Genomic DNA, 240,801 nt, shown 5'->3' on the forward strand with positions numbered 1-240,801 from the left:
CCGATTTTCACCCGGATGCTGTTTACAAGGGCCAAATACTGGCTATGTGTAGGAAATTCCGGATGTATGGCAACACTACCTTACCCTGCCATGCATCTGTCCACACAGGCACCATCTCTCCAGGATCTTAAGCAAACATGTTTCTCAGTCCTTTTACCAGCTAGACTTTAATCAGAAATGCCACAGATCGCACACAGTGTGTTTTGTATGTAAACCCGTGTATATGTGAGCCCCTTTATTTGATCCAAGTGAACAACAGGGGATGGCTACGCTTTTATGACCCAGTTGCAAACTTCCCAAGGTATCCAGATGGAAACAGAACAGTGGCTTAAACTAGGAAGGTTTGTGTTCTTATAACAGACTACTCACCAAAATCTAGTTACAGCTTCACTTCCTGTTAGTTTGGGCAGGTGGGCTGCAAGCATCAAGCTTCTGTTTCCTCCCTAAATTGGCTTGTGATATTGTGAAGTTGTCAGCTCTGATGGGCTATATAGTGAAGTCAGCTTTACGTGTTCCTTAAATGGCTGGGATCAGTCAAGGGGAAAGAAGGCATCTGGAGCAGAGAGGGGACACTACCATTGTGACAAATGGGAGGAGGGGAGAAACTTGAGAAAGGAAAATCAAATATATGGGAAACATTTTGGGCTCTACAAACCTCCCCTCACTTTTTATCTTGAAAAATTCCATTGGTGAATATATGGCCCAACTCTCATAGGTGAACTGGCATCTTCATTTTACCAAACTCATCTGCTGATACATGCTACTTCTTCTTAGCATCCCACGTGAAGATGAGTTTGGCTCAGTGGTAACACATAGCTGGATAGCTCAGTCGGTTAGAACATGGTCTGACAGCATCGAGGTTGCAGGTTTGATCCCCATAAGGGACAGCTGCATATCCCTGTGTTATGAGAATTATAAGGTCTAAGATATAAAATAAATGTACCAGGCAAACAGTCCTGAAACCATTTTGACTCTCCCAAATTGATCTCAAATGTTTCTCCGCAAGGAGGAAGAAAATGGGAAACACCCCACCCCCTTGTGTCTGAATAGGGTGAGCCTGTGACCTGGACTCAGGAATTAAGTATTTATCATCACAAAAGAATGGCCAGGCTCTTCAGGTAAACCCATCAACAGGTTTCCTGCCAGACAGGAAACCTGCTGTAGGCCACCCCTTCTGTGATGTATGTATGATGTATTGGGGATGGTCTTGGACTCCAGGGTGGGCAATTCCAACAGTCCATATAAGGGCTTGCACACCATTGTTCTGGATTTCTCCCCCCTCCGGCATGTGGTGAGTGAGGACCCTGTTGCAACAGTTCAATAAAGATCAGACTTACTAGCTGCTTTGCTTCTCAATATTCTCTGGCAGACATCTGTTATTTTCTCCTACCGATAGATAACCTACATATGGGCTCTTGGGTACCCTATAAGGAAAAAGGAGCAATTTTTTTCTTATAACACCTGCATTGCAGGTGGTTGGACTAGATGATCCTTGGGGGGGGGGGCGTCCCTTCCAACTCTCTGATTCTATGAGATGTTCATTCTATGCTTATTAACTCTCAGCATTGCTTCCTTACATAAGAAGTTGGTCCAAGTCACAATTGAGAATTAAGTGTCTTCATTTCAAGTCAATGTACTATGCCCACAATAAACATTAAGGTACTACACTTCAGCTACATTTATCAAATTTGCCAGAATAATGCGACGACAGTGACATTCATCTTGTGGATAGACATATCTGTGAACTTTCCTTTCTTTAAAGTTTCAAGGTATGGTCCAGAACAAGGTTGCAACCATTTCCAAATATTATTTATTTATTTCAAGCATTTACATATTATTATTTTCAATACTAGTTCAAAGCAGTATTAGTACCAGGAGAGAGAAAAACAAGGCAAAATAATAAAAACAAAAAGTATGAGTCAGTCAGTCAACATAATAAACCATCTAAAGAGAGACCCCCAAGCCATATGGGGGGAAAAAGGAGTGATTTACAATCCTTCTGCAATAAAGATGTTCAGCATCAAAGGGAAAGAATTTCAGTCTTGGTGCAGGCATACATATAGCACAGGGGCAGCTTTAACTAACAAAAACGGCAGGTGGTGTGGTGGGGTGATAAAATTAAAGACTCTTTTTAAAATTTATATTTCCAGTCTCAAAAAATATGCATAACAAATAACCCTCATATACTCTGCACCCCCAAGAAATATTCCATGCATATACAATGTAAATGCTGCAGACATTAGTACAATAGTTTAGTTTATTATAGCAGTTAAGAATCTTCTACTCTCTGTCTTAACAGATTGTCCCAAGAGAACCATGGGTAGTTGGTGGTGAGGGGACAACACTGTCCTTTCGGGTGTACTGAATAAACCTCCTTCCCTGGAGGTTTTTAAGCAGGGGTTGGATGGCCATCTCTCATGGATAAGCATGGATAAGGCTGAGATTCCTGCATTGCAGGGGTTGGACTAGATGACCCTTGGGGTCCCTTCAAACTGTACAATTCTATTATCCTATGTACCATACAGTTTCAAAATTGTCTTGGATCTTTGTGTTCCTAAGCACTCTAAGATGCTTTGTTAGTTTATCTTAAGTTAACTTGCTGTTTTCCAATATTGTGTAATTGTATTTTTAGCTTATATTTATTTTAAATGATTCATGTTAACTGATTAAAAAAAATCTGTGGCCAAAATAAACATTCTTTTATCAAAAGGTGGAGTGCAAGTTTTCACACACTCTGAAATGAATATACAATAATTGGCATGGTTCCAGTTAGCTTAATCAAAATAAATCAACAAAAACAAAACCCACGATAAAGCTAACTGAATGGGCAAATAAATGCCCCAGCAGGCAAGCCCCATTGAAAGCAGTGAGGTCTGTGCAAGAGCACAGCAGCAGAACTTTTCACTGGATAGTGACCCTGATCAGTAGGCAAGCAAGAGGAAGAACACCTGTTCTGTATGCTGCTTGTTTAGTGCAGCAGCCTTTCCCAGGCTGGTGCCCGCCAGATGTTTGGGACTGCACTTCCCATCATCCTGGGAGTTTTGTATAGTCACTATACAAAAACACATCAGTCACTAGACAGATGTCTTTGGTTCACAGCTTGCAGTTTCCCATTGGGTGGGGAGGATGTTCTAGAAGAAAAAAAGCAGTGCTTTAATTCCAATATGCCCAAGCCAGTCAACGAAGTTAGGAGCAAGAGACTGCAAAAGCATTGCAAAGACAACTTCCTTGAAGAGTAAAACTTGAAAGTTTGTTCCAGTTTAATTAACTGTGAAGGCTGAGCCATACAGTTCAGAGGTACAGCTAATGTAATTACTTCCTTTATCTTTCCTTTTTCCCTGGGGGAGGGGGGGAATGGATTTAAGAGGGAGAAAGTCAAATTGAAGGGGATTAAGATATAATCTTGACTTTTAAGAACAACAAAAACCCAAGACACCCAGTCATACCTGTAGTATAATAGAAATGCAGGGTGGTTTTAAAAAAAGTTTTAAAAGGCAATTAGTTATATAGACTTGGATCCTGGGAAGTACTATTGGAGTTGACTTACCCACCTTCTCCTTTCCCTGAGAGCCTCTGAAAAACCCTCAGGGGACCCTCCTGAATGGGGGCAGACTGTGACATTGGGGCGCTGAGATGGATACCTGTGCCCACATCATTTAGGAGAGTCTCCTAACCATTTGGAGCAGCTTTTCCTGTAGGGGGTGGGAGAAAATCACCTTTTGGCGAACCCTCTCCCACAGATGCTTCTCAGAATTCAAACAATTCTATTCAGGTACTTTCACAGATTCCTTATATTCAGACATAGATACCATGAATCTATGCCAGGTTCTCCTGAATACAGTATAGAAATTACCCTTCCAATAAGTGAAAATATACAAAATTATTCTACAAGCTTTTTTATCTGTTGTTCAAGCAGCAGTTGTTTCCATTTTGGGCTGTGTGCTGCCCATGAAGATCTTGGTTCCGATAAATGTGATGTTTACTAGACTTCTTTATAGACCAGCACGGTCAATTTATGAACTCCTTCCTTTCCTTCAGTGCACATGACCTTTGTTTAGGGAGATATGGGACAGGTTTTAGTAAAGGCTGGTCGATGTCAACTAGGGCTGTCCATGTTTTTTATAAGTGGACCTGCTGCTGAAATGATAGAAAGGCATTTCTTCTTTTCCTTCTTCGATTCATTGCAAGATGTGAAGTTGTCTGCAGTAGTTACAAGTCCTGGTATGACAGTTGACAAAGCAGTATGTCTCGCAAAGGACCCTAAGATCCATGAATAATAGCTTAAAGATCCCAGGCCCTAAGGAAACCAGACTATCCTCCACCAGGGCCAGAGCTTTTTCAGTGATGGCTCCAACCTGGTGGAATGCTCTGTCCCATGAGACTAGGGCCCTGCAGGACTTGATCTCCTTCCCCAGGGCCTGTAAGACAGAGCTATTCCGCTTGGCTTCAATTTGAATTAGCCTGATCCTTTATTCCCTTTTCCCTTTCCTCTTCTATGAAGGAACCCTTTCTGGGACCCCGGATTTACATTCTTCTCTGGTCTCCTTGCTGGCCCTAGTAGGACCAACTTGGCCAGTTAGCCCTGGTGATCATTTGATGTCTACTGACTGCCCCCCCCCCAAAAAAAAATGACCCCTGAATTTTTGAATTTTATTGATATTGATACTGCATTTTATGTTGTATTTTATGCTGTTTTTAAGCCACATTTTAACAAATGTTTTATATTTGCTGTTAGCCGCCCTGAGCCCGGTTTTTAAACTGGGAAGGTCAGAGTATAAATAAAATGTTATCATCATCATCATCATCATCTTATGAGGTTTTTGGCCCAGTGGAGCCATTAAAAGCTTCCAACAGTCTTAGCTTAAACCCACACACTTTTAGGAGGGGGGGAGGCAACTGTTTCCCTGGTAAAATAGGAGCCAAGTGCTAGGGGTTGAGGTCCCTTTGGCCCCCTCAATGAAGTATTTGAGGGGGTCAAGCCCTCCCAAAGTCGATGGGCATTGCCATTCAAATGGTGCGTGTGCTGCATCTTGTGAGCAATGACCCCCATATTTTATCAAGTCAGCATACCTGCCTGGTAGTAAGTAGAATGCAACTGCCCTGCATACGTACCTGGAATACCTGGAATACCTGCAAGACCCCACCCTATTCCTGTATTTTATTTCATTTTAAAAAACCTGTTTATTATAGTGAATTTTATATTTGCTGGTGAATGACAATGTAATGATGATGACAGTGTCAGGGAAGGGCTGTAACTTGGTGGTTGCACATCTGCTTTGGTGCAGAAGCTCCCAGTTTCAATCCCTGATGCCTCTGGGTAGGGCTGGGAAAAACCCCTCTCTGAAACCCTGGAGAGACGCATCCAGTTAGTGCAGACAGGCAGTATTGACCTAGATGGACCAATAATCTTGATGGTGTATAGTAGCATCCTATGTCATCGGTCTGCCACACCATTCACTGTTACTTGTAAGAAATTGTTTCTGGCCATAGCTCATAAATACAGCAATGGATATTGAGGTCTTCAGGATAATTGGTGAAATTTTATTTTCTATCTACAAGGAGGAAAGTACACAAGAAGGGTGCCTGTGGAGGGCAAGTTGGTTTTTTAACTGTTAGTTCTAAACACTAAATTAGAACATTAGTTTTAACTAATTGCGAAATAATAATAATTGAAAAATGCATCTTCTGTTAACTCCTTTGTTCCCCCACACATGAAATGGGGACAGTGACAACCTCTTACAAGGACTCTCTTCACACCTCCATTTCTCTTTCTTGTTATCTTAGAGAGATTACATAGCACATTTAAACAATATTCGGCACTAAACTGAACCACACCACTTGGAACCCTATTAACATGATGAGACAGTTTTATGTACATCACACGTCAGACCCTATCAAGAAACGTAGTTATCGTGGCTTGATAAAAGATACTATACCTTGTTGAACTCATTCTAAAAACAACACCAGTGAAGTTGCACTTCAGCTTTTAAAATGACCTTGGTTGATGCATCTTAAAAAAGACCTTTGGACTTCATGCATGTGTGATTTGTGTTGGGCCCAACCCACCAAATTGCTTTCCTGTAAAAGCCCCATTAAAAATGAAGAGGGGAAAGAAAGTGCAAGGGCTCTTGTAACATACTTGTTATGGTCGTGTTGCACATCACTGTATATCCACTGTGTGCTTACTGGAGTATTATGCATAGAAATATTTTGCTTAGTGCAAGGTACTGTTGGTTTCTAGGCATGTAAACATATCTGAAACGGGAGTAGGGGGCAATGCCTGATGATGTTGGGAACGTTTATCCCTGGGCAGGAGAAAGTGATAATATCCCTCTGTGCTGTTTGAAGGAGAGGGCCTTGTGGGGTGGCTCTCTGCTAGATGAATGGTTAATGCTGGCTGAGTGATGGGAGTTGTAGATCAAAACATCTGCAGGGCAGCAGGTTGGTTAAAGGTTTGCCAAGTACAGTCCTGCCAGAACTGACAAATTATTTCAGAAGAACATTCAGGCAAACGTATAGGGCACTCTTGTCAGTGTGATTAAGAACACAGGATGGCTGACCTGAAAAGTGTTGAAGAACAAACATAAATCAAGATTGTAACAAGCATTCTTGAAAGCAGAATGTGGAAAACTAATGGTAAAACAACACAAACAAAAACTTTTGAGAAAAAATTGATCATATTATTATGAGCTTGGCTATGATGAGAAAAACTAGGATAAAGAGGGGAGACAAAACATTCTGCAAGAAGGAGGAAAATGAATTTGGCCACATATTCCACAATGGACTATGTGCACAAATCTGAAAGGAAGGTTTTATAATTTAATATTTTGCTGTTATTTAACACCTGCATCCATTTGTTACATATTGTGGTGCAGCTAATATATGTTCGGAAATGTGGAACATGGAATGCTTCATAATTTTTTGTCCTGCTCCAAAATAATGACATTTTGGTGGACTATAATAAATGAGATCAAACTTATAACATGGTATGGTTTTCTGATAAGCTCATTAATTATACTATTTAGATATGTCAAGGATCTAGTTTTCCTAGTGGACATGAAATTGGTAACGGATTTGCTAACAACCAATGCTGCTAATTCTGTTATGTATTTTTTATGTGGTGAAAATATTTTTCTCAAAGATTTGAAGCATTATGAATATTAAAAGTGTTTGATAAAATGTTGCCTTCTATTCCAAACAGGAATGCTTCCGTTCCGGGTTCCAGCCAGCCAATAGAAGCTCAAGTCAGTCAAGTCAGTAAGTCACTCCCTCTCTTTGTCTTTTACAACTGAGTCTCAACCATCTGCAGCTGCAGAGCATGGCCAATTCTCATTGGGCCTTTTCTGGGGCTAAGGGTAGATTATGGTTTTCACATTTTTATTTAAATATTTGTTGTATTTATTCAAACTTCAGAGTTTCCCTCAGCGTGCCATTGCCCCCTCCCCTTTCTCAGTGGCCCTGTTTTGGCTCTGATTCTGTTGGCACTCACCACCTGAGTTTGCTATTAGAGGGAGCGATAACAGCATTATCCCCATTTAGTACTGGCAAAACCTTTCGTTCCATATTCTGAAAAGATACTTTTCGGTATTCTAGAGAGATTGCAAATACAGAACCCTCTACTTTAAGAATGCAACTACATAAACAGAAACTGAGAATGGAAAAGGAATTATTTATTCACAATAATTGCTTAGAATGATTTCAGGAAGCTTTTTTTTTATACATCAGAATTCACAAAACAAAGCAGATAGCACTGTTTCCAAATTAGACACCAGATTCCTTTTCACACCTTGTAAGTGATATATTTTGGGACACCAGCTACTACAGAGCCAGAACATTTGTGCAGTCATTTTCCAAGCTGGCTCTGGAAAACTTTACATTCATTTCATCTCCTTGCCTTTTTCTCTCTCAGAATCTTTTTGCTTTCTTCCCTTCGTCTCTTATTAACTGGGTTCCGAGGATCATAAATTTCAAAAGTATCTTCATCTTGCACACTTGCATCTTTCACTTTTCTGGTTTTATCTTCAAAATGGAGCACGTGTGACATCCTGTTAAGAAAAAAGATAAGCACTCATTTTGTTGGCCAGGCTAAACTTAAATGTTTTGTAACCTGCTTTTTGATGGAAAAATCTTATAATAAGAAGCAGTAAACAATTTGCACATTTATACCTTAGATATAATGAAACTGTTAATTTCCACATGTAAAAAGAGCACGATTTTACAAATAAGTGGGTTTGGGGGGAAAACATATTCCTAGCAATGAAAAAGATAATCGGCTAATGTTAATAAGCATTAGCAGAGATGTTGCCTTAGAGATAGTCAAATTATTTTTTTCGGGAAGTTTCCGTCAAAATAATAATGTTGCGTAGTTTACCATTTTATACTTATTATTTTGATACTTTCCCTGTTTTTTGCCCAATAAGCAGCCATAGTACAAAACAAAACCCATTTTTTTATTGTTGTATATTAACATAGTAGATGATAAAAGACATTCACATTGATTTGCAATGTGTCTACTTTAAGCATGACTAAGTCTGGATGCAGCCCAAACTACAAATTAATATATACACCATTTTTATTTTTTTAAAAAGAAAAGCAAAAATATCAGGAATAGTGACATCCTTTTTATCAGCTTGGAATGTTTATCAACTTTCCTATTAATCACAGTTCCTAAGAATTATGTGTGCGGTATGGGTGGTGCAATAAAAAGGATGAACTCTATAGGAGCCTTTTATAATCAGTCTGACTGCATCATAAGCCAAGATGCATTTCATTCTATGATTAAGCACAGACATTGTTTCTTCAGACAATTCTTTCTTTCTTGCATTATTTACCTGTCTTTACCAAGTTTGTATTAACTCCAGTTAGTCTCCATTATCATTGGAAATTTAATTATCAACATGGGTGGGAGTCTTAACTATCATGTTTGGCTCCAAATGGCAAGAAAGTCTGGAATGGCTCAACCTATCAACTCTGACCTTGTTAGTAGGTGAAACTCAGAGCAGAATGTTCCATTCTGTTACCCCACTGAAGAGGATACTCCTCCCCTTCCACTTTCTTGCTAATGACAGATCTAAGAATGGTAGGGTTCCCCTCACACCTACTGAGAAATCAAGGATTTTCCCACATCACAACATGTTGAACTGTATGTAGCTTTACTTAATGCCTTAAGGAATACCGTATTTTTCGCTCCATAGGACACACTTTTTCCCTCTTAAAAACTAAGGGGGAAAGTCTGTGTGTCCTTTGGAGCGAATGCAGGGGGGAGGCAGGCAGGAAAAGCCCCCAAAAGCCACACACAAGCTTTGCGCAGCTCTTGCGGGCTTTTCCCCAGGAGGGAGAAGGGACCGGCACTTCCCGACCTGTTCTGGGGGCTGGGGTCGGGGGAAGCTCCGGGAGTGGAGGCAAGGCTGTGTGCAACTCCTGTGCTGCCACTCCTGGACCTGTTCTGGAGGCTGGGGAAGCTTGGGCTTCCCCTACCCCCAGCCCCGCAAGCTCCGGGAGCGGAGGCAAGGCTGCCTGAAACCCCCTGAGCGCAGCGGCACTTCGCGCTGCACTCTGGGGGTTTCAGGCAGCTATCCTCAAGCCTTGGGAGCGCAGCGGGACTTCTCGCTGCGCTCGGAAGGCTTGCGGATAGCCACCTGAAGCCTGGAGAGTGAGAGAGGTTGGTGCACACCGATCCCTTTTGCTCTCCAGGCTTTGCTTTGCTGGAGAGGCGCTGCACAGTTTTCCCTCTCTGCGCAGCACCCCTTCAGCGAAGCGGGAGGAGAAATGGAAGGGGCTCCGTTTCTCCTGCCACTTTGCTGAAGGGGCGCTGAGCAGAGCGGGGGAGAATTTTTTCCCCCTGTTCTGCCCCTCCTATGGTCCAGTGCGTCCTATAGAGCGAAGAATACAGTAATACTTTTCACTGAAGATGTAAGCTTCATATGAAAAACTCACTTTATTTCTACCTTCTTTGAGAGTCACCGCCCCCCCCCCCCAGTTCCTTTTCAACAGCTGGGTTGGTAAATAAAAAAACAGTTTTGCTTAGCGCTTTAGTGTTCCCCCACTGTGCTTTTTGTTTGTTTGGAAGACTGTGGAAAAGCAGGGTACAAATGCTTGAATTAAATAAAATTAAAATCCTGTGGATCCTTAGGACTAGAATTTTACAAGCAGACTGATGTCAACTAGACCAGCCTTTACCCCAAACTACAACTCCTTTCACCCCAGTCAGTACATTAGCCCTTCCAGGGTTTGGACTCTTTTAGTGGACAAGAAGTTGAGTGACAGCAGACCAGGCTCTGGGGGGCTAATGGGAATCGTAGTCCAGAACACCTAACCTAGTGGGCACCAGCTTGAAGAAGGCTCTACTAGAATATGCTTTTGACTAAAAAATATGATGCCACAAAACAGATATAATTTGTGATGCTGGACAGGTTTTCAGTATTGCAATGTATCGCTGGGCAAACATCATTGATCTGGCGATTAAATCATGATGTTCAAAACCCTGCTTCCTACCACAGCACTGCAAGACGTTGGGGTGAAATCGCTGGGGCTTGCACACGAGTAGGAGAAGCATCAGGGCTGTTCAGCCAAAGGGGGTGCGTGAAGCCTCTTGCCCCCCAGCTGAGGGAGCGCTGATGCTTCTCTGGCTGATGCGAACCAGTGGCAGGTTGGAGGCTCCATAAATCTGCTTGGCTGAGGCAAGGGCAGCTGCGTGCTCCTCAGCCAAGCAGTTTAAAAAAGAGGAGGGAGGAACAAGCTGTATTGGTGCCTCACCAATGCAGCTTGTTTCTCCCTCTGTGCCAGTCTGAGGGCAGAATGGGATGGCGGCTTCACTCAGCGGTATATTGCCGGTAGAACTGCTGCCACGCCTGAATCCCTTGGCTACCAGAGCCCACTGCAGGGAGTCAAGCAGTGGCAGTTTCACCCGCAATATAGTGCCTAGCCGCCATCGCGGTCTGCCCCTCATACTGGTCCTGGGCGATGTATTGATACATTGCCCAGGCTTATTGGATAGCACTACTTTCTCCTGCATTCTTAACCAAGAATAATGAAACCATCAACTACAATAACAGGTGAAACATCCAAATACCGTATTTTCCACTTGCTCCTTGGCTTCAGTGATAGCAACGCGAAGCCTCCGAAGCGAAGAGGGAGCGCTCCCTCCGCGCTCCGGAGGCTACACATTGCTTTCACTGAAGCCTGGAGAGTGAGAGGGGTCGGTGAGCACCTGAAGTGAAGGCACAAGACAGGAGTTGATCATCATGTGAGCTGCGCACAGGTGAGCTGAAGCGAGCTGCTGCCAGTCCTGTGAAGCCTCCTTTTATTGAGACAAATATGTCAAGCTAGGCAAATACATTTTGGGCTGTGACCTTTACACATCATGGGGTGGTACAAAGTTATTTTGGCACCTGTTTCCACCGCGTCATTTCCCCCTTGCACAGTGTATGACAAAAGAGACAAAAGGTCTCAGGGACAAAGGTTACAGACAGGACACCACCGACTACTGAGACCGCAAAAGGTTAGAGGGAATGAAGTTCCAACAGCTGTGGCTTGTCTGAGGGGGTGTACCCTGCACCCCAGGGTCACGCATGCAGGCAGACTGTGGCTGCCTGCTGGTGGGGAAGTGTCTCCCTCCGGACCCCACTCCCCACCCCACGATATTCCTACACGCATCGACCCCTCTCGCTCTCCAGGCTTCAGGGATAGCTGCCTGAAGCCTTTGGAGTGCAGCAGGAACTCGCGCTGCGCTCCGAAGGCTTCGGGTTCCTTTTGCTGAAGCTGGGAGAGCAAGACTCCCCTGGCTTCAGCCAAAGGAACCTGAAGCCTTTGGAGTGCAGCGTGAGGTCCCGCTGTGCTCCAAAGGCTTCAGCCACGTGCCTGCCTGGAAGCCGGAGGAGGAACAGAAGGGTCTCCTTCTGTTCCTTCTCCAGCTTGGCTTGAAGGGGCGTTGCACAGTTCTCCCTCTCTGCGCAGCGCCTCTCCTTCGCAGGAGAGGCGCTGCGCAGGGAGGGAGAACTGTGCAGCGCCCCTTCAGCGACGCGCGTGCCTTAATCGGGTGCAGCCTCTTCGGGCAGGGGGAGCCTTCATCCCGCTGCCCTGAAGAGGCTTGGCATGGATTTATCCCAGAAGCATTCAAAATAATTTTTTTTCTTGTTTTCCTCCCCCCCCCCCCAAACTAGGTGCGTCCTATAGAGCGAAAAATACAGTACTCTACAAGTGGTACCTCGGGTTAAGTACTTAATTCGTTCCGGAGGTCCGTTCTTAACCTGAAACTGTTCTTAACCTGAAGCACCACTTTAGCTAATGGGGCCTCCCGCTGCCGCCGCGCCACCAGAGCACAATTTCTGTTCTCATCCTGAAGCAAAGTTCTTAACCCGAGGTACTATTTCTGGGTTAGCGGAGTCTGTAACCTGAAGCGTATGTAACCCAAGGTACCACTGTATACACAAAATTTGATTCCCTTCCTTGATTTTTGTTGCTTTAACTTTTGTATTCTACTCACCTGCTGCCCCTCTATGATTTTCTAATGATTGTTTTTTATGCTTTTAGTATTCTGTTGTAAGGCACTCTGAGCACCTTTTCTGAGGCAGGAAAAGAGCCTATGCATTTAAAAGTACTGTAATTTTCAAAGACATCTTCAGAGCTTCGCAGTCAGTGGAAAGTCCTATTTTGAGCAATGAGACTTTCTCCCAAGCAGCTGTGTGTTAGTAAATAAGGCAGTAAAGAAGAACATGCAATAGGTAATGGAACAATTAACATATATGACAGCTCTGTGATCACATACATCCCTTGTTTTATCTGAAAGCAAAAGTACACTACAAATGATTACAAAAATAGTTCCATCTGTTTTTCTTTCATCCTTCTTGAAAGGAGGGAGAGGGAAGGGATTTGAGCAACAGACCAGTTGTGATTCCCAGCACAAATTCCTGTGCCGTGTGCCTCCATAAATCACTAATTGTAGTGAATTGAAAGCATGCTGAAATATCCAGACTTGTTATAGAGTTGTTTCCAGTATATAATGCCCTGATATTTTAAAATATTGATTGTTGGAGGATGAACAATTTTAGTACTGTGTGTTGATTTACTGCTTCTAGCTATTTTATGGCAACTTTGCATTTTTAGCTTGTAACTTGAAGATACTTTGATGTAAAAACTGTTAAGTTAAACAAATAAATTAATGAACAAACACACCAGTATTCTAAGCATTTGTTTCATCAATCACATCCAGCATTCAGCACTATTTCTTTTCTTATACTATGTTTGGGCTAGTGTAGCTATCACATAACAAAAACACCGGTTGTCAAATACGCCTCTGGTCCCAGGGGGTGCAGTGTCGCATGGAACAAAATTAACTTGGCTACCTCTCTCCCCTTTGGTTATAATATGGGGGAAAGTTCCACATTCTGCCTCCTAAACTAATCCAGGGGCCTCCTCATCAAATCCAGGGGCTAGAGAGATGGAAATGTAGATACCTTCTGCAGCAGATGCCTGGGCTTCATGTTTTGGGATTCTTGCCTTAAATTAAACTGATCTAATACATCAAAGATTAGTTCAGAATGAAAGCAGGCGTCTAATACTGATTTAATTCTCTGTGACCACATGGGGGAAGATAAAGTAGTCTAATGATGGCATCTTAAGTTTTTTAAATGGACTATTTAAAATAAAAACAGTCATAAAAGCCTTTCTGAATAATAAAAAAAAATGTTTTCACCACCCACTGAAAAGTAGGTTTGCAGCTCTTCCTAGGTGCCACCAGTGAAAAGGCTATGCTCTTTGCAACTGCCAATTGGATAGTTGCTAATGACAGGTCAGGGAGCAGTGCCACTTATATCAGTCTCAAGACCTGAGAGGCTCTGTGTAGCCACATATGGTCTTAAGATAGTGCTGGACCATTTTGGGTAGATGCACCACTGAAATAAGCTCCAAATGCTTAAATGAAGGAGAACTGAAACAGGTAGTTTACCTGACAGTTAGAAAGAAAGATCAGAATCACAGAGGCAGAAGGAGCAGACGATGGGAGGGAGCAGACATAACAGGGAGCAAAGCAACAATTTCTTCCAGTGGGTCAGAGTAATCAGCACAAGTGGTGAAACTCCATGCTGTCTACATTGACTATAGGTGGAGGTTGATGGTTCTCAACTTACTATCCAAAACACAGACAATGAGAGCAGACAGGATGAGTTATATTGTCAGTTAATTTGGTAACCAATTCTGCCTTATACTTTGAGAATGACTGTTGTAGACTATCCCTTCCTTTATACTCTCAAGTATATAGAGACTGGTTGCTGAAGGCTTCAGAGGAATCAGTGATGGATATAACTACCAAATGCTTTGGCTCTGGTCACCCTCAGCATATTCATGACCTCAGCTTGCACTCTCTTGCTAATGCTCTTCTGGGCTCTGGCTGAACATTAAACACACATGGATGACAGCACAGAATCCAGTGCAGTCTTGCATTTCCGAGGCCTTGCAGCAGACCTGACCTTTTTAAGGGGCGTTAATTAGATGCCCTCCATCCTCCAACTTTGAAATATTTTAGAAAAGACATCAACAAAGCCCTGAAATTTCAGAAGAACCCTGTTTCCAGTCACCAAGACAAGCTAGTCTGAGCATTTGAGAGAAATGGGTGCTAACACCATCATATGGCTAGGAGGAGGCAGACCCTTAGCCAACAGATTGCTCCAATGAAACTACAAAGGTTGTTTACAACTGAAGGACAAAAGTTTTGACCATTCTATTTTGTATGTCCCCAAAGTATATTGAAGTAGAAGGCACAACCGCAAGTGCTGCCTTAACAAACGGATGCATGCACAAAGCAAAGGCTGGTTACAAATATGTACAATGCCAGGATAAACATCATAGGCTGAAGAGATAGTGAAGAAAACCTACAAATCACTTCCATATTTAAAATCAAATTAGTTTAGAATGATTAATCATATTGCAAAGCACACCAAAGACATGACTATTGTAAATAATCACCACTGTATTTTATATGGTATGTCGGGTTCACCCTTTCAGTATAGCTGAAAGAGGAAACAGCTGGCTTTTTAAACTTTCTGACAGCTGTTGCAGTGACTTCCAAAAATACATTAAAAGAATTTCCAAGCTTTGACTTTCAAAGCTTTATTTGTAAGGTAGAGCTTAACTATGTCACAGAGACCTTTATTTGTTTCGCTGCTAATGTTCCATCTCTACAATGTGCATTGTTAAGTAATGAATTACTTTCATTAAAAACTCCAAACATTACACCCAGATTCTACACATCTTGGAACCAAGTCCCCATGATTTCCGAGAAATCTGTTTCCCAGCTTGCAAAGGGTGGCTATCTAGAACCCTAAGTGTCTAGGAAGGGAACTTATTACAAATGATGCATAAATTGAAGTGTGTCTGTTTCCTATGCCCAAGACAGTTTTAAAAACCTGGATGAATTTAAAGCTGGTTGGCATATCTGCTGCATGTGTGTCGCAGTGTACCAGGTGCCATGGGGATCTACCGGTAATCAGAAGCCTTATGAACTAGGCAATGTTCCTTCCTGCCGCACTAGCAGGGCTAACTGGTCAGAGGAGGGAACTTGAGACCAGCCTTTCCCAGCCTGGCGGTCTTCAGATGTTTTGAACTACAAATCCCAGCAGTCCCAGTCAGTATGGCCAATGGGAAGGAATGATGGGAAATGTCAGTCCAAAACTTCTGCAGGACACCAGGTTGGGGGAGGTTGCTCCAGGCGCTTGCCATCCCTTGACCAAGTCATTGTGTTTGGCATTGTGACATGTGTGAGGGAGCAACAGAAATGTGCTCTTTGCTTTATAGTGCTCTCAATCTGCCATCTCAAAAAGGGCAATAAAAGCAGGAAAAGTATGCCTTTAAACCTTGGAACATTCCAGAAAAGGCTGTGAATCACTGTATTTGAAAAGTCAGGACTGCAAAAAACGACAGAGAGAAAATGTTGCAACACTTCTCCCCCATTTGCCCCAGAACTGCAGTGCACAAAGCAGGTAGGCAGACAAAACAGATGAGTGAATCCACCGATCAAAGCAATGAAGGTCTCCTTCCCCAGGAAAAGAAGTGTTAGCTGTTCTGGAAGAATGAACTCACTGGCACTCTTTTCATTTCCAGCAGAGTAGCGGGTGGCACAGGAAGAGGAGAGACAGATGAGAAGCAGAGGAGACCAAGACGACAAATAAATTGCAGAAGAAGTTTACAGAATGGAAAGGGGAAGAGAGACAGAAAGGAAATGACCAAACAGAAAATAAAAATGGGAATATTTCTGATCCTAAGCTATGTTAGACATGTCTAAACCCACTGAAATTGGTTCAGATGTGCCCAACTCTGCACCATGCAGAAAGTTAGCAACATCAGGAGAGAAAGAGAACCACTATGAATTACCAGTGAAAGGTTAGTCAAAATTGCACCCTTTGCTTCAATCGGATTAGCCTATTCTGTGCACATGATTTGTTTCTGCTGAATAAATTAGTAGGTTAGGAGTAAACTAAAAACTACACTGAATGAGACTGCTGCTACTTGGGTGCTTCAAAGCACAGCTGCTTCATATAGAAGAGGAATTCAAGTTGTTGGCTTTCCTGCTGGATGGTTTGACTGAAATTTTGAAATCGCGATCCTTGCTTGCCACTTAGTGGAGAGCTCATAGGATCAGGCCCAGAAAGCACTAGGCTTTCTAACATCGCACATCTACTGCCAGTGCACACCACACCCTCCTTTCCATTTCATTTGACCTCCTAAAGCGCACCTCCTGTAAAAGCCTCAGCAAAATTAAAGAAAGCTCTGCAATGACAGTACTTGGTGGATTGCAATTGTAATCTCCAAGTGCAAGCCCTGCAAATCTTAAAGTGTACTTTAAAAGCCTAGTGGGAGTATTTAATCAATCACAAGAGAGGGAGACTTTGGTACAAAACCAAAACTGTGATAAAACGGCTAATTAGTAGATGCAATGGAAGAAAGATGGATGTACTGTCTCTAAATTCCAAACAATAAAACTAATTACTGGAGAGAATGCATAAACAATCTCTCAGGGCCTAAATGAGGTCCCCCACAAGGTAACAAATCTCCTTAACTCTGAAGCAATGGAAGTGGATAAATACATTCCTGATTTACAAATGTACTCAAATACTGCATTGTATACTAAAAGGGGGGTAGCAGCTATCACAGCCTCTAGACAGAACAACCTCTTCATTGTCACCTGGCAGACGACATCAAAGGAGATGCAAGATTTCATTGCTGGAAGGAAGAACTAACAACTCACCACTGGTTCTTGTTTGGTGGTTTGTTTAGCTAGGTTCTAGAGCACTTGTGTCACTGTTGTTATTTTAAGAGATTTCTTACATGTCACAATTTTAAAAAGGCAGTATTACAGTAAGTTTTAAATTTAAGAATTCACCACTGGAAAAACAGGGTGGGTCCTAATGTCTGTCTGTCTGTCTATTTCAGGTGTCAAAGGCCCAGGTAAAGAGACACGTCTTCAGCATATACTAAAAACTATGCAATGAAGATGCCAGATGCCCCTCTGTGGGAAGGGAATTCCACAGCTTAGGGCTGCCACTGGGAAGCAGGAAGTATTTCACAAATCTGTGCCTAAAACGCTTAAAACTTTAAACACTAATGTGAACACCTTGAACTCGGTGGGCCAGGAAATGAACCGGCAACTAGTGCAGCTGTTATAAAGTAGGAGTTACGTTAAAAATGGTTAAAAATGGAAGACCAGCCAGGAGTCAGCATGTAAGCTGAGTGTGGGGAAATTCAAGCTTGCCTGGAAGGTTTCCGCTTCCTTAAAAAACTGTCTCACACAAGCCAGCATCAGAAAGCAAGGATTGCCAGCTGACCTTCCCTGAAGAGCACCAGAGGATCATCTTTAGAGTGTTAATGTGAGAGGGAAAGCAAATCAACAAAGGTTGCCAACCAAGAAGAGTGATCATGACTGGGTGCTTAACATGAGGTTCAGCACAAACAACCAGGTATTTTGCACCCTTACATTGCCCAGTTAACTAGTGACCACTTGGTCACTTATCCCCTTTGAGCCAAAAGTGTTTGGACTTTGAGCAAACATTTCAAGCCTCTGGAACACTGAACACAAGTTCAGTGGTTACACTTTCCTGCCTTCTTCCTGTTTGGCCAGGGCTCCTAAGTTAATAATAATAATAATAATAATAATAATATTTATATGCCACCTATCTGGCTGGGTTTCCAGTAACACACACACACATGCACACACAATTCTACAGATAAGGGCCAAAGTGTAGTGTCCCTGCTTTCAAATCTGCTCTCATTATTATGGGATCTTTACGTTTAATTCTAGGTTAGTTTCTATAGGAAACTAAAAGTAACACATGCATAGCCTGTCCGTAAAGCACAAATGAACATCTTAACCAGGAAGGTGTGGCCAGTGGAATTCACAGGTGGCCTTCTTCAGCCTCTACTGCAGGGGAACAGAACCACCAATTAAGTTGATCAAAGCCTTTCTTGACAGGAAGGGCCACTTTGAGAGGTGAATAAAGCTTTGAAGATTACATTTCTATAAGAGGGATGGGGAGTTAGATTATTTTGGAGAGCCCGACTTGTAATTTGCATGATACAATGACCATTTTGAAATTTAATGAACTAGCTTGGTTAATTAGAATAGAATGGAATGTACTTACAGTGAAACCCCATAGATACAGGTATACGATTACAAGGCTCATTTCTGGTACAGTAACTGACTTTTGTGTCTGACCAGAGCAAAGGAACGAGCCAGACCTGGCAGCAGAATATGTGCTCTTACTACAGTGGTTCTTTTCCCTCTTGGCCACAATTTCAGGGGGAAAAATGCTTGCGCCACACCAAATTTTAATTGATAAGAAATACACTGGAAAACAAAAAGAAATAACTCCTAGCAATACTTGATTTATAGCACAGAACACAACTACTTTATAATATGATCATGGAACATCCAGACAGTATAACACAATGCAACTACGTAAGAACATGAGTCATTCCCATAATTTAATTATAAATGAGCATCTTGCATACGCACCTTAATTATGTATTCAAACTCAATGACAGGCGTGAGCTTGTTTTTGCTGGGTAATCTCATTTATATTAGGTCTAATTTGAGACAAAAAACCTCTCATCTCCTCATTAACACAAAGAAGCCTTTCTGTTTTCTGATCTTTCTTATTTGTCAGAGTTGGAAAATCCCTGTTCACAACAATATGTCATGGAGAACTATAGAAGAATAGCCAATGCTCTTTAAGAGAGTCGTGGATATTGTTTCTGGTTGTATTTACTATACATATATTACTATACTATACTATACTCCTGAAATATTTAATTATTATTTTTTGTCCTTGAATCTCCCTGCCATGCTTGCCATCCTCCCCTTTGAGAACCATTCTCTTACTACACGGCAACAGCACCATCCCTTTCTGAAAGGGATGTGAAGGAGCAACAGAATTACAGGCATGAGTAAAGCTGGTTTATGCTGAGCCAGACCTTTGGTCCATCCAACCTAGTATCGTCTACAATGACTGACAGTGGCATTCCAGTGTTACAGGCTTTCCCAGCCTACCTGGAGAGGTCGGGGACTGAACCTGGGACCTTCTGCATGCAAAGCAGATGCTCTACCACTAAGCTATGGCCCTTCCCTTTTAAATAACGTTGTGATGCTCCTGCCGTGTTCAGCTGAGTTGGGCTGAGGAGCAAGCATCAGAGTGCAGCCTGCCTCATGCTGCTTGTGCATGCCTGTTCTGATGTAAACACTTGCATCTATGCACACGGCTTCATTATTACATCCGGTCACAGGCCAAAGGGCATTTAAGCAACTGAACCCCCATCATCTCCAAGGAGAAATCAGGTTGATAACTGATTTGCTTTGTAAAGGAGCTTCCACATATTTATCTCTCCCCCACCCCCAGTCTTTTAAGAGGCCCAATGTGGTCATTTTGCTCTTAAAACATTCTGAACGACTTGTCTAGTGGGATATTAATGTGTCTATGAAAAGCCAAGCTACCAGAACTCACAGCACTGACATACTGCTACTTGGAAGGGGGGGAAGCAAAACGCCGACTGGGTTTTGCAATAGCATCAGAAACACAGACATATAAAACCGTTATGATTTATGCTTCCAGTATTTCCACTGTGCAAGGCACAGACATGATGCCTTTGTTCTATTGTTTACAGGAACAATTCACACATACACTGTATTTAAAACATTTCCCAAAACTGCTGAAGAAACATACTTCAAATGTTTTGATAAAAGAAGATTGACCAAGTGTTTCAAAAAGAGAACATACCAGTACTGCAAACGGATAGGAGACATGATAATGTGAAGGCCAGATGTCATCCCAGACAGCACAATGATGTACACAATGTTACAAAGCGGGTCTTATAAGATACAGGAACCTCCTTACTAGATCAGATCAATAATTCAATTAGTCTACAATCCTAGTTGTGGCTCGCATTCTTAAGGTATTCCGCTGACCCCAGACCTCTGAGCACATTTTACACAGTAAGTAAAGATCAGAGTAGCTGGGGGGAAAAACCCTAAATGGTACCAGAAGTATAACAGAGGAATGACTGAAAGCCTCTTCTCAAACAGACAATTATGAAGAGAGACCAAGTTCTTCAATCAAAATTTTATCTAGTGTAGTCAGCTCTGGCTTTTATGTCTGGGCTGGAAAAATCCTAGATGTCTGGGCATGGAGGTGCCTACATATGTGATGCTGGGGCCTAACGTTTGAAATGATTTCCCAAAGGATTTCTTAGAGAACACGTACATAACCACATAGTGATCGAGTCACATTTCTTGGGCATCGCAGAAGTGACCTGGCACAAAGGCATGTTGTACCTTGAGGGTGCAATCTGACAAGCGCTGCGTTTTTTTCCAGCCCCATCTACTCCCCATGGAAGAAACAGGAAAAACACTTGGTAATTTTTTCTCTCCTAGAGGTATTTTCTAGCCACTCAGTGGGGACTGGAAGCACCATAGCAGTGCCTAGTAAGTGGAAGTCCTCTATGGGGTAATATGGCTGATAGGAACTGGTGCAGCTATGGCATGGGCTGTGCAGTCGACACCTGGGGGGGGGACCTCTGGCCCTCCACATGCTGTTGGTCTTCAACTCTCATCCTCTCATCAGCCCCAACCAGCATGACTTAATGGTTAGTAATGATGGAAGCTGTAGTTCGGCACACCATGGATTCCTCATCCTAGGTCTGCACAATTAACACTCTGAAATATGCAGGTGAAGGTGCCTATGTAAAACAACAACAATAACTGCTTATTTCCCCACAATCCCACTTTGACCATTTCTGCACACAGCTAGGAAATTCATCTTGAGGTATAAAGCCAATGATTACTTCAAAAGCATTAAGATTTCTAGTTTGTTCACAAACTGCTACATGTCTCTAAGGTATCTCAATGGGGTTTCATCTTTGCATGTGCTAAGCAGACACGCTGCAGAACCCAAATGGTCAGATGCCTGGCTCAAACAAACACACACTAAAAAATATGTAAGAGAAATGTCATTTCTTCTGAAACATGAAACTTTTCAACAGTAAAAATTACAACTCTGGCAGAAGAAGCTATTGGACATTATGCAACATGCCTCGCCCCCCCCCCAACAGGAATTAATTAATCAAGGCTTTGACCACTGTGCACAAATGTGATTAGGAAAGTTGCTTAATGCATACTTTTAATCAACTTGAGTTGAGAACATGCAAGGGGAGAGTTAATTAGAAAAAATGACTACACTAGTGAAGCTTATCAGCTACTTATTATTTATCAGAATAACTTTCAGTAAATGGTATGACATATTGTACAAAAATCGTGTTCAAATCCAGTTTGAGCTCTTTGATAAAATATATTTGGACATGAAGACCTAGGTTCAAATCTCACTTCAGATATGAATGCATTAGGTGGACTTGGGAAATCATCATCTATTTGGCCTTTTAAAAAATATGAATAACACTGGTTAATCTGCAGATAAAACACTGCATGTTTCCCTGTCTATAGATTATTGTTATTGCCATTTTATCAATCTTTTATATAAGGTGACGTAGAGGGAACCCCTAGGTTGAACCTCTATTGGAAGGAGCACCTACTATTTTACTCTGTCTGCTCTTCAAGGTTTTCTTCTGAGGCCCTTCTCCATGTACCTCTTCCATCAGAGATAGAAAATCATCTAAACATTGGTCTGCAGCAAATGGGTTGAGATGCACTACCGGGCTGCCGCCTGATCTAACATGGGACACAACCGGAGCCCAAACACCATAAAAACACATGACATATTATATATATATATATATGGTGTGTCCCCAAATGCATGTTTGGGTTAAAGGTGGGTCCCAAGTCTGAAAAGGCTGAAGACTACTGATCTAAAAGGATTTCCTTGCCAGTGGTGTCTGAGTTATGAAATGACCTCTCCAAACAGAATGCCTGCTATCATTTAGGTGTCAGAAAAAACACTTTTATTTAACCGAGGCATTTTAATATATGTTATTAATTTAACTGAGGAAGAGTTAGTCTTACTTGCTGTTTTCTTGTTTTTATTTGTTTTATGCTGTACGTGACCTGGACATCTGATATGATGAAGGGTGGTATAAAAAATATTTTAAATCAACCAAATAATAATGAAAATCATGCCTGGACAGAGCAACATAATAATAAATATGAATGAAGTAGTTAGACTGTTCTGACTTACCAGCAAGTCCAGGCTTTAGGATTAGTGCTTTTAGTGGATGATTGACAAACTGGAAAAATGTTCAGAAAGCAACTAAGAAGGCAAAAAAAATTTGAATGCCAGACTTATGAGGCAAGGACGAAGGAACTGGCTATGTTTAGTCTATAGGAAAGAAGGGAAGGGGGGGGGGGAGAAAAGCTTAATTATACTAGTAAATAATGGTTAGATTTTTATCCATGATGAAATTCAAATAAAGTGTATTAATCAGTTTCATCAATCACTAATGTGTGCACATGGAAATGTAACTTTGTAGAAAAATTACTGGCAGAGCAGTTTGATTTATACCTAGCTTTGCCTCTTACTCTATACACTCTAAGAAACACCAATTGTCTAGACTGGAAAAAATGGCCTTTAGAGCTGGGCTAAAATACAGAAATCAGAGTCAACCCTGTTCTACAGATAAGCATGTTGCAAAAACCTTGTTCCAAGGAACCTTGAAGTGTCTCAAGAGACAGTTAATTTTTCCTTAATGATAAAATGTGAGGTCAAGGTGCCCAAGGGACAGTTTGTTCACCATTACAGATCTCTTGCTATGGTGAAGTGTAGCTTTAAGGTAACTACAAGGGAAAAAGGGAGCCCTGCATTCTGATTGTTCCATCTGCTTGCCCCCTGTATGCTGTTCTGGCGGTTCTTCAGACCCGCTCCTCCCGCCCCCCCCCCCCCCCCGCAACCAATTTGTGAAGGGCAAAGGAGAAGATGTGGGAAAGACACATTGCACTAGTGGGACTCAATGTGCTGACTCCCTCTAGTGCACATACTCGCTTGAATCTGGCCCAAGTTATTAGCAATTACATAGGGCCTTTTGAGAGTGCATTGGGATTTCCATATATCATTCCAGCAATCCTTAAAACCACTCTATGAGGAAGGTCAGCACCATTATCCTCATATTTAGATAATGCTACGGCACAATCCAGTTGAACAGAACCATTAGGCCCCAGCTCCAACATTTCAAACCTTCCAAGGACCCCAGAAAAAGTTAAGTAAGTAAATTTTTATTTATACCCAGCCCTCCCAGCCAAGAATGGGCTCAGGGTGACTAACATCAAATACATCAAAATACAATCGAACAATTGATTAAAATATAGCTTAAAAATTAGTTACAGATAGGTAGCCATGTTGGTCTGCCATAGTCAAAACAAAATAAAAAAAATTCCTTCCAGTAGCACCTTAAAGACCAACTAAGTTAGTTCTTGGTATGAGCTTTCGTGTGCATTTTTTATTTTGTTCTTAAAAATTAGAATCAGGATAAAATTAAATGACTGCAGGGAACCTCAAGTATTCGTCAGGGCAGCTATCCATGTTGGTCCCACATGAGCTGATAAAAGGGCCAAAGAGGTAACTTACAGGGTCCCATAGAAGGGGTCAAACTGGGCCTGGGACATCCCATTTTCTTGTGCAAGATCTTGGCAGCCATTTTGTGTGCCGTGACCTTGCATCCTCTCACACTGTGCTCTTGTCCTGATAAAGCACTTTTTCAGGGCCGCATGAGATCTTGCCTCCTAAAAGCACTTTTTCGGGGCAAGAGTGAGGTACAGGTTGAGTAACTCACCCAAGAGCGTCCGGGAAGATGTGCATCCCAGTTTTGTGTTGGAAAAAGTTGGAAGGTATGTCCTTCTGGTATCAGCCAACTAGCCACAAGAGGATTAAAATTGGAATGGAGAACTTGAAGCCCTCCATATGTTGTTGGACTATGACTCCCGCCAGCCCCTGAGCAGGGGCTGAGGAGATTTGGAATCTAACAGCATCTGGAGGGCTGCTGGTTCTCCATGTGTGGACTAAGGAAAAGACAAAATACGCAAAAACTGTGGGACCTCAGTTGGTCACAACAGTGACCCAAGCCAATTGCATTTGTGAGCCGTATAATAAAGGGTCTTCTTCTTAATGTTGGGTGACAGGGTAAAGACATCTCTTTGGGCTACCAAACTCTCAAGGACCCAAATGCTTGCATGCTTGCGATAAACTCTTGGTATCCTATGACTCATTGTAACTTGTTATGCTTATGTCCTGTTCTTCCAAGGAATTCAGCTCAGTATGCATGGGGTCTGTTTTATTATTTGCTCATGTAATGGAGCCATCTATTTTGTTGCACTGTTTATGACTCATGTTTTGATGCCTTAGTGGGGAATTAAGATCTTAGGTTGTCACCCCATCTCCAAGATTTTGTCAGAGCTGGAAATAAATTCTTAATCTGACTTTTCATACAAAGTTTAACCTGTAATTATTATAACATTTATGAGCCCTTGGAAATTTTTATTCAAGCCAGCAGAAAGGTCCTTAGCATGTAAATGCTTTAGGAAGCATTCAAAACTCAAGCACATCTAAGTTTGGAATGCAGACATTGAACAGCCTGATGCTACATACTCAAAGACCAGCCAGGGAATGCATTTAACTATCTTGCTTCAAATATTAACTCAGGTTGTGCATGCTTTTGAAATGGCTGGAGTAATCACTTCCAGAGTGGAATATGTTTATATAACAGTCACCCAAACCAACTTAATCTGGATTTAAACAGAAAATTAAGCCCCATCATCAAAAATATTTAACCACCTAGCAGACAAGAACTAAGTCCATTGCATTAAATTGTCAAATTGGGGCAAGACTGTGCTGGATGAAAGCTGTACTCTCTCCTCAAAATGGAGAAAGAAGGAAAGTCGATATTCACAAATGGGGTGCATTATATATATATATTTCTTTGCAAGAAGGTAAAAAGGATGTATTGAAACACCTTAGGAAACTCTCAGCCCTCCTTACACAATGGATCCTAGGTGGAAAGAGTAGCGTGTTTTTGTTCAATGCACATTATGAGACATTATTTTCCATGTGTCGTTTGCAGAACTAGATTTTTCACCCTATGCCTACATAGATAATCACTGTTAAGTTTTTTGTCTTTCGTCTGGAGTTTGCTGTGTCTGAATTTTTAAACTCTAGGTGTCATTAGAATTTCCAGTTTCTTTCTATTTATTCATCTAGGCTAAACATATGCAACACTGTTAGTAACACGCTACCAGTGAGATCATAGAACTGTAGCGTTCGAAGGGACCCAACCCCAATCTAGTCCGACCTCTTGCAATGCAGGAACCACGGCGGTCATTATGACTGGTGGTGTGTTTGCATGGAGAATTAGAGAGATCGTTGGGAGTAGAGGAGAGACACAATGGTTTGAGTGGTGGTGACATATGACAGAGTTTTCTCTGTAGCGGCCTCCATGTTATGGGACTACCTCCCCTCTGAGTTGCAGCTGGCATCATCAGGATGCACTTCTTTACCTAGGCTTTTGTTTGAATTGATATCTTTCCCCCTTCTGCACTGCTGTGCATTACTGCTCTCCTCTTCTATTACTCTGATACTGGTTGTTTTTGTGATTTTTAATTTTATTTTAGTAACCCTATCGTACATTGTACTTAATGTAACTGTGATCTTTCTATAACCCAGACTGGGACCATTTGGTGAAGGGCGGGCTGTAAGTCCAAACAATAGGGAAATAAACATTTTTCTTTAAGTCTTTGTGATAGATATGACATCCCTATTGATGGAGGCAGAGTCACTTGATAGCAAGGATGATGGATTGTAACACCGTCCCTAAGTGCAGTACAGTGGTACCTTGGGTTAAGTACTTAATTCGTTCTGGAGGTCCGTTCTTAACCTGAAACTGTTCTTAACCTGAAGCACCACTTTAGCTAATGGGGTCTCCTGCTGCCGCAGCACAATTTCTGTTCTCATCCTGAAGCAAAGTTCTTAACCCAAGGTACTATTTCTGGGTTAGCAGAGTCTGTAACCTGAAGCGTATGTAAACTGAAGTGTATGTTAACCCAAGGTACCACTGTATAGTACTTTACCCAATATGAATGGGTAGAATCCAGTAATGTGTGCTTGTGGACACTATTGGGATGGAGGCTAAATCTGTGCATCTGTGCATGGTGACTCCAGTATCTGGGATGAAGAATAGCACAAATGCATCTTGGATTCCATCCTGCTTGCTTTGTTCTACAGAACTCAGTGAGGGGCTCTGAACACTGAGCCAGACTCTAGCTGCATAAATTCAACCACCCTGGGTTGGACAGAATTCAGAGGGTTGGCGTATAGATTCATGCATGACTATGTCAAGTTTCAGAAATCATAGAAAGCTTTTCCTAGTGAAGAAATAAATGAGTCTCATCCTTCCAAATGGTTGGAGGAAAAACAATGGCGAATTGAAAGGCAGGCGTTTGCTCTTGCACTCGCTCTGTCTTGGCATTTATGCACATCTGCCATCACCACCACTACCTATGAAACATATGTGAGGAGCCTGCAATGCTTTTCGATCTGCATTTATTCATCAAACTCATGAAACACGCTGTTCAGGAGCCAATGAAACTGAATCTTGTGGGCACCCCCATTGGAAGCTCTTTGGGAAACTGAGCGACTGTCCTTACTTTATTCCCCTGGGACACGTTAAGAAAAGAAAAGAGATGGAAGCTTTGAAAGAAAAATCCAAAGGCAAGTCAAAAGCACCTAGTTAATAATGATCATGAAAATAGTTGAGTGTCAAATTTATCAGCACTGAACACCTCAACTTAAGCAGCTGCCAAGAAAAGATGAGTAAAAGCGGCAACTGCGATTTCCATGCCAAAACTAGGTTTGTCCTGCAGAAGTGGTCTGCGAAGCTTTGCACGAGGCTCCATCAACAACCCTGCAAATGCCCCGTCAACGTTTACGACCTGCGCTTTATATGCACTTTACGTTCTACATCCCGGGTTTGTGGAGGGAAGAGAATGATCGCTGCAAAGCTGCTGCTGAGCTTCAGACGACAGAGATATGTCCCAACAAGACATATTTCTGAACTTTAGAACAAAACTCTATACTATCAAGCACGCCTTAGATCTTTTAACAACACTTCCCCAAATGCCTTGTAAAACAGTAAAGTCTGGTTGTAATTATCAAGCACCATACACACACTGTTTACAGTAGAGTTGTAATTTTTTAAAAATGTTTTTGCACAGAGAAGTAAAATACTTCTGAAAAGTACCCAAACGTCTACTGTGTTCCATGCCAACAGGGCAATTCAGCCAAAAATGCAGAGAGGGGAGAGATTGCCAAATAAAAGAAAATATAACAAATTGGTAATGGCTTCTATCTTGACAGAAAATGAAAATTATACCTCAATGTGTGGCCACTCATGTGGACACATAAGAATGTCTTACAGGCAATCATTTTACTTCAGATAACACACCCTGACAGTGGTGCACGGCATACTGGCTGGCTTTCACTTTCCATAAAAGCAGCAACCGTAACCTATAAAATGGTCTAGGAATCATATAATTTATGCATATCCCACATGCATGCACACTCACACAATATTTATAATAAATCATCTCAAGCACACTGCTGTATTATGAGGGGTGGGTTGGAAGTCAGCACTAAAAATTCCTTCAAAGTTGCCACAATTGGATCCAGCCACCCAATCTACTTAAAGGCACTGAAAAGGGTGGGGTGGGGGAGAAGAGTCCAAGTCCAAAAATATTTTTGTCCTCCAAACTAATCCCCCAACCATGAGATTCTTTGCACTTTTTATAGTCTTAAGGTTATTGAGATTCTGAATGTCAAAATCTACAAGCCGCCCACTCCAAAGTAGTCAAGCATGAAGCTGAAGAATGGTTTCTGCTGTTGCAATTTATATATATTATTGTTGTGGTTTATGTCTGGCTGTGGGTTGATACAGGCTATCCCTGATTTGGTGCTACATGAATGAGCCTTCAGTTTAACAACAATCCTCAAGTCTTTCGTCCATCCTACCCCTCTCAATCCCTTCCTTTCCTGGCCTGCCAAAACAATGGATGTGCTTGACCTGCAAACCAGGATAGGATATCATAGTTGATCTTGGTTTCCAAGATATGCCTAAACAATTGGTTTCCTGGTTTGGACAAAGAGAAGGAATTGCTGTACGTGAGTGGAGATGTGTGTGTTAGGAACCCTCAAAATCTAACTTCAAAACTTTCATCTTATGGGAGAAGACAGCAAGCAGAGGGAACATGTAGGTCTTTTAGTCTAGAGTAAGATGTATGGCAACTGATCCAGAGAAGTTATGGATCATTAAATCCACACTACACCATGGAAACCAACAGAGCTTTTTTCCAGCCAGAACTCGCTCAGGTAGGTGCCATTGCTATTATATGAGAACAAGGGAGGCATTCATGGTGAGGTATGGCCCCTCTTTTTCTAGAAAAATAGCACTGGAAATCAACACTGAATTCCTGGTGTCCAAGTATCATATGAAGAGGTCCTAAACTATTACAAATGTTCTAGGGTTATATTCCTGAAAAATAACCATGGTCTTTACATATTAACTGCCCTGGCCCAACCTGAAGATACAACTTTATAACTAAGGCAGGATGTCCAAGAAAGAAAATGCTATTTCTGTTTCCAGAATAGTTTATAACTCAGGATTGTAATTCTAACTGTTAATCAAAAGTTTAGCTAACTAGCCATGCTGCTGTTCTAGGTATCTCCAGAAGAAACAGCAGCAGCCATGTGTTTTACTGAGGAAACGAAGTCTGCCTTCAGCGCCTGTAGTTTAACAAGTGATGTGTATAGTGAATGGAAGAACTTTAAAAGGGAAGAACAAAAGGTCTGTGGTTCAAATGCACCATAGGTGTGCAAACATTATCTGTTCATATAATGACTGCTGACGAAATTTTCCCTTCCTGCAAATTTCCTGCTTGTTACTTTCATTTTAAGCATTTGAAAACCTTGTTTGTAAAAAAAAGGATATTAAAAACTGGAGATCACTGCAGATCAAACTTGATTGTACAATTTCATGCAAAAAATAAAATAAAAATTTGGTTCTGCAACAAGCAACTAGGTGATTTCCCCTTCCTTCATCATCACCACAAAATAAATACAGAACACGAGATTAAGTCTGCTATATGATCCAGGATCCTTAAGAGCAGAAAACGCAAACACAGTGAAGATTTCCACAGTAGCTGCAAGCAGTTTATTCAAAGGCCTCTCCTCCTTACTGCCATCTCAAAAATATGCTATAACTCAAGCATTTAGCAGAAATAGATACAAGTTGCTCGGAACATCTAGTTCCATACCTATTTACATTAAGTTTTCTCATTTCCCCTGCTTGCCAGCAACAAATGTAGGCATCCTTTGGCAAGCAACACTTTTAGAACTTGGAGGAAGTCTGTGTCCTTTACACAAGAAGTGTATGGAGAAGCAAGACTTGTTATTCTTAATGTGTCAGCTCAAGGCCTTATGTCTCCAGCATCACCTACATGTTTCATCTTCCAATAAATATTTAGCACTATTTTCTTTTGACTTTTAAATAGGATTGGGGGGAATCTTGTTAGCACAAATTGCAGCCTATTAAACTAGCCAACAGACATTTTGAATGTTACAGTACATTATGATGAGGAATAAGTTATTAGTTATATACTCAGTCTTGTAATTTTAGCTTTTATGAAACAAGGAGTCGTGACTTTCCAATGGTAGGAACAGTTCTCTTGCTTGGTTCACATGTAACACCAACTCAGTTTGATCATCACAGTTGTGACTGTATTATTATTATTATTATTATTATTATTATTATATACCACCATTTATCAAAAGATCTCAGGACAGTGTACAACATTAGAAGCACATTACAAAACATCAGTGATAAAACATAATAAAAACATAGTAAAAAGCATACTGACAGAAAGCCTAATGGTAACATAAGCATAATAACAGTCATCTCCCCCACACTTTCACAAGCATAGTTTATTTAATAGCCAATAGGCCTTGGTAAACAGGAATGTTTTTGCCTGGTCGTTGCATTTTGCTGAAGTTTCTGAACCGTCTTCAACCTAGAAGTTACCAGAATATAGGCCACAGAAGTTAGGCTATCCCTGTCCAGATAGGGGCATATCTGGACCACCCACCAAAGCTGGCAGAAGGCACTCTGTGGAACACCCCCAAGCTATGTACGTGCTCCTCAAAGAGGGAGTATAACCCCCTCAAGAGCAGGAAATCTTCCACCCATCTAGCCTAGGGAACCACCCACTAACAGTGCCTCTGTCTTATCTGGATTGAGCTTCAGTTTATTGGCTCTCATCCAGTCCATTACCGAGGCAATGTACTCTTTACCTTGTTTGTACATGTAAATTCCCTTCCTCAATTCCTGGTTCAAGCTAACCAGAATTTGCTGTGACACTGGAATTGGAAGAACAGCTTGTCTCCATGGCAGAACTGAAAACCCACTTCAAGCAGTAAGCGGAGAGGGATCACAGTTCAGCAATCAAGCACATGTAGATTCCAGTTCAGTCCCTGGCATCTACAGTTAGCAGGTGATTTGAAATTCTTGTTGTAAACCGCCCCGAGACCTCTGGGTATACGGTGGCGTAGAAGTTGAATAATAGTAGTAGTAATAATAATAATAATAATAATAATAATAATCCTCTGTTAGAGTAGCCAATTTTATTACATTTTCCCCTAAGCCAGCGGTTCTCAACCTGTGGGTCCCCAGATGTTGTTGGACTACAACTCCCATCATCCCTGAGCTCTGGCCTTGCTAGCTAGGGGTGATGGGAGTTGTAGTTCAACAATGTCTGGGGACCCACAGGTTGAGAAAGGCTGCGCCTAAGCAAACATTTCAAGTCAAAAACGTTTCTTACCATCCTTCATCATCCTCCACTTCAGGTTCAGACACTTCATTTTCAGGAGTCTCCGCTATTGCTTGGTTCAGTTTTGATTTGAATCTGTCCAGCAATGCCAGCGTCTGGAATTAAAACAAGACTGCTGCAAAAATTGCTCATTTCACCACACCTTTAAGTCCTAATAACACTAACACTTGAAGTGAGCAAGCATCCAATTGGTGTGATGACTTGGACTGTGAAATCAGCTGAGCAAATGCACTGTGTGTGCAGTATTTACGTATGTATGTAATGAACTACTAACAAGCTATATCTAGTTTTTGTAAGACACTAAGTATGCCCACTCATCTGCCTCACTTCAATTCCATGTGCCCCAGTTCATGAGGCTTCAGTGAACCTGCCAGTACTCCAATGGGAATACAGATCTCTGTGCAAGCAGACCTGCCTTATCTTCTGTGCTGGAAAATGTTTCTCATTCCCATTGAACAGAGTGGAGCAGCTCATCGTCTTGCAAATGTCTGTGCAAATCAGATTTCTGCAGTACTTTATAACTGCATCCATTATGCATCCGTTGGTAAGTTACAAATAAATTTAATAAAATATATGCTACCATCAGCAGCAGCATCACAGACTTAATTGTTTAGCTCTGCCTTTCCATCATTTTAAGTGTTTTAGCTAGGTTGCTTTTATTGCAGTGCTGCTTTTATTTTGTGATCTCTGATCTTAATGGACTGATGCTGCTTTAATATTATTGCTGGCTGAGGCTATTTAATTTTATTGTGATCTGGTGTGTTTTAATTTGAACCATTAGATTCTCATAATGTAATAAATTTGCTTAAATTAGGTTATATATGTCATATTAATTTATTAAACAAAAACAGATAAGCACCATTATCAGTGGTTTAGATGCACACTGGTAGTGAAACAACATCTAGGAACCCAAGGCTGAGAAAGGGTGGTCGAGGGGAAAGCTTACTTGGCCTTAAGACAGATTGCTCACCTGTAAGCTCTGGATTCCTAAAGTTGAGAAAGCTCTCAGTGTTGCTCTGCACAGCTATAGAACTTCTATACGGGACTGCACAGAATCCCAGCTTCCCACCCCCAAACCATTTGAAGACTTCTGATTTATTGGAAGATTGTATAATTAAGCTAAGTTTTCAGACCACAATTCAACATTAACAAAATTAAAGAGAAACTTTGAGAACAGAAGGGAAGTCCTGCTGGATGAAGCCAAAGGTCCACTGGCCCAGCATCCTGTTCTCACAGTGGCTAACCAGATTCCGAGCGGATAGTACTGAGAGACACACTGCCTCAGATAATGAAAGGGTAACTGAATTAGTTTTAAAAACATCATGCTGGTTTCATCATCTTCAATTATTTACCTGAACTTCACGGGAAGGTCCCTTCTTCGGCTGCTGCTGTTTCAGATGTTCATATTTCTTTTTTTCTTCCAGATATTCTGCAACAATGCTGTTTGGGGCAGCTTTGTCATCTGCATTTAGAAACCAATGAAAACATGCACTGAGCCAAGGATGACTATGATGCCATCACTGGGAAAGAGAGAGAAATAAGACTACATAAATCACCTCTAGTGCTGAATACTGTCTGGTTAGCTATTTGACATATGAACTCATTAGAAAACACAATTTGCTGAGAAAACTAACTGACTGCATGTCTAGTCAGAAATAAAACCAATTTAGTTCAAGGAGTTTTGTACACTATGTGAGTACAGGATTGCTGTTTTAGTTTGGCAGATTAAAAACGATTTAAAGTCAAAGGGATGGTGAATTATGGTCTACTCTGAGTATGCTAACACTATATATCACTCTATATCAGCTTTTCATGTCGCAGAAGAAATGGGAATAGATTTGAGAATAGTACTTTGTACTTGGATTTGGAATAATATTGCTTGTTTGTTTATTTATTTTATTTATATACTGCTCTGCATCACAAGATCTCAGGGTGGTTCACAATAATATATTCCCCCCACCCCTGAAAGAATTCAGCATTGTTCTAAGGTGATTGTTCCATCTACCTAGATAGACCAATCCCCCACTATCTTCCCCTGAACACTGTTCTGGGGATTCTCCTACCCTTCCCATGAGCCAATTTTGGGGTGGGGGTGGGGAAAAAGCCCCATTGCACAAGCAGGCTCATTAGTTAAATCCCACACAGAATTGATAATCCAAAAAGAAAAAATCCAATTTGTGAAAAATACAATTTCAGTGTCGCCTGACCAGAACAAGACACATATATGTTAAGATTTGAATAGGTCCTGGCAGTACACTGGAGTTCACGCAAACTACTTACAATCTGACGTGTTAATATGTGGAAAGGCAAAGCAAATCGTCTTTCACTTCAGGCAACAAAATGTCTCAGATGTGAACAACAGGCATACATCATGTAGCAAAGGGTTTAATCAAGACTTACTTATGCTTAGAGTGGTAGGTCCATTGATTCCAAATAACTAATTCTGGATTTAACTCAGTGCATTTTCTATGTGTTTTGTATTGAAGTTGCCTTTGCCTCCCCACCAGCCCTTTATGACTGTCCCTGGTGGTAAAGTCTCGGACTATGGGTGGTGGGGGAGTAGGGGAAGGACGTCCTGAAAGCATGGTCTGAACTCGCTGCCACTGCACAGGACATGCATCTGTTTTGGAAAGGTTTGCTTGCTTGTTTTTGCTATGCATTTGGACATCTGTTAACCAAATGCTGCATGATAGTTCCTGAGTTCAAGAAGCAGTTTTTCATCTAAGTTGAGTACAACTGAACACCATTTTGAATCAAGATGGCAGACAGAACATTTCAAAAATGCATTGATTTTAACTACTGTTTCAAAACTGAATTTATTATTATTATTGGTTTCTCAGAATTCCTATCCAATGCCTGCTACATAACAGATAATATTAGCTTTCCAGAGCTTCAAGTGAACCACAATGGTCTATTTCCCTTTTATCCTATGCCGCTGTAGTACTGTCATACATAAAGGATGAGCATTAGAAAAAATGGACTTTTGGGCCAACTTTGTTAATCTATCCTTGTTATGTTGTATCTCTGCAACTTTACAGAATATTTTTTGCTTCTGACATTTATTCGAGTTGGAATAGTGATTACATGGAAAGTAGTATGCTATCCATGTTCTTTTTGGGTTTTGGCTGAGTTTACAAACTGGTGCTTAAGTATTCCACTTTATAATATTGAAGTTTTATGCCCCATTGTATAGAACCAAAAATATGATAGGTTGCAAAAATATAGGGTTTGGATCCAGTTTTTACTGTGTTCTGTATTAGTTTTGTTTTTAAATATTTTGCAGCAAGGCACTGCCAAAAACAACACCATTATCTACAATAATTTTCTCAGATTATAATTGTAAACATGGTCCTGTTCTATAAAGAACTGAACACCAATAATCTAATAAAAATGTATTTAAGGTCTACCATTATTTATTTGAAGATTGATTTTGTTCAAATTTGGGTTTCTGATTCATCTTTAACAAACTTGAATATTCAGATTTAACAATTTAGTGTATTCATGTAGATAAATACAGAACCCCATTCATGAAATTGTTGGTGAAACTCCTTAAAAATGCAGTTATGGTCCCAAATCAGGAACCAAAATGATTCCTGAAACCCCTACCCTGCTATGTGAAATTTGATGAAAACCCCTGACACATATTAAAAGCAATTTATCAATTTTTAAGATGGCTATACCTTCAGTTTTTGGAACATCCCAGAAACAGTACTCACTAAAGCTGAAAACCTACCAGCAACTTCATACACACACAAAAATTCTTGACATAACTATTTGTAGATTTGTGCGAGTAGAATATTTGTGAACAAAATTGTATGCAACAAAGTGAGGTTTTTCTTCTTCCAGGAATTGGAATTACTGACTAGGAAATAGGAGTTGCTAACTAACAAACAAAATGTTTGGTTTTCTGGTGAAGTTTTTATAGTGATACAACTAACACTACTTAGTATATTAACATTTGGTGCAGACCCCAACCTGAAAGTTGAAAGAGTCTGGAGGTGATTAATATATTCTTTTCATCTGCTTGTTTGTGCATTTAAGAGCTCATAGAAGTGGACTACACTACAACGCTCTGTGAGCAAGGCACTGATGGACTCCCCTATGTATGGAAGGTGAATTAGGGAACTGTGCAAATCCTTTCATCCATTATTAACACTACTCATTCTAGGAAGAGATGGTTTAAATGCCAAGTAAGTGCCTGAAAAGAACATGGGGAATTGGCCTTTAGCTGCCTTGATTTTATCTCAGAAACGCAAGTTACAAATGCCAAAAATCAATTAAGCAAACTTTCTTTCTTGCAAACATGCAGACATCTGTGGCAGAGCATCTGGCTTTTACATACAGAAGGCACCTGGCATCTCTAGGTAGGGCTAGGCCTGAAATCTTTGAGAGCCACTGCCAGTCAGGATAGATAAATCCGAGCTTGATAGACCAAATGTCTGACTTGGTATAAGGTTGTTGTTGTTTAGTCGTTTAGTCATGTCCGACTCTTCGTGACCCCATGGACCAGAGCCCGCCAGGCACTCCTATCTTCCACTGCCTCCCGCAGTTTAGTCAGACTCATGTTTGTAACTTCGAGAACACTGTCTAACCATCATGTCCTCTGTCGTCCCCTTCTTCTTGTGCCCTCAATCTTTCCCAACATCAGGGTCTTTTCCAGAGAGTCTTCTCATGAGGTGGCCAAAGTATTGGAGCCTCAGCTTCACGATCTGTCCTTCCAGTGAGCACTCAGGGCTGATTTCCTTAAGAATAGATACGTTTGATCTTCTTGCAGTCCATGGGACTCTCAAGAGTCTCCTCCAGCACCACAGTTCAAAAGCATCAATTCTTCAGCGATCAGCCTTCTTTATGGTCCAGCTCTCACTTCCATACATCACTACTGGGAAAACCATGGCTTTTACTATACGGACCTTTGTTGGCAAGGTGATGTCTCTGCTTTTTAAGATGTTGTCTAGGTTTGCCATCGCCTTTCTCCCAAGGAGCAGGCGTCTTTTAATTTCATGACTGCTGTCACCATCTGCAGTGATCATGGAGCCCAAGAAAGTAAAATCTCTCACTGCCTCCATTTCTTCCCCTTCTATTTGCCAGGAGGTGATGGGACCAGTGGCCATGATATTCGTTTTTTTGATGTTGAGCTTCAGACCATATTTTCGCTCTCCTCTTTCACCCTCGTTAAAAGGTTCTTTAATTCCTCCTCACTTTCTGCCATCAAGGTTGTGTCATCTGCATATCTGAGGTTGTTGATATTTCTTCCGGCGATCTTAATTCCGGCTTGGGATTCATCCAGCCCAGCCTTTCGCATGATGAATTCTGCATATAAGTTAAATAAGCAGGGAGACAGTATACAGCCTTGCCGTACTCCTTTCCCAATTTTGAACCAATCAGTTGTTCCATATCCAGTTCTAACTGTAGCTTCTTGTCCCACATAGAGATTTCTCAGGAGACAGATGAGGTGATCTGGCACTCCCATTTCTTTAAGAACTTGCCATAGTTTGCTGTGGTCAACACAGTCAAAGGCTTTTGCATAGTCAATGAAGCAGAAGTAGATGTCTTTCTGGAACTCTCTAGCTTTCTCCATAATCCAGCACATGTTTGCAATTTGGTCTCTGGTTCCTCTGCCCCTTTGAAATCCAGCTTGCACTTCTGGGAGTTCTCGGTCCACATACTGCTTAAGCCTGCCTTGTAGAATTTTAAGCATAACCTTGCTAGCGTGTGAAATGAGTGCAATTTTCCGGTAGTTGGAGCATTCTTTGGCACTTCCCTTCTTTGGGATTGGGATGTAGACTGATCTTCTCCAATCCTCTGGCCACTGCTGAGTTTTCCAAATTGGTATAAGGTAGCTTCCTATATTTATAACTTTAGCCTAGTTCTGTACTCCTCTTGGCTTCAGTTTGGCTAGCAAACTCGGGTCATCCTTGCTGTAACTCTCTTCTTCTCTGTCCTCTCTCTCCCAAACCCAGCCTAATGTTAGTACAACGAATTTAAATTTCAAATGATTTATTTAGCCAATACCACTACTACTCCCAAGATATATGCTTATCAAGGGTATACAGTCGTATCTTGGTTCTCGAACGCCTTGGTACTCGTACGTTTTGGCTCCCGAACGCCAAAAATCCGGAAGTAAGTGTTCTAGTTTTCAAATGTTCTTTGGAAGCCGAACGTCCGACGTGGCTTCTGCGGCTTCCGATTGAGTGCAGGAAGCTCCTGCAGCCAATCAGAAGCCGTGCCTTGGTTTTTGAACAGTTCTGGCAGTCAAACGGACTCCCAGAACGGAGTAAGTTCGACAACCAAGCTACCACTGTATAGGAAATGTGTGAAGAAAGCAGCTTGAGGGCCTGTATGCTCAATTATTTGAATGAATGATCATAGGAAAGAAATGCAAATTTAATAAACTAGTGCAATGCATTCACCAAAGCTGAAAAGTAATCTAAATGAATTAGGCTTGAGATCATTTGGTTCAGACTAGCACAAACGACTGGTGAGAAGATAAGAGACAAACGTCTCCTTCACTGGCAAGACTGGATTCAGGTTTCCAGCAGCTTTCAGCAATCCTTTGTCTTAATCTATTTTACTCTTTTATTTAGTGCCCAAGACTAGCTCTACAGGATGTTGAATGATGCTGCCCCAGGCACAGCCTCTCCAGCTGTTAGAACTAGCTGCTGCTCTTATGTTTAATGGGAACTATTGACAGCTTTCTTGTTTTGTCCTGTCTTTTTGGCTGAGGAAACCACAAATCACTGCAATGAGGAACAGCACATTTCTTTTCTTAAAAGAACTGTAAACTGATTTCATCATGCTAATAAGAAAAAACAAACATGAATAACAGAATATGGAAAAGGCAAGTTATTTAAGTATTTGTTGTAGCAGTGCATCAGATATGGTGGAGTTGTTCACTCAGTCGTTTTGGATGAAAATCACTGCAGTCATATTAGGAATAGCAGGCCAAATGAAAATATTTTAAACATTATTTAAATGTCATCAGCAAGGCTCTGGGAAAGCTGGATGTATAAGGGGAGAAAGGAAGGGGCAGAGGAAGCAGAGAGTGTGCTTACATATGGCTCAATACCAATCCAATAAGCCATGGTTTGTTATGTCTATACCAGGATTTTTTGTACAAAGGCAACCCTAGGAAGACATGTGTTTTTGTGATGGGGGCATCACTAAATACACACCACAACCTTGAATTATTGTTTAATCAGAGTGCTATTATACTGAGCAATAAATGCTCTCTAAATGTAATAATCAGGTTTTTTTCAGTTTTGCCGTCCCCTAAACTACCTTTACAATGAAACTAATTATTCTGAGAAAGAAGACAGACATACAATGTTGCAACCAGAATGATACTTCAGGCATGGTTTTTAAACAATTATGGGGCACAGAAACTTGAGGAACAAAATGACACTAGCAGAAGATCAAACGACAGATAATTATAGGGGGGAAAGCAATGCACTAGGTTGCAGATTAGTAAATCTATACTGAACCCAGATGTCAATTTTTTAAAATGGATGGCACAAGACCTAAGGCTGACAGGTCTTTGGAGAGACGGCTGCTTGCACCAAACAGAAAAGGGAAATAAAAACACACACAGAGAGAGAGCTCTGTTTCATATTTACAGTCTCAACTGACAGACCTTTTGCCCTTAGGGCAGCAAGAGGTGGGGGGATCTCAACTGAGAATCTACAAAAAGAGTGATAAAAATTAAGACACTTTACACTGCACTGAAAAACCCGCAAGGGTTTCTCATATAATATAACCCAACAGATATTTAAAGGTAATGAGCATGAACTAATTTTCAGACAAAGGGGAGAAGCCTTTTCTGTTTGTATATGGAAAATCTCCCTCACTCCTTTTTTTGAAAAATTCATACTGAAATTATTTGCCAAAATCCACATGTAATATCCCCTCAAAACCCTTTTAAAAAAGAGCAGGTGATATTCAATCCATGCTTGCCTAAATACTATGTAGTATCAGGGCCAGAAAGAATTGGACAGTGAAAAAAGGAACCAGAAGCAACTGATGCTAACTGTATATTATAGGGGGTTTTGAATGTTTTATGTAGATTTTCAATTTCATTGTTCTGTATGGGACAATGGCAATAAATATATCGTATATCATATAATAGGACAGTCCGTCAACAATCAAAACAAACACCAGGAACAGATCTCACAATTAACCAAAAGACTGTCTAACAGAAAAGATCTAAGTAACTTACAAGAAGTGGTAGTGAGTGGCCGGTTCTCCTTAGGCAGAGGGAACTACCACTAAGATGGCCCTATCTAAACTCAGAAGTTCTCCAAGGTCCTAGTCCAACACTCTTACCACTATGTCACACTGGTGTAGTGGTTTATGTTCCTAGGGACCAAGAGGGGACCCAGGTTCTGTGCAACACACATGAGCTTGATGGGAAGATCTTTGTTGCTGGGATTAAGGTGGGTCAAGTATGACAACAAAGTAGTGGCATCAACATGAATGCTGGCACCAAATAAGGAATAATGATTCTGATCAGCCCCTCAGCATTTGGTTCTGTAGTAATCTGATGGGACAGTGTTGACAAATCTTGAAACATTGCCAGTCCCTTTATACAAGGAGTACGTGAAATTCTTATTGCCCCCCAGGCTATTTTCTTTCTTTCAAAAGAGGAAGAGATGTAACATAATGCGCAAAACGGTTGCTGGAAAAACCACCACCATAGGTACTTTCAAGGTAAACGTCAGAGGTGTTGATTTCAGGAGACTGACATAAAACTCAAAATAAACCTTTAGAAGATGTAGAATAATCTACAGTCATAAAGCACCAAAGGGATGGAAAGAATGAGGCAGCTAATGGGGATGAGCTTGAAGATTTGAATTTTTGTAAATTCTGGAGTGAAGGTGACCTGGTCCACACTTCCCAGACTAATGTGTGAATCAGTATACTTCTCCTTCAGATTTCACACTTCAATTCTGTAATACACTTCCCAGCTCAACCCCTCCCCTTAATTAACAATGTGTATTCAATATAGAAATACATATATTGAAATAAAATATGTAGTTAAATATGAATTTTAATGTGATATATCTGTGTGTGTATTAAGATTGATATGGAAATAGAGCAGACTTCTGAATGAAGACATGTGTAATACTATCATGAGGAATTGGTCTGTTTCCAAACTTGTGTCAATTTCCAACTGGCTGTGCTCGCAGGTACTGCTGGGAGTCAAAGGTGCTGCTGCGAGTTCGAGTCTAACAACATTTGGAGGGCACCCTATTGGTTACCTCTGCTCTAACTACTACACCACACTTTCTTAATCTTTGCCTCCACCACTTGCAAATAAGCAGGAGCTGGAATTACACCCAGTCCCACAATATATATATATCAATGTTACCTGACTGGCAGGAATGGATTTACTAATCTCAGGTCTTTTACACACACACACACTTCTGAGGTAGTGGTAAAATAGGACAGAGAAGTAAGTTACTGCTCAAATGTATAAAGGTATATCATTTTGCTCAAGAATATTCTTAGCTTGTTCCCCTTGAAAGTACCTGAGTGCATATTACCCATAACAGATGTGATAGGACATCTTTTAAGCCTTAAGATTAACATTTTTTTCCATTTTCTAATAAAAATCATGTGTTTTAAAAACACCATGCTCCATTAGATACACAAATATGGATGCAGGCATCTCAATTTCTACATACACAGCTCTGTTATTGATTTCATCCAATCTTAAGATGGCTTTTAGAAACTTCTAAATGATTGAATGTGACCTCCAAGTTGCCTGGGGTGTATCTCAAATAACCACTGGTTTTAATCCTCTCTTTATTTTCAAAGCTCAGGTTGCCTTTTCTAGTCTAAATGTTGTCAGTTCACAACTGAGGCATTGTTTTGATAATGCACCAGAAAGGAACTGACACCTTACCTTTCTGAAAGAAGATTAGAAAATTTGCCTAAACCTACATCTGTATGGGGCTCAGCTTTATTGGCTGCCGAGCTGAATAAAGCACAAAAAAGCTCAAAGACACAAGAGGGGGGATTTAGAAATATAATTTAGCCAAGAGGAAACAAGAAAAATAAGAGAACCAGCCCACTGAACGCTGGATAAGTGAGACGCGAAAGGAGTCTCAGGATAACTTATGGCAAGTCTTTACAGAAAAAAAGGTATGCCATTGCTACTGTTCTTTAATGGTAAGAAAGGGTGAGATCCGGAATGTCAGATTGCATCATTTTATATCTTCTTAGATATGCATGCATGAGGCTGAAAATATTTCATTTCGGGAGCCAAAAATATCTAAGGCAGTGCCATCCACAAACTCTGGGGCTTTCCTCTTCTATCTTGCCCGGTCTTGTAGTTAGATAGGCCTTAACATGGCCCTGTGGTAGATGATCCCTTTCTATTGCTTCACCTGACAGCTATCTCACACTGGGATCCCCAAGCCTTCTACTTTAGTTTCTGAGTTCAGTCATCAATGTGTGTCTGCCCATGTCCATTCAATTTCACCTTCACTGGACTTGGTGATCACCAGAGGCTCCGCCTACATCTGAAGGAATCCTTTGGAAGTTGTCTCTTCTTTGACTCCCTATAGTACAGTGGGGGGAGGGGGTAACAGTGGCCCACCAGCTCCCATACTTTCATCTTATTTTGTTATAAAAATATTAATATACTGCTAGGTCATAGAAATATATCAAAGTGGTTTACAGCAATAAAACATAAAACTATACAATAAAACCGTAAAAAAGTTAAAAACAGACACCAATTAACCCTTATGGAAGGATGTGTTCTTAACTACCTGCATAGGCCTGGCGGAATAGAAATTTTCCAGAAGGCACTTGAAAGTTGGCATAGAAGGCACCTTTTGAATATTAGCTGGTAGGATATTCCACAGGACTAGGCTGATGACACTAAGGACTCATATTCTTGCTGTTGTCAAATGAGCCTCACCAACTCAGGGAACGACTATGCAGAGGATCTCAGAGGGTGAACTGGGTTTAAGGGGACCCTGTGTCACGGTTCAGTTCACGGGCGATTGAAGTCTCGGCTGGGGACGTCAGGACCGGGGGCAAGATGGTGGAGTGGGAGCAGGAACGGGAGTCTAGAAGCCGGAAGTCAGAAAGCCAAGAGTCCCAGGGTCAGAGAGCTGGGAGTCAAGAAGCCAAGGGTCCGAGGATCAAGAAGCAAGGAGTCACGAAGTCAGGGATCCAAGGATCAAGAAGCAAGGAGTCAAACGCAGCAAGACAGGGAACGTGTTGCAGTGGCAAAGAGCAGAAAGGAAAATGCTGACCTTATATCCCTTCCTGGCTCTTGCCACCAGGTGCTGTGAGTTACAAATCGGCCTCACCTGTGTGGCCATGCCTTGCCTCTTCAGAACCAACTTAGGAAGGCCCCAGTCCTGCAGAGTCCTAATGGTCACAGGGCCTGGCTCCTGCACGCACACCTGACAGCCTGAACCTAAATCGCTGAAGGCTTTGTAAATTAATACAAGAAGCTTGAACCTGGTTCGGTAGTAGATGGGTAGTCAGTGTGGCTGTTTTATCAATGGTATAACATGTTCTTGACCAGAAACCTCCTTCAGCAGTCTGGCTGCCTTATTCTGTACCCGCTACAGCTTCCAAACTAAACCCAAGGGCAGCCCCACATTGAGCGCATTACAGTAATCCAGCCTCAAGGTTACCAGCGCACCATCCTTGACCACTGGTCATACTGCCTAAGGCTGATGGAAGCTGGAGTCCAACCACATGTGGAGGGCCATCCCTGTTATAGTTTAAGTACTCCAATCTTTCTTCACCGCTTTCCTATCAACAACACATTAGGCAGAGTGTTAGCTCTGCTATGGCAAGAATATCCTCTTTCTCCTTAAACTAAGTATTACCAAAACAGCTGACAAAGGACGTTCTGGCCCAGAAAAGCTTATGACACAATATGTTTGTTCATCTTTAATGCGCCACAAGGCTCTTTGTTGTTTTTATTTCAGATGGCGTAACGTCAGCAATAACCCCACTGTTTAAATTAGGTTTATGAAGTCTGACTCTTGCACGCATTCTGTACCATACAGTCAGAGGTATTTTAATGCATTTTTAAACCCTGGGCTGTTTTGGCAGCGAGATTACAAAAGAAAGACTGAAAGAGGGATAACTTTTGTATTTTGGTGGCTTTTGCTGCTTCAGCAGCAGAAGATGCTGGCATGGAGCATAGGAATTAACACAGCGGGGTCAGATGACGTAAATTATAAGGAATAAATAAGGAATAAATAAGTTGTCATGGAAGTGCTACAGTTCAAGGAAAGGCAGAATAGAGATGCAATAAAAATAAATAAAATATAAAGGTATAGAAGAGATCAGGACACAAGAGTTTATTTAAGACCTTGTACCCTGACAACTTTTTAATAAATACTTCTGTAAAAAGTATTGTTGGGAGAGACACTCTAAATTTAAATCAACAGACTAGCAAGGGAAGGTTAAATATGGGAGAATACCTGGCTGGGGATTCAGCACTGAGAAAAGTTGTATTTTTTGAACACAGGATGAATAAGGTATTTAGATATCTTGAGGATACTTGGCACCAAGTCCTCCTGAGAAAGATATTCCATGGCATTGGTATACAAGTGTAAACATGTGTTGCCTTTATTACCTTCAATTTTATTTTCCTCTAGTTTGGAGGCATTTTCTTCTTTCTTTTGCTTTGCTGCTAACAGTTCACGTTTCAACTGGCGCACTTCCTTCCGTAGGTCCTCACTGCAGAGAACAATGTTGAGATAAACTCAATTTTCTTAGAAAGTAAAGCCACCCAGAAGAGACAAAGATAAGACCCAGTAAAACTGTGATAAAACATATGGAGTACAGCAATTCATTTATGCCAGATTTGGCCTATCAAGTTCATTTTAACATTTTATATCCTGTTTAATTTCAAAACTCTTGATGCAGTTAACAAAAAACAAAGCAAACCTCAGAAAAGGTTTGGGGTGAGTGCAGAGGGAAGAGAACTTTCCATAGTGTAGGGAAAATTCATGGTATTGATAAAATGTTAACCTTAATACTACACTGAATACAACTCTATGTTTTGGGCTGTACACCCATTAGTTCCCTCTTCTTCAGCAGAATTTTCCTTTTCCTCCCCTTGTTGACTCCTAACCATGGTCCAGTGTTACATCTGCACCAAATGCTAAGTAATGTTGATACTAATAAAGTTCCTTCTTTGATACCAGACCTGCTGCAGCACCACTGCACACATTCAAATGAGCATGTATCTTACAGGTGGAGAATTGGCTATATTACTCCTGGGATCTTTACTAGAGACAATTGCGAACACACAAACAGAATTGCTTGTGATTGCATGTGCTGGGATCAGTGCTAATTCATGCAACAGAGGCTTTCTCTGGGGACCACCATGATGCTCTTACAGCTCAGAGTAAAGCTGAATTATACATACAGACACTCTAAGGGAATGTACAGATCCAGATGAACCAAGCTTTTTAGCAATACAGGTCACTCGCAACTTATGTGCTTTTAACTTGTTTATTTTCAACTGTACTTACTTGACGCGTGGAAGGCAGAGAGCTTAAAAGCTCTTTTTGCACAGGGTTTTCCTGGTGCGGAAAGAGCTTTTAAGCTCTGTGCCTTGCTTAATGGGCTACTGGAGGCTCTTTTGACATCTTACGAGATCATGGGCGGTCCCATGAGATCTTGCAAGAGTTTCAGTGCACCAGATCCGGAAGGTAAATTGCTCACATGGGGGCGATTCCAAAGGGGTTGTTTTGACTATACACTATTTTGGCTTTTCGTGCTAACCACCAAGGGGTAACCCTCTTTTATGAGTTACCTGTATCTAATGTTCCAATTGCGTAACGGAGCGCGTTACTTCCAGGTTTCGCTGTTCATGCACACGCAGACACTCAAAATGACATCACGCGCATGCGCAGAAGCAACAAAACGCGACCTGCACAGAGACGTCCTACGTTTTACTCGGGATGCGAACAGGGCTCCGGAACGGATCCTATTCGCATCCAGAGGTACCACTGTAAACTGATTTGGTTAGCTGTAAAATCAAGTGAAATGATACTATCAGTCTGTCCGGAGTAACCCTATTTGGTTCACTCTGTGCTTTGCCTACTGAGGACAGGATGTCCTGATTCTGTGGAGGATGGAGGCAAGGAGAGATCTACTTTAGGTATGTCTCCTCTGCTGAAACATGCTCCCGGTGGTAAAGGAGCAGATTCCATGGAGAAAGGGGGAGGGAGAAACAGGGAGGAACAAGGGTCAGAGTGTTGGATTAGGGAGACAAGTCCCAATGTTCACTCAGCTTGTTGAGTGGACTTGGGTCCCCTATCTCTCAGCCTAACCAAAGGATAAAAGGGGAAGGGGGTCTGAATGAACTACTTGGAGCGAACCAGGATATGTGAATTAATGAAGATAATGATACCAATAAAACTGAAACAGTGACTAATACATACAACACATGACAATGGATCTTCTCTGTTATTATGTAAACAGCACTTTGTCACAGAAAAGCAACCTGTTTCTCTTTGCAAAGCTTTGGCAACCTCTGGTTACTCTTTCCAGTAGACATGAAGGATTATGCAGGCAGAGTGGGAAAGCTTTCCTGTCAACCCCAAGTTATTTTGTGGGCTAGCATGGTGAGGTTTCAGTATTGCTGTCTACTCAGTACCTGTGCATTATATGGATACAGCAATGACTTCATATTCCAGGATTATCAGTCTGGCACTTTTCATAAGTACCCCATTCACAGTTCACCACCACAGAGTTAAAGATCATCACTCAAGAGCAAGCAGCCAAGTCCAGAATAATGGATGAATTAAAGGGCATTGACAGAGCTGTGGGGTGAAGCTTACACTGCACATTCCTACATTACGTCCAACTGTAGCTGTTTTCTCCAACCTTTCATAACAGTAATTCAGCATCGTGTTAACCCACAGAAACTGGGATGACAAAATGAGATTTAAGCAAAGGATCCTTATTTCTTTTCTTCCATTTGCAAAGGAATGACTTCTTATTTCTTGTAGTGGGCCAACTGGTCTATATTATTCCTATGTGACATTTGCAACATATTTTATTAATGGCAAAAAAGACAAAGGAATAATTTCATGACACATAAAAATGAACAGTGGATTTAGAAATACAGGAATTAGAAGAATTACAGGAGAGCAATCTAAGGCTGAAACCCTATACAGTGGTGCCCCGCAAGACGAACGCCTCGCAAGACGGAAAACCCGCTAGACGAAAGGGTTTTCCATTTTGGAGGCGCTTCGCAAAACGAATTTCCCTATGGGGTTGCTTCGCAAGACGAAAATGTCTTGCGAGTTCCCGCGTTTCCCCCCCCGCTTTTTTTGCCCTTTTCCTAAGCCGCTAAGCCGCTTATCAGCTGATCTGCTGATAAGCCGCTTAACAGCTGATCGCTAAAAGCCGCTAGACCGCTAATAGCGCTAATCCGCTAAGCTGTCAATGGGCTTGCTTCGCAAGACGAAAAAACCGCTAGACGAAGAGAATCGCGGAACGGATTCTTTTCGTCTTGCGAGGCACCACTGTATATAAACACGTGGGAATTACCATTCAATGGGTAGTTCCATTGAATTTAGTGGGATTCACTCAGAACAAGCACACAATTGTGTGTACAGCCTTACCTTGGATTTCGAAGAGAATCCATTCTGGAAGTCTGTCGGACTTCCAAAACGTTAGAAAACTAACAGCCAATCAGAAGCTGCAGAAGCACTGTCAGACATTTGGCTTCCAAAAGAACATTTAAAAACCGGAACACTCAGTTCTGGGTTTCCATCGTTCAGGAGCCAATTTGTTCGGGAGCCAAGGCGTTTGAGATTCAAGGTATGACTGTAATGCTTATTTCTTTGCCTGGGCATGAGAAAGCATTCAGGATCCATCTAAACAGACCTTAACCATTCCATCTCCCAACAAAATCACAAAACTTTGTGTGACAAGGTACTGCCACATTTTCACCCAACTAAAAACCCCCAAGATATGGATATAAAATCCATATAAGATAAAAAACATTGATATAAAATCCATAGGTTAGATATACTATTAGCAAAGACATTTGCTTTAATTGTATATAACAGATATAAGCCAATACGTATCAAAAGCCAATGACCCACCCCAACCTGAGCTTATCCAATATACGGCTAAGCAGAGCTGGGCAGAAAGTAGACACTGTCTAATTTTCAGTAGCCATGTTAACACCTGTTGGGATTTATTAGGTAGACCTTAATCTGATCAAGTAAGAATCAAGAGTGTGTACTTAGGGTAAGTTAGAACAGTTTCATTATACCTGGGGAAGCTGCTACTCTCTGATGTAGGACTACAACCCCATCATCCCTGACTATTGGCCACACTGCCCAGGGCTGCTGGGAGTTGGCAGTCACAAGAGCATCTGGAAGGCCACAAGTTCCCCATCCCGTAAGAGATTGATCCTTGGAACACACTTTAAACTGCATGTGCTCTTCACTGTTAAAATCCATTGGTTGCCTCTGGCAATTCTACAAAAAGAAAACAAACTCGGCCAAACAAAACTCATTATTAACCCATCCCATGTTAAAGTTAGTTGCAGCTCTTTCAGATCTTTGACTCCAAAGAAGTTGCTCTGCTCCCCTCCAGATACCAGTTCTTTTCTTTCAGCTCCTCTGCACTTTAGCTATATTTACCAAGACTGATCAATCCTTTATATGCTTGGAAGACGGCTGTGGTCTGCAAGAGAGCTTCTCTTCCAAGCCCCAACAACCTCACAAGCCTGCTCCATAGTATCTTGTAGCAGGCCTTTAGTGTGGCTGCCCCCATTCTATGGAATAGCAGTCCTGATGAGCTATGACAGACGCTTACTATCTTGCACTTTCTGGAAACAATTGTCAGGGAACTGCCATCGGAAAGGCAGGAGGTGGAGGGTCTCTCAGAAGTCAGGAGAGACTCAGCAGCGGAGGAAGGCACCAGCAGGGGGAGAGTGGGAGATCAGAGAGAGAGAGAAACGAAGGAATGGCTCAGGGAGTCTTCTAGCGATAACAGCGGAGAAGTCTCAGGTCCTCCCATAGGTACACCCACTCCTCGCCGGAAACTGTCGCGCCGAGAATCCAGACGACGCGTTTCCGTCAAGGAGCTTTTATGCTGGAGTAGATTCCGTAAACGCCCACTGTCGGATTCTGCCAGCGATTGAGGGAGCCACGCTTAAGGGCTCCGCTAAAGACAGAGTCTTGCTAAGCTGAGCAAACTCTGAGGGACTAAGCTTTTACGCACAAGCAGCTCATCATCCCATCACAACAATGATGGGCCTTTCATTTTGCAGCTGGATAAGCGGAGCCCATTTTGTTTTAAACATATTTACTTTTTGTGTTTTTAACTGTTTTTGTTTATATTGTGTAACATCTTAAGACAGCTGTAGAGAAGGTGATTAATAAACTGATGATAACAACAATTCAGCAATCACTTTCTCCTTCACTGGATGCATTAGGAGACAAACACATTAAGTCCTCCTTTTTCCAGCATAGCTGTTGTGTAGAAGTACCCCAATATATATTTGAATGTACATATTTCTCAGAGAATTCTTGCTTCTCTAAGGGGGCGCTGCAGCTCAGTGGCAGAACACATGGTTTGCATACAAAGGGTCCCAGGTTCAATCCTAGCATCTCCAGGTAGGGAGACTCTAGGCTTGAACCTTGGAAAGCTTCTGACTGTCAGTGTTGGCAATATGCAGCTAGGTGGCTCAGCAGTACGGCTTGTTTATAAGGCTGTTTCCTACGTCCCAGTTTATCAGGACCCCTCCCTCCTTCCCTTTTCTACTATGAAACACATGGCAAGGCCAAACCTGTTCGGTTTTCCTGATCCTACCTCCCATGCAGAAACTGTTGCACCATGGCACTATGTAATCTGATTGTGTCAGGGATAAAATAGCTACTTATCTCTTAATACAGGAAACTGTTTAAACAAGTTGTGATTAGAAGAAACACTTTGCTTTGTCAAAACAAATGATGACATCAAGCCATTCTTTAAACCTTGTGTGGAAAAGAAACAATCTGGTGTAAATGAAAGTCTCATGGGCAACTGGATGCCACCGACACAATTGGAAGTATGGCGGAAGCCATCTTGAAGGAAGCACAGAATTAAATGGCTTGGTGTCTCCACGTACCATTCATGATCTGTTGATCTATGTGCATGGACACAGAAAAGTATTAGGATTTGGAGACCGATATGGTTTCTCTCTTTATGGTCCTGGGAAAAGCCAGAATACGAAAATTATCTCAACCTTGGAAAGAGATACTCAGACTGGCAGGGCACTTCATTGTCCTTTGCTACTCTGCAATGAGTAAGTTAATGATTTTGAATGACACACAAAAAGAGCTTTAACATGTCAGTGAACATAGGACTTCTATAAAGCCCAAGCATTGGGTCATCTAGCTTAGCATTGTCTACAGTGACTGGGAGTGGCTCTCCAGGGTTTCAGGCAGAGGTCTATGCCAACCCTACCTGGAGATGCCAGGAACTGAAAATGGGACCTTCTGCATGCAAACCGATGCTCTATCATGGAGCTATGGCCCTTCCCTATGTGCACTCAGACACACTGAATTCTCTCTCTCTCTTTTTTTAATAATATTTATTAAAAATTTTCCAGAATAAAAAGGAAAGATAGCAAGAAAGAAAGAAAAAACAGATATGATTTACACTTGGTTTCAGTGGCATCTTTCCCGGACTCCCCCCCCCCCTCTTGTATTCCATTTCCCTTAAATTGATTCCACAGATTCTTACCCCAAATTTTAAAACCTTATTTGTAATTTTAAATAACCCATTTATTCCAAATTAATTTATCTTATTTATCTTAATGAACCATTTCTCCTTATATTTTATATAATTCCCTAAGATCGACCCCATTTCCCTTCCACGAATTCCCCTATTTTCAAACAACAGACATGAAAAAAGAAAAGAAAGAAATAATATATAATTTTACAGCCTTTGGATTCCAAATCTCCCCCCCCCCATTCCCCGGTTCCAATCCCCAAAGTTCATCCATTGTCTACTGCCAGCCTGGTGTATCCACGTCTATATCTCAACACCACTTTGCTTTTAATTTCAGAAAGTCCAATCTCGAAAAAACTCTCAGAAAAAGTCATTGTTCTTCCATCCAGACCTCTATGTTTAAGAGTCTAACTTAAATTCTATTTCTTGGTCCTTTTAAAGTCTGGATGTTCCAAATACTCCAGCTTCAAATTTGGTCCAGCTCTTATTCCTCAGGTTGCTTTTTCCTGTTCTGCTGCAAAAACCTTCTAATTCAGAAACTTCTTGTTCTCCACAGAAGTCCCTTCCTTTCTTCAATAGATAAATCCATTGTCTCCTTTAGTATAGAAACCTCTGTAGACAAAATAATGCTTCGTTTTTGCAGCTTTCCCAAGAGATAACAGATCCTGCTCAAATTCATAGTATTTTTCCACTTGCTGCTACTGTTGCAATGTCCCAGCCTCCCTCTAGAGGGAATATGGTAACTTAATTTCTTTCAAAATCAGACCCAAAAGTCAAATAACTTGTTGCCTTTATTTTATTTCCAATAATTTATGTCCAAATTGTAACAAATCTAACCAGCAAAGCCATCGTAACAAAGTTCTCTTTTATTTTCCTGCTTTGACAGCTACTTTGACAGCTGTCAAAGTTTCTGTGTCTCTTCACCAGTCTCTCATAGCGGATCGTTCCCGGTTCCCGGGGGGGGGGTTGCACTTTAGTTCCCACAAATCAGTCTTCTCCTCCAGCACAATTATTGTAATTTCCCTTCGTGAAGTTAAAATTTTTTTTCAGGTAAACAAGTTCATCTCTCGATCTTAGTTGTCAAATCCTTGCGTTGAGCTATCTACAACGGGGGGGGGGTGGACTTCCTTTTTGCACTCCCCCCGCTCGCTCCAAATTCAAAGATCAAATTTCCCTTTTAAGTCCAATCAATTTACTCACGGGTTGTTCCTTTTAGTCCAAATCCGAAATTTTCAAAGAAGAAGTCGTTGCTCTCCGCCGAATGGCATGCGGCTTCGCTGGGCAGGGGAAGCATTGGACTCACAGCACCACACCCCCCCCGTCACCCGCTCCGCAGCCTTTAGAAAGGCTCCTTCGCGGGTCGGGGGGGGCGCAAATGGTGCCCGCCGAGTCACCAAGTCCATGGGCATCTCCGCCCATGGTTTTTGAGGGTCCCCGCGTCGCCGGCACGGCAGGACCCGACCCCTATCCAGCCGACTCCCTCCGGAGCTCGGAGGGAGTCCGCCATTCGGCGATGGCGCCGACCCAGAAGTCCCCCAGACACACTGAATTCTCACCCCTAGACAAATGGGATGGGCTTTTGCCATGTCTTCCAGTGGGGTCACATGCTATTCTGGGGCTGGTGTGGGGAGGAGAGCAAAGCCTGGGGCAACCAAAGTGTATGGATTAGAGCCTACAGAGTCATAAATTTAAGACAACTCTGCACCACAGGAGCACACGAGTCTTTCGGCACAACCAAAACATGACAGAGATATAGATGTGCTATACCTGCATGTGTAATATGTTAAATGTTCACTGTATTGTAGTTAAAATAAAGTTGGCAATAGGGCCGTGCATTGGGGTTGGCCTCAGCAAGCAGAGGCAGGAAACCTCTCCATGACCCAACCCTCCCCACATTCATAATTTCCGTCTATATCACCTCTACCAGCTGCACACTGACAGAACGTCTTACTCAACAGGTCTCATCGCTGACTAGTTTAGATTCATTTGGCAGGCTAAGGAAGATGAGTTACTTACAACCTGGAGCAAGGCCAAGCTTTTGCTCTTTGTCAAGTACTTAATATTTATTTTTTACTTATCGTCAAGTGCTTTACAAATATTAACTAAGACTCATAGCAACCCTTGGAGGCAGACATTCTTCCTACTGAAATTGGGAAACTGCTGCAAAGAAAAAATTAAATTACTTCTACAAATACTGACTATGAGACCGTAGATTTAAAGGTGTCATCTGTGTCCTGGAAATTTTATGGATCTTTGCCACAATATTAAGCTCAGGGAACAGCTATTTTGAAAATGCATCTGTCCAGTTTATGAAGCAGGAACTTCTGCCTCTAGATGTGGATTGCTTGCTGGCAGGGAGGATATATTGTTCTAGAGACTTGCATCTGCTTATTGAGAAAAGACAGAGCCCTCAATATGAGAAACATAAATTATCAGGATGAAAAATAAACTATTAACTGACCAACTTTTCCCACACTCCTTTTGAGAGAAATTTTATCTGATTTTGCACCAAACATTTCTTCCTTAAAATATAAACGAGAAACATATAATTTAAGCCCAAACTGAAAGGATCCCAAACGTTATTCTCTGCATTCAGGGCTGAGTTGCCATGGAAAGTCATTTCACCTTTCTGCATCTAAGTTTTCCCATTCATAAATAAGATGTTTTCTGTCTGGATTGGTTAATAGTAGGGCTCTCAATATGTAAAAACACTTTTAGTATTAATAGCTTAGGGTGGATCAGTCACTAGACACTGTAGCTTACATGCTGTATTTTGCACTGAAGTCACTTCCACTTAGGATAAAAAGATTCCTTGTTAGGATCCTGAGCTCACACACACACATTCAAAAGGAAGCTTCACCAGCTTAGTAGGAAATAACATATTAATAGCTCATGACAAATTGGACGTGCATTTGTGAGAGTCTTAACCAGTCTCATGAACATCAAGTTCTGGAGTGAAGTTGTTGAAAAGCATGGTTTTCAGCACTTACAACATGTAGAAAGTAATGAAATGCTACACTACAGGCATAGAAGCTCATCCGCTGTCACCTTAGTGAATGCTGGAGATCGTAGCTTATTATTGTGTTTTTTTTCTGCAGCTCTTTCATGTCCTAGAAATGCAACACCATTACTGTGGTGCTTTTATTAATGTAGCATCTGCAAAATAAAATATTGTGTTTTCAGAAAACATAAAATAGTAAAGTAAGGGTATGCCAGTATCTTCCAATTAACAGAGGTGAAGTGCTGTAAATAGTCTATATATGTGCCTAGCAATCTCTTATGCCATATACCTCGCAGTCCAAACCTGAGATCATCATACATTTAATTCAGTTTAGGCAATAAACTTTCTCATTTACATTTTTTAGTCACAATGAACATAGGAAGTTGCCTTAGGCCAGCTCCAACGAATTCTCCGTCTAGTTCAGTTTTGTGGAGATGCCTGGGACTTCCTGCATGCAAAGTGTGCACTCTGCCACGAAACTATGGCTCCTTCTGCCCAACTGCTCTACATATTTACTTCACTATTTATCACAAAGTTTGGTTAGTCATTTTCAGATGTACTCTGGGCATATGGAAGCTTAATACACGTGGAAAGTTATAGGAATATGGGATCTCCAGATTCCTGCCAACAATACACTGAGAAAACTATTGAATGAGGTTTTCTGATAACACTGTGTTTTTCCTCTAATGATACCTTTCCCCCCATTTTTAGGGCTACTTTACACTTGCAGTGCAGCTAGTTTCTTCCTATACAAGATTTCTCCAGTGAACTGGGCTGTACACAGACAGGCATTTCCGTAAGTGGCTCAACAGACGTTTCCCCCATGCAATCCCACACACGGAAGGGATTAAATGAAGACACTGGTGCAGTTAGGTAATTTTAGACTCTTGACTTAATGGTCTTAAAAGGCCCACCCCTACCCATTTAGATTGTAATGTGCATTACTTCACATTCTTCTGCATTTGGTAAGCTAGCCTTGCTGTGATCAGAGACCTTTCCTGCTAATTCTGCTGAATTAGTCCTACCCTGGCAGCAACACTGCATAGAGGAAAAAGTAGCCAGTTCTTAGAACTAGAACTGATATCTATGGCTGCCAGCAGAGAGGCCTACTTTAGAGACAAGAGAAAACATGAAGGCTGTTTCACACCTGCTTGAAGCATCTCTGATGCTCCAAATGTCCAGCTACAAAAATGTGCTAAATCTAACCACGCACAGACTAAAGGAGCTGCAGAGATGCAGCGAAGACAAGAAGAGCAGAATCACCACTTATAATACCAGGCTTGGCAAGCGCAGGCAATCAGCCAGTTGTCTGAGCTTGCAAAGCGCTGTGCCTTTGCCGACACAGTTCAAGTTCAAGCCATGCAGGCAAAAATGGATCATCCAACATAATTATGACCTCAGGTGATTGACGGGAGAGCTACCCCACCCACCTGTCATACTTGGCCTGCGGGGGATGGGGGAAAATAAAAATATGGGCCACTGGCCAGATCCACTTCCCTACTTGTGATGCAGTGGGTGCTGTTTTATAATTAATTGTAGTTTTATGGTGCTTCTTGATTATTTGTTTGTGTGTACTGTCGTGTATAACAGGTGGGATGCACATATTTAAATAAATAAATCTCAGCCTTAATTTGACAGGATGTTTTTGAACCTAGGTTAAGAAATTAGTGTACTAATGCTTTCTAGACCATGGTTAAGGGTAGGGAGGGGCAACCTGCACCAAGGAGGAACCAAGGAAGGGGAGGGAACAGGTCATGGTTTCCAATGGTAGATGGTTTCCAATTTATAAATATTTTGTTCCCCTTTTTTGCTGTTATCTACCCTTTGTGAAAGGCAGGATAGAAATGTTTCAAACAAATGAACACACAAGCATGCTGCACTAATAATAGCAGTTCTATAGTGACCATGTAGGTAAGAATTTAGACTCACAAACGTTAGAAAACCAAATTGTCTGGGTGAAATAGAAAAATGTTACTATACTACTATTAGCTTCTAAAAAGCTGGACCATACAGAAAAGGCTGGCTCAACATCTTGAAAACAAGATCTCTGAAAATGAGGCCATAAATGGCTTATTCATAAAAGTCTTAAGAGTGAAGTATAAATGGAAGTAGGTGGCACAAGCAAAATGGAAACCTAGCCTTTTGAGTGATGGCAACAGACATCATAACCACAAGAGTATCCTTCCTGTCTGTTTCCACCCTCTGCAACAGTTTTGCAATGCAGTATGCTGTGCTTCTGAAACCAAAATTATTTCTACCCTGACAACTCAAACCTTTCTCCCTCAGAGCTCTAAACAAATATAACTCAACAAGGGAGCTTAAGCATCTTTGTAAACTCATGAATGAAAGACCTCTATTCATTGTGCAGCAGCAGCAGCAGCAGCAGCAAATAAAAACTACTGATTAGGATGTAAATAACAAAATGAGAAGTAGTAATAATGGCTGCATGAATTCCTTGGTACTCAAGGTGCCCAATTACTAGGTTCCGAGGATGTGGAAGCAAAATTTATCTGTAGTATAGAAACTTCTTGATCTCAGGATAGAATTCTTAGAATAGGGATCACCAAACATTGGCCAAATCAGACACCCAAAGGAGCACCATCTGGTCCCACAGTTGCCAGTGAAAATAGATACATTCAACAAATTGTTTCAAAAATTATATCCTTGGGCACAGGCAGAGAATGACAGTTCAAATCTCCAATACGTATGGTGAATAACAGTTATGATTGCCAAATGTATTTCAAACTCATGGTCTTCTTCAGTGATACAGATGTTAAAAATAGTAAATTAGTTACTCCAGAGTTTGATTAGGCAATTCAGACTTGTAGTGATTAAGTCATGGTGTTCATATACAAATATATTACATTTCCGTTGCTTATTCAGAGTGCCCCAGCTTTTCTCAGGATGTATCCCATGAAGGGTGGAGGAGAGAACTGATGTGAGCACATCTTGAGATGCACATGTACCAACAACTCATCAGCAACACTACAAAAGACTTGCCGCTTGCTTACACAAGTGGTTGGCATGAGAGCTTGTAGTCTGGATGTCACAGGAAACTACGGTTAGCTTAAAATTGAATGTGGATACTTCAAATTACCTTCTATGGGTTCAGTATGCCTGGGGAAGAGGGCACACTCCTGCAAATGATGTTGCATCTACACTGGCTCACATTATCAATAATCAATACGATATTACGCAGTAAACAACACTGCATCATTACAAAACTGAATAATATAATATACAGACTAATGTTAAAATTACAAACTACAAATATTACAAACTAGAAAAGAAGAGCAGTTTATTCCCCACATTCAAAACATATTTTGGTGAATAAAATATACATCTTTCAAACATGAACTCTTAAGTAACAACTTTATAACAGAACAATAAAAACTCTGGTTTTTAATATATCTTTACTCAGTGTTACCACCCCCACAACACAGACAATGGTGCAGGGGGAAAACAGAGAGATAATGCCAGAAATGATATTCAACTGGGAGTTCACAGCTTAACCTCTTCACCACACTATACTTAGGTCTTGTAGGTAAGGAACTGGTTCACCAGAGAGTGGGACATTATGGGTAAAACCCGATTATTGTGCCAGCAGATGTAATGGGACTTCCCTTCCCCTCCCCTCCCCTCCCCTCCCTTCCCTATCCCTATTTGCTTCAGGAGGTCCCCTAACTCTCCAGAGTTTTGGGCTCACGTGCACCTTATCACCATGTAGCCAGTAAGAGGAGTTCATTTAAAAAATGTCTGTTTTAAACTAGCCACAGTTTTCTGAACCATGACAAACTGCAGTTAACCTACGGTTAGTTAAAGCAATCCAACAAGTCATAAAAGCCTCCTTTTAATCACTTTGGCAACTTGTTTCAGCTCACCATTATGTATATTAACCACTGTTTAGGGTAGGGGCACAATGCTAAACTGTGGTTAACTGAAATCAGAAACAGAAGCTTCCACTTTTCTTTTTGAGGCTGCACCAGAGGCAGACAGGACCACATGAGTTCACGACTTGTGCACTCACCAACAAACCATTGTTTATTGTTGCATCTAAACTCAGCCAATGTGAACGGGCAAAGTTTCACCACAACTTTAGGATTTCGTGGGGTGCTTTTCTTCTGAAACTCATTGTGCATGCTGGTTCTCAATCACTGTTTTGAAACCAAACACTAGTTGTATAGTAAAGGTAAAAGGACCCCTGACCATTAGGTCCAGTCACGGACGACTCTGGGCTTGCGGCGATCATCTCGCTTTATTGGTCGAGGGAGCTGGTGTACAGCTTCCAGGTCATGTGGCCAGCATGACTAAGCCGCTTCTGGTGAACCAGAGGAGCGCACTGAAACGCCGTTTACCTTCACGCCGGAGCGGTACCTATTTATCTACTTGCACTTTGTGCTTTCGAACTGCTAGGTTGGCAGGAGCAGGGACCAAGCAACGGGACTCACCCCGTCACAGGGATTTGAACTGCCGACCTTCTGATCAGCAAGTCCTAGGCTCAGTGGTTTAACCCACAGCGCCACCCGAGTAGTACAGTAAGCATGGCTAAATCCCAGTCCACTTGTCTTTAAAGGGTGTGTTCCGACCAAGCAGCTTGAGTCTATGCTTATTTTAGTACCTCCCGAACGTAGGAGATGGTAGCCACCTGGTACTTAAATCTTGACAAACAAACACAGATCTTCCTTTTCTGGGATCACTCCTCCTTTGACAGTTATCCATCCTTTCCTTAATTACTTTAATTACTGTTAGTGCCTAGTCATTTGAAGCAGGATCCTCACCCCTCCCTTGAGTGGTCTTCCCCCTTTCTTTTCTTTGGAGGGCAGCTCCACGCCGACACAGCAACGTTGCAGGCTGCTTTTCAAAATTTCTCAGAATTTCAAAAATGACTTGTTGCGAGCCGTCGCTGGAAGCTGCTGCAAGAGGTAAGCACAAGGCCTTGCTAGATGCACAGTTAGCGCTCCAGACTGCGGCCCAAATAAATGAGCACACCGAAAAACAACAAACTACATTAACTCAATTAACAGCAGACTATAAGCCTATGCAACAAATAACGTCTCCTTGGAACATGGATAGAACACTTGCTATTAGCTTTTGCCTGCTGTTTTCCCAACATCTGACAAGAATTTGCAACAGATGGAAGTGATTCCATACTGAACAGCACACCCTTCATGTTCGCCAGTCTGCTGACTTAATCACAAACATACTGGATCTGCTGAAACAATAGCCTTGGAAAGGGTATAGGCTCAGCCTTTTCGTGGCCCTGAAATACTGGAAAAGACACTGCATCCTCACTACCAGCATGAACATCTTGGTTTAATGTCAAGCCACATTACAGTCTCGTTCCAGATATTCTGCACGCCGAGGGACAAAAAGGGGGCAAGACACCCGTCTCTCCCCTGCTTTATCCAGCTCAAAGTCCTACTGTGGAAGTTTCTTTTGTATAACTCCTATGTTTTACAGTATTAGTCAGCTGCCTTTTTTCAGACTTAGCTGTGGTTTTTAGCTGATCGGATTGTTTAAATGGGTTCTGTATTTATTGTTGTATGTTTATGTAATTATGTTTTTGTACTTTAGATCCCACAACTGGGATCTACTGGGAAGAAGGGCAGGCTGTATGGAATAGCAGTAGCAGTAGTAATAATACCAATACTATCATCATCAGAGATTTTACAAAAAAAAGTAAAAAGTACAGTAGTAAGAGAAGCCTACGAAGCACAAGATAAGATAAATTGTTTTTAATATTGTGTTTTAAATGCTGTAATCCGCCCTGGGGATCTCAAGAGTGAAGGATGGGTAATAAATAAACAATTCTAATAATCACAATAAAGTACAAGTTCAGCAGACACAATTATTGAAAATCCACCACAGCAGTTATACCATCTATACAACTTCATACACCCACGCATCACACACACTGAAGGCAACAGGAATGTGGTGTTTTCACTACGAAGTTCAAATTCCAGCTCAACAACAAAGTTCACCAGATGGCCTTGGGCTAGTCGCTATTTCTCAGACTAACATATCTCACCAAGCTGTTGGGAGGATCAAATGAGATGACCAAACTCCCAGAGGAAAAGGCAAGATAAAATTCTGCTTTTAAAAAATGAATCAACCCCCAGACTTCTGATCTGACAATTTAAAATATAATTTTCTCAACATTCATACAATGAAACCTGGAAGCCACCTCCCATTAAACTTAATGGAAAAAACTAATTGGAACTATTCTGCATCTGTTGACATTAGGTAGTCACTTGAGTATGTTTAGCCTATGTCGTGCTTATCTCAACTTATTCTTTAAACCGGCAGAACATGGTTTGTTCACAAATAAAAGAGCAAAACTTGCCATACATTTTCAAACCCATGGTCATTTAGAGGAAGCGCCTAAATAAAGTGCCAGTGATATGCTTAAATAGTTTCTTTCGGTTGCAATACGCGTATATCACCACTGAGTTTTGTTACACTGAGGACAAAACAACCAGAGGCCTACTTAGGTGCTGGTGAAACTGACCCATGCCATGAGTGTATGCCCAGGGGGAGAGGAAAAAACCACCTATCAGACTATGCAGTGCATGACGTACGGTATATGTGTACAACGACATGGCACCGCAGTTGTGGTCTAGATCAAAAGTGGGAGAAGCTTCCCATTCTTCTTGCACCATGGCACATAGGTGTGCAGTAAAGTGTTTTTGTTTTCCTGGGGAGCGTGCCAATACAGCTTCTTGTCAGGGACACTGATACAACTTCTTGCCAATGGCACAAGGGACCTTAGGTACACCCCTGCATACAACAAAGCCAAAAGCAACACAGATTACATCACTAAATATGTCACTACCAAAAAATGTAATCAGATCCATTCCCTAGTTAAACCATTTCCTATCCTATTATAACAACTACAACACTCTTACCTTTATCTGTTATACACTCCATTAGTACCTGGAAAAAAGAATGCCATTTATGTCTGCCTTGTTTTTCAATGTGTTTTTGTAATACATCAAGGACTCAGCTATGTTAGAAAAGAAAAAACGATTTGAATGCAACACCAGAATGCACCAGAGAGCAGAAAATTTTAAAACATGGTTTTCCATAGGTATTTTTTTCTTTTGTTATAACTATCTAATTTCTGACTTGTTTATAGTGTTTTTCCCCGTGTTTAGATCTACCCCAAGTCAATACTGCTTAATTGTGACCCAGAACCTTGTGACCCTACCCCCAAATCCACCTTTTCTCCAGAAAACATGACTAATATATTTTTATGGTATTAACTTTCTTCCTGGCGTTGTCTGCCCCTTGACTGGGTTTCAGCTTCCTTCCCCCAAAGCAGGTGGATCACAACACTCCCTACAAACATGCAGTGGGGGAAGCACAAACGCAGCACTCTGACTTAACTCTCACTTGTCCTTTTCTCACCCATTGCTAGCTAACGCTACAGAGACTACATGGCTCAAGGAGGAGCAAGTGAAACCCTTGGCACTGTGGCAAAAAGGCATGGTTCCAAGGCTTTAGACCTGTGTAAGGAGGGCCGTTGAGTTTCAGTTTCGGTTTGACACCCACTGGTGCAGTATAAGCGCCAGGAGGAAAACTGCTGGTTTGTGATGCTCATTACAAAGATTCAATATGGCAAGTGCATTTGCAGAGACTTGTAAACACATGAACACATTTTAGATGAAAGTGTGAAAGTCACAAATTAATTGGCTGAAGGGTGGTTTTTATTAAAAGGAAACAAACAAAAAACAAAAACCCCTCAGTATCACAAGGACACACATTCTGCCAGGTCACTGAGAAGGCAGATGCCACTAAAGCTGTTCTTCATATTTATATATAGTAGCACCTCAGCTTACATTCGGGTAACATAAACTTCAGGTTGTGAAAGCGGCAAACCTGGAAGTGTTTCACCACACGCGCATGCACAGAAGCACTTTACTGTGCCATGCGCATGTGCAGAAGCAGTACTTCCGGTTGCGGATACCTCGGGATCCGACTGGAGCTCCGGAACGGATCCCGTCTGCAACCGGAGGTACCACTGTATTTATGTATATGCATTATTTATATACGGGCAATTCCCCATTTGCGTGTCGCTTGCATTCTGAGGTACCATGCACATTGGCAGAGTGTGCGTAAGGCAAACCTGCTCGCTTTCGGTGTTGAAAACAGCGTGCACGTCGGCGGTTGCATGGGTGCCAAATGCAAACAAATGGGGAGTTGTCTGTGCTGCCGCATTAGTAAAATATTCTCTGGGCGGTTTACAGTAGAAAAATTAAAACCGTAAAGCACAGAAATAAAATATAAACAGCAGAAGAATAAAAGCCACTGCATTTTTTTTTTTTTTAAGCTGAGAATGAGATTCAGCCTGCTAGTCCTGCTTGTGGCTGCCCACACAAAGACTTTCATTAGTGCAGGAGGGACCACTAGGGGCGCATCAGAAGATGGCTGACAATAACATCTCTCTGACCCACATGAGGTAAATTGGAGGCTGTGATGGGAGTAAATAGCCTCCCTACCCCCCCAGGATTGTGGTGGGGGACTGCCCTTGCCTGCTGTGCCCTATACCACCCCCGAATTTGTGGGGATGGGGGCACTGGGCACAATGCCCTCCTGTGGGATTTCGGCGCTCCTGAACGCCATCTCTGATCCGCGCCACTAGCTGCAAGAACTTCAAAAGAAACAATTTGGGTGAAGCGAATGCACATGTTTCAAGGAAGAAGGGGGAGTAAAGACTGCTAACAGAAGAGATCTCTGATAAAACAAGACAAGTCGGAGGAACAAGTATAAATCATGAGAAGATACGCCAAGACTCGGTATGGCAAAGGGACTGATGGGGGAGGGGAAAAAAACTTTCCTTTCTTTCCCTATGTGATTAAACAAGAATCCCCCCCTCACAAGTCAGAAATGTCGTTTTAAGGACTTAAGCTGTGGATTTGAGGCTGTGTGGAGATAAACTTTCGAACCAAAGCATGTTTTAAGAAGAGCGTGGAATGTATAAGGGCTTTGGAATGACGCAGTTAAAAATTCCGTCGCCATATTGGGAAGTTCTGTCGGAGGACTTAAGTCTGAGAGGAGAAATAGAGAAATAGAGCTGTTTTTATATTGTGGGTGAAACTCCTCAGTGGGACTTAAGAACGACAGTTCTGTAATTAATGATGGAAAGAGCGCTGTTATCTATGAAGGCGATGATATATGGAAACCATCTCGATTTGAGGATTGGAAGAACGGAAAAATTCACACAGGATTATTATTGGTGTTTATCGGCTTAAGGAGACTATCAGAAGAGATCATAAAGAAAAAAGAGAAAATATATGAACAAGATGTGATGTGGAAACAGCAAGATAAGACTGGATAGAATTATGAACTTTGTTTGGACTGATTTGGACATTAACGCAGTGGCAAGAAGATGATCAGAATCCCCCTTCGGATCTTGAAATATGGGTTCCCTCAACAAAATTTAAAATTCGGCTTTGTAATTTGTAATTTATGTGATGTGATTTCATTTGATTTGATTGGCCGGTTAATAAAAATTATTTTTTTTAAAAAAGACTTTCACTAGTGCAACAGAGCATTCTCCCCCCCCCCGCCACGCCCCCCAAAATTGGTTCTGAGGGTTGGGAGAACCCAAGCACAGTGCAAAGCAAAAGGAGAGGAGAGACTCTAAAGGTACTCTCAAGGTCTTGGCAGCTGTACGTGGGAAGGGACCATCTTTCAGGTAACCTGGTCCCAAGCCACTCAGGGCTTTGTAGGCCGAAACCAACAGTTTGATTTGGGGCAAGAAATGAACTGGAAGAAGAAGAAGAAGAAGAAGAAGAAGAAGAAGAAGAAGAAGAGTAGTAGTTTGGATTTGATATCTCGTCTTTCACTCCCTTTAAGGAGTCTCAAAGCGGCTAACATTCTCCTTTCCCCTCCTCCCCCACAACAAACACTCTGTGAGGTGATTGAGGCTGAGAGACTTCAGAGAAGTGTGACTGGCCCAAGGTCACCCAGCAGCTGCATGTGGAGGAGCGGAGACGCGAACCTGGTTCCCCAGATTATGAGACTACCGCTCTTAACCACTACACCACACTGACTCTCCTGGAAGCCAACGCAGACAACAAAGCATTGACATAATATGATCATATTTCCATATTTCCAGTCCCAGTTAACCATCTTGCTGCCCCATTTTGGAACAGCTTAAGCAGCATTCTACCTGCCTGATTTACAAAGGAACATAACCCTGTAGCAAGAACCTCCTATCATCATTTGTATATCGATCTATTAGTATTACCATTAGTAATATCATTGTGACAGTACACATGCTGAGTTAGCAGATTGTTTGAGAGAGTAAGAAAAACTTCACACTTCAGTTCTCAAGAACTATTAAGACTTTTTTTAAAAAGAGGGTAAAAAAGAGGGGCATTAAGATAAATAAAGCAAATATACTTTCCTTAAAAGGGCTCACAGAAATTTGGTATTCAACACCTTCATTTCGTTCTATGGTAAATTTCTATGAAACCTTTAGATTCTACTGAAAGGGGGGGATGGGGGAGCTGCGGAAAACCACGAAACGCCTCCAAATACTTGCAATGTTTTTGTATTACGAGACTGTTATTATTTCTTACTCCAGGAACCTTGAGCCACATTATCTTTGTGTATTTAATCAAAAGGTATAAGTGGCTCACTTTACAGGAAAGGAGAATGCCAAAAAACTGTACAAAGCGACAAGAAAATAGGAGGGGGGAGAGAATTTACCTTATCTAATTTTGTTAATTTAACATGGCTTAATCACTGCTTCTCACTTTCTAAATACATTACAACAATATTTTTGTATATAGACTGACAAACCTATTTTCACTGTTTTTGTTATTGCCTGGTCATATGCTACAGGTAAGTGGCCAAGTCTCAGCCACATGCCCAGAACGTTTGAAGCATCTTGCCACAAAACAATCCAGTCTTTGTTGAATGCAGCAGCCTGCTAGCAGAATTCTTTAAAATGAAATCATTGTGTCAGTTTATTGAACTTGCAGAATTGCATTGAACTTCTACAAAGTTAATTTCATTTCAGGACAGACTAAATAAGAGTTATGTAAAATGGGTTTCATTTCAGATCATGACTGAGCTGTAGGATGTTGGTCAGCCACAAAAAGCCAGACAGGAGCTTTGTATCCCCAGAGGTGCTGTAAATCACGCAGCTAACCCTTTTCTGTGGTTTTGTTTTCTTCTCCGAGTGTTGCTGCACTGAACTCATCAGCACATCTTAAGAGCGCAGCCCAAAATTTAAAGGGTCTTTAAGCAGCCTGATTATTTGTGCCTTTGAGATTTTTGTGCCAGTGATACAAGTAGTAAACAAACTCCTACATGTCTCGCACCATCCCTTGTTCTTCTGCAGCAAGAGGGACTAACCTGGTGCCTCCAGAAGCTGCCAGACCATCTTCCCTGACCAATTCACTTGTGGGCCACATCTGGTTTGCCCTTATGGACACACCTCTTTAGCATCACCCATTTATGGCGGCGTCACTTTTACAAAGAAAAAGATATAAACTAATATTATACGGGACGCAGGTGGCGCTGTGGGTTAAAGCCTCAGCGCCTAGGACTTGCCGATCGAAAGGTCGGCGGTTCGAATCCCTGCGGCGGGGTGCGCTCCCGCTGCTCGGTCCCAGCGCCTGCCAACCTAGCAGTTCGAAAGCACCTCCGGGTGCAAGTAGATAAATAGGGACCGCTTACCAGCGGGAAGGTAAACGGCGTTTCCGTGTGCGGCTCTGGCTCGCCAGAGCAGCGATGTCACGCTGGCCACGTGACCCGGAAGTGTCTCCGGACAGCGCTGGCCCCTGGCCTCTTAAGTGAGATGGGCGCACAACCCCAGAGTCTGTCAAGACTGGCCCGTACGGGCAGGGGTACCTTTACCTTTACCTAATATTATACAGTCGACTTGCAACTGGAGTGGGGGCTACATTTTAGGCATGGCCCGCATACGTAAAAACACCTATAGTTGAACAACCAACTTGGAAGTGCCCAGACACAAGCAATCTTACCTTCTAGAGCCAGCTTCCCAAATGGGTCTAACCCCTTAAGCAAGGTAGGGAGCTTTTTAACTCTCCAGGTTGCTAACTGTGCTCTGGAAGGCTCTCGCAAGATTTCACAGTGCTGAGTTCCTGTGAGATTTCGCGAGAGCCTTCCAGTCTCGGTAAGCAAGATGAGGTCTGAAATACAGCCACGCTATTCTCAACAATATTTAGAGAGCAAAATCTATAATTTTAGCCAAAATTAGCTTATTAGGGTGATTCCATTCCACAACTAAAATACCCTACTTGCTGGTATTCCTTCCCTGACTGTAGCAAGCCAGTTAAAGAAAACTGAAAGCCAGTTCTGAAATAAGCAATCAATACTCCCAGCGAAAGAGTTTGCACACTGGTCAAGTCAATGGAGAAAGAAAGATCCATCCACTGGTTGCATACAGCTATGCCAACTTTGATGTTATCTTAGATCTACAAACGCCCGGATTCGTTAGAAAATTTCCACAGAAGGGAAAATTTCTATCATGGCTACTTGCCCTGGGCAATTTGCTCAACACTTGGCAGAGTACGCTAAGCATTCTGTTCTTTTTCTACTGACTGAGAGGAAGGATGACCAAGAACACAGGAGATGAAGTTTTAAGAGGGGGTGTTAATTCACCTCTGTTTTTTATTTCAGTCCAATCTGTCATTTACTTATGGATGCCAGTGGCCTGAGGGTGGGTGGGAGGTGAAGAGAGTAGACAGCTGAAGATACTGGGAAACATATTGTTATTTCAGTGTTATGTGGTGAGGAGAAATACAAAACACAATGAGTGATAAACATAGAAAAATTAAAAATATGCATTTAACAAAGCAAAGATCGCTCCAAATAACATTAAAATTGCAATAGGAGTTTAATAGTCAAGAGGCATGCAACTTCAAGACCCTACTGAGTAACCTTTAAAACGAAAGTGTTTTTTGAAGCAATAGTTTATATAATTCAAGCTGTATAGGAAGTATCAGCACTCAGATGACATTTTCGTGTCATTCTTTCTATAGCTACTTCTACTCTTCCAAATCCTGACACTGAAATATAACCATTTAACATTTAATTCATGGGTAGGCAAGCTAAGGCCTGGGGGCCAGATCTGGCCCAGTCGCCTTCTGAATCCGGCCTGCGGACGGTCCGGAAATCAGCGTGTTTTTACACGAGTAGAATGTGTGCTTTTATTTAAAATGCATCTCTGGGTTATTTGTGGGGCATAGGAATTCATTCATTCCCCCGCCCCCAATATAGTCTGGCCCCCCACAAGGTCTGAGGGACAGTGGACCGGCCCCCTGCTGAAAATGTTTGCTGACCCCTGATTTAATGGCTGCATGTCCCATTGGCTGCAGCAGAAGGATATCTTTTTATGATGTCATTTCCCCAACCCAAACTGATTTTTTTTAAAAAAAGCTTTCTGTGCATTGAGATATTAGCTGATGACAAGAATGTACAATGATGTTTCACCCGTCCTCAAAAAATTCTTTCAGATTAATTTCTAAGCTTTGGATGCAGGAAGCAAATAGAGCGGATTAACAGAATACTCTTCTTACTAAATGTATTTCTAATTACATAGGATGCATTTCTAATGGCTCCTTTTGTTTCCACTCACCTTTGAGAATTTAGTCCAAGGGGTTCCGAATGTACCAAACAGAACTTCCAGCATTCTCTTCCAGATGTTTTGTAACATATGAATGCAATTATAATTAAGAAGATTATGGTATCCAGCTTCGGTTTCCTGCTTTCTTAATTTTGATCTCTTATATGATATTTAATATGTTAAGTACCATAATAAACATGTTCCCTGTAAAGGTTTTTAACAGTAAAAACTCTGGGGAATTCTCTCAAGACCTTCAGACTTTGCTGAGGCACAAGCAACAGAGGTGTAACTGCTCCCTGCCCCCCAACCTTGAAGCATCAAGATGCTGGATGAGACACAACATTTGGCTGTATCTAACTTTTGGCTCAAAGTAAAGTACACTGAGCATACAACTGATGAACAGTATAAGCAGAGCCCTGGATACACTGTGCAAAAATCAAAAAAAAATTTCCCCCTTCAGTGGGACTTATACATACCTAATTTTCTCTTGGCTATGCCCACGAAATGCAATCCAGCACAGTTCAGCACGTTAAAATCCTACAAAAATCAAATCCTAGGCATGGACATGATTATGCCCATTACACCTACTGGGGTCTACAGAAAAAATAAAGATAATTCACAGGTGCACAGTTCTTCTTCCTCTCTTGCAAAAAAAAAAAAAAAAGACATTTTCAAAAAAAGGTGGGGGCGGGGGAAAGTGTGTGTGCCAATCCTTTATATTCCGGAACTGAACCAATGCTAGGAAGCATTGCAAATCACATGGGAAATATTTCAACCCAATTTCTCAACCTAAATGTTTTGGCTAGATTTTGAACATTCATTCAAAATTAAGCATGGGACTTCTGAAGTTCATGCAAGAGAAATTGCCGTGATGTTTTAAGAATATAAAAATAGAGCAGTCAGAACCTTGCACTGTATTTTGTTACTGGAAGTTTGTGTACGTAAGTTGTTCATCTGTGGCAGGATAAAATTACTGCCATCTTTACAATAAATAAATAAAGCAGGATAAGTTCATAAAGCCACTTGAATGAAACTGCAGCAAATGCCTCAAGGACGTATATTTAACAATTCCAAAAATTAGCAGCCCAGACATCAGGCATTTGGAAACTAGGAAACTAGGAACTCCACTTAAATTCAGATTTAACCAACAGACAACCAATCCAGTGCACACTCTCCTGGAAGTAAGCCCCATTGTACATACATGACTTACTTCCAAGTATGCACGCACAGAACTGAGTTCAGACGGATCAGGTAAGCAAAACGAATCTAAAGCTATTTTGAAGTCTCACTGAATTCAATTATTAACAACAACAACTAGCAATATTACTTAATGCATTTTTATCCTGCCTTTCCTCTAAGGAGCTCAAAGCAGCCTACAGTACAGTGGTACCTCAGGTTACAGACACTTCAGGTTACAGACTCCGCTAACCCAGAAATAGTACCTTGGGTTAAGAACTTTGCTTCAGGATAAGAACAGAAATCATGCGGTGGCGGTGCAGTGGCAGTGGGAGGCCCCATTAGCTAAAGTGGTGCTTCAGGTTAAGAACAGTTTCAGGTTAAGAACAGACCTCCAGAACGAATTAAGTTCTTAACCTGAGGTACCAGTGTAATCTCCCTTCTTAAGTGCATTTGACTTGCGTAGTTTCAGCCTTAGGAAGTTAAAGGTGAGCTAGTTTAAACTGCACAAGTCAAGTCACAAGCAAGGTGGAGAGTTGCTTGCCAGGGCAATCAGAGTTCCCATGAGATCCTGCATGTGTCCCTAATCTGCTAGAGCAATTGTAGGAAATGGACTTTGCCCAGCAAGTAACCAAAGCAGAACCAGTGTAAAAAGAGCTTTTAATCTCTCAGACAAACCCAATCAATGAACCAGTTGTGGGAGTACTGGGAATGCTCTCTCTCTCCCCCTCATCCGCTAGCCATGGGGCAGCTCCAGATGTTTGCTTATATTTGATTTTCATGTATACATATAGCCCTTGGAACTGAACCAACACGTAAAATGAGGGATTACTGTTCATTGTTCTACTTCTCATTTATCCTCACAGCAACCCTGTGACCCCAACCTGGAGTAGTGTGTCCACTTCTGGGCACCATAGCTCAAGGAGGATAGTGATAAGTTGGGATGTTTGCAGAGGGAGACCAATGTGATAAAGCATCTGGAAATCAAGTCTTATGAGAAACAGTTGAGGGAACTGGGTATGTTTTGCCTAGTAAAGAGGATACTGAGGAGATGTGATAGCCATATTCAAATATCTTAAGGGCTTTCACATGGAAGATGGATTCAAGTTACAACAAAGGAGATTCTGACTAAACATCAGGAAGAATTTTCTGACAGTAAGAGCTATTCAACAGTAGAATGAACTTCCTCAGGAGGTGGTAGACTCTCCTTCATTGGAGGTTTTTAAGCAGAGGTTTGATGGCCACCTGTCATGGATGCTTTTGTTGAGGTTCCTGCATTCAAGGAGATTGGACTAGGTGACCTTTGGGATGCTTTCCAGTTCTCCAGTTCCATGATTCTATGTATGCATCTCAAATTTACAAAATGTAGGGCTGCTGGCTAAAATCCTTCTGTATGAGACTATAATAGCCTGACCCAGCAAACAACACTTTGCCTGGCCTGAATCCTGCAATTCAGGTCAGGCTTTAATCAAATCTGCCCATACATGTCAGTAGAGTATGTTGACATGCATGAGAAAAGGGACTAGTCTGTTCACTTATGTGGAAGTGGGGCTCACATGGCCTTCCCACCTCTATAGCCTTTGAGGACAATAGGCCAGCAAGAAGCAAGTATGTTCCCTTGCCTCGGGGGTGTTCCAGATTACAGAGCCTTCCCTTCTCCACAGAAGGCAATGGGGACTTGAATATACAAATAGGAGACCACAGAAACTGTATTGGGGTGGAGGGAGGCAAATGTGCTCCCTGCAATTGCCACCCCAGATGTCTAAGCTAGTTCCTAATAAATTTCAGCTTAGAATTTATGTGAGAAAACAAACACTGGGTTCTCCAGAAATGAATCAAGAAGCAGATTTTCCTCAGGGAAATTTCTGCAACTCTATTTTAGAGCTGAATGCAAAGGCAGTTGGATCTCAAAAACAGTGCAAGAGCAGCCTCCCCCAACATGGTGCTTTCCAGATATTTTGGACTACAACTGTCATTAGCCTTATCCAGCATGGCCAATGGCTAGGGATCCTAGCGTTATAGCCCCAACCATCTGGAGGGCACCAGGTTGGAGAAGTACAGCAAAACTATTTACCCACTAGAAGGTTCCAGAGACCATCCTATTGACAGCTTGTGACTAATAAAATCCAGGATCAAACTGGTAAGGACTACAGACCCTGGACTAGGAAATAGACCAAGAATGTTTCAGACATGCAAATTGGATCAAAACCACACAAACTCTAAAAGGTCTGTAGTATTCTCGTCCCAGGGGGCCAGGACCATGAGAGTGAACTGCCCTCTAGAGAAAAGGTTTTGGCATCAAGTCACGTCTTTAAGCTATGCGTATGTAATTTCAGAATTCATCAACAGTCCAGAGCCATAACAGAATTTGGTTTAAAATAAATACATCTGGAATAAAACACAGAAGAAAGGGAGTTATTATTGTTGGCATTTAATCTGGAGGGAAAATCCTGGTGCAGGATAAATATTACCTGAAGAAATTCTATTTTAATTCACTGTTACAAATATTTCAGTATAGGTAATGAGTGACCACTGCAAATATTAAGTACTGCCAAAGGCTACACCCTTGCAATTTAATAAAACACTTGAGAGTACTCACAGTAGGTCTGGTAGAGTTCTTATACTAAAATTAAAACACACACACAAAGCCAGGCGGTACAAACCGCAAAAGTATAGGTACAAGGATTTGCAAAATAAATAATCACGCCCCACCCCCACAAAATAGGATATTATTGATTATTACAGAAAAATAAGCTTCAGATTTGACCGTTTGTAAGCATGTTAACTAGAATAACAACAACAACAACAAAAGCCAACAAAAATTGAGTGAAGGAACTAGTGTCCTAAAATGTTTATGTCCCACACCAGAATATTAATCTCCCAAGGGGGCCAATATATCAATCTTCTTCCATGCCTGGACTGTCTCCACATATCATTCGTTTCTCTTTAAGTAATTTTTAGCCTCCAAATTCCACACACACTCCCTGCCCAAATCCTTCACTGTGCGCCATCACGGATCTACTCTTCTTCTGCATGTACCTTACAGATAATGAAATGCCATTTTCCTCATATGGAGAAATAATTATTGTTCTGAGCAAATCTCGATCCAGCCCATTTACTTGAGTCAGCTTGCTTCCACATGGGCCTTCCTACTTCCTAGAGCAGGAGTAGGCAACCTAAGGCCCGGGGCCCGGATCTGGCCCAACTGCCTTCTCAATCCAGCCTATGGACAATCCGGGAATCAGCGTGTTTTTACCTGAGTAGAATGTGTGCTTTTATTTAAAATGCATCTCTGGGTTATTTGTGGGGTATAGGAATTCGTTGACCCCCCCCCCCAATATAGTCCAGCCCACCACATGGTCTGAGGGACAGTGGACCAGCTCACGGCTGAAAAAGGTTGCTGACCCCTGTCCTAGACTGATCATTCCAGCATTTGGTTCTTACCAGCATTTGGTTCTGTGTATCAGCAACTGGGATTCACAACTAGGAAGAGAGCTGCTGCGCTCAGCGTGTGAGTTTCCTAGGGGCATCCGACTGGTCCCCGTCAGAATAGGATGTTGGACTAGATAGGCTACTGGCCTGATCCAGCAGGACTTTTCTTATGTTAGGTCACATCAGTACTACACATTTAGAGCACTATGATAACACTTTAATACTCATGGCTTCCCTCAAAGAATCCTATGGATCAGGGGTCCCCAAACTAAGGCCCGTGGGCCGGATAAGGCCTGAGGGACTCGTTTATCTGGCCTGCGGCGACCCCGCCGCCGCCTGTTCTTACTGGTGCTGCACTGTGTGGCTGCCCACTTCCGGGTCGGAGGAGCACAGGAAATACCTTGTGCGCATGTGCAAGCGTTATTTGCTCATGCACAAGCATTATTTCCGGTGCACATCTGGGGCGGAGGAGGCCAGATGCACACAAGCTATTTCGTCCAACCCAGAAGTGCGCCGGAAATAGTGTGTGTGCATGCGTATGGGCACACGCTTCCCCGCCCTCCGTGTGATCGGCACTGGACACACCGGCCCGAGGTACAGTAAGTTTGCTGACCCCTGCTATGTAGTTTGTTAAAGGTGCCAAGAGTTGTTAAAGGTAAAGGTAAAGGGACCCCTGACCATCAGGTCCAGTCGTGACCCACTCTGGGGTTGCGGCACTCATCTTGCTTTATTGGCCGAGGGAGCCGGCATACAACTTCCAGGTCATGTGGCCAACATGACTAAGCTGCTTCTGGCGAACCAGAGCAGCGCATTGAAACACCGTTTACCTTCCCGCCAGAGTGGTACCTATTTACCTACTTGCACTTTGACGTGCTTTCAAACTGCTAGGTTGGCAGGAGCTGGGACCGAGCCACAGGAGCTCACCCCGTCGTGGGGATTCGAACCGCCGACCTTCTGATCGGCAAGTCCTAGGCTCTGTGGTTTAACCCACAGTGCCACCCGCGTCCCTCAAGAGTTGTTAGGAGACTCCTATTATCCTCCCAGAACTGCATTGCCCTGAGTTTCCTGAGAAGAGGGACTGATTGTTAATCCACTCTGGGAACTGAAGCTCTGCAATTAGGAGTCTCCTAACAACTCTCAGCAGTCTTAACAAATTACAGCTCCCAGGACTCTTTTGGCGGAAATCATGACTGTTTAAAGTGGTATTATATTGCTTTAGCTGTATAGTGAGGATGTGGCCTTAACCTTGAGCACAATTTTCATGCACAGTGGAAAAGGTGGCATCCCGCAGGACAGCCGTCTCCCTTTTTGTACTAGCTTTTTGCTACACTATGTTAAAGCAACCACATCAGGGAGACACCCGCTGTCTGAAGTGGTGCAGTCCAGACATAGGTTTATCACCTCATCTCCTTGTGTGAATACTAGGCCTTTGTTTAATGGATATTTGCTGTAAAACCTGTCTTGTGATTGCACCAGACCCACAATAAACATGGCTATGTCTACTTTGGACAAAATGCTGTCTAATGTCATAGATGTTAATATGGAATGCTTTCTGGAGCACAAACACAATTTATATATATATATATATATATATATATATATATATATATACACACACACACACACACACACACACACACACACACCCAGTGGGTAGTGAGCCTGTTGGGCAAATGGTTTGAGCAGCCACTTCCAGGGAGTCTGAAATAGAAGTCTGTGGGCTGCAATACAGGAAAACCTCTTATCCCTGTATTTTAGAGGAATGGCATAGCTGAAAGTCCTGTTATGACTAGCACTTAAAAAAAAGTAGTATTTCAGATTCCTTCCCCCCCTGCCCAAGAGCAGTTCAATGTGTGCAGCAGGACATAAAACAGCAGAATTAGTCAAGAGTTCTACTAAAATATAGCCACTGATCTCTCTGCCAGGCCGCTTTCTTCCTTTTCTTGAAAACTAAGCAGACATTTCGTAAGTCTCTAGTGAGAGAAAAGAATTTCTGTAATTGGGGAGGGGGAGGTGATGGGGAGCCATAGTAACTTTGGTGTAGATGGCAAATGTACCTTTTACAACGGGACACTGCAAATTATGTAAGAGATCTCAACGTCTGAGGGATGTGTGTGAGGGAATGAAGGAGTTTTCACCAACAAAATGTGTACAAGCATTTACCAGACCAACAGCAAAATAATAGTATTTTGTTCCCCAGAGGCATACTTTTTTTAAAAGCACCCTATGGAAAGTTTTGCATTTTGCACGTGCATTTTGCACACATACAGAGCTGTTGCAATGTCCTATTCATTTCAAAGGGGGGGAACCAATCTATGTATGCAAAATAAGAGTGTGCAGATCAGTTACCACCTTTGAAAGTTGATTTGGGCTGGGGAGCTCCAAGAGTGCACCTACTTCCTCATGCCCATATCAGATAATTGGATGCAGGTATCAGCTTATGTCAGACAGCTTAAATGTGAATGTGGCACCATTGTAAAAGATTCAATAAGGAGTTTCCAAGGACCCTCAGAACTGTAGAACCAACTTTAACAGCTGCTACCATCTTAGTTCCAGGATCCTAGAACACCTCTAATAAAGGTAAAGGTAAAAGGACCCCTGACCATTAGGTCCAGTCGTGACCGACTCTGGGGTTGTGGTGCTCATCTCACTTTATTGGCCAAGGGAGCCGGCGTACAGCTTCCGGGTCATGTGGCCAGCATGACTAAGCTGCTTTTGGTGAACCAGAGCAGCGCACGGAAACGCCGTTTACCTTCCCGCCGGAGTGGTACCTATTTATCTACTTGCACTTTGACGTGCTTTCGAACTGCTAGGTTGGCAGGAACAGGGACCGAGCAACGGGAGCTCACCCTGTGGCGAGGATTTGAACCGTCGACCTTCTGATCGGCAAGTCCTAGGCTCTGTGGTTTAAGCCACAGCGCCACCCACGTCCCTGAACACCTCTAATAAAAGGGAATAAATCCCAAGACTGCAGGAAGGCCAGAATCCTTGGGGATAGTTCAAACCTCTCAGTGGGATTGGGCAAGCAGCTGTGGCATATATGAATGGATCCCAGACACAAAATATACAAAATTATAATAATACAGTCAACCTACTTTCCCAAAAGGTGAGAAGTTCAAGGGGTACAGAGCTTATCCAAGTTTTGCTTCCGTCAAAAGGATCAATGGAAAAACTTAAGGAATTCTGTAATGTTCGCAATTATTTATCTTACGCATTTTGACCCTGCCCTTCAGCTCCAAAGGCTCCTAGAACAGTTTACAAGATTAGAGGAAGACAGTCCCTGCCCTCGGGCTTACCAAGGCATGACACACTAGGAAAAAGAGAGGAAAGGAAAAAGCAAGTACAGGAACCCATTCTTGAAGTTATGGTCATTATAATGACCAGCTGGGATGGAAACAGTTTGGGTTGCCTGATGTCATGGCTGCCACTAGGTGACAATTGAGGGAAAGGCAAAGGGAGTAAAATCTTACCCTCGCTATACTTTTAAAGCAATATCATGCCACTTTAAATAGGCATGGCTTCCCGCAATGAATCCTGGGAACTGTTGTGCTGAGAGGGTGCTGAGAGTCATTAGGAGACCCCCTATTCCCCTCACCAAGCTACAATTTCCCTAAAAGAGGGACTGATTGTTGACAAAATGATGCACTGTGAAAAGACATTTACTTAAGTAAGAAAAATATGACCTCCCTGAAACGCCTTAGAATTAAAAGTACCTTAAGTGCCTATTCAAAAAAGAGAAATTAACAGACTTGCCTTAAAACCCGGGGGAGGGGGGAGGGGAATCTTACACCAATGTTTGGAAAAGTCTAATCAAGACTGAGGTATTTGTCTTTATGTCTAATGATACATTTGGTTTTATATTTCTGCTGCCTCAATTGGCAGCAATATTTAAACAAAATAAAAATGGAAGTGCTTTGTCAAGTGCAGTAGAACTAATTACATTAGCTCACATCTATTTTTCACTAAAACATTTCCTGATATCATTCAGGATAATGGATTTCCTATCAAACGGAAAAACTGAGACTTCGTTTATTTTCCTGCCTATAGAGCTTCATGTTGTTATTTAGTTGTTTAGTCATGTCCGACTCTTCGTGACCCCATGGACCAGAGCACGCCAGGCACTCCTGTCTTCTACTGCCTCCCGCAGTTTGGTCAGGCTCATGTTTGTAGCTTCGAGAACACTGTCCAACCATCTCGTCCTCTGTCGTCCCCTTCTCCTTGTGCCCTCCATCTTTCCCAACATCAGGGTCTTTTCCAGGGAGTCTTCTCTTCTCATGAGGTGGCCGAAGTATTGGAGCCTCAACTTCAGGATCTGTCCTTCCAGTGAGCACTCAGGGCTGATTTCCTTAAGAATGCATACGTTTGATCTTCTTGCAGTCCATGGGACTCTCAAGAGTCTCCTCCAGCACCATAATTCAAAAGCATCAATTCTTCGGCGATCAGCCTTCTTCATGGTCCAGCTCTCACTTCCATACATCACTACTGGGAAAACCATGGCTTTAACTATATGGACCTCTGTTGGCAAGGTGATGTCTCTGCTTTTTAAGATGCTGTCTAGGTTTGCCACCGCCTTTCTCCCAAGGAGCAGGCGTCTTTTAATTTCGTGACTGCTGTCTCCATCTGCAGTTATCATGGAGCCCAAAAAAGTAAAATCTCTCACTGCCTCCATTTCTTCCCCTTCTATTTGCCAGGAGGTGATGGGACCAGTGGCCATGATCTTCGTGTTTTTGATGTTGAGCTTCAGACCATATTTTGCGCTCTCCTCTTTCACCCTCATTAAAAGGTTCTTTAATTCCTCCTCACTTTCTGCCATCAAGGTTGTGTCATCTGCATATCTGAGGTTGTTGATATTTCTTCCGGCGATCTTAATTCCGGCTTGGGATTCATCCAGCCCAGCCTTTCGCATGATGAATTCTGCATATGAGTTAAATAACCAGGGAGACAATATACAGCCTTGCCGTACTCCTTTCCCAATTTTGAACCAATCAGTTGTTCCATATCCAGTTCTAACTGTAGCTTCTTGTCCCACATAGAGATTTCTCAGGAGACAGATGAGGTGATCTGGCACTCCCATTTCTTTAAGAACTTGCCATAGTTTGCTGTGGTTGACACAGTCAAAGGCTTTTGCATAGTCAATGAAGCAGAAGTAGATGTCTTTCTGGAACTCTCTAGCTTTCTCCATAATCCAGCGCATGTTTGCAATTTGGTCTCTGGTTCCTCTGCCCCTTCGAAATCCAGCTTGCACTTCTGGGAGTTCTCGGTCCACATACTGCTTAAGCCTGCCTTGTAGAATTTTAAGCATACCCTTGCTAGTGTGTGAAATGAGTGCAATTGTGCGGTAGTTGGAGCATTCTTTGGCACTTCCCTTCTTTGGGATTGGGATGTAGACTGATCTTCTCCAATCCTCTGGCCACTGCTGCGTTTTCCAAATTTGCTGGAATATTGAGTGTAGCACCTTGACAGCATCATCGTTTAAAATTTTAAATAGTTCAGCTGGAATATCATCACTTCCACTGGCCTTGTTATTAGCAGTGCTTTCTAAGGCCCATTTGACTTCACTCTCCAGGATGTCTGGCTCAAGGTCAGCAACCACACTACCTGGGGTATACGAGACATCCATTTCTTTCTGGTATAGTTCCTCTGTGTATTCTTGCCACCTCTTCTTGATGTCTTCTGCTTCTGTTAGGTCCTTTCCACTTTTGTCTTTTATTATGGTAATCTTTGTACGAAATGTTCCTTTCATATCTCCAATTTTCTTGAACAGATCTCTGGTTTTTCCCATTCTATTGTTTCCCTCTATTTCTTTGCATTGCTCGTTTAAGAAGGCCTTCTTGTCTCTTCTTGCTATTTTTTGGAATTCTGCATTCAGTTTCCTGTATCTTTCACTATCTCCCTCGCATTTTGCTTGCCTTCTCTCCCCCGCTATTTGTAAGGCCTCGTTGGACAGCCACTTTGCTTTCTTGCATTTCCTTTTCATTGGGATCGTTTTAGTTGCTGCCTCCTGTATAATGTTACGATCCTCCATCCATAGTTCTTCAGGCACTCTGTCCACCAAATCTAAATCCTTAAACCTGTTCCTCACTTCCACTGTGTATTCATAAGGGATTTGACTTAGATTGTATCTTACTGGCCCAGTGGTTTTTCCTACTTTCTTCAGTTTAAGCTTGAATTTTGCTATAGAAGCTGATGATCTGAGCCACAGTCAGCTCCAGGTCTTGTTTTTGCTGACTGTATAGAGCTTCTCCATCTTTGGCTGCAGAGAATATAATCAATCTGATTTCGATGCTGCCCATCTGGTGATGTCCATGTGTAGAGTCGTCTCTTGTATTGTTGGAAAAGAGTGTTTGTGATGACCAGCTTGTTCTCTTGGGAGAACTCTATTAGCCTTTGCCTTGCTTCGTTCTGAACTCCAAGGCCAAACTTGCCAGTTGTTCCTTTTATCTCTTGACTCCCTACTTTAGCATTCCAATCCCCTATAATGAGAAGAACATCCTTCTTTGGTGTCATTTCTATAAGGTGTTGTAAGTCTTCATAGAATTGGTCAATTTCAGTTTCTTCAGCACCAGTGGTTGGTGCATAAACTTGGATTACTGTGATGTTAAAAGGTCTGCCTTGGATTCGTATTGAGATCAATCTATCATTTTTGAGATTGCATCCCAGTACAGCTTTCGCCACTCTTTTGTTGACTATGAGGGCTACTCCATTTCTTTTATGGGATTCTTGCCCACAGTAGTAGATATGATGGTCATCCGAACTGAATTCGCCCATTCCCGTCCATTTTAGTTCACTGATGCCCAGGATATCAATATTTATTCTTGCCATCTCATTTTTGACCACATCCAACTTACACAGGTTCATGGTTCTTACATTCCAGGTTCCTATGCAATATTTTTCTTTACAGCATTGAACTTTCCATTCGGCTTTGGTCCAGCCGCTTCATCAGCTCTGGATCTACTTGTACTTGTCCTCCGCTCTTCCTCAGTAGCATGTTGGACGCCTTCCGACCTGAGGGGCTCATCTTCCAGCGTCATAACTTTTATATGCCTGTTGTCTTTGTCCATGGAGTTTTCTTGGCAGGGATACTGGAGTGGCTTGCCGGTTCCTGCTCCAGGTGGATCACGTTTGGTCAAAACTCTCCACTATGACCTGTCCATCTTGGGTGGCCCTGCACGGCATAGCTCATAGCTTCTCTGAGTTATTCAAGCCCCTTTGCCACGGCAAGGTAGTGATCCATGAAGGCGATAGAGCTTCATACCCATCTTTACAGATTTCAGTGATCCGATAAACTTTGGTTACAAATTAACACAGACCAGAGAACTTTAAAAAGGCAGTCCTTTCTTTCCCTGAATTTTAGGCTAAGTCTTATCCAACATAAGCTTGTTTTAGGGCACACTGACTCCCCATGGGTGTTATATCTACTGATGTGTGTTGGCGTTGTGGTGAGGCAGGGGCAGCACTGAAACATATGATCTGGTCTTGCCCTGTAGTGGTCCTGCTTGAGGCAAAAGTTCTTATTCATATTAACTTGGCCCTAGGGAAATCTCAAAAATTTTCAGATGTTCATGGTATCTTGAGGGACACCATAGTTGAACACTGCCCATTTTACTGGTAGCCAAGTGACTGGTCTTACAACACTAGATCAAATGGCTCCCCCAGCCATTCATTGATTAGAGGACCTTTCTTCCTTGCAGCATATTAAAGAACTACTTTTTTATCAGGTGCAAAGAGAATAAATTCTGGGACATCTGCAACTCCTACTTAGAGCTGTCTGCGGAAGTTGTATGCCATGTGGGCTCTCCCTTTCTAACTCTCTGTTTCTCTTCATTTGTTTTTTATTCAGTCTTACTTCTTCTTTTCTTCCTTGCTTTGATTACATGTGTCTGCTTTTCCTACTGGTATTTTGAATCGACATGTTTTGCTGCTATGTTTTGCTTTTCCATTATTGTTCACATACATTTTTTGTATTGTTGCAGTGTGCCTTTTTTAAAAAACCCCCAACAAACTATGCATTAAAAAATAACTAGCTACACCTGTACCTATACATGCCACTGCATGATATAGTGTTTTGACAGCATATCATTGCTTCAATTAATACTTCTTTTCCAAGAACATACTATATTCTTTTCACAAAAACACAGAAATTCTGCCTCCAGGGCAGGTAATACAAGCAATTTCCTCAAAATACAGTAATTAGGATGACAATTTCTCATTAATCAAACCCGGCATATATTCAATATATGATCAATAACCTGTCACTGTGTCCTTCTGATACCAGCCAGTTCATGCATTCAGCTGCAAGTCATCAACCACTGAGTAATCAAGGGATGTGCTTGTGTGGGTGTGTACCATTACAAAGTGTTCTAATATTACGTATTAAACTAAATGCAGCACATAGCACAGCTGTGAAAGAAGCCAGGACTCAATGGTGAGGAACACTTGGCTTCCAACCACTGCATCCTATTTCAGTACGTTCACCTAGAATAATCTTGTGAGTTGCAGCTCAGCACAATTTATCAGAAAATAAAGTATTTTAAGAGGTTTTTCTATAAATAATCTATTATACAATAATCAAAGCTTCCCCCGGTGATTGCTGTAGCAACTAATTCCATAGCAAATGAGAGGCATAAATGGGGAACTTGTGGCACTCCAGATATTGCTGGACCATCTCTCGCCATTTCCAATAGTGGATAGCACTGATGGGTGCTGTAGTCAAACAACATTGGGAAAGCCACCGGTTCCCCATCTCTGACATATAGAGCACTTTATGTATTCTTTGCAGCTGGGGCAGTAGCAGGGGCACAGATGTTGTTGGACTCCAGCTTCCATCAACTCAAGGCCAATGGTCAGTGATGATAGTAGTTATAGTCCAACAACATCTGGAGGGCCATACATTGCCCATACTGCTCTATTAGCAACTACCATAGCAGTTTTCCTAGGCAAGGTGATCGAGAGAGTAGCGTCGGACCAACTGCAAGTGGTCTTGGATGATACAGATTACATGGACTGCTTTCAGTCTGGTTTCATGGCAAGATACGGCATTGAAACTGCCCTGATCACCCTTTTCCAGGAAAGAGATCATATTGCCTCCTAGCTATGCTCATTGAGATCGTAACTAGTTTAAAGCCTACTCGTTCCAGCAAGCCTTTGGAGCATAACAGGAGTGTTATGAGAATTATAAGGTCTAAGATATAAAATAAATGTTCAAAAATGTACCAAACAAACACATACATAAATATATAAACCACATGTCTGAAACAGTATAGGAAGTCAGTCCTAAAGCCATTTTGACTCTTTCAGTGACCTCAAATATTTCTCTGCAAGGAGGAAGGAAATGGGAACCCCCTCAGTGTTTCTTTGCTCACAAATCCTGTCTTAAGGACCTATCTGTGTATGAATAGGGTGAGCCTGTGACCTGGACTCAGGAATTAAGTACAGTGGTACCTCAGGTTAAGTACTTAATTCGTTCCGGAGGTCTGTTCTTAACCTGAAACTGTACTTAACCTGAAGCACCACTTTAGCTAATGGGGCCTCCTGCTGCCGCTGCACCGCCGGAGCACAATTTCTGTTCTCATCCTGAAGCAAAGTTCTTAACCTGAAGCACTATTTCTGGGTTAGCGGAGTCTGTAACCTGAAGCGTATGTAACCTGAAGCGTATGTAACCTGAGGTACCACTGTATTTACCATCACAAAAGAATGGCTAGGCTCTCCATGTAAACCCATCAACAGGTTTCCTGCCAGATAGGATTCTGCTGTAGGCCGCCCCTTCTGTGATGTATGTATGATGTATTGGGGGATGGTCTTGGGCTCCAGGGTAGGCAATTCCAACAGTCTATATAAGGGCTTGCACACCATTGTTCTGGGTTCCTCCTCCCTCTGGTATGTGGTAAGTGAGGACCCTGTTGCAACAGTTTACAGTGGTACCTCGCAAGGCGAATGCCTCGCAAGACGAAAAACGCGCAAGACGAAAGAGTTTTCCGTTTTTTGAGTCGTTCTGCAAGACGAATTTCCCTATGGGCTTGCTTCGCGAGTTTGTTTTCTTTTTCTTAAAGCCGCTAAGCCGTTAATAGCCGCTAAGCCACTAATAGCCGCTAAGCCGCTAATAGCCGTGCTTCGCAAGACGAAAAAACCGCAAGACGAAGAGACTCGCGGAACGGATTAATTTCATCTTGCGAGGCACCACTGTAATAAAGATCAGGCTTACTAGCTGCTTTGCTTCTCAATATTCTCTGGCTGGCCTCTGTTATTTTCTCCTACCAACAGAGAACCTACAAAAGGGGAGTACCCCATAAGGGAAAAGAAGCAGTTTTTTTCTTATAGCAGGAGTGATACCATTTGTATAATCAGTGCTATTTTTTTTTTAGAAAAAGAGGTGCTGGAACTCACCATGAACGCCTCTCTTGTTCTTTTATAATAGCAATGGTGCCCACCTGAGAGATGCTGGAACTGAGTTCGGGTGAGTTCCAGCAGAAAAAAATCCCTGTGTATAATGAAATGCTGATTATTTTTGCATACCATATTTAATAATTTTATCATTTACTATCCTCTTAAAGTGTAATAAAGCTAAAATAGAATACTTTCTCTGTGTGTGTATATACACATGTGTGTGTGTGTGTGTGTGTGTGTGTGTTTTAAATAAAATTTTTAATAACATTCTTATTTATCGTAGTTTCATTTACCACATAACCCACACAACCTAATGCCAAAGCAACTTAAAACTGCTTTTTCAACAGTTCTAAGTAGCATTTTGCCACACATGGAAATATATAAACTGTTCCTAGGAAGCGTGTAACTAAATTCAGATGAAAGCTCAACTAGCTATCTGTCTGACTTGTCTTTTGGTCCTTTATTCATCCAAGAGGCCAAAGGACCTTTAAGAACTCTTAAAAGATAACAGCAGCACTTAGCCAGTGTCACAGATGGGGCACGAAGTTTAAACTTCCGTATCTCACCCTGAACAAACAGTTAATATCAACAATGACAAATGTATGCACTGTTCTTAAAAGCTATACAATATCAGAGCCAGACATTTTAAATATGAAAGTAGAGTTCACGGTCTGTCCGGAACACCAGGGTTAAGTGACTGACAGATCTTATTTCTGAATATACTTTAATTACCACATTCTATAGTATGTATTATGTTACAAGAAAGTCATTTTTGAGAGTCAAGAGTTCCATACAGCACTTCCCCAGCCTGGCAGCCAAATCCCATCAGGCCCACTCAGCATGGAAAAATGGGAGCCACAGAGGCTCTGTCTCAAGCAAACAGGATTCTAAAGGTGAGGTATGTAAATGGAAAACTAAACAAGAAAGAAAGAAAACCCACATATCCTTCAAGGCTAGGGATCGCTAGGACCGAAAACAAAACTGCCAGTATTATTGAACACATCTATGGTGTGACTGACCACCAAGGGTGGCGCTGTGGGTGAAACCACAGAACCTAGGACTTGCCGATCAGAAGGTTGGTGGTTCGAATCCCCGCGACGGGGTGAGCTCCCGTTTCTCGGTCCCAGCTCCTGCCAACCTAGCAGTTCGAAAGCACATCAAAGTGCAAGTAGATAAATAGGTACCGCTCCGACGGGAAGGTAAACGGTGTTTCCGTGCGCTGCTCTGGTTCGCAAGAAGCAGCTTAGTCATGCTGGCCACATGACCCGGAAGCTGTACACCGGCTCCCTCGGCCAATAAAGCGAGATGAGCGCCACAACCTCAGAGTCGGCCACGACTGGACCTAATGGTCAGGGGTCCCTTTACCTTTACCTGTGGTGTGACTGAACTTGGAAACCTGTGCACAAGTCTGGTAAGCTCCTCTCGAGAAGGGGATTGTGGAGCTAGAAAAGGTCCAGGAAACAGCAATCAAAATAATCAAGGAGCTGGAGGAATTACCCTATGAAGAACAGTTAAAGCATTTGCATCTTTTTAGTTTAGACGAAAGGCGAGAAATGGGAGTAATGAGAGAGCTGCATAACATTGTGCATTGTGGGGAGAAAGTGGATAGAAATACAGTGGAACCTCGGTTTTCGAACGCCTCGGAAGCCAAACAATTTGGAACCCAAACACCGAAAACCCACAGTGAATGCTTCCGTTTTTGAACGCGCCTCAGAAGTCAAATGGCTTCCAAGGCGCGTTTCTCCATTTTCTCAATGGAATTTGCCAACCGCCCACTGTGCTTCAGTTGTCGAATGTTTTTGGAATTCGAACGGTCTTCCAGAACGGATTACATTCGACAACCAAGGTACCTCTGTATTTTTTTTCTGACATGTTCAGAACCAGGGGCCATTCACTGAAGATGAGTGTTGGAAGATTTAGGAAAGACCATTGAAAATATATATATCCCAACCCCCCACAGTGCACAATTAAACTGCAAAATTCATTCCCACAAGATGCTGTAATGGCCACCAACCTGGCTCTAAAAACAGGATCGGACAAATTCACGGAGGGCAGGGCTATGAAAGGCTGTGCTGTATCTCTGCTGTCCGAGGAAGAATGCCTCTGTTTCTCAGTTGCTGGGATTCACAAGTGGGGAAAGAGCTATTGAACTCAGGTCTGGCAGGTAGAACTGGTTGGCCATTGTGAGAACGTGATGGTGGACTAGATGGGCTAATGACATGATCTTAGCTTGGTTCTTCTTAGCAGACCTCTGCTGCTTTTTGCAGACAAGGAGAGAAAGAGGGAAATAGTGAGGTTTCCCAGACGGTGGGGCCAAACAAGACATGTTGTGGGATAGATCTTGCAACATTTTTCTTTGATAAGATGCAGCTGTATATGTCTGTGGCAGGGGATTTGAGTTAGGGCCATGGCATTGTGGAAGAGATGCTGCAACCTCCGCCCCCCCCCCCCGTTCTTCCTCCTCCATATTAGCTTCCACAGGTATAAATTGAAGCTCCTTATACAGCTTTAGGCAGCTGTTTAAGAACATTTATGTTCTGCCAAGTCTCTTGTATTTAGTGCATAATTGCTGTTCCATTGTCTCTTGCTGCAATATTTATATTGATGTTTAGATGTTTGGCAGGGAAAGGCAAACTCACAGTTGGATTTAGGCTTTTAAAATTGTCTGCCATATCTCGTTTTATACTGTTAAAAGTACCATTGTTTTTGCTTCATTTTATATTGATTCATGCACAGATCTTTTATGAAAAGTGGTAAAAAAAAAGAAAACGTCTTGTACTGCTGAACGTCTTTGAAATATCCCAAACCTAGCATTTGACTCTTTCTTTCCATTACTTACAGTACATACTTGGAAGTACTTGAATACTTATAATTAAAACTGTAGAAGTTAACTTAATTTGAGTGTTTTAAAAAAAATATAAAGTCATAAGTTTGCATAAAAAGGTCAGAAATTCTGGCTGCTTTTAAAAGTACAAATCCACCAACCAAGTTATGAATGTCGAGAAATCTATTTATGTACTTAACATGAAAAATAAGGGAATATAGTTTGCTGATCACAGACTGATTAGAATGAATTAGTTGACATAAAAATATTCACGAACTACACACTCCATCTTTTAAATTTTACAACTTTAGAATAAGGGAAAACATTAATTATTCCCTGATGAAAAAAAATGGTCCACTGAGACTTGGAAACCTGGTCCTGATTTTCAATTAAGTACATTTACTGAATCCAGGCAGCTCTGGCATGACAACTAAGAAATTTCTCAAAAAATTGTTTGAACCGTTTGGTATTCTATCTACCATTCCTTTAACAGACACCTAAATTATTTGATGATCACACAGATGATTCTGTTTGACTTCCAAGTAACGACTGTACTAGCAAACCAGAGGTTAAACTAACCATTTCTAGCTCCAGGAACAGCGCTGAGAGCATTCGTGTGGCACACCGACACACTGCAGCCAGCACACTAACGTGTCGCAACACACAGTTTGGAAAGCTCTGCTATAGCCTATACAGTGCTACCTCGGGTTAAGTACTTAATTCGTTCTGGAGGTCCATACTTAACCTGAAACTGTTCTTAACCTAAAGCACCACTTTAGCTAATGGAGCCTCCTGCTGCTGTGTTGCCGGAGCCCGATTTCTGTTCTCATCCTAAGCAAAGTTCTTAACCTGAAGCACTATTTCTGGGTTAGCGGAGTCTGTAACCTGAAGCGTATGTAACCTGAAGCGTATGTAACCTGAGGTACCACTGTATAACCCTATGGAGACAAAACCCTGCCTGTAGTGAGGACAGGACTCCTCATAGAAGATTCAGAGTGGGAATTTCTAACTTTGTGCCTGAAGGCATGAGAGGAAAAGTGCATTTTTTTCAGGGGCAAAGGCAATCAATCAGGTACGGTAGATAAAATTTGTTTCTGAATTCACTGCCAAATATGGTGGCTTATCTTACCATCAGTGTTTGAAAAAAGAGAGAAGTATGACCCAAAATGCCCTCACATTTTACAACAGTTGTGAATAAGAAAGTGTATCTGTGACTCACTCACAATTTTTTTTTTTAAAAAGTTGAAAAATCAAACGACCTTGCACCTGTAAATCTGTATCAACACAGAGTTTTAGAAAACCTTTTCTCCAGCTATTGAATATGACATCAATATCCCAAGGGTGGTTTATGTTCCTTCTGTTTAGAGTGAAATGCCTTATCTTTATCTGATTAAAGATAACAATCACATACACCATGTTCTTTAAAAACAAACATATAGACAATTTAGAGGTCTAATTACAAACTTAGTTGCATTAAGTTTCAGAAACATAGTTGATGTCAGAACTTGAGTAGAATAATTTTAACTAAATAACTAAAAATATATGAATGGTACTTTCCCCCTTCAGACATAGGATATATTTCCTCTCTCATTCTTTTTTCTCCACATCGCTCCACATACAATTTTTAGCCCCCTGTGATCTGTGTTCATGGCCACAGCAGGAAGTTTTAAAGACAAAGGTTAAGGACAAAAGGACATGCTTGGTCTTGCTTGTATGGCTGGAAACCCACAATGTTTGTTTTGTGACAATTTGACGACTTAGCACAATAAAATAACGAGAAAAGGGACTCTGTTCTGCCCTCTTTTCAGCATCATAGCAGTTTTACTACGTATGTCAAAGCAAGGTCTACAGGAAATATGTCAACTATTTTTACTGAACGACAAAAGTCTGGTGTGTGCATTTATGTATTAGTTGATGAAACAATTAGCATATGTGTAAGGCTCTTTTTAAGCCACAGGACCACAAAGGTATGGTACAAATATGCTTATTTTACGTCTTCAAGAACTCAAGAGTGAGTAAATTTACTTTGTAGGGCAATCTAGGAAATGCCTATCGGATAACAAACATAAGGTATGATATTGTCAGGGGTTCAGGAGCAGAGGCACAGGGGAGAGAGGAAGCGGAGAGCGAAGGGGAACAATCCGAGGGCAGCGTAGGGGAGTATGACAGTGGGCCGAGAGATTCCATGAGCTTCTCCAGCGATTCGGAAGATTCCCAGAAGGGGGCACCGATGGCCAGGGCAAGGGGGGTCCCGGGAAGGACGCACCTGAAGCAAGGGGCCAGCGGCGACTCCCAAAGCAGCAGCTGGAGATCGGGACTGGCTTCCCCACCAGGGCGTAGCGGGGGGGAAGAGTCCCATGTGTCAGGGCCGGCTTCCACTCCAGTGGGGAGAGAAGATGAGGCAGGGCTGACCACGCCTCTATCGCTGAGTGAGGGAACGGAGGGGAAGTCAGACCCAGCTAACCCCCCCCGAAGGGGGAAGCAGTGACAGGAGCAGTGTAACGGTCAGGAGGAAGGTTGCCGGCTGGGCGCGCGCGCCAAGTTCAAATGTACAGGAGCGCGGGACAGCAGGGAGGTCGGATTGGGAGCCAGGTCCTAAAGCACGCCGGAAGCAGGGGGAAGAATCTGGGGAATCAGCATCAGAAGAGTCCAGAAAGGGCGACACCCCAGCGGGCAGGAGGACCCAGAGGAGAAAGGAGCAAAGGAGGAGGTGGAGCAAGGCTAGGGTCTTGAACTGGTGTCGAGGGGGAGGAGATTCAGATGGAGCTTCAGCGGTCTAGGGTTGAGACGTAGAGCTGCGCGTCGCGGCTTTGAAATGGAAACTGAACCTTAATAAAGACTTTTGTATATAGTAAGAACTGGCGTTGGTCCTTTGTGAGCTGGGACCTTGGGCAGCTCTGACAGATATGAACTCAGAAGAATAAATCCTTAAGCAAAACATGTACTTCTGATTTTGAAACAACATATATCAATGTACCAACATAACTGTAAATGTTATTTCCCATATTTACTCTACGCTGTACAGTATTTAAACTCAGAAAATGAGGATTCTTGGCCACACACACAATTAAGTGATTCTTTCTTTAGGCAACAATCATACTTTAACCATGACAACAATAACAAGCAACGCAACGAATGCAGCACTGGATTACGATATAGTTGAGGGCAGAACTACCATGTGTCATAATAGCCTGGCTAGGCCTGAGGGTAAAGAGAACACGATTTCCTGTGAGGAAAAAAGTAGAAGGCACTTAACCCTTCTCCGAGAATATTTTCATATTAAGGACACCCTAGCAGGGTCATTTTCATTCGGAGGAAAATCTATTAAGAGGCTGCTGAGTTTTCAAAAGCTCCACTGCACATGTTCCTTACAGAAAGTTCTTCTTAGATGGCAGACCAGGAGACACACAGATGAATTCTCATGTTCAGTACAAATTGGATTTCTTTACTGACTTATCCTGCCTCAATTCTTAGACATTTCTTGCACACCAAAGGGCCATTTAACAACTTATGGGAAAGACACATTATTTCTGTGTCCAGGTGAGCCTGTGTACAGTCGTATTTTGGCTCCTGAATTCCTTGGGAGTCGAACATTTCAGCTCCCGAACGATTGAAAACCGGAAGTGAGTGTTCCAGTTTTCGGGCATCCTTTCGGAAGCCAAACATCCAACGGGGCTTCTGCAGCTTCCGATTGGCTGCAGGTGCTGCCAGCAGCCAATCAGAAGTCATGCTTTGGAAGTCGAATGGACTTCCAGAACGGATTCTGTTCAACTTCTGAGGTATGGCTGTAATACGTTGAAAGCTAAACACAAACAAGTCATTTTAATTACAGTGGTACCTTGGTTTAAGTACTTAATTCATTCCAGAGGTCCGTTCTTAACCTGAAACTGTTCTTAGCCTGAAGCACCACTTTAGCTAATGGGGCTTCCTGCTGCTGCACGTGCACAATTTCTGTTTTCATCCTGAAGTTCTTAACCCGAGGTACTATTTCTGGGTTAGCGGAGTCTGTAACCTGAAGCGTATGTAACCCAAGATACCACTGTATTAGATTTATATCCTACACTTCCTCTAAGGAATAACATTGCTCTCCCACTCATCCCATTTTATCTTCACAACAAACCTATAAGATAGGCTAGGCTGAGATGGTTACTGGCCCAAGATCACCCACTGCATTTCATGGCTGAGTATGGATTTAAACCTATGTCTCCACAATCCTAGATTTACAGTCCAACTATTACACTGTAGATTCGCACCCCCCCCAAAAAAAGAAATAACTCACCCCCCCCCCAGATGCCAAATGGTTTCCTAAGCAAGAGGTGTGAACTTTTATTAGGGCACATTTCATGACATTCAGCTGTTCCATCTTTACCCATGCCGCCTTTATGTCATGTCTTTGAAAGCTGTCTAGAAATGTAAACAGAGTTTAGCTCCTTTGTTGAATAATGGTGACTTTCAAGTTAGTGGCAGAATGTCTTGGAAGAATAAATTCTAGAAATCTCCTGCCTCAAGGTTAAACGGATGCAAAGACTTTCCTCTTTTGTGATACATGCTGCTCATCATGTTTAACAAAGGACAATGAGAATATAATGCATACAGTATTTAGAATCAGTGACATTTGTGAGAAGTTTTTAAGGGAAGCATGAAGCCACTTTACGCTTTTAGATGTGGAATTCACAAAGGATAACATAACAAGGTTCCCCCGTCCGGCTTTTCTTATAACTATAATTTAGCAGTAAGCTATTCCCATGATCAGGAGACAACATTGACACTTTGTCTTAGCAGGCAATCTTGCTGATTCTGTAGCTAGAGGGGTCTAGCACTGAGAGAACAATAGACACCATTCAAAATTGTTCTTCTCTGCCAACAGACAGGAACTATCATTTCAGCAATCTTTAAAGAAAAAACAATTCAGTGAGCCAAAGGGATTGGAACAGTGAATCTGTAAATAAATACCCTGAATGAGCACAGTGACACAGAGAAACAAATGTTTGCCAATACATTTATTAATTACAGTCACATCAAATCAGCTACTTAACCTTCAGAACTCTGCAGGGGGGAAAACAGTAGTTGCAACTTAAAAAGCTCCCTCAGGCCAATCCTATCTTTCATTGTCTGAGTATTAGAGCCTTCTGCATGATAGTAATCCTGCATTTATATAAATCCTGTATTTATCATGTAAAGCTTTCCCAAAGGATTCTCAGCAGTTCAGGATTATTAACACACAAAATAAAATCAAGCTATCACACACAAGAATAGAAACAATAATTTATCATGTAAACAAAATCAAATCAGGCCTAGAGCCTTTGCTGCAATGTTAAATTGATTACTGAACCGATTAAAGACTTGTGGCTTGATTCATTATTTATTAGACTTCTTAGTAGCTTGTTACTCAAAGGCTTCCAAAAGATTTGCAGCACATTTAAAAGCAAGAATATGCACCATACCATAACCGATTGCTATGTGACTTTTGATTTCAATGCAAAAGTGTCAGCTGCCTCCCTGAACTAAAGATCTATCAATCCTAGTGGACCTCTACAGGGAGAAAATTCAATAATGGTGATGCCACCACTAAAAAGATCCTGTCCTAGATTGCTATCATACTCACTCTGACAGTGAAGGCATACAATTTTTTAAAAACAGGCATGGTTCATAAAAGAGCAAGCACATGAGATAGGAAAACGCAGAAGATGAAATCTATAAGCCTGTCTGTGTCCAGAGCCCTCCAGCTGTTTTGGGACAACTCCCATCATCCCTAGCGAACAGGACCAATGGTCAGGGATGATGGGAATTGTAGTCCCAAAACAGCTAGAGGGCCAAGTTTGGGGATGCATGGTCCAGACCATCCCCAGCTTTAAATGGCAGAACTTCTGCTAGTAAATATTCTTCGGCATGCAGGAAAGGGAAAGCATGCCAGTTGTTAAGTATTAGCAAATCAGTAGCAAAGAGAACGAAATATAAAATAAACAGATGGCATTAAAACAGTAAAGGACCTTATATCATAATCTCATAATGATGTTAAAGGTAAAAGACCCCTGACAGTTAAGTCCAGTTATGAACCACTCTGGGGTTGCAGTGCTCATCTCGCTTTACTAGCCTATGTTTGTCCGCAGACAGTTTTTCCGGGTCATGTGGCCAGCATGACTAAGCCGCTTCTGGCGAAACCAGAGCAGCGCATGGAAACGCCGTTTATCTTCCTGCTGGAGCGGTACCTATTTATCTACTTGCACTTTTGGTATGCTTTCGAAATGCTAGGTTGGCAGGAGCTGGGACCGAGCAGTAGGAGCTCACCCCGTTGCGGGGATTCGAACTGACAACCTTCTGATTGGCAAGCCCTAGGCTCAGTGGTTTAGACCACAGCGCCACCTGCGTCCCATATAAGGATGTTAGGTGCCCACTATTTTCCACTGTGCTTTGAATTCAGCTTCTGAAGACCTGACCATCACCTGATTGCCTACTTTGCCGTGTGCTTTGACAGGGGCTTTGCAGACAGGAATGATCAGTGGTGCCTGCAAACATGCCTTTGAGCTTTACCAACTCCACATTTAATGTAATATATGACAGAATGGTCTTGTGAGAACCTAGCAGCTCCCTACCCCTGTTCCATGAATACTATCAACTGAAGTAAAGAAGCCATACATTATTTATAATAATTCTTTTCTGATAAAGTAAGAAGTTGCCATATACTAGACTGGACTATTTGTCCATCCAGTCTAGAAATATATATTCTGATGGCTAGTAATGCTCAATGTGCTCAGTAGCATCAGCTACTCAGCCAGTAGAGCAACAAGAAGAGTCATTCACTGGTTTTATGCTGAGGACCAACCCTGTTTCCCTGCCTTCAAAATAATTAAAATCAAAATTTAAAAAAGAGAGAAAAATTAACATTTAAAATGTAAAGTGTAAGAGTACTAAATAAACTATGAATGGGAGGGGGGACCAATATTAACTAACTTAACCTTTATTATTTGCAATGCCTTTGTATGGGAAGCAGACATTATGATTTAAGAATTACAGTTTGAACCTAACAAGCACAACGGGCAGCCAAGCTAGAACATCTAATAATTTTCCCTCAGTAAACTGAGCTCTTTCCTGATCCTTCTGACCTTTCAACAAGTGGTTTAGAGACTATTGGATTATGGCAGTTAGCAAATGACAGGTGCAGTCAATTAACCAAGCAATGACGTAACTGCGACTTCCAGTCTTTAACAAGAGTTTTCTTCGGAAAATGATGCTTTTCCATTCATGAGCTCAGTATGGCTGCTTATCAGTTCAATCCTAAGAAGAACTTCAAAAGCTCTGTACTGCTGATATACTTCTCATTAAAAAGTGATTTTGTTGTAAAATTATCCAACTGTGACTGCGGAATGCTTTGCTATTCTTTAATTTGGAAAGTTGTCAAAACAGTGTGATTTAACTCATTTGGTACCAGGGCATCTAAATCAAAACAGTAAGTGCCTACAAATTTGCCCTGCAAAGCAAGCCTGGGGAATTAAATGGCAAAGGGGCAATAATAGAAAGAGTATTCGCATTCAGAAATGGAGGAGAAGAATAACTGTTCTTCTAAACTTGTCATGAAACTATCCTGTTGCATGGACAGTGATGGAGTCAAGGACCAGGTTAATGAAGCCATAGGAATCTATCCAAGCGCTAAGATTGAGGATGGAGAACCTGTTCTCTAGCCCATCTTGCTGTGTACCAGAAATGAGGCCTTCTCTCTCACGGCACCATGACTGTGGCTGGGTAATCTGCCAAGACCACTTTCTTCCTGTTGGGCTTTGAAATCCTTTTTATTCCATCATAATTTTGAAGACTGATTTTATTCTTCTTAAATTTTTGCTTATGTGTTGTATAGTACAGTCATACCTTGGAAGTTGAATGGAATCCGTTCCGGAAGTCTGTCTGACTTCCAAAATGTTCAGAAACCAAAGTGCGGCTTCTGATTGGCTGCTGAATGTTTGGGTTCCAAAAATAGTTCGCAAACTGGAACACTCACTTCCGGGTTTGCATGGTTCAGGAGCCAAAACGTTCAAGAACCAAGTTGTTTGAAAACCCAGGTATAAGGATGAGCCTTGGGTTGAGGTACTTCTTACTTCTTGCGCACCTATCCTCCTCTGGTGTAAACTTGAACACCTTATTGTGACATCAGAAGTTTCTCTTAACGGTGGTTTGTTGAGCTGGAAGCGCAGCGGGGTGTTCCCCATTTAAGTGTGGGGCTAGAATGTAACCCCCACATAAATGGGGAATCACCTGTATGTGAGTTGTGTGCCTGAGCTTGTATGCAGGCTAGCTAATGTTCTTGAAGGTTGCCTGAACATTCCATCCAATTTGCCAGATTAATTATTAATGAATTAATGCCAGATTGTGGAAAATTAGACAGGATCATAGCTCAGTGGCAGACTGCATGCTCTGCATGCAGAACACCCCGAATTTAAACCATTACTTAAAACAAAACAAAACTTGGGAGATGCCAGAATAAGCAGAAAGCTGCTGCCAGTCATTGTAAAGGTAAAGAGACCCCTGACCGCCAGCCATTGTAGGCAGCATTAATCTAGATAAGCTTTTCTCAATCATTGGTCCCCAGATGTTCTTGAACTCCAACTCCAACTCCCATCATCCCTGACAAATGGCCATGCTTTCTAGGAATGATGGGAGTTGTAGTCCAACAACATATAGGGACCCGAAGTTGAGAAAGGCTGTTCTAGATGAACAAATAGTGCAACCTGGTGTAAGGCAAGGTGATGGGCTTAGCTTAGTTTTACTTTTATCTCTGTCACTCACATGAAAGCTGGCTTAAACCAGAAATTTGTCTTTGTACAGCATTTGGCTGTGGTCAGTTGCCTAGTGCCAAGTCTAACTTGCACTCTTTGGAACTCTTGCACCTAATGGTTATTTCCTGTTCTCAAAATAATAACTGAAGTTGCCCTGTTACATGGGTTTCCTTTGGGCTATTTGGCTGAGCAATTCCCATTCAAAGCTATTTCAACCTGGCAGCGACTCAGAGTCTGAGAGCAGCTAGAAATACTTGGTCACTTTCAAGCTTCCTGGATCAAGAAAGGGGTGGGGGTGGGGAGTATTAAAAAATTACCAGCCTAGGCAGAGAGGAAAAGCACATGTTTGGGCTATTTGAACTTGTTATTTATTTACTGCAAGAGGACAGGACCCTACCCCAAGGTGCTTGCTAGGTATGATTTGACCCCGGAGATACAGAAGAAAGGAAAGGAAATAGAAGCAAAGCAGTAAACAGGGGGGAAAACAGAATTCCATAAGGCTGCACATACTTAGGCTTAGTTACAATCTAGGTTGTGCCAAAAGCTTCATGGGAAAGGTGAGAATGGAAGAAAAGAAGAGGCAGCATCTGGAGATCTCAAAAGCATTAGAAACGGTGCTAGAAGGAAGGAAGGAAGGAAGGAAGGAAGGAAGGAAGGAAGGAAAGAAGGAAAGAAAGAAAGAAAGAAAGAAAGAAAGAAAGAAAGAAAGAAAGAATTCCTGATCAAATGCTGGTGAGCAAGCTCAGCTCCTGCTTTAGCCTGTTCTTTCAAATATGGGTCAGAGGCTTTGACCATTTGCTATATTGAGTTCTTCTGAGGTGCGTGCCCTTAGCAGCCACATTCCAACCACATTTTACTTTGCTGACATCTAGTTCAGGAGATGGGAGAAGCACTGATGTGCGGACACAATTTTCCCTATCACTAAAACATACATGGAGCTACTGCTGCACTGTTGTTGTTGTTTAGTCGTTTAGTCGTGTCCCACTCTTCGTGACCCCATGGACCAGAGAACGCCAGGCACTCCTGTCCTCCACTGCCCCCCGCAGCTTGGTCAGACTCATGCTGGTAACCTCGAAAACACTATCCAACCATCTCGTCCTCTGTCGCCCCCTTCTCCTTGTGCCCTCCATCTGTCCCAACATCAGGGTCTTCTCCAGGGAGTCTTCTCTTCTCATGAGGTGGCCAAAGTACTGGAGCCTCAGCTTCACAATCTGTCCTTCCAGTGAGCACTCAGGGCTGATTTCCTTCAGAATGGAGAGGTTTGATCTTCTTGCAGTCCATGGGACTCTCAAGAGTCTCCTCCAGCACCATAATTCAAAAGCATCAATTCTTCAGCGATCAGCCTTCTTTATGGTCCAGCTTTCACTTCCATACATCACTACTGGGAAAACCATAGCTTTAACTATGCAATATCTCAGTACTGGCCCAACTCTGACCTTGAGCCAGAGATCCCACTCCTGTACTCCAACCAGCACCTCTTAAATCAGGGGTGATCAACCGTGGGCCTACAGATGATGTTGGACTTCAACTCCCATAATCCCTGACCATTGGGCCACTGTCAGGGACTAGTGAGATGATGAGGAGTGATGTGAGGTACCAGCTTGGGGACCCCCAAGGGAAGCCACAGAGGAGGAAGGCTCAGAGTCCAGGGATTGTTGGTGGGACACTGAGGGGAGGTCAGAGGGAGAAGGGGAGAGACGGGAGGAGTGGCTGGATGCTGAAGAAGCAATGGGCTTTGGTGAGCAAGGACAGCCTGTGACAGGGAGCAGCTCAGACAAAAGACTACAGGAGAATCCCAGGAGTTTGCAACAAGTTCCCCTCCCCCCCTTGACTTCAAGGACACGCAGGGTGATGCATACAGCAGAACAGAGATTACAGGTGCCCTGACGTAGTTTGAGGATGTTTGTGAAACATCCAGGAGAGAAGGAGATCTAGAGGAAGTAGAGGGCAAGGACTGTCCTGGCAACTGCTCTATAGGGGCAAGTCCTGTTGGAAAGTATTGCTGAACTGTATGCCGTTTTCTTGAATAAAGAATTAACTACGCTGCCAAATTCTGCATATTGTGTACTTATCTGCATCTGAACCAGCCCTGACAACCATGCTGGTTGGGCTGATGAAAGTTTGAGTAGCAATATCTGGAGAGACACAGGTTCTCCACTTCTGCCTCAAACACTGACTGATGCCCACTAATGGATTATAGCCAATACCACCTTCCTTATATTTTCAGCTAGAGCTGGCCACTAGTTCTGCCAAATCCTATATTTCATCCTGCTTAAATTTATGTGTCTGACTAGGAACTGATATAATCGCCCGCAAACAACGGTGCTGACAACCAGAGCACAAATATATTTAGGTTATTTATCAAACTAAATCTGCCGTGCATTCAAAAAGCATTAAGAGCAAAATTAAGGGACGGAGGCAACTCATTAAAACAGTCATATGCTTCTGATGGTTCGAATGAATATATAGCGCTTTGCATCTTGGCACAATACAAAGATTAACCAAATAAAAAAGCCCTCTCCACATTTCTGTGCTTCTACCCATAGCTAAAGGTGCAAAAAACCCCAAAGCGCATACTTCCATGTTAACTCAACTCCACTGAAACAGGAGCAAGGAGGAGGATAAAAGTTTGGCACTTAAGAAATGCACGCAAGGACCCCTTACTAAATCCTTCCAGATATACTACAGAAACTGAATGTACAGCTAAACAATCAAGAGCATTGTAGTGCTTTGAAATGATATATTTTCCCTCCATATGGCATTAACAATCTACTGCATAATAAGGATTACACATTTTCACCTTCTACCATGCTAGCTGCATTTTCACGGGTAAGCTAAGTATCCTTTTTTTCCAGGTGACTAGACAAGTGCACGCACAAATTTCACTTTAAAAGTGCACTGGCTTTTGCCAAGTAGCAGCAGGATGAAATATACCACTGTAACAATCAAGCCTTTGTCTCAGGCCAAGACTATACCTATTAACATGCTTTGAAGCTGAGCCAATAAAAATCTCAATGCTGGGATACAGTTTTTGCGCCTAAACAATCTGTGCTTGTGTTTAATATACTATAGTCTCTTTTCAAGGTCCTGTCAATCATGCACACTCTACATGAAGAGCATGGCTGAGATTCCCCACTGCCCAATAATGGGGGGGGGGAGGGGGGAGAGACAGACAAATGTACAGTACTGTGAAAGAATAAATCATGCAATTAAGTTAATATTCATGGACAAAGTATAGTCATGTAGTTTAGCAAGCAGCTAAATGGGGGCCAGGAGGAGATATTTCTTCAAAACTTGTACAGTATGTTTTTGAAATAAAGGATTCCTGGAACAATGTGATATTTCAAAGGGAACTGACTCAGCCGCTGAAAAGGTATAGCATGTCTAAAGAGCAACTTTGACCATCGGAAGTCAACTCTCTTCTGCCGCCCCCCCCCCCGTCACTCCTACTCTCCCAGATGTTCAGGAACATAAGGCACTCAAGTTAATGTGTAGCAGACCCTAGAGCCATAACAAGGGGAAGTGGATGAGTTTTGGAGGGTAAAGCAAACATCACAACTGTTCCCTTTTCGTAATGAAGTATGTTTCACCACGCAGTAAAACACAGGTGTTCCTTCCGCACACCATAATCAAACCAAAACTGCTAACAAAAATGTGAGCTTAATGGCAGCCTCATTACGACATGCTAGAAAGGTCCTGGAGCAACTAAAGCAGGGAAAATAAGCTTGCAGGAAAGCAGTTAGATGGCTAAATATTTGTAATGCAGTACAGATACTTCCTTTATTGAATCCGCTTGTACCCTGCTCTTCCTTTAAAGAGCACAGAATGACCTACATGTGGTTTTCACGTTGTCTCTCCTCTAGGCAATGCTCAGAGCCTGACTCACTCAACTTCAGTAGCAGACCGGCACCATGTGCCTGGAGGTCAACCGCAATGGTAATCCCCAAGTTTTTACCTGTTTCTACTTATGAGTCAGACACAAACATTCTGAGCTACTTTCAGCCTGACAGAATACTGATGTCTATTCCTCCAATGAACAGATGCAAAATCTTTCCAACCTTATGATGAAAAGAGTGATGTGAGCAAACATATGAACCTTGTTTTTGTTTATGCCATCAATTTTTACCCCATGTTTTGACAAGCCTCAGGTGCCTTGTAACATTAAAAACAATAGAATCAAAACTGTAGTTCCTATAAACCAAGATCATAAAAACCTAACCACATCACCTTAAAGGTAAAAGGCAAAGGTACCCCTGCCCGTACGGGCCAGTCGTGTCCGACTCTAGGGTTGTGTGCCCATCTCACTTAAGAGGCCGGGGGCCAGCGCTGTCCGCAGACACTTCCAGGTCACGTGGCCAGCGTGACAAGCTGCATCTGGCAAGCCAGCACAGCACACGGAAATGCCGTTTACCTTCCCGCAAGTAAGCAGTCCCTATTTATCTACTTGCACCCGGGGGTGCTTTCGAACTGCTAGGTTGGCAGGCGCTGGGACCGAGCAACGGGAGCGCAACCCGCTGCGGGGATTCGAACCGCCGACCTGACGATCGGCAAGTCCTAGGCGCTGAGGTTTTACCCACAGCGCCACCCGCATCCCCAACCACATCACCTTAGCTGGTCTCAAAAGCTTTGATCAAGAGAAACACTGCATTTCAAACTCTTCTCCAGGCCATACCATAGTCTTGTAAAGGTAAAGGTACCCCTGCCCATACGGGCCAGTCTTGACAGACTCTGGGGTTGTGCGCCCATCTCACTCAAGAGGCCAGGGGCCAGCGCTGTCCGGAGACACTTCCGGGTCACGTGGCCAGCGTGACATCGCTGCTCTGGCGAGCCAGAGCCGCACACGGAAACGCCGTTTACCTTCCCGCTGGTAAGCGGTCCCTATTTATCTACTTGCACCCGGAGGTGCTTTCGAACTGCTAGGTTGGCAGGCGCTGGGACCGAGCAGCGGGAGCGCACCCCGCCGCAGGGATTCGAACCGCCGACCTTTCGATCGGCAAGTCCTAGGCGCTGAGGCTTTAACCCACAGCGCCACCTGCGTCCCTCACCATAGTCTTGAGACAACAATAAAAAAACTACTCATCTTTGGCTCAATCCAAACATTTGATGGTTTTCAAAAAAACTACCATCAGCACACCCAATGAAGATTTGTTTACTTTTTCTGAGGGACTATTAGAAAAATAAAACTGACTGAAAATAAAAATAAAATAAATAAAACTGAAAATAAAATAAATAAAGCTGAAAATAAAACTGACTGTTACATTGCCCTTAGAGAAACTATGATGTGGTCAGATTTGTAAAACTGGATGGTATGCAACTAAGTTTTACTCAAGAGTAGGCCCACTGAAATTAATGGACATAACAAGATTTTTAGGCCCATCAACGGGTTCTACTCTAAATAAAACTTATTTGACTACCACCCATTGGGTACATTTCTTGTTGCCCCATCTACGGCTCCACAAGATGTAGAAAAGGGCAGCCAGAATGATCAGGAAACTAGAAGTATTTGGAGAAAGTGGATAGAGAAGAGGAAGCACCTCTTCACAAAACATGTACTTTATTTCACTGTCATAAGAGGAAGAAATGGATACCAGCTTAGACAGTCTTAAAAGGATATGAAACTATGAAAATTCATGGAAACTAAGGCTATCAGTGACACCTAGTGTAAAGTCCTAACCCCAGAGTGGTTGGTGTTGGCTTCACTCTGCAGATGGAAGCCAATGGCAGGGCTGGGCACACAATTCACTACCACCCTAAACAGTGTGAAGGGTGGTGGCTATATGGAACATTTATTGGGAAGCAATAGCAGGAAAGTACTTCTGCTTTAAGGCTCCGTTTGTGGACTTCCTAGTGGCATCCCATCAGTTTCCTTAGGAAACAAGATGCGAGATTTTGGGTCTGATCCAGTAGGGCTCATTCTTTGTATATCAATTTTTTGGAGAACTGCCCTCAGTTTCAAAATTGTCTTGCCATGTGTCAGGAAGCGCTACTATTTAAGAAGCAGAATTCCAACGCCGCCACCCCCCACCTCCTAGAACTAGCTGTGTAGCTTGGATTGCAACCATAAAGAATAAATAGCTATCATTCACTGCTTAACAAGGTAAGTGATGTACAAGGTAAGAATACAACTAAAGCGACAACAAAAACAGAGCTTGTTATTTGCCCAGGCCTTATAGATGCTTTGCTGTTTAAACGTACAAGTAGCATATTCAGAAAGCAATTTTCATGGTTTTACATCTAAAACGTTCCTCAAGAATTTTGATATCTCATTAGTCCATCTGAGAGCTCTGAGCTGCAATTCTCAAAATAAATTACATGGACACTGAAATAATGAATGTAAAGGGTTAAACAGAAAGGGTAGGGGAAGAGCCTACGAGAATCTGGAACTCAAATAACCCAGCATCCCCTCTTTTTATTTACTCTAGTTGTATGTTAATCTTTTCCCCTTTCTCCTTTTGTCCATCTTATTTGTCAGTGCTTTAGGCTGGGGATTATCCTCCTGTCCTGTATTTGTACAGTGGCTAGCAAAACAATGTGCCCTTCAGCCCCTTGGTGCCATCACAATACGATAATGAATACTGCATCTAATTGATTCTGGAGGACAACACAGGAAGCATGGCCCAGAGCAAAGCCTGATTCTCCCTCACAACGCACCACAGTATAAATAACAACCCACTGGTTAATACAGAGTACCACAATCTCAATCTTCTCAGGCAACTAATTCAGAGTTTAAAGATTAGTTAAATCTCACCTTCAACACCAAACAAAGAGAGCTAACTTACAGATTACCCCAAAGTGTAAATGCACAATGCAGTACTTTATAGGTAATAAAACAAAATTTCTATGAGCAATGAAACACAGAGGATCCCAAGCAATCTAGAAACAATGAAGATAAAAACTACTATTTTAGAGCTGCAAAACAGAGAGTTTTGCCATGGACCTATTGAACTCATGTGGATCTTCCAAAGACATTTGTGTGGACACTGAGATAATAGAAAACTGCTCTGATCTAGCAAGGCTCCTCCAGTGTTACAATATTAATAACATACATTTCTGGAGAAAATTTCAATGCAGGATATGCACAATATCCTGCATTTAAAATACAGCAAGCCCACAACTTATGTTATGTTCTGGGGATCATGCCTAAAGCCAAAATGGTGGATGCAATTGCCAAAGTCATTTTTCCTAAACAGCGTACAGGGGGGAAGTTCAAAAAGTATCTACGTGGTGCTCAGAGAACAACTTGCACCTAAATATTAGTAAGGGAAAGGAGATGGTGTTGGACAGTGCTTAAAAGCTATTATGCTCTGCTTGGCACCACTAAATAAGCCACAGACTAAGGATGAACGAAAGATGTTTGAAGAACCTAAAAATTCCAATTCTTCAAATCAGGCACACATGCACCCAAGGTGTCCCAACCTCAGCTCCACCTTAGAGGAAATAGCAAAAAAATCCCAACCCACCGAGTCCACAGACCTGTGCTGGTGGGTTAGAGCAGTAAGTTTTATATGACTAGTTTCATATCTGATAGCATTATAGCTCACTTGTTAGCCTTTAGGTGCCACAAGACTCTTTGCTGATAACTGCTCATGAATTTCGGCCCTCTTAAACAGTGCCTGGGTGGGAATCGCCTAAATGTCCAAGAAAATCCAGATGTATGGCAACCCATGTCGGAAGTGTAGTTTTATTTTCCTCAAAAATAGGTCAAAACTATTTTTTTCAAAGATTATTTGAGATCAATAATAATAAAAAAAAGCTCAACAAATGTTGTGTCCAGATTTTCACTTTTTGAAATATGGCAACCCTAATTGAAAGTAGTTTATGCTTAAAGGTAAAGGGACCCCTGACCGTTAGGTCCAGTCGCGGACGACTCTGGGGTTGCGGCGCTCATCTGGCTTTACTGGCCGAGGGAGCCGGCGTACAGCTTCCAGGTCATGTGGCTAGCATGACTAAGCCACTTCTGGCAAACCAGAGCAGCGCACGGAAACGCCGTTTACCTTTCCGCCAGAGCGGTACCTATTTATCTACTTGCACTTTGACGTGCTTTCGAACTGCTAGGTTGGCAGGAGAGTTTTTGCCTAACATAGCTATAATTCCCAGTACCCTTAACAACCCAAAGTGCCCAGAATTCTTTGCAGGAAGCTATGTGCTTCAAATGTACAATGTGAATGTGACCTAAATCTAATTAGTCCTACATGCCTTGTTTTCAAAGGAGTACATATCTTCAGGAACAGGGTAAGTGAAACGTAATGGGGTTTCCAGCCTCAGATACTGTACAACAAAAGTGAAATTCTGGATGTAGTACTATATGCGTTTGCCTGGAAGTAAGCTCTATTGAACACAGTGGGGTGTGTTTCTGAGTAAATATGTACAGAATTACACTGCACAAATCCTTTTAAATGTTGTTGCTTCATTAGTGAGGTTGCTGTGTCTCATTTGGATGTTCCCACATGGATAAACAAAAGTCTAAAATGGATCTAAACACAAACAAAACTGGTCTTTTAGCATTTGCAAAAATATAATTTGAAGAAGTCAGCCAGTCAAACAAACAAACAAACAGAAGACAACAGAACATTAAAAAAAAAGATTATTTGGTGAACTAAATGGACCCAGCCCTGACTCAGTGTAAGGCAGCTACCCAGTGGTTTTTTCTGGGGGGACGCAGAGGGACGCATACCCCTAAAAATTCTGTGACTCTAAGTTTGGCCTCACTGAGGGGCAGTATTTCAATATGAGTAGGAAAATGAGAGTGCTTATAAACATTTTTTTAGGGGAAAAAAAGCACTGCAGCTACCTATAATCCTATCTCAGGCACTTTGAAGAAATTCTGTTCCTTGAGGGGGAAGATTCCAGACCCTCAAAGTGTCCCTATTTTCCAGGGACGTCTCTGATTTAGAGAAGCTGTCCTGGTTTTTTATTTGATCCTGGAATGTCCCACTTTTCCTTAGGATGTCCCTATGTGGGAGGGTATGGAGTTATCCGACCGCTGAGCCAAGGAGATAAGTAACTATACAACCTTCAGAAGACATCTGAAGGCAGGGGAGTTTTTTTTTAATGTTTAATGTGTAATTATGTTTTTATATATGTTGGAAGCCGCCCAGAGCGGCTGGGGCAACCCAGTAAGTTGTGTGGGGTATAAATAGTAAAATTGTCATTATGAAATGGGACGTCCCTATTTTCATTGGAGAAATGTTGGAGAGTATGCGATTTGTATGTGATCAAGTAGTCACAGGGAACACTAATCAACAAAATATATTGTTGGAACAAAGGGCTCCATCTCCACAAATACAGGGTATAGGCCTGAGTGAATGTATGTACCAGGATATCATCTTTATGCCACAGCTGCCTAACAATTCAGAACCACCCATTAAGAAAAAAGACTGAAATTGCTGACCAATTAGCCCACTGAGCTTCCAGAAAGAGAAGGTTATACATGACAGCAGCAAATACCACATACAGATGCAGTAATGGCCACGTTTCAAATTTTGAAAGAAATTGAAATAATAAACATTTTGAAAGCATAGCTAGTGACTTCACACAGAGTAAACTGGGGAAAACACTGTCATATTTTATAAATATAATCAGCCCACCAACATGAGTGAGGTAAAATACAAATTGGGTTACGCAGGATAATCCCTGCTAACAAGATTAAATATGCTAGCCCCGTCATTTTTCCGTTTATGTTCATGCTTTAGCGAACGTAGAAGGGGGAAAGTGTATTCATTCATTAATGACTACTAGAAATTAATAGTGCAGAAGAGCAACACGGGAACTTTTTTAAAAAAACAAAACAAAAACAGAACCCAAACGCTTCGTTGATGGTGATTTGTTGACATAGCCTCCTTTGATGCTGTTCAGATATGATACTTCCCTTGCCATCAGCAGCTTAGCTCGGTGGTGCAACCCGTGTCCCACAACTGAGCGCAATATTTGCCCCGGCTGTTGGTGTTAAACAAACGGTATAATGTTCATTGTGTAATTTATTGTATATTTATTGCAATAGTTTATGAATATCATGATTACCAATAAAAAACAAGACTGCCCTATAAATTGCATTTTTTGTTTCATCAAATAGCAGTGGGGGGAAGTGCACAAGATATGGTTTGCACTTGGCATAGTTATGGTTCCTTATGGCATTGCTCCCCCCCCCCACTCGCTACCCTTTCTTGATGATGGTGAGATCAAGAACTAGCTGGTACATTTTATTACTGAGAGATCCTGCAGGTATTTGAACATAGGAACTTCCCCAAATGTACACACTCAACCTCCTTTCTCTAGGAATTATCTAGCGACCTGATCTTTACAATATTTTAAACAGGCATTGGAATATTGGGGGGGGGGATATTTTCCCCCTACTATCCAAAGGAATAATCAATTCACCTCAAATTTACTATTTAGCAATAGCGGATGGAAAAGCAATAGCACATTCCAATAGGCTTCAAGTATACGCCATGTTTTGACTTCCAGCAACTCATTTTGTGTCCGTTTGAATCAGACTGTTTCAGTGAGCAAGTGCTCCTTACAACTCTTTGAAAACAGTAGCAGGGGAAGGAACAGGGTGATGTGAAAGCACACAGATTTTCATCATTATCAACTTCACCTTTAACAACAGGGAATTTCTAAAACTTGGAGTATCAGACTTGCAAGAAACCCATGGCCGGGCTTTTGAAGCAGAGATCCCACATTTGTGGAAATCTGCTGTGCTATGTCCTTCTTTCCCTGCATTTTTAAAAAAGGCATCAAATACTTTACTCTTTCAAAGGCTTTTAAATAATAATTTCTGCTTGTTTTATCGACCAATACATTTTTTCTTTTTTAACGTAAGTCATAGTAGTTGGCTTTCTACTATCCTGAACAACGTCATAAGTCTGATTAACTTGTGCCACTATATTGGAATATTTGTGTTATCTATTCTGCTTACGTAGTTGTGGAACCACAATTAGATATACAGTTGCATGAAAATAAATAATAACAACAATTAGTCACTGAATCAGATATCCATTCATTCCTTAAACAAGATTGAAATGTGAATTAAATGGTGTTCACTACAGAGATATTTTAAACACACACACACATACACATATATATAAGCTTTGCATTTAGAATTGCAACATTTTCCAGTTTCTAGAACCTGAATTTATTAATTCTTTAAATCCCATTCCTACACTGGAGAAAACACAGGTTTAAAGTATGGGGCTATTTGTGTAAACTCTATAAGCAAGTTACTTTTGACCTTACAATCTGCTTGTCTTTCAGCCCTGCAAAGGCTGAGAGAAAAAAACCATCTAACCCTTTTGACTGCAACCCTGTACACATTTACACAGGCATAAGTTTTCACTGAACTCAGTGGTGCTTACTTATGAGTAGACATATATTGGATTGCACTGTGCATGCACAGTTCTCTCCATGTGTGGACCTGGCTCTGAATAAAGATTTCCAAAGGAAAATTTGTTTGGAAAGATAAATTTCCATGGAACTTGGCAGATGTTGGAGGGGGACAGAACATAGTATTCACCAGCTGCTGCCACTGAACAGCGGTAGAGGGGGACAGAGCAACATTCATTTATTTTTCAGTCAGAGTGTGTTGCCTAGAAGCAACAGAGGGGCAAGGGATAGTGAATGTATCCCAGCGAAGACACAACTGCTCCATGCTGCTTTTAATTAACTTTAAACAAAATATAAATAAATGATCATTTCACTAAACCTTTCAGAGATGGTGAAGTGTGTGAAATAACAAAAGCTAAGGAGACAGCCATTGCTTAAAAAAAGAATATTTTTTTTTTATATTTCTTAATGCATTGCTCAAACCAAAATAGCCTAAAAACAAACAAAAACTGTGACTTTAAAATGAGTGAGGGCCTTTTAAGAAAACTGGTCCCTGCCTATTAATGGACCAATTAAAATGTTGCAATCCTACTTTACAAACCTTTGAAGAAACACAATATTGTGTAGGCTGGCCACAGTCTTACAAAATATTGTCATAAACTGTAAAGCCTTTATTTTATTATCTGTTGTTAGCAATCACCACCTCTCTGCTCTTACATACTTCAGCTGAGCTTAGGGACTGCCATATCAACAAACAGCAGAAGAATCAAGCCAGTGTCTATCCATAAATTTGTGGCATGTGAGCTCCACCTACAGGGCAAAGGCTTGAATGAAACTTTTAATGATCGATTAAAAGAGGAGAGTATGGGATTTGCTTTAATGACCCCTGGAAAGACTTTTGCTGAAATGCACTGGCAAACATTACAAGATCAACGACTACATTCTAGCACTAAATTGAGGCTTATGTCTTCCTTTTACTTTTCAGGGGTTTTCCACCCTGCCCTTTTATCATCACAATATCCCAATGTGGTAGGTTTTGTTGGCAACTGTTCCAAGGTCATCCAGCAAGCTTCATGGCTGAGTAGTTACAAACCCAGATTTCCCCAATTCCAGTCCAACACTTGATACCTATTGTACTCAAGACTCTTTACAAAGGCCACACTTGGGCACAATGCTAAGCCACAAACCATGGTTAAGTAAATTGAGTCTGTGCATGAACTGTATGCTTGTGCATGCAGCTTGAGTGCTCCCCCCCCCAGTTCCCCATTTCCTCCAATGCAGAAACAAACCATAGAGGGGCTAGTTTAGCAGTACATCTGAACCAGCACTTGTGGTTTATTTCTCTCAAACGCATGCAACTGGGAACAAGCCATAGCTTCCGATCAGTGCTGGATTTACGTACAAGCTAAACAAGCTATAGCTTAGGGCCCCACTCTCTTGGGGCCCCCCCAAAAAATAAAGGAAGAAAACTGGATGTACATTTCCAAAATATAAGATAAAAAACAAATATAATGGCTTTAGATACCTATTAGGTCCATAAATTACCATATAGCATATATTCAACACAAAAAACAGCGACAATTTGTTGTTGACAAAGGGCAGCTGGACATATAAAGGGCCCCATTACCTTCAGTAGCTTGGGGCCTCATCAAACCTAAATCCAGCCATGCTTCTGATCTGCCTTGACTGAAGTGCAACAAACCACAAGTGCTAATTCAGACATAAACGCTAGAAAAAATTAGGATTTGTTTCCCTGCTGGAAGAATGGAAGAGGAGGCAAGTATCATAGAATCATAGAATCATAGAGTTGGAAGAGACCACAAGGGCCATCGAGTCCAACCCCCTGCCAAGCAGGGAACACCATAAGCAGGAAACACCTACTTGCCCCATGCAAGTAGGGCAACTTGCATTGCATACCGCAACACATATGCAAGTACATTTGTTTATCCATGGTAGAGGGCTTAGCACTGTGCCCAAACAATCCCCAAAACTCCAGTGCTGACACATCAGAATTAGGGTGGCTTCTCGTGTTAAATTTTGTACTTGCAGTGGATAACCAAGAAGAAAATAGATTTGTGTACTAGGATGGGTGGCAAACCGAAGCACAAGTGTTTCATGAAGATCGTACTGAAGTGAGCATCCAATTCTTGGTGTTTGCTGCTTCCAAGGCGCTTCAAACAGAAAATAAATAGTTCACCTATTTATGAGACCTTCAATGTAAGACATGGAGTACAGTGATACCTCGGTTTAAGAACAACCCTGTTTATGAACTATTTGGTTTACGAACTCCGCAAAATTGGAAGAAGTGTCGCGGTTTGCGAACTTTACCTCAGTCTAAGAATGGAAGCCGAACAGTGGAAGGGCTCTGGTGGCAGGAGGCCTCATTAGGGAAAGCACACCTCGGTTTAAGAACGGTTTCCGTTTAAGAACAAACTTCAGGAACAGATTAAGTTCGTAAACTGAGGTACCACTGTATGTCTTTTCTGTAAGGTAAAGGTAAAGGTACCCCTGCCCATACGAGCCAGTCTTGACAGACTCTGGGGTTGTGCGCCCATCTCACTTAAGAGGCCAGGGGCCAGCGCTGTCCGGAGACACTTCCGGGTCACGTGGCCAGCGTGACATCGCTGCTCTGGCGAGCCAGAGCCACACACAGAAACGCCGTTTACTTTCCCGCTGGTAAGCGGTCCCTATTTATCTACTTGCACCCGGAGGTGCTTTCGAACTGCTAGGTTGGCAGGCGCTGGGACCGAGCAGCGGGAGCGCACCCCGCCGCAGGGATTCGAACCGCCGACCTTTTGATCGGCAAGTCCTAGGCGCTGAGGCTTTAACCCACAGCGCCACCTGCGTCTTTTCTGTACCAGACCAAAATAAGCAGTTGCCCTGAAACTCACAATTCTTAGCAGTGCAGAACGGCTCCCTCATGAACAGTCAGAAGCAAACAGCGGTTGTTTTATTTTGTGCATTTGATTTGCACAGGGTCTGACCATTGCACCAGACTTGCTGTTAAGTGCCATCTTAAATATAAGCTGCTATTCCAAATAAAGTACTTAACATTTCAACACTTGCTGATCTAACTTTCAGATGAAATGAAAAATTTGATAGCTATCAGATGTTTGACAAAACATTCCCTGAACCTCCCACTGAAGTCATACACCATGTATTCCATTCTGTGGCTGTTGACACCCCAGACCTATGATTCACTGCATGCTTTGATCAACGCATGCTTGAATCAGCATCCTTGAAACTCTCTCTGGGGAATGTGCTGTATCGCCAGCTTCCAGCACATCTGTATAAAGCAAGAGTCATCTTGAAATAAGATGACATGAAGTTCAGTTTCCAATTACTAAATGAAGTCTGTAGTATGCTGTGACAGGCTTTTCCAAGCATAACAGATACTTCAGTGGCTTGCATAATTAATTATATAAGCTGATAACTATGGCTTATTTGACTAACCCACAATATTTGACGAAGGCACTGTGGAAAGGAGGGCACATTAATAAATTAGATACAAATAAGTGAAATGTTTTAGAGGAAGATTTGAGTGCTGCTACTTTAAAACCAGGTCCTACGCAGCCAGAAGTAGATTCTTCAGAGCTTATTCATTTGATTTAAAGAATGGTCAAACTGTTTGGCAAAACACATTAAATTTTTGTTTTGGTGGAATCAACAGATCCCTGTTGAATTCATAACTCTCCGCCTCTGAGCCTAGTGAAAGGACTGGGAGTTCGGAGGCAGAAATTCTGCTGAAACTAATAAAGGGGGGGGGGGGGAGAGGACACGATCATCTTCTTGAATAGAAGACCATTGTGAATGCCATGTTAGGACAGGAGAATACAGAAATAGTAAAATGTATATTTCTTCTATTTTAAAAGTTTGTCTGCTGATGAAACATGTCAGGAAAAAAGCGACTTAAAAAAAAAATATTAAAATGAAATTTAGAAGGAGTGGATAAATATTTTGACTCTCAGCCTGTGATTTTACTTTTCGTAGAAAAGCTACTGCTTCCCTGTAAATTATGAGTACTTTGATTTTTATATCTTTGATTACCGGTACATATACACACCCTCCAGAGTATACGTAATTGCATTGCCACTGCTTAGGGGGCTAATACAGTTTTCAAATGAAACAGAACTCACTGCTAATATCTAAGAAGTGACATTAAGAACTGCAGCAACCGCTTTTATCACAGCATACTTTTGAGATTAGAAACATTGATTTTCAAAAGATTTAAAGAAGTGATATTTAGGCTGAAGCATACAAAATGCTGAAATTAAACTCCTAGGAAGAACTATACTAAATTTAATTAACAACAACAAAAATAACAACTAAAATAGACTGGGTAAACTTAGAAAGAGAAAATGACTGAGGTACGTACAATACAACGTATCTTAATAAACTGTGTGGCCATGCAACAGATACCTTAAGTATTAAAGCCAAATTGGAACCGAGAGCACATTTAAATAGATCACATATGGTCTAAAAGAACTAGCAGATGTCAAAACAGTGTTTAAAAAACAAAAACAAAAATGCTCTTATGGCAAAACTACACATGACATTCCAGTCACATGTACTTGGATTTATTTTTTATTTTTTACCCAAACTCAATCACTGCATATTTTTCCTAGTCCAAAATTTTCCTAGCCTGCCCCAGCTTGGCCCTGGGCTCACGTATATTGTTTCAGGTGGCTTTTAAAACCATGGCAATTTAAAAAGGTTTTTTGGCTGATCATTTTTCTGGTATACAGTATTGCTGATGTTCTTGTTTTAGTAGCCCTTTAGGAAGTAATTATTGTAATTGATATAGGGTTGTGCTAATCACGCTGGTTTTCTGACTGGGTCAGATATAGGGATTGTGAGGTTTGGGATATGTTAGCCACCTTGAATTTATTTTTAAAATTAGGTGGGCTGTAAGTTTTTTAAAAAAATAAAAACACTCACCAAAAAAACAAGTTAGAAACAGAGCACTGTCTCAAGTACAGCTGTATAAAAATGGTGGATGTGCAATGCTGTGAAAAGCATATTGCACCTGTGATTACTATGGAAGTGTACAAGTTAGTATTTATTGTCTAGTCAATAGCTAGAGGCTGTGGTCTAGGTTCACCAAAACAACGTGAAAGATCTTAGCAAAGCTGGAACAAACAAAAAGAAAACACTGTGATATTCCTTGAGTAAGAGAGACATCGAATCAAAAACTCATAACAATTCAAAGATGCCAAAAAAGGGTGTTACCTGCCCTTCACAAAATTCTGCAAAGAGAAATCAGTACTAGGAAATGTCATAAGTAACATTTTGATTATTTGGTGAACTGTGCTAAGTGTTATGGCCGTGAGAGAAGAGCTTGGGCCTGTGCATGCTGTACATTTCTGCTTAGTATATGCTTTAACATTGTGAAGGTCTCTCAACAGACAGAGAAATGAACAGACTTCTGCAAACACTCCTCTGGCTTCCAGGGCAAGGTATGTGGATTACACCTATAAGCACCCATGTACAACAGGTTAGTATTACCACATGCCAGGCATGGACTCTTGCACTGACACAGCTGGGTCCCAGGTGGGCCCATTCAATCTGTCCAAAAGCTTTGCACACTAAGCACACGAAGATGGTAACCAGTGTGGTGTAGTGGTTAAGAGTGGTAGATTCGTAATCTGGGGAACCGGGTTTGCGTCTCTGCTCCTCCACATGCAGCTGCTGGGTGACCTTGGGCTAGTCACACTTCTCTGAAGTCTCTCAGCCCCACTCACCTCACAGAGTGTTTGTTGTGGGGGAGGAAGGGAAAGGAGAATGTTAGCCGCTTTGAGACTCCTTCGGGTAGTGATAAAGTGGGATATCAAATCCAAACTCTTCCTCCTCTTCTTCTTACTAATTAAAAAGCACCACCCTAACCAGCTCTACCAATAAGATACCTTGTGTCAGTGCACAACTACATGGCAAATGGTACATCAAAGGTATATCCTGGGAGTTTCTTAGCTGTGGCGCTAACTCATGGATCTGGGCCCACTTCTATAATCAGCTAACAGATTATAAAATATGATAAAACATAAGCCAAGCAGATGACATTATGATAATACACTTTATACACACAAGGTTAATAAGCACTTTGCTACTGAGGTCAGAAACACCCAGGTTTTGCTTATTACTTCATAATAACAACTATCTAGAAAAATAAAAATGTATGCTTGCAAATGAGATCTGCAACCAAGTGTTGTAGTGTGGCGTGCTCTCTGTTCAGAATTCCAGCCTCTCCATTTCATTTTTCCTCTCCCACTCTAGACTGCCACATGTTCCCCACTGCTACAATCAGCATTCCACGGCCAATGAGCATGCTCAGTCCTCATTGGGGTCATTATTGCCCCTCACCCTGTGCTGTGTTTCTTCTCCTGAGTAGTTTTTGTACTTCTACAAACTGCAGTGTTCCCACAAGCCTGCTGATATATCCTTTTTTTGTGCAGGCTTGACACTGGTTTGGCTACTTCAGCAATGTCACTCACAGCTTGAACACTGGAAATAGGGGGAACGGTATACATATATGCAGCTACTCAAAAGCTTTCTATGGCAGGGCCAGAGAGAAGAATGAAAATATGAAGAGATGCTCCTCTAAAAATGCTAACCAAAAAAATCATCTGAGGAACGAACTTAAGATCAATTTACTCAAGTGTCAATGGTGGAATATTTGAAAAAGTTACTTTACTATAGTCAAACTCAAAATAATGCATTACCCACCTGCGGCTACTTTTCTTCTCAGTTTCCTTCTCTTTGGTTGGTTTTTGAGCTGTTAGATCAGCATCTTTCTTTAACTTCTTCACAATGCGTTCTTTCATTTGATACTTCTCATCACTATCAATTTCTTCATCTTCCTCACCATATGCACCCTCTTCCTGCCAAGCAAATAGGCTGGTTTGATAAAATATCCATTCACTGCTCTTCATACACATGACAACTTCAGTTCATCACAGGAAGAGTATTTCAAAGACAAAAGACATTGGAGAACACAACTGTCTAAAACAATGTGATACTTACATGAAGAAAAGAGATTTCTAATCATTTTAAGCTCCCCTCAAGAAGTAGTTAAAACTCCTGTTCTATATTATTATTATTGCTCATTATTATTATTCATTATTGTTGTTGTTGTTATTCTATCTTTTCTCCAAGGGGCTAGAGGTAGCAAATGAGTACATGGTTCCACCATCTCCCCATTTTATTCTCCCAATTACCCTGTGAGGTAGGTTAGGCTGATAGTGATTGGCTAAAGGTCACCCAGTGAGCTTCATGGAGCAGTGGGGATTCGAGCCCTGGTCTCCTAGGATCTAGTAGAACCACTACATTGCAGTTTTTAAAATGTGACAGAATATGGTTTCCTCTTCTCCAGCATACTTGAACCAATACTCGAACCAAGCTGGTTCAAAGCAGCATTTTTCTTTCATTTTCCACATCACTATAATCTCATCTTATTCCTCAGCACTGTGCAGATATCCAGATTACAGTATATACAAAGTTGGAGAGCGTAATGGTATTCGTGCACCATCCCACTCAACATCTGTGAGGTATAATTTATGCCTGTGGCTCATATGCAAAAGGGGAGCCCAATGCTCAAAGGCCAAATCCACAGGACCTATACGCCACAAGATCTAGATGTGAAGGACCTACATTCACAGAGGCCTCTCCAGGTTAGTATTTGGTTTTTGATGGCCGTTTATGTAACATGTCATTGGTGCGTTAGTAATGAATTTATAGAGAACTTGTATGCAGAGCATTCTGCTTTATTAGTTGTTCCGCAATGCTTCCCCAATGTTATCACTGTCTGGAGGGGCACTCTTATGCTAAAACAAAACAAAAGCCGGACAAAAGAACACCAACAACCCCCAAAAATCTGTGATATGAAGTTAACAGGTTTCCAGTAGGAAGCTACAAGACATCTGTATTGGATGCTTTAGTTGAGATTCCTGCATTGCAGGGGTTAGACTGGATGACCCTCAGGGTCCCTTCCAACTCTATGATTCTATGATTCTATGACATGCACCAACTGGAAACGAAGCTGTATGCCCGCCCTGTAACTTGTGAAGGTGTGAACAGTATTTAAAGCCCTGCTAATATAATGAGCTTAGGCTCCAATACTTTGGCCACCTCATGAGAAGAGAAGACTCCCTGGAAAAGAACCTGATGTTGGGAAAGATGGAGGGCACAAGGAGAAGCGGATGACAGAGGATGAGATGGCTGGACAGTGTTCTCAAAGCTACCAACATGAGTCTGACCAAATTGCGGGAGGCAGTGGAAGAAAGGAGTGCCTGGCATGCTCTGGTCCATGGGGTCATGAAGAGTTGGACACGACTAAACAACAACTATAATGAGCGCAAATTAACATGAATGCACAATATAAAGGACACCTGGAGGCCCAGCTCATCAGAGTGAGTGGCAAAGCATTAGAGCGATGGAACAGCACAGCCCCTATTCTTCACTATGTGTAAAATTTGAGCATCTGTATACAGTTCTTCTCCACTGGGTAATTTCAGTTTAAACCATTTTGTGCTGTGTACTTTGCATGGACTCAAAGCAGCAGACGTCAACACAAGGTGCTTGTTTTGACCTAAAGGAATCACCCACACCCAGAACCACTGTCCTGGTGGCAACATGTATAAGCTTCAGTGTGTGACTTTCCTGAGAATATTACAACTTCACAGCAAAATGGGCTCCCTATTGAAGTAGAAATGCTACTCACCTCATCCGAGATATCACTGTCATCTGCTTTTTCACTGAAAGGAAATGCAACTTATGTAAGTAGATTCTTCTCTAACGTTACTTGAATTAGCTTAATGAAATAAAAATTGAATTTAAAAGTACACAGGTAGAGATGCAAACCTTTTAAAAAAACAACAACACTGAGTTCCACACATCTACATATGTACCTAGCATACAAAGCAGGGGCAGAAAAACGGTCTAGGGATAGCCCCCTAGATCTAAAAAGCAAGAGTTAGGCAAGTGGACAGGTAGTTGTGAGTTTACGGTAAAGAGATCCAGCCTCCCCCAAGTTGACATAGCTGCTGATTAACAAGTAGTATATTAACCTTTCAATGGCAGGTACTGAGCTCAGATGCGGATCGTCTTTCAGCAAGTCGTGACTGCTTTTGCTTTTTCCTTTCATATTCTAAAAAAGAAGAACATGATGATGAGATGCAGAACAATGAGTAGGGGGGTGGAAAGGGGTCAGGGGGAGAGGAATCACTGTTTTAACCTCACACAAACTAACTGAAAAAATATAGCATCACTCTCCTGTAAAACACATTTGTTCTTATCCTAAGAGGGCTTATAACAATTAATAAAAATCGCACCATAACCAAACTACAAAAGACTAAAATCAAAACAGAATGACTGCAGTTAAATAAATTTCCAATACAGTATTGTTCATTGCAAATGTGCCCTGAAATGAAACAATTGTGATGTGCTGCTTAAAAAACACTGCAGTAAACTAGCAATGTAAACTCCCTCCCTCTGCTGGGGAGCAAGTTCCACAATCTTGCTGCCACCACCAAGAAGGTCCTACCACACTTAAGTCACCACCTCAGACAGAGAGGGGGGATAAAACAAAGTTTCCCTACATGAGCTAAGGCAGAGATGCACAACCTTGTAGCCTTACAGATGTGGATGGACACTAGCTCCAATCAACCCTAGTCAGTACAGCTAAGAGTCAGGGGTGATGGGAATTGGGACTACAACACCTAGAGTGCCACAAATCCCTGAATGATGACATATAAATGTGATCATGATCACATATAAATGTGATCATGTAGAAAAGAGTGGTTTGTAGGTATCAGGTACTAGACCACACAGTGCTTATGGGGGGTCATATTCAGTATAATCAGCACTTTGCATTGAGGCAGAAAACCAATCAAGAGCCACTTGTGAAGGACCAATTCTCTAGCAGCAAAGTATTACAATAATACAACATTTATAAGGATGCATGGTAAGCACATCCATCTCTATATTCATGTTTTATCTGAACTTGGCAGTGTCTTGTATCAAGTGTGATATGTTGGTTCACAAAGCTCTACCAAAGGGGTGGGGAACCTTCAGTTTGCAGGCCAAACGTGGCCTGCCAGGGGTTCAAAGTAGGCCTGAGAGACAGTTTTCCCCGAACCACCCCACCTGCCCCACACTTGATGTCATATGTAACAGTAGATATGGGGCAGGTAGAGATGTGGCAGGCAAAGCATCTTAAAGTGCGCTCCCCATGGGGCAAAGGAAGCAGGCTTTGGCTCAACTGCTCATCATCCACAGGGGAACTTGCACATGGAGCTGATGCCTGCAGAAAGAAGGCTAGACCCAAAGCATCCTGGACTGGTTGTGTGTGGAGGAACTGCAGGAAGAAGGCTTTGAGTGATGGGTAGTAATCTGCAAACCCTGCATGGTGCTCTGAAGTCCCAGTGCCTGGACTTCAAAGCACCCAATACCTGATGTCATGTCAGGTGAACTGTTATGTGGACAGTCTTGCCCACCTGTCAAATCTGGCTCACAAGCCTGGGTTTGATAAGTATCTGGCCTACAGAGGCAAAAAGGCTCCCCACCCCTGCTCTGTAAGGTAAAGGTTCCCGAGAGGAAAGGAACTTATTCAGAAATATAAACAAGCAAAGAAGCGTCACAAAAATATATCGTTAGCCTGTATCTATACCTGGCTAACTCTGTTGACTTCTACTTCTTCCTCTTCAGCTTCTTCTCCAAATGAAAGCAAGCTAAAATTCCTTTAAAAAAAAGGGAGGGGGAACAGTATTATCTTATACAGATTGTTTTCCTGGAAATGACATTACAGAATACTTTTGAACAAAATACCCCATTCAAAGGACTAAAATGTATAGAGCTTTATTGTTTTAACTTCACAGGGTATAAATAAGGGTTTGATCATTCAGTGGCGATATATAAATAGATCTTAGTTTTTGTTCACCATGTTAATATTGAGTTTGTGGAGCCATCACAGGCTATAATTACTTTGTGCCCTTGGATTTTGCTTTCTTCGCTTCTTCAGCTGGTTTCTCATTCGTCAGCTTTTTACTGGTTCTCGGAATTATGTCATCAAAAGGATTAAATAAAACCTAGAAGAAAAATATTTCAGAAACCTTCTTTTAGGACTTCCCATTGTGATAAGTAATCCTGATTTTAAAACCATCCAATCGCTGCAGTAAAACAGACAGCGAAGAGTTACAATGTACAAAACCACCACGCACAGAGACCCAGTTTGCACCACGGTTTAGCGTAACATGCATGAGCTGGAACAAGCCTGAGGAAATCTCACACTGGATCAGAGGCTGAACGCAGTGGCATGAGGGAGAGAAGAACGCATGTTCCCAAACCCTTCACAGCCTAGGACCCTGAACCCACTACATGGTCATCATTAGTTCAGGCCCTGCTCTGTAGAACCTTCACTAATTGTTCCACTCCCTGAATGAGGTCGGAAATTAAATCTCTCTGATAGCATTCAGAGGGTTTCATCTACCATACTTTTCCGTGTATAAGACTACGTTATTTTCTTTAAAAATCATGCTTAAAATGGGGGTCGTCTTATACAAGGGTAGTGAATAGGGTGAACGTTTGATTGGTTGCTACCCTGGCTGTTAGCGGCTATTGTGCATGTTATTGGTAGCTGCATCAATGGGTGGTATTGATTGGCTGGCGCTGTGGCAATTGGACGGGCGATTGACAGCTTCTGCCGGTGAGGGGAGAGACTACAGGCAGATTTTGTGATGTGTGCAGGTGAGCGATTTTCAGCAAACACCCCCCCCCCCCAAAAAAAGCTCAACAACTCTTGGGAAACCTTTGCAAGAGAAACTCAACAACTTCGTGCCATCTCCCATTTTCTTAAGTTTGAGTCCCCAAAAATACATGGAAAAATACAGTATTCTGTATTGCCTTTGGCAGTTAAAATGAGTCACACTGCCATGGGCTACAGTCTGCATTAGCAACCTATGGATTTTTTGTGGAATTGTGCTGAAATGGATTTCTTAATTATTGCCTTTTATGCTTTCTTATGTAATTTTAAGTATATTATGGTTAAACAAGCTCCTTTGGCCTTAGCAAAAGCTGCAAAAAACCCAAATATGTTTCAGTCTTACAATCTTTGGTAACTGATGTAGTTTAATAGCACCCTAAATTTTACTCAGAGTAGACATACTGAAATTAATAGACCCAACTTAATTGTGTTCATCAATTTCAATAGGTCTGCTCTAATTAAAACATAGCTGAATACCACACATAGTCAATTCCAAAACTGCAGGTATTAAATATATGGCTTTTAAAATGATATTACAAATAGCAGACACAGATGCATATTAATAGGCTAAAATAACTGTATAAAATACTCATTCTGATCACTGCTTTGAAATAAACAAAGATACGAATAAATTACATTTAATTGTAATGGTTTGAAGGCAATGAAATATATATTTTAATCCATTTTAGACAACATTAAACTTACCTCAGTACTTTTTATTTTATGTGGGTTGAGTGGTCTTTCATCTGTGTCTGTTTCAACCTCTGTAAGTCGTAACATGTTATATATGGTATCTCCAGTAATCTGTCAAATTAGAAGAGGGTTTTTTAAAGCTTAAATTATTTTCAAAGTACATTCTGGATAGTTTTAGAAAGCTTGTATGTTTTCTGTTAAAAAATCACTATCAGTTTGACAGCACATAAAATAAATTTATACTTTAGATCAATGTAGCCTTTTTCCACTGTGAGAAATGCAATCGGAAAAGGTACACAGTTTACAAAGATACGGGTATGCCAACGCCTGACATAAGAGACATACGGTATATGCTAGGGCTAAGCCAAAACAAATGCATTTAATGGGAGGATCTGTTCCCTGCCTTGCAGGCCTTTTCCCACATGGCCTGGGAGGGTGGGGCCCTGACTGACTCCAGCTACAAAAGCTGAGGCTGCTGAAAACTCTTGGGTTGGGATATTGTTTACAGGGGTTTATTGCTGTTGTTGATATTCATTTTTAGTATATTAATTTTTAGATCGTATGATTTATGTGGAAATTGTTCAATCTGGATGTATATTTTCCAGATGTGTTTTATTTATTGCTTATGACTGCTTTTGTTATGTAAATCTTTTCATGCTGTCAGCTGCCTTGAACATGGCTTTAACTATGGAAACAAAGCGTACAAATAAAATTATTGTGATGAGGGTATCCAAACACCTAGCCCTCCTGCTAATCAGAGACTGCATTTGATGAGTTCTGACAGCTCTTGGTGGATTTTCTTCGCCAAGGTTGCCCCCACAACCAAATTCAGGCAGACAAATAATGGGGCTTGGGATAGAAGTCTTTCAGACCTTTCCAAAGATGGTGTGCTTGTTGTTAAGTTCATCTGCCCGAGCCAAAGTAAAGAAGAACTGGCTGCCATTATCGTGAGGCCCAGCGTTTGCCATGGCAACCAGTCCCCGCCGAATAAAGCGCAACCGTGAGTGGAATTCATCCTGCAAATTAAAGAGGAAGAGCAATTAGTGCACAAGTTTAATCTGCTCTTGTTCATTCCACAGCTTGTCCGTTGATGCACCTCTGGAATACGACATCAAAAACACTGTTTACCGCCAAATCCCAAAGCAATAATCACTCTCATTATCGACAATAGCTTATCTTCCATGGAAAAACTAGACATAATTAATTAACACAATAAAAAAAAATTGTTCCAATTTTAAGGAGTTGTGATATAGATAAAAGTGGTGTCTTTTGGAAGAATGCAAATATTGAAAGTTACATCTGAAGTAACAAGTTCAAGAGGGTCTATCCAAACTAGCAAGTAGGAGGAGCAGTTCTTAATTCTAGAAGCACAACATAATTATTTGTTTCTTTCAGAAACTTTTTTAAAAGCTTTCTCATGGTTATTTGTACTTATAGACAGGAAATCTTGAAAGATGACGATCTGTTCTTCCTTCCAAGCTTGGCGATTAAGTCCCATCCTTTCATTCTATGAACAGCCTACATTTCACTACAATTGTTTAGAATGCCATTTTATATGCAAAGCTCTAAAAACGGACAGGAGCAAGAATTTATTATTATTATTATTATTATTATTATTATTATTATTATTTGGTTGCTTTCCTCACAAAAGTGACCCTAACTAACCCCAAACTTTGACCCAGATCTAGCCACAGGTTAGTCATTTTAGTCCTGCCAGTTTCAATAGGACTCAAATCTCATGTGCTCAAATTATCTCACAAAGAAATAAAGGGAATTAAAAGTGATTAACTATGCAATCCTACAAACTTTTACAAATCCCACCAAGTGCAATGGGGCCTACTGCAAGCTATGTGTGCATGGGGTGGGCAGTTAACTGTAGCTGGGACATTTATTAAATCTTAATCCATTTTAACCAAAGTTCAACAGCAGTGGAATAAGTGGACAATAAAACCCATTGAAAACAGAGGTTTACCTTAAAAGGGGCCCCATAGATAGATTCTCCACCTGACCCAGTACCAGTTGGATCTCCTCCTTGCACTATAAACTCAGGTACAACCCTGTGAAATATTGTGTTGTTGTAATAACCTGAAAAGAAAACCGGCATTAGAGTAGCTAGCATGGACTGTATACCTTTCATTATAAACAGCATTCTGGTTTCTCGCCAAAATTTTATTCCTTCAAAATATCTCCCCTCTTAAAATCAGCTGCATATGCTAATTTTGAAGAAGCTAAAACCCAAACTACCAAAACCACTTAGTTCAGTTACGAAATTTAAAAGGATTATCTTTAATACTGTTAATAAATTCTGTTGTCCACAAATACAGTGGTACCTTGGTTTATGAACTTAATCCGTTCTGGAAGTCTGTTCTTAAACCAAAGTCTGTTCTTAAACCGAGGCGCGCTTTCCCTAATGAGTCCTCTCACCACTGGTGCCCTACCACCATTCAGCTTCTGTTCGTAGACTGAGGTAAAGTTCGCAAACCAGAACATTACTTCCGGTTTTGCGGAGTTCATAAACTGAATAGTTCATTAACAGGACTGTTCGTAAACCGAGGTACTACTGTATTGGCTTGGTTTACTAGCCAGCCTCTCTTAGTCCTCACTACCAGCTCTCCCCACTTTCTCTAGCACATGCACACAGGACTTTGGGAAGAGGCTGAGTTTAGTTCATACTGCAGCAGAAAGGAGAGAAGGAAGGAAAGTGCAGGCGACTTGACTGCTGCTTTACCCCTTCTGCAAACTGCATCCCAAGTGAGGGAAACCCCAACCTCCCCACAAGCCCTCTGCTAATCTCAGAGGACTTGAGAGAGAGGCAGAGTCTTGCTTTAGTTGCATGGAAGTTTGGATAAGAAACAACTGAGGTGATTCCCGGGGTTCTCTGATCCTCCTTAAAACTAAAATGAATCCTCTCTAAACCCCCTGAGCTTATCAGGTGACTTAAGGGGAAGTTGAGGTCGTCTTTCACTTGCATGTAATTTTGGAGATCAAAGAAACATTAAGTGTTTCTCCCATTGTTTATCCAAACCTCCTCCATGCAAGAGAAATGGGTCCACTTCTATTAAGTGGTGTTTCAAGTTGCAGAGTGCTTAGATGAAAGATGGATTTTCATTTTACTTGTAATGCAGTTTGGAGGAGAGGAGCAAATGTGGCCAGCTACATGAGGCAGAGACACTCAACTCTGGGGAGTGACACTGCAGATGCCTGCTGTTATCTTAAAATACTGTTTTCGTATCTTAAAATACTGTTTTTGTCTGTTTTTCTAACTTTGACTCTTGGCTACCAATCAATATGACAGTGGCTGCATTTGGGCATCACGATAAACCATGGTTTATTGTACAAGGAATGAGCCCAGCCTGTCAACCTCCACTCTGCATGCTCATCATTCACATCGCCTCTTTCAGCAAGCCACAAGGAGATTAGAAGTTTTTGCTTCTGATTTCAATTAACCACAGTGTGCTATTACACTCATAAACCTAAACTGTGGTTTACATTAACAACGCTTTGTTGAAACAATCAGCATTAAACAAACCACAATTAACAGAAGACTGTTGGGTTCAGATGATCCGGCAAGCTGTCGTTAATTACAGTCCTCCTCATGGTCACACCATAGGAGAAACTTGCAAGCCAAGGGAGGCCCTAGACTAGTTCCCATCATGCTAAATAGTGGAAAACAGCAACAGACTACAAATAGGTTATTTAATGGTACACACACACACACACACCACTTTAAGGACTAGGCGTTCCTGTAGATGTTTGGTGCCTTAAATTGCATGCACAACGTAATTAGGTATTTTCTGTCTTAATCCTTACCTTCCATGCAAAGCTGAATAAAGTTCCGACATGCTTTGGGGGCTTCCTTTGACCATAACTCAATATCAATATCTCCAGCTGTCGTTTTCAATAAAACCTGTAGAAGAACATATGTCTATTTTACAAATATATACAGTATGTACTCCTAGAAAGTATGGTTTGCATTCTACAGACTTAACTACTTTCCTGGCTGCCACCAGAAATACATCTTGCCTCAGAGGATTGTCTTAGAAACAAGAAAATGAGTAAGTTTTGTGTACAGGTAAAAGATTCTATTACAAGGAGTGGCAACAGTGCCCTTATGGTAGGGGTGGCACTCTCTTCGCAGGAATGGGGAGAGTGCCGTTAGGCAAGCTCTGGGTTGGTGAAACCGACACCACACAGATGAGAGCACACATACAAATACCATTACTAGCAACTTGGAACTCTCCCACCCTTGCCCTCCCCTCAACCAACCCTATTCCAGCATTACAAAAAACGAAGTGGTAATATAATGGGTGTGTTAGGATGCAACACTAATCAACTGTCTCTGGCAAGCATCCATTCATATACAGTGGTGCTCCGCAAGACGAAAAACTCGCTAGACGAAAGGGTTTTCCGTTTTTTCGAGGTGCTTCGCAAGACGAATTTCCCTATGGGCTTGCTTCGCAAGACGAAAACATCTTGCGGGTTTGCTTCCTTTTTCGTAAAACCGTTAATACCCAGGGAATCCGCACTCCGCAAGACGAAAAAAATCGCAAGACGAAGCAACTCGTGGAACGAATTAATTTCATCTTGCGAGGCACCACTGTATATAGTAAACATAAATGCACAGGTTATTTAGTATGCTAGAATTAGCATATTAAGTTTTAAATTGTGTTAACAAACTGTAAAACATATATTTTTTAAAAAATCAAGGAAGTCTTCAAATTTGTTTGATAACAGCATTGAACATTCTATTAACAGTGTGATCCTGTGCATGTCTACTCGGAAGGAGGTGCTGCAGCCTTGCTACACCATATCAAATATTTCAGTTCAAATTATTATGGCTTAAAGAAAAAAAGAGATATTGATATAGCACATTAACAAGGCATGCTTTTAAAAAATCTGTTTACCAAATATAAGTGTAACATGCTAAACTAGATCCCCGTTGATTAAGGGGACAGAACATTTCATGCAACATTATCTAGAAAAAGGTTTTCCAATTCAAAGTAACCCCCTCCCAAACTCCACACTAATGGGTCTAAGCACACACATGCTGCTCAGTTTTCTTTAAAACTATATAAATCCATGTCAAGTTTGCTGAGCAGTGTACATAGGAGAAATGTATAATGCCAGAATTATTACAAACGACAGCTGCCCACCATTGCTCAACTTCTTCCACTAATCAACAGTCCCTCATACTAAAAGTGCACCTGATCCTTTCATTTTCTCCACCTGCTACAACATCAGCAGCCAGTCACTAATTATCTCCCATCTTGAGGCTACCTTCACCACCAGAAGACCCTTTCCTTTTTTTAAATATAATCTTTGTTGATTTCGCACATAGACATAAATACATAGATGACAAATCATACAAAGTAAAAGAAATAAAAATAGAATAAAGAATAAAGAAAATACAATATATTACAATTAAATAACAAGTTAAAATGTAAAACTCCCAATCATTCTCATTATACTGCTTATATTGTCTATATTTTCTTGCATAGGTTTATGTTATTTCATTTTATAAATAAATATATAATCTGATATGATATCTAACACACTTTTTGTTTACAAGCATCAATCTAGTTCTGAAAGTATATTATTGTTTGTACAGTACGATTTTCGATATTCTCTAAATATTTTCCATTCTCCATATACTTTCTGGTTTGACACTCCTCTGACTCTTCCCGTCAGTTTTGCTAGTTGCAGGTATTCTATCATAAGAGTTTGCCACACTATTATCGTTGGTAAGGTTTCATTTTTCCAGTTTCTTGCCACTATTATTCTCACTGCCGTGATTGCGTACATAAACAATGGTCTTATCTATTTTTTGAATTCTATTGATAGTATTCCTAATAGGAAGGTCTCTGGTCTTTTTTTAAAATGTAAATTTAAATAGTTTTTAAGTTCACTATAGATGTTATTCCAAAATTCATGGATAACTACACAGTTATGGAAATATGACCTTATATCCTTTTTACATCTCCAGAATGTTGGCGACCTGCCTTTATACATTTTAGCGAGTTTTAGGGAGAGTGTGGTGCCATCTGTATAGCATCTTCATCAGAAGACCCAGTCCAAGGACAGCAGCTACTCAGCTTTGGGGCTGAGCTGGCCTGGTGTTTGGAGTGGCAACCACAGGCAGTCCCTAATTCCCAAAGCTACATTTTGGTCAGAGGTTGGAAACAGAGTATCTCTTCACTTTCAGCTCTATTAATGTTCCAGACAAGCCAGTATTCCTTGATAAACAACATTAGAAAAGGAGGGTAGTGTCTGAGTCCTTTGAGCCCACCAAGCACAGAACAGAGCCCATTTTCACTTTTCCAATTTCCATTTTGACTTCTCCAATTTCTCAGAGAAGTAAACTCTCCTTAATCTGGAACACTGGGAAATGTGTGCACTGAGGACAATCTGGACCACATAGATAAAACAAAAATATCATAGATTACATTAAATTTATCCTCACAGGTTGCATCCAAGTAGTTACAATTTACCAAAATTTTAGTATGAGAGAATGATTGCTCGTGTTACCCCCTCCCTAACCTTGCCATTCGTCGGCGGTTCCTGGATGTAGATGTTACTCATGGTGTGGGCTTGGGCGCAGCTGGCTCACTGCGCGGCGGCCCCTGGACCCGAGAGAAGGCGGACGCACCGAACTCCGTTAAACGGGAATCCAGGGCGAACCTCCCGCCATGTTGGAAGCCGGGAACTACCACTTCTACCCGAGGGGGGGGAACAGCGCTGAAAAGAAGGCAAGCTTCCCATCCGCACCCTCGAAGGCCAAACAAAAATCCCCCCGCCCACACAAATTTATTTCAAGAGCCTCTGAGCTAAAGCATCCGCTCCACGAATGGAACTGTGCTGTTTCCTCTCAAAGCAGGGGAGGGGCATCCCCCCGCAGATATGGGATACTGGTACAACCCGCTGTGTCCGGTACAAAGTCTTCCGGCCGGGTAACGGAGCCGCAACTGTTTCTATCCGCCCTAGAACGGTGGAGATGGAAAAACTTTTACAGTATGCATGGGATTAAAGAAAAGTCCTTTACGTGTTTGTTTTTTTCTTCTTTAGATACTGGGCTACTTTCATTCGGCTTGACAAGGGCCAGAAGCGCTGCCAATCAACTAGGCAGCCCGCCTCCTTTGGCTAGTAGGGGCTCATAGGAAGGGGACTATCGCACTACTGCAGGGTTTCTGTGCTGGTTGCGTGGCCTGGGACACCTTCGTCCGGAGATCAGCGAAGGGCCTCTCCCGTCAGCCTTAAAGCTTTTCCTCCGGGAATCAGAAATGGATTCCCTATCTGCAGTTCCTTCACTTGTCTCCCTGGCAATACCGCCCTTCTTTCTCCTTCCTCCACCCCTCTTCTCTGCCTGATGGTACGCGCCGCTCCTGCTCGGGTCAAAGTTTTCCGGCGGGGAAGCGCTGCCATTGCTACCTCGTCCGGCCAAGAGCGGGGCATCGTGGCGTCTCGGTCGGGGGCTGCATGGCGTTGCCAGGTGAGCGGTTCAAACGGGGTGGGGGGCGGAAGGGCCACGCGCAAGATCGTGGCAGTGTGAAAAGTCACCGGTGCTGCATCTCCTGCCGCTCAAACCGAGGACGAGGGGAAGAGCCCAACGTGCTCTCGAGTTGAAAGGAGTCCCGGGGAGTGTCTGCAGTGCTGTGCATGCCTACTCAGAAGTAGACCCTACTGAATTCAGTGGGATTTGCTCTGAAGTAAGTCGTCGGGATTGCAGTTTGGGGATGAAATCCTGCCGAACTCAGTGGAGTTTGTAAGAGTTGTGCTGTTAAGGGGCGGGAATGTGTGCTAAAATGCGGAACTTTCTTAAACTGAACAGTCTTGTTTTGCTTTGCATTCTTCACACACGCAAGAACTTCAGATGGAAGGTTTCAGTTGTGTAAATTTACCGGGCTTAGCTAAAAGAAATAATAATAGGAATTGGATTACGGTGTCTGTATACTTCTTGCGGTTGTGATGTTTGTTTGTTTTTTAATGTGTAGTTTCACAGTGCCCGTTGTTCACCAAAAATCTAATCTGATCTCCAAGTGTTAAAAGAGGTACGAGCAGTGTTCTGCTGCTCTTATTGTAAAAAAAAACCTTAGGTGACAGTATTCATATCATGATAAATTGTAAAATGTCTCTCCCACTGCTTCCCTGTTCCTGCATGCTTGCCCTTTTCTACTGAATTTGTGATTTATTTTTAATAAAGGGGGAGAGAAAATATCACTTAAAAGATAATAATTTCATTAGAGTTGGGAGGGGTGGATTCCTACAGTTGTAATATGGAGACTCAGGAGAGCCTTGTACACCAGGCAAGATGGAGAAATAAACTGACTTGGGATAAGGCAGCTTCCTATTGCTGTATACAGCAGGCCCCTCCTGCTGGACCACTCTGGCCATGTAAAGTTGTGCCATATGAGAGGAGAGAGGCAAATGCCTGCTGAACTTCTCTGATGCCACTGTGTCCAGGAAACATCAAATGTCCTGTGTCCTGCTGGATCAGGCAAGTGGCCAGCATCCTGTTCTCACAGTGGCCTGCCAGGTGCCTATGGGAAAGCCTCAAGCAGCACCTGAGCTCAAGAGCCCTTAGCCCTGCTGCGGTTTCCAGCACCTGGTCAACAGTAGAGGGGACAGGTGACACCTTGGATTAGTTGAGAGTTGATTTTAAGAACACACATGCAAAAGAAACTGCCTTCAAATGTTTTTTGAGCTGTCAGCAAATACATTCAGTCCTAGTAACTTTCTAGGAATTTATATGAGGAAAAAGCAAAAGTTTTTACTGAAGCCCTTTGAGGCAAACTTCTGCAAATATTTTTCCCCCCTTTATTTGACCCACACATAACTGAGAAATCATTATTTGGCACTCCCCTGACTTAGACAAGGAAGAATAAATATTAGTACCACCTGCATTTATTTACTTTGAGCATTCAGGTGCATGTAGATAAGAAAGTTAGCAAGAGGGGTCTTGCTTGGGTTAGTGGTTGTTGGAATATGTCTGCTATTATTGACCCATGGGTTCTTGTCTCTGCCCCCCCCCTGGCTTTAGGGTCCAATCAGGAGGGGTTGGGGAGTGACATCAAGGAAGAGGCTAGTGGGAAGGCACCTGTGGACAGAGAATAATAATAATAATAATAATAATAATTTTTGTTTCTTTATATCCTGCCCTCCCCATCCAAAGCCGGGCTCAGGGCGGCTAACAACAATAAAATAATACAACATTCTAAAATATTTCATTATAAAATTAATTCAAATCAAATTGATGGCAACCATTGGGCTAGAGTTCTGTGAAGATTGCCAAAGGAAGGAGTCAGGCTGTGCCCTGGCCAAAGGGCTGGTGGAACAGCTCTGTCTTGCAGGCCGGGACAGAAAGATGTCATGTCCCGCAGGGCCCTAGTCTTTTGTGAAGTCTTTAGAACTACTCACATGCCTTTTTGCTTTAAACATTGGGCTTCATATTTATATGTGATGGGGGCAGACCCAGTTTTATTTCTATTTTTCAATTTTTTTAATTAAATTTTCCACAATTATAACAAATACAATATAGAAAAAAGAAAAAAAAAACACACACAAGATAAAACACATTACTAAAAAAGAAAAACAAAAAAGAAATCATAAACACATATCTCTTGAAAACCCAATCTCTCTTACATTGCTAATTGACTTCCTCAGATCCCTCCCTTCTGAATTTCATTGTATCAGCTCTCCAATATCATTCTTAAACTAAAATTATTTCCAGCAACTATCTTATTCTCTTTTCTTACTGTTCTAAATCCAACTTACTTACAATTAAATCCTATTTTAATCCTAGGCCTATTTGGTGCTTTCAGGTGACTTCTAATTATTTATATTACAATATTTACTCAAATAATCCTTGAATTTCTTCCGATCTTCTTGATATTCCTCTTCTTTCTGGTCGCAGATTCTTCCAGTCAGGTCGGCTAGCTCCAAAAAGTCCAACATCTTCATCTGCCATTCTTCCATCGTTGGGCAGACCCAGTTTTAAATAAGCAGGTCTGCAGCTGTTGCATCAAATTTGTACCACAATTGTCCGGAATCCAAGTGTGGACAGCATGTCAATCCACTTCTTGTCGGAAGTGCTAATGGGTTGCATGTTTCTCCCCGTGGTGGCACTGTTTACCAAAAAGGCACCATAACAATATAATGATGATTTTGATAATAGCATATTATCAAAGCATAATATAATTAGTTTCTTCTTATTAAGTGGGTGGAGTACTTGAATAAACATTGAAATAATGGATTTTAGAACTGTGCAAGGTTTTAAAAAGGGGGCTGCAGAAATCCTTGCTGCTTATAAACTTGTGCAGATTCTGAAATCAATAATGCTTTCCAAAGGCTATGTGAAATATAGATTTAAAAAAAACATATTTGATTATAGAACTTCCTTTAGGAAAGGAAGAACATTTATTCCCCTTTCCTAGAATTTATAGTTGAGATGGTAAATCTTTTTTTTTTTTAAACCAGAAGTAAGAACTAGTGCCTTCAGGGATGATGGGAGTTGTAATCAAACAACATCTGGAGGTCCACAGGTTACTCATACTTGGTTTAGACTTTTTATTGATATCTCCCCACCAAAAATATACAAACAACAAAATGGAGGAGAAGAAAAACCAAGTTTATAAACCCAAAATACAGTTCATGTTACAATGCTGTGTAAAAATACAATACAAATAATTGTTATGTCAAAACTTTGTGGGATATATCAAGTAAAGCTGAATGGTCCTTCTGCCAGAATTACATACCAAGTTTGAAAAGTTCTGTTTATCTTATTCCTTAGAAATTCTTATGGGCATGACAATTGTGAATGATGAGAAAGTCCCATATTTATGCCAGGATTTGATAGTACATTTGTTTTGACATTTCCACTGTTTTAGTTTCTTTCCTTCAGAAATGTTGCACATACTAAACTAAGCAAAAGTGTATAATATAACAACAAAGCAATCTTCTTTCAGCGTGGAGTATGATGTAACAAACTGTTGTCCCAAATTAGAAGTTCATATTAATATCCTACAGTTTGGCTTAAGTTGATCTAAATAAGTTCAACAACCACTATAAATATTATCTCACAAGGGACCAACATGGAGCCTCTAGATGTTGTTCAACTCCAACTCTGATCAGCATAGCCAGTGACCAGGGATGATGCAAGCTAGAGTTCAGTAACACCTGGAGGTTGCTATAGGCTACCCCTGTATTATCTGTATTTATTTAGTTATTTGCAGGATTCATAGCCTGCTTTGGGGAAAATCCTCAACGAAGCAGCTTACAGTACGAATCCTATGCAATGCTTTCTCCTTCCAAGAGAATAAGATCTTCTGTTTTTTCCTGCAAGTGATACCATAGGATAATTAGAGATAATGGACATTTGATCCATTTTTATCCCAGGTAGAAATCCATTTACTGTATAAAAATTAATCATATTTCCAAGGTGAAAGTTTACTTTTAAATATACCTTTTCTGTTTCATGCAGTAATAAGTGAATAGTATGGATAAGCTGAGTGGAGTTGCTAAACCTCAGAATCTAGTTTGTACAGTAATTAGATTTTTAAAAATAAAATAAATAAATATCCCAGTAGATGTTTTGTTTTGCTGTTGCAATGGTTATTCAAAATGATCTGCAAAACCTTAATCAGCTCATTAGATATAAACATGGGGAGAGTTTTGAATTGAATTATCTTTTAAGTAATGGGCTATTTATGTACCTACCACCATCAGTACAATTCTGTTAATTTTATTTTGGCCCCTGCAGTTTCTATGGAAATGAATTCATTCAGCGGAGCTTTTTCATGCAAACTAGAGTGTTGCTTAGTTTGTATGTTAATTAGCTTATGTTCACTATTATATTATTTTGAGCTGCTGCCCTCTGGTTAACCTCTACAATATTACTAATCTTTAAAAGTGAAAACAAAAAGGAATATGAAATCCTGATATATTCCAAGCAATCCCCCCCCCCCATTAGAATAGTCTTCATCTACATGCATAAAGAAGCTTGTTGAATGTGTGCTAATATAGCCTTTACAACCTAAGGAACAGCAGTTTCAGGCTGGGGTAGACAGAGGCCTAGCTGTTAACTTTAACTCAGGTTTCCTTGAATCTTATGGCAGTTCTTGGTCAAGCAGAACCCACCAGGTTCACCAGCCTCATATATGGCTGCCATTAGTCCATCTATGCCGGGAAATGATGTATGTAAACATGATATTGGCCCACTGAAGGTAGCACTGATAGCTTGTAAGAGAGTCACTGTGGTGTAGTGGTTAAGAGCAGTGGATTCGTAATCTGGTGAACCGGGTTTGCTTCCCCGCTCCTCCACATGCAGCTGCTGGGTGACCTTGGGCCAGTCACACTTCTCTGAAGTCTCTCAGTCTCAGTCACCTCACAGAGTGTTTGTTGTGAGGGAGGAAGGGAAAGTAGATTGTTAGGTAATAGTATGTGGCTGGCGTGCTCTGGTCCATGGGGTCATGAAGAGTCAGACACGACTAAACAACAAATGTGGCTGATACAATTATTGATATTCTGTATATGAGAATGTTGTCAATACTGATGTGTATGGCAGATCAATTGTTACCCTTTATATTCCACATTTATCTATCTCAAACTAATATGAAATATATTTTGTCTTTCCAGGTGGAAATAAAGATAACATCAGAGCAGGGTGCAAGAAATGTGGCTATCGTAAGTATCTATAAAAATGAAGATATAATTATTTCCTAATATTTACCACAAACATCACTAGTTTGTTGTACTCAGGCAATGCCATTATCAGTGTATAGTAATTGAGTAGGAGCATATTTAATCTACAGAAAAAGACACTGATTCAGATCCTAAGAACTGTGAACAGAAGGAAGGAACACACACACACAGAGTGAATTGTTACACAAATTGCTGAAAGAAATATCAAAATAGGAGAGGGCAGAGGCTGTTAAAATGTCTCAGATTCATATTAGGGTGATATTTTTTCCACGGTTTTTGTGTGCTTACAGCTGGACTTGTGTACCTTTTTGTTAAACAACTCTTACTCAACCAGTGTTACCTATCATCAGCCTGTCTGTCAGAAAGGCTGTCTTATGAAAAGATCCATTTCATGAAAGAAACCCATTTTTCCTCAGAAATGGGATCTCTTACCAAGCATTGCAAGTATTTGTCAGTAATAGTGAGATCCTGCCTGGAACTACAACTGGCCTATGCTCTTAAATGATTTGTTACCGCTGGATGTATTATGGGTTTGGTTTTTGGTTTTGTTTTACATTGTAAGTTCACCTGAGGGGGCTATGCCCAAAAAGATGAATTCATGCACATGCATACATAACACACAAAGATGACTATGCCCAGAGGCTTTCCTCATGAAATTTTTAGAACCGAGTGGTGGAATGCTATCTTTATGTGCATGCATTGCATGCATACACACACACTTCACTGCTTACGAGTCACATTTCGTGACAGTTGAAAGCCCACACAGGGTGGGAGAAAATCCATAGACTGGGGGATTTGATAGTGCTAATGCAAGAGAGGGGGAAATACTTTAAGCATGCAAAGCATTTTGTTCACTGCTGATCAGACTTCTACTGTAGTATTTTAAAACACAGTTTTTGTTAATAATTTTAACTCTCAAACTACACAGTTGTTTTAGGTTTGTTTGTGGAAATGCGGCACAGAGCTGCATAGTTTTGCAGAAGCAGCACTAAGGAAGGAGGAGTGATTAGCTCTTTCCTTTTGGGAGTTTTTGCAATTAAAATCCACCCACCCACAAAAGCCCCTATTTCTCTTCTCCTGACCCCATTAAGGCATTAATCATTCCTCCCCCAGGCACAGCTGCAACAGTCAACTTCACACACATCCCAGATATATTTTCCAAACCCCTGCACAAACACCCAAAATCCAACATGCCAGTAGGTTGGATAATAACAGCGAGCTACCGCTACACGATTCTCAGCAATATGGGTATAACGGCATTGGGCTACAATGCAGGATTTATACAACCCATGCACTTTCAGCCACAGAACTACCCTTCATCCCACCAATATTGGTATAATGGCACTTACATTTGTATTGGAAAAATTGGGTGGTACCAGCAAGTGTGGGGAGTTCCATTAAGCCTGCAGAGGTCATTCTGTTGGATACAACCCTTGCTTTTTCTTTTAAATGAAAACTGAGAATCTGGATCAGTAAATGGTGCAAACAGACATTGCATAGCACGGCAAGAATCCTAGTAAAATATGGCTGACCAAGCAATATGTCCCCCCAGCCTAGAATGCTGATGGGTTGGGACCTTAGCCAGGCTATGTTTCTGACAAAAGTAATTGGAACAACATTATCATTCGCATTGCTTTTTAGGAATAAAACGTTGGTTACACATAGTGGCAGGAAGAGTGTAATACAATCCCAGCAACCTCTTGCTAATTATTTTGTTGGCTTTTCCTTCCCCCCCACCCATTGCTTAATTATATGCAGCTGGTCACCTGACATTTGAATGCCGAAACTTTCTTCGGGTGGACCCTAAAAGAGACATAGTTTTAGATGTCAGCAGCACAAGCAGTGAGGACAGCGAAGAGGAGGAGCTGGGAAAGCTGCAGGCCATTCCAGAAAAAAAGGGTAAGGTGCTTTTTTAAAAACATTGTATTCTTGTGTAATATATCTGTATCTCCTGTCTTCCTTTTCTTAGAACAGTCTTCCACCCTACCTAAGTATCTGGTTGCTTATGTGTTACTAGAATAGCAACCAAGCAAAAGAATGATCCTTTTTAAATTTTGCAGTCATGCAGAACTAAAAGCTGCCCAGTTCTAGGTGTAAATAACGTTTTGAGATCTTCTGGGAAGGCTCCCCTTAGAGCTCCATCCTTGGTGATGCAAGACAGGACCTTATTTGTAGTGGTGCCCCGTTTATGGAATGCCCTTGCCAGTAAGATTCTCCTAGTGACAACCTTATTTGCACTGTGACTTCAGGTTAGAGTTATTTAACTCAAGGTTTTAGTAATTGTTAATCTCACTGCTTAATTTGCAACCGCCATTTATTGCGTTTTAAGATTACTGTTTTATCACCCATTCCTGATTGTACAAGGATTTGTTAGTTTTAATTATCCTGAAAGCTTTGTCTGGGAGAGTGCTTTCTGCTTGATTCTTGTTTGTGGGTTTCCTACAGGCATCTGGCTGACCACTGTGAGAACAGGCTGCTGGACTAGATGGCCCATTGGCCTGATCCAGCAGACTGTTCTCGTGTTCTTACCTCTTAAAGGGTTATAACAATTAAAGTAATGTATTATCTCTTTTTTTTGAGGGGTAACATCTTACTTTGTTAACTCACAGGAACTTCTGCGGAAGAAGAAAAGAAAAAGACCAAAAAGAAAGGCAAAGAAAAATCAAAATTAAAGAAAGCAAGGAAAAGGTATAATTTTGAAAGCTTTGTTTCTGCATAACAGGGAGAAGCTTGAAACCTATTGTGCTCAGATTGCCTTCAAATCTGAATCTCTGCATGTAATGACACCATTTAAAGATGGATGGAAAACCATTTGGGCTTTTTTCTAATCCAAGATTTTGTATGTTAAAAAAGTTTGTTTTACAATAGAAACAGAAATTTAATTTCTTTTCAAAGATGAATTGCTGTTGCTACTAAATCCTGCACGAATCTCTACAAGTAAAAGCATGTATTGGGTGGAGTGAGGATGCAATCGAGGCAGCAAAGTAGGCCTTCTTTGCTGCCTTCACTGCCACTAGTTAGGTATGATGATGAGCCTTATCAGTGTTCAATTGCATTCTACTGGAGTTTTCCTCTACTTGTGTTTGAGCTGCCTTCCAGTTTGTTTCCTCGCCTTAAGTATACCAGGGAGTCAAACAGGTTCTGCAAAGTGCGAGAGAGCACTTGGGTTTATTGTGTCAATGTCCCGAGCCATTTGGATGTTCCAGAGATCAGCTGGGATGGTGACGCTGGACCTGCTTCTAATGGCTGATGGTTGTGGAATGCTTTGCCAGGCAGATCCACCAGAAGAGGCACCTTCCATTCCTTTGTTCATTGAAACCTTGCTTCATGCAGTGCAGACGGCCCCTTTTCTCACTGGTTTTCACTGGTCATTGGAGGAGTATCTCCGGAAAAAACCTTTTATGCTCTCCCAAGGTTTTCCCACAGGTTTCCTCTCACAGACAGCACAGACATATCAATATATTGCCTAGGATCAGTATGAGAGGCAGACCGTAAAGACAGCTTCACTCAGCTGGTGAAACCGCTGCCATTCCTGTGTCCCACTGTCTCTAGGAAAAAACAAGCTGCCGTCGCGAGATGGAGGCAGAGGGATTCAGGAGCAGCGGCGGTTTCACCAGCGATATACCGCTGAGTGAAAGTGCCATTGCCCTCTGCTGCACGTCCCTCAGTGGAGAAGTTTAAAGGAGCCCCCACTTCACCTCCAGCCTGGGCAAGCCGGCAGCCAGGTGTGGGCTCTGGGTGGAGACAGCTTAGCTTGGCCTACTGCCTGGCTGCATCTTTTCAGAGGAAAGACGGAGCTCACCCTCCTGGTCCAAGGCAGCCAGATGGTGTAGGAGTTCTCTGATGCTTTTGCCAGGCCCAGCACTCACCAGCAGCCTCAGGCAGCCCCGCTCCGCAAGGCACCTTGTGGACTTTGTCGGAAGGGTGGCTGCGTCTTTCCTCCTGGGGTGAACGACCACCCCACGAGGAAAGAGATCAAAAGCACGGAGCCTGACAGGCTCTTTGTGCTTGGCTACCGCTGCCTGGTCTGTCTTCTGGGAGTGGGGGGCGAGGTAGCTTGCCCACCCCCTGCTCCTGCGAAGGGAGGCTCACGAAGGTGCCCCAGTGTCCATCTCAGAAGCAGGGACATTGGGGCTTGCTCAGCTGGGTGCAGGAGCCTTTTTACCCCCATCTGAGCAGCAGGCTGGGGCCAGCTGTATTGGCCATAGCCCATGAGGCACTGGAGTGAAAGCACCTCAGCTCCCACAATGAGAGCTGCGGCAGTTTCACCTGGCATCTCGCAGGCTGGGGCCAACGCAGCTTCTTTCAACATCACGGTTTATTGCCAAACTGTGATGTTTGGCTGTAATGTTGAGAACCCAATATTGCCCAGCCCTAGTGTTCAGGGTCCTCCGGTGTTTAGAACAATAGAGCTTAGGAGAAAAGTCCCTCTTTGGTGTATTTAGCCAAGTTAATTCTTTTTAGTTAAAGATCTCTCAGATTCCAATATTTCACTATAGGGCATTGGTGTATAACACAATGTTCTTGTGTTTAAAGGTCTTGTTCCTCAAGTGCCACAGAAGAGGATGAGCCTAAATCGAAAAAGCAGAAATCCCACAAAAAGGAAAAGAAGGAGAAAAAGAGTAAATCCAAGAAAAGAAAACATCACAAAAAGGGGAAAAAGAAGAGAAAAAAGGAGAAAGATTCTTCATCTTCTGATAGCTCAGACTCTTCCAGCAGTGACTGAGCACCAAACCTAGGGATGTAGTTCAGTCCTGATTAGGAGTATAATGATGCCCAGTTAAAATATGTATATTTTTATTGAAAAAGCCTGTTATTTATAAATATTTCACCTTACATTAAAGTGTTTTTTTTGGAAATTCAGAGAGATTTATTTCCCCCTAAGCATTACAACTGTTTTATCTGAACATCATATTGGATAAGTAACTAGTTTTACTTCCTTATTGTTCAATGTTTTACAATCAATTGAAAATATTTGAGTTGATCTGTGGGACATTATGGTTAGTTTTGAAAGTTTTGTAACATTCATCAATGCCCTCAAACTTCTTCAAGAACTTGTAAGGAAATTAAAGCATTCTTATGAATGTTATAAACATTTCAAATTAGACACAAGTCATTAAGCAATATAGGATCGTCATTCCTGAACTGCAACCCTCTCCACATAATATAGAAATACACCTAAAAGAATCAGCATAAACAGAGGAATTTTTTTGTCAAAGCCTCTTGTACATTGCACCCTGCGGTTTAGGAGAGCTCAAGTGTGCATATAAACTGTGGGTGCATCTTTGGATCAAGACCTATGTTTGTGTAGTAATAAAGGAATCACTCACGAATGGAATTACATAAGATAAAATGTAAAAGCCATGCTCTCCATTCCTATTAGAAGGTATGCTTTTAAGTACATACCAGTGTTTGTTTTTTCTAATGCAGGGGTAGGGAATGTGGTGCCCTCCAGATGTTGGATTACAGCTCCATCATCCCTGACCACTGGTTTGGGCTGCTGGGAGTTAGTCCAATAACTTATGGAGCGGGGGGGGGGGCCACATTGGCTACCTCACCCTAACGCATCTGATCTGGGATAAAAGCTATCAAATGATTCTGTGAGGCTGATTTGTCTTTCTCCATGTTGCAGCAGCATGCAGCAACATTTGCTGCTATTGCAGAAAATCAATAGTACACATGAAAAAGTGGCTTGTGGGTCATTAACGACAACTGTATTTAAATGAATACTCTGCAGCACTTGTTGCAGTAAAAACACAACACAAGAAGTTCAAAGCTAATTTGATCAGGAAGGCTTTCTTTTAGTTGGTTAAATCTTTACTCAGTCATGAGTAGTGCACTTATTAATGTATTTATTAACCAGCAAGTAAACGTCATATAGCACAGTTTCTGGTTAGCAGTATACAGTATGGAGAATAGTGCTATATGAGTACTAACCTGTCATTAAAGGAAGCAGCTTCTGTGATTACTAATATGGCATTAAACATGAATGGTACAGTAAGCCAATAGTGATTCTATGATCAGGAAATAGGAGTCAGAGCCACACTTAGTCATTCATAGAGTAGACCTATTTAAATTTATAGAACTTGCATTCGTCATGGCTAACAAGCCCCATGGATTTCAGTGGGCCTGCTCTCTGCATGATTACATCTGAATCCAATCCAAGCCTGAGTCAGGTTCCACTGAATAAATTACAAGTCATACACATGAAGGAAGAAGTATTTCACCATTTTTCTAATTTTTGTTGTCGTTTAGTTGTGTCCGACTCTTAGTAACCCCATGGACCATTCCTGCCTTCCACTGCCTCCCGCACTTTGGTCAGACTCATGTTAGTAGCTTAGAGTACACTGTCCAACCATCTCATCCTCTGTCGTCCCCTTCTCCTTGTGCCCTCCATCTTTCCCAACATCAGGGTCTTTTCCAGGGAGTCTTCTCTTCTCGTGTGGTAGCCAAAGTATTGGAGCCTCAGCTTCAGGATCTGTCTTCCAGTGAGCACTCAGGGCTGATTTCCTTCAGAATGGATAGGTTTGATCTTCTTGCAGTCCATGAGACTCTCGAGAGTCTCCTCCAGTACCATAATTCAAAAGCGTCAATTCTTCAGCGATCAGCCGCCTTTATGTTCCAACTCTCACTTCCATACATCACTACTGGGAAAACCACAGCTTTATCTATAAGGACCTTTGTCAGCAAGGTGATGTCTCTGCTCCCCCCCCCCCCCCAATTTAGTTTAGCTCAAAACAGGATGCTGTTCCAACCCAATGCACAACTTTAATGTCTGGTGTACACTGAAGTCCTAGAGAGTCAGCCCAATATAAGATACCCAACAAATTAAAACTTTCTAAGAATTTTAGGGGTAAAACATGGTCAAGTTAGCAATATTAAGTCCCACTGATTTCAACAGGAAGATGTGAAAGACTGAAAGTGAAAATGCTGAACTTTGTCAGGATCACGCCCATAAACAAATACAAAACTTAACATTTTTAATGCTTTAGGGAGAAACTGAAAAACAATTTAGTTGTCAAACTGTTGACAAGGAATCTGGTGATGGCGTTAATTTAAGTGTAGATAGAAGAGAGGTGCCAAATGATATTTCAGAGTAAGTTTCCAGCAGGATGCATTTGTATTAAGTGCAAATGTAAGCAAAATTTATGGGCTACTGAACTGTTAACTCATTCTCTACAAAGGCGCTTCATCAGCATGATATTGTCTTGCATGTCAGTCAAACAAAGGCTGAAACAAAACCTCTCAAGCAACTTTCAAACAGTTGCACAGCCAATGTGGAAAATATGCTTCCTCTGGGTAACACTGCTTGATCATTGTCCTTATTTCTCATAGAATCATAGAGTTGGAAGGGACCTTAAGGAATATGCAGCTGTCCTTTATGGGGATCGAACCTGCAACCTTGGGTATCGTCAGCACCACGCTCAGCCAATGGAGCTATCCATATATTTTATATCCCACCTATCTCCCATTGTAGGACCCAAGGTAGCTCACATCATATATTAAATCAGCTACAACTAATCCACATTATAAATATAAATACAGTCATACCTCAGGTTAAAGTTGCTTCAGGTTGAGCGTTTTCGTAACGGAATGCGCATGCGCAGACGCTCAAAATTACGTCATGCGCAGAAGCAGGAAATCACGACCCGTGCATGTGCAGATGTGGGTTGCGTTCTCTTCAGGATGTGAATGGGGCTCCGGAATGGATCCCGTTCGCATCCAGAGGTACCACTGAATATATATATTTTAAAAAGTAAGTAGCCCTATTAAAAACATAATGGAAAAACATTTAACAGCAAAAAAAGAGAATACCTTTTTTTCCCCCTCAAATTTATTGAAAATTTTTTAAATAAATACAAAATGCAAAAATGATAAACAATATAACATGGATCATAACACGTTTTTTCCAAACTTCTTTGGACTCCCTCATGTCTCCCGCTCCCACTTACATCATTATAACCTTTTTCCAGCAATTTATCATCTTGTTTACATTCTTAAATCTCGTTCAATTAATTTAATCTAATAATTCTCCAGAAATTTTATATTTTCCTCAATCTCACTTATCGTCAAATTCAAGTCTAATTCAATGGTAGGCAGTTATTTATGATCTAGCATCCTTCTTAGTCTTCTGCCAAATTACAATACTTTTGTAAATAAATCTTGAATTTCTTCCAGTCTTCTTCAACCCTCTCTTCTCCCAGGTCTCGAATTCTACCAGTCATCTCGGCCAGTTGCATATAGTCCATCAGCTGCATCTGCCACTCTTCCAGTGTGGGTAGATCTTGAGTTTTCCAGCTCTTAGCGATGAGTATCCTTGCTGCCGTTGTTGCAAAAAAAAAAAAAGAGAATACCACCCGCCCTTAGAAGACCAACAACAGCCATTTAGTGGTCAAAGGTCTACTCTATTTGAACAAAAAAGTATTTGCTTGCCAGTGAAAGGAAGGCAGAAAGGTTGGGGCTGAAAGCCTAAACATACTTACTAGAAAGTAAGTTCATTTGAACTGAGTATCATTTATTTCCACATTTAGCATAGTACTGCACATGTATTCTCTATCAAAACTACAGTTGTCCTTAGTTTTAATATATTAGCTTTTAAAAAATTAAGTGTTAAATTTCCATAAAGGAAATTGAGGAAGTGGGAAGAATATTTAGTTTAATAATAAAAAAAGGTGAAACACTGTTAGACAGAAAAACCATCTTTAAATTTTGATTCCCTCCTCCATGTTCAATTATAGGAATGCACAACAGCCAAAATGCCTTCAAAAAATAAACCAGGGTCCCTTCAATTTCAGCCTTGGTGATTAAAATTTGTGTCACTGATAAATCAACTAAAACCTTGACTTTTTGATTAAGCTGACGTCAACTTGTAGCTCTGTTTAAGACTAAGTATTGTGCAGTACCATCTTATGTGTGTTTACTCTGAACTAAATCCCCATAATTTCAGTAGGAATTTCTGCCAGGTCAGCATAAGCAGGATTGCCTTAGATTAATATATTCAACAGTTTAGTTCTACAGAATTGAATAATGGTGGTAGTCCATATTGCCAATTAATTCAACCATGTAAATTGCTACTGGGCGAAGTTTTATACATAAACTGATTGTGCTTCAATAGTAGTGAATGGGTGATAAAAAATAAAATCCAGCTACTATGGCCAAATTATAAATACAGTACATATGAATATACAATCAATAACACACATACTATAATGAAAAATTTTATGGCATTGCTTGGAGATTCTAATCTGTGGAGGCTTATAGCACAATATATTTAAAGTACTACAATGTTTTCTTGTTTTAGTTACAGTAGCAGATAAACATCTACCTCTCTGGAAAATAAATCCCACAATATCTTAGTCATTACACATGATTATGCTACTTATAAAAGTCATTTGGTTGTTACATCTTAACAAGATTGGCTTGCTTGGATCCCTGAAACCTTTCCTGAATTAATTCTTCAGGTTAAATATATTTTTGTTCAGCTGAATTCCAAGCTCCATTTGAGCAGTTGGTTCCCCCCCCCCCGATGGCATTGTCTTAATTGGAACAAAATATGGAGAGGAAATTAATACTTTTTTGAGGCAGGGGATGGGCGGCGACACTTAGCAAAAAAGTAATTTTAGCAGGAAATAAAACACAAGGATGAGAATAGTTTCAAACTTTAACAGGATTTTGAACTCAAAATGTTCACATATTTGATTTATATAATCTGCATTAAAGTGATAATGGCTGTGTTTGGCTTTCATGCTTCCCCTACACTTTTAGTTTTAAGTGCTTTGTGTGAACCTTTTACTGTGCTTAGTGAAAACAAGATAGCTCCACAGCTTTGGTTTAGTTGACTTGTTTGTGAAGTGTAGGTGGGCAAGACGTAGCGATAACAACAAGAACCTTTATTGAACTACATAACTGGGAAACAGGGGCAAAGCAACTGAAAGCCTGGCCATTCCCACGCCCAATGTGACTGGCTGTCTAAACTTCCAAACTGCAAATCACGACTCAGAGTTCAAGAGCCAATGGCAGAGGTACAAATCCTGAAATGTTCTGTGATTGGACATCATGTATCAAATCAATACATAACAGTTTCCATTAATCATGGGCTGCATAGACACCATACATTTTAAGCACATTATTTCCTACAAAGAAGCCACAGGGATGCTTTTATTGCTTGAAGAGCTACTGCTTCAAGCAGCCTAAAAAAACTACTGTTCCCAGGATGCTTTGGGAAAAATAATGTGCTTTCAATGAGCTTTAATTGCATATGCAGCCAGATTTAAGACTGACTGCAGTTAATGTGGATTCTGAAAACATCACAAACCACAGTTAGAAAATGGAAATAGGCTTCCAAACACCTACTTGCAGCCATGCCAGATGAGGAAGGGGAGGCCCAGGGGAAGGCTGCTTTGTTCTTGGAGGGCTGAACTAGGATTTAAGAGTGCATTTAAGATATCGATTCTGCTTCAATAGTAGTGAACGTGTATGATATATATTTGAAGCCAGTGAAAGAAGACGTTGTACTGAAAGCTTAGAAAATTATACTGGGCCTAATCTTGGCTTAACTAATATATTTGATTTTGACATGTTTAAAATGCATTGTTTAGTTCCTAATCTTTTGTTCTATTTTCTGACATATGCTAGGATAAGATGTCCTTTTTCTGCACTGTATCTGCCAAAGCCATTTGATGCATTATTATTGCCTTTGTATTTTCTACCAACTAAGAAAGATTAATGGCTTGAGTCTAAAAGTGAGGAAAAGGCCAAGAAAAAGAAATTGTTTCTGTGGGAGCAGAATGTATTTTTTATTTAACATTTCATGCCTCTAGCAGTTGTAGTGTGAGCTATGAGCCAGAAAGTTCTGGTTCAGACTGTACCTCAACCATTAATAAACTAGGTGGCCTGAGGTGTGCTTTTATAGTTCATCCTCAGCACTTTTCCATGATGTGGATGTAGTGGCTGGACTATGAAAATTGGTTCAAATCGGTACTTGGTCATGAAGCTTAGTGGATGACCTTGAGCCAGTCACATACAGTCAATCTAACCTACTGGTTTAGCATGAAGATAAAAGAGAAAGGAGCTCATTGGAGAAAGGGTAATATAAAAATAAATGCCAGTCTATTTGTCTATTTTGCAGGATTGTTGTAAGGAGGATAATGTATGTGAGATGTAACAAAAGCTCTAAAGTGCTATATAAGTACTATAAAGCTTTTGCTACAAGTGTTTGGCCACACAAATATTGTTCCATCTTGTCTAGCACAAATGTTTTCTGAGTTAAACATGAGAAAACAGCATTCTGTGTTTGTATAAGATTACAAGTAAAAATAAGCAGTGTGAAATGTTCTGTCTTTAAGAAAACAGTCACATACACTTCTGCAAGATATAATTAATTTTCACTCCAACTAAACATTCTGTGTCCTTTATAATTACGGAACTGTTAGAAGTTATTTGAAACGTCAAGAGGGCTCAATGCCTACATTCCTGAGCAGAAAGAATCTACAGATGTTGCATTTTTAGACCAGTATCTAATCTCCTTGGCTTTGCAAAAAGTAACAAAAACAAAAACACAAAGACATTAATGATGAAGGCAAGGCAAACCAGCACAGCAATCCCCAGTTCAACCAATGCTCCTATACTGAAATACAAAAGAATAATAATTTATATTCATGTTAAAAGACAAAAAGAAGCACAAATACTGACTATACAGTGACATTAAATGGTGTGGAATCAATATAAAGTAATATTTTTTTCACACCATTAGATACTCTATTTAATAAAATTAGCTACGAGTGTCCTACTGTCTTATGACACATAGTGAGCATTTCCTCAATTTGCAGTCTATAAGCTGTTTCTGCACTTCCAGAACAGGAATGTCCTAAAGGAACAATGTGACCCAAATATGATATGATAATATTTATTGCAGTTACATTCCACTCTGTCTCCAGGCAGCTCATAATTTTAAAATCCTAAATAAAATAAACATTTTGGTTCGAGTTATTTTCACAAAGTATGTTTTTGTGAAAATAACATAATCCATAAATTATTTCATATTTCATTATATTTTGTCCTCCTACAAAACCAATTTTCTCATTAAAAGTCTTTCCTAGACTTATTTTTTTCTGTACTTACTTCCTGCTTCTAGTGAAACCCCCCTTTCTTGCATCACTCTCATTGATCCTCATATTGTATAGTTTCTTTAACAGAATTGGTATGCTGCTTACCTGTAAAAACCTCAGCGGTTCAGAAAAAAAAACCTTTTCCCACATGTTTTCCCACTGCACAGAAACATCAGAAACTGCCTCATAACACAGGCATGCCAAGTGTTAATTTCTTATTTAATATAAGACAGTGCTACTCACTTTGTAAGCCCAGAACAAGAGGCTATTAACACAACTTGATAGGAAAATGAAAATGAAAATGACCACACTGAAAATAACCGTATGAGCAAGCTAAACAGTCCTATCGCCAACTCATAATAATGAGAGACAATATTTAACTCTATAATTAACCACTACTACACTGTGATGGAAGAAGCTATGCCCCCTCTCACACCACACAATGCATACAGGGGGCAGGACAAACTAAGGATTTTCTGCAGTGTATCCAGTTATTGGTGGCGGCCCCAATCCAAGCCTCTGCTATACAGTACACTTGCAACTTATGTGCATTTAACTTGTGCGCATTCAGCTTTTTGCGCTGGCAACAAATAAAATAAAACATTGGAAAGAGGTTAGAAGTCTGGAAAAAAGACTTTGGCCAATCCTACCTGCTACTGTACAGGACTATACACAATTTTGACTTTAGGCACTATCCCCTGAACGTAACCCCCACGTGAGTTGTGGGCTTACTGTACTAGCCTGGAGTAAGCACAGCAACAGATGGCATTTTCAGTGTCCCCACCACTGTCGTCTACCCTGAAGTGGTGGCTCTGCCAATTTATTCCACCTCACTACCATTTGGAGTTGGCATTGCTGCCTAAATCACTCTATGCCACTAGGAGAGGACTAGGTTAACAGGCGACTAATAAAACATAAATACAATCGTAGAACAAAAGCACAAGCACCCCTCCTGGAAACCATAATAAATCTCGCCCACCAGGGGGAAAGACTTCACCCCACTTCCTTGCCAGCTGCTTTATCTGATTCTGCTCTGCTTCTTGACCACCTGTTTATAATGCCTTTAAACTGGATTTCATGGTTTGTATAATTACAGTATGTGCAGTAATTGCTGTAGTTCAGTACCGAGGGCCTTCTGGAGGTTCCCTCACTGTGAGAAGCCAAGTTACAACTACAGGGAACCAGTCAGAGGGCCTTCTCGGTAGTGGCACCCGCCCTGTCGAACGCCCTCCCACCAGATGTCTAACAGAAATACAACTACCAGACTTTTAGAAGACATCTGAAGGCAGCCCTGTTTCGGGAAGCTTTTAATGTTTAACAGACCACTGTATTTTAATTTTTTGTTGGAAACCGGCCAGATGGGCAGGGTATAAATAATAAATTATTATTATTATTATTATTATTATTATTATTATTATTATTATTGAAAGCAATCGCAAACGAGAGGGACCCAGAGCATGGGTGTAGCCAGGGGCATAGGAAGATGGGGCAGTGGGGGCGGTTCACCCTGGGTGTCATCCCTGAGGGGGTGGGGATGTGTAAAAAAAAACCCTGGGCGGATCGCTGCCGTGCCGGATCACACCCCCTGGGCACAATCGCTGCCAAGAGGATCACCCTGCCCTCAGGTGCATGGAATGTGCGCCACTCTGGGTGCCCGAGCGGCTGGCTCTGCCGCTGGGTGTAGCCAAGACAGGCCCCCCCATCAATCTAAATCAATACAAATCTGGTTCTGCCCCCCTCAACAAAAATCCTGGCTACGCCCATGACCCTGAGGGCCATCTAGTCCTCCAGTGGAGGACTAGGTCCAGCTGTCCCATACGAGGATTGAACCTGCAAACTTGGCATTTACCAGCGCCACGCTCCATCCAGGCATAAAAAGGCCAGGCCAAAAAAAGACGGTCTCTGCTTCTCTCTCATAAGACAACCCCGCTGGATCAGGCCAATGACCCATCTAAGGTCATTTAGATGCCTGAGGAAAACCTGAAAGCGGGACCAACCAGGCCCCAAGAGCCCTCTTCCCCTCCCTCGGTTTCCCGCCATGGGCATTCAGAGCCTCGCCCTCGGGGCTACTAGGCCATGGCTAGCCATATCCTCCATGAATTCGCCAAGCCCCCCCTTTAAACCCCTCTGTTCTCCGTCGCCCCACACTTTCCCTCGCACTGCCCCCCGCCAGGGGCTCCCTGTTAACGTCGCTTCGGCCCCTGCTTTCCCCTCCGGCAACAGGCCCGGTCTTTCCGCCCGGCAGCTCCTCCGCGTTCCCTTCTTCCCTTTTACCGGAGGCGCCTCAGGGAACGGGGTTGGTCGGTTGCCTGTTTCGCCGCAGCAGTAGAGCAGCCTATCTGGTCGTCTCATGGGGCAGGCGAAGGCCTCTACGGAGGAGCGGCTGAGGGCGAAGAAGCCCGCGCAAACCCCTGAGGCTGGTGCTCATGGCGGTGGCAGCAAGAAGGCCGGCGAGGATTCGCCTTCGCCCTGGGCTAATTCCTCACTGCAGTCTCTCTCTGCACGTGCTCCGTATTGCAGCCCGCAAAGAGACGGCAGAAATTCAACAGGTGCACCACCGTATGCCTGTTTCCATAGGAGCCAAACTTAATACTTAGTACACTTCACCCATATACCTGTGTGCATTGTTTCATATCGTCTCAATACAGAACTTTGCTATTTTCCGCCCCCCCCCCACTCCGTTGATTTTAATATTTCATTTCAACCCAGTTTCCCATTTTATCAAGGCCATTTTGAATGTCATTCCCGCCTTCTGGTGTTGTGTATCAAAACCAATTTTGTGCAATCTGCAAACTTCTTTTACAGATTTCCTCCACTCTATAACTTAAAAACCATTAATAAAAATACTGGAAGTACTGGACTCAGGGCAAAACCCTGTGGCATTTCACTTGAAAGCTCCCACAAAGCACCATCAAATGATAGGTTGCTTCTATGTCCACAGATATGTTCTGTGATTTATGTTTTATGTGCATCCTGTGTAAAAATCATGAGAATCTGTGCCTTGAACCATTGGTTTTGTTCTAGTATCAGATCTGTGATTTTTACTGTATGATCTTCCACTGTAAGCTTTAATTTGCTGGTGATTTTGGGGGGTACTGGGTAAAATCATGCACATTCAAAAGGATTAGCTTTAATTTTAGATTTATATCTTTTATCCCAACTCTATGGAAAAGTTAATAAAATTTATTTTTTTCTTTCTATCTAGGGAGGCAACTAGAGGGGACAGTCACCACAGCACTCTATTAAAATTTGCAATGTGTCAACGGATTGGCAATTCTTGCACTAGATACACTTTTAAAAGCCACTGAGAATTATTTCTTGAATCATCCTGCATTATAATTCAATTTAATCTTTACCTTTTATTTCCTTTATTCTAGTCAGATGAGAAAGGACGCCAAATCCCAAATTATGAAGAATCTATCATACTGCTTTTGTTCTGAAAATTTGTATCTTATGAATAACCTACATGCAACTCAAAAGCACATAACTAGTATGCTCCAATAAAATATATTGTACTTAAAAACTCAAATTTTTAGTTAAAGTCTTATGTTCTCTGTGTCTATTATAGTGTAATTACCTTTTTTTGGTGCAGAATACAGAAAAATGACAAGTTAAAACTATTCTGTTTTGGAGATTTTTCTTGAAAGAGAGGACCATTTTAAAATTAAATTCATTTTCTATATTGCAGGAACTTTCTCATCCCATCTGCCTTCTGAGTCATTTCTTCTCTTCAGAATTCATACTGAGAACCATTCATTCAACATAAAAAACTAGATTTCCTTCTACTAATATATTCTTCTGTCATGTGTCAATTCTATTTGCTGCCTGCACAATAATGTGCATTCAATTCACTGATGTACAGTAACGCCCCCCCCCAGCTAGTATAGTAATTTTTGCAATACTCGAGGCAAAAAGGACTGCCCTTTTATTATACACAGGGGTATAAAATTTTAGGTATAAAAATTACCTATGGGCCAAATTGCATGTTATATTAAGCATGTTGTTCAGCATTGTATGAACAAACGGAGGGTGCGGGTGGTAAGGCTCTGGACAGTGTGCAGGGAGAAAGGGGTTAACCCAGTCCTGATGGACACCCCCCCCCTCCAAGTTGCTTTGACATGGGAGGGAAGACTGCCATTCAAACAGTGGTAATTGTGAAAGAGGCTGCTATAACCCTCATCTCCGTCTTGTTATTTAGTCGTTTAGTCATGTCTGACTCTTCGTGACCCCATGGACTTGAGCACGCCAGACACTCCTGTCTTCCACTGCCTCCCGCAGTTTGGTCAAACTTATGCTGGTAGCTTTGAGAACACTGTCCAACCATGTCATCCTCTGTCGTCCCCTTCTCCTTGTGCCCTCAATCTTTCCCAACATCAGGGTCTTTTCCAGGGAGTCTTCTCTTCTCATGAGGTGGCCAGTAAGTGTAAAAAGGACATGGTCTTCTGGAAGCATCTTGCACCCTCTCATTTCCCCCTGCTAGGGACTGTGCAGTAATTTGCAAGCAACATTTGAAGTGAAGATTGGGATATCATTCATACTGTAGTCCACTTTTTTGCTACTTGGTGGTAGCACCCAGCTTTGGAACTCACTCCCCTCTGAAATATGGCTGACACCTACTCTTTTAACCTTTTTGCACAAGTTGAAGACCTGGTTATTTACCAAGGATTTGGGTGGACTAATTTAGTGCCAGTGTTGATATTTATTTTAGTTGACTGGTCAGAATCATCTGTTTTGTTTTTAGTAGTACTTGTAGGCTGCATCAAGATTTGTTTCCATTTGTAATCCACTCTGGATAAGAAAGATAAAATAATACTAGGGAAGCAAGCTCAATTGAATACAGTGGGCCTTATTTCTGAGTAAACAGGCATAAAACTGTGCTGTTAAACAATATACAAGCTCTGTTCCACACATTGTTGTGCTGAGTGCTGATAAACAACTCTCACTTTGCTGTTCATTAGGAGGAACTTTCCCTCTTTGTGTAGAAAGCATCACTAGAGTAATAATCCAATCCTCTGAGTAGTACTAAGATTTGCTTTGATGGTGTAGTGAGAATCAACATTATTTTAAAGATTATTTCCCCCCTAGAGTCTGTGCAGTAATTTGCAAGCAACATTTGAAGTAAAGATTTGGACATCATTTACACTTTAGTCCACTTTTTTTGCTACTTGGTGGTAGCATTTGATATATTAGTCTGTTATTTTTGTTCCACCTTAAGCAATTGGATTGCTGCCTAAAACTCAAAGAAACAGATAAAATAATACAATATGGCATTATGTATCCCTTTCACTAGCTTAAACTAGGTGTTCATAAACAAGCTCAAGTCTGGGAACCTGGCTATCAATATTTCAGCTTTAAAGCCAAGGAACAAGGGGGCAATTCACAATGTAGAAGGCAAGAAAGCTTTGCTGAACGTTCCTCCTTGAATGCTGCTTTTGTCCTTTAAACATCTTCCTCAGCAATTATTTAAGAGACATATTTGCTACATTTATGAAGAAGTAGGACTGCAGCCTAGACTGCAGAGGGAAAGTGGCAGGCAGATGGATTAAGCCAGAGGTCGGCAACCTAAGGCCCATGGGCCGATTCCGGCGCATGAGCTTCCTGGAACCGGCCCACGGCCGTACCGTGAATCAGCGTGGGGATTCTGTGCTTTTTTTCGTGGCACCATTTTTTTCTCACTGCAGGGACTGATGTCCAGGTCAGAAATAGCCTGTGCTCCTCCATCCCGGAAGTGCGCCAGAAAGAGCATATGCGCGTGGGTGCCCCTAACCCAGAGCGCCTGTACGTGTGTGTCATGCAACTTCTGGTGCAATTCTGGGACGGAGAAGTGCCCGTGCACATGTGCATACACTATTTCTGGTGCTCTTCCGACCTGGAAGAGCGCCAGAAATAGCTTGAGCACATGCTCAAGAGACCCAGAGGTCTGCTGGGGAATGGACCAGACCGGCCTCAAAAAACGTTGCTGAGCCCTGGTCAGCCTCTAAGAAGTCCAACCCCTAAGCACACATTTGCTACAAATTGCACCTTCATTCCACTGTTTTGCATAAATGACGTGGAAGAGCAAGGTAACCAGGTCATTGAACCACAGAATTGTAGACTTGGAAGGGTCTCAGAGGGTCATCTAGTCCAACCCTCTGCAACGTAGGGATCTGAATTACAGGCCAGACCGTATGCGGATTTGCAGATAACATGGAAACGTGGTTTCGCACTACTTACTGCATGAGCTTCCCACCTCCTCCATCTTGGCCAGGAGAAGGACTTCTGCCACACTTATTTTTAGTTTCGATGAGTCCTGGTTTATTCATGCTCCAGAGATGGTCTTTTTAAACAAACTGAGAAACCAGCTTCATAATCCATGGGTTGAATTTGCTGCTTTTGAAACTTACAAGAGTTTATTTTAGACCACAAACACACCCCAGTTTGTACATAACAATAGGGCAGGATTTATGGAAACTGAAAGTAAACATGGCAGAAATCCTTACCCCAACCATGTGGGAACATGGAATTTGCAAGTCTGAGGCTTTGGTCAGACTCATTCTAACTTGTGCCATAGTGGTAAGCCATGATTTAGTATTACATGTGAATGAGACCAATGATTCAAATTCTTCTAAACAAAGCAGGCAAGATGGGTAGAGGCAACCATACATGGTATTTAGCCATAAAATTATTACCCAAAAGACATGTTTTAGTTTAACTAAAAAATATTTATTAACAATGTAAAATGTTTAATATTTTACAGTTAGAGCTACTTCTGGCATGCCCTAAAAGCAGTAACACTAAATTGATGTTCAGACACCATGCTTCAACCTTTAATGGAGACAAAATAGGATAATTTGCTTTACATCTGTGGATTTTATAGTTTCCTACACCATCTTTTAAATTTTTAGCCTTTCTTCCCAAAGCTGAAATAGATACATTTGTGGGGGATTTAAAAAGTAAATTAGCTATTTCTATGCATTGTACATATGTAGATATAACTATCTCATATTTACAGGATCAACATATCGATGTTATGTTGCTTGTGTAATAGAAATTAAGATACTGTATTATGAAGCTCTTGTATAAGTTGAGATATAGAGTGGAAGACTAAATATGAATGAGAGCATAAAAAGCAATAGGAGAGTTTGTGCAAGTTCTCTTATGATATTGGATCTTTTTATTTTAGCTTTTTAGAACTTAAGCACAATTTTGCTGTTCTAAATAGTTTTCTATGGATTAGGATTGCTTAATAGAATATGTTCAAATAGTTTTAACATCATACTAGCAAGAGCTACAGTCCTACTATTGTACTGTACACAATTGGCTGTGGTGGTTTGTACACAAAATAAAAAAATCTGAATGTTTTATTTCATAATTATAATATTTGCATCTAATCACAGAATGGTTTAAATCAGGCATGCAGTATGCCATTAAAAAAAGTTAAAAATATTCTTCATAATGTTAAATCGGTTTCCTGATTTGGTTCTTATCAGCAACAAATTGTAAAACTCTTGAAAAGGAGGGAAGAAATAATTAGTCGTGTAGAAAACACACACTACCACTTAGAGCATTAAGGTTTATCCCGCTAAAGGTCAAATTGTATTGGCTGTGGTCATCTGTGCATTTCTGTACTGGATCATCTAGCTCGAGACAAGACAGCACAATCCGAAGAACCTCCGCTTCCGTCTTCGCACTAATGGATAAGGAGTTGAAGTCAAGTTTAGGAGGCTGCTGTCATCTGCGATTTAAAAGAAAACAAAAGATAGAATTAAGCTGAGCAGCAGCAAAGCATATATTCTGAAGGACACGTTTTCTGTGTGTTTCTTCAGAGTTTTGCAACCTGTGGGTCACGATCTGCAAGGGGGGGGGGATTTGTAAAGAAACCCTAGATAATTGTTTTTCATGATGAACTGGCATGATGAATACTTCTTACCACTTTTTGATTTGTTGGCTTATTATAACATGATGTTGACACTTGTAACCAAATATCAGAAAAGCTTCAGTCTTATGTCTTAGCACTTGGGAACTGCTCTGATAGCTGCGGCAGATCTGGTGAGGCATTTATACTGGAAGTTGTTTTGAGTGCCTATTACAGCTCGCCTCTAATGCACCAGCACATGTCATCGTTCATCAAATTCCATACTAATAGGGGGGTTATGTAAATTTTGGCTCGAATGCCTCAAGTAGCAGTCATAAAACAGGCAAACCCGCAGTTAAAATGCATGGAACTAACAACTGCCGAAGATGCAAAGTCCAAAATTCACGTGACAATAAACTGATGGGTCACCGCACCAAGTAAATGTGGGCTTCTGAGTTACCATAACCACTGCTTTACTTTACAATGAGGTAAGGTGAAGCAGCTGCTTCAAATGATGGATCCTAGTTGCCAGTAGGACTGGTAGAGTGGGATTCAAACAGATAGAAATCATGAGGCTCAATCATCTGCGAAGTTCTCCTGCACAAGTTTCATTGAAAAGAATGGAAGCTATGCAGGAATTTTAATGGCTCTGCATGGGAGAACCTCCTGCTGAACTGTAATAATAAAAAAATCTCCCTCTCTTATGATAACTCAGATACACTACATGAAGCAGAACACTGGAAGATTCAGGACAAAAGAAAATACAGTGGTACCTTGGAAGCAGAACGGAAGCTACTGCAGCCAATTGGAAGCCACAACAGATGTTCGGGTTCCAAAGAACGTTCGCAAACCGGAACACTCACTTCCGGGTTTGCGGCGTTCGGGAGCCGAAGAAGAAGAGACTCCCCTAAAGAGTCTCAAAGTGGCTAACAATCTCCTTTCCCTTCCTCCCCCACAGCAAACACTCTGTGAGGTGAGTGGGGCTGAGAGACTTCAAAGAAGTGTGACAAGCCCAAGGTCACCCAGAAGCTGCATGTGGAGGAGCGGAGACGCGAACCTGGTTACCCAGATTACGAGACTACCACTTTTAACCACACCACACTGGTGTTCAACTTCCGAGGTATGACTGTATGTCTTTTAAGCAACACCCGGTGGAACTATGGAATTCACTTCCACAAGAGGCAGCGATGGCCACTAACTTGAATAGCTTTTAAAAGAGGATATGATAAATTCACGGAGGATAAGGCTCTCAATGGCTACTAGCCATGATGGCTGTGTTCCTGCTCCATGGTTGGAGGTGTTATGTCTCTGAATACGGTTGCTAGGAATCACAGGTAGGGAGAGCCCTATTGCATTTAGGTCCTACTTGTGGGCATCCCATAGGTAACTGGTTGACTACTGTAATAACAGTATGCTAGATTAGATGGGCCACTGGCCTGATCCAGCAGGTTCTTATGTTCTTAAAGGTAAAGGTAAAGGGATCCCTGACCATTAGGTCCAGTCGTGATCGACTGGGGTTGCGGCGCTCATCTCGCTTTATTGGCCAAGGGAGCCGGCGTACAGCTTCCGGGTCATGTGGCCAGCATGACTAAGCCACTTCTGGCAAACCAGAGCAGCGCACGGAAATGCCGTTTATCTTCCCGCCAGAGTGGTACCTATTTATCTACTTGCACTTTGAGGTGCTTTTGAACTGCTAGGTGGGCAGGAGGTGGGACCGAGCAATGGGAGCTCACCCTGTCGTGGGGATTCGAACCGCTGACCTTCTGATCGGCAAGTCCTAGGCTCTGTGGTTTAATCCACAGCGCCACCCGCGTCCCATTATGTCCTTAAACACTGCTAAATGGCGGGAGACAGGAACACCGTTTAGGGGTTTTGCCTCTGGCACTGAAATGGCTTGGGCCAGCCCTGCACATACATGAGCTTCAACAGCTCACTGCAAGTATTCCTCCATGAAGAAAAATGTATAATTTGAAATTGGCTCAGGGATGGAAAATCTTCAAATTTATTCTGAAACCAGTGCTTAAATTCATTTTATAAGGTGTGAAAAAGGACCCAGATGAATGGGAGATTACATCTAATCACTGAGTGGCAGATAGCAATGAGGGCTATCATACTGAACTTTAATGTGAGTTTTGTTGGCAACCTCCATTTAAACTCCACGGAAATATTTGAATTTATTCTCCATTTTTATTATGTTTTAGTAGAGAAGTAACTCCTCTAGGCACAGCTAGTTGAACATTATGCCCCTTCATAATTCAGCGTTGTCCAGCTCTTAATTCCTTAAGTTGCTAATGATTACCTAGTTAATAATTACTTATTTCTACCCCATACTTTTACTTTTGTACCCAAAGAAGCTTACAAATACATGAAACAAAAATAAATCCGATCATCATCTATACAGGAGAAGCAGTCCCTAAAATAACCCCGGCCCAATTAGGATTTTAGAGACCAAAACTACCACTTCGAATTGAGACATAATACCAGAGTTGTATGTTCTGATCTATGGGTACCAGGCAAGGTCTGACTGCGACATCACTAACAATATTATTCATATAGTGCCATCAAGTTTACAAACTAACATGAGAGAGAAAAATAGCAGATTAGAGAAGCATGCAACTTAAACTTCTTTTTTATTTTTGCGTGCTTTATTTACCCATATATACAACCTGAACCTGCTATGGAGAAGTTGAGAGCATCAGTATTCCAAGAGGGTTCTGCTTCTCCCATAGGTACAGAAACATTCTTGCCCTTCAGCCTGCCTTGCTCCCTCAAGTCACACCAGTTTCTTCTAACGTTGCTAACCTAAACCTTGCCCTTTTTCTTTTTCATTTTTTTCATTTATTTATTGAATTTATACCATCATATAGGCAGAGGTCTTAGGGCGGTTTATTAATTTTATTTACTGCATAGATTTTTTTTAAAAATAATAATAATTAAACAACATTTTGGGTTTTACAATAAATCAGTCAACCTAGGACTTTCCCTCTCTCCCTCCAAGGTTCCCCCAAAATTTCAATTTGTGCTGCATATTATAGTTACTCCATGCCTTTGCTTCTACAAAAAAACAAAAACAAACAAACAAGCAACAACAACAAAATTCCACTGTCGTTTCCACTGCTGCTCTCACTCAAATCCTATTTGCATCTTAACATGTTTACACTGAGTTTTTAAATAATCAACAAACATTTTCCAATCTTCCTTGGCATGCAATTTAAATTTCAACAGTAGGGAGACCATAGAGGGAAATTATGAATCGAAAGAAAGAGATAAGAATAAAGGGATGTATATGAGTGCAAACTTTATTTCAACTGGGGTAAAGGCTAAGAAGCTAAGCCACACTTCTATAAATTTTTTTTTAATAATTTAGAGGAATGTTACATTGTCAAACCTTTTCTCTATTTAGAATATTAGGAGTTTGTTTAACATTACCAGAAGAAACCAAGTCTGATCACTTAACTATCCAATTATCAGATGCAGAAAAGAAAGGCTTACCTTGATTTTTCAGTGGCAAAGGCATAGTCTCCCTGAGTTTGCTTAAAAGGTTTTTCATTTCTCTCATATCCCTGTAGAAATGAAGCACAGAACTGTTCAAATAGAACAGACATTGCTTAAGCTTAGATAAAAGCTACGTACTTCTGCTTTTCAGGATTCCAAGAATAGTACTATGTCTGAACAAAAAGGATAAAAATAAAATAAAAATCAGAATGTTGGACTGAATAATTTTTGCAGACGTCTAATGGACAAGTGATGGAGTTATAATAAAAAGACCACTGTAAGTCTCCAATTTTATTCAAGTATGTTCTTCCATTAAGAAGGAGTATGGCTGCTCATTCAGAGGCAATTTTTATTCCAGCAAGCTTTTTGTGAAGTTCCATGAAGGGATGTGGAGACAAAGGTCTACTTCCACACATGCCTCACTGTTTAATGGGATCAAATTAGGAATAATAAATAGAAAACATACCTTTCAGTATTTTCAATATCCGTGGAAACCTGCCATAAATGTTGTTGAATGTCTGTTGGTGAAGATGATGTGTCTTCTAAAATAGGGACTTCTGAACTCTCCTCTACTTTACTGTCTATGATCTTGGGTGCGGCACAAGTCTCTATCCCTTTCAAATGGTCAAAAACAAACCAAACTATAATTACAAAAAACCCTCATAACCACATTTCCCCACACCCAGCATCTCTCATTCTTGAAATAATTGCTGGACTTGAGTGCTATGTATACTATGAACTAACGAAATAAGGTAAATAAATAAAAATTCTGTACTATGGAAAGTTCAATTCTGTGTGACCTATATAAATAATGAATTTTTCCGTGGGTTTACATATTCTGCAGAGTTCATTCCCCTTCTATTAAGTAAAGGAAAGTGAACAACTAGTGAGGTACGCAGCCTGGCAACTTTATTATTATTTCTTATTTATTAAATTTCTATTCTGTTACTCTTCCCAAAGAAGTCCAGCTTCTCTTCAGCCACCCCTCTTGTTTCTATGGTTCCACCGCCTATTGTAATGCACACATTTCCAAGGCTATCTTTGCTTATGAACTCTATTTATAGCATGAAATTTTTTGTCAATGATGCCTCTTCCCTCATGCAGCCCCATTCTTATCACAAAGCATTTTGTAATGATCTCCTTAACTAATTTTTATCTGTCATACATAATTAAATGCAATTGCTGTACAGCACTCTACAAACCTTTTGAGTCATTATTGATATTTCTGCTATGAAATCTCTTACTATGTATATATATGATTTCTAGACTGCCACTCATCACACAGTGAACTTGGGGTAGTTTCTAACATAATATAAATACAATAAAATATAGTACATAAAAAACAATAATTAAATAAAACACAGCAGTTCAGAATAAACTTGGAGCATTTTGGAACATCTACACCAATTTTAGTCACCACAACATTGAAAGTCATTTTCAGGGTCCTCATTTCTCTCTATGAAAACAGGTGAGTACATTTCAACATCTCCTCCTCAGCACATCTAAAGATCTCCCTTCCAACTTAATTTTTGTTTCTTATAGCACTTGTACATTTTGAAATTAAGAGTGAGGGAACCAGAACACATTATTTAACCAATTTATTCCTTTTATGCTTACTTAGCTCAAAATTAGGCAAGAAACACACCCTAGTTTAATATTTTAACCCTGGAAAGTTAAAATATTAACTATCAAAAACTGTTATGGTCTAAGATGTTTCGCTATATGTTGCACACAAAATGCTAAACAACGAATGTGCAATGAGTTTCAGTTTGGGAGGTTTCTGAACTGGGTCTGGCAAAGGCCGTGCAGCACTGATTTTATTTTGGAGTGTCCTCAGTGCACCATTTCGATATCATTTTGAATTTCTATCAGGGAAGCACTGTAGCAGAGTCACAGATGTTTCATGTTTTAAACTACCTGTTTGATTATATGAATTCCTTAGAGCATGTCTCACATTGATTTTTTTGGCCTCGTTTAGGTAAAATGCCATGCTTTGGAAATAATTCATTTAACACACAAGGTAAGTCACTCAGGCTAACACAAGTGGTCTGAGTCAAAGGGGTAAGGTGGAAAGTGATGGGCCAGCTACACAAATGTAAAAAATAAAGCAAAAGGGAGCCTTTAATAGTTTAGAGGGTTCCTTGCTCAGGATCTCTTCTAATTGAATTAAATCAAAAATTTGTTTGAATATAAGAGACAACTGAGTGCACTGTTGCAAAATAATGAATTCTTTTAGACAGCACAAGTGCTAGTTGCACACTCACAATGAGAACAAAGTAATAAACTCTGGCATTCAGCAATTTCCGCATGAGAAGCACTTGATTGCCTTCAGGCAGTCGTTCCACATTTTCCAGTGCAGCAGCTCAGCCCCAGACAAAGGGTAACTCTGAAGTGGCATCTGTGCACAGAAGGCCAACACCTTGTAAATTCCCAAATTTGTCATGAGGCATGGCTAACAATAAGCTGCCAGACAGTTCTCAAGATTTTCCTTGTCATTGGTTCACCTGTTGATGGTTAGGATTAATTTTCACATTAGTCTTCTCTCTGCTTCTTTTTATGAAGTACACACAGGGAAGAGGTTTCAGGATGTGGCAGTAGTCAGACTTGTACCTAACTGTTAGGCCAACCAATTTTTTCAAGGATTGTGGAAGACATGCCTAAGGACTTATCTAGACAATGCTGTCCCACAACGCAGTAAGTCAGATATTATTTTGCCAAATGTGGCTATAGATTTTGCAAATATTCATATACCTTTATAATATTATTATTGTTAATATAATCAATTACATTGTGATTAAGAATTTATTGTAGGGATGAGATGAATTACGAAACGCTTAGAGTGTGAGCATGCCACAGAGAAAAAACAGCTTGCTGAACAGATAAGCAGGACATTGTTTACTGAGAGCAGCCCTTGGAAGAAGAGCGTAAGGTTTCTGGACAGCTATGCCCATTTGCCCTCTAGAGGTCAGAGATTATGACCTTAGGTCATATATTGAGAGAACTCCTTGCAATTCTAAAGATATCTGCATTCAGCACATCAGTTCACTAGTCAAGTAGCAACAGATTAAGCACCATATAGGAAATTTGGGCCCAGAGCCACTTTTGGTTGAAGACCTCTGCAGCACCCCAAACAACATATGAAGTTATATTGGTAAGCTGAGGCCTCTGGATTTATAAATAATAATAATAATAATAATAATAATAATAATAGGCACCCACTTCATACATCTCTCTGTGCTTCTAGACTGGCCATCTAGTTAGAGCAAATATCTTGGTAACTGTATCACTGCAGAGCATGTGTGAATGTGTTGCATGACTGACAGCTTTTGAAGAAATGAAATTATACTGTATTTTGATAACTGGTAGCATTGCCTAGGTTTCTGTGCACTCCTTCTCCAATCCTGGGCTGCATTCCTGACAGTAGCCCAATCCATTTTAGGCTTTGCAAGACAGGTTACTGCGTTTACTGGATATGTGTACTGGCATTACCTTGGTACAAAGAAATAGCCCCACTCAGAGGAGGCTATGTTTTTGGATTTTAAACTATGTTATTCCTGAAGTGAATTGCCATTTAATGCATGTCATCCTGAATTTCCATAGGCATTTTGAATTTGTGGCACTGTTTTGATGTTCATTTGGTATAACTGTGGAATTATTTTTAATTTATTGTTCAAACCGCGGTTACATTGACTGTTCTGATATTGTTCCACTGACCTGTTCCCCTCCCCCCTTGCCTGCTGTTGGTTTCCTTTGAGAAATAAAAGTAGACAATAAATATTAAAGGGAGGCTGTCAGCTCCTAAAAGGGACACTTAAAGGATCTCAGAAAACTCTGATGACATGCTTGCTTTGGTATTTTAAAATATGTAAATCACCTTGATCTCTTGGCAGAAAGGTGATATAGAAATACAACGAATTCATACATGGAAATAAAATAGTTTTAGATGTATTTGAAATAAAATAAATAACCAAAGTTAGTGTGCTTAGCACTGGAGTGTAAGGGTATAACAAAAGTGGATCCTGTGAGTCTTTATGACTGCAAAGAGACTTATAGCTCAAGGCTGAAAGGACAAACACCCACCATCCATTACTCAGTGGTTTGAAGTTCTTACTGCCCTTTCTACATTTTAGCGTCTATTTTAAAATCGTCAATCTCGCTTGGATTCATATTAGAACATATGGACTGTTTATATTAGTGTGCTTATTTAAATTTGGATTGCTGAGATTATTTTGATCTTTCTCAATGGATTATTTTATTGTTAATGGGCGTTTACTTTGTTTCTTTCCTCACCCGCTTTTCGTGCTATGTTTGCAATAAAAAATATATGAAGAAAAGAAGAGTACATAGTCTGTGAATAGCAGTGGGTGAAAAAAGCAGTTCCTTAAGAGTTATTCCGGTTGTTTTAACAATTCTAAGGGTCTCTATGCTTCATGGCTAATTTTTTTTTAGTGGGGAAAGTGCTCAGCTCGAAAAAAGAACTGTAGATAAAATGGCAGGCTGGAGGGCGGGTTTGGACTTGAGATTTTTCATGCACCATCCAACAGATGCACTCAACACTTCTGCAATCACATCTGTGTGGTACTCAGCAACTTACTTAAAAATTAGATTAGTTATAGAAATATTAAGCCTAAGTGAAAAAATATTTGAATAACAACTTTTCCTAGCCATATTTCAACTAAAGAAACCTTTCCATATATTAAGTTGTTGTCTAAAAGGGAGCAAGGAAGAATTCCTGAAAATATAGAACCCTGTAGCTGTGCTTTATTAGGATTCAATCATCCTGACTAGATGTCCATGGGGGAAAGCCATCTTTTCTCCACAAGAATGTTCCAGAGAGCAATGCTTCATCATAATGTTGCATCATTCCCAGGGAAGTTCTGTCCCCATGGATACTACTGGATGGCTGTGGTCAATCAAGCTGCACCTTGAAACAGCTAAAAGGGAAAGGAACCACCCTCAGATACCTGTTATTTGAAGGGTGAGACTTCCCTATGAAATAATTTTACCTGCTCCGAAGAGACTGAATCAACACTGGAAGGGGTGTTTTGCTTCACCCCTTAAAAATACTGGAAAAAGCTAGACAAAATATTTCATTCCAGCTTTAGTTAGAAACCATTTTAGGGTCTGCTCTGTGGTGGCAACAGTAGTGAAGAAAATTTACTTCGCCACTACCTTATTTTTAAAAGACATTTGAAGGCAGCCCTGTTTAGGGAAGTTTTTAAAATTTAATGCTGTATTGTTTTTAACACTCGATTGGGAGCTGCCCAGAGTGGCTGGGGAAACTCTGGGCTGGGCAGGGTATGTATGTATGTATGTATGTATGTATGTATCAATCAATCAATCAATCAATCAATCAATCGATCATTGCTACTACTACTACTATTGCAACTGCACAATGTTAGCCAGTGAATCTAATTTGAGTGGTGAGGGCCTCTTTCACATGGGCCCAGGTGATGAATGGATGAAGCCTGCAGAGATCAATTTGTACCACATTTTCCAAATAAAGACCACTCACCTCTATTCCTACTTGGAGGCTATAGTTAACCCATAGTTAAGCACTGTCTGGCTTTGTCATTTTGGATACTTTTCAGCCTAACTGCGCTGGGCTAAAAGGAAAAACCACCTGACCTGGTTTAGGCTACCTTCCTTTGTTCCCTATGAATATTTTCTAATAAAATTTGCAGTTATGTAACACTTTTCCTGACTGTGCCAAACACTTCAAATGTATCCTTAGTAATCCTGACAACAATGCTGCAAAATATATCTTTGTTGCCATGCTACAGATTGGGGAGAGGGTAGAAGAAAGCTGAAGAAATGCTACCTTGCCTAAAGCTACCTAGCAAGTTCATGGTTGAAGTAAATATTTGAACCAGATGGGGCTTCCCAACTCACATTACACTGCAGCAGCTCCCCAAATTATGACTGGGCATTTAGAGCAGCAAGCTACTACAGATATGAGGGCTTATTGTGAAAATATTATAAAAACCCAACAGCATTTGTGCATTAAAAGCATTCACCGCTTATATAAATGTGCTTTATAAATAAGGACAGCTGTAAGAACAGGTCCTATTGATGGAAAGTACGTCCCCACATTTCCTAGTATTGTTTACTGGCATGAATTAACAGGGAACAGATGAGCGGAGATGCGTTTCTTATATGGCTCCACAGTAGATGTGCCCAGCGTTGTCTTCTGCCCAATTAGTGTGTGGGGGGAAAGCATCGTGTTTGCAAGAGAAGGGCACATCTGGATTAGAAACAGCTCAATGTATTTCTGTGGAGCAGCTATTTTTGTTCTTGAGATTTTTTCCACTATACAAGCAGCCTACTTTTCCTCCTGTAGGTCAGCTCCCTCCAGGAGTAGTCTGAACTTGGGTAACTAGCTGAACTTTACAAAAGATATAAAAAGCAACAAAGAGCCCCAGGCTTTGATTCTGCAGAGTTGTTCTATACCCATGAGGAAGATGAAGTTAGCAAAAGTGCTGAACAGAACAGCCTGCTTTTGCTAAACACCTATAAGCACAGTCTTCCCCTCCTCCAGCAGAGACTAGACTTGGGCCAGACTTATTCACAAATGCTAACATTTGTTCAGCCCTTTCTGGTTCTCATGAAAACTTCCATGAAAAAGCTAACACGCATCAACTAGGCTAGCTCAGTAGACTTTTCCTTGGAAAACTGTACATAGAGCCAATTTGGGTATATGGCCACGAATTCAGAGCTACACCAAAAGCAGCACTGCTAGGCATAGAAGATGCAGCAGCTGTGAAATATATTGATGAAATGCAACCTGCTAGATATGTTGTAACATACCACAATCTATGCCAGATAGACATACGCAAGCTCAGTGCGCAGCCCACTGATAAGTATGAAAGACTTGAAGAGGACGAAGGGACGAGGCCGCAGAGGTTCTCAACCTGTGGGTCCCCAGATGGTGTTGGACTACAACTCCCACCATCCCTAGCTAGCAAGGCCAGAGCTCAGGGATGATGGGAGTTGTAGTCCAACAACATCTGGGGACCCACAGGTTGAGAACCTCTGGACTAGGGGGATTAGGGCTCATCCATAGGCATGATTGTCCCATGCCTAAAAAGCATGGGCATGAGAGGTTTCCCCCTTGCCCCACTCTTTTCCTAGGGAAAACCCACCCTTTAGCTATAAATCAAGGCAAACAACAATCCAGAGAAAACAACCCCTATCATTCCTAAGCACTGGCCATGTGTGCTGGAGCTGATGGGAGCTGGAATACAACAAGAGGACCATAGGTTCCCAATCAGTTCACCCGAGGTCTATTTAGGTGGAAAAACCAAAGAGGAACTACAGTTCTAAAAGTAAGTCATTGCATCTCATTTAATGATTATGGGCCAATGGAAATAGTGTTGTTCTTGGATATGGGATTTTTGGTTCTAAATTCCTCCAAAACTATAAATTTTAACTATGTGTATGGAGGAGATAAGGAAGAAGGAAAGGATGTGAGGGTGGGGTGATCATGACCTTGAGCTCTTAGGATGAAAGGCAGGATCTAAATGTAACAAACAAACAAATACTTAATAAATATGGAAGATGGTTTTTATAATAACTTTTTTTGCTACTTATCTAAATTTTATCTTGTAATGACTTATGGTTATGATCAATATATTGATTCTTTCTATTTCAATGGAAGCAACTAATCCATGTGCATATTCCACTGAAATCAACAGTGTAGGCTAAGTTTTCAAGAATTTTAGGTGCATGTTGGCGCGGACACAGTTGTCCAGAATGAGGCATAAAGCGCTCTAACATCCCATGGGCAGGCTAGTTGGAGAATAACAGATGAAGCTGCATGGCAAAAGTCCTGTTTAACACATAGCCAATGACAACTGAAGTGAATGAAGCAAGACCAAGAGCATTTATGATGTAGGTGAATACCTTTTCGATGAAGCTGAAGTGATCCTAGTAGGCATATGGATTTTAGCATCTCTGTCGTATACATTTCTAAGCAACACTGCAACTGAATATATAGTCTACAGATCTCAGGATGAATCTCACCATCTTCTGGGCTGCAACAATATATAAAAAGAATCAAACAGAAAATGTTATTTCCATAATTTATCTGTCTCCACAGTTTAGACATTCTAGACAGTTTTTAAAAACGGTCTATTTTTGAAGAATTATATACGCACCTTGTAATTCTATAGACATCTTTTAAGGTGTATGATTTAACAATACAGATGATAATACTATTATTATTATTGTTATTATTATTTATGTATTTATACTTCACCTTTTTCTCTGGTGGGACTCAAGGTGGCTTACAGATAAATACAAGAACTGCTAAAACGTAGAGAAATCCATCATTGAAATACAATTAAACATTGATAGAATTAAGACTATATACATGTTTAAAACATACCAATAATTTTGTAATGCTGATCTGAAATAAAAATTGCAGACAGGACCAGCTCAGCTTGTAGCTCCAAGTATACCACGAAAAACGCATATGGCGGGGGGGGGGGGGGGGAGAGAAGAAGAGGCATGGTGCGAATTTCCCCACAAGATGTAGGTTCTGTCCCTAAATCTAAAAAGAGTCAATCACCCCTGGGTGAGCAATGAATTCTGAGGGACTTGCAAAACAAATGTGTGAATAAAATGTCATTTTTCCTGATGTTTTATTTAACCTGGTCAAATACAGTACCTTAAAATGTTTTCAAGCTACATGCAGTACTGCACAAAGATAAAAACTGGACTAAACAGGGGAAAGCTTTAACTTAAGTACTATAATTTCTGATTCCTGTCAAAAGTAATTCCAGCCTTGGATTAAACACTATTTATAGCAGCAGATGCCACACAAGTTCAGAGTAATTACTGATTTTAAAGATCACAATTTCTCCTTTGGCTCTACCCTCTCTCCCTTTTACTCCAACCAACAACCCTAGAGACACGATCAGATGCTGACTCGCTGCTCTAATGCTGCAATGCCCTGTTAATGTGCTATTTTTTGTAACCCTTCTTCTTAGATTACAGCTGACTTCCGTTCTCAAATGCATGGCTGTTATCTTCATTGATTTCTTTTGAAATCACACTCATGAGGGCAAAATATCCTGTTCGGAGTATAACTTGTACAAAGATGTTCTTCAGCATCCCTGGTGGTTGTAAAGATTCATCCTTTGCACGATGTTTCAGAACTCTCTTTTTAATGCCAGCAGAGTCCTCTCAGAGGTGTTCTTATGCCAAGTTTGCAGTTAGAGTGGACCATGAGGTCAAGAGAGGCAGGTCTTTTGTTTTCTCTTTTAAAAGTGCTGGGGCCTTTTACCCAAAAAGAATGATAGGTAAGGTAAAGGTAAAGGTAAAGGTACCCCTGCCCGTACGGGCCAGTCTTGACAGACTCTGGGGTTGTGCGCCCATCTCACTTAAGAGGCCAGGGGCCAGCGTTGTCCGGAGACACTTCCGGGTCACGTGGCCAGCGTGACATCGCTGCTCTGGCGAGCCAGAGCCGCACACGGAAACGCCGTTTACCTTCCCGCTGGTAAGCGGTCCCTATTTATCTACTTGCACCCGGAGGTGCTTTCGAACTGCTAGGTTGGCAGGTGCTGGGACCGAGCAGCGGGAGCGCACCCCGCCGCGGGGATTCGAACCGCCGACCTTTCAATCGGCAAGCCCTAGGCGCTGAGGCTTTTACCCACAGGGCCACCCGCGTATAATTTATAAAATACTAGGAATTTATGAGAAATGTTGAAAAATTAAGGCCTAGGGAAATACACTTTTTCTGTAAATGTTTTCAATAATTTTCAGTTTGCACTGGGAAATTCCATGGAGCAAGGGTAGCGAACGTGGTGCCCTTCAGATGTTGTTGGACTACAAGTCCCATTACCGCATCCATTATGGTCAATGATAAGGGATGATGGGAGTTGTAGTCCAACAAAACACCTGGAAGGCATCACATTGGTTACTTCTGTGCTAGAGTGATCTAATTTAGCATGTTAATTTTTCTTGTATTTAGTATAATAATAATAATCTGCAATGATCAAACTTGATATTTGTTTATTGTTACTAATGAACTTATGGCACTGAAAATTTCCTGTTTTTTTTTTAAAAAAGGCCTTCAAAAGATTTCCACCAGTAATCATTTATTATACCTCATATGAATGACCTTTTTTTTTACAGTGTATTGATTTTTACATTTGACTGTCACTGTGACAAGACACTACAGTAACTAGCAACAGCAATCATAAGTACTGTAATGCTCAGTAGAATTTTGTTGTACTAATTTGTTGTTGTTGTTGTTTAGTCATTTAGTCATGTCCGACTCTTCGTGACCCCATGGACCAGAGCACGCCAGGCACTCCTGTCTTCCACTGCCTCCCTCAGTTTGGCCAAACTCATGTTGGTAGCTTCAAGAACACTATCCAACCATCTCATCCTCTGTCGTCCCCTTCTCCTTGTGCCCTCCATCTTTCCCAACATCAGGGTCTTTTCCAGGGAGTCTTCTCTTCTCATGAGGTGGCCAAAATTTTGGAGCCTCAGCTTCAGGATCTGTCCTTCCAGTGAGCACTCAGGGCTGATTTCCTTAAAAATGGATAGGTTTGATCTTCTCTAAAGATGTCTATCACTGATAGCAATGTTTTATCCTATATAAAGTGGAGCTCTAATGCTTCTGTGTTACTTTTCTAGATGAAGAAATGTGATTAAAAATAAAAGTATGCAGCAAAGCTCTGAACATTAAACAATTCTGTATCAAAATCACAGGTGTTTGAGAAGATCCTGAGAGCAAATAAGAGGCTAAATCACGGTCTTTTGTGTGTGCAAAAGATCCACCCTTCACAAGCACCAAGCCAGATAATAGTGTTAAGAATTCACTCACGTGTCTGTTCCTATGTGACAGAGGGTAATTCCAATTAGGTTTGAAATATAGTGTTTCAGAGTGAGCCAGAATTCTTATTGCTTAAGATTTTTAGAAACATCACTTACAAATGGTCTCAGATGTGGCTGATGCCATTTCCAACCTAGGGTTCCCTAGTTAAGTTACCAGAAGTCCAGATGCCAATAGAAGCCGTGGGGCTAATATGTTTGGCTCCAATTTCCTGATGTAGCCACCCTCAAGTAGCCAAAATCTGAACGCGCATTTGCACATATTCATTTCTAGGGTTGGAAGGATCTGTTTCACATTTTCCCATTCTTAAATTCAGTTCTCCACATTTCTGCAGTGATTTGTCGATTTCATTATAAAAAGCCCTCATGGAAATTCTTCAGTATTTTAGTGTGGATTTCTCATAGTAAACACATTTTTGTCTGCAGTTTTGACCAATGCACACATTTATGCAAGCAACCTCTCCTAATATAATGCATTTTTGTAAACATTGGTTGGAGGACTGCATCAAAGAATTCGGTTAAGTGCGAATTTTGAAAGATGGATGTGTTTCGGTTTTCACATTGCTTTGGAAAGTGTCTAATTGATAAATTCAACTTTAAATGTGTACTGAATCAAATTTCACCCGCATTCCTATTCATTTCCTCTAAGGTCCCCTACTTATTTTGGCTCAGTCAGCAACCCATAGTGCATGATACTACAAGAACAACTTCTCCATTGGCTACCATTTTAAAGCTATATATCCATAATTTTTCCTACTTGAATACACCTTAAAGTGAAAGTCCAAAATCACAAAATAAATCTCTTACAATTAGCACTATGAAAGTCAACCTGTGTTCTATGCTATCAAAGTTATCAATTTAATATACATTGTTAGCACTAAGAAACTCAGTTATCTTTCTTCGTATGTGCAGTACTTTTAAGACATTCAGAATTAATGACACTAGCTAATAATAACCGGAATAGCAAATATTAATATCTAGAACACATCTACACTGACAAACAAGCTACTAAGCAATTACATATAAACCCCATAGAGGGAGCTCTAATACTAATCATTACCTTTTCAGCATTGTTATTTGACCACCACTAGCTTAACCCATAAAACAGAAAGGAATATACAGACACAGGATTCTATCCCTGGAAATAAAATATTTATTTCATAAAATTTATATACTGCTTGATTGTAGAAAAATCTCATGTCACTGGGGCTGTTACCAACCAGCGAATATATTATTTCTAAAATACTATATATTACGTAGTTGCTTTATAAGTAACTAATTTAACCTATCATTATATTGCTTGTAGACAGATTGGGATTAAAACTGGAAAACCAAGCTGTGTGAGTTTTTTAAAATTTTGCACCAGGTTATTATTATTATTATTATTATTATTATTTTGGGTGTGTGCGGTTTGAGTTCAGGAGTACTGAAGCAAAGGCCCATAGAGCAATGGAATGGAATTGTTTCAAATCTACAGCTCATAAACAGCCTCTCTCTTTCCAATTGCAATGGAGAACAGAGATTTTTTCAGCCTGGACCTCTAGATTCTGAATTGAGGGGAAAGACAGAGAAATGGTTGCTATGGTGACTAGGCCTTGTCCATGCTATACCACAATAGTGTCATGACAATGTGAAGAAGGTATGAAGTTGGCTACTTCCAGTGGTTCTGGACCCAGAGTGAACCCCAATAAGACCCTAGGATTTCATCAGTTGCCCCAAGACTAAGGGAAGCTATTTTTCGGGCAGTAAATAAAAGTGGTGCAATTAACCTTTCCCTTTCTCAGTGGCGTAGCGTGGGGGGTGCGGGGGGGGGGGGCCGGCCGCACCATCTGGGGAGGGGGCGCGCTCGCACTCACAGCTCTCTGCCCCTACCTGGCTCACTCACTCTCTCTCACTGCAAACAATACATGTGCTTAGGGGGTAAGGGTTTCTTTAACTAATCTAGTGGAAGAGACTCGAGTGCTAAAATACACGGGTTAGGGGGCGCAAATTACTTGCCTTGCCCCAGGTGCTGACAACCCACGCTACGCCACTGCCCTTTCTAACATTTCGTTTATCAATACAGAACCAAATTTTATTTGTAAACAAAGGGGGATTAAAGGAACCAATCACTGAGCAGAAAAAAAAGATGACAGGGAAAAGGGGTAAGCCTCAAGTTTTGTTGCTGGATTTATTACCACCACCACCACAATTTTTAAAATTAAAAACAATGCTTATAATTGCATTTTTTTTAAAAAATTGAGTTTAAGTAGAATACATGCAGAATTATAATTACAAGATGACTGCATTGCACTTGCATTATATTTATATGGAACTAGTGAAAGTGAAAAGGAGGAAAAAAGAGACAAATATCTATATATTCTAATCTGAGAACAGAAAATAATTTAACCATCATCCTGAAACCGGATTTCAAAACATTTTAAGACCACAATATAGTGATTAAGGGACGCAGGTGGCGCTGTGGGTTAAAGCCTCAGCGCCTAGGGCTTGCCGATCGAAAGGTCGGCGGTTCGAATCCCTGCGGCGGGGTGCGCTCCCGCTGCTCAGTCCCAGCGCCTGCCAACCTAGCAGTTCGAAAGCACCTCCGGGTGCAAGTAGATAAATAGGGACCGCTTACCAGCGGGAAGGTAAACGGCGTTTCCGTGTGCGGCTCTGGCTCGCCAGAGCAGCTTCGTCACGCTGGCCACGTGACCCGGAAGTGTCTCCGGACAGCACTGGCCCCTGGCCTCTTAAGTGAGATGGGCGCACAACCCCAGAGTCTGTCAAGACTGGCCCGTACGGGCAGGGGTACCTTTACCTTTACTATAGTGATTATGCCCAAATCTTTGTTATATTCCATAAACAGCTGTCAAATTGTTGCAAATTTATCTTGTCTTTTTCCTTTCTCTTTAAATCTGCTCAATTCAATCTGGCCATTGAGGCAATCTCCATCATTTTTAATCTCCTCTACATTAACAGTTGGCAAACTCCTTCCCCCCCAAAACAAAATTCTTCCTGTCAACACTATATATAAAGCCAATTCCTTATGTTCCTATCTGAAGAAACCACCTGCATAGTCTAAAGAAAAAGCCATGGGTTCAATGGTATCTTATACACGAACATATCTGAAGTCTGAATCTTGGCTAATTTTCAGGTGTTTTTTTAAAAAAAATCAGTGCATATTTCCACCACTAGCATAATTTCTTTTTCATGCAAACAGGTTTCCCCCACTTTGATGTATTCCTGTTCCTCAACTTTTCTTTTCTTTTTTGTAGGGGGGGGGAGAGAATAAGAGAGAATAAAATTTTGCTTTTAATTTTTGCGGCTTCTACCACTGGCTTGGGTTTTTCTGAGCTATTTTCTCTCTCTTTAATATTTGTACTGGTTCGTCATCATGCTGTGACAACATTGTGAGCCACTAGGGGAACAAGAGGGACACAGACTAAGCCAAACTTTGAAGGTCAGGAATCTATCTCAGAGACTGAATGATTCACCTCAGAAGGAGTACAGGAGATAGAGATGTTGCCATGTCCTGTCAAGATTGGGTCAATAACATTAAGGTGTATTTGACCCAAGAGATATACAGATCTCATATTTATTAACAGTATATCAAAAACAGTTTCACATACTATAGAAAGAAAAGCAGGAATACAATTGGAATGAATTTTTAAAATCCCAGGATGATAAGCACAACATTTAATTTAATTATTTTTATTTCTCCCCCTTACTCAGAAAACTACAGGACTTTCTTTGCCATACCGGTATGCTTGGTTCATATATAATTAATGGGCCAAAATTAATTTTAACCATGTATTCAGATTTCTTAGGGAACTGAATGCAAAAACTTTTCAGGAGATTGGTCACTCAACTATACCCTCATGCAAGACAACCAGTTCCCTTGACAACCTTGAAGTTTCACCCCCTTAATCGTACTGGTTTGAAAATGTTTGCTATATTCTTAATTTCTGGCTTTCAACCCAGTTAATCAATTCACATTATCCCCACCGAAGAATTCCACCACATGGATGGCCAGTTCCAAAATGGCAGAGCCATCCTTTGAAACTGGTACAACTAGCATGCTAAAAGAACAGAAAGGGAGCAAGCAGGAGTAGATGGTACAGTGTTGTGCTGCTTCCCTGCCAACAGTGGTGTATTTCATGCTTAATGGGATGGTGTGGGGCACAGGAAAGGCCAGGACCATGTAGGCGCACTGGCAGTGTCTCACATGTCCCACTGGTTCTCTCTGTTACACCAGGTTTCAGTTATGCCTACCAGATCAATGCCATCCTCTAAGACCAAGCTCTCCAGTTCATAAATCTTGTCTCGGGGGCTTCTAGCATTAGCATATCGACACTTGTACACAGTCTCCCTCTTCACGTTTCTTTGGCACTTGCATTTTTGACCTGCAGTGCTTTGCCCTCTCTGAGTCAGGTGATGAACTCATAATAAAAGCTGATATCTATTCCCAGAAGTTATGCTCTCCACGCTAATGCTTACTTATGCATACAATGATCCCTTAGTGATGAAACATGATTAAGTAGGATATGACAGCACAGTATGGCACCCTTGACAATAGCAAGCCGAAGAGCAGATATAGTTATATTCAATAAATATGAGACCATAAATGGAAGCGTTAATTTAAATTATTTGTGGCATGTGGCTGGGATATTCGCTTGTTAAATCACATTCCTTTTCTGAAGTTGCTTAAAATGCTAGAAAACCCCAATAATCTTACCAGTGTTCACTAATTCACAAAAAAGTCTCCGGTTTTTTAGGCACCAGGAAGCATATGCCATGAATGCCAGTCTTTAAAGTATAAGATTTTCACACTTGCTTCTTGATGTAAAACTTTCAGGTTCAGATAGCTAGTAATCTGGTCAATATAAATCTGGAGTTGAACAGGCTTATGCTAGGGGAAATCCAGATATTTTTTTCCTTAATATTCTAATTTAAAGTCAATATTAGGAGGAGGAATGGGTGGTGGTTTGGGGGAAGGCCCTGGTGCAGTTATTCCCCAACCCCCAACCCCAATAACACTTCATGGAAAGTATCATCACCCAAATGTGAGCAAAGACCAGGGCCGGACCCCAAATCCATTCAAAGCTCCGATGCTCTAGTTACCTTTTCTAATGTCTCTGGAAAGCAAGCAGCAGGAGCCCCAGATCCTGAAAGGAAGCGGCGGATTGCAGTGAACAGCTTTATGATGGTATTTTTCTCGTTGGGGAAAGATCAACCCAGTCAGTTGTTTTAGGAGACAGTTTGGCCACACTGGATGTCCAAAATCAATGCTCCAGAATCTGGATGAACCCAAACGGCTCTAATTTTAAGAGTTTAGATAGCGGTATATATTTCAGGCAGGATGTTTTAGCTTTTAGAGGTTCTTCTTCTACTTCCCAGATTCTGGTACATACTATGCTGTCTACACAGATGTCTTCAGGGCAGTGGGGCTGATCCAAAGAGCAAATGGGGCACTGCCCCACCAACCTCAGCTGCCCAGCATGTTTTGCTCCTTCCTTAAACCTAGTATTACTGAAGCTTTCTCCATAGAAGTCACCAGTTCTTATCTACCGCACAGCAATGCTTCATTTATTAATCTAGCTTAGTTCACTAACTAATAGATACCAAAGCATTTTACGGGTATTTACAAGGATGTAAGGTGAAGGAGGTTCTGACCAAAAAGAAACTGCAGGAACACATTCTACTCTTATATAATTTGTGACCATGCTGTCCCTGACACTGACTGTCATTTAATTGTTTAATATACACATATACTTAATGTGTCAACTTTCTTATTTTCCCAACTGCACATTATCAGCTTTCCAGCTCCATAATTTCCCCCCAACTCTACATTTTGTGTTTAGCTGCACACTAAAAAAACCACCCTTTGAAAAACTTCCATCTTTTGGTCATATTTCCTACAATGATGCATGATAACACTGCTCAAGAGTGCGATAAAACATCCTATATGAACAAGGAAGCCTCAGAGTTCTGACGCAATCATCAGTAAATAAAACAATAGCAGTAAAACTTTCCAAGAGATCACATTTTCACCATTAACCATCTTCCCCTCCAATAAATTGATGTCTGGCAAGAACTAAGTATGTCCCACAAAGAATGCCCAATAAGATTCCATCTGAGGTCAATAATACTATTTGTGATATCTCTGTCCTGGGATTTGTAAAAATGAGGGAAAAAACCCAAAGCCCTGCATATGGGCATCAAGCTAAAATACATAGCATATTAGCTTGTGCGGCCTGTATTTTCTTTTAAATTGTTTGTGATAGATGTGCAATTTTGCTTTTTGAAATCACTTCAGCCAGAAATTGTGTGAAAACTGCATGCAAATGAATCATGGTGTTTTCTTTTTAACGTGGCATTTCCAACCTCTGAAGATGAAAGCTACTATTCAGATTTTTAAAAGGCTTGTGTCTCTGGTAGTGAGAACTGCTGCAACAAAAAACAAACAGCAAAAAGAATAAAGAAAAGCTCCACACAGTTCTTACTTCATGCTTCTTTGGAACTTGGCCTTTAGCTATTAACTGTCATGAAAGTAAGCTTTCTGTAATACCATTGCTTATAAATGCCAAAGTCTCAAGTAATGGCTATATAAGGGAGCAAGCATTTTGGAACTAGGTGAAGCTATATAACTATCAACAGCACAGTTTTACTGCCTAGGGGCAAACTTGGGGCAAGTTGTAACCTGCCTTTGTAAAGTTTATTGCTAGAAGGAACTTACAATAAGTAAGTTATGCTTTTCATGCAAGGTTCCCTTAAAAAAGAGCTCTCATTTAGTAGCATTCATTAATATGTAATAAGAAAAACTGCCTTCATTAATATCTGATCAGGGGAAGAAAAATGGCAATATAGAGTCATCCCTATCTAGCATGGGAGAGCAACAAACAGAAATGGACTTCTGTAGAACTGGGCAGTACAGATGCCAATGCACTTCTGAAGGCACTTCCAAATTCACATTGCTATAGACAGCTGGATAGCTGAAGGGCTGCCAAGCAAAAGATGGTGCAGATTTGTTCTCTGTTGTTACAGAGGACAGAATTAGAAGCAATGGGTGGAAATTTCAAGAAAGCAAATTTCAAGCATTATTATTATTATTATTATTATTATTATTATTTACCACCCTTCATCTGAGGATCACAGGGCTGTTTACAACATAAAAACACAAAATACACAACATAGTAACAAACAAAAACAATACCCCCTGCAAGTTTAAAAAGCTATAGATTGTATAATTAGCCGAAGGCCTGGGGGCTGAAATGTTTTTGCCTGGAACTTAAAGATATGTAACGAAGGCAAGAGAATTCCACAAGTGTGGAGACACCACAGAAAATATAAATGTTAGGGGAAGCTTCCTAATGGCACAAGCTGTTGCAGACAGAGTTAGTGGACTCTCCTTTGCTGCAGCTACTAAGAGATGCTATACTGTAGTTACACAATTCATTCATTAAGCCAGGAGTTGGCCTAAATGACCCTTCCAGCTCTAATATTCTATGACCCTCTAGTTTTCCATATGAAGGGTGTTTCACAAATAATGCACATATTAGAACCCAGATATTACATCAGTCCCTGGTTCCTACTCACATAGGAAGACAGAAATTTGATTCTGATACAAAGTGGGGCATGACATTTCATTTGTGTCTGCTGTTTTTATTTTCTGTTTTTTATTTGTTTGAGTTTTATCTGCTGTTCAGTAGATCTGCTGTTTTTGTTTATGTTGTTTTAATCTTTGGATTGTTGTTCAGTTTTTATTTATTGCTGTATTTTGACATTTTAAATGTAACTCTGGAAACTGGCTAAGTTGAAAAGTGGGGTGTACTTTTTGCAAAATGAATATTCAATTGTGTGTTTAGCAGGCAGCTGTGGATGTTATGATTAATCCTAATAAACTGAATGATGATGCTTGTCAACTTTCTCTCTCCCCCCCCCCCAATTATTGGTTTTACATAAATTTATGCACAATAACTATAACGATTCCAAAACATAAAAATAAAAAGGTTGTTTCGAACCTTCGGACCTCCTCCCCTCCCTCCATGGGTTCCATTTCCCAAAAAATGATCTTTTTCTTTTTTTCCTGCATCTTTTACCATTATCCACCTATTAAAAAATCATAGCTACCAAAATTCATTTCACATTACCAGTGTCATTGTATCCCTGCCCATGATTTCAACCGTCTACAGTGGTCTTTTAAGTATATTAAGAAGTTATTCCAATCTTTTAGCAATACTTGGTCTCTCTCCCTGGTTTCTGATCTTTCCCGTCAGTCTTGCCATTTCTGCATATTCCATTAGCTTGGTCTGCCATTCCTCTTTGGTTAGTACTTCTCCTTCCTTCCATCTCTGGGCTGAGAGCATCCTCACTGCCATGATGCTTGCCAATTTTAAATGGTGTTAGTTGTCGGGATATCAGGTGGGAGAAATAGGTAGTACGAGGTAAACTGTACTCACAGCTCAATTCAGAACTGGGCAGTGATTACAAGCATACTCTCTGACCAATTTTGGCCCCTTCCACCTTTCCAGCGCCCTCAGAACCCCTGTTGCTTAGGTGGGTCCCACAAACTTCCAAGGGGTCTTTTAAAAGTGACAATGGGATAACAGGAGCGGAACCACCCAGAAGCTTCCTTCTGTTCAGAGTTCTCAGGATCCAACACATAAAAAGGTGACAGAGAAACTGTCAGAATTCAGGGCCGGTCAGAGGTATGTGCCTATCTCTCCAGGCACCGGCTGAATTCTTTTGACCTCCCTCCGGCGACTCCCGGCAGGCGAAATACACGAGGTCCGTTCCGGCGATTTTTCTCAGGCTGTGAGAAAAACACACCAAACTGCTTCTCCTCCTCCCTGCTCTCCAGCATATCCCCAGGGAGGGGAATCAGACACAGACAGAAATGTATCTACATGTTTTATTCCTGTCTTCAGCAGTCATATAGAGAAAACATGTCTGCTCTGTTCAACAAACAGAGAGAAACTCCAAACTCCACCCATGTACATCCTGTACAGGTCATATGACACACACTGAGCTAACATCCGGTGCTCAATACAGAATGGACTGCCCCTTTGTTTCCATGGCAACAGTCACACACATCCTGTTTGGCTTTCCAGCCACAAGCAGCAGACTTGGCTGCTATAGCCTTTGCTTGCTGCTGCATTGCTGCTTTAGAATAACATACTCCCCCTAAAGTATCGATGCGTGCAGCGAGCAAAGCGTCATCCAGAGAAGAAAACAAACAGTTGTTATACTTATAACACTCCCCTGTTGTTTCAGTTCCACCCTTGGAACTACCCGCCACTGGTTTTACCAATGTACCTCTCTGGTTGTGTGACTTCCAAGGAATGAGTGCTTCTGCATTACCTTGGTTAGCAACTCTCTGTTGTGCCTTTGTCTCTGACTCAGACACAGCTTCAATTTGACCTTGGTCGTTTACAACAGCAACACATGCAATAGCTTGGTTAGCAAACTCTTTTGAATACCTCTTGGGTGGTACACCCTTCGTTGCTCTCTCAGACCTACGTAAGAGGTGCTGCTCTTCTCTGTTTTCTGGTTCAGCCTCTGAACTCTCTGGAGAACCAGTACTAAGCTTAATCAGTGGTTCATCCTCCTCTTCTGAGGGTCTAGTCATTATGTGAGATTTCTTCTCAATGACTGTGACAACTGAGCTGTCTGAGCTATCGCTATCATCATCAGTACTACTGAACTCAATAAGATCAAACTCATCATCATCATCATCAGAATCATCATCATCACCTGTGGGAAATGTGTGAACAATCACTCTCTCCTGTTCAGGAGCACTCTCTAGAAATTTTGTGAGAATCACCTTACCAGATTCAGACAAAATTACTCTGTAGAGACCCTTTTCATAACCCACAAAAATGCCTCTGGCATTCTTTACTCCACCTGGAGCTTCTGTCCTCACATGAGACCCAAAAACCTTGAAATGGGCAACAGAAGGTTTTCTATGGAACAGTTTCTCAAAAGGAGAACATCCCAAGTCTTTTGAAACCTTTCTCAACCACGTGTAACAATAAGACATTAGCGACTCAGCCCAGTACTCATGTGGCAGATGTGAACTAAGCAATTGCGCATGCATTCCCTTTTGCAATTCTTTGTTCACTCTAACACAGACACATCTGTTCCAAGCTTCTTCGGAAGCTGCAATTCTGTGTCTTATCCCTTTCTTCTTCAGGAACCTCTGGAAATCCTGCAAGAGAAAAATTGGCTTCTCATCTGTGCAAAGACAATCTATGTCAGCATCATGCATATTTTTAACCTTGTCACAAAACTCTTTAAACCTTTCTAAGGCGTCTTTTGGTCTCTCCAAAAGATAAATCCAGACAAAACCTGTAAAAGAATCAACACATATTAGGTAATACTTTGCATTGCCTCTAGATGGTGCTAAAGGACCAATCACATCAGCATACACCCGCTGAAATGCCCTGTCGACCCTCGAGGTGACCTGCTTGGCGTTCTTTTCAGCTACACCTGCAAAAGAAATCATGTTAGAATCACAAGAATTACATTCCATGTAATCACTTTGATCAAAAGTCAACAAATACAGTCCATCTTTCTCTTTGGCAGAAAGATACTGCTCTCCATCTTTGTAGATCTCGCAGTGTTGATCATCATAGGACAGTTTTAGTCCCTTCTTTGCAATCTGCGAAACGCTGAGCAGATTGTACTTCAACTCTGGAACCAAATAAACATTGTTTATAGTCAAATTCAGACTTTTAAGATACACAGTCCCAATTCCGGAGGCTTCCAGCTCTCGACCGTTGGCTTGTTGTACAACGAAGCTTTGCTTCTTAAACGACGAAAACAAATCCCTGCGATGGGTCATGTGAACCGTCGCTCCCGTGTCTAAAATGAAGGAATTCCCCACTTGTGGTGTGGCTTTTAGGGACATCAAAGCCTTTGCAGGCTTCGCCTGTGACTTGGCATGGCTTCTGCCTGACGCCTCAGACTTCGTGGAGCTTCCCTTGGCTCCTTTGTTCTGACGTGGCTTCTTGCAGTACCGCTGAAGATGCCCAGTCTGTCCACAATTGTGGCATCGGACAACGTTCAAAGCTACGGCGTCTCCTCCAGTAGCTACAGCAGTGGGGGTGTTAGAACTCCGTTCTTCCCTCCCCCTGTCCTTGACTTCCAGGGCGGCAAGTCTGTCATGTTCGTTCAGAACCACGGCAAAGACCCTGTCCGACGTTAGATCTTGCGCTGGGAGAGACCCCAGCTGACTGGCAACCGTTTTGTAAGTCCGATTCAGGCTGTTGATCACCATGAAGCAAAACACTTCCTCATCCAGATGGAAATTGCGTTCCACCATCTGCTGACGCAGAAATTTCATTTCCGTCAGGTGCGCTTGAACATCTCCATCAGGCGCAAGCCTCAGGTTAGTCAGCTTTTCAAAATACAACAACGCTGAAGAACCTGCATCTCTCTGATGTGTCCTTCTCAGCGTGTCCCAAACATCTTTCGCGTGCTCTAAATCTTGTATATGAACAAGCTGAGAGTCTGACACGCACAGAATTATAGCAGTTCTGGCCTTCACATCCTGTGACTCCCAAGGACGCGTTGGTGCTGCAGGGATGGGGTTCTCAATCACCCCAAACAGTCTCTGATTCTGCAGCAAGGCCTTCATCTTTATAGACCAAGATGCATAATTGTCACTGGTCAAGAGGGGTGGAGAAGGCAGGCTTCCCTTCTTGACATCCATTTTGAGTCCTTGCATTGACTCTCAAACACAAGCCTCTAAAATCCAATAGCTGGCTTGTTTACACTCTGTGCACCTGGCAGCTATAACACTGGCCGCTTGGAAAGTCCCTTTGTAAGGACCTAGTCAAAACACAAGCTGTTTTTGCCACTCTGGGCATAGCCTGACTTCCAGCCCTTATCTGCGTTGCTAAGCAACCACATTCCTTTCCTTGGACAGGAAAAACCACAGGAATGTTTGGAATGCAGACTCTTCTCTCTCAGAGCTGTTTTTCCCAAACGTTGCTCCCATGAAGCAGAGAATTAATCAATCTGCATTCACACTTTTAAGCCCGAAAATCTCATACCTGGGCTCCGTAGCTTGGTTTTCAGCTTCTTCTGGTCAGCTTCTGGCTGCAGAGAATCAGCTTCCATCTCAGGCTTCCATGGAGAGTGATGAATACAGTCTCCTTGATGCAGACTCCCATGGATCGTAGCAACCATCCTCTGCTACCAATGTCAGAATTCAGGGCCGGTCAGAGGTATGTGCCTATCTCTCCAGGCACCGGCTGAATTCTTTTGACCTCCCTCCGGCGACTCCCGGCAGGCGAAATACACAAGGTCCGTTCCGGCGATTTTTCTCAGGCTGTGAGAAAAACACACCAAACTGCTTCTCCTCCTCCCTGCTCTCCAGCATATCCCCAGGGAGGGGAATCAGACACAGACAGAAATGTATCTACATGTTTTATTCCTGTCTTCAGCAGTCATATAGAGAAAACATGTCTGCTCTGTTCAACAAACAGAGAGAAACTCCAAACTCCACCCATGTACATCCTGTACAGGTCATATGACACACACTGAGCTAACATCCGGTGCTCAATACAGAATGGACTGCCCCTTTGTTTCCATGGCAACAGTCACACACATCCTGTTTGGCTTTCCAGCCACAAGCAGCAGACTTGGCTGCTATAGCCTTTGCTTGCTGCTGCATTGCTGCTTTAGAATAACAGAAACAAGTGACAAAGCCTTTGGCTAACTCCAGCCTGCCAGGCTTCAAACAATATGGCCTTAACATCTTTTAATTTTGATCTAATCACCTAAGCCCAATTAAAAGCTGCCTTAGTTTGTTCTCCTTTGATGGTAACTTCAAGCAAGAGTCCTTTTAACAGTAGAACAATATCTGAGCTCACCACCAGAAGTGGCCTGTACTAGGATAGTGGATGCCTGTGCTTGCATGAACCCGAAAGTACCAACTTTTCTGTCGCCTACAGAAAAATCCGAACTCTTTTTCCTCTGCTAACGTAAGATGCTTTTTTCAACCACCTTGAACACATCACTTAACACAAAATGGCAGAGTCTGAACTCTTGCTTGCATGTTTGCTTGCTGGAAAATATTGCTCAACCAGAAAAGTTGTTCAAGATAAGAATAGCAGAGAGAGAGAGAGAGAGAGAGAGAGAGGGAGAGAGGGAGGGAGGTGGGGAGAGGGAGAGGGAGCAAATATTATAGGAGAACAAAAAAAGGCTACAGAGAATTTAAGGGCAAATCCTGTGGTATATAGGTACTGTACCACCACTGCAAAGCTTGTCCATCATGGCCAAGCAGTACCATTTAGTCTCTCTAATGCTTCAAGGCTCCCCCAGTGCAAAAAAACCCCCAAAACAATTCCCTTTGTGTTTGTCTAGTTAAGAGAAGGAAGCAGTGCAATAGGTGTACAGTAAAAATAAAATACTGACGGGTCAATGTAAACTTGAAAAAAATCATTTTTTCACGTATATCTACTTAGACCTTGAGAGTATCCTCAAAAGCCCTTAATCCTCCAAGTGCCCTGAGGAAGTGGGGTGCAGACTGTAAATACTAGGGTGAGAGGACCTTTCTGATGGTGTGGGATGATTTTAGTAGACATTTAGAAGACATCTGAAGGTAGCCCTGTATAGGGAAGATTTTAATGTTACATATTTACTGTGTTTGATGTTTTGATTTGTTGGAAGGCACCCAGAGTGGCTGGGACAACCCAGTCAGATGAATTATTATTATTATTATTATTATTATTATTATTACCAGCTTTATTCTCTATTGCTAAGTTGTATGGTGTGTTGGAATTTTTATTGTTCTTAAGGCATATAACAACATTTTAATGTTTTTATTATTATTATAATCTGGCCAGAAAACTTTGTTATTGGACTGCATATAAATACTGTTAATAAAAATAAAAATAAATTTTTAAATCGCCAATGAAGAGCTGACATTACACAAAACCCATTTTAATTTTTGCATGAAGGGTCATTCCATGTCATGTCAACGTAGTCATGTCACCCACCGTCTCAGATTTTGATGAAACTTGGTGTACACCCTTCCCTTATGGTTGAAAGAAACCCCCTTAATTTTTTACCATCTATCTCAAATGGTTTTAATTTTATACCACTTCAAAGTTTCATGAAATCTGTGTTGTCTGTCCCTCTTGAGACCCTTGGCACATGTACATTTATTTTTTTCCTCCATAACCATGATGCAACCAAAAGTTTCAGATGTTGAAAATTATTGCAAAGACATGCTCTTTCTTGACAAAGAATGAAATTTATGGTTTTTTTATTCCTTTTAACGATAATTTTACGTTTTTTGGACATTGTGGGGGAAAAGTGGCTACTGGGTACAACTTTCCTACAATCCATAGGAAAGTTTTGTATACCATATTCACATCATGCTTTAAATCATCAGAAACAATGCAATGGGATGAGATAATCTTCTCTGTCAGGACTTTTATAATGCACTTTTTAGGAATTTATAAAATCTTTTGAGTGCTAGTGTATTTTTTCCTGAAATCCTCATCCTCTTATTGAGCTCTGTGTAAAATTTCAAAGAGATCTGATCATTGGTTATGGAGAAAAAAAATAAACGTACATGTGCCAAGGGTCTCAACAGGGACAGACAACACAGATTTCACAAAACTTTAAAGTGCTATAAAATTAAAACCGTTTGAGACAGAGGGGGGAAAATTAAGGGGTTTTCTTTCAACCATAAGGGAAGGGTGTACACCAGATTTCTTCAAAATCTGAGACGGTGGGTGACGAAACCCTTGTTTTTTGTGTTGATTTTATTTGGAATGACCCTGGAGAGGAGCAAAAAAAAAAGAGAGAGAGAGAGAGAGAGAGAGAGAGAGAGAGAGCGCCTGTTTGGGAGAAAAACCCACACTCACTGGTTAGATTAGATCATTAGTCAAAGTAATAATAATAATAATAATTATATATATATATATATATATATATATATATATATATACACACACACACACACACACACACACACACACCCTGCCCTCCCCGGCCCGGGGGATAGTGACAGAACAATGAAAAGGTATCTAAAAGTCTAGAAACCACCATTCTAATACAGATGCAAACTAGGAAAGATCTCTATTTAAAAGGCTATCTATCTCCCACTTCCTCTTTTGAATGGCAAGAGTCAAATAAACAATGAAGAGATTTATCTGTTTGTTTTACAAAGGAAAGGAAAGCTAGAGAAAAAGAGGGCTAGGTATAATATTTCCCATCTATGCAGCCTTGTCATTAAATGCAACTTCAATACACAAAATTATTGCGCTGCATAGAAAAATTGGATAGATAATCAGGAAAAATGCACTGGGAACTATCTGTCAAGCATGTGTGTGACACATGCTTCAGTAATTTCTAGGGAACTTGCCGGGGAGGAACACTAGTTGGATCAATTACTAACAAAAGACATCAATTTCCTGTTTTGGTAGTCAAAGAAGCAAGCTATATGGAAATGGATGACAGCAAACTCTCATATACGACAACATGCAATAGTATGTTATCTTACAGAACCCTAAATATAAAGACACCTCACTCTTAAAATCTTCAAATGTCAAGAATGAGCAAAACAGAACAAAGAGGCGCCAGGCATGGTATTAAGGTACATGATACAGCTAATGCTAAACAGGCCACGGTCTAGTTCTGTGCCTGGGTGGATGGGGATAGCCTGGGAAATTTTTATATGCTGCATTGAGTTCCACAGAAAAGAAAGATGGTATACAGTATACACAAAGTGACTGAACAAATGGTTGAATTTACCCTAGCAGTGGGCACAGGAAAATTTTAATTTCTACTTCCAATATCTGCAACGTGTGTTTCAATATTCTTCTTTAGGGGCTGCATCCCATAATAAAAGGACACAAAATAATAATAATAAAGAAGAAAATCCACCATTGCTTACTGACTGAAGATGAAATATGGGCTGTTACTGTAAAAGGAAAATGCCTTTAAAGACCTGGGCTAACAGCCAAAACCCACTTACTCTCAAACACTCCCAATAATTTCAGTGGACCTACGATGGAATAAGTGGTTTGTGGACTGCAGCCAGAATCCAAAGGGTTTCAATTTGGACGTCTTTTTAAAACCTTGTTGAGCAGGATTTGTGAATGCGTCAATCTCTTGAGCTTGACAGAAACAAAAACAAAAAAGAATGAAATAATATTTCTATTGCCATATGTCAATCATGCACAATGCGGGGAACACTAAGCCAACTGCAGCACATGAACCCATCTGCTTCTGGATGACCCTATTTTTTCCAGCCCTTAGTAGACAGAAGAAACGGAAGGTATAATGAGCTCCCCGTTAGGTGCCACACATGACTTGTGAACTGTGTGAGGATTTGGCCCACCCTACATTGTTCTAATTTGTTCTGTTCTTTTAGGAGGGGACATAAAGGTAAAGGGATCCCTGACCATTAGGTCCAGTCGTGACTGACTCGGGTTGCAGCGCTCATCTCGCTTTATTGGCCGAGGGAGCTGGCATACAGCTTCTGGGTCATGTGGCCAGCATGACTGGTTCTGGCGAACCAGAGCAGCGCACGGAAACGCCATTTACCTTCCCGCCAGAGTGGTACCTATTTATCTACTTGCACTTCATGCTTTCGAACTGCTAGGTTGGCAGGAGCTGGGACTGAACAACGGGAGCTCACCCCGTCGCGGGGATTCGAACCGCTGACCTTCTGATCGGCAAGTCCTAGGCTCTGCAGTTTAACCCACAGTGCCACCTGCGTGCCAGGAGAGGAGACAGATACTGACAAATATACTGACAAATATAATTGTGTATATACAGCATAATGGATTTCTTTCTTTTTTTCCCTTTGGTCCTTAAAAAGGATGCATGGAAAAGACAAATTTCATATATTGCATGTAATCGCATGCACTCAAGTCCTCTCACATACATTCATAGTAGACTTGGATCAAGAATGCTAGCAAACGTGGCACAGTTAAACTCCACAGTACAAAGAGGTCACATGCATTTTGCATCACTAGACATTATCGGATGGAGAGAATGCGATGGAGGGACTGCTGTTTTCAGTGTCATCTGTTCATATACCATAACATTGACTTAAACTTTATGTTGGCCATTCTTCAAGCATTCTGCCCACCTCCTTTCTATCAATGCAATTTTGAATCAAAGGGTCACATCTAAACTTAAAGGAAAGATATCAGTGAAGACTGGGAGCAAGGGAGGCTAACCATGGAGAGAACTGATTTCTATCACTTAATGAGGGAACCTTGCATTTTTTGAGGAAGAATGCAAATAACATCTCTCCTCCTCATTCTACCCCCCTTTTTTGTGGAGGGAGAAATCCTGGATGGACAATAGATTAAAATGTGAAGTAAGAGATTGGAAAATGCAAGGAAAATCTCATTCCTTGGGATGCAGTTTGTGCATGTGGGTGGCAGTGTCAAAATGCAGGAAGACTGGTGGAGCTAAAACCTCTTGCTTTTCCTTGCCTTTTGAATGCAGCTTGTATGTGAAGTGGGTGAGAGAAGTGCAGTAAGAACTTTTGCTTTTGTATGTTGTTTGTATCCAGAGTGTAGTGTGCTTGCTTTTCCTTGACTAGAATATGCCATTGAAATGTGATCAACAATGACTCTTGCTTGCCTGGACAGAGCGATGGATGTTGGGTGGTAGTGTAGAAACCTCTGGTTTTTTGTATGGCTGGAATGTAGCCCACCATGGGATTTATGCTGGGGGGCGGGCGCAGAACTGAGCTATCTGGGATGTGATTTGCCAGTTCGTTAAGTTTTTTTTTTTACAATATCTTTATTATCATTGTCCCATACAGAACAATGAAATTGAAAAATCTACATAAGACATTCAAAAACCCCTAAAAACTCTGAAACCCCATTTTAAAATACAATATACTATAGAGACTCCTTATACTGCATTTAGAACCAGAATTGCATTTGGGTAGAAACTGTTTTTTATTTATTTTTATTAATTGACTTGGTTTAGGGGGCGCAGCTGCCCCCCTTGCCCAGGCCCATGTTCCACTCACTTTGCCTTCTGGCCACCACCCACCCTAGAAGGCTGTTCATAATGAAATGTGGACCTTGACTTGACAAGGATTCCCCACCCTTGAGCAAAAGCCTAAGAGAATGTACCTTAAAGGCATCAAGATGAACAAAATCAGAGTGAGTGAAAAGGCTTCTTGCTTCTCTAAAATTGCAGGGTGTTGGTTTTCTTTAATCCCTAAGGATCCAAAGAAACAAAGCCTGCTAATTTCCACCACTGAAAAATACTACAACTAGAAAAGGAGCCAAGGTTGAGCTGAGAAGCTTAAAAGCTTCCAAAACGTATGTTCTTATGAACATTATAGACCTCAGTGTTTTGCTAGTAAACAAACATTATTTCTCTGTCAGAGTTCATTTTCCATTACACTGCTCTGGTATGATAAAAGTCAGCGCAAACTGAAGTTAAAAGTCTTTTAAAAAAACACACATGGCCCAAACTCACAATGTGCTAATGACTACTCTGATAGGCTGACAGGCCTTCCAGCCCACAGCTGTAAACAGAGCTGGCTTTTGGGAATTATATCATCTTGTCCTTGCCTGAGGGTGGCACAAAATAGAAATGCCAAAAATGTACTGTGTCCTAAGTTTAAAAGTAGATTTGTATTCTCTAAAATGCAGCTGCCTCCAGTCATTTCTACCTCTTAGCTGGAAAAGAACCATTTGCAAAAAACAAACAAAAAACAAAAACAAAAAACCCAACAACAACCAATGTTTCTTTTCAGTTCCGATTCCTTATTGCAGGGGAAAGCAATGCAATGCTCTTCCATTGCTGTTGGACTTCAACTCCCATCATCCCTGATCACTGGCTATGGTGGCTTTGGTTGAAGGGAGTTGTAGTCCAACATAATCTTCTGCCCTCTCCTGGTGTACAGTACCTTGCTAAGGGCTCAATAAAGCTCCCTTTATTGCTGCCTGCTAGTGACTGAAAAAAACAAAGAGTAGTTGTTTTCTGGCCACTGAATGTAGCTAGTAGGCTTGCTGGCTTGTTGTATCACAATGCTAAGGGCTGCATTCCATCTTCTGCAACATTTCAGGGGCCACAGGGGGTGTGTGGCGCCATGGATAGGATTCTTGGCATTGTACAGAAAGATTGCAATCTGAACCCCACTTATGCAGGAGAAAGCCCAAACTGTGTACAGTGGTGCCCCGCAAGACGAATGCCTTGCAAGACGAAAAACTCGCTAGACGAAAGGGTTTTCCGTTTTTTCGAGGTGCTTCGCAAGACGAATTTACCTATGGGCATGCTTCGCAAGACGAAAACGTCTTGCGAGTTTGCTTCCTTTTTTGTAAAACCGTTAATACCCAGGGAATCCGCGCTCCGCAAGACGAAAAAATCACAAGACGAAGCAACTCACGGAATGAATTAATTTCGTCTTGCGAGGCACCACTGTAGATAAGTTTAGGGTTTCACTGTGTAAGATGAAGGCTAGGACCTGCACCAATGGATTCAAGTTACAAGAAAGGAGATTCCAACTAAACACCAGGATTTAACTTTCTGACATTAAGAGTTGTTCAACAGTGGAACAGACTCCTTCTGAAGGTGATGGACTCTCTTTCCTTGGAGGTTTTCAAGTAGCGGTTGGATGGTCATCTGTCATGTATGATCTAGTTGAGATTCTTGCGTTGGTGGTGGCTGGCCTAAAAAAACTCTAGGACCCCTTCCAATTCTATTATTCACACAGTGACAAATTCCCTAAAAACATTCAGATAACCTGAGAATACAAATAAAGAAAGAAAACTGGCTTTATCTGCTTATATTTACAGGATTCTAGACCATAGTTTTGCCAGTTATATACTTCACGACGTAAGATGGAAGATCAATGCTACAAAAAGACTTTCTGCGAAACACTGAACCGCTTTGAAGTTGGGACGAGACTTAAAGCTCATTCTTTTACACCTACACCCTGTTTAACATGACATTGAATCGATACATCCCACTTGCCTCTTTAGGGATAATATTATCATAAAAAGGACAACTTTGCTGGTCCTATCTAGGAACAATCAGGATAATAAAAGTGTGCCACTTAGCAGTTAATTATGTCTTCCCTCCACAGCTTGAAATGTGTTTTACAGTATTAAGTAATTCTCACAATACCTCTGGGTGGGATGTAAGTATTATTACATTTTTAATAGACAATTAGTTGTAACAGACAGAGTGTAAGGAAGAGATGGAGAGAGACGTGTTCATCAGTGTTTTCAAACTTTCAAACATCCATTAGAAACAATGTAGAAAATAATGAACTTCATAGTGAATGTTTAGAAATGATTTATGGCTAATTTATTAAGAATTTGTTTAAGATGTGTAGATATGTTATGTAAATTTGATTTCTTCTCTTTTCTCTCTCTTTGTACAGATTAATACACATATCATATTAGGATTAGGTTATGGCTGTAACAGGGTTAAAAAAAATAATAATTAAGGCACCTGAAAAACTTGTAATTGAAATAGGGGCGGAACAGGTTTCTTTACACAAACTCTACTGTTGGAAATAAGCCTGTGCCAAATTTAATGGGGTCCTCTCCAGTGTTGCAGAGCCCAAGTGGCTCCTTGGTATTCTGGAGAGCTATGGCCTATGAAGCAAGCCACAGACTAGCACTCAGGTGTTGCAAATATTGTCTTGAAGTCAACCGAGCAAAGGTTAATGCACACAATCTTGCCTACAACCTGCATTGAATCCTCTAGTAGCTGGCCAGCAGAGGTGGTCTAGACTCCAGAGGTTGCTGGCTCCCGTTGCAAGGAAAGGTCAACAATACACAAAAGGCTCCATTCATATTGCACATAATTCTTCTATGGTGGAGAACTATGTCAGCTGCTGGTTCATGCTTTGCGAGTGGACACAAACTCTGCCCCCTACAGGTGCACCTCAGAATTCAACAATAGGGCCTTTGTTAATAGTGTTTTATACACTGTAACTGTTTAATTGGTTGTTAGCTATTTTATATGATTTATGCTGTATTTGTGATGTTCTATTATGTTCCATTATGTTATTGTTATTGACTGTTTGTAACCTGATTTGGGATTCATTTGAATGAAAAGCAGCATAGAAATACAGTAAATAAAATTAAATTCATCTGGTTTTTTAATGACTCCATTTCTGTTGACACCACCCTCTTGAGCTTGCTGTTTAGAACAACTTGCTATTGCGTGATAGTCAATACAACAGACACAGGCCTAGTCTTCTCAGCAAGGATGCCAATGAACCATAGGAGGCATTGGACTTGACGGAAATGTGGCCCCCAACTCTTTGCCTCAGGCATTGCTAAGTTGTTAGTTTTCAGTCTTACTTCCTACCTCTCTAAAATAGGAACCGTAGCAATTCACTTCATGTGGTTATTGCAAAGAGAAATAGCTGTGGAGAAAATTGCTGCCTGACATGAAGCACTAGGAATAGCGTGGGACATAAATATAAATGGATGAAATCAGAACAGCCAACTGTTTTCGCCTGGGGGTTGAGATTCTCCCCAGCCAAACTGCTTGCTAGGCTGCCCTCTGCCACGGACCCTGAGAGGTCTGTTCCCTGCCTGACTCCTGGGTGAAGTAGTCTGACCACCCAGAAATCAAGGCAAGGGCTGCCCACTGGCCTGCACTTTTTCTTTGCACAGCACACCAGGGAATAAAATTAAAACGCAACAAAGGTCAGCCCCTAACGAACAAGTATGGACAAAGAGTCACCCATCCACAGCACGTCCAATCACCCCTTACCACCCCCAAGTTTGAAACTCGTGAAAATTCTTCTCCTCACTCCCTGCCTGAATCCTAAACTGAGGCCACATCTGCACTGTACATTTAAAGCAGTACCACAGCACTCTAAATAACCATGGTTCCCCTCTAAAGAATCCTGGGAACTGTAGTTTGTTAAGGGTGCTGAGAATTGTTTGGAGACCTCTATTCTCCTCCTGGAGCTACCATTCTTAAGAGTTCTCTAGGGAAAGGGTTGACTGAATGTAGCTCTGTGATGGATACAGGAGTCCCCTAACTACTCACAACACCCTAAACAAACTACAGTTTGCAGGATTCTGCGGGTTTAAAGTGGCATAATACTGTTTTAAATGTGCAGGTGCAGCCATAGCTAAACCACTCAAGCTAGATGGCATCTGTATAAAGCTAGCACTGTCAGTAATACCAGAGATTGGAATCACTGTGAAGTGCCCTGTGCAGACCACCTGATGAAAGAGGTATTCTAACTATTTTTGGAAGGGGAGCCATGCTGCAGGAATAATTACAGTGGTACCTCAGGTTACAGACGCTTCAGGTTACAGACTCTGCTAACCCAGAAGTAGTACCTCGGGTTAAGAACTTTGCTTCAGGATGAGAACAGAATCACGTGACAGTGGCACAGTGGCAGCCGGAGGCCCCATTAGCTAAAGTGGTACCTCAGGTTAAGAACGGTTTCAGGTTAAGAACAGACCTCCAGAACAAATTAAGTTCTTAACCCAAGGTACTACTGTACAAAGAATCTTGCAGCACTTTAAAAAGACTAGCAAATAGATTGTGTCATAAGCTACAGTCTATTTCATCAGGTGCATGAAGGTATTATCCTGAGTTACAAGTATAACACCTAAGTATATAGCCGTGGTTGAGTGCGAAATGGTAAGAAGTGAGGTCAGAGGAAAAGGAAATACAGAGTGTGCAAAGAATAATGCAATGACACGGTTTCCTCTCACTTTCTTAAAGGAACATTTGTGTTTGCTTTAAACATGGTCGCTGTAGCCCAACCTCCACTCTCTAGTCGGAAGCAATTCAACAGCATTTTCAAATACAGTGTTGCCTCGCAAGACGAAAACAATCCGTTCCACGATTCTCTTCGTCTAGCGGTTTTTTCGTCTTGCGAAGCAAGCCCATTGACGGCTTAGCGGGTTAGGGCTATTAGCGGTTTAGCGGCTTAGAAAAAGGGGGGGGGGAGGAAAAAACCCCGCAGGAACTCGCAAGACATTTTCGTCTTGCGAAGCAAGCCCATAGGAAATTCGTTTTGCGAAGCACCTCCAAAATGGAAAACTCTTTCGTCTAGCGAGTTTTCTGTCTTGCGAGGCATTCGTCTTGCGGGGCACCACTGTAAGCACTGCTCATGTAGATTAAGGCTCCATTCATCTGCTGCAATCTCTCTCTCTCTCTCTCTCTCTCACACACACACACACACAGAGAGAGAGAGAGAGAGAGAGAAAAGTTTTAATCTCCATTCCAGTCATTAACCAAGTCTTATTTTGCTAAAACAAGCCTGGAGAGTATTGTTTGCCTAGGAAGAAATTTCTAGGATAAGTGGTCTTGTTTTTAAACTCAGTCACTTCAGTCCCTATTAAGCTTTACCCGAAGGTCCCAGGGTGGGTTACAACATAACATTACAACAGAATATTAAAAGCAGATTAGAACAACTTACATAAATAAGATGGGTCCTAAAAATATGTTACTGCCTTATTCTGCACATGTCTCTAAATCAACCAGAATGCCTGTGAGAAGCAGGCAAAGGAACAGGCTCCAACTTCTTCAGAAAAAATATATCTATTTTAAAAAAGGAGGCACCAGCGCTTTCTGCCCTTGCACTGCAACTTCCGAGCAAGTCCCTCAAGAGATGCAGTGGATTGAGAGGTGAAAGTGAATCCACGGAGCATATATATTTTGAGAACAAGTTATAGGTAAGTGACCTTGTTTTCTACTTCATTAATTGCTTCCCTAGATTTGAGACTTGGAGAGACTCTTAAAAGTGTCTGAAACCACAGATGGCTATTTTTGGGTTGTTTTCTTTTCCTTCTGCAACTTAAGACCGGCCAAGCAAAACTCTTTTCATATTTCAGCTCTCAAAGAACATCTGATAGTGATCCTACAAGTCAAGGTTTAGGTCCAATTTTGGACTGATTGACAAAAATACATCTGAATGATGATTGATATTGTCAGGTGGCAAAAAAAAAAGTCACTTTCTGTCGTGCATAAAAAAGCCCATGCTCATATTTTCAGCCAAGATGCACTTGCAATATGCTAGATTGCCAATTTACAGCAAAAAGAAACTTGTATTTGTATACAAAGCATGGCAGAAATTATATGCTACAAAACCTACAACGAAAGAACTGATTGATACACACCAATTAAGAAGGCATTCAAGAAACCTTAAAAGAATCCTAATTTTTACAATCTTAGATTCACAAGGTAAACAAAGCAATATACACAGACATAAGCAGCATCCTACATGTAGCAAAGAGAAAGGTGAGCTTTCCTTCGTTAAATTATTAGAACCAGCTATCATTTCTCTTTCAAGAATGAGTTATATGTCAAGACAGTTGACTCCCTGAGGGTCATTAAGATGGCATGCAAGTAGGCCCACCAGAATCCTGCCTTCTCACTTACATTTCTCGCACTTAAGTACTTTCTGTTGCTTTGCAGCACTTACTGATTTTATATAACTGACAGCGTCAGTGCTTCCTCATGTTCAGACCTTTTACAGGGGCATAAGAGGCTGCCTTAGGTCAGGCATTATTCATCTAGCCAAGTACTACACTTACTGGCACGGTTCCTGCTTGCAAGCTTCCCATAAGCATCTGGCTGGTCCCTCTGGGGAGCAGGATGCTGGGCTAAGCTGGGCTCTGGCCTATCCCACTGGGCTCTTATGCTCTCATGCCAAATCACTCGCTATCAGCTCCTTTTTAAACTAAAGATGCCAGAGGTCAAAGCTTTGGTCTTCTGTGTCTGCGCCTTCGCTCCAAAACTCAGCTAGGGTTTCACCCCACAATTCTATTTTTTAAAATAATATTAAAAATGCATTATTGTATAGTAATGTTGAGCATAGGTAGAGGTATGGCTGAGGTAGAGGTAATTTGTGTGATTAATGAGTGAATAGAATCCTATGGATTCTGAGGGGTTTTATTGTCTTATACACTGTCTTTTCTTAAAGTGATATTTTCTGATGAAAAGCAGAATATAAATGCATGTACAGTCGTACTTTGGAAGTCGAATGGAATACATTCTGGAAGTCCATTCAACTTCCAAAACGTTTGAAAACAAAATTGCGGCTTCTGATTGGCTGCAGGAAGCTCCTGCAGCCAATCAGAAGCTACGGAAGCCCTGTCAGACGTTCGGGTTCCAAAAGAACATTTGCAAACCGGAACAATCACTTCCGGGTTTGCAATGTTCAGGAGCCAAAACATCCGAGTTCCAGGGCGTTCAGGATCCAAGGTACGACTGTACTTGAAGTAAATAAAAATAATAATACAGAGCAAGAACACAAGCAAGCAGCATGACATTATAGTAAGAACTATAAAAAGCAGTACGGTTTCATCATGTCATTACATTGTTTGTTCCAGAAGCCAAGTAGTACATGTCATTTCTTAACAGGCTGGTCAGATCAGATTTCATGTGCAGTCCACTGCTCTTCCTTGCCAGTGGCAGACGGTGCTTTAAAGTACCATTTACTGCATTTTCATAGAATCCTAGAATTGTACAGTTGGAAGTGACCCCAAGGGTCATCTACTCCAACCTCCTGTAATGCAGGAGTCCCAATGAAAGCATCACTGAAGCATTCACTTGAAGGAGGGCCTAATGAAAGCATTCATTTTACAGATATGGAGGTTCCTACCCTTAGCCAAGTATGCTGACCTTTGCCTTTGTTTACTGCAGTCATCTTGTGTACCCTGAAGCCATTTAGCATTTATGTAGAATCAAAACAATTGATATATATTTATTTTCGGCAGCAAAATCACTCCCAGTGGAAACATTATATGAGTATTTCAGAGCCTTGTAAGACAATCCCAAGGTAAACTTATCTTCTTTGATCAAGCTGCAAATGTAGGAAAGAGATTCAGGGAGATCTGTTGTCCTTGTACCTGAAAGACATCCTGGGGTCTGCTGGGATTATATACCAGCTCTCTTTTCAGCCAGCTGGCCAGTGAGGTCACTTAACATTCTGCCAAGGTCACCCAACATGTCAATAGCACTCTTGGATTCGGCTACTTGTCCATCTTCCTTCATCTCCTGCTCAACTTGTAGAAAGCAGGGTGTTGGTTGTAGCAATTGCCCAGCTGCTTTAAGGCCACAGCAGGCTTGTAAAATCCCAATTTACATTTGCAATCACCTCTCCTTTCACCCAACTCCTAAGTGAGGAACTCCAAGATATTCAGCCTGCAAGGGGGCAACAAGGAGCTAACTCTGCAGTCACCACTGAGTAAGTTCCATCTGTTTTCCTCCCCACCTCTGCTTGATCTAGGTATTTAGGCTAGAAATGCGGTCAGGCACACAACAACAAAAATCCTTCTTTTGTCTAAAATATACAGCAAAATCCAATCTTCTAAATTAAAAAGCCATTTTATTAACTTTCATCTTATCCCTTGTATCTCCGCTCATCATCTTAATAAAACTACTGTTTGTCAGCTTGGATTTCTGTACATTTTTGACGACCAAGGGATCCTTGAAAGCGTCTTCCTTAAAGAGTAAACTAGTCAACCAAAACGAAGAGGCTCAAACTTACTCATGAAGAAGACTCGCACATGATTTTCAGCAATGACATTTTTCCCTAGGAAATATAGTCCCATTTTTTAAAACTCTGTCTCATCAAGGGTTGGATTGACAAGAGAGAGGACCCTTCCAATCAGGTATGGCCATGTGGGCTCTAAGGGGCAATATTTGACATTTGGGCCACTGGCAACTTCTAAGAACCCAGGAAGGTGGAAGTAAAAGTTGGGAAATGGAGAGATTTCCAATCTACTCTTGACAGAATAGGCCCATCAGAGGTAAATAGCAATTTGTGGACATGGGTGGCACTTGATATACAGTGGTGCCTCGCAAGACGAAATTAATCCGTTCCGCGTGTCTCTTCGTCTAGCAGTTTTTTCGTCTTGCGAAGCAAGCCCATTGACGGCTTAGTGGATTAGCGCTATTAGCGGCTTTTAGCGGCTTATCGGCTTAGTGGATCAGCTGATAAGCGGCTTAGCGGCTTAGAAAAGGGGGGGGGAACCCGCAGGAACTCGCAAGACATTTTCGTCTTGCGAAGCAAGCCCATAGGGAAATTCGTTTTGCGAAGCGCCTCCAAAACGGAAAACCCTTTCGTCTAGCGGGTTTTCCGTCTTGCGAGGCGTTCGTCTTGCGGGGCACCACTGTACGACAAATAGATTGCTTTGTAATAGTCCAGGCCATTGTGTCAGATACCAGTTTCTTTAAAAATCCAACTCTCTTGCTTTTTTTCACAGTGGTCTCTTCTGATTTCTGGTGCACATTATTGTGGCACTTTTTCCATTGAAGTAATGGACGCATGTGTTCCAGTCACAGCTTGAAAAGGCACCTAGCAGGAGAGATGCACTTAGCTAGAACTGTCAGGGGCATGTTCAGCTTGATGGTGTGAGCCAGTTCATATGAGGACAACAGTTTATACAGTGGTACCTCAGGTTAAGTACTTAATTCGTTCCAGAGGTCAGTTCTTAACATGAAACTGTTCTTAACCTGAAGCACCACTTTAGCTAATGGGGCCTCCTGCTGCCACCGCACGATTTCTGTTCTCATCCTGAAGCAAAGTTCTTAACCCGAGGTATTACTTCTGGGTTAGCGGAGTCTGTAACCTGAAGCATATGTAACCTGAAGCGTATGTAACCCGAGGTACCACTGTACTTGTATTCTTTGCAATGATTCCAGACATGGATCCAGCATCCTTCACTATCACTGTAATTCTGCTACTTTGGTAAAACTTGGATTCAGAAACTATTGGAACCAGGGGGTCAAAGAATTATGAATTTCCCCAATAGTTCCCCCAGTAACACATGGGAATGACATTTTCTATACCGGAAACGCCATCAACACAATATTTAAAGAAAGGTTGTCAAAATTCCTTAGCAGTAATCCTGCATACTTCAACTACGTGACATGCAATAATTCCAACATTTAAGTAGGACACGCAAAGTTTTCCAGTACAGCTTAGTTGTAAGCATATGTATTCAATTTAAGGCCCATCCCATTTGAAAGACTTCGGGCAGATAATATTATCGTAAACATATACAATCCACCACTTCAGTGGAACAGATGAAGCTTTTACAGATATGAGAATTTGGCCATCGTACACATTATCATATTCCTGTTTAGTAAAAACAGCCAAACCAACCAGAACCTTGCAACAAAATCCTAAACATAATAAAATCCACTTGTTTCAACAGTCCTTAATCCCAAGATAGCATGCTTAGATTTGCAAGTTAAAACTCTGCAATATGCTCAGACCAGGGCTCTGGAGAATCTACTGGAACAGTTCTGCAGCTGTTTTTCCTAAAGACTCCAATGAGGTCTAAAAAAATAAATCTATTTTTAAAAGTGTTTATTATTATCCAATAGTACAAAAGAGTACTTTTAAAAGATGGCAAAAGAATATAAAAAGGTATTCTAAAATAGCTTAGCTGATCTAAGCGGTTATCACACTTAATGAATATAGGTAAAGGTAAAGGTACCCCTGACCATTAGGTCCAGTCGTGGCCAACTCTGGGGTTGCGGCACTCATCTCGCTTTATTAGCCAAGGGAGCCGGCATAAAGCTTCCGGGTCATGTGGCCAGCATGACTAAGCCGCTTCTGGCAAACGGAAACACCGTTTACCTTCCTGCCGGAGTGGTACCTATTTATCTACTTGCACTTTGATGTGCTTTCGAACTGCTAGGTTGGCAGGAGCAGGGACCAAGCAACGGGAGCTCACCCCATCGCGGGGATTCGAACTGCCGACCTTCTGATCGGCAAGTCCTAGGCTCTGTGGTTTAACCCACAGCGCCAACCACACCCCTTATAATGAATATAAAGTGTGATATATTATTATGTTGGGGGGAAATCTGTTACTTTGACTTGTAAAAATCTCAAGTTTAATGCTGTTTTCTTTAAACATATAGGCCCGTATCCAATACTCTTGCACTAGTAGACAGGGGAGTGCTAATGTTGTGCAACAAAGGAATCCAACACTCCAGGTGCGTTAGCAGAAACTCATTGCACAACAGACATGCAACCAACGGATTGTGCAACCAACTGTACAACCAAATAATCAACAACAATGCATTCTCTTGCACAGCATTCTGCTGGCACAGAACATTTCACCAAAGCAGCATGTATACTGCTGAGTGACTTTAACTTAGTACTATGCTGGATACAGCCTTTAAGCTATAAACGTACTTTTCTACATTTTAATATATGTTCTCTTGTACAAGCTAATCTCAAATGAAAACTGGGTGCATTTCACCCATTCATATTATATCCAATCTGTAGTATATATTTATTGCTTCTGAAGTTGCTGTATTCTTGCAGACAGAGGTGGAGTCAGAGAAGCAGCGAAAAGGATTCTGAACACAATTTATTAAACTAGATTACGCTATACATTAAATAGATGGAGAGCATAAATTCCTTGATGCAGAAGCATTATTATAAAGAAATCTGACTGTATTTCCTGCACACAATGTCATCTGGCAATAAGATGCAGTAAAATATAATAAAAATAATAGAAATGATACAAAAATATATGTGACAAAACTAGGAATTTATATTTGAGAATTTCCTTTGACTGCTGTAAAGATTCAAAATGGGATGAAATGTGTTCAGAAAGTATGTGCGAAGAGGGCAATAGTGCCAGGGCAGTGCAGGGTCAAATGCACCCAAAGCTTATTCCTTCATTCGAGCATTCGACCAGAGTTTAACATTTGCCCAAATGTGCCTCCTTTAACAGTTTCTCAGGTACATAGGAAGTACGTACCTCTCCTACCTACTTGGAATGACAATAGCTATCCAAAGCTTTGGATGGTGGCCTGAGCTGCTCTTGTGCCTTAAAAACAGTGTGATACGCAGAGATTAGCAGGAGAAGCTTTTTACAGCACTGAGACAAAAATTATCACTTTGTCACATCTGTACATCAAGCTACTTTGGCTAGCTGAAAACATTTTAAGTAATGGATACATCCATTTACTATTATTATTAAAACCTCTTTTGGTCAGTTATTAATTCATCAAAATCACATTAGTTTTCATTACTACCATTTGTTTTCCAGTGCTTACAATGCATAATGCACCTGTTCTTCATTGGCCTGACTTACACGTTTCCCACAAAAATGGCATTACTTTTTTAGGCATTTTACAATCGACCATGGATCACCATCCACCCAGTTTCATACACATAGTACAAAGGGCTCCCATTTTATAGAATGTGGAGGGACACATTCACACAGACTAGATGCTTTGATGAATAAAGAATATGTCAAGCACATTGTCTGATCTCACTGATATATGTCTCTAAACTACCAATAGCTACCCAAGAACAAGGGAACGGACAAGGTAGGAAAACAGTGTGGAATTCACTGTCAATGCATAAAGGAATGGTAAGAGATGACTGTATGGCAACTGATTTTCACTAGACAAGGAACAGAGCATCAGAGCAATCTGAAAATGATCAGTGTTTAAGGACAAAGAATTCACAGGCAAACAAAGGCTTCATCTCCATCTTTTATATGCTTCCACAAATCCCTCTCCTTGTCACTGTGACTCGAAGGTTCAGTGTGGCAAAAAGACGCATCAGAATGTGGAACACTTTTGTTAACATGTGTTTTGAGTTGAAGATTGGATTTTCACATGGTCACTTTCCCTCATTTTCTCCCCCTCTCCCAGTAATCCTCACCTGACATATTCAGATTGATAGAGGAAAACAAACCGCTCAAAATGAGCAGCAAATGAATATATGGAATTTGGAATTCATTTGTCTTTCCTCATCTCCAAAAGCGATACAGTAGAGTTGGGGAAAAGTTCAGGAAAGCGCAGCCAAAATGATCAAAGGCGTGCAGTGACTTGCCTATGTAGAAAGGCTACAGAATTTGGGGACTTTTTAGTTTAGCTAAAGGACAAACATGTGATGATGTGATAGAAGTTTATAAAATTATGCATGGCAAGGAGAAAGAAGATGGAGAAAGGTTTCTCCCTCTCTTTTGTAATATTAGAACTCATGGGCAGGCAATGAAGCTGAATGTTGGAATATTCAGGACAGACAGTGCTTCTTCACAAAGAATGGTTTAAGTATGGCACTCACTTCCATTGGAAGAAGTGATCCATGGGACTGGATATATTCATGGAGGAGAGGACTATCGAGGGCTCCCAGTAATGATGGCTATGCTCAGCATCCTGTTGCTTCTGAATGCCAGTTGTTGGAAACCACAGGAGAAGAGTAATCTTGTGTTCGAATCCTACTTGCAGGTTTCCCACAGGCATCTCATTGGTCACTGTGATAACAGGATGCTGGACTAGGTGGGCCATTGGCCTGATCCACTACTAGGCTGTTCTATACTGCACCTCTGGCATTTGTTTTGTCACAAATGAAATATATTGTCCTCATTTCTTTCAATACTTCATCCGTTACCAAAGGAAAACAAACTCTACAAGACGAAAAACCACTATGACTGCCTCGAAACCAAGAAAGGAAACCAGGCATCCAATTTCTAACTCTTTTGCTAGAGAAAATTCCTGAGTTCAAAGGAAGTATGCACACTTGGTGGCAGAGGAAGCATGCCTTACATGCAAAAGGTCCTAGATTCAATCTCTGGCATTTATCTCCAGGTAGGGTAAGAATGCTCCCTGCTGAAACCTTGGATAGGCAGCCCCTGTAGAAAACACCAAGCAAGATGGACTGTGGTTTGACTCAGTACAAGACAGCTTCCTATGTTCCTATCTGAAAGACAGAGTGCAAATGGTGTTGCTGTTTTATGATGAGAATATCTTCCAGGACAGTCACGCTAATTCAGTCACTTCAGGATCAGCTAGTGCAGTGTGGCACATTAAACAAAAGCAAGGGGCAGAGGAAGCACAATACAATGACTCTTCCTTTTTGCTCCTTCTGTGTAACTCCCAATGATGGACAGGCACATCTCATCCACAGCAAAATGAATGTGCGCAGTAAGGGCATCCAGCTCATGCTTCTAACCAGAATGTATTTCCGCCACTATTCAGACACTGCACAAGAACTGCAAAAAGAAATCCAAGACACTTCAACCTCCCTGCTTGTACATAATGCATGAAGCTGACCTTGGTTGTCTCCAGCTTCTGGTGTCTTAACAGACACTGCTGCAAGATTGCGAGTGTGTGGAGTGCACCTGTGTTTGCAAGGGAAGAAGGGAGGGACTAAACTGGACTGGGATCCACTGGTATTGAACTGGCTTCACTGCTGCCATATGACAGCATGGGGCCTGAACACTAGGCCAGCTCCAGGCTGGTATAGCAGGGTTTTGCCTCCTGCTTGTCTTCCACCCCAGCTGGAATGAGAAGCAGGGCTGCAGATGTGCTAGTTGCTACACCTCTCTGTCATGCTTCACTGCTGCTCAGCCAGGGCTACAATTGCTTTGCCCAAGGCACTGGGTGACAGCAAACTGATGAGAACTATACAGAAATGGCAATTACCACTATAGAAATAAATAATAAAAACCAGCACTGTGGTCAAACTACACAGGAAGACTCTACTTATTCTAATAATTATTGTGGTTGGGGTTTTTCTCCTTTCTTTAAGGTGAGCCTAAGCATTTCAGAAAAAGGACTTCCCACTGAATATACTTTTATGAGTTTGTGGGTGCAAAACACCCTAAATTCCAGATCAAGCTAGTATTAGAATTTAATTAAGACTTGTGTGTCTGACTCCCACGTGTTAGAATCGATTGGTGCACATTAAGTTGTATGTCAGACACCTCTTTAATTCTAGGGAATCAGCAAGTTTGAAAAGCTAATTAGGTCAGGCTAATTTCTTTTTGAGGTAATAGCTTGTGTGAATGGGCCATTAAGAGTACACAGGGTCAAAGGACTAAGTGTGAGATGCAAATGAATGGGCCCTCCCTCTCTCAACAGATAAAACCCAGAAGCTTAGAGTAGGGTATTAAGAGCAATGCAACAGAGATAGAAAGAGGGCTAGAGAGAGTTAGAGAGCAACGTTTAAGAGTGATGGTTGGGGCCTGCTTAAGTCCATGGCTGCTATGTCTATGGGAGAAGCCAGAACCACTTGGAGTGTCAATGCTGTGAACTCCTCCATCATAGATTGTATATACAGTGGTACATCAGGTTACAGACACTTCAGGTTACAGACGCTTCATACTCCGCTAACCCAGAAATAGTACCTTGGGTTAAGAACTTTGCTTCAGGATGAGAACAGAAATTGCGCTGTGGCAGCGCAGCAGCAGTGAGAAGCCCCATTACCTAAAGTGGTCCTTCAGGTTAAGAACAGTTTCAGGTTAAGAACGGACCTCCAGAACGAAATAAGTTCTTAATCCGAGGTACCACTGTATGTGAATATAAACCATGTATCATAGAGACACCACAGTCTCTGCTGTGTCTCATTTTCCAAAAGGAAACATGGACCCTGGTAAAGCGCACCTGGAATCTCGCACTGCTCAAACATTGGTGTGGCATGTAACAATACACCGGTGTTAATCCAAAGTGCAATGTGTGGATCATCAGTCATGGATTAGGTAGTTTCAAGCCCCTCTCACTACCAGGAGCATGATGCCCATGTGATGCAATGGGATGCACTCAGTTGAGCTGCCAAAACACACATCCCAGACCCACTGTGTGCAAGCAGAAGCATTCTCCTTTTGGTCACAGTGTGGAGCCTGGCTAATACGGCACACTTTATAATTTATCCATAAATTAGAACATTCATAAATGCCTTGTCAAAGTTCTGAGCACAATCACGAGTACCCATGCAGCTCTTAAACGTTTGAGTGATGACTCAAAAAGACATTTTCTTGCCTGAAACAAGTTATGGACATTATGAGACTTAACTGCATGGGGTGTAAGGTTGCAACCCTAAATCTAATTACTACACCTAGCAGTTCGAAAGCACGTCAAAGTGCAAGTAGATAAATAGGTACCACTCCGGCAGGAAGGTAAACGACATTTCCGTGCGCTGCTCTGGTTTGCCAGAAGTTGCTTAGTCATGCTGACCACATGACCCGGAAGCTGTCTGTGGACAAACGCCGGCTCCCTTGGCCAGTAGAGTGAGATGAGCCACAACCCCAGTCGTCCGCAACTGGACCTAACAGTCAGGGGTCCCTTTACCTTTACCTTTACATCCTACTAAGCTCACTTCCTTCTGAGTAAACATGCTTAGGACTGGAACTGCAAGTCCTGTTAAAACCAAAGAAGCTTAAGCACACATATATGAAAGGAACCCAAGCAAAGCGGCAAAGGACACTCCACTTGCAGAAGGTCATAAATTTTATCCCTGGTGTCTCCAGTTAAGATTATGGGTAGAACATTCTGGAAAAGAGCTCTGCTGGAGCCCCTAGAAGGCCACTGGCAGAGTAGATAACACCAATCTAGATGGATAAATAGTCTGAAGGCAGTATAAGGCAGTTTCCGATGTTCCTATATTATATGTACAATGGGCTGTTGTCAGTGTTTACTCATGATTTCTGTGGCTTTGCTTTCCCTTGCCACAAAATGCCTGGCCTATTTTTTATTTTTTTTAAATCTACGTTTTTGAAGGAAGGGTGGTTGTTGTTTTTTTGCATCTTTTTATTGCTGCTTACTGAATTGACTGCAAATGCCTCCAGTGAATGCTCACTGAAGCAAATGGAATTGTTGCCTGTGTGTGATGATAATAATGTCTGTTTGATGATAACAGTGTATGTTTCTGCCTCCTTGGTGCTAAAACTATGAAAACTTCATCCAAACATTATGGCTATGAAGAAACATAGCAAGACAGGGGTGCTCAAAATTACTCAGGCAACCTAGCGACAGGCAGAGGTTGCAAAATTTGCTTTGTTCTACCCACAAAGTAATACAAGAAACTTTGAGAATCGGGAGATGGGGGGACATGGCAAGAACTGAGCAGGAGCTAAAGCTGCCATGGTTGGTCCATTTGTAGCACTATCCAGAGTACTGCACAATGCAACTACATTGCACAGGCTGATCAGTTTGCTTTGGGTCACTCCTTCAGGGCATGTGTCTGTAATGAGAGCATGAATGCAGCTAATGAGTATGCAAGGTAATAATGGGAAAGAGTGCTTCTCAGTACATTCAGAGTGCTTGCTCCCAGGCACCTGAGATTGCAGGGCAAGGCTTCTAGGACAGATAACATGTTTTGTAGGCGGTTGCAAGTTCTGACACTTCCCACATTACAAATTCATTCCTTTTGCTGAATGTTCCCACAGTCTAGGAAAATACTGGTTTTCTGAATAGCATTTTCTGAATTTCTTTTTATAGTTGAGAGAAACAGCAGAGACATGAAGAGATTAATTCAAGAAGAGAAAAATTGCAATTAATTTTCCAAACAACTAATATATCTAGATATTAAACCAGACTTCCTCAACCTGGTACCTTCCATATGTTTTTGACGGCAACTCCTACCAATCTCAGTCAGCCTGGCCAATGGCCAGTGATGATGGGAGTTGCAGTCTGGAGGGCACCAGGTTGGGCAAGTCTGTATTAAAGACACCTGGAAGCTATTTTCCTATATGAGTTATTATATAAACTACTGCAATTGCCCATTGCTTATGCCTAATTAGCTCCAGATTCTTCTTAAAGTCTAATTTGCAGTTGCTACAGTAATGTAAACCAGTGTGGCTAACAGTTCTAAAGGGGGTTCTTCCCCTCATCTATCCAATGGTCCCTGATACATTAAAGAGCTAATCCAAACACCAAATTAGTGCAGAAGAGGAAACACATTTGCCCATGGTCTTATTTGAGAAAATATACAAGCACAATAAAATTAATACAAATCATGCTTCTCCGAATGGTTGTGGTAGATCTTTCAATTTAGTTCACAGTGGTTTGCTTTTCACCTAAACTTCTTTCCCCAGTCATAGTTGATGTTAAGAACTAGTGTACATGATATCTGAATGGCAACTACCATGCATTTCCTGTAACTGTCACAATAATAAAACAGTGGAATAATGGGACCTGCAAATATTTTGCTTCTAGCCATTTTGCGGGCATTTGGCGCTGCAAATTAGAAACATTTTGCCCTCATTCCAAAATATATCACAGCAGTTGCACTGATTCCTCTTTACTTCTGGAATGTGACAAGATGGGGTATGTTCAGCCTCCTTCATGCCAAGCTAAGGCATGTAGAACAATTTAGTTATTAGTACCGGTGCAAACTGGGAGCGCATTTCAAAATGTTTATTGGAAAGACCCTAACGGGCATCAAACTCTATGTATCTAGTGTACAAACTGAGTATTCACTACTTACCTGGCATAAGCTTTCAAAAGGATAGATTTTTAGCCTCCTTTTTGCAGGTGCAATTAGTACCTGTATGTTTTGATACATAAAAACGAACAGGCAAGGTAAATGAAATGTGTTCCAAATTCTGCTTGCACCTCAGATATAAAAGGTGGGCATGTAAACAAAAGCGAAGATTTTACAGATGCAAACTGTACCTGCAAGAGGGAAATGGCGTTTTCAACAGGGTATTGCTTATTGAATTTCTTTGGTATAAGTTGCTGTCTCAGCTGCAATTACCTTTCTTTCTTTCATTCTTTGTAAAGACACACAAAAGTCCAGCTAGCCGGCAGCAAATTACATTAGCTGAGATGCCACTGTCTGGTTAGCAAAGGCTTATGAGGCATGCATAGCTATGGTCTGGTAACTTTCTTCTGCAGCTTCATATTTACAAAATCTGATCTGGAATGGCTAAAATGGAGCCACCAAGCTGTTGCTGGACTCCCAACATGCATCAGCCTCAATCAGCAGGGCCAATGGTCAGGACTGAAGGGAGTTGCAGATTCTTCCTACAGGTTAGCTACCACTGATCTAGCACCACTCTTTGTAGCATGTTTCTTTGCATTCATCAATTCACAGTTTAACAGTGAATTAGCATTTCTACCTAGGCATGCAGGTGGCGCTGTGGGTTAAAGCCTCAGCGCCTAGGGCTTGCCGATCGAAAGGTCGGCGGTTCGAATCCCTGCGGCGGAGTGCGCTCCCGCTGCTCGGTCCCAGCGCCTGCCAACCTAGCAGTTCGAAAGCACCTCCGGGTGCAAGTAGATAAATAGGGACCGCTTACCAGCGGGAAGGTAAACGGCGTTTCCGTGTGCGGCTCTGGCTCTGGCTCTGGCTCTGGCCAGAGCAGCGATGTCACGCTGGCCACGTGACCCGGAAGTGTCTCCGGACAGCGCTGGCCCCTGGCCTCTTAAGTGAGATGGGCGCACAACCCCAGAGTCTGTCAAGACTGGCCCGTACGGGCAGGGGTACCTTTACCTTTACCTTAGCATTTCTACCTACTAGTTACATGATATAGATAGATAGGTAGATAGAGACAGACAGACAGACAGACATTTTAAATCAGGATAGTCCCACACCAGGCTATCCCCCATTCAGTCCTGGGAACCACACTTTGTTGAACTACTTAGAATTCTGTTACAGATTTTTCTGTATCTCCTCAAAAAACACAACATCTAGAGTTTCTACGGGAGAAGGAGTATGTTAAAAGTAGGTTAAACCCTGGCTACATTCTTTGCCACCCTCTTGTTTGGAGCCGTTTTGGATGTATGAGGAGACCAGTCATAATCAAGGCATAAAAAATCACTGTAACACTCTTAAACACTGCTGTAGTCCTTTACCACTGTAGAGACCACACATTCATCTGGTCCCAAGGGGAAACTAAGGCCAAGCAGTAGATAAGCTGAGTGTGTGCAGTGAGTCAAAAGAGGAATTCAGAAGTATTCTGTGCCACCTAAATGCACCACAGCCCTCGATCATCTCTGCTGAGACTTGCACAGGATTATCAGCCACCCAGAAGCTTCTACATGTATAGAACGGGAAGAAATGGAAGAAGCCTCCTACCCAGAGATTGCTGATAGCTTTTGGTGGGCCTGATAGGCGATCTCACATCCTTTGGTTTGGTTTTTTTGCATTTCGGCACGCAGAGATGGACAACTGACCGAGACGTCCCCAATGGAAATGACCAGTTCACGGTACAGAGCCACCTGGGTGTTGAAATCCTGGACAAGCTGAAAAATAAGAATATAAATTATATGCCTATTTACTAATGCAAGGTGCTTCAGAGATAAGGACTTGTGTGTGTGTGTGTGTGTGTGTGTGTGTGTGTGGCTTCCCCAGCAGGAGCCTGCACTCTTGGATACTAAACAGGACCAGGCTCAGCCTCAATGATGTCATAAACAGCTAAGGATATTGTGGGATCTGCCCTCTGTACACTCAAGAGTATACATTTTCAGTAGGAAAAAAATATCCTGCAGGCTCTAAATATTTGAAAGTGTTTTTTAAATCTTGTAGCAAGCATAAATAACAGCTTCTCTTCTCTCAGAACCGAGGGATTATTTTATCACGAAAGAAGATAATGTTGCCAGAAATAGTTGCCTCCTTTCCCCCCACTGATTTGCAATTTACTGCCCATCTAGGGAGTGGAATGTGCCATTCATTTCTGTACTGGAGATTGCTAACTTATTGTTAAATTATTTTCCTTCTGGCTCCAACGCAGTTTTCACTAGACTCAAGAATCTGAACTTGCTGACTAATAAGAGCTATTAGAAAAGGCCCTCACCGTTTAGTATTCCTGCAAGCTCTTTGGACTGTGCAAAACAAACAAGATGGAAAAACAGATCCCTCCCCCACCTGAAATACTTCAAACCAGCATTCAACTAGCAAATTCATCTTTACGCTTCTGGAAAATCATTACAAGCTGAGCACTATCAAGACTATTATTTTGTTCAAGTGCTAATTTACTTTTGATTAACCTTCATTTTATTTTGTGGTCATAAAATGCATTTGTTTATGATGTGAAACAAGGGAAAGCATGAACAGATTTTTCCAAAATGTCTCCTTGCGAGAGAAATAACAATATTGATCCTCCCAGGTTTGCCCAGCTTTTAACCTTAATTCTCAAACTTACCATAAAACAGGGGGAAACTGCATCCCTACCAAATGCATGATGGTAACATGGATCCTAATTTCATCAAAAACCTAGATCTCAAAGCCAAATGCTGGGCCATAATCTCAAATTGCATTATCAAAACAGTTTTGCTCCTACTGCACAAATCATTGCTGCTATTAGCACATAACTAAAAGACAGCTCATATTATCTAGTAGTAATTTTGGCTTTTTACATTTTTTTTTACAAGGAATTACTATAAAGAGGGATAATCCACCCAGTATGTTCAGGCTCCAAGGTATTATTGTGCAGAAGCGTTGTGGAGTGAAAATTAATCTTCCATGTCTTTTCTTTCCAGCCTAAAAATCCACTGGACTGTCAAAAATATGTATTTGACAGATCGCCCAAGCTAGGATTCGGCAATGCTATCCCCTAAAGCTCTTCTGTGAAGCTTCCAGGGCCTTAGTAAAGTCCTGTGAATTCCAGCTTTTATTTTTAATAAAGTTTAAGTTACCAGCCCTCATCGTTGCATAAATAAGTTTGCAAAGTGCAAGGATTAAGAAGAAATCTGCTAGACTGAAACAAGGATGCTGCTAAAAGTAGGTTCAAATTAATTTCTTTTCAGAGCTCAATCCATAAACTGAAAAGTCAATGATCAATTCAAGTTTTTCACGATGGAGTATATAAAAAAAATTAAGAATACGATCGCGAAACAATCTGGGAGTAAGCCCTACTGAATTTAATGGCACTTACTCTTAGTAAACATGCAAAGGATTGGAGTAAGAATGCTTCAATGTAAATTCAACTGTCCCACCAACTGACACTAGGGTAGATCTTGAAAAGTGTACGCAAATTGTACTAATTACATGTCTCTCATGTATCTACATTAGCTTAAATTAGGCCTCTTGCACCTTTGTGCTGAACAGAGGTGCTCATAATAATAACTACAGGCCCAGTAAATATCTGAATTGGACACTTTCAACAGAGCTACCAGGAATTTGCATAAAGTACTCTAAACAGAAGACAGATGTGCTTCCTACTTGGCTACATAACGTATCTGGTACCAGTCCACATCTGACACAAAAGAGGTCTACTAATGGGTCCAGGCTATTTGGGCCACCTGTCAAGGTAAGAGCTCCCAAATTCCCCTTGCTCATCTGCGAAAAAGCAAGCCTTCTCTAGCTCTATTTCAACTTCCATGACTTGTTACAAGTTCAAGGTTTAAGAGAAACTAAAGGCTTAAGTGCAACCCTACACATTTACTCAAAAGTAAGTCCTGCTGTTTTCAACAGAACTTATTGCCAGGTAACGTGTATACAGGATTACAGCCTTACAACCACTTATGAAAGGCTTCATTTCTAGTTGATGTCAGTGTCTGCTTTGACACACTTTGTTGAAAATTATTCTCCTTACATTCAGTAAAACAGGGAAAAAAGAAGACCCACCCAAAATGGCATAGTATAAGACAGCTATATAAAAGGGGGCAGTTAAAAACCCAGGGCATTCCCCCTCACCAGTAACATAAGGTCTAGAACAGCCTAGCACTGAGGTTTAGCCTGTGCATACACAAAACACTTTCCTTTAAAAATAGCAGCAGCAGCTTTGCCATACCCAGTCGAGGGGGGAAATTCTGATCTGCTCAAAAGGAAACTAGTTTATGAGATTGCAGTAGTCAGCAGCTGTTTATCCAGTTGCGGGGAGTTTTCAGAGCAGTTCATTAGCACTGAGATTTGGCCAGATTCACTTCGGGCAGGTCTTGGGAGGCTTGCAAACAGAATTCAGCAGATATTTGTGTCAGATCAGTTAGCACAGTTGCGCGGGATACAAGGAAGCATATTCTTCCCCCCGCTGCACACACGAATACACGCTTCCTGTGTAGTTCCTACAACACGCAGCTAGCTCCTGGGCTGGGATTTTGCCTGCGCTTGAGTTACAGGTGCTTAGTCCGGTTTTGTGCAGCCTCGGGTGCACTGAATGCACGCAGTCCACAGTATTCCCTCCACATCACAGGAGATTGTTTCTTCGACGATCCAACCCTGGCTCCTAACCCCATTCTCCCTCCTCCTTCCCTTCCCGCCAGACATCAACAGAAACGTTTGCCCGAGCGCCAGCAAGATCCCAGTACGCCTCCCCTCTTTCTCCATGTCGTCTGTACGTCGCCTGTCTTTTAAGCCGCGACGACTTCTCGGGGGGGGGGGGAGAGAAAAGGGTGTCAACTCCAATACGTACTGCAGTTTTTACAAATAGTGCAACTGCACGTGATCAGAATAGACAAGGCGAAAAAGGAAAAAAAAGTGGGGGGGGGGGAGAGGAGTGGTCCCTACCACGAACAAGCCAAATGCATTCAAAAAGAAACGGGGGTGGGGGGGGGAGAGAGAGCCGTTGCGTTTTACCCACCATCTTGCAGTCATCCAGGGCTAGTCTCTGGGTCTTGGGGGCGCCCTCCGAGGCGCTGCCTCTGCGCTCACCGTCCCTGCTGTGCAGCGGCGTTTTGCTGATCTGGAAGATCGAGCCCGCGGACCTGGGGCGCTTTTTGCGCCCATTCGGTGCAGAACTCATTCATACACATCCACTAAGCTGCTGCTGCTACGCGGATCCCAGCCGGGGCGGGCACAGGCTTTCCAGCACGCCGGCCCCCGAGCGCCGCTGGCGGCGGCGGCGCGTCGTCGTCGACGATAAGCCCGACGAGGGACCCAGAACCGTTGGGGCTCTTGTGGTTCGCCCTCGGCTGCCGCTTCACAGGCGCGAGGGCTGCTGCGGGTCCTGGGCGCCTTCCGCTTGCAGGGGAGCAGCCGGGTACGCGGTCGCCGCGCCTCGTTGCAGCATCGCTCTCCTCCGGCTACAGCAGCGAGGTCAGCGCGGGGGATGCTAAGCAACTTCTTCCCTTCGGCAGCAGCATTTCAATCCCTGGAGCGATCGCGGAGCCTGCTTGCCTCCTTCCTGGTCTCCTGCGCCGCCGCCTCCTCCTCTTCCCCGCCGCGATTTCCAGGCAGAGTAAGAAATCCGAGGGCGCTTCTTGGCGCAAGCGGCGCTTCCATTCAGGAGCGCAGCAGCCTCTCTCCCGTCTCGTCCCTAAGCCCTGCGCCGCTGCCCGCGAGCCGCTTCTTTGTGTCCTCCGCGCCCAGCTTCTGGCTCGCCGACTCCCTCCCTCCGCGCCGCAACAGCCGCGCCAGAGCAGAGACGGAGCGGGTGCATGTGTGCGTGTGTATAGGAGCCGGAGTTGGGCGCGCGCAGGCGCACGCCGAGAGGTGGGCCGCTTCGTTTTCCCTTGGCTCGAATTGCTCGGCTCTAATCGCTCGCCTTAAGCCCGTCTCCGGAAGAAGGCTCCCTTGGCCAACGATCCCCAGGGCGAAACCCTGCGGGAGGGTTTGCAGAGAGAGAGTGGATTGGGCTGGCTCTCCAGATTATTGTGTGCCTGATTTGGCGCTACTCAAACGCAGGCGGAACTCGCCCCCCCCCATCCCCAGCGCCATCCCCCAACGGTCCTTCGTAACCCTGGGAATCAAAACAGGAAAAGGTTTGAAAATGGGCCCTTGCAAATTTGGTATCAGTTTTGGGACTGCGCTTCATGACAGGACATCACAACAAGCCACTTCTGGCAGTACGCAAGGCGCTGTGACCCATTATTTCACATTCTCTCCCCCTCCCCCTCCGCTCCCCCATTCTGCCTTCTATCGCAAAGATGTAGATTTATGTCAACCTGTGTGCCATCTGGATCATGGGGTGCCACGGGCAAAAGGACAGGTGCTTTGCAGAAAGACGTGTTGACCACAGATTGGTCAAGATTACTCATGCAAAGGAGTCAGCCCCACTCCAAGGAATGCATGCAGGAACCAGACCCATTCATGCTGGATCTGAAACCAGCCATAATACAAAGTATGGATAGCACTTTGGGGCAGAGCAAGTTACTGGTTGGGGTAGCCTTACACACGTGGGTGTTGCAGCAGGTGAAAATTTTAAATTATACCCCTTTTCGTTTCGCTGCATACACATACCTTCTCTGTAAAGGTAAAGGTAAAGGTACCCCTGCCCGTACGGGCCAGTCTTGACAGACTCTGGGGTTGTGCGCCCATCTCACTTAAGAGGCCAGGGGCCAGCGCTGTCCGGAGACACTTCCGGGTCACGTGGCCAGCGTGACATCGCTGCTCTGGCGAGCCAGAGCCGCACACGGAAACGCCGTTTACCTTCCCGCTGGTAAGCGGCCCCTATTTATCTACTTGCACCCGGAGGTGCTTTCGAACTGCTAGGTTGGCAGGTGCTGGGACCGAGCAGCGGGAGCGCACCCCGCCGCAGGGATTCGAACCGCCGACCTTTCGATCGGCAAGTCCTAGGCGCTGAGGCTTTAACCCACAGCGCCACCTGCGTCCCTACCTTCTCTGTAGCCCCTTGCAAATACAATAGAATTTTTGTTCTGTAATGCACCAGTTATCACCTGGGAAATGCTGACTTTAAAAAAAATGTTTTCAAAAATCTTTCAAAAAATGGAGACTTGCCCTTAAAGGCCACCTGTGACACATCTGCCTAACATGCCTAAAAACATGACACTGGAATTCAGAGTCACCCAATGAAACTGGCTGGCTGCAGGTTCAGGAAGGTTGTGTTGTGTTCAACACTTAATTCAATGTACTGAATTCACAATCACAAATTTGGTTTTACTATCACTAGATGATCTTTTTTTTAAAAAAAGAAGAGAAATTCATGGGGAATAATTACAACAATGAGCTATCCCAGCTTCCATGAGCACAGGAAGGTACAGCCAACAAATGATGTGTTTTGCTGTCATACCCCGCTTGTGAGCACCTCCTGGCTGGCTATTGCTAGAAGGAAAATGGTGGACCTAGTTTGATCCAGAAAGTCAGTACTTAGGTTTCTTTGACTAATATCCATACAACATGGACTGTGGTTGTTATTTTAATCAATTTGTGTTTGAGACTTATCCAGCCTGGGTACTTTTGAAGATGGGCAGGATATAACAGCTATAAAACATAAAACAGTTAAACATTAAAACAAAATAAACCATTCAGTATAGTTAAATAAAACTTCAACCATCTGTCAGTATATTACTCTGCAGGCCAGTTCCTTAGTGTTTGAAAGGCCTGAGGAAAACTGCTAGTCTTCAGCTGGCACTGAAAAATCGGCAACAGCTGATTCTTTGGGGGAAGTGTACTCCATAACCCGGGTGCTATTGTTGAGAAGGCTTTCTGATGAGTCACTAAGCATTGGAACTAGCAGAAGGGCCTCCTCAACAGATCTCAGATCATAGGAAGAGGTGTTCCTTCATGTAATTAGGCTGTAATCTGTGTATTTTTATTATTTTTATTCATTTCATTTCTATACTGCTTTATATTTTTAAGAAGACATCTCAAAGCAGGTTACAATATATTAAAATATCTGCTGTTGCTGCTGCCAATCCTGCCAGTGGTGTTTCATGGCAGGCAGCAGCTACAGAAGCTCAGACTCAGTGTCCTGGGTCTACACTAAGAGACATCCAATCAGGGCCGCAGCCTCCCAGGCCAGGTGGAAAAAGGTCTGCAAAGCAGAGAACAGGTTGCAGGTCTTCCAGAACTCACAGCCAAGTTGAATTGGTCGCAGTAGCAAATAAGCAGCCAGGGGTGTCTGTTTAAGCATTGGTGTCATATGGTTTTGTACCATTAGGCCCACCAAAACTCTGGCAGCTGCATTTTGCAGTAGCTGCATTTTCCAAACTGCCTTCAAAGGCAGTCCCACATACTTTCCTTGAAGCATGACATGGGGAGCAGTCAGTTGTTTAGGGCCGGCAGTGGAACAGAGGTGCTCTCACCCAAAAGGAAACTGAAGCTGAACCTCATCTCTGAAATGTGTTAATGTGTAGCGCATCTGAATTGCCTTCTTTTCTAAATTGAAAAGGTTTTATAAGAAAGGCATCTACATGTATTGCATTGATTAGTTGTGAGTCGAGGACCTGCCACCCGCTTAGAGATAAATAAGACACAAGGACACATGTATTTTAGGTTAGTGGGCTAAAGAAGGTCACAACTTTATTGGTTACAGCATGTGAGTGGTATTGGCTTAGGCACTGGAGCAAACAATCTATATATGACTCCACCCCGCTCAGCAGGGAGTCACTCGAGGGTTAACAACCAATGGGTAGAGCTTGCTGATGCAAATATAACTGGAAGTTTCCCCTGATATCACCAGGAGTCGTGTGAGGGCACGGGCTGCCGCAGCCTCTTAAATGCAGCTAAACCCCGCCCTCAAGCCAGCCCTATTGGCTGGCTGAAGGGCGCTGCAAGGCAGCCAGGATAACTGACACAGGGGGCCGAATACGCCCGCCCCCCGCTGACTCGGGAACCAGCTCCCGCTCACAACTCCTCCCCTTTGGTAGGAGGAGAGGCTTTCCCAGCAAGAAGCTAGGCCTTGGGAGACCAACAGGAATATTCCCGTGACTGGAAAATCTCTGTAATCTGAATTCCTGCCCTTTCCTGATGCCAGGGGAAAACTAGGCTTTCTTTTAACCGGATTAAAGATGCAGTTTGTCACCCCCCCAACACACATTTGTGTACACACACACACACACACATAGGGCCTGGAGGCCCTACATGGGCTAAAAAAACCCAGCTCCCCCCCCCCCCCGCATAGCTATGGCTCTGCCCAATGCATACCTGTTGGGCAGAATAGGCTCTGATAAACACCGTAGCATACCTTAATCCTTCATCTCTACTATGAATGAATGAAGATGGTGTTCTGATCTATATGGCAGAATCCTTTCACACCACTCAAAATGAAGCAATGAAACCAAATTGGCATGCTGTGCTAACCACGGCATAGAAGGGACCATATTTTGGAAGGCAAAGGAGCTGTAATTAATGCAGAAAGGTGAGCTGATTGATGATAAGGATTTAACTATGCCAGTGCTATAGCTTATGTTTCCTTGGAAGAAAGGCTGCAAGTTAGTGTTAGAGGAGATGTTTTGCATGCATAAGTTTCCAAGTTCAATCTAAGTCGAGGTAGGGCTGGAAAAGACCCCTGGGAAGCCACTGCCAGTCAGTATAAGTGGTTGCTGAGCCAGATGGGCCAATGATCTAACGCTGTACAAAGCAGCTTCCTGTATTCTTGCAGTGCTGCCTTGTTATGCGTATTACGGGTTACAGCAATAACAGCAATCATTGTGTTCATTGGAATAAATAACACTAATGGTGTTCAAGTATACTGTACTTGTGTTATGTGGTTACACAGTGTGGGAAAAATGGTCAACACAGATGGAGAAAAACGTGATCCTTGGCCAGTTCACTGAGGGAAGTGGCTTTGACTGGCTTGGACTCATAGAAAACAATTTCTAGAATAAAATGCTGTGCACAGAGAACATTCTGCTACCAGCACTTGAAGGGTACACTTGTTTTTGCACTGCAGACAATCCTAAATGGCAATCAAGATGCCAAACATTTAAAAGTATATAGAACCACCCAGGCTAGCATTTTGAAAATCCCAGAAGTAAAGTTGTCCGTTTTTCTCCCCTTACTTGATTTCTTACCCCTTAGCAGTTTCATAGGATACATAAGCTGAACAGTTAAACTTTTGTTGCCAGCATAGAAGTGATGTGATGGGGAAAGCTTCACCTACTGAATTTCTTCCTGTCTGTTAAAGGCATGGGAGCCCAGCTTGAAAACCCTTGAAGCAAGTAGGACAGTGATATTCTGGAATATTGTGTCCCGTTCTAGGCACTACATTTTAAGAATGACATTGTAGAACAGGGAGACAAGGATAGGAAGAGGCCCAGAAAAAGTCATAGGAGGAATGATTGAAAGAGCTGGAGAACATTAAGGAAGAGACAAGACAGCCATCATCAATTTTCATTTTTGAGGGTGTGGGCAGGCAGAGAAGGAAGCAAGACGGTTAAGGGTAGCATAATATTTTCCCCCAGACCCAGAATTTACACAGCAAATAAATGACAACAGGTGGAGCTTTTGAGAACTGTCTTGTGCTAGCCTCACCCAAATACATCCTCTTCGTATATTGCCCTTCTTACTGTTCCCGTACTTGAAAGCAATTGTGCAGCTGCTGCCAGATTTATTTACTGTATTCATATCCTACCTCCCCCCCCCCCAAGGAGCTCAAGGTGACACACATACTTTTCCCCTTCTCCATTTTATCCCTTCAACTACCCTGTGAAGTAGGTTGGGCAGAGAGATAGTGACTGGTCCAAGATGGGCTTCATGACTTCAGGAGCTCCATGCCACCACCTTGCAGGAAGTGCTGAGCAATCTTCAAATTGCTTAAGAGCTTTCATGCCAAAGATGGAACAGACTTGTTCTCTGTTACTGCAGAGGACAGCATGAAAACCAGTGGGTGGAAATTGCAAGGAAGTGAATTTCTACTCAGCGTTAGGAGAAACTCACTAATAGTAAGAGCTGCTCAACAGTGGAACAGTTTGCTTAGGTGCAGGGCTCCCCTTTGCTGGAGGTATAAGCAGCAGCTAGATGGCCATCTGTCAGAGAAGCTGTACTTTCATCCTGCACTGCAGATATTTCATTGATCAGATGGTTAGGCTAGACTACCTCTGAGGCCCTTTCCAGCTAAGTGGTTCTTTATTAAGATTTTCATGCTGGCTTTCTCTCTTATTTCATTCATGGTCTATTTACATCAGCAGTGGTGTTCTACTCATATAGACTTAGAGTCTGTTACAAATGTCCAGATCACATCGGCTTGGAATGGTGAGGTTCTCCTTCCAAAACAAATCCACTAAATGTCTGCCCACAGATGGAGAAAATGAAGCCATCTGGAATTTCAGAAATATCACATTGAAGAGAAAGCACATCAGAACTGCAAGATTTTGCTTTGTATTATGAGTATTCCTTATAATAATAATATTAGCAATAGAAACAACAAAATTCACACGAGGATAGCAGTCTTTCAAACAGCACAGATATGTATCAATGCAGAAGCAGGTAATCATGTTCACTAGTTATTATTATAGTCAATTCATACATGGCCATGTAACCTCTCTGGAAACCACATATATTTTGGTCTTGGAATCTTTAGCAGATCTTGAGCTTTCCATATTATATGGATTGATGCTCTTAGAGAGCCAGAGGTTTATGAGCATCACTGGTTTCTGCAGGAGATTCTTTTGAACAATGGCTCCTCAATTTTTCTTTTATAATGTAATTCAACAAGAAAAAAAAGGTAGGGCACCATGAGATTTTGGAATGGGGTAAACTGAAGCTATAATTCTAAAATGAAGAAGTAATTAAATGTAAAGCCACTAAGGTTTTTCAAGAACCTTTGGAGAATGGAAGGGTACTAGCTTTCCACTTGAGGTGATTGCATCAGACCTTTGTTAATGAGTGTGAACAAAGGCCTACACTTGAGAAATTATCAAGCCAAAAACATAACATGCAAATAGTTTCTTTAGGGATAGAAAGTACTGTGTGTAGAACTTAGCCTTTAATTACTACCCATTAGAGTTGCTGCTGTTACATTGGCTTCCAAGCCAACAGCAAAGTTATGTCAGCAGCAGGTACCACAGGTCCCAATTTCTCAGCCTGAGAAACAATTACTGGGTTGCTGCTTGCGGTAACGAGATGCCAAGGGAACTGCATGAAGGTTGAAGGGTAAGGCTTTTGTAAGGTCACCTAAGTTGATAGACTCTTATCTCCCGTCAGCCCCAGCCAACATGGCCAATGGTCAGGGATGGTAGCAGCTATATCCCAACAATATTTCTAGGGCACCACATTGACTATCCCTGCTCTAGGACTTAGAGACGTGTAACCTTTGGCCCGCCAGATATTGGGACTCATAACTCAATCAGTCCCAGACAGTATAGCCAATGGTCATTTAAAATATTTCTAGGCTGTCTTTCTCAGCAATGCTCATCCAGTGATACTGCAAGACCTTCTTGTTTTATTAGGTTATGCAATTCATTATAGAGCAGAAAAGATTTGTAGATGGAAGCTGTCAAGGTTTTTCTTTATTAAAAAAAAAAGTTATATAGTGGCTGAATCAAGTATGGACAGTTCTGTTACTAACCATGCCAACATAAAGCCTGATCCTTAGCAAATTTTCTCAGTTCTTTTTAATTAACTGGAACATGCTTCCAAGTAAAATAACAAATAGAAATATGGCTAACCAGCCTGAAAACAGTGACAGCCTCCACAGTACTCATTACAACTCTGCTTCTGTGCTACAGGTGCTGCAAGACCCCTGGGGCTTCGGGGCATGAAGTGATAGTATGGTGTCAGAGACTCTGAAGCCACTGTTGTGAGTAATCCCCAGCTGTTCTTATTGCCTACACACTCCATTGCATTTACCATCACCTCTGTTGCTTCCTTTTGTAGCTCTGCTTTCTGTGGCGGTAGTGTGTAAAAGGGTGTGTAAAGGATTGGACACTGGTAGTTCCTATTTGGTTTCACCTAAATAAATTTGAACTTTTGTGATTCTCATTTAAAAAATGTTGCTGTTGTTTAGAGTGCTGCATTAATTTACAAATAGAAGGAAAAACTGTCTGAGTGGCTTTCATAGCATTGATGATGCCTATGCCCTTCCTAGCTTTGCAGTGCTACAAAACACAGATCTTTATAGCTAAAATGAGTTGCATAAAAGAAAATTCCCTATGGAAATTTATGAATTCATATCTGCCATCAGATTTGCTAAAAAGACCCACAGTCAATAAAATGAAGAGCAGCCCACAAGACATAAAACAAGGGTGCAGTCTGAAAATAAAATGACTCCTGAAAGCTGCTGAGAGTAAACCACAATATTTGATCAGATGTCCAGGTGGAGTTGTCCAAAACATCACAGATATTTAAGAGTTATCCACAAGACTGTGAACATGAACTCAGCAGAAAGCCTCGAAGAGAAGTTTCTGGCAATGTTTCAAGTGGCGTTTTGCCAGATGAGCTGCCAGAAATAATATTGTATTGGATGTGATATTTGTATAGATATATTGAAAACTATTGTGTACAGTTTGTACCTTCAACAAAAGATGGAGCTAGAACTTTTGAATGGTTTTGTGTTTATAGAGCACTGTCACTGTACATTGGCAAAAACAGACAGGTCCCTGCCCCAAGGACCTTACAATTTAAATGGATATTAGGAAAGCAACAGGGCAGGAGGAGAAAAAGTACTGAAGAATGAACGTGCACACATTTGATTTATTTTAACATTTCAATCTATTTGTCAATTTAAAAAAGAGTTCACAATAATTTTGGGGCTTGGTGGGCCTCTACATGGAACAGAGCCTAATATATTATGTAACCAATTCTCCGTAAATCCCTTCCTCTTGAAATGTGCTGGGCTCCTGCAATTTTAAGTTTTTGCCAAATTTGCTCTCTCTTTTTTGATATGCTCTTTTTTATGTTATGGATTTTTCTCCTTTTTTGCACACCAATTGGATATCTTGATGTTTAGTAGCATAAACATTTTGATAAATGTGTAAACAAAGAACAATTAATTAAGTAACAATAAATGCAATTGCTTATACAGTGGTACTTCCGGTTAAGAACTTAATTCGTACTGGAGGTTCATTCTTAACCTGAAACTGTTCTTAACCTGAGGTACCACTTTAGCTAATGGGGCCTCCTGCTGCCACCACACAATTTCTGTTCTCATCCTGAAGCAAAGTTCTTAACCCGAGGTACTATTTCTGGGTTAGCGGAGTCTGTAACCTGAAGCGTCTGTAACCTGAGGTACCACTGTATAAGTGGAGACTTGCTGGATTTCTTTTATTTATTTATATAATAATACTTCTTTTTTTTTGCCTCACCTTATTAAACCTTATTAATGTGTATACATTAGTCAAGGCAGCTTACTAGTCCTTCTGGTCCCGTTTCCCACCATGGCAAAGCCCACATAAGCCGAGCAAGAAGGCAATAGCTGCTCCCCAGCAGCTGGTAATCAGCAACATACTGTCTCTCAGGCTACGGATTGCATGTGGCCATTATGCACATTTAAAGCCATGTTGTGAATTCTTCACATTTTGTGAAGAAGGTGCTTTCTATCACCTGCCTTGAATTTCCTACCAATCAAGTTGCATTGGATGATGTCGTATGAGAAAGACTTTCTCCATCCCAAGCAGCATCATTTTATAAATCTCTGAAATGTTCCTCTTTGATCATCTTTCTCCTAATTAAAGAGCCCCAGATCCTGTAGCCTTTCCTCATAGTACTCTGGCTTTATGGCAATTTTGGTTGCCCGTAAAAACTCGGTTACAGTTGGGAAAGAGGATTAAGAGAGAGAAAATGTAGTTTTGATGAGGGACAGGACCTGAAGGGAGAGAAGTGGTTCCAAAATATGTTCATCGGTTGTCCAGCCATTTACAGGATTTGTCAACTGCAATCAAAGTGAAGATGGTGTTTTCTCTACATTTTCTTTTTTTGTAACCTGCATTAATACTACAGTATTTCAGAGATCCTTCCAGTAATACTCATAGGCTGTAAACCAGATTGGCTGGTGGGTGTTCTGGCCTCAAACACATGTGTCTGTCCAGTTAACTAAACAGACATCTAATCCACACTGTCAAATACTGAGCTGCAGAAGAAATATTAATGGGTGGTTGAATATGACTGAGATAAAACAGATTGTATGGATGAAGTGAAAAGACAATGCAAGGTCTGACCCTCCATTTGCAATTCAGAGTGGCAGAGGAAGGTTTTTCTTCTCGTCTAAATAGGGTTAGATTTACTAAATAGGAACAATCAGTTTATGATGATACTGTATATAGCAACACTTTATCAGTTGCTAGCAAATCACAAAGGGAAAATTAAAGCAGTTCTAAATGCAGAGACTGGTACAGTACATACCTAAAGCATTTTGAAGCACATTAGTTCCCTCAGAGAATTCTGGGTCCTGCAGTTTACCCCTCGCAAAGTTAACAACTCCCAGCAACCCTTTTACCAAACAAAGGGGGGGGGATGTGTTTTGAATGTGTTTTAAGGGTACAGTGTGCACACAGCCTATGTGACAATATAACAACAATGCCTGCTTGACACAGTATAGTGAGAGCAGCAAAAGAGTTGCTCATGGCACTAGTATCTGTGAGCATAAGCAATAGCTTGTCACAGACTCACATGCAGATACAAATGGAGTAAGTTTTCATGTGATTGCTCTCTGCGTTCTTTGCCCTTCTGTGTCACACCTTTTTGCAAACTTGGTGCAGCAGACATACAGAGAAGTTTCTACAAAAAAAGATCACATCTACTCACTGAGGGGACCATTTGCACATCAACAGACACAAAGGCATCATAAGCTCTTCACAAGATTTGCACACTTGCCCAGTGATTTAATAGCAGAAACCATGTGGGAATGTTCAATGCTTCAAGTGAGCAACAAACACATAGGACTAGCTGGAAAAGCCCTGCAGCTGTTCCTTGAACCAAGTATTGTAATTATTGATATTGTTCCTGTATAACTTGAACTTTGATTCCTTTCAAATATTTCCAGAGAACACGGTGTAAATTCTACCTATATATTTTATTGTGCCCTATTACCTTTCTATGGTTGACTTGAAGCTGTGAAAATTATTTTTGAAAGTCTTTATTTTTACCTCTTGCCAGTTTTCTTTCATATTTTCTCCCCCAAAGGCTAAGCTAATTGCTGCACGAATTCATGTGGAAAAACAAATTACTTTGATGCAAGCATGAACAAACCCCTCACTAACTTTCATGTGTTCAGAGTAGTTCAAGCTGCAATTTATATTTATATAACAATGCAATCAACACAGATCATGGATGTACTTAGACTTTTCCAGAATCTGAAATGGTGGAACACTTTATTTTACATGCTGTAAATCCCTGGTTCAAATATGAGGCACAATCCCACACTAGGAAGGACAGAAATCAGTTATTGAAGTGCCAGTCACTATGTAGTCAAATTGCGATAGCAGTTTTCTAATTTTAAACTGAGGCCCTTGGCCCTTAGCCAGAGATGTTACTTTAATTTCTGTTTACAGCCCTAGAATCCTGGTTTCATTAGCAATCCCATCTATTTCAGAGGTTGTGTCCACATTCCTTTGCTCCAAAAGCTTAGCTTGGAAAGGTCCACTCCACTGTAAGACGCTGTTTCAGTTTTTGCTAACAGAGCTGTCATTTCAGTCCTACTCTTGAAAACTCAGACTTCCAGACTTTAGGTGACAGGGAAGACTCCTCTTTGTTGTCCTATTTCAGATGCTGGAATTGTTTCTTTAGTCCAAAAATATGTATCCATGGTCCATTCTTTTTTGCAAAAACGTGCTGTGACATGCCCCGTGTGGGTGCTTCTTTTCAGCAGCTGCTGAACTAGTTTGTTTAGTGGTGTTCTGGTTGGAACTATGGAAGTGAGATATAGGCCTAAGCTGCCATGTTCCCTGGGTGACCCCCACCCCCACTTTTCAGCCAATTGATACATAAAGATATTCTGATGCTTGGCTATGGACATATTTAATTTCAATATATTTAAATTGATGAACACATGCAAGAAACAGCAGCAGTTCTGTGAAAGCAGTTCTTGAAGTACAAAAATATATATTTTTTTAAAAAATAATGTTTTCTGGATCCAAATGGGCAGGGAGCTATTTATTTCTCCAGACTGCAGAACAGTCGCCTTTCTTGTGAATATAGAGCTGCCATCCTCAGTGGTGGCATGTCCTATGAGGAAAAGCTGTGTCTGAAATCTCAGTGAGCGGAATACTTGGATTTGACATCGCTTTTCAAAATGAGACACAACACCATGCTCCCATCCTGAAGAGATAAAAAATCATGTTGTGGCCTCCTCTTTCCTTGTGGCTTCAGCCATGATGAAGTTGTGATGGTCTGTGGTTTCTTGTTGCCATGGTTTCTGAAATAATAATGTTGCACTGAGCTGTTATATTTAGGGCCCTGTGTGCGGCTTATCATTGGGGAAATATCAGAAACATGATTTGCCTGGAGGAATAGAAGCAAGGCCCTTTTCCAGTGGAAAGTTATTTATGAAGAATTTATCTGAGAGTAAAACAGGATTTATGACCATCTATATGATAGGATAGGAAGGCGTGTTGAGAATTGACTTTTGCACGTTCCCTCAGAAAATAAACACACGTTTCCTTTCTCAGGAAGCAGCAAATTCCCCCAGAGTTAATTTCTTCTGCCAACACCACCTCATCTCCCTCAGATCGTGTGACTCCAAATGTCTTTCCTGTCTCACTCCTGATAACCAGGAGCCATTTTGTCCTAGCTCACAAAGAATAATGGAAAATCTGCCTTCTGAGGAGCAAGGCTGCTCTTCTTTTCCTTCAGACACCAGAGACAGGACTAGTAAAACTGTTAACACCAGTCTTAGTCCAGAGTCACCAGACAAGAGCCAGATTGACCTGGTTATTTTTAAGTGATGTTTATGAGGTGGAGTCTAGGAAAGAGGAACCTGTAGAAGGTGTTTCTAAGTATAAATAGATAGGTCCTTTCAACTTGGGAAATGTGGGTTGGGGAAATGGGGGAAAAAATCTTTATGAGACAGATTAGGGCATCTGCTCCTCCCTTCCCTCAGATTCTTAGAAGGCATTCCTTTTGCTGTATCTTTGGCGCCATTTTCATCCAGGAAACTTACTTGTTTATTGTGTTACATGCCATGCTTTTTTCAGATGAAGTTTTAAAAGGAGCTTACTTTAAAAAAACAAACAAATTCACAACAATAACATACAATGTAAAAATGACGCTGCAAATGAAAAACACCACCACACATGCAGTAAAAACAGCAGACTCAGGAGGCAATCCTGTGCACCCAGGGGTCTGATGTGACAAGCAAGTCTTTCTGCCTCCCCCCAGACCCCTCTCAAATTTGCTGGTGGTGGCGGCAAAAAAGAAAATGTAATGTAGACATGAGGTTGATGTGAGCGGAGAGGTTTACACGATTCCACCTAGTATAAAACATAGGGACAGAAACTGCTTCCTCCTCAGTAATCAGACTGATAGTTTGATGGGTAGGGAGGGTGGTTTTTTTCTGTGCTATTAGACACAAAATACAGAGGAGTAAAATATTTGTGCATAAAATTGATAATACACAGTTTGCAATGAGACATTTTAGGAGTTATGTGTTCATTAAGCAGTTAAATGACAGGCAATGTCAGGGTGAGCATGTACACAAATTATATAAGGGTAGAAAACTTAAAATGTCAAAACCACAGTAAAACACCCCCCTTTTTTTGGCTCGAATGGATCCAGCGCCGAGGGCCTTCTGGTGGGCTACAGGGAACCACACAGAGGGCCTTCTCGGTAGTGGCGCCCGCCCTGTGAAACGCCCTTCCATCAGATGTCAAGGAAATAAGCAGTTATCCTATTTTTAAAAGACATCTGAAGGCAGCCCTGTTTAGGGAAGTTTTTAATATTTAATGCTGTATTGTTTTTAACATGTGATTGGGAGCAACCCAGAGTGGCTGGGGAGACTCAGCCAGATGGGTAGGTTATAAATAATAAATAATAATAATAATAATAATAATAATAATAATAATAATAATAATTCACCTTCATCTTTGGGCAGGTAATGCTTTGCTGTGACCTTGTAAACACAAAGTACCTCTTTTTTTTCTCCAGTTAGTTACTGTACTAAGATGGATTCATAAATGTGTTGAGTATGAGAGAAACAGTCACTGATACAGGGTACAAGCAAGGTGTAAAGCACACTTTGTTCTGCATTTATTTATTTATTTTTCCTGTAGAGTTGGAAAAACTGCTTAAAAACAACAACACTGAATAGCAACTCTCCTCAGCTGATCTCCACAGATGAAATGAGAAGGGGTTGTATGCCCCTGTGTGCTTGCATATGAGTAACCACTCCCAGAGCACTAGCCAAGGGTGAATGCGGCTCTCAAGCCAAAAAATGTTAGCCACTTGCTATACATACTTACCTGGGGGGATGCACCATTCAAATCAGTTGGACTTACTTGTAAGTAGACATGTATAGGCTTGCACCCTTAGTCATAAAATGCCTTCTGGTATTAAAAAACAGCAACTTCAAATGCTGTCTCAAAATGGAATAAGTGGGAGCCTGTCAGTCTTGGCATAACCAACCAACCATGGAGATGTGGGTGAAAATAAGTATTGGTTGGTGCCAGAGCTTAATTTTAGCTGGGGCTCACTATAGCTTAGCCTCAGCACAGTGGCAGGACTCAGCATGATGATATGGGAAGGAAGAACAGATGATTTGAGCATGAGTAGAATGTCTTTTGTTCGCCTCTAAGTATTCACAGGTGGACGCAGGTGGCGCTGTGGGTTAAAGCCTCAGCGCCTAGGGCTTGCCGATCGAAAGGTCGGCGGTTCGAATCCCTGCGGCGGGGTGCGCTCCCGCTGCTCGGTCCCAGCGCCTGCCAACCTAGCAGTTTGAAAGCACCTCCGGGTACAAGTAGATAAATAGGGACCGCTTACCAGCGGGAAGGTAAACGGCGTTTCCGTGTGCGGCTCTGGCTCGCCAGAGCAGCGATGTCACGCTGGCCACGTGACCCGGAAGTGTCTCCGGACAGCGCTGGCCCCTGGCCTCTTAAGTGAGATGGGCGCACAACCCCAGAGTCTGTCAAGACTGGCCCGTACGGGCAGGGGTACCTTTACCTTTACTAAGTATTCACAACCAACCCCAACGTATCTAGGATTTGGCGAAGGGGGTGAGGGATGAGGGTGAGGCACAGTCAGGCCTGGGATGACTCACACTGACTACCCATGAACTAAACTTTGGATTCTTCTCTTTGCTTGTCATATTGTCTATGGAAAATGCAGCATTGCCTCCATTCCAAGCCTCTTACTGTGAATGTGCTTTTCCCCCCTGTCCCCACTTTATGGCAAGGAAAGAGACAAACATAAACTTTGAGAGCAAGGAACAGCATGCTTGATTTGAGCTATATGAATACCCTCCAACTATGCAGAGAGAGCGAGAATGATAGGCCCCAAGAGGCCCACTTACCCTGTCTTCCAAAGAGCACTAAGCTACTATAACTCACAGCACCAGTAGATGTTGTCTAGGAATAAGTTATTTGGAAATTCCTTGTTTCACCCAGCATTCTCCCTATTCTTTTAGCCCTGTGTTATGTGCATATTCATGTCAGACTTTTTATGTACTGCTACTGTTTAAGGACAGCATGTATTGCTCATATGCAAATGAGCCTGAACCAACAAAAGTCAGACCAAAACTAATAGAACATTGCAAGTAATCACAGATGACAGCCATTGGGTAAAATGGGAACTACGTGTATTAAAATTGCCTTTATAATATGTGTATGTGTGTATTTGCAGTGCTATAGGTTTGGAACCAGACCTGCAGTTCTGGGAATGGAAGGTAGGGAGGCAATTTTCATTGATTCCTCCTGTTCCCTTATTTCCCCCAGCACTACTTCCCATGCTGTTTTGGAGGATTGCCCAACCCCTTAGAGCAAATTGAGAGCAGGGGCACAAGGGACTGCATGGAGAAGGAGAAATCAGCAAAAATCACCCCACCTCTTTTCACTTGCAGGAGCATCTCATTGAGATCTGCTCGGCACAATTTATAATTTATAATGTTTTGTTATCTGTTTCCATTTACCAAGAGTATCTGCCTTGTTACTTGCCTCTGTATATGCCTGACAAGAAGTAAACCTTTTTAAAACATAATTTTGTGTTTTAGAATCCTAGAATTATTTTATTTTATTATTATATGGGGTGTAATCATAGAATTGTAGAGTTGGTAGGGATCAGTACCATGCTGAAACCAACTGAGCTAAAACTTCTCTGATATTTAAATATGCACACTGAAGGTCCTGTGTGAGTGTCTGGAGGCAGTTGGAGGATGGATGGCGACTAACAGATTGAGGTTGAATCCTGACAAGACAGAAGTACTGTTTTTGGGGGACAGGAGGCGGGCAGGTGTGGAGGATTCCCTGGTCCTGAATGGGGTAACTGTGCTCCTGAAGGACCAGGTGCACAGCCTGGGAGTCATTTTGGACTCACAGCTGTCCATGGAGGCACAGGTCAAATCTGTGTCCAGGGCAGCTGCTTACCAGCTCCATCTGGTACGTAGGCTGAGACCCTATCTGCCTGCGGACTGTCTCGCCAGAGTGGTGCATGCTCTGGTTATCTCCCGCTTGGACTACTGCAATGCGCTCTACGTGGGGCTACCTTTGAAGGTGACTCGGAAACTACAACTAATCCAGAATGCGGCAGATAGACTAGTGACTGGGAGCGGCTGCCAAGACCACATAACACTGGTCTTGAAAGACCTACATTGGCTCCCAGTACGTTTCCGAGCACAATTCAAAGTGTTGGTGCTGACCTTTAAAGCCCTAAACGGCCTCAGTCCAGTATACCTGAAGGAGCGTCTCCACCCCCATCGTTCTGCCCGGACGCTGAGGTCCAGCGCCGAGGGCCTTCTGGTGGTTCCCTCATTGCGAGAAGCAAAGCTACAGGGAACCAGGCAGAGGGCCTTCTCGGTAGTGGCGCCCGCCCTGTGGAATGCCCTTCCAGCAGATGTCAAAACGATAAACAACTACCTGACATTCAGAAGACATCTTAAGGCAGCCCTGTTCAGGGAAGTTTTTAACGTGTGATATTTTACTGTATTTTTGGTTTCTATGGAAGCCGCCAAGAGTGGCTGGGGAGGCCCAGCCAGATGGGCGGGGTATAAATAATAAATTATTATTATTATTATTATTATTATTATTATTATTATTATTATTTCTGTGGAATATTTGTTGACCACCCAATCAACAAATTCCTGTGGACAGCTCATGTGGAGTTCAAAAAATCTGTGGTGCGTGTGTGGCTTCTATGTCCAAGAAAACAGTCAACTGCCTGTCATGGATGGGGTTGTACTTCACTGAAAGATACAGGTACATAGTCTGGGGGCTCTTCTGGATCCAACTCTTGCATTGTTGGCCCAGGTAACCTCAGCAGCTAGAAGCACCTTTTACCCTCTGCAACTGGTGTGACAGCTATGGCCATTCCTGAACTGGGAGAGCTTGGCCACAGTAGTTCAGACACTACTGACTTCAATATCAGATGCAATGCACTTTATTTGAGGCTCAGAGGTGGAGTAATGTGGGTGCGGTCTGCCCCGGGTGCCACCTCCAAGGGGGGGGGTGACAAAATGCGGTGCGGCACTCAATGTCTGTGAGAGATGCTGAGGCTTTGGTGCCCGACAGCTCCCCCTCAGCTGTAGGGTGGCAGGCAGACTCCTCCTCGCACATGATCTCTGGAAAAAAACTCAACAACTTTGGCTCCCCCCAAAAAGCTCAACAACTCTGGCTCCCCATTTTTTTCCAGGCAAAAAAATAAATAAATTTCAATGTGTGGCTGGGTGACAAGAAATTTTCCACACCGGGTACCACCTCATCTTGCTACGCCACTGTTGAGGCTTCCCTTGTGCAGTGGTGCCTCAGGTTAAGTACTTAATTCGTTCCAGAGATCCGTACTTAACCTGAAACTGTTTTTAACCTGAAGCACCACTTTACCTAATGGGGCCTCCTGCTGCTGCCGCGCCGCCGGAGCACGATTTCTGTTCTCATCCTGAAGCAAAGTTCTTAACCTGAAGCACTATTTCTGGGTTAGTGGAGTCTGTAACCTGAAGTGTATGTAACCTGAAGCGTATGTAACCTGAGGTACCACTGTACTTGATCAGAAAGCCACAGTTAGTGCAGAATGACGCTCTGTTCAGAGATTTGCACTGGTTGCCCAGTTGCTACCAGGCCAAGTTCAAGGTGTTTACTTGTGGAACTGGCACTGTTCTGCACGTGTAATAAATCAATCTTTTAGTGTAGCAGCACCTACACTTTAGAACTTCCTGCCTATTGATCAGGTTGCTGCCTCTGCTGTACTCTTCAGCGCCCACTTGAAACATCTTTTTAAGGCAATGCAGAAGATGCATGTGTTTTATTTTTTTAGCTTTTGTTGATTTTAATCAACAATTTATTTAATAGTGATTCAATATTTTAAATACTCATTTATGTTTTGTATTTTTGTAAACTTAGCAGGATTTTTTTAAACAATTAAGTGGTATATACATTTTGTTAAATAAACAAAATAAATAAATTCAAACATTATATTAAAACATGAATGGATACATTTTAAACAATAAAAATTGATCATTCAGTTACCTGTTAAAAACAAGCACAAGCAGTGTAATTTAAAGTCCAGAAGAAAATAATCTGTTCCAAAGAAAAGAAACTTTGTTTGTAAATACCAATAGTTCTATAAGCTTATAAAATTTAGCAGGATTCTAGTAATATAATCTAGTGCACAATGATGAACATGTAAATTCATTGTGCTCAGTGAGATTTAAGTTTGTATAACTGCTGGATTGATGCCTACAAATGTGTCTTAAAGTTAAGAGGGCAGTGGGCAGAATTCAAGTAAATTTCCTCCTGCTGTGATGAATAAATTACACAAGAATGTAACAGCTTGCTAGCAAATATTATTGGACTCAATTAAGTGATACATCTACTGTAGCTAAAGTACTTCTCCATCTGTGTTGCCCATCTATCACCCACATGAGTTGTGGGCTATAGACTCAAGTAGCAAAGAAAAAGGAGTATACTAAATTGGAATGTTATTCAAATACACTACAAAGTACACTACTAAGTACATAGGAAAGAAATATATCTCTTAGCACCACCACTACTTTATTTATGCATTGTTTCATACCCAAAGTTCTCAAGTAGCTTTACATAGTAAGCAAGTAAAATTTAAAATGTACCAACAATAATAACTAAAAGTGGTCACACTAAACATCCTCCAAGTACACACTTCCTTCCATAAAATTACCATAAGTAATCAGCATAAAATAGCAGGCATCTGAAAATCATTCCGTGAGTTAGCTATAATGTAGAGTAGTCCACTTTGTAAGATGCAACAGCCATGATCTAGAACGCTATGCCGAATGGCACTTTAGTCATATACCCATGTAAAGTGCATTGTACTAGTCAATATTGAGAATAGTGAATAAAATATGAGTGCTCCTGTCATAAGAAAAAACGATATTTATTTAATCAGTTATAATGGCCCCAGGGTGTGGTCTGAAGGAACATGGATCCCTACCACCTTGCATCCGGGTGGAGACCCAGTATGCTGCCTTGGGTTTCATGAAGGAAGGAAGATAAAGTATATATGTAAGAAAATAAATAAACGGCTTTTAAAAGGAACCTTGCCGCCAACTGAGTAGTCAGAAGAAAAGCTGAATCTGAGGCCATGACTAGCTGTGCAGCTTCTCAACCATTGGAAGGAACATCTTTTAATCATTTGCAAAGTCACTTCCTTAGGATTCCAGAGAGCCATAAGTACCATCACTACTAACAAGTCTGGATTAATTTGTTTAATCTTACTCATCTGAGAACTGTCTCAGAACTAAAACTTGAACATTTTTTTGTAGGTGTGATTGAAAAAAAAAGAATATAAGTGAGTGTCATGACACTGTAAAATATATTTGTGTGTGTATATATAAAATTATAAATTGCTTAATAATAAAAAACTGAGCAGTGCACATACAATAGTACAAAATACAACAATACACAGATAAAATTGTAAACAAGTATATATAACTAAGGGACGCAGGTGGCGCTGTGGGTTAAAGCCTCAGCGCCTAGGACTTGCCGATCGAAAGGTCGGCGGTTCGAATCCCTGCGGCGGGGTGCGCTCCCGCTGCTCGGTCCCAGCGCCTGCCAACCTAGCAGTTCGAAAGCACCTCCGGGTGCAAGTAGATAAATAGGGACCGCTTACCAGCGGGAAGGTAAACGGCGTTTCCGTGTGCGGCTCTGGCTCGCCAGAGCAGCGATGTCACGCTGGCCACGTGACCCGGAAGTGTCTCCGGACAGCGCTGGCCCCTGGCCTCTTAAGTGAGATGGGCGCACAACCCCAGAGTCTGTCAAGACTGGCCCGTATGGGCAGGGGTACCTTTACCTTTATATATAACTAAATTATGTGTCTGCATAGGCCTGCTGAAATACTAAAACAATGTTGCAAGGGTGCCTGTGTAATATTAATCAGCAGGAAGTGTGTATGCAGTAATCCAGTTTTCAAGTTACCAATACCAGGACTAATGTACTCAAGCTATCCTGATCATACCAGCCCAACCTGTTAAAAAGGCACTCCTAGCCACCAAGACCACCTGGGCCTACAGTGGATACAGGAGCACCTATTAGGCTGCATACCTCTTCCTTCAGGGCAGGCTATTGGCCAGTTTCTCAGACACAGGAACCACTAACTCACAGAACCTTTGTCTTGTTGGGATTCAAGCTCAATTTATTTCCCATCATCCAGCCCACCATTGCATCCAGGCGCTGGTCCAGGGCCTGCACAGCCTCTCCTGGTTCATATATTATGGAGTCATCAACATACTGGACTTTTATAAATGGACTTTATACAGTTCTGGGAATCAAGACACAATGATGAATCAAGATGGTTCTTTTCATAAATATTGGATCAGCTTTGCATACTTAGGAATAATTTATGATGACATTCATTCTGTTTATGATCTCTGATGATATATAGTTAGTTCCCACTCTTGAACAGTTCCCCACTATACTGAAAAATAATCAATTTTTGTCCATATCTATTTCTATCAATTTTAATAAAAACAATATAATACTGAAAGTATAATATTGAAAATTGGCAACTGTGAAAACAGGATGCTGTCGAAGTGTAAGGCACATTCAAACACATTCCCCAGAAAGTCAAAGGAATAAACAGGTTGATGACCTGATTTACCTTATGAAAACATTTTGTTCATATATTGTATTTTAATAGCACCAGATGAAAACTAATAACACCTTTACAATTTTGACAGGTTTACTACAGCTATCAAAAAGTTCAGTTTACTGAATCCACTTCTAATATTTAGTGGGGCCTGTTTAAATCCATCAGCCTTAAGTGCAATAACTAAAGGAAAACATGGTTCCAATTTTAAATGCATTTGGAGCACACTTTGCACTGTTTGGTAAGTACTGTACTACTTTTCATTTTGGAAAGCTATGTCACCCCTAGGCCTCATTCAGATATCACATGGATAAGGCTAAGGATGGACGATATTGTCAGTCTTGGTTTAAGCAAGATAATCAGTGTGGGTTTGCTCCTTCCTTCAGCAATGAAGTCTGCAGCATATCACAACTGCCACTTTTAATATATGCATGCATAAAAACTGGGTAATAGGCACAATCTTTGAGGCACAATCTCCTCTTTTTCTCTCATAAAGCAGGAAAATGTTTCTTTGAATATTGTCCCTGATCCAACGCATGTAGATATCATTTACAGTGGTACCTCTGGTTACGTACTTAATTCGTTCCGGAGGTCCGTTCTTAACCTGAAACTGTTCTTAAACTGAAGCACCACTTTAGCTAATGGGGCTTCCTGCTGCTGCCACACCGCCGCAGCGTGATTTCTGTTCTCATCCTGAAGCAAAGTTCTTAACCTGAGGTACTATTTCTGGGTTACTGGAGTCTGTAACTGAAGCGTATGTAACCCGAGGTATCACTGTACAAACAAAAAAATTCTTTACCTCATAACTAATGTTTATCATATGCATATTTAATCAACAAAGCATCATCTCACTAATTACCGTATTTTTCGCTCTATAACACGCACCAGACCATAACACGCACGTAGTTTTTAGAGGAGGAAAACAAGAAAAAAAATATTCTAAACGAAATAGTGGATATATGATTTTTGTGGTTCATGCTGTGGCCACAGACATGTGATCTGACAGTGAGTTTGGAGTAGCCCAATGCAAAAATCCTGAGGATCTATGTGGATCCATGCTTTGTAACCACAGAGGAGGGAAGGAAGGGGAACCATGGATCCTCTGCTCACAACTGCAGCAGATCCCCCCCGCCACCCGCAGGCATTCGCTCCATAACATGCACAGACATTTCCCCTTACTTTCTAGGAGGAAAAAAGTGAGTGTTCTGGTGCAAAAAATACGGTAGTTAAGATAATTAGATGCAAGCCCTACTATGTACAGTGACCCTATCTAACTTCTAGCACTGAAAAATATTTTTTGTTCCACATCCTGGATTGTTCCTCTTAGCCTTAAGCATCTCCCTTGTGTGATTGAAGGGGAAGAGGGCATCCCCTCCCTCATATCACTGTGGCCATAAGTTGGAGGGATAAGTGGGAAGCCTCTTCTATATATATAGGCTCCCACTAGATTTGGAACCCTGAACTCCCATTGTGCCAAGCCACAGAGGGAGCCTACATGAACTCCCTACTATTCTCCAACACATGTATCACATCCACACCATACATTGAAAGTGCATGACTGCTCCCCAAAGAATCCTTGAAACTACAGTGGTGCCTTGCAAGACGAAAAGAATCCGTTCCGCGAGTCTCTTCGTCTAGTGTTTTTTTTGTCTTGCGAAGCAAGCCCATTAGCGGCTTAGCGGATTAGCGCTATTAGCGGCTTAGCGGCTTAGCGGATAAGCAGCTTAGCGGCTTAGAAAAAGGGGGGGGGAGTTGGAAAAACTCGCAAGACATTTTCGTCTTGCAAAGCAAGCCCATAGGGAAATTCGTCTTGCGAAGCACCTCCAAAACGGAAAACCCTTTCGTCTAGCGGGTTTTTCGTCTTGCGAGGCATTCGTCTTGCGGGGCACCACTGTAGTTTGTTAAGGGTGCTGAGAGTTGTAGTTGTCTGATGGGTAAGCTGCTATTCTCAGAACTTTTGAGGGAAAGCCTTGCACTTTAAATGTTCAGTGCAGATATGATTGGCTGTGGAATGGTAACAGTGACACAAGGAAGGGGGCCAAATCAAGGAATGTGCCCTTTCCCTCACCCTTGCACATGGAAGGAGAAGGCTGCCTGAATTCTCCTATATATTCCCAGACTAATATTACATATGGTGCTTTGGAATTTGCTGCAGATTTTGCTTCCAATGAACTGCTACAACATTTTTCTTCTTGTAGAATCTTTTAAAGGAAGTTCTCTGCCCAGTTGATGTTCATTTAGATGGTTATGTCAAAACTGTTAGAAGAATGGAGAGCAATTTGGGAAATCCGGTAGCTAATGCAATGCTGGAAGCTATTCATGCAAGATGTAGCATTGCTTAATTCAGGTGGCCTTTAAATTTTTTCATCAATTGATTCATATCATTTCTATACTGCTTTACTGTATATTTTTTGAAAAGAAACCCTCAAAGCATGCATACAATCTAAGTTACAGCATGTAATAAAAATTACAAAATATCAAAACAAAACACTACAGATGAAGATCTCATATAAAAGACACATTTAAAGCAGCATAATTAATGGGAAAATAAACATAAGTCAGATAAAATTCTAATGCAATACTACAATAAACTCCACAAAACAGCATCATTAGTAACTAAACCTAATAACTGAATTATTAACACAGTAACCTTTCCCAAATACATCTCTTGCTTTTAAAAAAAGAAAGCTGGAGGCCAGACTCCAAGACTAAGGCAAATAGCCTGATATCTCAAATTTTCAAAATATAGTACGGTAATAAAGTTAGAAAGGCAAAGGTATCCAGTGGTGGCTTTACACTAGTGAAAAACATTACTGTTTATTCAAGGCATGATACTTTATTGTCACCAATCCCACCCCCATGTAGCCTCCTGAGCCCTGACTTAAACATTTCCCCACTGAAATACTGTACCAGCATCACTACTGTTTAAATAAAACAACATTAATTGTTTATCTGTTCAGTTTCACAAAACAGTGTTGCAATTTTGGTTGGTGATTTCATTTTGATTTTTATAGGAACACTTCACTCAAATCGAATACACCCAGCAGGAGATTTTACAATGCATGACCTTTTGAATATTCTTCCCTTTATTGATGCCCTTCTCGTCATCAGAGTGACAGGCAAACAACTGATGGAAGCTCTTGAAAATCGAGTTTATAAGATAAACCAGCTATTGATGGAAGGTATGAAGTATATATATATTTTTAAGTGCCCCCTGAACTCCTCTGAAAATGGATTTTTAATGTTGTAACAGTCAGCATTTATCAATTTCCATATTGCATGCAAATTATACTATTCTTACTGTCTGAATTTATGTCACACTAAACTATGGCTTAGTGCTATGCACATTAGCTGGAATGAGCTGAAGTGAAGGCCTGGATTTGCATGCTTCCCCTCCCCTCCTCCTTTGTTGCCAGGAGAAGGACTTTGTCAGCATTTAGTTTCACTTTCACAGAATCTTGGCATCTAATATAGGAATGGGGGAGAAACTGGATCCTATTTGCATTTAAAGGTGAACCTACCAAGTTTACTTTCTAAAACAATTGAAATACACCCATCTTTTGAAATGTGAGCTTCTGAGAATTTTGTGATGTAGTTCCCCAATCAAGTACAGTCGTACCTCGGAAGTCGAATGGAATCCGTTCCAGAAGTCTGTTCAACTTCTGAAATGTTCGGAAACCAAGGCACGGCTTCCAATTGGTTTCCAATTGTGCAGGTGCGCCGGAAACAATAGTGGAAGCCATGCCAGATGTTTGGCTTCCAAAAAAAGTTCAAAAACTGGAACACTCACTTCCAGTTTTTGATTGTTTGGGAGCTGGAACGTCTGACTCCCAAGGTGTTCGGGAGCTGAGGTATGACTGTAAGGTGTATAAAAGTGCATACACTGCAGTAAACTGTGCATAAGAATGCATATATTCATGAAAAAAACATACTGAAATGTATTATATTAAGGAAAATTGCTTTGCACAAATTTGTATATTAGGCATATAAAATGTATACATTAGGAGAAATTAGTACAGTATTTAAAAATGTTTTGCAAACTGATACAGAAATGTGGAGAATTGAACTTAAGAATGGAAAAATGAGAATCTTGACAGATTTGTCCATCCGTATATGTGATTGCATATGAACCAACGCTTGAATCAAAAGTATCAACAGCTTGGGGAGGAGGGACATAGGTCAGTGGTAGACCATATGCTTTGCCTACAATAGTGAGAGTTAGAAACCTCCTTGTGGAGATGAGAATGCCAGAGGCTGCACTAAACATTATGTTTTGCACCTACCACTTTTTTATGGAAGACAAATAGCCAGTTGCACTTAAATGCAAAAGAGAGTGAGATAAGGCTTTGCTGTGCCTCTCAGCTAGCAATTGGAGCACAACTCCCATGCCAGCTCTGTATGAAGGCAATGTAGATTTGTTCTGAAACCCAGTGCAGCTGTGTGCAAAGTTTTTTCAGTCTCACACTTGCTTTAATCGGCTCCTGCCTGTGTACATTCCAAACATCTGTGCTCTGTGCTGTATTTTATGTTTGGTAACTAGAGTGTCTTGCTAAATTTAATAGGTCAAGGCAGGCTTCTTGGATAGTGCACTAGGGGTTGCTGAAATTAGAGGAAGGCTAGAGAAAGAGCTCACAGAGGTGGAGCAGGAACTGTTATCTGCATGGCATTATTAATCAATGTGTGTTAAATGTTAGCACATGGAGGAATAGACTGTATTGATTTTGAAAGAGGGCTGAAATGTGGAGAATATTAATAAATGTGAGTTTATTCATCATAATATAAAATATAAACTGTTTTTATTAACATTTAGGTTTCCTCAAGTAGCAGGAATAGAATTTGGATTTGATCCAAATGCAGAACCAGGGCATTTTAAAAGACTCTGTAAAAATTCAAGGATGGTATTTAAAGCAAAATCAGATCTATCAACTTGCTGTTAAGGAATACTTAGCTAATGTAAGCACTTCTTTTAATATGCTATTTTGAACTATAGTGATGCTTATTCCATTTGACAAAACTATTTCTTATGACCATACCACGTTGGAAGGAAATAACAACTGGTGGACAAGCGAGGCAATGGAAGACATTTATGATAGGAATTACAAAAACTTCTTACCTGAAAATTGTGAAGGTGACATCAATGACAATCTTTCACGAGTGGTTTTAGTAATAGTCTGACCTGGGATAAGGTAGCTTCCTATCCAGGACTTTATAGTGAAATGCAAGTTGTAGCTAATATAGTATGTGTACAACTTGGTACATGTTTAAATATTCCACATTCTTCAACCATTTCTATTTTCACTTACATTTTGTATCACATCATAGTCTTCATCATTTATAAAAACGTAAGAAAGTACACACCTGCTAATCTAGCTGATTATCATTGTTATCAATAATAATTATTAATGTTTATTAGACTCAACTGGTTATTGACCAAAATAAATAAATACTCTACTCTGTTTATTAGACTTGTTAGTTGCCTGTTACCTGAAAGTCTCCAAGCAAATTACAAGACATTTGAAAACATTAATAAGAATACATCATGCCTGTGTTTCCCATTTTTTTCATCCTGCAGACCACTTAAAAAATTCTGAGGGTCATGGCAGACCACTTAGTGCAACTTTAATGCACTGTGCCAGATGCTGTATTATTTTTAATTGTATTTTTTCAGTCATGTGGACCACCTGATGAACCTCATGGAGCACTAACGGTCCATGGACCACAGTTAGGGAACCCTTGCATTATACCATCAAAATGAAACACCACCCATAACAGCCATAGGAAGCTTTGGCAGGTAAGTTGCTGTTGCAGCAGAGAGGTTGGCACAATGCAAACACACTTGCAGGACCACTGGATTCACTTCACAATTGTGTTTGCACTGCACTGACATCCCCGTCCCTTTCCCCGTTTCTCCAAGTAAGCAACAGCAACTGACCTGCAGCTCTACCTCATCTGACAAGACACTTCTGGATGTATCTCCACATCTGCCTATCTCTGGTGTGGAGGGATGGAGGTGACACTGTGCAGGGGGTGGTGAGAGTGGGAAGGCAAGTCACAAGTAGTGCCAAGCAGGAAGCACTGCCTTATTTGCCAGGGTGACACCCCTCTTCCCTGCCTTCATTCACAGGTACAAATGAGTTTGTGGGAAGGCAGCCCTGTCTCTATGGTGGCAGGGATGCCTTCCTACGTTCTTGTGAGAATGGACACAACTGCAGAAAGGAGCAGAAAACAAAGTCTGTGCAACTTGGACACCATTTGTTCTAAATTAATATTTCAATGTTTCACAAACTGACTTTTCATTTATGTAGAATTTTATTTTTAATATTGAATACACAATTGAAAGCAATAATTTTGTAACATAATTTAAGATGAAAACAACAGAAAATTGAAAACTATAACCTAATAAAGATTCTTGTCCAAAGCCAGCTCATGCACTTTATTCAAGGAAGCAGACTTCCCCATTTATATCCCCATCTGTTTGGGGAAGCATGCGCCCAACTGGGTGCAGGATTCTCAGTTTCCCACTTTGATTTAACAGATGATGCTATGCACACAGCCCTTTCAAAGACATTAAAATGCTTCCACCCAGGGGTCAGGTGTACCACAGATGCTGCAAAGTACCCTTTTCATGACAGTCTCTTCACATTTGTCTTATGGTGTCATATATACACCATATTCTAATTGAAGCTAAAGGAAATGCTGGAGTTAAATTTAACAAATATACTAAACAAACCTGGTAAATATCACATATGAATATTTAGATTTAGAAGCTACACTCAAAGAGCATTGCTCTATGAGTAATGCCAAACTGAATGTTTGCATTGGATATATTTGCGTCTTCATCATTCTTAGTTTGCTAGTAAATCTTCATATAATCATCCTTTATTATGCTCATTGTGCATATAATCAAATGCACATTTAAAATATGTATTTAGATGCCTGTATCTGAAAGAGTATGTATACTTGGGAACAAGTTTAATGTCTGTGATTTTTCAGGGAAAGGATGGCTACATTAAGTTTCAGAATTGCTCCAGGTTATTAGCGCAGACACTTTCCACAGTAGTTATTAATCACTTTGACTCCATCAAGATTGTACGAGAAATCAAGCAATGCTTCTCTGGTCACCGAATGAGTTTAATTACAAAATCCACACTCTCTTCATTAATAGGTAAATAGATAATGGCATGTTACAAATATGTAAGTAATTTTGCCCAAAGGAATGTTGTCCTAAAATAAACCATTGTGTATTCCTCCATATATGCCGTGTTAATTATTTTCTCTACTGGAAATATGTTGGGTTACCACTGCTTTTTCACCTACCTAAAAGAAAAGAAGTTTATGTCAGGTTATTTCTCCTTTTAAGTCAAAAGGCAGGGTTGAAAGGTGGTCATCTGACATCTCAGGAAGGAAATCCCTCCTTTCCAACCTTCTAATCCTGCTCTCTGTCAGGATGTGAGGCGGTGATGGCTGGTGCCCAGTGAGTTTGGTAAGATGAAAGGCAAGGAGACCAATAGAGGGTGGAGCTGGAACCAATGACAAGCAGAGTCAACTAATTCTGCTTTTGTCCCCCATCCTCTTCCATGCTAAGTTCTAAAAGGCATTACTGAGACCAAGCAGGAGGAATCTGATAGATAGGGCCACCCCCTTGGATTGGTTGTAAGAAAGAAGGCAGGCAGGTGGGGGCTGGCTGAGGGCAGATGGAGGCAGTGCCCCATTTGCCCTGATGAAGTAGCTTCCACTGATGTTGGTGGGGGGACTCAACTCTTCATTAGTTCTGATGTTCCTTGGATTGCTTAGTTTTAGGTGGATCTTTGTGGGATTACAGAGTCCCCTCAGTCTGATGGACCTTCCCTAGGTACTTATAGTAGGTGGCTCATCCAAGTATTCCTTCCCCAGTCCAGCCGTCTCACCCACTGCTGCCTTGCCAAGCTTACTGTTCTCTTCAGCTCTGTAGCCACCCACTGCTTTTGCTGCCCAGAGACTTATGTAAGAAATGGAACACAGGCTGCAACATTTGTACACCTACAATGAGAAGCCTTCCACTTCCAGTCCAGCTTTGTTTCCCTCTTAGAGGGCTGGTTAAGGTTCAGAGCCTCCAGAAGGTGGATAGCTGACATTGTGCTAGGAAATTAGTCTTAGTGGAATTTTGCTACCTTTGTTGTTACCAGAATTAATGCAATTGCTATGACTAATTAAGTATGGACTACTAATTGTTCTGTGTCACAGTGAATTAGAAATGCACATTTCAAATCTAGACTTCTTGTTATTTGGCATCACATCCTCATGCAGGCAGCATTGATACATCTGGGACTATTGCCAGTGTTTCCTCTCTCTTACACTTAGTTCTTTTTCAATGAAGGCATAGTTTCCTTTAAAAAGTAAATAAGTTACAAAAAAACTTCCACTACTGAGTCAATCGTATGGGGCAGGAAGGGATTTGAGCTGATCTAATTTGAGTTTATTAAAACCATAAAAAGCTCAGTTCACACTTCTATTTCTCCAAGTGATGCTGAGTAGTCTTTATCTGCATTGGGCTAGAAATTGTTTTTATATATCTTCTTATTGCTAATGTTTTTATTGTTGATAGCTTTGGGGTGTTTCACGGGAAGTGATTCATAAATGAACAAAAAGGTAAGCCAGCCTTTGAACCCAGCACTACAAAGAGCCAGCTCATCAATGTAATGTAATGTAATGTAATGTAATGTAATGTAATGTAATGTAATGTAATGTAATGTATCCTGGATGACAGTGGGAACTAAGCTGTAATGGGTGCAGCCTCAGCAATACTGTACTTGTGAACTTGACAGCTGGAAAAATTGCTACAAATTCTTGCTACACAGTGTCCAAATTTCCAAATGTTAATGAATAGATATGTAATGGAAGATTCACAAGGAAAGTAATGTCTTGTGTGAACTGCCCTGGTGGCATCACCCACATAATTCAATATGCCATCTTCAGACAGCCAGAAATGAGCAAAGAGCACAAACACAGTTAGCTGTTGGCTGTTCACTTAGTTGTTTCTGGGTGATGCTTGTCTGCAAAAGCTACTCTTGCTGTTGTGTGGGCTGCTCATCATTCCTCCAGTTCATCCACTTTAAAGGCATTTTAGATTGTGAGGACAAGCTGGCTTTAAACCATTCTCATTGATTTAAACTACCAAAGTCTTAACGCAAGAATGTATACTCTTGTGATTTATCTCTCAAAAACTTTCTTTAATTTGATAAAAAGCTAGAGAATTGGCCCAAGTATGCTGCCTGCAATGATGTCAAACTAATTTGTAACCTGCAACCCAGAAAGGATTGGGGAAGTGACATAATATATAAAGAAAATAAGGGAAGAGCAGTTTAAGGACCAAGAACTTCATGTTTCATTTTTTAAAAACTAACCATTTGCACTAATACAATACATTTCTTTCTCTCTCAAAAACAACAACAACAACAACAACAACAGTTGAATAGTTTTGCTAGACTTCTCCTAAACCTAAGGGTCAAACTACATATAGTGTGAGACATTCTGCTGTTTAAAATAAAATAAAATAGCATTTTTTTAAAGAAAGCAGTCTGGGGGAGGGCACTGGGGGAAAGTGTTTTAATGCTTTCCCCATGTTCCTTTTTCCAACTGAAATGGATCTTCACCAAAGCTGCTCCATGGGGCAAAACATAGTTACTATGTGGGTATCTTCAAAGGATAATCTGAATCACTGCTCTGGAGCAAAAGAAACTGATGAAAACAACTAAGGACAGAATCATGTACTGTGTGCATGAAGAAATATAACATTTCTGTAGCAAATGGAAAATGGCACAAGCTCACTGGAAGACCCCAGGCTCAATCTGTAGCATGCCCAAGTAGGGCTGGAGAGCTGTTGCCAGTCAATGTACACAATACTGAGCTTAGAATAATAGAACTGCAGAGTTGGAAGGGACCCCAAGGGTCATCTGGCCCACCCCACCTGCAATGCAGGAATCTTTTGCCCAACATGGGGCTGGAAACCAAGATGGATCAATAACGTGACTCAGTATAAAGCAGCTTCCCATGTTTCTCTGACTAAACTAAAAATAACTTGTCACCACGTGTTCATCATCAGTGGTTCTAACTGGTTTATATGCATTCTTTGGCTGAACTGGTTTGTAGACCACAGCTGAAGTATCCCTGAAAGTGTTGTTAAAACAGGGAAAGACTTTAAGCATAAGAGTACAAGACAGGTTTTAATAAGCCAGTGACTAATATCTCATTATTTAATTTCAAGCCTTTGAAACACAAACAGAGGAAAAAGAAGCGATAATTGCTGTGCCGGGTGTAGAAGGAAGGACCTGCCACATTTCAAAGAACATGAAGGAACACTTGCGACAGCTTCAAATAGTTTCCATGCATTTTCTCCACTTCCTAGCAACGATGGTGAGAAATCAGATTCGGATTTGGATAACTATCTCATGCCAAGTCAGATCGTTGGGGAAATGGTACCTTTGTGGTATAAAGAGAAACTGCAGTGATATTATTTGTGTTAAAATGTTTTGATTCTGGTTTTCGTTTTATTTTACATATTCTCTTTAGATGCTTTGCAATCTCGTTATCCTCCTTTAGTGCATCTTCAACTCCCTTGCCATTCAAGAGTCCAACTGCCTCTCTAACCAGTCTCCTGTTATTAGCATATTTAAAGTTTATTAATTTTATGGCCTTAAATATTTTAGCAATGTGCTCCTCAAATTCTTTTTAGTATCCTTTGCTGTCAGCTTGCATTTATTTTGCCTAGTGTTTCATTTTAATTTGGTCTGAAAACATTAATTGATCCTTAATCACAGGCTATAACCTGGGCAGATATTTACTGCTAGTGCCAGGGTTAAAAAACATATAATTGGGGGAAAGGGGGTCCTGTTAAGTTCTCATTTACAAAACCAATAAAGGATATTTTTAAGTGTGCAGTTCTCTGGACACACACACACACACACACACACACTTATTTCCAGTAAACAAACAATTGCTGTGGTTTAGTTTGCCCAGTGAAATTACCTCCTTATTTAAGCATGGTTAAATATGTTCCAGATGTCACCCATTTCAACTTACTTACTGTAGTTTTTAATGTTTTAATTGATCAGTTAACTGACTAAACTGGTCAATCTCTATTTGGAGAAAAGACCAGACAACCTGTTTCTGAATTAAACTAATGTACAGCTCATGAAAATATTACTATGCTACTCTATGCTGGTTAAAGCCACTGAAATGAAAAACCATTTTTATGCGCTTCAAATTCATTTGAAAATCTTTACACAAAAAGAAGTAGAAAGGTCAGCAAAAAGCTTTCCTTCAAAATTCTGTATGACTGGAAGTCAGATTGCCCTGTAAGCCTGATTATAAAAACAGCTCTGAGCAGCCTGTATTCAAACTGCCTGGATAGTCTAAAAACGGGTATACTGTATTATCCCAAGTTGTATTCACAGTGGGACAGCGCAACATACGTAAAATCAGTCAGAGGTATGTAGAGAGTTCCTGTCAGGGTTCTGCACTTGTTTTCAAATCATTTCCTTTGCTCCTGATGTGGGTGCCATTTTTGTAGCCAAAATGACAACACCTATGCATAAGAGGGAATTATTATCAGGCTTGGGGAAACCCCGAGATTTGCAGAAGCATATCAAATCATTTAGAGAGGGAAAAGTGGATCCTCAAAACAACCCAATGGGGACTGAGTCTACTCAATAGTGATAGTAAACTGACTGGCTGTCGCTGAATAAAATGCAACTTGGTAGAATTGCTAAGAACCTCTATGGATGCCTACATCATCATTGTCATCATCATTTCTACTTCCTTATTTATAGGCCACATCTGCAGCTTACATAATCATAAATGACATGCATTTAAAAGCAAGAACATGTAACATAACAAAGCAGTAGTAAGGTTCTACACTTAGGCAGGAATAACCAGCTGCACAAATATAAGATGGGGGGCACCTAGCTTCCCAAAAGTACATGTGAAAAGGATCTAAGAGTCTTAGTAGACCACAAGCTTAACATGAGTCAATAGTGTGATGCAGCAGCAAAAAAAACCCTAATGCTATTCTAGGCTGCTTCAACAGAAGTATAGTGTTCAGATCAAGGGAAGTGATAGCATTGCCCTATTCTGCTTTGGAATACTATTCCCACCTGGAATACTGTGTCCAGTTCTGGGTGCCATAATTTAAGAAGGATATTAACAAGCTGGAAAATGTACAGTGGAGAGCAACCAAGATGATCAAGGGTCTGGAAACCAAGGACTTGGGTATGTTGGGTGTGTTTAGCCTAGAGAAGACTGAGAGGCAGGGCTGGTCCAAGACATTTTGGCTGGTCCAAGACAAAATGGTGCTGCCCTCAGGCAGGGAAGAAGGGATGCATGAAGATCTACAGTAGGATCCAGAGTGTGAGTAAAGATCTACATCAGGAACAAGGGAGGGGAATCAGATCAATCTTACCCGATGGTTGAAGGGGGAATTAAAGGCTGTCACGGGGGGTGGAAAGGGGCCCACTCTGAATCTTGCTGGTCAGGTGCAGACCCCAGGAAACCCCCAAGGGCAGCCCCCACCATTTCCTCCTATGGGGTGTGGGTGGAGGGGGAGAGACCAGCAGCACATCCTATTCACCAAGAGGCCACAGTAGAGGCAGCATTTTAGGGGCTGATTCTGAGGCAGCGGATCTAGCCTCCAAGGTGTTCTCCACAGCCATTGCTGATACTGCGGGCAATGCATTCCTTGGAGGTCAGATCCTTTGCCCCCGTGGATCCTGCTGCCTGAAGCAGTCGCCTCACCTTGCCTCATGGGTTGGCTAGCCCTGCTGAGAGGTGATAAGATAGCCATGTTCAAATATCTAAGGGCTTGTCACATGGAAGACTGAGAATAAGCTTGTTTTATGCTGCTGCACATGGGAGGACCTGACACAATGGACTCAAATTACAACACAGGAAATTCTAACTAAACATTAGGAAGATTTGGAACCCAATTTTCCCCAATTTACTGGATTATTCCCATATCAGGTAAATCATAATTTTCAGGGTGGAAACATCAAGGCTGGGGTTGTTTGCGGGGAGTATAATGTGAAGTACACAAATGAAATGTAAACTGGTGTGGACAAGGCCTCAGTGTGAGGTGAGTGTGAAACACAAACTTCGTGCATTATGAGCTATGCTGAACACAGTGTTGGCATTAGATGTAAACTTTGGGAGCTTTTCTGTGTGGGGCAGAGGAATATAAAAATACCAATATATTTTTTAAAAAACTTGTCATATTGGCTCAGCTTGCCTGGGCCAAATAGTTTTGTAGACTGAAAATAGGAGGGATAAACATTTTCCCCCCTTTCCTATTTACATGTGGGCTGTGAGTCAAACAAACATTCTTTAAAGGTAGCTAGATTATGTGGCGCTGTGGGTTAAAGCCTCAGCGCCTAGGGCTTGCCGATCGAAAGGTCGGCGGTTCGAATCCCTGCGGCGGGGTGCGCTCCCGCTGCTCGGTCCCAGCGCCTGCCAACCTAGCAGTTCGAAAGCACCTCCGGGTGCAAGTAGATAAATAGGGACCGCTTACCAGCGGGAAGGTAAACGGCGTTTCCGTGTGCGGCTCTGGCTCTGGCCAGAGCAGCGATGTCACGCTGGCCACGTGACCCGGAGGTGTCTCCAGACAGCGCTGGCCCCTGGCCTCTTAAGTGAGATGGGCGCACAACCCCAGAGTCTGTCAAGACTGGCCCGTACGGGCAGGGGTACCTTTACCTTTACCTTTACCTTTAGATTATCTAAAAAGCTGAGATTCCCGTAGCATTATTATTGTAGGCAGGGTGAGATAATAAAAGGTATTTAAAGCTCTATTATTTTCATTTCCTCATTTAATGAACACTGTAATGCAATAGACTATTATGTCAGAAAACTAAACCCCTTTCTTTTCTAGAATTAATTAGTGCCAAATATAGCTCTGTTGACTCTTTAAGTTCCATTAATTCCAGTCCATGTTCTCACATGAATATGTTTTTATGAGACAGCAAACATTTTTATATGTTTGTACACCAGTTTGTCCTTTGGTCACACTTGGTTTCCAGCGTGATTGCCTTCCTGTCCTATGGTAATGCACTGTAGCCGAAGTCATGTGTGACAAGAACTATGGTGTGGTAAAACGGGAAGCCTTGATCTCCTTACAGTGTTGACATATGTTGGTATTATTCTTATTATTTTAATTTATTACCCTTCTTTCACCCTCAGAGCCCAAGATGGGTTACAACAATTTAAAACAAATCATTAAAAACAGTTTTTAAAAGTTACAAAAAAAGAGAGAAACATTAGATGCTTCCTAATGGCAACTCAATTGGGACGCGGGTGGCGCTGTGGGTTAAACCACAGAGCCTAAGACTTGCTGATCAGGTCAGCAGTTCGAATCCCCGCGACG

At 41.6% G+C, this 240,801-nt stretch overlaps 3 protein-coding genes and 1 long non-coding RNA gene across 7 annotated transcripts; 2 read left to right on the forward strand and 2 right to left on the reverse strand.

The window, feature by feature from the left end:
- Positions 1-7,649: 7,649 nt before the first annotated feature.
- CWC27 (CWC27 spliceosome associated cyclophilin) lies at positions 7,650-123,742 on the reverse strand. Of its 3 annotated transcripts, none has more exons than XM_079995629.1 (15): positions 123,563-123,741; positions 120,836-120,932; positions 118,998-119,110; positions 117,898-118,041; positions 117,038-117,136; positions 115,555-115,658; positions 115,241-115,310; positions 113,640-113,719; positions 113,294-113,327; positions 111,301-111,455; positions 81,667-81,747; positions 43,956-44,059; positions 32,701-32,810; positions 31,340-31,443; positions 7,650-8,045 (listed from the first exon to the last, which is right to left on the reverse strand). In XM_079995629.1, exons 1-15 carry the CDS (start codon positions 123,602-123,604, stop codon positions 7,883-7,885), a joined length of 1,500 nt encoding a protein of 499 aa, XP_079851755.1. In that variant the 5' UTR covers positions 123,605-123,741; the 3' UTR covers positions 7,650-7,882. The 3 variants fall into 3 exon arrangements, with proteins under 3 accessions (XP_079851755.1, XP_079851756.1, XP_079851757.1); XM_079995631.1 differs by lacking the exon at positions 7,650-8,045 and adding an exon at positions 18,706-18,835 and having other exon boundaries at positions 123,563-123,742; XM_079995630.1 differs by lacking the exon at positions 81,667-81,747 and having other exon boundaries at positions 123,563-123,740.
- Positions 123,743-124,000: 258 nt separating this feature from the next.
- On the forward strand, positions 124,001-134,561 carry SREK1IP1 (SREK1 interacting protein 1). The gene is made up of 5 exons (XM_079995905.1): positions 124,001-124,511; positions 129,653-129,700; positions 131,477-131,617; positions 132,328-132,406; positions 134,255-134,561. The coding sequence occupies exons 1-5, from the start codon at positions 124,499-124,501 to the stop codon at positions 134,442-134,444; spliced, it is 471 nt and encodes a 156-aa protein (XP_079852031.1). The 5' UTR covers positions 124,001-124,498; the 3' UTR covers positions 134,445-134,561.
- Positions 134,562-148,505: 13,944 nt separating this feature from the next.
- RGS7BP (regulator of G protein signaling 7 binding protein) lies at positions 148,506-206,210 on the reverse strand. Of its 2 annotated transcripts, XM_079995827.1 has the most exons (6): positions 205,186-206,210; positions 201,744-201,910; positions 161,057-161,187; positions 153,621-153,768; positions 153,152-153,222; positions 148,506-149,539 (listed from the first exon to the last, which is right to left on the reverse strand). In XM_079995827.1, exons 1-6 carry the CDS (start codon positions 205,345-205,347, stop codon positions 149,442-149,444), a joined length of 777 nt encoding a protein of 258 aa, XP_079851953.1. In that variant the 5' UTR covers positions 205,348-206,210; the 3' UTR covers positions 148,506-149,441. The 2 variants fall into 2 exon arrangements, with proteins under 2 accessions (XP_079851953.1, XP_079851954.1); XM_079995828.1 differs by lacking the exons at positions 201,744-201,910; positions 205,186-206,210 and adding an exon at positions 200,154-200,214.
- Positions 206,211-214,676: 8,466 nt separating this feature from the next.
- LOC307226872 lies at positions 214,677-232,077 on the forward strand. The gene is made up of 4 exons (XR_013843629.1): positions 214,677-217,548; positions 226,507-226,656; positions 228,614-228,762; positions 229,430-232,077. It is a non-coding gene; the product is annotated as an uncharacterized lncRNA (long non-coding RNA).
- Positions 232,078-240,801: the final 8,724 nt, after the last annotated feature.

The sequence above is a fragment of the Podarcis cretensis genome (genome assembly GCF_951804945.1).
Source record: "Podarcis cretensis genome assembly, chromosome: 11".
In the NCBI taxonomy this organism is placed as follows: Eukaryota; Metazoa; Chordata; class Lepidosauria; order Squamata; family Lacertidae; genus Podarcis; species Podarcis cretensis.

Excerpts from the sequence above, each read along its gene's own strand:
- CWC27 (XM_079995629.1), bottom strand. The coding sequence starts at position 123,604 with ATGAGTAACATCTACATCCAGGAACCGCCGACGAATGGCAAG. Across the intron at positions 120,933-123,562 it reads AACCGCCGACGAATGGCAAG|GTTTTATTGAAAACGACAGC; the intron begins GTTAGGGAGGGG and ends GTTCTTCTACAG. Across the intron at positions 31,444-32,700 it reads GACCTTCCCGTGAAGTTCAG|ACGCTGGCATTGCTGGACAG; the intron begins GTAAATAATTGA and ends TTTTAATTCCAG.
- SREK1IP1 (XM_079995905.1), top strand. Across the intron at positions 129,701-131,476 it reads GTGCAAGAAATGTGGCTATC|CTGGTCACCTGACATTTGAA; the intron begins GTAAGTATCTAT and ends AATTATATGCAG. Across the intron at positions 131,618-132,327 it reads GGCCATTCCAGAAAAAAAGG|GAACTTCTGCGGAAGAAGAA; the intron begins GTAAGGTGCTTT and ends GTTAACTCACAG.
- RGS7BP (XM_079995827.1), bottom strand. The coding sequence starts at position 205,347 with ATGAGTTCTGCACCGAATGGGCGCAAAAAGCGCCCCAGGTCCGCGGGC. Across the intron at positions 161,188-201,743 it reads AAGCTATCAGCAATCTCTGG|CCCAGAAGATGGTGAGATTC; the intron begins GTAGGAGGCTTC and ends ATATTGTTGCAG. Across the intron at positions 153,769-161,056 it reads ACTTCAGCTTCATCGAAAAG|GGATAGAGACTTGTGCCGCA; the intron begins GTATTCACCTAC and ends ACCATTTGAAAG.